The 245,813-nt window shown below is 35.7% G+C and overlaps 23 protein-coding genes across 32 annotated transcripts; 11 read left to right on the forward strand and 12 right to left on the reverse strand.

The window, feature by feature from the left end:
* Positions 1-4,915: 4,915 nt before the first annotated feature.
* Positions 4,916-12,583, forward strand: LOC135693586 (tetratricopeptide repeat protein 8). 2 transcript variants are annotated; one of them, XM_065212120.2, is made up of 15 exons: positions 4,916-5,122; positions 6,457-6,577; positions 6,944-7,004; positions 7,259-7,375; positions 7,691-7,733; positions 7,901-7,990; positions 8,415-8,459; positions 9,011-9,096; positions 9,619-9,757; positions 9,961-10,020; positions 10,236-10,375; positions 10,846-11,017; positions 11,263-11,394; positions 11,906-11,989; positions 12,304-12,583. In XM_065212120.2, exons 1-15 carry the CDS (start codon positions 5,015-5,017, stop codon positions 12,418-12,420), a joined length of 1,515 nt encoding a protein of 504 aa, XP_065068192.1. In that variant the 5' UTR covers positions 4,916-5,014; the 3' UTR covers positions 12,421-12,583. The 2 variants fall into 2 exon arrangements, with proteins under 2 accessions (XP_065068192.1, XP_065068198.1); XM_065212126.2 differs by having other exon boundaries at positions 11,263-11,385.
* On the reverse strand, positions 10,844-20,595 carry LOC135693612 (2-oxoisovalerate dehydrogenase subunit alpha, mitochondrial). Its single transcript, XM_065212146.2, has 10 exons — positions 20,422-20,595; positions 19,354-19,542; positions 17,554-17,640; positions 17,232-17,340; positions 16,821-16,982; positions 16,413-16,557; positions 16,030-16,091; positions 15,662-15,803; positions 14,602-14,700; positions 10,844-14,305 (listed from the first exon to the last, which is right to left on the reverse strand). Exons 1-10 carry the CDS (start codon positions 20,578-20,580, stop codon positions 14,062-14,064), a joined length of 1,398 nt encoding a protein of 465 aa, XP_065068218.2. The 5' UTR covers positions 20,581-20,595; the 3' UTR covers positions 10,844-14,061.
* Positions 20,595-29,072, forward strand: LOC135693633 (exosome complex component RRP46). Its single transcript, XM_089110975.1, has 7 exons — positions 20,595-20,724; positions 25,820-25,933; positions 26,448-26,567; positions 27,106-27,248; positions 27,765-27,854; positions 28,244-28,330; positions 28,495-29,072. The coding sequence occupies exons 1-7, from the start codon at positions 20,598-20,600 to the stop codon at positions 28,507-28,509; spliced, it is 696 nt and encodes a 231-aa protein (XP_088967101.1). The 5' UTR covers positions 20,595-20,597; the 3' UTR covers positions 28,510-29,072.
* Positions 29,073-29,226: 154 nt separating this feature from the next.
* On the forward strand, positions 29,227-38,602 carry LOC135693623 (speedy protein A). Its single transcript, XM_065212156.2, has 6 exons — positions 29,227-29,754; positions 30,436-30,494; positions 32,584-32,669; positions 34,575-34,746; positions 35,756-35,924; positions 37,707-38,602. The coding sequence occupies exons 1-6, from the start codon at positions 29,448-29,450 to the stop codon at positions 37,766-37,768; spliced, it is 855 nt and encodes a 284-aa protein (XP_065068228.2). The 5' UTR covers positions 29,227-29,447; the 3' UTR covers positions 37,769-38,602.
* A 2,573-nt stretch (positions 38,603-41,175) lies between these two features.
* On the reverse strand, positions 41,176-48,062 carry LOC148959277 (E3 ubiquitin-protein ligase TRIM31-like). Of its 2 annotated transcripts, none has more exons than XM_089110962.1 (2): positions 43,146-43,599; positions 41,176-42,310 (listed from the first exon to the last, which is right to left on the reverse strand). In XM_089110962.1, exons 1-2 carry the CDS (start codon positions 43,383-43,385, stop codon positions 41,822-41,824), a joined length of 729 nt encoding a protein of 242 aa, XP_088967088.1. In that variant the 5' UTR covers positions 43,386-43,599; the 3' UTR covers positions 41,176-41,821. The 2 variants fall into 2 exon arrangements, with proteins under 2 accessions (XP_088967088.1, XP_088967089.1); XM_089110963.1 differs by lacking the exon at positions 43,146-43,599 and adding an exon at positions 46,825-48,062 and having other exon boundaries at positions 41,178-42,310.
* A 3,126-nt stretch (positions 48,063-51,188) lies between these two features.
* On the reverse strand, positions 51,189-63,629 carry LOC135688342 (uncharacterized). The gene is made up of 6 exons (XM_065205166.2): positions 61,223-63,629; positions 58,973-59,269; positions 56,279-56,487; positions 55,587-55,840; positions 54,217-54,895; positions 51,189-53,259 (listed from the first exon to the last, which is right to left on the reverse strand). The coding sequence occupies exons 1-6, from the start codon at positions 61,274-61,276 to the stop codon at positions 52,704-52,706; spliced, it is 2,049 nt and encodes a 682-aa protein (XP_065061238.2). The 5' UTR covers positions 61,277-63,629; the 3' UTR covers positions 51,189-52,703.
* A 142-nt stretch (positions 63,630-63,771) lies between these two features.
* Positions 63,772-71,923, forward strand: LOC135688351 (activator of 90 kDa heat shock protein ATPase homolog 1). The gene is made up of 11 exons (XM_065205178.2): positions 63,772-63,991; positions 65,596-65,675; positions 65,921-65,972; positions 66,521-66,579; positions 66,887-66,972; positions 67,595-67,715; positions 68,003-68,085; positions 69,319-69,352; positions 69,757-69,860; positions 70,865-71,018; positions 71,518-71,923. The coding sequence occupies exons 1-11, from the start codon at positions 63,912-63,914 to the stop codon at positions 71,688-71,690; spliced, it is 1,026 nt and encodes a 341-aa protein (XP_065061250.1). The 5' UTR covers positions 63,772-63,911; the 3' UTR covers positions 71,691-71,923.
* Positions 71,924-72,075: 152 nt separating this feature from the next.
* LOC135688361 (polypeptide N-acetylgalactosaminyltransferase 16) lies at positions 72,076-80,856 on the forward strand. Of its 2 annotated transcripts, XM_065205199.2 has the most exons (6): positions 72,076-73,175; positions 73,535-73,614; positions 74,767-74,873; positions 76,394-76,559; positions 78,929-79,063; positions 79,540-80,856. In XM_065205199.2, the coding sequence occupies exons 1-6, from the start codon at positions 73,148-73,150 to the stop codon at positions 79,714-79,716; spliced, it is 693 nt and encodes a 230-aa protein (XP_065061271.1). In that variant the 5' UTR covers positions 72,076-73,147; the 3' UTR covers positions 79,717-80,856. The 2 variants fall into 2 exon arrangements, with proteins under 2 accessions (XP_065061271.1, XP_065061263.2); XM_065205191.2 differs by lacking the exon at positions 72,076-73,175 and having other exon boundaries at positions 73,341-73,614.
* On the reverse strand, positions 79,932-85,865 carry LOC135688374 (polypeptide N-acetylgalactosaminyltransferase 2). The gene is made up of 5 exons (XM_065205208.2): positions 85,614-85,865; positions 85,165-85,259; positions 83,826-83,922; positions 82,688-82,810; positions 79,932-81,201 (listed from the first exon to the last, which is right to left on the reverse strand). The coding sequence occupies exons 1-5, from the start codon at positions 85,773-85,775 to the stop codon at positions 81,046-81,048; spliced, it is 633 nt and encodes a 210-aa protein (XP_065061280.2). The 5' UTR covers positions 85,776-85,865; the 3' UTR covers positions 79,932-81,045.
* A 5,355-nt stretch (positions 85,866-91,220) lies between these two features.
* Positions 91,221-97,534, forward strand: LOC135690605 (uncharacterized). The gene is made up of 6 exons (XM_065208206.2): positions 91,221-91,696; positions 92,677-92,806; positions 93,517-93,577; positions 94,364-94,456; positions 94,983-95,048; positions 95,712-97,534. The coding sequence occupies exons 1-6, from the start codon at positions 91,246-91,248 to the stop codon at positions 95,970-95,972; spliced, it is 1,062 nt and encodes a 353-aa protein (XP_065064278.2). The 5' UTR covers positions 91,221-91,245; the 3' UTR covers positions 95,973-97,534.
* A 249-nt stretch (positions 97,535-97,783) lies between these two features.
* LOC135691744 (protein stum homolog) lies at positions 97,784-108,131 on the reverse strand. 4 transcript variants are annotated; one of them, XM_089110965.1, is made up of 3 exons: positions 104,075-108,131; positions 101,917-102,194; positions 97,784-100,955 (listed from the first exon to the last, which is right to left on the reverse strand). In XM_089110965.1, exons 2-3 carry the CDS (start codon positions 102,188-102,190, stop codon positions 100,687-100,689), a joined length of 543 nt encoding a protein of 180 aa, XP_088967091.1. In that variant the 5' UTR covers positions 102,191-102,194; positions 104,075-108,131; the 3' UTR covers positions 97,784-100,686. The 4 variants fall into 4 exon arrangements, with proteins under 4 accessions (XP_088967091.1, XP_088967090.1, XP_088967092.1 ...); XM_089110964.1 differs by having other exon boundaries at positions 101,917-102,197; XM_089110966.1 differs by having other exon boundaries at positions 101,917-102,197; positions 104,072-108,131.
* Positions 108,132-108,316: 185 nt separating this feature from the next.
* LOC135693599 (GPI ethanolamine phosphate transferase, stabilizing subunit) lies at positions 108,317-121,688 on the reverse strand. 2 transcript variants are annotated; one of them, XM_065212137.2, is made up of 5 exons: positions 112,049-112,590; positions 110,431-110,522; positions 110,093-110,209; positions 109,457-109,568; positions 108,317-108,500 (listed from the first exon to the last, which is right to left on the reverse strand). In XM_065212137.2, exons 1-5 carry the CDS (start codon positions 112,295-112,297, stop codon positions 108,372-108,374), a joined length of 699 nt encoding a protein of 232 aa, XP_065068209.2. In that variant the 5' UTR covers positions 112,298-112,590; the 3' UTR covers positions 108,317-108,371. The 2 variants fall into 2 exon arrangements, 1 of the variants encoding a protein (XP_065068209.2); XR_010517017.2 differs by lacking the exons at positions 108,317-108,500; positions 109,457-109,568; positions 110,093-110,209 and adding an exon at positions 121,573-121,688 and having other exon boundaries at positions 112,049-116,896.
* An 808-nt stretch (positions 121,689-122,496) lies between these two features.
* LOC148959278 (uncharacterized) lies at positions 122,497-123,757 on the reverse strand (the record flags this gene model as incomplete). The annotated part of the gene is made up of 1 exon (XM_089110862.1): positions 122,497-123,757. A coding segment is annotated over one exon (1,242 nt), but the record flags the coding sequence as incomplete, so codon positions are not given.
* Positions 123,758-125,445: 1,688 nt separating this feature from the next.
* LOC135690234 (stress-induced-phosphoprotein 1) lies at positions 125,446-135,968 on the reverse strand. 2 transcript variants are annotated; one of them, XM_089110961.1, is made up of 16 exons: positions 135,872-135,968; positions 135,180-135,389; positions 133,845-134,013; positions 133,197-133,326; positions 132,008-132,075; positions 131,371-131,489; positions 130,608-130,734; positions 130,227-130,329; positions 129,961-130,081; positions 129,205-129,301; positions 128,672-128,796; positions 128,331-128,367; positions 127,697-127,800; positions 127,075-127,170; positions 126,470-126,540; positions 125,446-125,702 (listed from the first exon to the last, which is right to left on the reverse strand). In XM_089110961.1, the coding sequence occupies exons 1-16, from the start codon at positions 135,884-135,886 to the stop codon at positions 125,630-125,632; spliced, it is 1,665 nt and encodes a 554-aa protein (XP_088967087.1). In that variant the 5' UTR covers positions 135,887-135,968; the 3' UTR covers positions 125,446-125,629. The 2 variants fall into 2 exon arrangements, with proteins under 2 accessions (XP_088967087.1, XP_065063810.1); XM_065207738.2 differs by having other exon boundaries at positions 131,371-131,498.
* A 2,712-nt stretch (positions 135,969-138,680) lies between these two features.
* On the forward strand, positions 138,681-141,265 carry LOC135691282 (uncharacterized). The gene is made up of 3 exons (XM_065209102.2): positions 138,681-139,336; positions 140,509-140,596; positions 141,042-141,265. Exons 1-3 carry the CDS (start codon positions 139,058-139,060, stop codon positions 141,182-141,184), a joined length of 510 nt encoding a protein of 169 aa, XP_065065174.1. The 5' UTR covers positions 138,681-139,057; the 3' UTR covers positions 141,185-141,265.
* Positions 141,266-142,250: 985 nt separating this feature from the next.
* On the reverse strand, positions 142,251-150,987 carry LOC135691146 (uncharacterized). The gene is made up of 3 exons (XM_065208923.2): positions 145,445-150,987; positions 144,763-144,877; positions 142,251-143,703 (listed from the first exon to the last, which is right to left on the reverse strand). Exons 1-3 carry the CDS (start codon positions 147,841-147,843, stop codon positions 143,200-143,202), a joined length of 3,018 nt encoding a protein of 1,005 aa, XP_065064995.2. The 5' UTR covers positions 147,844-150,987; the 3' UTR covers positions 142,251-143,199.
* Positions 150,988-151,120: 133 nt separating this feature from the next.
* Positions 151,121-156,040, reverse strand: LOC135691245 (uncharacterized). Its single transcript, XM_065209060.2, has 5 exons — positions 155,708-156,040; positions 153,468-153,656; positions 152,600-152,648; positions 151,646-151,727; positions 151,121-151,312 (listed from the first exon to the last, which is right to left on the reverse strand). Exons 1-5 carry the CDS (start codon positions 156,038-156,040, stop codon positions 151,234-151,236), a joined length of 732 nt encoding a protein of 243 aa, XP_065065132.2. The 3' UTR covers positions 151,121-151,233.
* Positions 156,041-157,844: 1,804 nt separating this feature from the next.
* LOC135691154 (phosphatidylinositol-3,5-bisphosphate 3-phosphatase MTMR2) lies at positions 157,845-183,549 on the reverse strand. The gene is made up of 27 exons (XM_065208935.2): positions 183,355-183,549; positions 179,776-179,949; positions 178,905-179,062; positions 178,446-178,639; positions 177,870-178,015; positions 177,261-177,335; positions 176,962-177,070; positions 176,413-176,463; positions 175,528-175,621; positions 175,023-175,106; positions 174,101-174,202; positions 173,659-173,723; positions 172,841-172,946; positions 172,476-172,632; positions 170,875-170,934; positions 170,504-170,626; positions 169,841-169,891; positions 168,783-168,836; positions 168,245-168,357; positions 168,073-168,142; positions 166,908-166,973; positions 165,994-166,097; positions 165,160-165,347; positions 164,470-164,559; positions 163,917-163,991; positions 163,050-163,129; positions 157,845-162,849 (listed from the first exon to the last, which is right to left on the reverse strand). The coding sequence occupies exons 1-27, from the start codon at positions 183,436-183,438 to the stop codon at positions 162,670-162,672; spliced, it is 2,853 nt and encodes a 950-aa protein (XP_065065007.2). The 5' UTR covers positions 183,439-183,549; the 3' UTR covers positions 157,845-162,669.
* LOC135691199 (sodium/hydrogen exchanger 6-like) lies at positions 159,198-162,168 on the forward strand. The gene has a single exon (XM_065208992.2). It carries the CDS (start codon positions 159,198-159,200, stop codon positions 160,917-160,919), a length of 1,722 nt encoding a protein of 573 aa, XP_065065064.1. The 3' UTR covers positions 160,920-162,168.
* Positions 183,550-196,318: 12,769 nt separating the features above from the next.
* On the forward strand, positions 196,319-196,816 carry LOC135687633 (transmembrane protein 229b). The gene has a single exon (XM_065204241.2). It carries the CDS (start codon positions 196,319-196,321, stop codon positions 196,814-196,816), a length of 498 nt encoding a protein of 165 aa, XP_065060313.1.
* A 3,416-nt stretch (positions 196,817-200,232) lies between these two features.
* LOC135691176 (uncharacterized) lies at positions 200,233-208,414 on the forward strand. Of its 2 annotated transcripts, none has more exons than XM_065208977.2 (3): positions 200,233-200,613; positions 201,414-201,495; positions 203,585-208,414. In XM_065208977.2, the coding sequence occupies exons 2-3, from the start codon at positions 201,414-201,416 to the stop codon at positions 205,705-205,707; spliced, it is 2,205 nt and encodes a 734-aa protein (XP_065065049.2). In that variant the 5' UTR covers positions 200,233-200,613; the 3' UTR covers positions 205,708-208,414. The 2 variants fall into 2 exon arrangements, with proteins under 2 accessions (XP_065065049.2, XP_065065041.2); XM_065208969.2 differs by having other exon boundaries at positions 200,233-200,576.
* LOC135691267 (UPF0669 protein v1g209471) lies at positions 207,781-211,261 on the reverse strand. The gene is made up of 2 exons (XM_065209083.2): positions 209,617-211,261; positions 207,781-208,478 (listed from the first exon to the last, which is right to left on the reverse strand). Exon 2 carries the CDS (start codon positions 208,475-208,477, stop codon positions 207,920-207,922), a length of 558 nt encoding a protein of 185 aa, XP_065065155.1. The 5' UTR covers position 208,478; positions 209,617-211,261; the 3' UTR covers positions 207,781-207,919.
* Positions 211,262-212,188: 927 nt separating this feature from the next.
* Positions 212,189-220,014, forward strand: LOC135691227 (zinc finger protein-like 1 homolog). The gene is made up of 8 exons (XM_065209037.2): positions 212,189-212,442; positions 213,552-213,663; positions 214,511-214,599; positions 214,941-215,048; positions 216,010-216,043; positions 216,719-216,940; positions 217,457-217,580; positions 218,168-220,014. Exons 1-8 carry the CDS (start codon positions 212,341-212,343, stop codon positions 218,367-218,369), a joined length of 993 nt encoding a protein of 330 aa, XP_065065109.1. The 5' UTR covers positions 212,189-212,340; the 3' UTR covers positions 218,370-220,014.
* The last annotated feature ends 25,799 nt before the right edge of the window (positions 220,015-245,813 follow it).

Consider the following 245,813-nt stretch of genomic DNA (forward strand, 5'->3'; position numbering starts at 1 on the left):
GTAAGAGTTTTTGCCTGCAAATTTTTATTTCGAAATGAATAAGCAAATGTCTTTACAGTTTGTTGAAGGTCTCTCAGATAACCTTGGATATATCTTGATGCTCCAAAGGCTACGACACCTCTCTCACCTCAGTCCCCCCGAAAGACCATTATTAATTTAATGACTTATTCATAATATCTTGAATACTGAAAGTTTCTGATAATACATTATCTAGGTTTTCCAGTAAGAAGAGGCTGGTTCTGTAAGACTGAGTCGTTACTGTAAGCATTCACAATTTGCTTGAAGATAAATGTGAAATATAGAATGTCAACTTTATCCCCAGCCTTAATTCGTGCGAAGGAAGATAATCACGATTTGTAAGATACTGGTGTTTGTAATTTCACGAATAAGTGCATTTACCTTTCTTGGTCGAATTCATTTCTTTTCTTTTAAATATTATTCAAAATTTCAAAGAGTGCGATATTTAAAAACAACTTCGTTTTAATTTTATCGCCCCCTATATTATACTTAAAGTTGTTGTTGCTTGGTAGGCTGAAATGCGTTTATTGGTCGAGAACTATTTTTGCAAAACTAAATGGCTTGTTTAAGGGTAGGAAGGTATGTTTAGCTAAAATTTTGAGTTTGCAGGTGAAGGAGATATTGAAGAATTTGTAGACTGGAAAGGAAAAACGTCGTCAGAGGTTGTTAAATCAGTGGAACTGTTTGGAACTTTATCACCTTACTGTAGTCAACTCAAAAATAACGTGAATCTTTAGAGCCCAGCTGTTTGTACTAAAGGTTTCAAGATGAACCAGGATTTTAATAAGAAACTGGAAAAATGGAAGATTTCATAATTGGGTTTGTTGTTTACTGAATACTGATCTCTCGGGGTGCCTGTATTGGATTGGCCGAAGGAATGAATGTATTCAATATGATTTGTGATCAATGTTCCATACCCACTTCATGAAAACTTAGACTTTAAACTTTCATTACAAGCATTTCGATTATCTGAAATCTTAGTCGCTGCTCAGTTCTACCGATAGACAACTAATGATAAACTTTCCTTTTTTGAAAACCAGTTTGTTCAGTTTTGACCTGTAATCCAGTTCTGGTTGCGAGAGACAGTAGGTCCTCCAAACTATCCACAAAAAAATTATATTTAATACGAATCACCTTGTACATGGACCAGTAAATTATACGGTAATCGTCTACGATTTTACATGCAGTTTAATTGACATAACAAATTAAAAAAATATAAAGTTGTTATAGTTGAGTGCCGAGATCAACCAATGTGTTCTTGCTCTTTTAAGAAAGTTTTTAAACGTACAATACTTTGAGGAGCATGGCCATCAAACTTCCGAAAAACAGGAAGCTCTTCATCTGAGAATGCGTTGAAAGTGAATTGGCTTTTCCAGTTGCCGTGTTGTTGGTGGAAGCAGCCACTGTCGACTTGGCTTGTTCTGGTTGAGGCACAGCCGTTGGTTCAGGCTCAGGCATAACACTTGCTTGTCCTTTCGCCTTGAAGCAACTTGGGACTGGCGTAAATGGAGAAGAATGGCCATCGGCATAGAATGAACAGCAAACTATAAATCCGATAAGCCAGATCAAAAAAATAACTTCTCGAGCCATTGTCTGCATGAGTTGCTGGTTCTAGTGTTTTGACTAATGTCTTCTGAATGCTAACCGTTAAGTATGGTATTGGTTGACGCAGGTGATTTGAAGACATCAAGAAAAGCTCTCGTTGTTGTTGCTTAAGGTACCCCATGCTGGTGTGACTTGCCAGGTGTGAAAAGAATTGAACTTGCCGTACGGCTGGAGTTTTCAGTTCAACAGAATCTCAAGAAATATCAACGCAAGATCTAAGCATGGAAAATTTGAATTTGATCACTTACGGCTGCAAGAAGTCGTCCCTGTCCACAATAGGATTAGGAAAACCAACATTTTCTTGATGTTACCTGCAAGTATCTTTAGTCTTAAAGATGCTCCTTGTTTCCATCATTTGTTAAAATTGACATTTTGAAGCAGTTGTTAGCGACATTTTGTATTAACTACAGTAGCATTTCCTTTAAGGTCATGTTGAAATAGTGCTGCATTTGGCTTTGTAGTCAGAGTGAAAGTTTGATTTCACCCTCTCCTCTTTCATCTCGATTAAGGGTTTTTTCCAAATAACTAACCAAGGTCCTACTACCAGCAGCTTTGTGGAAGTAAAGAAATTGTCAAAATTAAGGAAATATTATGTTGTTAATCAAGCAAACTTAAAATTTTTGACCGTTGGTTCTGAGTCTGATGCCAAGAATGCTAGTTCCTCGATCTTGATGCAAAAAGTGGACGGCGAAAACCTGTGCAAAGAATGACATTCTTGCGTGACATCTTGCTCTGTTTCCATCAAAATTTTTTAATAGTTACAGCAAAAAATTGCAATTCTAAATTAATTGAAAAATTAAGCGGATTATTAAACATTTTCACAACTCATTTTTTGGGAAAATAGGAACAGAAAAGACACTTACTCACTTAACATTGGACTCAAGTTTTACATTGGTGTCTCGTGTGAGGACAGACAAACATAAGAAAAGACAGGCTACACATAGTGACATGCGACCAGACAACCTCTAATTATTGTAAATGAATGAAGATTTTAGACAAATACTGCAGTAGTTGCCAAATACCACCATCGACACCATGTGTTGTGATGCGCAAGTAGCTTCATTACTTTGCAAACGTAGAAAACAAAATACTTTGAGATCGAGAAAAACATCCCCTCTCGTTTACATTTTTCGATTTTTCTTAAAACCCTGGCCCTTATTGCAAGCCACCCCCGTTTCACGAAAAACGTTCGACTATACATTTGAGTTTCAGATATCCTTGCGATCACTTCCAAAATGCGATTTAGCAAGTAGTCAGAACTTGAACGTTGACCCCCCCCCCCCCTTTAATTACAACCCGCAAGTCTTATCTATCCTAGGCTAACCATAACTGACTAGCAGGGGCGAAACTACTGGGGGGTATGGGGGGGTGCTGCACCCCCCCAATCTTCAAAAAAGCAGATTTTGTCGGGCAAATTTATGGCTGCCAGTGTATCTGTCGGGCAAATCTGGAAATTTTCTTTAGGTCGCACTTTTATTGCTACTTTTTGCCCTAGGTTGGTTTTTTAATTCATGGTCTTTTCCCCCATCTTTTTTTCAATCTCCTCCCAGTTGGGAAAACAAAACAGAAACGAGGCAAGGAACAGCAACATATATACATTTCTGTCTTTCGTCCGTCCACCGATCAGCGCTTTCGTCTGGAGCTCAACGCGCACATGTTTAGCTTCGCCTCGAGATGAAGTCTGAAGTATTGATCGACAGCAAAAGTATAGACGGAAAGTAAAGTGTGTTTGATGCGAGAAGGAAATGAACACTATGTATACCCCTCCCCCCTACTTTTTGCAAAACAAGTGAGCTTTTTTCAAAATCTTTTGTTGTGATTTCTAAATTTTCCATCATGCCTCGGAGCTCGGAGACAGTTAGAAGCATCATGAATCAAAGCATGAAGGATATAACATCTCGGAATACGTTGTTGAGAAAACCAATCAATATTTTCTTTTCCAAATGTATGAAACTTTCATTTATGAAATCATACATTTCACAACAATACATCCAAAAGAAGATATGCCCCAAAATTCTCTTAAGGTTTTACACTTACTGTTTGAAAGTATTGCACCCTTCGCTAGAAAATGGTCATACAGACGCCAAAGTTTTTTAACTAAAAAAATTTGAATAACCATAACAAGTAACAGAAAGTTTTAATCAGTTCAAGCGGGAAATAATATAAAATTTATCAAGAAATTTTAGTTAAGATATGAATTGCAAAAATCTTTCGAGTTTATTCTATTTCTGAACAATATCCATGATTACGAAAACATGAAAATTGAGCTTTGATGATAGGTATACTTGTAAAATACCTCCAATAAAAAACTTTTCTTTGCTTGAGGGATTTTGTTATGGTGAATTTAGATATACGTACTTTGTGCTTGGGTGTTTAAAAATATTGAAATTCTTCTGGAGCAACCGAAAATTGAAAATGAAACTCAGAGAATGCAACTGAAGCTCTTTTTTGTTGAAACATTGTAATCTGCGTAGCTGTTTCTAAATTCCGAAATCTCCAAGCTGTGTTTTGGTGTTCCACTCTGATAAAATTGAGACCCTACTTCAGTCTCTTTTTTGAATTGCTCTCTTAATAGCTAGGTGATTTAGAAAGTGAAGACTTTTTTCTTTTATAGAAAAGACAGGCCTTACAAATGCTTGCTTTTCGGAAACAAATGTTTATAGCCAACACCAGAAAAACTAGAGGCATATTTTTTGACTTAAAACAAACAGCCTGAGTCTAAAGACCCTCTCTCGGGCTTCCCGATGATTTCCACCCTTGAGGCGATGTGCTCTAAAAATGAAGTTCATGTAGGACACGCCCTTTCATCAAGCATGCCACGCCCTTTCGTCGGGCAACTAAGCTTCATACCCCCCTAATGAAAATAGTGAAGTTTCGCCCCTGCTGACTAGCAATGATCTAAACAGGATGCTCCAACACCTTTCTCGACCGTATTACGTCACTGGCATAAAATTTGCCAGCTTGCACTTTGTAAGCCTCTGCTCCAGACCCCTAACTTGAAAGTTAGGGCAAAAATTAATACAAATAAATGACGACTTGCACTTTGTACAATAGAAAGTTAGATATAATTTCTACGTTTCGAGCATAACTCTTCGTCAGGTAAAAATAATAGGAATATCATCTCTTCATAAAGATTGAAGCCCTCCCAGCCCCCATGTCTCCTACCCCTACCCCTGCTGAAAACTTTCTCCTTCTTGGATTTTCGTGCATTCAGCGATTTTAGACCTTTGAGGGAGACATTTCCCCCACAATGCACCTTGATCGTAGGCCGACATACAAATGCATAATCAATGGTCCCCTGTGTCCACTTGTTTTTGACAACCAAACATGGCTGCACTCCAGAACGCTGAAGCTTGAAGATTTCCTCAAATAAACGAGCACTGTTGCAAACATGGCGATGGATCCAATGTTTCTTGCAACAAGCTTTTTCAGAAGACGCAAATTTGACGAATGTGTTGAAGTTTGTACGAAATTACTGATAAAAAATCCTTATGATCAGGTATACAATCATATTTCGTGTGTGGAATTGTACATGTTCTACATTTTCTATAGTAAAGCCATATAACGAGGGAAAATGCAATGCTCCTGTATATTGATCTTTATATCACGAATATTAAAAGCTGTTAGAATACATGGCACAGCAGATTTGTATTTCATATACCACTGCACTCATAAACAATTAAACTTAACACAATTTTGTTTTATGCTAAGTTATCTTACATGCCATGTTTGTTACTAATACCATGAATATTGAATTTCATGAAAGTAATCCATAACAGTCATCTTTGTCAAGCTTAGCACCTAAAGTCATTCTGGCTTGACTTTCAAATTTTCATTCTAGCTAGACTTTCTAAATGGATCTGATGTTGGGTAAACTGTAACGTGAAGGTGCCTTCTTAGCAGTTCCTAGTGTTTCCCTTTTCTATGTAAGATGAATCTTACATTTCCAGTGATAAGCACCAAAGCTATATTTCTATATTAATGTAATAAGCACATACATTTATACCCTAGAATCTCTGCTTTAATGTAAGGCAAATGGAAAAACCAAATGTAATATTTTTACAGGGTGTATATCCTGAGTCTCACTTAAACATATTTAGAAAATTTACTATAACTTCATTTTGCAATTATATGCTAACAAACTAACAAACACTATACAAAATGTCAATTATTTGGCTCTGGAAAATTTATGATAGATAAAAAAGTTGGCAGCAATGGTTCAGCTATTGCCATGGCCCTGTTATCAGTTAACTGCTAACATGATGCATATTTCAGTCCAGGTAATATGAATTTCGTTGGCATGCTGGTAATGGCACATTTGAAAAGTTTAGGTGTGCGATGGCACGGGATCCTTAGAATGGAGACCTCACAGTTTTTATAAAGACCTGTTTGCTTTTTTGTCCTGTGAATATACTCAAAAGAGGAGTCATTTGATACCAAACTGGACTCATTCCAAAAGCTGCTCAAAATTGGGTCATTTGAAAACAGAGTCATTTCAAAACTTGCTTTTTTTTGGGAAGCGAAAAAAATAAATCATGAAGAGTTATTCTTTCTTAGTTTCAAAATTAGCTCCAACAAAGCATGCAAAAGCGGATGAAAACAGAGTAATGGGAACACCTTTGTTTTTTACCAAAACTGGAGTAAGGAGAACAGTTCAAGAAAATAGATAAAAAACGGGATAATCTGAAATGAATGCTGGGATGCAGTAAAGCATACCTGGGGAGTTTTTGGTGTGCATAGAGACATGTTGTGTGTTTGAATGCCTAATATTACAAGGACTGATATTTTCCTGGTTGATGAAGTTCTACTGTTTGTTTTTTAACCAATCCATAGGCAGCATGGTTTCTAAAGACTAGAGCTCTGACAGAACAGACTTATGTGGATGAAGTTGAAGTGGATGAAGAGGGTATTGCAGAGGTTTTGATGGATGACACTGCAATTGCACAAGTTGCAAGTAAGCAATGACTTTACCAGGCACTTTTTGCTGTTATATCAACCAGCACAATGGGGGCAGTACCTGTTGTTACTAGGCAACAAGCCTTAAATCTTAGAATGTAAGCACCTATCATAATCCTAAAAACTTGTGACAATCTTTGATTGCTTGGAAAAACAAAATTGTGCAGGGCTTTCAAACACTAGTTGGAGAATATATAGTTGTAAAATTACAAAACAATGCTATTATTTAACTTTAACCCATGCTATGTTTTAGTTTTTTTCTAAAGCAAAATTAACTTTGACAAATCAAAAGGAACATAAGCTTTAAAAAGATGTTTATTGAGATTTTGATTTAATTCTAATCTGCTGTAAATGCATTTTGCAGGACCTGGTACATCAATGAAGAAGCCAGGAACTAGTCAAGGAGGACCAAGTCAATCAGTGAGGTAATAGATAAAGGTTTCAATAAAACTTTTAACTTTGATATGTTTTTATGTCTTGCCCTTGCTAACCAAAAAGCTGAAGTAGTATACATGTCAAATCATAGAATCTACACATTGGCTTGAACTCGTAAGGTGGAGCATTTATTCTTGAATCACATCCAAGCCAATATTTCTTATGTTCCTTTAGCATATGCTGTTCTGATCTCTGATATCAGAACTTACAGCTAATGATTGATTTGTCTATTGCATTTTCCCAGACCTGTTTCATCAGCAGGCAGACCATTAAGTGGATTTGTCAGGCCTGGGACTCAATCCGGAAGACCAGGTACAATGGAGCAAGCAATTAGAACTCCTAGGACTGCAAGCACAGCAAGGTACATATATTTTTAAGTTCAGGGCTATATAAAATAGAGCTGTATAATTTGAATTTGTGTTCTTCAAGTAAAATATAGAGACAATTGTTGGAATAACTATGCTTAGACCTCGCATAGCCTAGTCCTACAAAAGCCCCTATGCCAGCTGAACACTCTTTGTTTCATACATCCCTGTGTCATGAATGAGGCTTTCAACACCAGTTGAACCATAACACATAATATGAGCTATGATAATCTATGATGACTACAGTTGAAAAAGGATCATGACTTTCATCTATGTTCCATGCTTGATTTTCAGTTTTTATAATATTTTAGACCTGTAACCAGTGCATCAGGAAGATTTGTCAGACTTGGCACTGTAAGTTAAACCTTTTCATCAGCATTATTATCGTGTTAAAGTTATATTCCTTTCATTGTTTCAATTATTTTAAAATCCCTTTAGAGATGACTTTAGTGCGACACATTTAGTAAGCACTTTGCATGATATCGAATTTATGTTTTTATTCTCAATCTTTTCCAATTTAGGCCTCCATGTTGTCTCAGCCTGATGGTCCATTCATAAACCTCTCAAAAATAAATTTTGGAAAATATGCACAAAGACCAAACTTGGCAAAGGTTATTACATTTCTGTATTATTTTTTGAATGAGCTTGTAAGGAAATACAGCAATAGTAAGCAGCTTTGATTAGTTTTTCATTTGCCATTTTGAAGATATCTTATCAACTGCTTTTTCAACGAAGTTACTGAATAAAAATTATACAAAAGACGTAAAATAACCAAGTTTTGTTGGTTTACTCTTATTTCCAGGATAGTTGCTACTTTGAGTTTTAGGCCTAATCCTGACAGCAGGAAAATATCAACTGCAAAAACAATAACCCTAAAACATTTATGTTTCTTGCCAAAACATAAAGCTCAATGGATTGATCTCCATCAAGGTGTTTTTGTTTTCAGAATGCAAATAGCATAATGGACATAACCTTTCAAATATACTTTACAACAATATACCCTTTCGATTGTTAATGATTTTATTTTGTTTGAAGGCCTTATTTGAGTACATCTTCCACCACGAAAATGACGTCAGAAATGTAAGTTTTCCTTGTCTGAGTTTTTTCTTCCTTTTTTTAACTACAATTAGACAGAGACAAAGGCGAAGCCAAAAAAACTGTCAAAGAGAGGGGTACAGAAACGATTCTTGCCGACAAAAAGGGCGTGCTGCTTTTATTCAGTTCTTTTTCAAAATTCATACTTTAGCTGCAATACTTTGAAAGTTCAACTACAGAAATGGCGATACATTACAATTGTTGAAAAAAGGCTCCAGGATGTGAAAAATTTATTCTTTTGTACGGCAAAAATCATTTATGTTTAGACCGACAATGCGTCCCCTTTTCCCCTCCGTTATCGACACCCCTAGACAGAGAAACTGTTCATAATGATGATATCAGGATCTTCATTGGTTACTTAAGATTTTTCATGTATTAAATGAAGTATCAAATTTTCTTGGATTGCTTCATTTTAAGCGTTATACCCTTAAAATATACGATTTGAGAATGCTTTTTGCTGGTATGGTTTACGGTTGTATGCCTCTTTTCTTGCCTCCCGTCGCCTCACAGTCCTTCGCTCTTGATTCTGATCACAGGCTCTACAGTTAGCTGCTCTTGCAACTGAAGCATCAGAGTTCAAGGACTGGTGGTGGAAAGTTCAGCTCGGAAAATGTTATTTTAGGTATAGTGACATTTTGGACTATTCTTATGTTAGGGTAACAGAGCCTAGTCGTTCCTTTGTTCAGTTTACAATCGGATAACTATAGGATAACGATTGGATGGAAATATTCACTTATTCGTTAAAGTTACTTAGTGTTATTGCACTAAGTGCTAGTTGAGTTGCGGAATTCAAAGTGCATTTGAAAACTTTGTAGAGGGACAAGAGCTTTAGAGAATCTGAAAATTCTAGAAATAAGAAGTTTTGCTCTTAATTGTAGTAGAAGAAATCAACCAGTGCTAACTGACTCATATTATCTGTTATCTACTTGCTGGTCATAAAAGTTTCCCAACATTGGATGGCTATATCTATCATCTTTAACCTTGTCGCTTCTTCCCCGTTACTTCTACAAAGAGTTTGAGTTCTGACCTCAATTGTCTAGCTGAGTTGGACGTAGAAGTACCAGCTGAAGGCTGGCTTGAACTTTTGTGTTTAGCGCATACACAGTGAATAGTGGACATGATTACCAATCTTTCTTGCTTATAGACTTGGTTTATACAGAGATGCGGAGAGGCAATTAAAATCAGCTTTGCGAGATCAAGAAACCGTGGACGCATTTTTGTATCTATGCAAAGTCTACGTAAGACTAGACCAGCCTCTCACTGGAATTGAAGTTCTCCTAAAGGTACAGACTTGCGTTTTTTCTCTTCAACATTCATGCAAATTATTTTAATGAGACCGTATAACATTAATGCACATAGTGAAATGTACTCGATTGGACAAATAATGGTGTGTGATTATAATCACTTCTTGTGTACTGATTTCAACGTGCCCTAATCTTTTATCACATGCAGTTGTTTTCAGCTAATATAATTTTTTTCCATTCAGGGCATTGATAGGTTTCCCGGCGAAACAATGATGCTAACGGGAATTGCTAGAATCTATGAGGTAGCAACTTTTTGAATTCACCCCTTTTATTCTTACCAAAAAAATGTATAACTTTGTCAACAATAGAATTAATCCATGCGATTACCAAGCTATTTCTTGTTATTATTAATTCAATTTGAACATTTTCTTTATTCCTTCCTTTTATGTTATCGTTTTTCCATTCCTTTTCCTTGCTTCTTGTTTATTACTTCAGTAAACTGTTTTTCCTCTTCCAGGCAATGGCTGACACAGAAAATTCTGTAAAATTTTACAAAGAGGTTTTGCAGCATGATAACACGCATGTTGAGGCTATCGCGTGCATTGGGACAAACCACTTTTACTCTGACCAGCCTGAGGTGGCATTGAAGTTTTTTAGGTAATTATTAGATGTTCCTTTTTAATTGTGTATATATCTAAGTATTAAAAGTTATTATTTTAAAAGAATTTAGGTTATTGTTATTAGAGACGCTCGTCTTCTGTCCACCCAGCAGAAAATGGGTATCCAGTGATATCACTGGGGAGCCTTAAGGTAGAAAGGAAAGAATTGACCACCATCCCTCACCATGCCATTGGCCTAGCTTTCCTTGCGACTTTCCCTGCGCATGGATTGTATTGAACTGAATGTTGGTAGGCACACGAGACTAGAAGCGACCTGAATCATAGCATGCATAAACTGCAAGAACTATGTTACAACGAAAAGGTTTATTGGAAGTCTATGATCGATAATTTTCCGGCTTTTGAAGATGCTTCATTTATAACTTTATCTATTGATAAAAAGGTTTTTTATGTGATAAGCAACACTGCTCTGTTTTTCTGTTCGTTTTTCAACGCTCTTTCTATAAACAGGCGACTTCTACAAATGGGTGTGTACAATTCAGAAATTTTCAACAACATTGGACTCTGCTGCTTCTTCTCACAACAATACGATATGGCCTTGAGCTGCTTCGAAAGGGCGCTTTCAATGGCAACCGATGAAAATATGGCGGACATCTGGTATAATATCAGTCACATTGCCATTGTATGTATCTTTGACGTCATTATTCAGTCTCCATTTCTTTTACTGATTTTCTGTGTACCTGAAAGGTGCAATTTTCTGCGTTAATCAAGCACCCATTAGTAAATGCTAAGAATGCTCGTAAATGATATGTTTGTAGTTTTAAGGGAAATGTGTACAAGAATTTTTGCTCGCTTAATGCTATTCAGACTATAGAACTATAGTGAAAGCTTAACTGGTTGATAATGAATCTACGCTTCGTTTTCTAGAATATAGGCGATATGAGCCTTGCATATCAGTGCCTAAGGCTTTCTTTGGCATCTGATAATAACCACGCTGAAGCATTTAATAATCTTGGTGTTCTCGAGATGCGAAAGAGGCGCCCTGATCAGGTAGAACAGGTATTTTTATATTTTTCTCCCAGGGTACCTTTTCCATGGGTATTTTGCACAAGTATTTTGAACGTATCAACTATTTTGAACGTATAACCTGTTGGGCAGTCGCCAATACAAACCAGGCACTCATCTTGTCAATCATTAACAGCTTTTTTGCTGTTAAAACCCATCAATGGTAAATCCCTAAATATACTCTATTTTATATAAGCTATTTTACGCAATTTTAAAATGAGCTTAATTGTAAGAGGTAATTCATTTTCTCTACACGAGCAGTGCCTAGACCCACACAAATAAACAAGAAGCATGAATGCAAAGAATAATTTTTATCTAAGTCTTTGTTTAGCGTATTCATGATATATCTGACACAAAGGAAGGGAAAGGGTGGAAGATGTACATTGCTTGAAAAACAATTTTCACAATTGTTAATTCTGCCTTGTTTGTTTTTTTATTAGCTTGTTTGTTTATTTACTGTTTTTTGTTTGTTAGCTAGCTAGTTTATACTGTCAATTGTTTTCAGGCAAAGTCGTTTTTCAAGTCAGCGATCCAGCTCTCAGATCAAATGTACGAGCCACAATACAATTTAGCACATTTGTCAGAAAAGGTAGGGTGCTTGCATCAGATTTGCACTGTCTGCTGGTATGAAAAGCCATTTATCTGCTCGCTACCATCCTTTTCTCATAGGATTTTTTTCCGACCCTAGTTGCTAGTTTAATGGAACTGCTCACAACTTTATTCAGATACCAATAAGTGGCTTGATTAAAGGGCATAACTGTTGAATAATAGAAGACACAAGAACGTTTAACAGTCATAAAACTTTAAATTTGTTTTCCTTATTTACCTCTGCTTGCAGCATTGCATTATATGACAGATCCAAATGTTATTTGTTTCTCAAATATTTTTTTGTGCGTCCAATAGATGGGGGATGTACAGACCAGTTTTAAATCGGTCGAGAAATCAGTGGAAATCTACCCGGAGCATTGTGAGGGCAAAGACTTGTTGAAACAGCTGAAAGAACACCTGGCAAGTGTCTAAGATTCTGAACCATGGATAGATAAGTATTCAATGTAAATAAATCTGTAAAAATATCAGTTAATTATTTGAAGAATCCTGCAGTAGTCACAGTTCCGTCCTAGTTTAAGAGAAAAGGTTGAATCCTTTATTGAAAATTGTTGTTTTATCATGCCAAATAACTGTGTGACAAATTCTCTAAAAAGGATATTCCTCAGCTCTGTTGGAATAAATTGGATGATTTTTACGGTAAAGAAGCATCAGCATCCAGATTCACCTTGACTTTACTCAGTAGCAGTTGCTGGGGTTGATGGGGCAAAGGACCCCAGATAGGAGTTCAAATGAAGGGAAATATCAAGTATTTGTTTAAGCAGGTTATTAAGATTCTTTCATTTTATTTGGTGCTGAAAAACATTTTGCATAATTCGTAAAACTTCTCTTTCAAATTGACCCCCACCCTGGAAGTAAAAATTTTCAAAATTTTCAAAACTTTAAAAGCCCTTTGGTTAGTTGCATAGGTTATAAAGCATTTTTCAGACCTGTGAAGAACACACAAGCATCACTGTAACTTGCATGCCAAACAATGTGCTTTGTATTCATGGAAGGTTCATGTAAACAACACCATCTTTGCAGTAAAGAGCATTTGTGGTATATTTTCTCCTATAAAGATATGCAGGTTAAGTATGAGGCTCATTGAGTGGACAAGGCACAACACAAATAATTAGGTAATTTAGAAGTCTATGACCACTAGATATGAATGCAAAAAACACAATTGAAATTCAAAGCACACCCAATTTCAATGACTCTCTATAAATACTTAAATACAGTTAATGACTTGAGGCAAATGAATAATAGTGGTAAATCTAATAATTTTTTCAATTTACTTCATAAAAACACCACAAAATACACACAGACGGAAAAAGCACAGTACTGGTAACCTAATTATGATTAGAGTTTTGTCTGTTGGGTCTAAATTTCCTAAAGAATTTCTGTTTACAGCACAATTAATGAATATATTATTCTTCACTGTATTTCTAGTTAATGGAGAAACAATTCTAGGGTTTTTTACTGTCTTTTGACTCCTTCAATAATGAAAGCCCCTTTTCTGGCTACAACTATTTTTTTAACACTTGAAAGGTTTTTATAAATAGTTTTGAGGATGTTTTAGGAGTTTTCGGCAATATAGATACCCAAATAATTTGAAATTCTGAAGCTTGAAAGAGAAGATGTTGCCACCAAAAACAAGCATTTACCAATTTGTGATCCCATCTAAAATTGAAGTTAGACAGTGATGGGTAACATATTTTATTTGTAGGCTAACTTTATGGTGTTTAGAATCCTAGTGACTCAACATGTTCAGGGACATTTGAGCCAACATGAAATCAGGCCAACTCCTTTGTGGCATTTTTTTAAGGTCTGTTTGCTACTTAAAAGCTAATGCTAACATGGGTCATAGGCAGCAGATTGTCTGTTCCTGAATTGAGAGAATAGTCCTTGGAGGTACAAAAGTGCTTTCAAACTTTGTATTTGGATGTGTGGCAAGCTTTTTTCTGCATATTGAAGCAGTTCACAGGTAGGTATAATTCCCAACCCTATTTCATCTTGGCCTAAAGGTCACTACACTAAAACCTTTAAGTCATTTTAAAGTTGTTAAGAAATCTTGAGTTATTTGACAAATTTATCAGTGGGATATTCAGATGGATATTTCTTAATGTGCTCAAAGCACTCCTCTTTTTGGCGTTTGATTCTTTCTGGCAGACTTTGATACACATCATTAAACATTTCATCAATTGGAGGCTTTTTTAGTTGTTCTGCTCTTTTAAATGCTTCTAGCACTTGGAATCTTGCACTCTTCTTCCACTGGGCATCTTCCTTGTCAGACCAATAGTCATTTGCTTGTAAGTAGTTCCTGTCAAAGGAATATTGTAAAAGTTATGTATCTGAAATCATCAGAAAATGTTTAAACAAAGCAAAATTGTTTTGCAAATATGTAAGGTTTTTGAAACTAAATCCATTATAAGTAAACCTTACATGAAGAGGTTAAGATATCATTCTTAGAAGCAAAGATCACTTATGAATGAGATAGTGTTATAAATACACTAAAAATGAATAGAAAATGTACTTAGTATTCAATATTGCAATTTTACTTTTCCACCAGTTTATTTTATATTTATCATCCATTTTTGCTAAAACAATTTCACTTGCCTCATTCTTGATATTGGAGAGTCTACATTCTGCCAGTATTCAACTTCAGTGTTGGACCTGTATGCTGAAGAATCATCACTTGTGCTATGATGCCCAACCCTTTGGAAAAAAATATTTTTAGTAATAGAAACCTATTTTTTTGCACTTCCCTTTCTATCACAGGAATCAACCAGTCTACGTCCTACAGGTCTTCTTCCACTGCAAAGTATATTAGTGACTTATTTGCAGCTTTATTTCTGAAGAAAGTATACATATATCTAAGAATCCAAAATTGGCTTTGTGGTCAAGTTAATAATAGAACAGACTATGTTTTGTGATGTTATTCTAAAAATTCTTGTGGCCACTTTTCCAGGATAATATTCATCAAAAGAAAGGTACATGTAGTTGTTATTAAGCAATTGAACCAGGCCCTGAAATGAGCCAGCAAGAGTGCCTCCACACACGCCTCAGAAAATTTATCGGCTTGATTGTTCAAGCACCTAGCTGATCATATTTAGCCAATGCCTTCTGCGTATCGCTGTAAAACAACAATAAATTTATGGGTTTCGCAAATCCTAAGTAATGTTCAGAACACATGCCCATCTGATTCACATTGGTTAGTCTGTCATGATTATGCACATTTAAGAAAATATGATCAAAAGACAAAACAATATAGGAGCTGAACCAATCACATAAAAGAGCAGGTAATACATAGCTGTCCTAGTCAGTTTTTTGACAAAGTTAAAAAGCAGCAGAGTGGGTTGTTTGTTTTGAACTGTTCAGTTTTATCTTAAACAATAATATTGTGATATTTGCCTCTCTTTATTGAGTTATATTATTACATTGTAAGCTATTCACAGAAGAAATGAAACTCAAATGAAAACTTTCCAGAGGCAAAGTGATGTTATCTCTTTAGCCTACCTTCTAAAAACTTTGTAACCCCCTCTGTCCAATTAGCAATTTTGCAAGCAAGAGATTAGCACAATAATAAATGACATTTCATATAATACATGATATTAACTAGGATGCATATGAGAAGGTTATAATGTAAATTCAGAAGAAAGTTTTAATTCTTTCATACCTATATGTCATAGCTTCAATGATGACTGGCCTATTTTCATTTACTGCAATTTCTCTTGCCCTTTTAGTTGCATTATAGACAGCAAAAAAGTCATTTCCATCAATTCTTACTGCAGGCATTCCATAACTTGGGCCACGGCAAGCTGAAAAAATTACAAATTGATAATACTAGAATATTCTATCAAACAAAAACTTTAATACTTATTCATAAATTAGAGTCATTATACACCAAAGTAAAATACACGAAAAGGTTTTTGATACAAGAAACTCAGAACAAGATGTCATCAAAAGCAAGGTTTGTCAAAGAAACATACAAGTGAAGGAATAATAAATATTATTAGCAGTAGATTATCTATTTTTTCAACTTACCAACACCATCACCTCGATATTGGTCCATGACAGGGGTTGAGATTGCATACCCATTATTACGGCTATAGGAACAATGAAAAGGAAAAATCAATCAATGACTGCCAAGTTTCTAGACAAACTGAGAAGAGATATAAATTAAAGAAAGAATTAATTGTAAAATTAAAGCCAAGTTATCTAGCAAATTAAAGTGGAATAAAATATAACTAAACACCCTCTGAATTTTTCTTGTAAATTTTTTTTATAAAAAACTTTTTGAAAATAAATCCAAAATTTTTGGAAAAACGGGACAAGATAACAGTTCTTGTTCTCTCGGCCTGCCCATTGGTGTGTGTAATTATAAAATATCTATAAGAAAATAAGCAAGGCTAGATTGATAAACATACCAAAAAAATATGACAGGACAAGCAAGTGTGGCAGCAAAGTTGAAGGCTGCATGTGCATCTCCTTCGCTAGCAGCACCCTCTCCAAAAAAGCAAACCACAACACGATTGTTTTGAGCTCTTTTGAAAGCATATGCTGCTCCAGAAGCTGTAAAGAAATTTTTTATTACAAACATACTACACAAAATCAAATAAACTTACATTCAATTGACAAAGTGTTGAACATATTGGACAGATTGAGAAATGGTTTCAAAGTATATAATTAGTAAATCCAATTGTTAAAAAACAACTTTGAATCATATATGGTCTTTCCAAAAAAGGGAACTTAATCCATCACATTAATTTGTTTGCTGATCTTCTTACAATATAATTTTTAATACAGATTAAAAACAAGCACCACCAAGATCTTACCTTGTGGCATCTGTGTTGCTAATGGAGAAGATATTGTAACAAAATTTAGTTTCTTTGAGCCATAATGTACAGGCATCTGTCTTCCTCTTCCTACATCTAGCTCATTTCCATAACACTGGTTCATAATATCATCTAATGTGAAGCCCCTCCACAGGAGAACACCTATAATTCAATGACTTGTAGTTAACTGGCAGCAAAAAAGTTGAAACTATTCAAATTTACCTAAATTACATTCAGAAACAGGAAGATAAACTTTCTTCTAAACAATATTTGCTCAAATTTCCCTTCAATAATTTGTTTATACTGCGTATAATATATTCTGAAATACATGGACTTAAAGGAAGGTAAATATTCTGAGATAGCTGTACCTTAAAAATGAATAACGAAATTATAAAAGGTTTTATTATCCACCTTGTTCTCTGTATTGACCAAATATAAGATCATCATCACTTATGGCAGAAGCGGATCCAAAGTGAGTGGCTTCTTCACCATAACAGGTCATGTAAAATGAGATTCTTCCCTGTAAATGCAGAATAAGCTGGTTTATAATATGAAATGAAATGTAAATTGGTAAAAAAGAAAAGGGCTTGAAACTTCATTTTATATTAAAGGTGAAATGCATCTGTACATTCAATTATTCATAAATCATAAATCTTTAACATACCAATATGAATTTGATGAAAAAGCATAAATGCTTGTTGGATAATAAGCAACAAACTAAATATTGTGTTACCTGTCTTTGTGATTCATACAAGATTTTATCCATAGTCTTTAGTAACACCATCTTGCGGTATACTTTCAGGAGGATTTCTTTACTGAGCTGTTGAGTGAATGTTTGTCAATATATGTTGTAGTAAGGGATTTTCATTTCTTGAGCCATCAAAACATATAGAATTCTACGCAACATATTGTACAGTAGCACAATGATGTTAAATTATAGTCAAATATTATCATCTTTCCATTCAAAATTATGACCAGTAACTCTTATAAGTTTATAGTCATCTGTATATTTGTTTTGTGTCAAAAAGATTAGACCTAAATTTAATGGAAGATGAAATGCAATAGCTGCATCAAAATGTATCATACAGATTTTGAAGATCTCCAGGGTTCCCATTGCTGCTAAATTGTTATGCTCTTCATCTTGAAAGCAAAACAAGCACGTAACAGGCTTTTGTGGTAAAAATATAGCAGGCGTGCTAAAGACCGCACCCCTGAAAACATCCAGGTGTGTGGTGGCGTGACATTTTTTCGCGGAACTTTTTGGTAATTCAGTAGATCTGCGGAGAATTTGCCACCATGAAAATGATGACAGCAATAGTTTCAGTGAAATTTACTTTGCAGAACTCTTACCATGACTACTTACATGTTATTTTTGAGGACTTGAACAATTTTCAAAACAATTATCAACAGAGCTTATTTAATATATCAGCAAAAAAACAGCACTGCAAGTACAGAAAAATGTTTGCCATGTCATAAGCAGTTTTCATCAGCTTCAATAATGAATCATTAATAGATTTATTGATGCTTTGGAGTTCATCTGGTTGTAATGGCCTTTTTGCTTGTAATTCCATGCCCTTGAGGGCTCTCTGTTATCAAGCATGACAGCTAATTTATGTACCTCACTGGGCAGGTGCATAAAAGGTAATGATGGCCCATTTTTCATTAAATCAAATGTTGCTAAAATCATAGCATAGCTATGCCTAAAATAGGGGGTAGCAAAATCCACAAATCATCTGCTACTTTCTATCGCATAATCTGCTATTTTCGCAACATTAGCAATCGAAAATGAAAATCTTGTTTTAAAGTTCCTCTTAAAATTCCGGGACAAAAATCTCTGTGTTTGTCTTTGTTCGCTAAAATGCCATCAAGCCTTGAAAAGGTGTAAACTTTTGCACAAATCTCTTCTCCACTTTTTGCATCATTGAAAGTACATGTTTGCCAATGAATGTTTTGTCGCTGACAATAATGATTCCACCGACACCGAGAAATAGTGATAAATATACACCCAGAATAAGACAACCAACATAACGGTGGAAATTTTTGGAAAAGTTCCTCATATCAAGGAAAATTATGATGAAGGGACTACAATTAGGTTTGTTATAACAAGAATTCATTATATACAGGATTTGTTATACCGAAGGAAGTTGTACAGAGTGAGGCAGAATTCAAGAGGCCAGACATTGTTTGTCATACCAGAAAATTAGTTATACTTGTAACCATGTCAGGTTTCATAATATCAGGATTCCACTGTAGATTTGTCCTATGGTTATCGCAAAAATTTTTTATTTAATCCGCAATCCCAATAAGGTGTTAAGGCTTTTTGAAGTGGCATGAAGTAACAGCATCAAGGAAGGATAAATATTATAACTCATCTCAAATACCCACAAAACCAATAATTATGAATTTTTCTCCCATAATAAAAGAAGGCGTGTGATGTTTTGCACTAATGGAAATCAGTAGGCCTGTGCCAGGGGGTGCGCGTGCTATCACACACCTTTCCGATGAAAACCTGATATAAAGAGATTATATCTACCTTTGGATCTTCATCTGGATTTATTAGTCTTCCGTCAGGACTTGATACTCTGTATACAGGAATTCCATCATAACGCTGAGGATCAACAAATTCCAAGTGCTGTGTGAACTTCAAATCAGCACCTGCTCCAGGATACCTTGCTAGATCTTCTAGTTCACCAAAATTCTTAGTGGAACTCTCTTTTGAATACTATAAGCAACATTTAAAAACAATTAAATTAACTATTTATAATTTGCTCTGATGAAGCCCGTATGCCGAGGCAATATATTAGCCATAACTGATTTATGTATGTTTGTTGTTGTTTATTCTCAGTGTGTTGTGGTGTTCCTTTTCTACTACATCTTAATCGATTTTTCGCAAAAATAATTCTATCAGAGTCTGTTGGGTAGCCTGCTATTATGGCCTTTTCTCATTCACACACATTTATAATTTCCCGAGTTCAATCATTGTTTTGACTGGGGTATTATAGCTGCTTGTCCAAACCGTAAAGTATTTTTTCTGTGCAGGAAACGCCATATCAATCAAAATCAAATTTGTGGACAAGGAACATTTCCTGAGAAATTTTGCACAAAATTTGTGGCAATTACATTGCCAATGTCTCTTGAAGAGATCTTGTATTTTTTTTCTTCTTGCAATATGAAGCTTAAATGGTGCCATATTCGCGGGGAACTTTGCCAGGTAAACAAGAATGGCCAACGTGAAGACTCTGGTTCGGATAATCCAATTAACCTCGTGTCATACACGTCGAGGAGTTTTTTGACGGCATCAACGAATCACAGGTCGCCTAGGGTCAGTGAACGCTTTACTTAAAAATATGACATCTAGAGCCAAAACATGGTACTTCTCCGGATTGTTCATGTCGCCACTAAAATTATGCGCGGACTCTACGACAGATTTTTAATAATTTGCGGACAGAATAAAGGATGAAAGTTATTGTGCAGACCAAACTTTACAGCCTGGCTGCTAGTCATTATTTACTTCTTTGGAGTCTATGTAATTTAATTATTCCATTTCAAGAATCCATCAGCAGGGCATTAACAATTTGAAATAAAATATGCATATAAATACCTTTCTATTGACTGCAAAAAATGACAGTGCTGTAACCTTTGTGACAGTTTCTTTTATGCCAAATACTGCATTTCTGCCAGCAAGCAATTTTACTAGGCTGGAAGCCATTTTGTGGTTGTCAGTGTCTCGTGTGATGTTGCTGTTGCTGTCCGACCTCATCCTCGTGTTTCGTCAATATGGCGGAGATGGAGATCGAATTTGGTGGAGGTGGCGAGAAACAAAGTATCATTGCTGTGGGCATTAAATGTGAATGTACCCAGTCGATTTTAACGCGAGCAGATGGTTCAGCATCATTTAAGCAAGGTAAGGTAAAAAGGGCTCTATTGTGTAGTTTTCTAGTGTGATAAAATAAAGTTTGAAAGTTTGAAAAAATGGAGAAAACTTTCAAATAGAGTTTGAAAAAATGTAGCAAATATGAAACACCGCAATACGCCGAGAATAAACAACAATAAATACACGTAAATCATAAAAGACTAAAATTTCGCCCCGGCATACGGGGCTTAATCAGAGCAAAAGTTAACGGTCTAAAAATTTACACATTTAAAGGAGGCGAGGGTGGTGTCGGATTGGCTGATGTGGAATGGTGTGAATGCAGCGCAGTGGTAGAGGAGGGAAGGGTGGCGAATGAGAGAGGGTGGGTGATGGTGGTGGAATGAAAACGTAATGGGGATGAAGTACTATAATATGAAATAATGATAATGTTGCTATAAGGTTAACGGTCAAAGGTTCTGTTCATGCCGTTCGGTGCGAGAGTGTTTGCCAGGCCAATGAGGTATTGCTCTTTGGCTTGTAGGACACTCTCTCGTTTATCGTTGAGTTTCAGTAATGGTGTTACAGTAAGGTCATTGATGGTATTTTCTGGGCTACAGAGGTGTTTTGCAACAACAAATTTGTCCACTTTGTGTTGATAATGTATGTGTTCGTTATATCTGTCTTTCAGTCATCTGCTTGTTTTTCCTATGTATTGGCAGTTCTTGTGTTCGTTAGTTAAACAGCGTTTGCACTGTAATGCGTAAAGAACGTTAGTTGCAGTCCAGTCTTTGTTTTATGCCGTAGTTTTTGTCAGTGTTAGTAAAGTTAAAAGTAGTACTGTCTGTGATGTGTTGGCATGTTATGCAGTTACGTCGCAAGTGGCATTTATAAGTGCATGTAGGATTACTGGGTGTGTCACGTTTTATTCTTGCATGAACCAATATTATTCTTTGCATTTTTTGGAGTTCTGTAATATATTGATGTTTTGTTTGAGGATGGTAGATAGCTGTGGCAAAGAGAGGTGATAGGTGACAACAAATGGTGCTCTCAATTTTTTTGCGGTACAGAATTTGAAAATGGCTTTGAAAAAAGCAAACATTTTATGACATACTAAAAGCTTTTTCATCTGACACTCCTCAGAGCATAAAACGTCAGAATAAGGTTCTGAAAGAACATGATGGAAAATATATACCCAGTTGTGAATCGAAATAGGCCAATCAGAAAAACGAAAGCATAAGACCAGTATGGTGTTCTGTGATGTTTACGTTGTTTTGTGGTTTTCAGACCTGTCTGGTTTTTTTAGAAGCCTTCCATATTTGTTTGCGTGTCTTTTTTGTTTTGTAACCTCGTTTGGTCAAGTATTGTAGTAGTTGTTTTGTTCGGAATTTGTAGGTTTCATCTTCCGAGCATATACATCATGGTCGTAAGGCAAGACTGTATAGGATTGACTGTTTTGTGTGTTTGGGGTTTGCGGAGGTGCTGAGGAGATACTGGTGTGTGTCTGTGGGTTTGACATAGAGATCTGTGGAAAGGGTGTTGTTTTTATTGATAGAAATTGTGATGTCAAGAAAATGTATGGATTGTTTGGATTGCTCTCTGGTGAATTTAATAGTGGGATGGGTACTGTTAAGTGTATTGATAAAGTCAGTGAGTTTGTCTTGTCCGTATGTCCAAATCATAAAAATATCGTTGATAAACGCCACCATACAAGAGGTTTGTAAGGGACTTTCTCCAGGGCATCAGATTCAAAGGTCCCTATGAAAAGGTTTGCATAGGGTGGTGCCATCCTTGTTCCCATTGCTGTAACTTGTTTCTGTAAAAAATGTTGTCCGTTAAACTCAAAATTGTTGTTTGTCAAAATAATGTTGATAAGGTCTCAAACAGTTTCTGTTGGGGGAGTTTTTAATGTGCGTTTATTGAGGTGTATCCTGGCAGCTTGGATACCTTCTGTGTAGGGAATGTTGGTATAAAGGGATGATACATCGAGGGTAACAAGGAGAGAGTCATTGGGGATAGCAGAAATGGAGCATAGTTTGAAAAACCCTGGAAAATATTTAATATGAATAAAATCCTTGGTGAGAAAACCCCTCACTTACAAGTAGACTCAAGCTCACAGTTCAGAAATAGAGGAAGTACAGTACAGTACACTAGAGCACATGTAAGATCATAATGGTCACAGCAATTTGGCACATGTGGTCTGGGCTATTTTTGGTTTTCACTGTATTTTGTGTGTGTTCAGGCCATGCTGGGAATGGCGTGCGATCGCACGCCCACGCCTTGGCACACGCCTTCCGTTGCTCAGAAGTGCAGTTTATCGCACGCCTTAAATAATCTGCAAATAACACTTTATTCTAAAGTGACCAATATGGCCCAATGTAATTTTTTTATCATAATTCAACTATGAACGAACGGTGATAATCACGCAATCGTTTCTATTTGATTTCTACTTGACGAAAAATTTGGCGAATATTCTAATTTGCTTAAAGTTATGGTAAACGTTTTTTGAATGAAAACATCCACTTCTCGATTTCTTCAGATTCTAGTAGCCGGACTTTCAAGGCACACGATGATACCATGTTTAAAACTAACAGAAGTTCTGAAAGTGGCGAAAAACCCCTGTAAACGAAGGTTTCCATAATTTCTTTATCAAAGTTTTGAGTTGAGGTCTGAAAATCGCTCGACCTTTTAGGCCGATAATCCTTGCTTTGCAGTTGTGGTCGCTTGTCGCATTTGCAATAACTGCAGTGGAATCACGATATAACGAACCCTGGATATAACGAACTTCCCGGTATACCGAACTAGATGCCTGGTCCCTTGGATTCTGCCTAACAAACTCCTTACAAATTCGCTCGGTATAACAAACCCCGGATATAACGAACTCTCGTTATCACGAACCATTTTTAGGTCCCTTCATCATAATTACCCTTGATATAACGAACTTTCATAAATTCTTCATCTGTTATTTTTGTTTATTTATTTTCGGTATTCATTTATCACTTTCTCTTGGGGAGAAATCATTTTTATAATCGGCAAAACATGCCGATGATACATTTCAAGTACTGGCTGATAGACTCAATGCACGAGATGAAAATTTGATTGCGTCAGAAATTACTGCGAATGAGTACATTGCAGTAATTTGAGTACATTGAGTACACTAACAAATAACTTCTTACATATAAGGCATTAGCAATAAGCGACGACAAAACTTTATTGAGAGACCCAGATGGAGAAGCAGAAAAAGACAAGTAAGAATGTGAAGTAATTGAAGACATCATTCAGGCACCAACTAGGAGCGAAGTGATACCAGCTTTGCCAATCTCTTGGTCCCAAGTTATAAAAGGAACACTAAGATTTTCATTTTCAATGACCAGCCAGTTGTATTATTTGAATTCAGATTGGTTTTTTGAGTTAAATGGTACATGTATGGCTGTACATGTGCACAGAGGTTGGAGATAGCCTAAACAAGCCCACCATAGGTTTTTTAGGCATGAACTGCGAAAGGACCCCCAAAAAACATTATCTCTCGGTTTAACAAACTCCCGATATACGAACTATTTTCTGGTTCCCTTCAGAGTTCGTTATATCGGGATTCCACTGTAGTTACAACCCCATGGCACATGTAAGGCTTTGTTTATTTAAACAGGCTTATTGATCTTTAAGCTTTAAATGATTTGACCCAGATTACACTGTGGTTTACGAGTGTATCTTGCAAGTGCGATCAGTAAAATCCCGTTTTCTCAGGACTGACAATTCCTCTATATACAGTTTACTTTATGTGCATTTTTCTAATCTGTATGCAAATACAAAACTCTTTAGAAACTTTTACTAATAAAATGTGGCCAAAAATGTTCCAAAATTAAGAGACTTTGAATTGTGAGGATTTAGCTACTGTAGCTTTTTTACAAAATATAAACGTGCAATTAACCATTTAATTCGTTCTAACATTAGTCAACAGATAAGTTTTCTTTATGGTGAAAACACAGTTAGAATTCTTAAAGGACAAGTGACACGCTTTTGGCGCCAAATTTTTTTCTTCTTTTAACTAAAAGTAAAATGCTGTATGAGAGTGTTGTTGAAATATTTTTCTATTCGGATTTCATTTTCCTACTTAAAAACCCTTTTCAAATTATGGCGGGAAATGAATCATGTGACACCGTGACGTAGATTGTGATAATTTGTTATTGCTGCTACTGGTATACAGTGCAATATTAACGTTTACTGCACGCTTCTAAACGAATTCAGTTCGTCTGGACCTGTCGCGTCGTGTTTCGTAAACTCTCTATTAATTACAGGAAAATTCCGAGTTATCACAATGTACGTCATAGGGTCACGTGATAAAAAGCAAAATCGCGTCCCCTACGCCCCCTGATTAGAATTTTTTGTTCTAAACCAGGAAAAACTTACTTTTAAATGATGATCTACAAGTTAATGAAAAGAAAAGATAGGGTGAAAAGTGTGTCACTTGTCCTTTAAATTTTGAGAACGAGATTGTCAGGAGAAGCAGACCAGAAGGGTTTATAAACTGCAGGATTACATAATAATTAACCTACCTTATTGTTAATGTTTTTCTCTTTAATATGTTGGGTTTAATAAAGCTTGTTTGATAAAATGTATTGATTGGACTAGCCTTGCTTATGTTTTCTTATGATAAAGTTATGTAGTCTAGTCCATATACAGCTGACTGTATTATTAAGTACTTTGGTGCAATAGCACACCATTGCACGCCTTGGCACCACAAGGAGTGCGATTCATTGCACCCCTGCCATTTTATTCCCAGCATGGCCTGGTGTTTGTTTAATTTTATCTAAGTCAATAAAAACTTTAAAAGCTGATTTACTAGATCATGCTAGTTTAATAAGAAATATGATTGGATTAATTGTGTAGTGCATGTTTGCTTGAACCTTAAGAAAATTAGATGAATTTTTAGTAATGTACTTTCATTAAAGAACCTCTCATTGAAAAGCACTACAATTTCCAAACTGGTCAAAACCCATTGAGTTTAACATATAATTTTTGTGAGGTTTGCTTCTAATTTTTAAGGAGCTTGGAAAACTTTAAAATGGAAACTAAGGGTATATAATAACTTTAATGCTTTAGGGGAAGAGATAATGATTTTATTGATCCAAGGTAATTTTTATGCTATTAGGTGCATCAGAAGCTCTTGCAGCTGTTTATGGTCCAGTAGAGGTGAAAATGAACAAAGAAATTATAGATAAAGCCACAGTAGAATGTAACTATAGAGTTAAATCTGGATTACCGGGTAAGTGACTCTTCATGGCTATTCATATAGTTCAGCTTCAATTAAGTTATAGTAGGAAAAGATTGCAAGCAGAATAATTTGCTTGGAAAATAGGTCATGGCATAACATTTGTCTGTCTATTGATAAGTGTCATTTGTCTCTGACCAGGTCCTTTCTGTTGGTATTTTACTTTTAAGATGGCAAAATGTAATAAAATTATTTGAACCATGTTTGTGCAGTTTCTCATGCTTTTGTATGAAGATGTGAAGGGTTGCTGTTCCTAGTTACTTCCTCTTTATATCAGTACATAAATAAGGCAATTAAGCAAAAGCTTTCATTGTTTTAAGTTAGTTTTTTGTTTAAAAGCCCTTGAAATCTTTCTACCCCACATTTTCCCCCAAAGGCATACTCAACTACACCCAGTGACACCAAGCCCTGTTATATTCTATCAAAGAGACCCAGTTTAGAAAGTCAGGCTCACATTTTAATCTCCATTTTCATTTTCTTATTCTGTATCACCTATAAATATTTTTAGGTAATGCTGAAAAGGTTGTGGAAAGACTAATAAGAAATAGCTGTGATTCAGTAATTCTAAGTTCCTATAGCCCAAGATCAGCAATTTCAATTATTGTTCAAGTTGTTAATGATGGAGGACTGGTATCTTTTTCTGTTATATAATATAACTTCATAGCTTGTGTTCTTTTCCTGCTTACTGCTTCTCTGCAATAGTAAATGCCATAATCATGCTTGTATTCCATTTAAAGTTGACCAAAAAAATTATGTGCTGTTATTTCTATTTTGCCTGCATTTTTCTTCAAATAATTAGAAAGAGCTTGTTAATTTACTATCAGGTCACCAGTAATCAGGTGTTGTTAAAGGTCAAATACAATACTGCAGTTCCTTTTATTATGGCCATTTTATTGTAGTGACAAATGGTTCACATAACAACTTTGAATGAAGTTTGTGTTTGTTATTCTTTATAAGACTAAATCTATTTGCTTACATTACAATATCAAGCAATTTTTCAATGTATCATTAGTAAACTTTGCTCCTTGACTTTTCATTGCTGTTATCATGCGCTCTCAATGCCGCCTTTATGGCTCTAGTTAATGCAGATATTCATTACATTACATTACAATATCAAGCAATTTTTTCAATGTATCATTAGTAAACTTTGCTCCTTGACTTTTCATTGCTGTTATCATGCGCTCTCAATGCCGCCTTTATGGCTCTAGTTAATGCAGATATTCCATTGAAGTGCATGGCAGCTGCTGTGACTTGCTTTATCTCAAAAAATGGAAAGATCTATTTCAATAATTCACAAGATGATGATCAGGTATGGGTACTTCTTCTAAGTCTCTGTTTTATTTTGTTGCTTTCTTCTAGTAGTTAATATTTTGTGTAGGTTTTATGGCAGTATCATGTTTGCAAAGGGATTAGCAACATGTGGTGTGAGAACACGCTAACTTCTGTTACGATTTTTGTTTCATACTTGACTTTTATTTAGAGTGAAGGAAGGCGTCAGGTCTTTGTGGTTCAGTGTGTAGGATGTCTGAAAGATATCACAAATAACCTATGTTTGAACATTAGCCAAAAATTTCAGATGGCAAAGTTGCAATTCTAGTAAAATCTAGAGATTTTAACAGAGAAGTTTGCAGCAATCCTACCCTCATTGGCGCTTTTATTTAACTTTTGGATCCTGAAGGTTATAAACTTATTTTTCAAGTTTACAGTGCTTTATTTATGCCTTTTACAGTTTGTCCTTGTAAAGATTTTCGTAAAGAGCTCTATTATTAGCCTCGTTTCAACAACACAGTCTAAAATCGATAACTCATTGAATTTCATTAAACAGGTACCAGTCGCTACATTTACGTTTGTTTTCGAAAGTATAAACTATGACATCATCAGCACACTATCAAAGGGTACATTTTCTACAGAGCAGGTAGCACTTAATTTATACACTATTAACTTTTCAAAACTTGTTTCTTTAAAGATTGTACCAAAAGTATTTTTTCGCAGTTTTCCAATATTCATTTTTGCAACATAAACATCATGTATCAAATAGGATACAGCACAAGTCTGCTGTCGGTTAATTTGCAACATCTATTTTTGCAATACCATCCAAGCATTTCTTGCTGGTTAATTTCATGAATTTTACTGTTATTTTTAATAAATCTTGATGATATTATTTGCTATGAAAAGTCCTGATAAACCGAGTCACATCTCACGTTTAGCAGTGTTTAGGAGACATTTGCGTAATTTCTTCCAACATTTTCTCTTGCTGGCCATACAGTGTTCTTAAAACTGACGCATATTTCCATCTTTCCCCAGTACTTTGGTTGTTTGGCTGCAAGTAAAGAAGCAGTAAAATCTATTTTCTCGTTCCAAAGGAAAGCACTCGAGCGGGGAATGTCATTAGTATGTTATTTTCTATATCTTTCAAAACACCTTCTCATTATTCAACGATGTTATTTAACTTGAAAATTAAATTTGCTGTTCCATAAGAACTCCTATTTCCGTTAAATGTAATTAAAGCATACTTTAACGCAGAAGTTAACCCAAATTTCTGTTTTTTGTCGTAGGAAAAGAAAACATAGCCGCCTCATCATTCTTCTTTGAACCAATTTCCAGACTACATTGAAAGACGCCGCTCTTCCATTGCACGACAAAAGTAAACAGTTTGCCAGATGCCGAAAAAGCTATAAACGATGCCGTGCGTTGTGTAATGACTCACTAGCCCAGAGTCAAATTTACCCATAAATTCCTTCACACTGTTGGTGAATTGCTAAGTGCTGAGATAAAGACAAGGTTTATTAACGTGTAAAGCAGTGTAACAGTGAAATTGTAGACACCGTGAAAAACAAACAAGTTCCGAATATGGAACTGAGAAGAAGATGCAACAAAAATTGGTGAAATTCTTAACTGCTCACTACAGTTAAAAATAATCGAGATGATGTTTTCAAGTTCATCGGTGCTGGCTTTATATGACTAAATTTTAAGCAAAAATTTGTTGAAATAATTCTACAGTGCTTTTGTATGTGAATGGAAGCAATTAAGAACTGTAGCAAATTATTGTAGTATTGTAGCAAAGCCGTAGGCCTAGGGCATTATTGGATTTTGCAAACACGAATTTTTGTTAAAAAAAATTTGTTCGGAATAAGTGCTCAGTTTCTTAATTTTCTTTTTGATAACCTTTGGGATTATTTTAATGTGAAATTGTATCCGTGAAGGTGTAGATAATTGATTTTGTATTAAGAAATATTCGACTTCAACGGTGCAGATCAACAACGAAAGTGGCCTTTCAAGGTCAGCCAAATCGACCGAATAAGCTATTCTCAGATCGAGGCCCGTGGCGGGAAACCACTGTACGCGTCATCTATATTTGTTTATAAAAGATTATTAGCGTGATGGATGTCAATGTTTCAATGCGATCTTTTAGGAAACAAAGTTTTCACTGGCTATTCGTTTATATTTTTCAAACTTAAGTATTTTGTACAGATGCATCTTGTTTGATAAATTTTGTTTCAAGAACTCTATGGGAAACTTTCTCATTTACTTGAAGAGGAGCGATTCAAATAGTTTTTCAAAATCAAAGATGAAAAACGCAGATGTTGATAAAAAGGAGCACATCTTAACGTTCGGAAAATATAGAAAGAGAGCCATCTGCCAAAAATTTAATCATCCTTCACCTAGAAGCCTAGGAAAAGGGATGATCAGGTCAAAAAAATTGCGTCCAAGTGAAGATCAAATTATTAGCGAAAACCTGAACATGGATGAAACAGAGCATTTTCCCAAAGCTTCAAAGAAAGAACGATATTTATTGTGTTACTTCAAGCTTTTTGGTACGTGCATAATCGATTGATATTTATGTACTGACACAGGGAAACCCAAGAATCTACCTAGCATGAAATAAGCATCATAGTTCGTTAGTTTCTGCTGGTCATTGTTTAAGTTTTCAAAATATATCTTTCTGATAGTGGATTGGATTTCCTATTTGTGTGTCGTGCTTGTATATTAACAAAAATTTCAGAAATGCATGTGGAGATTTCAAAGTACAACAACAACTGCTTAATTGCATGTAAGATCACAAAAAGTGCTCTAGTTATGAAACATGGCCTGTTTGTTTGCAAGCATTTCACAGATATACTTATTTGCAGACTGCTAATTTGAGATTGTTGAGAATACAGTTAGGGATTTTTATATTATTTCGAAATATTACGCTAGATGGGCTGAAAGGATGATTGATTTTATTTATTTTAATTTTTGTTATAAATGAGTATCGAAAAGCAATCGGATACTGCGTCTAAAGAATATGACAGTGAGAAATGAACAAAAATATAAGTAAACAATAAACAATTCTAAATTTGTCTAAGATTAAAGATTATATGAATTCTTTACTATAAAATTTATATGTGGAATAGCAACCTAATGACATGGCGATATGCCCCTTTCGAAATATCAGGAATACAAAGCTCTAATGCTTTGTTTTATTAATGCTATGTATTCCTGCCTGCTTTCTACAGACGATGAAATCATCCAAGACTTCATGTGGAACGACGGATGTGCTAAACTGCTAGATAAGGTAAATATCTATCACGCTTTTTTCTTAATACTTTCTTTCCAAGATACTAAAGCCAGGTTCCCATAAAATCTTAAGAGTCGGGAACGTGTCGCCGATCCCTTCTTCCTTCCTCCATAACGATCAAAGAAAAAGTGTTCCCATGGCAACAAAACAACAGCAAGCAAAAATGCGCCAAATCATTTTCCTTTGATTGGTTAATTACATCCAAGTGATTGTTTCGTAACAATAGTGGATCGGCGACGTCGGCGACCCATGTTCCCATTAAAATTTTCTTTAATCGTAAGAGTCGGGAAAGCTGAACTCACATCAACTCTCCCGACCCTTACGATTCACAGTCGGCGCAGACGTAACGATCGGAAGAAAGTGTCCCATAAAATCGGGAGGGCAGCTGTTAATTCGACCTAAGGGGGCAGCTGTTAATTGGTCTGCTATGGGTCTCATCTGCTGATTTAATGTCAACTGAATATCACATAAAATTTACATTTTGAGCTCAAGTACTCTTAATACTACATGTAATGAAATCTTTCGATTTACAGTAGCCTAGATGGATAGAATAATACACCAATTTGATCTAAGGCCTCGCTTTAGAAAATACTTGAAACTTTTTTCTAATAAACTTTGAATTTTAGTCTAGATGTAAGTTTTCTAGATGTTAGCACGCGCAATTTTTGAAAGGGATTTGACCGCGAGTAGCAATTTAGGTGAAAAGATTTATACAGTGACTTTGGTCTCATTTTTCAAAGCCGTCGTCTGCAATGATATATAAGCTGATCTATCTTTGGTCGTCTAGAGTGATTTTCAAAATGAGACTGTTGATTGAATTGATGTAATGCTTCAAGTGAATTTTTCCGAACGAGACATATGATTTGTTCTGTTTTGACTGCGAAGCGATTCTGTGACGCGTGTTGTCCAAGTCTCTCTAAGCGGGATGCTATCTAATTTACCTATAAAATCGGTTCTACACAGATTAAAGACATCCGCTAACTAAAATTTTTCAGCTAGCTGTGTCGTGTCTTCAATCGGCTTTATTGCTTCTTTTGTTCTTGGTAACCCGAAACTTTATTTTGAAACTTACTATTCAATACCATGTATATTTTTATGAGTAACTTAATACTTTATGGATTTTCTAATTACTTTACGCCAGCGACATCTAATCGGTGATCACTTTTTGATTCACAATAACTAAAAACAGGCCTTTTGCTGTCTCCGCAAATGTGAATTTGCCGTATGTCAGCAATCCGATAACCAAAGGCTTCATGTGTTGCTTAAAAGACGCGCTCGCAAATTTTCAGTCACCTTTCAAATTTTTCCAAATAATCTCTGTTTAATGAACGTTTAATGTTTTGCACATGATTTTCAAAAAGATAAAGATTTATAATGTTGGAATATATTAAAGCTAAAGCCTTTTGATTAGCGGATTCCTGGCATATCGCAAAATTTCATGGTTTTCTTCAAAACTGTTCCGTCACAACATTTCTGTGTTATTGGTTAGTGGCATTCTTCTCAAGATCACATTCATTCTTTTGTCGATATTTTCAATGGAGACTACTAGAGGGCTCGTTAGACTGTTTTGGCAGACAATATTCCATTGGCAGCACATTTTGAACCACTTTCCGTAAGCCTGGTCCTTCTGGAGCCTTGAAAATTCCAGTGGCAGATTTCCAAGTCAAGAGTCCACACTGGTGCAGTGCAATCCTGTACTCTGGTTTCGCACGATAACCGCCTTGCATTCATATCTTTGAAATTTTCATAATTTATGAAAATAATCCTTTAGAATGTTTAGTCCTCTTTCCAAACATCAGTTTCCAACATTGACTTCGCAAAGCATTGCAATTTCAAAAGACATTTTACAAGATTTGTCACCTCCATAAACCTTGAAAAACGCGAATTGATAATGCTCAAATTTAGATTAAAATGCAATTTATACCTGTTTTTCCTTGATCTATTCCAGTTGTATGACTAGAATTTGCTCTCAAATTGTTAATTATGGTTCCTTATCTTATGTATCAGCCTTTCAATACTTTGATTTCGCTTCCAAATCTTCATAAGGCTTTCTTTACTTCATAAGAATTCGAATCTTCTTTTGCAGTATCTCATTGCAATGGTCTATGTTTATCTAAGACGTGCGAAGTTGTCCACAAAACAGTACAATTGTATCAACTTCTTTGCTGCATTGTAAGTATGCATTATAAGTAAGTGTTAATGCGTATTTTTCTCTTCCCCTTTCCCAAACCAGAAGCCCATATAAAATAAACTAACTACTTGTATATAATAATTCAAAAGCAAAGTTTTGGCAGAAAGCTGTTCCTATTTGGCCACCTTGTTTGGTCACAGAACAAAATTCTGGTGATGTTGTATGAATTTTGAAGAAGATCACTTTGACTTAATGGTTTTGTGAAACTTGTACCGCGTAAAGATTGTTTCTATTTGTTTCGATCAAGCACCGAGTTGGGTAAAAAGAAAATAAAGTTTGAGCGACTTGAGCGATTTTTGTCTCTAACGCACCAAAGTCAGCAGAAATACTTGTTAGAACACTAAGAAGCTTATTCATGTTTTTAGATACCGTTACCCATTAGAATTTTGTGCTTAAATATCTAGATTTTTATGCACTAGTATATTAAACATGTTCCAATTTTTTAGTCACCTAATCGTGTATAACAGAATGTGCACAGTTGATTTTCAAAGATTTGTTCTATTTTTTGGAAGGAAACATTCCCACTCAGTGTGGAGCATCTGTTTACACTTCTTTGCCTCGCTCTTTTTGTTGTAAATTATTGATATCTTATTCCAGATCTACAGGCTCTTCGATCTTTTCGGTTACTTAATCAGTCATTTTGTGTGTTGAAAGTTTTTGAGCAAGCCGAACTATCAGTCTGCGGTGATTGGCCACATTTTGCTAATGTGCGAAAGTTCGCATGGTGGAGTCATGTTTGGCACGAACCTTGCATTTGAAGAAAAGAAAATTCAAAAAAAGAAGTATCTCAAAAAGAATTAAGTATTCCGATAAAACCAAGTGTCTGGAAAAAATTAAGTTTCCTTCATAGACTGGTATCTCTAGAAAGAAAAATTCCGTTTACAATAAGTATGAGTGATTCAAGAAACATAACTAGTTTACCATTTCATGAACATAATCAAGTGCATAAAAACTTGACCATTTTAAAACGAAAGTATAGCTATACTACAAAAGTCAAGTAGGTATTTAAGATTAAAAACATGAACAAGCTTCTTCAATTTCCAACAATTATTTCCACTGCTTTTTGCACGCTTAATTTGTCAATGGGAGCTATAATACTGAAGGAGAATTCATCATGTTTCACGCCTCGTTACATCTCTGTAGCTTCACAGGCACGTCAGGATTATAAGCAAAGTGTTTAGTGAAATGCTGGTTCTGTTTAAACACTGACCCAATTTTGCTTTTTAAGTTTGTTGAGTTTGGCTGGGTCAGTCAGTCATGCAGCTGAATGATTTTAAACTTCAAATCTCATACTGCTCCGACGGTGACAAGGCAGGTCTTTAGATACTATTAATTCACACTAGAAATAAAGCTTAAGTAAAACGTTGACTAAATAAATGTTTAACTTTAACTGGTATATTATATTCTATGTAGTAATTGGTCATCCAGGTAGGAGCACAAATTTGCACTGCGATCTGAAGAAATAGATAATTCCTGGATTCAGAAGAGAGTCTTATAATGATTCAACTTGAAAGGGTTCCATTCAAGAAAGTATAGATGTCGATTTCTGAGCACACTAAAAACTATTAAAAGACATTTGCCCTCCCTCTATCGAAAGTGATATACTAAACCTGGCCTTTAGCATTTTTGGAGCAGCCTCCTGGGTCTTCATTACATTTAAAAGGATAGAACCAATAAATAGATGATAGTACGACGAAAGATAATAGATAGGATTGAAAATACTTTTGTAAATTGTTTTCAGATCATGGTGCCAATCCATCGTCATTTGTCGATTGGTGGCACAAAATCCAGAAAACATTTGTACTTATAAAAATTACATATTTATCCTCCCATCTACAAGTAATTATCTTTAAACATAGCGTGTTTCTCTCATTCTTCGCTTGAAGGCTTCTAGCACATGATATGGAAGAGGATGACGAAGAGATCAAGCAAGAAATTTTCCCATGGGTTTTTGCCTCGAAGTGGAAAATCGGCCAGCTGTCGTTAGTCAAAAGAAAAGACAGTTTGCTGAAGAGGATGAATTTTCGGTCTCTTGTTAGCCACCAGACATGTTTAGAGGTAAAGATATATTTCTAAAACGAATGCAAAAACATTTTTAAAGCTTCTTCACAGGTTGACACAGGTTGAAAGTGGGGGGAGGGGGCAAGGGGAAGTCTAACACCCAAAACAAGAGATTTTGAAAAAACTCTATTGTTTTGATAAAGCTCTAAAGTGGGGGGGGGGGGGGGACATGGCTCTTTTGGCCTCCCTTTGTCGGACGGCCCTGTTATAAATGAAATTATTCCTGCTAAGGTAGAAATCACTTTCAATTTGTGGCGGAAAAGGGTGCAGTCTGTTTGACAGTCAATCAGATTGGCGAAGCTAACATAATGACTCAGGGCCAAATGTAGATATTTGCATTTGAATACCATTTTTATGTTTTAAATGTTGGTGGGTATTACCTATTATGGCAATCAATTTAAATAATATAGTGATTTTCCGGTTAACAGTTGACATGACGTTTTGACAGAGGGTGATAACGTCTAGAACTCAGCCAGTTTCGATTACCTGTTACTAGCAAGCATTGTTCCGTTCAACCAACTTCAAAATAGCTACTGTCATAAAAATTTGTTTTTAAATGTGAGCTTTGCCTAGTTTTTTAGTCGAAACACCTTAAATTTCTTCTGTTTAAACCATCTCGGCTGCTAGGGGTACTAAATTCCAAGCTTTCACTTCTTCTCTAGCATTTTGTAGTTCCCTCATACTATTTGGTAGATCCTGTCAACCAAGACATTTACAATACCACTCTCCTGCTACACGACACGACACGACACGACACGACACGACACGACACGACACGACACGACACGACATGACACGAAACGACACGACACGACACGACACGACACGACACGACACGACACGACACGACACGAAACGACAGTTGCCTACACGATAGACGAAACACTAGCCCCTGGAAGTTACATTAACAGTACTTCTCTTGTTTGTCTTATTTGAAACAGTATTTGCTTGAAAAAGATGCAATATCTTACAAGAACTGCCAAAGACGTTGTTTTTGGATTTGCAGGTCTTTGGTCTATGCCCGGAGCATCCATTATGGCAGCGTGAAAGGCAACCGCATCACGGAGGAGCTATCCGAATTTACCCACCAGATGACGAACTGCCATACAACCCAAGGGGCCCGGAAAGGTCACCAGTATTTTGTCATCAATGCTCACAACGTTCTTTTGCTGAAGGTTAGAAACAATACATTGTAAACACAGAAAAATCAATTAAAGCTTGCTTATTGCGCGGGAAGAAGGAGAAAATTTAATACACCAATTCAACTCAAAGCCTTGTTTTGGAAATTTTTTCTTTATACGACTTTTTTAAACTCAGATTTGGTTTTATCAGCATAATTTTAGGCGGATACAATGTTTCAGGGCCGTCGGTGTAATAGCATTATTAATCGCTGCTTACGTATTTATATTTACTATAACCTACGCATGCCCAGTATGCTGCTACGTAGATGTAGAAGCTTCATGATTTAGATTTAAAGAGAGTTGCGAGAGGCTACACGCTGATAGCAGTGAAAGGCTTAGTTAAAATAAATGATCTTCTCTTAGTTTGAAACTGCCTGTTTATAATTGCTCTATCACATCGGAACCTGAGGGCTGGAGGCCCTGTTTTAAAGTATTTTGCAAACGGAAATAATGTTTTCTTTCTTTCTAAAGCCTGATTTACACGAGACGAATTTTTTGCGCGAAGCGAATTTTTCGCCACGAATTTTTTAGCTGCAAATTTTTCTCTCGAATTCGAAGTTCAATTTACACTGGCAGAAATTTTTATGCGAATTCGCTGCAAGTATTACAAAAGAATATAGCGATTGTCCGAAGAGTGCTCTTATCAGAAAGTTTTAAATTTTAAATTTATCAAAAAAGCGAGCAAAACAGCAAAAAGCGATACTGGATTAGAAAAAATTATTCAGGACGTCTTCAGAAGGGGGAATTCTTTTTTTCGGTAAGAGAGATTTAAGTTTACATTTATAAGACCAGGATAACTTCTTCAAATACTTTCAAAGGTCGCCATCGAAGCTTGATGAAACTTTCAAGCCAGTTTTCGTCAATTTGAACTTCAAATGTTTGAATAATAATCTGATATGAATCCACTTACTTGGATTGTGTACAAGGAACAGGAAATGAATAATTACCAACCTTAATTTATTGACGTGTTTGAGAAAAAGAATACGGAAAGACGTAGGCCATCTGAAATCAAAACAGAAGTCAGATGTCTTCAATCAAATGCTGTTCTGATTTGTTTATTTTACAAGGCGAAAAAATTCGCAGCGAAAAAGTAGGAATGGTTTCTACTTTTTCGCAGCGAATTATTCGATTTTCTTATCTCTATTTTTGCGCATATTTTTCGCGCATTCGCGGCGAAAAACTCGCTTCGCACGAAAAAATTCGTCTCGTGTAAATCAGGCTTAAGCATCATGTTCATGCGGACAAAATTTGTCACAGTGATATCTGTTTTAGAGAAAATGAGCACAATCTTCAAAAAGCGGCAGAGTTCTTCCTTGACGCAAAAATGCTGTCATTTGGCTGCACGCAGTTTTATAATGATAGTTCCTGTTAGTTTTTCAGATATACACTTTCAGATATACACACTGTCCTTATAAGAACAATTTTGTAAGAACACGAGCTTTAAAATTGGCAAAGTTTAAGAACAAATTGAGGCTGAGTCACTGTTATTGTAAAACGTGATTTGGACCAGCTACCAATTTTGAAAAATAATTAGAACAATCAGCCTGATATTTAATTTACTGGTTTTTATAAACAAGAGTGTGTTGAGATGAAATTCATTAGCGTAGAACTTCTATGTCCAAACCTTGGCTAACAATTTGCATGCAAACAACAGCCTTGCCTTTGGGTCAACATTTTTGATAACAGAATATGATTCAACTCGTTTTCTTGAATATCAGTTATGTTATATGCACCGATTCCAGCCTAAAAATCTACCACTGGTCTTTTCAATTTCAGCATCAAAGAAACCAACTGAAAACAAAGCGTCAGGCAGGGTTTGCCTGTTACTAGAAGAATGAGTTGCACGGCAAAAGTCAGAGCTGCTACGTTCAAACTATGCACGTATCCAAAGATGTAGTGAAAGAGAAGGTCCTTTGAAAAGGGCATCAAAGAATCTGCCAAGAAGGAATTACGTATTGTTTTATCAACTGTGGTAAAGAGTGTAAGATGTTTCCAAAAACTATGCAAATTAGCTGCAGAAATTTTTGCTTTGCCATTTGCTCGAGATTTAAGAAATGAAGTCTAGATCTTCAGTTTAAAACTAGATTCCTATCATTTTCTTCAAATTATTGATAAATTTATTGAAGTACTTTGCCTGTTTAGCGTGTTATAGATATTTTCTAATGTTTAGTTAGCACAAAAAATTGCTTTAAGCAAGTGTCCAACAATTTGCAGCTGATTGTAGGCACGTTAGTTGTGTTACGAAAAGCTCGTTTGTGTCAAGTTTACCATTTAATTTTGTTTCAAAATTGTGTCACACATCATGTTACGGTTAATCTAAAAATACCCAATGCAAGTTTACTTGCCTTAAAATATTCCAGATGGCAATGATCCTAGGACTTCTGGTATAAAAGTGTCACATAGAAGCATTTAAATTTTAGTAAAATGACACATTTTTACCAGATGTATTTTAAGAATTGCGTTGCTTCTTATTTATATTAGTGTTTTTATCGAGTTGTTCATGGCTCATAAATTTTCTTTGGGTCAGCTCAGCTTAGAAATTATTGATATTTTTCTTCGTAGATAGAAATCTATAATGAAAAGAAGTTCTCTAGAATCAACAATTGTACACTTTTTCCTTGCAACGAAAGCTCTTCTTCGGCTTTTGCGAAACCTGTGGCAGTACTTGCAACAAAGCACCTTGGTTTGAGCATCGCCAACCACTAAAAATCAAATATAGCCCTGTATTACCTAAACAAAGTTTCTAAACGCTTCCACCTATCTAAAGGGAACAAATCTTAGAAGCTTAATAGCCCCAAAGAAACCCCTGAAATTTAGAGAAGGGGATTCCTGAAAACTAGGTAAACTGTCAACATAATTAATCCGCGGGTGGTTAGCATTTAATTATTGCCCGCAACTCGCGCGCGATAGCGCGCGAGTGAAGGGCTTATAGTCTGCCCCGCGTATAAGTAGCATATGGAAGCTTCAGTTCATGTTGTCAGCACTTTTTCAGCAGATTTTGTCACTTTTCTGCTGCCATGACAACTGTCAATCAATTTCATTGTCAATCAATCGGCTTTGTCGAGGAGGTCGTTAACCGCCACCTCTTTGTGCGGACAGGGTTGCCAGTTTGGATTTTTCTAATCCAAATTCCAGAAATTTGGATTTATGAAAATTTGTTTGGCTTTCAAAATATGATTTGGATTTGGCCCAAAATTTGGCTTATTTTGGATTTATATGAAAAATTCTCAAAATTTTTCCGAACATTTGAATTTTTAAAAAATATTTCGGTTAACATCTGTTTCAATTTAATTGGATGACACCTTTTAGTCCATTTCTCTGAGACTTTCAGGTTTCTTTTTTAAGGTAGAACATGATGTGTGAAGTGATATAACATGTTTATCCCTGGTGCGATGAAATTATGTAAATGTGAATACTTTTATCGTCGCTGTTAAACAAGCTTCTGATGGATCACAAAACGCTTTTTGCAAGTTATGTCACTAAGCAATTGCTCCAAAAGCATCTAATCTGTCGAACCACGAGAAATTAGAAAGACATGCAAAGAATATGAATTCTATTAATTATACCTTATTTTTGAGAGCAATTCTCGGATAATTTTAAATTAACATTAATTTGCAAAATCTTTAGATGCCTCGTTTTCATTTCTTCGATTCTATTGTTCTAAAACCTCGTTTTCATATTTGGCTTAATTTGGATTTTTGACACACAAGATTTGGCTTTGGCCAATTTTGAGACCTGGCAACCCTGTGTGCGGAAGGGAATTATCTTCGGAGCGTTGCTCTGCCAAGGCTCTGTTAAAGGCCTTCGGTTTTTTTGACACGAAAACGGTGCTGCATCACAGCTCGGTTCTCCGCAATGGATGGAAGTTTTGATTCGAAGTTTTGGGAATCAAAACCAGTCGAATGCCACACTTTTCTCCCAAAAACTCGAGACCGTACGAGCAAAAGTTATGATTGTCGTGATTATCGAAAAATAAATGTCAAACCCTCGAAAAACTTCATGATTTTCAAAAGGGCGTTGGACTTAAATCAAAGGCAAACTGAACACCAAAAATTCTTGATAAAAAGAATAAGTTAGCATCAACTAGAGCAGCTGTTTTTATAAAATTGCGAAAACCCAAGATGGTGTCTTCTTCGAATATCCTGACCTACATTTTCAAAACAATGATTATCAAGGAACTAATTGTTTGCGGGCAGTACTAGCAAGAGCTATTTCTAGTTTATTCTATTCTAGAATCTAAAGTTTCTTTTTTGGGGGTGCAAATTCTTTGTGATGAAATAGGCGTGTTTTTACTTCATCTGTTTTTCTGCATCGACACACCCCGATGATTTAGCAATCTGAATACACACAATTTATCTGCCGTTGATAAATGGGGTTCATCGATAGCATCGTCAGAAACAAGTTCAACTTTAAATTTTCTGATTATCACAGGGGAGAAATCGGCTGTGTTATCTGCTTCATAAGCAAATTAATACAGAAGTTTTCCTAAAATTTGGAGCCAGTAGTGATGAGTTTCTTTACTGCTCTGCTGGTCGGCCCATGTTTTGTCTTTCTTCACAATGTGTACTGCTTGCCTCGTTTTGACATTGTTACTTGGCGCTAATAATATTGCAAGGTGCTGATTTATGACGGAGTGCAGCAAGAAGTCGATGATTAGCACAATCACAGAACATTGAAAAGAAAGCATGACAAGCATAACAAAGGTATGGAGACATTGCAGTCTTTAACAATAATCTAATACCGTAACTGGACCCGTAATACCGTAAATATTACACCTCCGCCAACATTTTCGCATCGAATTTATACAAAATTGACATGTTCCCCAATCCAGGCACTGTGGAGAAGGGGCCCCCCATTTTTTGCCAAAGATGCAAAGCATTTACCATTGAATTAAAGCGCTACGTTGCTTTCTATTCACTTTTAGCCCCCCCCCCCCCTACTTTTTTAAACCCTCTGATTTTTTTCAATGCATGTCCTTTGTTCCGAACGATTCAGCCAGTGAGTGAGCCAATAGAACTGACATTGTAGATAAAGCTACCTCCTGGTCTTAAAGATTTAATTGTACTTCCTATTGGAACTTTTCTTGCTCTAGCGAAATAATTTTCAGTATTTGGATAGTCACAGAGATCTGGGTCAGTGAGTTGAATATAATTCCCACCCCATTATTATCTAAATAGAACCTAATGCCATTCATTCTTGTTTATAAAAAATAGCCATGTTTTCCATATATGTTCATAAGATCAAATACCTATACATTCAACATACTTATATACAATTTTTACAATTTACTAGAAATTAACACAAATTATGTGGGGGGAAACAAATGATCAGTAAGGTAAGTAGGGTAAATTAATACAATGGCAAAAATAGTAAACAATAAAATCAAAGGGAAATGTGATATTGTGGATGAGGTAGGGAATTCCTTTGCTTTGATATGAAAATGTGAAAGAATGAGAAGGAAAAGAACATAGAAAGACCTAATCAGAGTTACTACTTTGTTTTTCTCCATGATTTGAACATAGTCTCTTATGTTATCTGTCTTTCTTTATTTAAAGGGACTATAGCCGAGTTATTGCATCAGCATCAAAGAGATAGGGTAGATGGCATTAGTTTGCTTTAAGATGACAGACAGACTTTCTAATCTAAGAAATTCTTATTTTGTTACAATGTCTATTCTGCTGCTAAACTTCATTTTATGAAAAAATTTATCCCATTTTCTCAAATTTTCTGCACTTCTGACCTATGTATTTACTTGTCTTGTCATCTAAAATTGCAGACAAGATTTAACTATGATTAATTAAGGTACAGTTATGTCACTGCCTGCCTCCTGTCAGTAAGAATTAGTATTTTCAACAGCAAGAATGCTTTACACTGTGATACCCATGTCCTCATCAAACATAGCTGCTAGCATTGTCCACCAACTGACTACCGCCACCAGGAACCGTCTTTGAGAGAAAAACATCAAATTTCAAACCCTGACTTGGCTTGAAACTGACCAAAGCAGGTTTCCTTAACATCGAATTGACTTTTTGTTTTGATGATAATGATATGTGTATCAATGACTGTCTTTGGCTGCCTAGTGATTCACCAATTTTCCTTTCAGCTTGAAGTTTTCTATCATTACCTTGTGACTGAGTTACAATTGTTACTTCTTTCTGACATTGTAATCCATTGTGATGGTGCAAATGACATTTCATGCATGCATTATCACAGCAATTAAAGTCACCTTGAATAATCTGGTTACATGTAACATTATTTTTTAGCTGGTTCCTTGTGCAAAGACTTTCAGTCTGCATTTGCTTTAGATATCTGCTAACTATATCACCAATCCTGTTTACAAAGAAGGCTGTTGGTAATGATTTGACATCTCCATTTCTAACCTGTGGAAAAAAGCAAAAAGAATCAATCAAATAATTGATGCGTATATGTTTGAAAGGGATGCCCAAAGAAATTACAGTTGTCTGACTGCTTGATGATTTAAATATCTGATTTTCTGATTTTTTCCCAAACTCAAACACTATTTTTTCGCCTTCATAATTATCTATTTTAGGCTAAATATTGCTAATTAGAAAAATGCTCATTTCTTTGAAAGTTCAAATTGCAAATAACTGCATGAATATTTATGCCCTTTTATGATCAAAACTATATTAATTTGTGATCTTTGATCGGCTGTGCTAGCTTTTTTTAATAGTATTTCAAAAATGTTACAAATGAGAGGAGCGTGAAGAAAGAAAAACAGTCAACAATGTGATGTATTTGGAAAATTTCATGAAGCCTAGTGTAGCGTGTTTTGAATAATATGTCCAAGCCCTTTACATCGCTACTGTTGTCTATTCTGTGACGTGACCTTGTTGAAATGGTGAACATTACCACTGAATTGCCTAGACAGGTGTACATTTGCCAGACGTGAAAGCCTGCCATGCACGGCCGATTTATGGTTCCCAATCGCGACTGCAGCCGCGCAATATTAAAATGCATTAAATGTTTATATTAATTAGCAAATATTTTTTGCTGTAAATAATTGCCGCACAAATCGAAATGCAGTATAGCAACTCATCCGCGCAAATTGCAAACTTTCCAATCTGCCGCACATAAAATTAACATCAAATTCAATCACAGAAAAATAACTCAAATAGTATATGCTTCTTGCAATAAAAGTTAATTCATGAAATCAATATGGTGACTAAGTGAGACTGAATATGAATTTCCAGGCACCTTCGTTCTTATTCTGCACTGTGGACAAGTAATCACTTCATCCTTCTGTCGCACAAACGCCAAACAATCAAGACAGAAGGTGTGCATGCAAACCAAGGCTTTTGGCACATTTATTTTATGGAGACATATTCCACACATAATTTCTGCCTTAAGCTCTTCAATCATGTTTTGCTCGTAGATTTTTACCCTTTTATTTGTTTCTCTATACATAATTCCATCGTTCCTCGATTCCATCATCATCAATGTCTTGTTCCCACAAATGTAAAGACCGGTTTAAATGAGATTGAATTTGCTTCATCTTTCTGTTTCATATCTCCTATTTATTTCCTCTTTCGTCATCTTTCCTCTGAGATAGTGAAAGTAGAACGGCTATCAAAGAAGGCGTGCGAAGCCCCACGCATGTTTGATATCATCATCTACAATTTATTGGTTTCAGTTTTCTGCTTATGCAATTTCTAAACATTACGTGATAGCAGTTTATAAAAAAGTCCGTGGTAACATTAATTTGGTCTGAAAAAAATGCGGAAAAACGGAAAAATAGCGTAGTAAAGCATACACGTCAGAAAAAGGCTAAATGTAATGAGAAGATTGATATCCAGATGCTGATCGTAAGAAACAAAGAAAACTGGCTTCGTGAAGCTTTGATTAGATTTTGTTATGTAGATATCTGCTATCAGCCAGACTTGAAAGTTTGGGTATGCGCGAAGTTGTCCGCAATAGTTGTCCGCGCATTTTTTTTTCAAATTTAGACAGATTTTCGCGTGAATCCTGCACATAGCTTCACTGTTCCAGCACAAGCGTAAGTAGCAGAAAATAATTCCCCGAGCACACGCACAGAAAAGTACTTTTCCGTTTGGGCCATGAGCAGTTGTAAATTCCTCTGATCAAGATAAAAAAATAAGTTTCCAATCATTTTTCAATGCTAGAAACATTGTCTTTGTGTGCAGTTCTCGAAGCCCGTTTTTGAATTCTATTTATCCCATTGTTCAAATTCTGTAAAGCTGCACGTACCTCTTCGTGATTCACTAGGGCCGTAGAAACGGTGATAGACAAAAAGGAACAGCGATAGAAACGTGAAGTTTATTTCCAAAGACACGTGCAGAAGAACAGAACATTACATGGCGTCTCATTGCATGTCGACCATAGAGATGGGTGCGACGTTGCGTGGAGCATTCTTTTACTACTGAAAATCGGCATAGTAGAATCATTTCGTTTTGTTTACCAAAAATGTATTATTCGATAAAGAATTGTAGCATGTCTAGAATAGTGTTTACAAAACGTCACTGACGTTTTTCGTTTTTGTGTCACGTATACACGAAGCTCAAAATTGATAGCGTCAAAGCAGGAGCCTGTTAAACTCTAAAATCAAAGGATAGTAAAAATCTAGAGCCAAGAATAAATTAAGATTCGAATTTGAATTTTAAAGTTGCATATTCAAACGACAAATATTTTCAACTAAATTCTAAAATTGTTGTGCAATTATTACTCAAACATACTTTTGGGACTCAAGACAACTTCCTCCTTTGACGTCATTAATTTTGTTCGTCAAATGAGTATAACTCGAATAAATAAAGACGATTTTAATTTTTTGTTGAAGTTATTTATTAAAACGCTATTAAAGTCGTTCCATAAACGAAGTTTTGTTTCTTGAGAATCTACCTGATTGAGTTTGGTTTTTTTGAGATTATATACAACTATGAACTCACCTCTTTTCTTGTATGTTCAAAAAATTAGTTTCATTTTATAATATACTTTATTAATTTGCTTCCAAAATATGTTAGAATTGACATAACATTGCAAATCTATTAAGAAAGATATTCTTTAAAATAGGGAGCTTTAGACCCCCCAACCCCCCTAGAAATAATTTCTAAAATGTTCTTAAAACTAAACCAAAACTTGCCTTGCTCTTGGTTTTTAGCATGTTTAGCCTCCCGAAACGTTTTATCCCTCTAAATCTGTAATATGATTCGCGATCCTAGCCTACTGAAACATGCATAATTTAAGTGTCTACCTGTACCTGCATTTCAGGTGCATTTTGTTTAGACTTATAAGAACTAAGAATTGTTCCTTTAACACAGTGCTCCCAAGAATAATGTGCAACTGTAAATTTTCCTTAAAAAACTCTGATGTCTAATAAAGCTGTTCAAAAGTTTGCGTCATCTGAAATTATTGTGGTCAGGTTCTTGATGTGGGTGTAGGAATAATGTACCTGAAGTAAGTCAAAGGTATGGGTCTGTTCGAATCTCTAGCTAATTACTGAGAGATCAGTTCTATTAGTATGTCGCTGAGATATAGATTGCATATATGTAATGTTTTGTAGTATCATGGGGAAGGTCAGTTTTTATTTAACAGTGTTTATGATAGAATCTGTGTTTCAAGTAGAACTTCGTTCAATCACAAGTGGGCCAGTACAGGAGAGAGTATTGCAGGGCAACCATCTTTTAAGAAAGCAAAGGATCTTTATCATTTTTGGATGGACATGAACTCCCCTAAGAACCACTAGTGAGGACATTTAAGGCGCTTGCAAAATTGGCCAGAAGTTGGATAAAAAGCGTTGCAGCTAATTGTTAGAGAAAAGGTCGTTACATTGCATAAAAATTCTTAATCAGAAAGAAAGTAATTAATTACATTTGTAACTTAAGTGAGATCCCTAAGTAAAGCTTCAATCTATTTTCAACCGTTTGCACATGACCTAGTACCAGCATTCTCCTTGACCTAGATTTCTCCTTTTCAACGAATCTATCTACGTCATTAGATCTCAACCAAGGATGATCTAATTTTTCTTCGCCTTCAAACACTTTTTGAAATCATCAGAATTGTATAGGAAATTGTAACAGGTTTGAAACAAATTAGAGAGCAGCGTTTGAGAATAAATTTCACCTTGTTAAATTAGTGATAGGTGAATTCTACGAATCGCTAGCCGCGACAGTAGAGTGACCCACCAATGTAACTCGCTTTGCATGTAGTTTACTGAATTACATCCTTTCAATTCCCTGAGTTTAGCAAACAATTATGGCTCCTTAAACAAAGTGACATTTGAAAATTTTAAAGTAAGAGAACTTTTTTTAGAGTTATTCACAGCGAGAGGGCTTGCTATTCGGCTCGTTATATTCGTAGTCTGTTAAACCGAGCTTTCATTTAACGGAGACAATGTACATTTAACGGAGACGGTTGGATTTTGGTGACATCTTCAGAATATCATGGGCCCCATTAGAGCACGGGCCCAACACCTTTTGCCCCTTCTAACTCTCCTCGACTCTCCTGCCACTACCATCCACTAAGTTAATTCTTCCTTACCTCTTAGCATAATTTGTATGAAGAATTAATCAAAATTGATATAACCATCTGCTTATCAGAATAAGTATAATAACGAAAAAGAGTTTTAAATTTAGTCTGTGTAGTGTTATTTGCATAGCAACTTTTCTTTTTTGACATTCCATTTATTCCCTTAATAAAAAGATCTTACCAAGACAGCTGTCGTAACAAGACGATCAAATACAATTGTGTTTACAGTAAAGATATGTCTTGCGATTGTTGCAAAAAATTTTTAACAATTCTTAAACGGGTTCCAGCTAACAGACTGAATATATAATATAAAATCTCCCTTGCTACTTAACCCAAGTAATCTTTTTATTATAACGCAAGAATCGAGTATATTACGAAGAGTTCAATTTTTTACCAGAATCTGCTCCTTTGAAGCTCTTTCTTTCACCCTGCTCTTCATTGTTTGTTGATCTATGGAGCGATTCAGAGAATGGATGTAATAAGTATCTATTTCTGAGTTGTTTTCCTTGTAATATTCCGTATTCATCAAGTCTTTGCCAACGTATGTATCTTTCCAAGTGTTCAAGCAAATCGTCACGATCCACAGAATCTTGTTCGCAAATCGCACCTCTTCTTTCTAGCTTGGTTTTTTCTTGAATGTTTTTGTTGACATTTTCTAACTCTTTCTTGTCTTCAGTTTCAGCATATTTCTTCCCCTTCCGATTCCGAAAACATGAAACCAGTATACAAGACATTTTCATTTTTTCACATTGTACTATTCGTGATTGTAATTAAAAATCGTTTATCACAAACTTGTTATGTGCTTCTTGCCGGTAGTCGATTTATACACTCATGCGTTTCTGGTTAGATTTTGTAAAGTCAGAATGTATTTCCAGTGATGATGTTCATTCAATAGTTTGCTTGATTAAATTCAATTTAGTCGGATTCGTTAAGAATAATAATGATCTACGGTTAAAAACTCTCACAATCAAGTTCAATTCTATTTCAGCGGCATAATCCTTTATCGCAAACATCAACCTATTTTTCTAATCTCTCTGCAGTTTTCGTCGGTCATCGATTATTGAGATCCATATATTTTGCCAATGGAAGAATAAATTATCGACACTGAGCTGCCACCCAATGGAATCTGGTTTCGTTAGATAACTTTTTTTCAAATAAAACTGGCATTGGTAACAAGTTCCTGTCACTTTACCTTCTTGGTTATGCGCGTGCTTTGATTGTCTCTGCTGGCCTTAACAGTTTCTGCTCCCCTCGCAAGTGGTTGGTCCTGGATGCTAGTGAGGCGTATCTTTGCGAAGATTAAATGAAACTGATTCAGGCAGGTGCGTACGGTTATGAAAACTGGCTGTCGTCAAGTAGATCAAATTTGCCGTCTAACGCTTCTAATTGTGATTTTTATGCTATACCAGTTGCCTGTTGCGTGTTCCTCTATTTATCAGTCGCCGGGCTTTATAACCGGAAGGAATCGAGCGCTGAATTTTGCAAATGTAAAACAGCTGATGATCAAACGTTCCTCTTTGTCGGATTCGCTTCGCTGTGAATAAAGACAGTTCGGGTCAAGCTTAGGGAAAATAGATTTACCTCTCATATGTTTTTGACGTCAGTAAACTGTGTTACAGGGAAGTCAGATTGTCTGCTTTTCAATATTCACATGATTGAATTCACTCGCTAGAACTTTTACGGCACATTTATGATAGGACACAAAATTAATTCTTTGAAGCTTGTGTATGTTTGTATATGGCTGTATATTTTCTTTCTAAAAGCTAATGATTCTCACAAACTCGTCATTCGTTTAGGTAAGAGATGATTTTCTATACTTATTACTATATAAGATACTATTATCATCTTGTTATGGTAATACCGGAATGCATGGCCTAACTTCTAGCGGACTTGCTATTGAATAGCCTTGGCTCACTGATCAGTGGACCTGTCTACTTTAATACATCATCTGCAGCTACAACCTGTGTAGGATCTACGTCGTTATTACAGTATGATTGTCATTAAAGCATTATCATACAGCAGTCAAAGGATTGCATAACAAAAATGCACAACAAAGTTCTATAGAAAGAGAGAGCGAGCTCCGATTCGAAGAATATGGTAGCTCAAACTGTATTTGTTCAGCGCTGTTGTTTTCAACAATGCACGAAGATTGTCTTTTACCACAAAAACCTTGCCATAGTTTTGTTGAGATGAAGCCACGGAGAAAACTTCTTCTTCAGCTTCCAATCTTCTTAAATACAAGCCGTTAGGTAAAATCTACGAGCACTTCCAGATGCTATGAGCACTTCCAGTCTAAAAATACTCGTTTTTCCTCACATTTCTTACGCGGAAATAAGATTAACATAAACCTACAGAACAGCACTCTTGTACCGACAATCGCTTTAAATTCGTCGTTATGCTCAAACTGTTCGATTTTTTTGTTTCGTTATTCTCAAACGAATCTGTTTATCTGGATAATTGGCACAACAGCAGGCAAAATGAAAGATTTCGGGAATTTCAAGCAGAAAAAAAGTGATAACTTAAAAGATGTTCAGCTGCATCTTGAGCGACCGCTAGGGCAATTTTTTTAAATGCCATCTGTTTGTCCTCGCCATTCTGCTTTTTACTGTCCTCTCCTCAATTTTGTCTTCAAAACAACGAGGCAACTGTAATTAGGAAGTACTTTCTTGATGAAAAATTAATTGTTTGTTTGTTTCGATTTTTCTCTGCGTATACATGCTTTTAAAAGCCCTACTTATGAAGACTTCAAGCCAACTGGCATAGGAATTTTCAAAACACATGGAGATCTCGCGCTCAGTATGAGCAGATAACTTTTGCTAAGCCCATTACAGATTAAATAATGTCCAGCTAGAACCATCTGCTTACAAGTAATTACAGAACCATTCAAAACTCGATCTAAAACAGAACATTTCTCTCTTCAGCTTTATATATTGCAGGCGCATCTTGCCGTAGTTGTGGGTTTTAATTTTTGCTCAAGCGTAAACAAGATCAAAGTATCTAGAAGAACAGAGAATAGCATTTATAATTCCATCAGAGCTAACACTCGAAAGTGCTGATTTTTGGGGTTGATAAAGATTAGTTTTTGATGCTTTTTTTCATTTTCTGCAACTGTTGAAAACCGCAGATAACAACGAAAATGTGAATGACAGATGCTTGATTCGATTGGTGCAATTTTGAGTCACATGCAAAGCCTTTAATGGGCTATCCATAGCTTCCAATTATTTCATGACAAGGAAAAAAACCTTTTTGTTCTAATTTAGGGCTTTAATTAAGGTCTTAAGCCTCCTAAGTAAATTACCGCCCTGTGATATATAAGGCTTCGTTACAAGAGCCAGTGGTAATTATAAGATTAAACAGTTAAAAACATATGCGTATTAAAAATGACATATAAAACTATACAGATGATAACAGCGAGGCTTTGCCTTATTATTAGCCACAACCTTATTAGCTACAAGTAGTGGTTTACAAAAATATTTTCAAAATTATCTTCGTTGTGTCATAGTGTTGCCCTGCGGGATCCTTGAAGAGATTTCAAAGCAGCATCTACATAAGGTTGCCTCTGTTATAATCCACTTAAGCGGTTTTATTTTTTGAGGTCTCATAACAGTAAAACAATTTTGAAGATGGGATGTACCATCACTACCAATTCTATGAGAATATTATCATGTCACAAACCATTTCTAATATAAACATGCAAAATGTTCTAACTGTACTTATGAATCATTCAACAAGCAAAATATGTCTGCGCTCAGTCATCAAATGAAAACATTTAAATTCCTTATCGGTTTGTATAAGCCCCTCTGTATCTTAGTGATTAATTTCTTGATGTCAGACTTTTCAAAATTTCTACGTTATATGATGCCAAATCGACTGAAAAAATGCATATCTAAATGCTAAAGTCATTTTCAGAAGAGAAGCATGGCCAAATTTACATGTACACTTAACGATCTGATAATGGGAGCTCCGACATTTTGAATGACAAGAGGGTTTTTGATTAGGAGGCTGTGGCTGTGATAGTCGCTCGTTTCCAAATCGAAGGCAAAAAACGATTCATCCATGCATTCACCCATTCTTTAATGAATTCATTCATTCCTTAATTCATTTATTCATGCATCCATTGAAGCCAAATAGCGATTCATTCACTCATTCATTCATTCATTTATTCATATAAATTCATTTACTCAAATTCATTTTGTATGGTGACAAGCGACTTACCATTGACTCAAACAGGAAGCTACTTCAGGCAACACTCAAATTCATTCATGCTTCAGAACGTTTTTAAATATTCCAATGCTGCATACTTCTATACATTAGCATCTACTTTTTGTCTGTTTACTCTGTATTCGTAATGAGTCTACCTAGTTTTAATAATCTTTCTTTCTATCCTTGTTTAATGTTGTGTGTTTTTATGTCTCGGCCATGGGGTAGTCATTGTCTTTCGCTCCTCATGGTATCGTCCCCGTAGTGTAGTATAGTGATTAGGGTAGTTTAGTCAAAGTAAAATTGTATTGTTATTAATTTCTTTGAATGAAAAATTCATTCATTCATTCATTCGTTCATTCATTCGTTCGTTCATTCATTCGTTCGTTCATTCATTCATTCATTCATTCATTCATTCATTCATTCATTCATTCATTCATTCATTCATTCATTAATCTGAAATGCAGGTTTTGCAAGATAATATTTTACGGTTTGAGAAAATCTTCAGCAGTTCGAAGAATAAAGAGAACAAGTTTAAGTCGCAGCCTTGTGAAGATAACTTCATTGCCCTTTGCTTTTCATGTAAACTAATCAGGTTTATTTGAAACCAGCGATGTTTTTTTCATTTAGAATTTTCGTGATAATTTTCAGTGGCAAGCAATAGTCCAGTAATTCATCTATAATAATAGTTTAATTGCAGCAGACAGCTCCTTTTTGCTCGCAGCTTGTACTGCCATGTTTTTTACTCGTGGAAAATCAATACTTTAATTGTGCTTATTTGCAGTAATTTCGTGCAAACATCACTTGCTTGCAAAAAACAGGCCTTAAGCAGCTGCAACATTTGTAGCTTTTCCTCCATTAGGCAAATTTTCAACTTAATTAAGCAAACAAGTTCTTATGAAAGCTATTTGCTTTTCGAAGTATTAATTTGGTATTTCAAGCGTGAGGTAAAGTATCGCTATTCAAGTTATTACACGAAAAGGAAAGGCTTTTTGTCTAACACTTCTTCAAGTATAGAGTTTCGTACAATTTTAAAAATGTGAATTGTTTTTATGTGTTGGTGCGGATCGAAAATGCTGCGATAACGAATGGCGGGATTGACTGGCTACTTGAATTGACTAAGTGATGGACACAGACCATTTACAAGAAAACAAGTGAACAACAAACTTTTTGTCTACACAAACCTTCATTTTTGCAAAAATTAGATTCAATTGAAAAATCCTAACAAAATACAACCTTGTGGAACGGGGATAGGGGACTTGATTCCCTCTAGGATAATAACTTCAAGCCTCTTGTTGGCAGCAAATCTATCTTAAAAGCTCTTGCGCAACCGGCATGCTTTGCGACTATATTTTCAAAACAGGCCTAATATCGTACTTCATCAAAATACAAAGCATTCGTCATCGTCGTCGTCGTTCATTCAGCCGTTGCGGTTGCTTGTGACTGCCATGACCATTTCTCTCCAATCCACTCTGTTCTGGGCCATGGTTAGCGCTTCGTAGAGTTGCATGCCAGTGAGCGATTTGATGTTATCAGTCCACCGCGTCGGGGGTCTGCCCCTCCCTCTACTGCCCTCAACCATACCCAATATAGCAATCTTTTCTATGCTGTCATCTGGTTTTCGTGCGGCGTGTCCGAAGTATGTGAGTTGTGCTCTATGAATGAGATTGAGTAGACTGTTTGGACGGTATACTCTGTCAAGCACGCTTGCATTGGTTTGCCTTTCGGACCAGTGGATGCTCAGCATACGACGCCACGACCACATTTCAAACGCGTCAATTCTTTTTCGGGAGCGTGTCTTTAAAGTCCATGCCTCCGCACCATAGAGGAGATGGACAAAGCATTATCAATTTCTAAACACAGGTGCTGCTAAGCATACCGGTTGCGCAAGATCTTTCAACTTGGCACTTCTTAAATTTCAAATAACCTTTCTGGCTTGGCACTTCTTAAGTAATTATTTAAAATATTTTCTGACAAGCAACCTATGAGCATCAGTTGTTTACAAATGTATTCCTATCACTTACGCTAAAAATACTTTCAATGTTATTGTAGTAACTAAAAATTTGCATTGTTTCAACTATAATTTATTGTAGTGGGTGTCCGAGGCAAATTCACTGAAGAGTGGACTAAAAAAGCTGTTTCCACTGTCAAGAAATTCCGGTTTTGAGATGTTACTCCGCTGTAGGTCCACAAATTTCGGGCCTCTTCTCTACAAGCAGATGGCGCTCTTGATTCAAAAGGAGTTCCTGGTGGACCAACTATGATGTGATCAGACGCACTGCCCGAATGCACACAACTTGCATCTTTCTTTGCACCAAGAAAAGAGCCATTTCGACTTTGCAGTGGTGTGAGGCAAACTCGTTCATATGATACTGGTGTTGGAGGTAGATGCTGACTGTCAATTCCCTGGTTTGTCCCTTGTGGAGTATGTAAAAGCCGCTCTCGCCAAATGATTTCTGATTGATCCTTCTGAAACGCAGAAGTGGCTGGGAAACTTGTCTCATCAGCACTGGACCGGATGCTACGGGTTCTCTTTCCATACATTTCACAAGAAGAATGCTGACTTGTTGAATGTGTATTTCTCCTTGTGATTCGAGCAATTTCCTTAACATTGTGCACCCTGCTTTGTCTAGATGAAAGATCAAACGGAGGTAAGAGAGAAATATCAAATCCTACCCAGAATTTTCATTTCGTGGCCTGTTCTTCATTGGAAATATTGTACAACTAAACTTTTAATAAATTTTGCTAAATCACCTGATATGAACTATCTACCATGTAATAACTAATTCAACTGCGCAAAAATACTGTACCATACCATCATACATTGATATGTTGTAACACGTCAGGTTTTAGCTTCTAGTAGGGAGAAGGGGGCTAAATATCTTCTCTTCCCATGCTTATAAAATATTTTAGTTATCGACTTTCCGACGAAAATGCTAGCATGCTCCAATGGAAGAGGTGGGAGTCTTTAACTTCCAAGCCCTACTCTAGTGTCACCTTGGTATCACGCAAAATGACACGAAGCGACTCCCAACCATACCACAGAATGGAAATTACACTCTATTCAGTGACCATACCATATTTGAAGTAACACTCTAGTCAAAACTTACCCTATATAACCATATCTATTTAACACTACGTCACTCCACTTTACGTCACGCCACGCTACGACATGCCACATCACACTACGCTACACCGTATAAAATAGCAAGTCACGTCCTCCTGTACCATAGTATAAGTTGTTTCATATCAAAACCTATAAAATCAGCTTATTTCTCTATTGTACCATTTTATGACAATGTGATATCTGCTATATTCTCCCTTATTCAAGCTATTTCATCAAATTTAGCTATCAGTCAATGATGCCTTATGATGATGCCTTATGCTGAACCTACCTATTCCGAAAAGGACATCCAAACGATAAAACAACTTATGCTGAACCTATTGAGGAATCGTCCCTAATCAGCAAAATTCGACTCATGCATAGCCAACATCTAAATAAGAAAAAAGACATAGATTTTTCTACGACGACGTAGGAGGTTTTTCGAATTAAGCAGTCTTTATATCATATTCATTATAGAATTACCTCTTCTTTCTCCGCATGATACAAAAGCCGGCTAACACGAAGACAAAGAATCCGATTGCTGAGGCAAAATATAGACGATACTGAACCCATATTCTTCCTTTAACACCTAAATGAGGCTTTGTTGGTAATGTTGTATTGCAGGCTAGTGCAGATGATTCTGACTTGTATTTGCTTGTAAATTTACTCAATGGAGCTCTGTAAGTTTGTTTTGTGAATGTATGTGTTTGATTTAGATAGAATTTACTCGCTAAGTCTTCAGATGTTTTTTTGATTTTTGACACAACCGATGCAAGAGTTGTGAGTCCAGCTGACGTTTGAAGTTGAAGAGTTTTCGTTTCCCTTGTCTTAATTTTGTATGACTGGGATAATGTGATAGTTATGGCTACTGCCATTCGTGAAATAGTTCCAGGTTGTTTGGTAACACTGGCTGAATTCCACTTCTGCCACTGCGTTAGCAAAATAGATGTTTTACTGCTCGCTTTAAGAGCTTGTGTGCCACCAGTTGTCTGTTGTATTGCTTCCAAGCTTGCCATGCTGGATGATATCTGAGTATGGAACGAATGAATGGTCGACAAGACAGATGTTCCATTGCTCATATTCCTTTCAAGATTTGGCGTTGATGTTTCGAGTTGAATGATTTGGCTTGTCGAGTATGATAATGCTAATTGTGGTTTTTCTCCTAAAAATAATGATTTGTTTTTCTTATATTTTGAAGCAAAACCTGTGAATCTATGCTTCTATATTTCAACATTGAAGCACAGGTACAGTTGGACCATAGATGTTCGCTCGCGCGAGGCATCAGAGCTATAAAATCCGAATGTGATTTACGTGTTGGTATTTTGTTCTAATAGCAAAGTAAAGTTATAAAAGATTCCAAAATTGTAAATCTCGTTTTATGTTAATTCTAAACCCTCGTTTTTCCAAAACAATTGTTATTCATATTAAATTTTCTACCTGTCCCCCATATCAAGATTTGTGACCTCATGGGGGAAGCACAACAACTGAGAATTTGAGATACCTTAATGTTCATCTGATATAACTTCAAACGATGATGACTTTTCATTTATCCATTTGCCGATAGATCTTTTTCAAAGGCTCTTGGCCGGCCATACATGCATCGTTGGTCCATATTAGCATATTTGCAAAACATTTCACAAAGCTGTCTTTATCCAAAATTTCACAATGTACGTAAAGAACCTTGCATTTATAAAGAGGAATCATAAACTTTTGTTTAGGAAAACTAAATGACACAGGCACTTCAGTGGTCAATCTCCGCCTCACCTTTCCCTTGCTTGGGACATCAAAAAGAGATCAAACCATAAAACTACCATAAAACATAAAACTACCATAAAACAGTATGGAATTCTCACTTTGAGTACAACGCTTCGTCGGATCAAACCATCCAGCCAGACAGATTTTCGCTCCAGTCTTTGAATGGCATTTGAAATGTCCACTACTGTCATTCCTTGCAATGCACTGAGTTTGGCATTTTAGCCCATACCAGTCTTTAAAGCACTGCCTTGTACCTCTAGTGTAGTCACATTTGTAGTGCCCTGTTGCGTTGTTCGTGTCTGTGCAATATTCAGAACATGTTGGAACAAAATAATTTTTGTTACACTGTATGCTGCAAATGGAGAAAAAAAGAGATTCATTTTAAGTATCCTATTTTTTAGTATTATTAGCCTCGACACTTATAGCTACCTAATATGAAACGTGTAAGCAAATACACTCTATTCTTCATTAAAATTGAAATTAGGTTTACGCGGGAAATCTGCAGATTTGCTAGGGTCCACGGTTCACCAGACTTCAGCTTCAGAAGAGTATATTTTTAGAGCAGCATTTTTGCCCAAGAATGAAACCAACTGTTTTCAAACCTCTTCATTAGCTTGAGGAATTACTTTGTTGAAGCTCTTAAACGAAAGGTAGGGAACTGTTCATGGTTGAATCCTACTGATGCATACTCCTAAAAACTTTTTAAAGCTTCCGATCTAACTGAAAAAATTCTCTTTCAACTGCACGACTATTATTCATGATAATAAAGATCTAAAATTAGATTTTTCACCTCATCTGAAGTGTTACCATCGGAAAAACACCTGGTGCTCTCTGCTTTCCTAGCAGCAACAGTGTTTTGATGTCAGCGCTTCGTCCATATTCAGTTGCTTTCATGGATAGGTTTTGCTGCATCTTGGTGACAAGATCAAAGTTAGGTCGTCCTGAGCTTCCATTTTCCAAATCTCTGTCAAAAACATCAACCCTGATTGAAAGGTTTCCCTGTAATGATGAAGCAAGTTACAGAACTGTAAGGCATATTTTATAAATACACCAGTTGCTGTGTTACTTTTGGCTATCAACTGGAGTTGTCAACGTTTATGAAGCTGCTAATCATATCTGGGTCACATACACTTTTCTATAAGAATAAATTTTATAAGAATATTAAGGCTCGAAATCAGTGAATAACTAAACTCAAATTTTATTGAAAGTATGAATTTCTATCAATGAGTTTTTTGAGCATAAGTGATGGGCATGACTTGCACGCAAGAAGTTTGAGGTACATTCATTCTGCTTGCATTGTGCATGGTAGGTTTCATTTCCTGAAATTTTCTATGATTGATAAAGAGTTTACATGCTGTGCTGCTTAAGAATGATTTAAAGACCTGGCAAAATGACTAAACACTTCATTAAACATATCACCCAACTTTTGTTTAGTGAAGTTGAATGAAGTTTTGCGAAGGTTGCAAAACGTGGTTAAGCTTATCAGCAAACTTTACTGAACTTTTCTGAACTGCAAGATTTGTAGGACGCTGTGGGAGTGTAAGGGAGCTTGTCTAGAAATTTGCTTTTTGTCTGTTTTGTTGTATGTAAGCAAAAGGTAACGATGGAGTACACAAATCATCAAATGGTTGTTCCAAGTCTTCATGTACAAGAAATGGATAAGAATAAGAATTGGATGAAACGCGGGAAAAGAAGACTTTTTAGCACGTTGATAACAAAGTTGAGTGTTGCAAAAGACACAGTAGCGTGCAACGAGATGGTACAATTGTCTCACGAAGTCATTTTAAAGGTTTTGGGTCACTTGGAGACAGGGAAACATTTGGATTTTGACAGTTACGGCACCTGTGCTAGCACAAAAATCGTTTGATTGCTGGCACAACGACTAAACGTTTGCTTAGCAACACTAAGCAATGCTAAACATTTTGGATCAGTGGCGAATTTTGCTCAACAACACTCAACACGACTAAGCAACACTAAAAGAATGAACTTTTCATTAATCTTTTCACTAAACACGAGTTGATTGAAATGCTTAGTGAAATATTTAGTCGATCTACCAGGGCTTAAGAATAAGCGATTCATTTTTCTCCATCATAGGATTTCCTAGTTTCACAAAATTATATTTTAAGTGCTTGTTTGGCCCAAATTCACGTTAGGGCAAGCTTCAACTGCCTACTTCATGATTAAGGGCACGCTTCAACTGCCTATTTCATGATTAGAACAATCGCTTCAAATTAATATTACGTTGATGACCTATTACCTCACTGTTCCCTTCCTAGTCCTATGTTGTAAGAAGGAAATTTGAGTGATATTTGAATAAATTAAGCATAACTAGTTAAGCATAAGCATAACTAAAGACTGAAAAAGACTGAGGTCGAGTGTTGATAATGGGAGGAGGTCGAATGTCTGAGGAATTTTAGAGAATTGAGATCGAGAATTAAGAGCAACAGAGGGTTGTATTCGTTTTGTGTTCCTTTGTATTTGACATGTTTATGAATATTACTTTGTATATATTTTTCGCTTGCTGTTTTCAATTGATGAAGTTCTACATAGAAGTTGGTTGCTGTATGTTCGTTGGATTGTATCCTTGGAAAGACGAATCGGAGGAAATTGCGTTTAGTTCTTCACAATTTTTAAAGGATCCCTAACATGCTATTGTTTGGAACTATAAAAGCATGCAACAGCTTTTAATTCGTCGGATAATGACTTAGATTACTTGAGAGCAGCTCTCTGTATCCCCTTGAGTAAAATGGAAACTATCCGGCGACTATGAAAGCTTTCCGCTTATCCAGCGATCAGGCAGGCAACCACTAACCAACAGGCTTGCATTGCAGCGTCAGCATTTGACAGACAAGACAGCAAAATACCATTGTGAACCCGTCTTTCATCCCCATAGATTTGATCGAGGCTTTAAACCGAGACTTAGCGGCAGGATATTTCAATGGAAAATTGTTCCTTCTTTTTCCTTAGGTCTCTGGTTATTGGTTTTTGATCTCTTCTTCGTTCTGTGGGTTACTTACGGGGTAGGCATCCAAAGGCTGACGTATTGAGGCAAAAATGATGGAATAACTGCAGTACACAAATTTTTTTTAAAGAACAGTATGAATTTTGTCCAGCCTCAATACTCTTAAGCAATTTTCGTTGTGAGTTTGAATATATTCGTAAGATAATCTCAATTTTTTCTAATCTGATGTGGTTTCAGGGGAACAACGCCCGCTCTCGAGCAGAAACCATGCTTTTTGACTGTCGTGTGAATCTCTGTTATGAAAATGCCAAAAAGGAACTGGTGAAAAATGAGACACAAATATGCGAGCTGAGGCTAAGCAATATTTTGTAGTATTCTAGAAAATTGATGATTCTGAGCCTGAATATCCTTATAAACAATAGCAATTTTTGTAACATAAAACAATAGCTAATCTTGTAAAGTATAAATTGCTATTTTAAGCTTGTAAAAGAAAAAAGGCTATTTTGTGAACAGTTTACCTACCGTCCAATGTTTTATAGGAATTACCAATGGGTTGCTCGCTACTTGTGATGGAGAAATCCTTAAGCTGCTTTTGAAAACATAGTATTCCGTTTCTGCTACTGTGTCTGTCAATATCCTTTTGATTGAACAGTTCTGCTGTCCTTGTGGTGACAAGCATATCAAGAAGCTACACTGACATGGACTACACACACTTGAAGCGGCTACTTCTTTATCACAGCAAGTTCCATCATCTAGCTTTGACATTCGATTATCGAAATGAATGAGCTTCAAAGAGAGGGCCCCATCGCTACCAGTCAGCTTGAAAGACAATTATCATGAATTATATCATCTACTAGTTATATGATACACTAATGTTTGAGGTTGGGACTTTTTAACATGAGTGTATTTCTCTAAAGCTCACCAAATATTGTTTGTTTCAGATCTTGTCTCAAACATTCATGAACAGAAAAGCTAATGAGTGTTGGGGTAATCTACAAAATGGGAAAAAATTGTAGTCTTGAGGATGGTCACTTGAGGAACACTAGAATGATGTTGCTTTTAAGCTGAGGCAGGGAAGGCAATTTATCTGCAAATTTTTCCAGTCAAATTTTTATGAAATTTTTTTTATCCTGCCAAATTGTAAATCTTTGAAATGACGAAGATGAATAAAAGAAATGAAATAATTAAAAATCAGCAATGAACAATACATGCCCAGAACCCTTCATTTAAATGTTTACTTGCAAGGGGTGTTTTGATGATAGTGCAACCCGGGCCAACCCTTGCACTTCTACTCAAGCACTCTGTGTCCCACTCCCTATACCATACATTTCCTAAACATGTCCCTTTCATCAAACTCCATCTCCACAGCAACATTCCTGGGAAAGTGATGCCTGCCTTCCCCTGTATATGTTACTTGCAGCTGTTTCTTGCTATAACTATAGCATATTTATAAAAAAACGCTCATTACATGATATGTCTGGTTCAATATATTCATCTGAACTATCATCGAATGCTCGTGATTGTCACAACACCAAATATTTCGCGCTTGCAAGACAATTTCTCCTTTAAATTTTGTTTAACTTAACAACTTTGTTACGTTTGATAAACCCAGTACTGAACTTTTTTATAATTTTTTGAAGAGCCGACCGTCAATTATAAAGGTAACTATGTTTGTCTTGCTTTTGTATGGAGCAAACGTTAAAATTTAACATATATTTTTTGAAGTACAATTTTTACTAGACTGCATGTAAGTCATGTCAACAGAATTGACTTTGTGGAACGTGAAAGTCAGGATTTGAAAATTATAAGGGAAGAAATACAAGGTTGCAAAACATAGTGAGAAATCTATAATGTGAGTAAGGAGTCTATAATGGGCAGATTGTTTTGGAGGCATAAAGTTTTTGCGGGAAAAGTGCTGACCAACTAACCGATTGAAAATTGTTCTCTTTTATTCTTAGCTCAATCTCTTATTGTTTCTGATAACACATATTTCATTTCTAGCCTTATTGAATGGTGTTGCCTTGACCTGGCAAATTTAATATTTTTGTTACAAACGCTATGAGTTGCATCAAATTCTTTTAGAGCCGGGTCTGGGAATATTATCAGCTGTCACATGATGGCCTTTGTCATAAAGCCGTTGTGAAAACCTAACCAAAGTAATCTTTAGTTCATGTACAATTCTTATTCTTGAAACATGTAGCTGAAAAGATTCATATTTGAAAGTTATAATAGTTCGGGCTTTACAAATATTTGTGATATTTCTCTCATTTTAATGTAGATTTTATACAACTATATTGCTCTGTCACAGATAACATTTGTCAATCCTCAACAAAAGTTGTTTCTTGTCTAGCTGTTCACCCATAGCTTCCTAAGCCTCTGTAGCTTTCGTATTATCCAAAGACTTTTATGAATGCTTCATATTAGATATGTTATCACTTTGCGATGTAAACCAAAGTTTGTTGTAGAGGTTATGAAAAAAGAGAGAGAAAGAGAGTATTGGATTCCCATCTGCTTTGAAGGGGAACTAAAATCTACTAGTTTCAGGGAAATGGGCTAAAGGTAACTGACTTTAACATTGCCAACATATGGTTATAAGACTTTTGAGGTAGTGGAACTATAACTTTCTACCTTTAAATTTCCCTAGATGTTACATTTTAGAGAAAAGGAGGTTAAAATTTACTGCCTTAAACATATTCGAGGAAGGTGCAGGAGACTTACATTTACTTTCTGTAACATTTCTGTAAGTTAACTTCATTAATTAATTTATCTTACCTTAACCATGAAGCTAAGCATCAGTAAAGTTATTAACTCTTTGATCGCTATCATTTCTGACTTCTGTTTTTCATGCACTGTGTATGCTTGAAATTCCCAACTGAGTACCGTACTTAAAGAAGCTAAGAGAGAGATTAGTGGCACTTTCTGCGTTAATGGCTCAATGAAAACAAGACTATGCAAACATGCTGAAGAATATCGTGTTTCATCTAGGGTTTATGGCTTCTTCACAAGCGTATTCTCTAGTCACTTCTGCATCAAATTTCACACAGTGTTTTGTTTGGATCATGGAAGCTATAACTCTATACGAGGATGGGATTCGGTAAAGTATGCACTTCAAAAATCCACATGGTTATTGATACTTCTGCAATGGGAACCACGATCTATTTTGTTTATTCCAAAACCTTGGTCTGGGGAATTAGAGAATCTACAATATCACCTAGTGTGATTCAATTACCAATCTATCGAATACTTTGCTTGATCCCGGAAATTTTTGGTGGCTCTCAAAGAGCTTCTTGTTTTACGAACATCATTTTCCATTTAGAAGGCGTAGCAATTACATTTGCATAAAATCCCTTCACCAACTCAGTGGAGTTTTGGATAAGCTAAAAATTTTTTGGCTTCTTATACGCCTATTGAATTCTGATAAAAAAAGGGATGAAATATTTTGCTCACTCGAACTAGGTATAAGTGAGCAAAATTTTGGTGGCAAAAAACGGTGGTAAGATGAAAGTTCACAATTTTCTATCCCCTCCATATTTTTTCTCAACTGAACATGATCGCAACATGAACATAAAATGTATTAACCATGGCAAAAAGCTAACATTCACGTTTAACGTTTCCAAGGCATGATAACCAAATCTCAAAATGAACATTTTAAGTTTGTAGGCATCACGATAAGCTCTATACAGTCGTGAATAACCAACGCTTAAAGTTTCATCTAAATTTGGCCAGAACAAATCTCCATGATAAAGATCATTATTCGTTCTTGCATTTCAACTAGAAACGTAGCCAAAAATGCATACGTTTTGCGGTCCCTAATGCACACATCCAATTTCAAGCTGGCTGTAACCTTTGCCTATCCACTTTCAAATTATGTTATAAAGTTCAATTCAATGATCAGTGCGGAGGCTTAATTAAGAGCTCTAGGCTTCGGACACATTAATCAGTTACTTTATGCGAGTCTGATCGCCCATGACCTTCTAATCTCTTCTACGTAAAATGATTGGTTCTGCGACCATGACGAGGTGCTTTGAGCCTCTGTTTTTAATGGCCTTTCACCTACACCTACGCATCTTTAATTCGATATCGTTAAAAAACACTAAAGCCTCCGGCAAACGATGTGAGTTGATGCAACATTGTTGCAAATGTAGTGCTGCATCGTTTTGCTGCCCACATACCTGCCAAGTCTTATGTTTTTAGCGTAAGTCTTACGTAGTTTCGGTGATTTTCTAGTCTTCCGGCGTTAGCAGAAGATTTTACATTCTTTTCTCCAATTGCGGTGTGTTTTTAATACGTTTGATAATAAATGTTAAAAACTTTGATGGAAAAAAGTCAGGGAAACGTTGGACCGGTGCTTTAGAAAATTTATGAAAAGATTTTCGAAGGATTCATAAAAAATCCCTCAAAATACTGTACAAGATAATTTGATTAAACTTGAAACTTGATACTTGCACATTTGTTCTGGCTTAAAATATACTGTATTACCGAGAAGATCATTTTGGCTGGGATATCAAGCTTTAGGTTATTAAAAGTAATATCAGGTGAACAATTTTCAAAAACTGTCATTTAGGGATCAAAATAGTTGGCTTGCTAAATAACATCGACGGCTTGGGTGTAGATAATTCTTTTCACTTATTTCAAAATCACAATAAACGTTGAACGTTTTGGTTTAATTTTTTTATTGTCGTGTGCTTAGATAATGAGCAAATCAGAATTTAAAATAAAGAAGTCATTAACATCAAGTGTAGAGCAACACACCTTGTGACAGTATTGAAACTTTAAAAATTAAAGTGCACTGCTAACATAACTTTCTCAGTTATAATTTTTTCATGAAAAAGAAGCTTCAGGCAGTTTGCTTCAAAATTTAACGTTTTTCGTTCACGTTTGTCATTAAAGTGACACTTTGTGGTCATATTTCATGAATACTCAGAGAATCTTTTACAGAATTGTTTTGAAGCAACGCTTCAAAGTTTTGCTGAACTTTTCCCGTCAAAACATAAAACCAATCTTTAAATTTTCTTTTTGCCGAAAGTCGAAGGGATGGCGAATGCATTTTCCTGCCAAAACCTGTAGTTTCTAGCCACCTCACCTCATAATTCTGATTTTGAAATTGGTCGGCTTAAGCCTCCGACGAAGGGAAGCCGGGGGGGCTTACGATAGATTATACAAAACAATAGATTTTTTCAGAAAATCCTTTGCATTTGGTATTAAATTTCCCTTGCCCCCCCCCCCATTTTCCAGCATGTGTCGGAGACCATGACAAACAAATGAGGCTGAAACATTTAGATGATCAGTGACTCTGGTCGCCATTTTGTCAGCAACTCCTCTCATGGCTTCCATATTGTCATGGTAAATTACACAGGGACACAAAGTGGTATGATGTTTGCTGGAAATTTCCATGTGGATCGTAAATCCGCTGAAGAGGCCACTTCCCAACTAAGATAATTTCGCTAGAACAACTGTTAAAATGGCTAAATGGGGAGAAGGTGATCCGCGATGGATTGTCGAGGAGCGGCCAGACTCAACTAACGTAAATAACTGGCATTGGTATGCTTTGAATTTGATCATTCTTAGTGCTTCAGCAGTGACCAGCAGCCTGGCCTAATCCCTTTTAATGTCTCTCAAACGAATTAATTCGTTTATAAATTTACAGGATTGAGTTTTCGTACAGTTTCAACCATACACAGCTTTATTTTCACACACTTAAAACCCATCTCTTTAATACCTTCAATTTGAGCTCATTACCAATGCCATAGTAAAGAAGTAATCCGGACTTTTTATCATCATCATTCATTATATTTATCAAAGACCATTAAGTTTAGCAGGGCTGCAATCTAGGGCTTTTTACATTTGCCATTGTTCGTGTCATTTTCTGGTGAATTTATTTCCATATAATCTTTCCTTTTAAAAAGCTTTTTATGTTGGAAAGCTATTTACTGCTTGCTCTTGTTAATAGTTTATGTTTGTTGCAACCAGTTGTCCTTTTTCATCAATATTTTCATCAATTTTTCATCAATTGTAATATATATGTTACATTTTTCCCAAATATGTCTCTACTACTACTTGTATCAACATTTCAATAAACATTTGGGGACAAACATCTGGTGTTTCAGTGCATAAGTATAAGGTTTCCATCATTGCATGTGAATGCTCAATATCCAGTGGCAAGATCATTCCCTATCATCAATTGAATTCTAGCTGCTTGAAATTAAAGATTTTTTGCAAAAGAATTAGGGTGTTAGCCAAGGCAGGGTCGGCTGGGAGTACAAATATATTTGTATTCGCCTGCTTGTATCTGTCAGGGAAATTTTAAAAAAGAATGAAAGTAGACAACTTTATTTGAGACGAAATTCCCCATGATAGTGAACACATTCAATTATGTATCACAATTCGTTTATATCTGATTAATGAATGATAATTTGTCATGGCTATGTTCGTCTAATGAAATCAAGGTTAAAGGGGGAATTAAGGAATTCTATTTTTGACTCAGGCTTCAAGAACAACAAAGGATCGGACGAGAGTTACCCTCTGCCTATTTCAGGCTTCAAGAACAACAAAGGATCGGACGAGAGTTACCCTCTGCCAGTTTCCTTGTGATCAACATAATCTTGCTTTGATAGATACCCAATAACAGTTAAAATAACAGCTATGAAGCATGTCAGTTTTATGGCTGATATCTTTGTGCTCTAGCATAGTTTTGGACGCTATACACAAATGATATACACAAATTTAAACAATCTCAAAATTTGGAAGATTTCAATTGGAATAATAAAAAACTTGCATTTAATGAATAGGAAAGAAAATGTAGCTTGGTTCTTTGAATATAATTCTTTGAATATAAAAAAATTGTTGTGAAAAAGTGCAAAAGAATTTTTTTGTGCTTTTGAAGCATGAAGGTTTCATTTTTTGAAAATAAAAATGGTAGTAGATTAATAACTACCTGTGCCAAACCAGAACAAAGGTGTGTAGATTTTCAACAAGACAAGTGAAGAATCACATGGTTGGCAAAAAGTTGATGTCTGGAAAGGTGCAGTGTATGTGTACAAAAACACATCTCAGATTCAAGGCATGTGTAAAGCTTACTTTTGAAAGGAATATTTCTATTGATTGTTTGTGAGCCTTTCCAGATTCAAGGGAATTTTTCATTTCAGGTCTGAAAAAAATGCAACCAATTGGTCAAAAGAAAGGATCAGTGAACTACTTAAACGTATGAATGTTAAAAATGATACTGGTAAGTTTTACACCTAGATGAAATTGGATCAAAATCAAATACTTATTTTTTTTATCAAAGCAGCAAAAGATCAAGTAATGTAAACTAATGGCAACATGGTTTTTGGATTATCACTGCCTCGTATAAAAATACATGGTATGATGGTGATGTACCAAAAATGCCTGATTATTGTTTTGATTCTTTTGCTCCATGCCTTTTGAAGTTGGGGCCTTTGTTACCAGTATGCCAACTTTTCTTTATTTTAGGTGAATGGAAGGTAAAAGAAATTACAAAAATTGAGGGTGAAGCATCAGCAAAGTAATTATGTCTCTTGTTCATTTAATTGCTTAATCCTAACAAGAGTATTTAATGTCACCATGTGATCTAGTTGACTAACCTATTCATTTGAAGCCCCATAAAAGTGCTTCTGTCTGACCAAAAAAGAGAACTACCTCTTATCAGCCTAGGATGTTTTGAAGGAAAAGCTCAATATGATTTCTCTTGCGCGAGCAATCACTCTAAAAATAATAATAATGATAATGAACAATGCTAAAAGTGTCCATAATATTTATGAAAACCGTATGATCCTGTTGTAAAGTACCCTTTGTTTTAAGGTAATATTAAATGAAAACGAACAGTTACGATGACCTTTAATGCACTCCAATAAAGATTGATGAGACATTTATTCCTCACAATTTACCGTTTTGTTTTGGTTAACGTGAGTGCTGACGTAATCTCAAGTGATCGCTTGCGTCAAACAGAAAGACAGAAAGGGCTGGATTAGGCTAGTTCTTATTTTGGTTTGTCAGTATAATTTGAACGGATTTTTGCCTATCGAGTAATGTACTTATTGCATCTTTTTTCAGCAATCGGAAAGCAAAGCTTATCTTTTTCTATGAATTTGTTATCAAAATTGAATGGAAAGGTATGTTGTCTAAAAAGTCTGTAGTGGAATTATTTCACAGGACTGATACACTGAAATTTACTTTCATCAACAGATTGTATAAAAACCAAGAAATGATAATTTGTTCAGCTATAGTAAATGTTAGTATCAAGCACAATGGGTCAAGTAAAAGGTTTAACATTGAATTCCAACCTTGCCATGCCTCTACCCATACTCCGTTTATTGTCAGCCCTTTTGAATCACTTCTGAGTGTATTTGTGCACGATATGACAGCTAACAGAAATAATTTTGTCTTTTTTCAAATCATTTGATTTATGCTATGTTTTAGGTTCCCTAAAAGATGAATTCACAAACCATCAAGGATATTTTGAAGTTTCAAATTTAAGTGAAGAAAATGACCCAGATGATCTTGATGTAGGTATTATGTTTTATTGTTGACTAGTTCCTTTATCTGAATGCTTTATACTGTACTTTGTGTGGCTTTCAGCTTAAATTTTTTTATGAAAAAAGAATTGAAATATCCAACTCATTTTGTACTTGAAAATGTCTGGTGTTTCTGATGTGAGAATTTTCTTCAACTATATATATTTAATGTTATCTCCGAATTTGGATAGGTTCAATACTTTTTTGTTCCTTATGAATTCGTTCTAACTAAACTAAAGGGCTTACCTATCTCTTAACCATTTCATATTGCATTTAAGTTCATTTTTGCTTTATAAAAAACAATCGATGACTAGAACAATTAATATACAGCAGATTTTGTTTGTTATTCACGGAAGCGTTTCTAATATAATAATTTAATGTAAAATATATTATAAAAATAAAATGAATTTTTATACAGGATAAAAAAACTTCAACGATTGATTGCTGCTATCAATGTTTGTCCTATAGAACTAAAAGATACTTAAAAAGAAGTCTTAGCAACAGTGTTTTGTCTAGGCCTGAGATCGCTTGCTTAGTATTGTAAATAGAAGACAAATCGGGTCTGATAGCTGTCTTCTTCAGCCTTCTTTCTTTAATTTCATTCTCTTTTTAGATAATTGTCACGATTAAAGAAGGCGCAGATGGTTATAGCAAAATGAAAGAATTCGTTCGCAAAACTGGAATACCTTTAATGAGAGAAAAATTAGCTCAGTACATAAAGGAATTGAAAGAAGGTTTGTTTGTATATTAAAGATAAAAAATATCTATTTGTTGTCAATAGGAAGACAAATAATTAGACCATAACTATTCAGAACAATGTACAAATCATGAAAATTACTGTTTACTGGTCTGACATAAAATGCTAAGTGCGATTTAGGCTGAACAGAACGGTTCCAAGTTTGATGCTTTATGTGTAGACGCCCTTGATGTATAGAACGGGACGGTTCCAAGTTGCTACTCCGAGTTTCAAGCTTAATGCGGTCATCAAGCAATGGAATAATGGTGTATTTTCTACTTTCAGAGTATAGTAAAGGTCTTATTCTTCCTACAAAGAAAACTGGAGCTAGTCCCCAACCAGCACAAAAAACTGATAAAACTACAAAGGTAAAACATTTGTGTCATTTTGTGATATGTCTCTGACTGTCTTTTAACACAAGCTAGGTGAAAAATTAAGTATCCTGAAATTTCATTAAAGCACCTTTTCGTCGTCAAAGTATAACACAAAATGACTGGACATTTGCACTGATTATGCATTGAACATTAGGCATCCATTCAGCATGTGGACATCTTGAAAATTTAGGTGGTTGCAAGACGAGTAATTATTGTCCAGTACACATTTGCCCTGTGGCCTTCTTACTTGTGGTAAGACATTGCTTAAAAGTTCTAACTGCATGTTTTTCAAAGAAGTCTATGGCGAAAAAACCATTAAGCCTGGTAAGCTCATTGCAATCATCTATTTGTGCTCTCTGCTACTGATCTTTTCAGAAAACTGCTCCCTACTGATAAAGCGCCATTATCGTTCGTCGAATGAAAGATTGATGATGCTGATTACTTTCTTTCTGTTTACTAGTAAATCTTGCTCTGATTATTTGAATCTGGGAATTAAATCGCGCCATGTCCAGTGGAGTGGCAAAACGACTTAAAGTTTCTTAACAACACATATGAGCGAACGAAATTTGACTCTGTCCACGATCTTTTTTGGCTACGTTTAAAATCAACTGAACAACTCTCAAAACCGCTGAACACGTTTTAAGAAAACTGGGCAAAGCTGCATTAACGATAAAACATTTACACTGGGCATTTGTTCAGTGCATGTTCAGTGAAAGGTTCCAGACGTACGTTAATATGCCTTGTGTTTCATATTAGCACACTTTTGTAGCTGGACGAAAAAAAACCCGATAGCCCTTTTATTCCAGTGCATCTAGGCACGTCTTGTGTAGACGGGAAAGCTATCCGTACGAATATTTATCCTTTATCGTGTTAAGGAATTTTCAGAAAACAAATTTGTTTTTAATGCTGCACAAAGTAGGCTTTGTTAAAATATAGACATATTGCAAAAGCCCAAATTAAAAGACAACCAACTTTCATTGCTATACGCTTTCGCTAAGTCTGGATCTTCAAGAAGGTGTTGTCCTCGCACTTTGGTTGAAATTTTAAAGAAAAAGCTTGTTCTTTTTCAAACCTTTCCTCGTTACCTGTGGATGTGAACATATTGTTTAATTTTTTCTCTTTATTCTCTTAGTGGTGCTTTCTACAAGCATGCCTTCACAAATACTCCTAAACAGTTTGATCGATGTTTTCTCTCTTAAGCAGTGATGAATTTCACTCTCCTTGTAGGTTGACCTGTCTGAACCATTAAAAGCTATGAAAAGTAAGTTTTCTCTTAATTTTTCATTTGAAACAGTAGCATCTAAGTAGAATGAAAAACTTAAAATGTTTGTGAAGCTCTTAATTTTAGCATTGCTATTACTTGAAATTGCAGTTCTTTGCAGCAAAATATTGAGATTTGTTGTCAGCATCTTCTGTATAGAGTAAGAGAAACCCACACAGAATGTTCGTATGGCTCACCACGTCTTTCCACATGGTAGTGTCTTTAACTCGACGTATTCTCTTTATTAGAGCACGTACAAACATACGTAAATGCCAAAAGCTCTCGCTGGCCAGTATATCAGAAGCGATACGTTATAGGATACTAAGATATAGTCTTTATAGATATATATATACTGTTTATTTTGCAATTAAAACTTTTGTTATTGAGTGTGCAATTTCCGTTAGCAACTCCTAAAAAGGAAGATAATACTGTGAAAGTTCAACTGAAATTAAAAGAAGAATTCAAGACTACCTCCAGTGAACTTTTTCAAGTGCTGACTGATGAAAACGTAAGTTTTTGATATTTTCTGGTCATAATATTTTGCAAAACTGTTCATCTCTTTCTAAAGAACCGAATCGAACAAGACCAAAATACGATCCATAAAGGTTTCAATTTTCCATTTTCTTAAATTCAGCTTAATTCTTCATTTTCATAAGCTCTGCTAGAAAAAAATTCTGTTTATTCCGGATATTGCTGTAAAATAATGCTTTTACAAACTTACAGCACAACCCATGAGAAATCCTCTTTAAGATTAGAAACTATTTCTGTCGAGAAATGCCGCAACTTCCCTGGAATTTCCATTTCATAATTAAAAGTATATGTACAGTTGTTGACTAGTTTCGAATAGCAGCTATAGAAGCAAACACATTTTTACGTATCAGATCTGTCGGCAAAATATCTTTTGATCTGTGCGTGGCAACATGTTTATTTTAAAATTTGTACTTTGAATGCAAGTTATTTGCACGATTTGTGGTCTTTTGCTGCAATTTTAATGAATTGGGCATGGTTTGACAGTCCTATTTTTTCGCATCTCTGTTAATATTCAGCACAGATTTTTCTTAAGCTGAGCTTCATAACATGCAGGATTCTAATTTCTATTGCAAATAGCCCTACCCTGATAATAGGCGCATTTGGCATCTGACGTCATTAACAAGGTTGAACAGATTTATCTCATCTTTATCAATTAAGAGTTATTATATGATTTGGACCTGTCGCTTCTCAGTTGGTTTTTTAGTCTGCAACCAATTATACATATTCTGTCGAAAAATCTCGGTCAGCAGAAGTACGTGTTGCCTTTCTAAAAGCTTCTTGGTTAACTTTTGTAGCTTTGTATCAACGATAGTGATGTTCCCACCATATAGCTATGTGATAATGCTCTTTCTAACCAGCAAATTATGCTTTTTATTGGTATTTCTTTCAAGCATTTTTCTTTAATCTTGTTATTGCAGGCTACGTGCTAGTAAAACCTGCAACTTTGTATTGACGTGTAAATATAAATTTCATTTGTCGTAGCGTGTCAGTGCTTTTACTCGTGAGAAAGCTACGGTCGATGCAAAGCCGGGTGGAAAGTTTTCGATTTTAGGTGGAAATATTTCCGGAGAGTTTGTCGAGTTAATACCAGACAGAAAGATTGTACAAAAATGGAAATTCGGTAGCTGGCCAGAAGGTATTTCTAAAATGAGTGTTCATTCATTCTCGTTAAAAGAAAGCTACATAGAAGCAGTATAGTTTAAACGTTTGAAACTGCAAAATCAATACCACCAATTCGATAACTTTTCTGAACACGAGACGATAATTATCGTGTAATCGAATCACTTCAGTGAGACTTCATTTGATTGTGCTTGAGATTTTTGGTATTTTTCTTTAAAATTTAATCACCTATTGGAGGTTTTGGGAATCGAAATTTGTTTTTTGTTGCAAAGAGCTGTTCGAGTTGATTATTGTAGCAAATCTAATTGTGATCGACTATATGTAGTTCAATGATGTCTGCAAATCTGCGAGACAGATTCGTGTTTTGAATGTAGAAAAAAAGTTTAATTAAATGTTTTCTGAAATAAAACATAGTCCAACTAATGCATATTAATTAGAAAGAAGTTTGTGATCCACACCAAAGCTTAATTTGTCCAGGTGCATTGCCAAACGTGAATTAATATATTTTTTCTTAGGCTGTTTTTCAACGGTGACAATGGACTTAATTCAAAAAGAGGATTGCACTGTATTAGAACTCACACAGATTGGAATCCCTGATTACGACTTTGATAAGACGGAAACTGGCTGGAAACGATATTTTTGGGAGAGCATCAAGCAGACGTTTGGCTATGGAGCAAGGCTATTTTGAGTGACAGCCAAATGCAACAGTTGATTGGATATTTTGAAGTTTTGAGACAATCCTTACCCTCGCTGCTGCCGGATTTCTCTAAGAACATAATTGTGTCAGTCCTGAATATTTTAACTACACATAGACAATTTTTTAGGAAATAACAAAGAATGAGGGAGCAGAAACTTTGTCCTAATTTCAATTTGCAAAGAATGAAGAAAACTATGTTATACATATAAAACAGCATTTCTCATGTCATTTCTTCAAGCATCAGAATTTTTTATATAATTGCAATATACATTCTTGAGTCAAAAGACATGGCCATAAGCTCAGTTTGTCGAAATTTTGGTCCTTTGGTTTCATCAAGAAAAAGGAAAAGTTGAAGGAAAAGAACATAAATCTTTGATACAATGGCACCGTCCATTCAAAAATTATAGACTATAGACTTCTGAGCTAGCTACAGTAAACATCCTAACATAAAATGTTCAGTTCGCAAGTATAGATGAAGATATAGGCCCAGATATTGTTTTCCCCCAGAAAATAAAAGACAGTTTTTAAATTTATGCGCGAGGATATAGAAGAATGTAAGTCGAGGAATTCATCTTTGTGAAAAAGAAGTTGAGAGAAATTTCTTGCACGTTATTTGTTTTGCTCTAAGGCTTCGTTATCTTTTTAGACATTGCTCTTTGTGCTTAAATATAATGTATAGACTTGCTATACACTGACGAGTTTATGAGTTGCGTTTGCTTTTACGCGCTTAAAGGTTTCTGTGTGTGAAACACCAGGAGGTTTAAGAAGCTATCGGAAGATGACGTTTTAATTTTTACGCCTGTGTCTACATCAATAATTGTCACTAGAATATCCCCATTATGATGAAATGTTTTGGCGGTCTAGTAGGCTTTCTTTTTTCGTTATCTGTTGATAGATGTATAATAGCTTCCTTTAGGTGAAATGAAATTCGGTTTTAGCTTCTTTTTCCTCAAGCAGAGAGTTTCGAGGCTTTTCTTATAAATAATTTTTTTCCGGGTCTTTTTTTTCTCTGTCCTTTGAAGGGAAAAATATCTACAAAATGTTAGGAATCAACCGAAACTCGTAACATCATTGCCTCAGAACAGTGGGTGAAATTTGAATTTTTGTGGTTATGCCTAGCCGATGATCATCAAATGTTGGAAGAAAGTAAAAACTGGGATTTATGAAGTTAGTTTCGAGAAAAATGGAAGGGTTTAGTTACGATCATGTCACTTACAATGAAAATTTTGAGCGTTTTTACATTTGTTAACCTGGACTACATTCAACTTTTCTGTGTGTAGAATTACCCAGAGGGCCATTCCCACTAATTTTAACTTGGACCTTATATGGTTAACCGATACTTAACCGATAGTATATACGCAGAAACTATTCTAAAATATGCCGGAAACCAAGGGTTATCAAGAATTATATCGGAAAGAAAAAAGTCTCGTGGGTTTTCGTAAATACAGATGTGTCTAGACATCAAAACTTTAATGTGTAAGAATCAAGTGCTGCATATTGGATTAAACATTGTAGTTATGCTGATCGCAGAGCCGGTATTTTCTCTATATTGATGAAGAAATAAGGTACTTAGTTCGTTTGCAGGTACTTTAATCCTATTGCATACGCGACTCTGATTAATAAACAGGTAAAGATTGAAAGATTATACCCATCATAGAGTGTCCAAGGTAGAGCATAAAGTTTAACCTGTCATTTATTGATTATTGTTTCCTAACCACGCTTAATGGTCTTCAAACTAGGCTGAAATGGGATCTTGATTTAATCTCAGAATATGGCTAGTATCTCATGACTATATAAAATGAGGACTGTATTGTTTTTATACTTTTCTGTGATAGTCCTGCTCGTGTTATCAGTTGTTTTCGTCGTTTACAAAGGACAATATGCAACCCTCTTTCAAACATATACAAAAGAAAGGGTAAGTTCGAATACAATGCTTTGATGTAAATAATGTAACTTCAATACAATGATGTAACTTCACGTCAATTTATAAAGCTTTCATTATCTTTTAGAAGTGCCTTTAGATTCATTCAGCTGTGTAGTGTAGTCAAGTATAATAAGTAAAGAGACACTAGGCAGCTCCGAATAATTTCGAAATTTAGAAACTAGTCACTTAAGTTTCCTATCGAAGCATTTCCGATAGTTTAAGACATCTGCAAATACAATTTTCGCAAATTATTGAGCAGCATTGCCCCCAGTGTCTACGGGCCTCTCAACGTCACTAAAAGCCTGTTTTTAGCCAATATTATTTCTGTGCAAAACTGATCCTTGTGTATTAAAGCATTTGTAATAACGTCTTCTTCTTTCATTGGACATTAGAATGCCTTTATTTAGTCTAAAGAGTCCGGGCGTTTCAATTTTCATTCAAAAGAATGTTTAGAAAACTGACTTGCCCTAAAACGTGTAATATTGTTTAAGGCTTTATAGCTTCATCAGATAGAAGCAACATGGTTTGGGTACTTCTATCTGATCAAAGTCAAATATTGTACATAAAAATAATTCTAAGCATTAAATTTTACAAAACACCTTCTTAGATTTCCTTTACTCACTCGGTTTGATTCTGATATTTCCCTCTGCACAAATGCTACAGCAATGTTGCAATTTGCCTTGTGATACCTTTAACTTTCAATTTTCAAGGCGGCATCTAGGGCAACATCCCTTGGTTATCTAAAAATAGACTCGTGGTACTGATTTGGTAACTGTATCGGTCATGTGTTCACTTTTTTATTGGCTTATTTCGATCCACAACTGGGTATATGTTACCCATCATTTCTTTCGACCACGATTCCGACGGTTTATACTCTGAGGTGTGCCAGGCGAAGAGCTTTAGTATGTTGCAAAATGTTTGTGTGATTAAGGCAAATATCCTGTCAACTGGATATATTTGTTTAATGTCCTTTTCTGATTTAAAAAATTTGGTAAAATGTTCTCTTTGACTTTGGGTCAAAGTTGCTCTGAATGATTTTTCAATAATTAATTTGCCCAAACTTTTTGCCTTGACATTTTAGAAGGCAATGTTGTATTTTTTCCTGCAAGATGTTAAACTTTTTTCGACTTGACTGTTTTCTAGATACTATGGGAGAATGACCAGCATGTTATTGACATCAGGTCTTTTGACAAGAAGGAGACCAACAGTGAAATGTCCGACTGCAGATTTGCTTTCGATTTTCTAAAAGAGTGAGTAGTATTTGCAGAATTTTTTGTTTTGAAAGTACAGTGGCGGATCCAGAGCAAATTTGAAGGAGGGGCAGTTGGTACTGGGGGCGCTGAAAAATTTTCGAAATTGGTGACGAGAGTACGCTATATAAAAAAATTTCAGATACATTTTCGGAATAAACAAAACAACTTTCAGGTAATTCTTAGCGCAAATCAACCTATCGGTCTAAAAACCTTTTTTACCTGATTCTCACTCTTCAAAAGGGGCGCACAATTTCCAAAAAAGAGGCGCCAAACTTGCTTCAACTCGTTGAGGGAGGGGCAACTGTCCCTAGTTGCCCCTCTTAAATCCGCCACTGTGAATGTATTTTACCTATAGGTTGAACATAAGAACAGAGACCATGGGAATAGCATACAACGAAACAGTGCATTGCATTCAGCCTCTGAACTATTTAGCCTCTTCAGACATTTTTTGCCTCTCAACCCCTTAGCTGACCAAAAGTTAGTGATCAGTAAACTTAAACGTGTGAGTAAGCAAAGTTGATTTTGAACTGTCCGTCTCGGAAGTGGAAAAACGATACCCTAAGCACTGTAACAAGGATTTTACCACTCATAACTGGACAAAAGTGAATAATGCAGTCACAAGGTTTGCTCCCTAAAATTCTTATAATATTTTGATACTTAAAAGAGACTATAAAATGGAAATAAAAAGGATAAATGACAATACTGGAGAAATTTATTTCGGTTTTATTTTCAAAAATAAACATGAAAGAAATTACTTAAAGCTCAAACAGAACAAAAACTCCAAATAAGTATTCATATTGACTTGAGAAAATGATCGAACAAGATATTTCTTTAGGGTCGATTGGCAGTTCTCTAGTTTTGTTTATTATATGGTGAAGATACTCATTTTGATGTGGCGAAAAAGATAGGATATGGAGGCATCCTCAAAAATCCACCTAACATCTATTTTTAGAACATAGAAACACGGCCCCAGTCCCCTATTTCTTTAATCCACTGTAAATCGTGTAACTATCCGGCTATCTAAGTAAAAATTGGCGAATATATGCATCTCAACAAGCTAAAAACGATTAAATATAGAGGAAATCTTGAAAATGCATCTAAAGGTTATTTTCAGAACATGCGGGTCGGACCCAGACCCCTACTTCTTTGGATGGTTGTCGCTGTTGTATATATACGACTACCTAAGTAAAAATTGGCACATCTTTTTCGCCAGATCAAAATGAGTATCTTCACCAAGTTTCATGCTTTTATCAAAAAGTGAACAATTCCATCACTTTTGGGCAGTTTTCTGCTGCACTAATAGATAATTGCGAGTGCCAAACGATACATTTTGAATTTTTCATATCCCGATCTTAAGCCAAGAGGGGTAATCGCATTTACACAAGCTTAAGTAAGCCAGCTAAAACAAGCTGTTAATGTGAACGCAGCCTAAGCTCTCTAGCTACCTCATCCCTAAATCTTTAGCATGAAACACCTATGTATTTGTATTGCATTTGAATTTGATTTACCTTACACAGGCTAATAAAGCAAATCAAGCCAATCAATAGGGCGGCTGTCGATGTAGCATTTCGTAGGCCCTTCACGGGAGCAATACGACAAGGGGAAGTTTGTGCCGACTCCATGGATGGTGCCGAAAGTGACCTTGTTGGAATTGGCCAATGCCACGGCCAAGGAAGGAACCAGGTAAGTAAAAATTTCCATAAGATTTGATTCGCATTTTGAAAAAAATTGATGAAAGCTGCAAGTTAATGAAACTTCTTAAATCGACAAGCGAACAAGATGGGTAACTAATGATAGATACCTATTTCATTTTTGAAATTTTTGTTGATAAGTCCCATTTGAAATCGATGTAATGGAGCAAAAGAAGCCAAGAAAAGATAAAGATTTTCTGTGTACACACCGTTGTATTAAGAACTTTTCATTCCACATAGAAATTAAGCGCCCATGTTTGATCAAGACTCTTAGCTCTAAAAATTTTCAATGAATTTTCATGAAAAAATGCCTGTAACCACAAGGATTACATCATAAAAAGTACGCTGTTAAAACATTACCCCTCCCCAAACATTTTCTCATCGACTTTAGATGAGATACAAAATTGATCATGCCGAGACCTGGGGGGATATGTCCCCCTGGTCCTCCCCCGTGGCGCCACTACTGATGATGAGTGTTGTTTGGAGAGTGCAGTCAACCAGTGGCGTAACGGACTAAAGTTACCTTAGTTTAAAAACTAAGGATCCCCAGCCTTTAGGGGCTCGCAACAAAAAAATTGTTTTCTATGTAATTTTACTCTGAAACAGGCATTTTGGATGTGATTAACGAGTTCAAGGGGCCACAAGCCTGTGTGATTTATCAGACTAAATGAATTGAAGGTTGATTACCGTTTTATGCTTTGTCAATATCGTTCTGCAAATGCTTACAACTGGGGGCCCTGAACTGAAATATTCCTAGGGGCCCCGTCTGCTTCCGTTACGCCACTGAAGTCAACGTTCTTCTATTTCAAATTTCAATTCAAAACAAATTTTTTCGAATTTTCAAAAATTGTTTCGAATTGCTTTTTCAGTTATTTATGAAATGGGCAGGGACCGCGCACTAGTCCAAATGTGGGAGGGCTGAAAAGACGTGACGGGAAATTTTTTGAGGCCACGCCCTCTAAAACGCCGGAAACCCCCCTTAGAAAATACTTGCTTATTTCTACTGAAGTTTTATAAACAGTCTGGTTCAGAGAAGATATCAATATCTATGAAAATAGATAAAATTTGCTTGGGGGTAATAAAATAACTAGACAAACACCTAGAAAATGAACAAAAAGGGTTCCCAGTGAAGAGGAATTGCTACTTCTTAGGAGTATACTGTCCAATATTGCGCTAGAGCATAGTTAGAGTAAATTGTCCAAAATATTTTCTAACCTATCATTGCAAAAAAGTGGAGGGGCTATAGCCAACATACCATGATATGTTCATTCATTCTTTCTCATAAAAGAAGAAAACTTTCGTGAATTTATTGGCTTTCGTTTTGAACTAACAAGGTTATGGCAAGTTTAATTTAGTTCAAGCAATATCTAAATATTAAAGCAAATTGGGGATGCGTTTTCAGCATTGGTTGTCAGGAATTAAGTTTTCCAGCAACATAAGACCAAAGGGCCGAGAAAGGTGATACCTTAAATTTGTAGCCTCAAAAAATTTGTGGCCTGGTTTCTCTGCACATAAACAATGAAAGGTATAATGGACATTTTTTACTTGACTGAGTGGCAAATGAATTGGTCATTTGTGCCAGAGAATATCTCAATATTTGGGGGTTATTCTTCCAAGCCTATGCGCGCTCAGATGTTGTGACCTGACAATAGAAAGGTAAGCGCAGTCCTTAGCAGAAAGTCATTTCAGAAATTCAACTTTCCGAAAATTTCGGGACACCATGAATTCGGGACATCAGCTTGTCCAAGGCCTATGACGTACAAATACTCGACAAACACCCTACTCTCATACTAAGTTAAAAAAATGCATTGAAGAGACCTTGCGGCCCCAACCACCCACAAAAGTTCCTAAAGACAGTGTTCATTTATATATGTTGCAAGTTGCAACATTAGGATATATATTCTAAAAACTGTTATTTTCAAAAGCAGTGTTTATTCTAACCTGCAGCGTGAAGTGATAAACTGGAATAAAGAGAGATTATTTCTTCTTTTCTCTTGAGATGTTTCTTTTCGAAAACATCGACCACCTATCTGCACAGGTTGACCATTGATTCTTTCGTTTTTTGTCAAAACATTTTGAAAATCTTTCAAAAAAATTGGGTGAAAGATTCCATAATTTCCACGATGGATTACATCAAAATGTCGTACACTTCACTTTCCGTCAGTTCGAGTTGGCGTGGCCGTCAAAATTTTTTTAAGGCAACTCCCGAAACAGATACAGCTTCAGAGGGTAGAGAACTATTCCAAACAGAGGTGGAGAAAAGAGTGGATATGTTATGTATGGAGGAAATCGTTTTTAAATAACCTTAACAAATTCAATTTCTACTATGACAAACGCTTCATGCTGTGGCATTGCATTTAGGAATGGACATTTACGGAACTGAAACAAATACAAAGCGAAGGAACAGGGACATTATGCCTAGCCTGGATTAATTCTTTGAATGGCGGGGAGAAAAACATCATTCTTCAGAAATGCAATACTGTTAATATCAAACAGGTATCTTTAAAAAGTAATTTTATTGTTGCTTGGCAGTTCTTTAGAGCTTTATAGTTGGTAGTTTTTTTATAAAGAACCCCGAGTGAACTTAAGATGAAGAATTATCTTGGGTGAAATTCCAGAAATGATAATAAACAAAGAAAGTATTCCATCCAGTACAGTAGGTAGGATAGAGCTATGGGATAGTTATTTTGTTTAAAAGGAATAAGAGCAAAATCGATTGTTCTTTGGAATCAAAAGGTTCTTATTATTTTTCAAGGGACAAAAGCTGCTCTAAGAACAATATGGGTAACAGCCCCATTTTCATTGGATTATAAAGGAGACTATGTTAACCATAAGAGCTTTTAAAAGTGCCTTTCCAATCAATTTTGCTTTATAAATTCAAATTACATTTACTGTAGTAGCTTGATTGATATAAAGTATAATGTCAAGTAAATATGACCCTCTTCTTCTAACCGCTTTATTCCTTTTTATAGAAATGGCATTTTGACAAAGCAAGAAAACACTTGATGCCAACTGTAAATCCAAGAATGTGTGTAACAAGCAAAGATACAATTCTAGTGCTTTCAAAGTGCAATTCTAGTTTGAAAACCCAAATGTGGACTGTTGTGATGACCGAAGTTTTAAATATAGAGCTTCAGGTAGGACACTAGGAAAGTTTATCAGCAAAACACATTCTTCATAGCTTTTATTCCATGGGAGACAAGAGTTGGCAAATGCCCCCCCCCCCACCCAATGGTAAAATAAAATATCTCTAAAAAGGGGTGTTTTCTGGTGTTCAAAAGGGTGCGAGCCTCCAAGTTGTGTCCCTCTGAGATAAATAGAACTTCTGATAGAAGGGTGATACACAATAGAATTGATAACAATACATTGCTATTGATAACAATACATATGCAACATTGATAGCAAAGATAACAAACTGTAAAGCACTTTGATTTTAAAAAAAAGTACAACTGATTAATTTAAACAACTTTGGTCAAATAACTTAAGATAAAATTATTAATAACTAAGACGAGACCATACGGAAAATATTTTTTCCAAAAAAACTTTTTTATATGAAATCAAAAGTTTGTTAACTATATTTCTCACTAGGTTGTACAAACAGAAAGGTCGGCATGGTGTGAAAAGCAAATTCATTTCTATCCCCATTCCCGGCTCCATTCCCGGCTCCATTTCCTGCCCCATTGCCATTCTCTTTTCTTTCTCAAGCCAAAACTAGGGCCAAAGCTCATTGCAGCCCTTAGCAAATCTCCAGCCAATCTTGGCCATTTTTGTAACTGTTTTCAAGAAAACACATGATACAGGGATGGGTATATGCAAATTTTTAAAAAAAGAAACCTTACTAAAAAGTCCATAATCTTGCATTACAAATAAAGGAAAAGAGCAATTGAATAGAGCAAGGAAAAAAGTTACCATAGAAGTTTAAATACGGTAAAAGCTCTATTAAGCGCCTTCTCTCTATTAAGCCCCTTTCCCTATTAAGCCCCTCCTTATCAAGCAAAAACTTAAAATAAGCCCCCACTCTCTATTAAGACCTCCCTCTTTAACCTTTGTTGTCAAACAAGGTAAACATGCGCATTTAGTGGGTCTCTTGATGATCATGTGCATTAAATACGGCCCATGTAAAGACTTACTTGTGCAACTAAGCAGTCAGTCAAAATTTGTTTAGAAGATGTCCCAGGGTTATCCACTGATCCTGGTGATTTTGACGAAGATAAGGACCTTATAATTGATGAATTAGCCTTTCGAAGTTGCTAGTGAAGTTTTCTGAGAACATTTGAATGAAATTTTTATAACAAAAAATAGACAAGGGCATTGTTAAAACATTTTTACTTCAAGTTTTTAATAAGCCTCCTCTCCCCAGGGGCTTAATAGAGCTTTTACCATATATTAGTCTGTCTGTATTTGCATTCTTAATTTACTATTAAATACTTGACTGTGGCAAGTTGTCATGTATTTTTATGCCCCAAGACCTTCAAATTTCACACCCCAAGATCACGAACAATTTCTACTGTAAACTTTTGATTCACTGACTCTTTTTTATCACATGCAACAACAGTAAGTGCCTTTGGGTTACCAGCAGTGAGACAATTGTTTGTGTCTTGTGAAATTAGCATGTTATCTTTGTATGACCATTTCTAAAAAAGAAAGGCAACAGTTGTACACATATTTATAATAGTGATGATGAAAATAAAAGTGAAAATGATCAGTGATCATTCTTAATAACATTGTAATTAGATGGCATAAGATAATATTTTTGTGACTAGATGAAATTTATCATCAATATTTGCTATATTGCTATTATACATGAGGCCAAAGGATAGGTTGCTTGGCTATAAGGATCTCATAGACCATTTCTCATTGGCAATTAAGGTATTGAAGTTACTGGTGAATATTATAAAGAGACTATTGCTTTTTTAGATTTCATGGTAAATAAAGATGTTGGTAAAGTCCTTTAATAGTATAACTGATACTTAAAGAAATCAGAATACACCATAGAAACAGGTACAGGAAGCTTAATTGGAAACGCCAGCATTTTTGAGGAAATGAAATTTAAGCTTTTGGTTTGAAAAATTTTAAATGAAGTTTGAGATTTTTTAGACATTGAAAATTGACCAAGACTATACATAATTCACAAAAAATATAACCACTTGATGCAAAAAAAAAGATAATGGCATTCTGGAATTGAAACTAAGAGGTATGATATTTGGATTAGATATGGCAGTCAATGAATGGGATGAATATGAAATATTTGTCAATTATAACAACAATCATGTGGAAGTAATACTGCTTTGAGAAAACACCCTTTCACATAATGTGAGAAAGAAAACTTTGATTTGCAAATTTTGACAGCACATTGGAAAATGGTGTGCATTCTTCTTATTCAAGAATGCATACTAGGGCATTTATTTCAGTTTAAACAAGCTTCTCCAAACAACAGTATTCTCAATGTGTTGAAACAGTAAGCACCATATTCACTTATACCATGTGAAACTATTATATGCTGCCAAATTCTATCTTGGCAGCATGTGATAATTTCAGACCTGAAACTGGATGCTCTTTAACTTCCTTTATCAAGATTGCACATGAATTTCCAATTGACTTATCTGTTGGCTAACTTCTCATTTCTTCGCCTTGCAAATATTCATAGCGGCTGAATACTTTATGTGGTAATGGTCTCAGTACTAGGTAACGTGAAATCCTTCCTGCACTTTTAACAATCTATATTATGGTATTGTTTTGATTCATTGATTTACCCATTTGTTTGAGTCCCAATGTGACAACAGGTGTTTCAGCACACCAGGTGTTTCAGGTGTTTCAGCTTTTTCAGTTTTTTATTGTCATATATTGTTTGTTTGATTATTTAGTACTGGCTAATATTTCATCAGCAAGTTCAGTAGTTTTATCAGTAATATTTCAAGCTATGTTCAAATTTTACAAAAAGGGTACAGAGAGAATATAAAGGAGCCTGGGGTAAAAAGGGAAAATGCTGATCAACTTCCTTCTTTGCTCCTCACAGAACCTCTATTCTCACACACATCACACAATAAAAATATTGTTCTGCTGTAATAATAGTTGGATGAAGGTAACAGTACTATTGTCTATTGTCAAAATAAAGTTCACCTGTTCTTTTATTTTTGCATCACACCTTGCAAGCTTTGCATCTCTGTTTGTTTCTTTTTCTGAAGGTGTTTGTACACACAATTCATTGTTCTTGATCATATGATCTTTTGTTATAACCCAATACTGGTAAAAAACAAATAATCATATTAACACAGGCCTTTTCATAAGAAATAGCCCACGCGAGTGGCCCATCGCTGGCATGATTTTTCTTGCGCGAGCGATCTCTCTGATAGTGAAATGTTTTTTCCTGTTATAAGATACCCTTTTGTTTGAGGTAAAATCAAATGAATAAGAACTGTTATGATGATCTGTAATGCACTCCAAGAAAGATCCCCTTTATAATGTGCTTCGTTTATAAACTTTATGTACATCACGAAGGTCACAAAGACGTTATTGCTGGATGATTGCAAATACTAAGCACCTAAAATATTCCTAAACATTCGCTGTGAAATTGATTTTCAAACGAATTTTTTCGTTGAGATGTGGTTAAGTCAGCTTACTTATATTTCTTATATTTTGATATACCGGCTTTGTATTGACTATGTCACTTGCTTGGTTCACAAAAGATGACTAAAATTGTGTTAATTGATGATAAAATTTATTTCTCTCAATTTACCGTTTTGTAAGAGTGATCAAGCGCTTGCATGGTTTGGTTTGCATGAGTGCTGACGCAATGGTGAATGATCGCTTGTGTCAAACGAAAAAGGCCTGTCAACATCCAAAAAGATTATAATGGTGCATTTAAGAGTTATATCTTATTTAAAGTACATTGCAAGGTTGAAAGAATGGATTTGCAGTTTGGAAAAAAGTAAAATATAGACCAAGCATCTAACAAATCAGAGTGTGGTAATGTTGAAAAATTGCATGAATAACTTCAGGAAAATGTTGTGAGAAGTATGGCTGATAGTGTCATGTTCATGTGATCACTTTCAATATTTCCTAATGTGTGCAACACAACACTTTACACTTTACACTTTAAGTTACATTCAATGGAATGTTATACTGGAATGTTATATTGCATAAGGTACATAGTATTTAATGGTAAACACAACTGAAGCATCTAAAGTATGCTTTACTGAAGCAATGAAGCCATAAGTCATAGGCAACCTTTCATCTGTTGACGTCATATGCTTATTACCTGATTTCGTCCTTCACCATGGCATTCCCAAAGTCCCACCTTTTGATCTCTGTTTTCAAGTGTATCCAAGCACATTTTTTCACCATGTTTTATTTCACTGGAAATAGAATGATGATCAATGCAACAATATCAAACATGAATCTTTTAAAATAATGTACAAAAAGCAGAAAGGAAGTATCAAATGTCACAAAACAATTGCTCTTTGAGGCTGCCTTCCATTTTGGCAACTAAACCATTTTTATCCAAGACAAAATGTAATATCACAATCCCTTTTTTACTTGAGAGGTCATGTGTAATATAACATGAAAGAATGTAACATCTTCACCCTGAGCTGAGCACCCAGAAAGTCTGCTAAGGAGACCAACCAACATTTGTGGAAAACCCTGAAATGTGACATTGGAGCCATAAACTAACAACAAGCTGGCAGCAGTGATGGGTGATAGGGACATTTGGAGAAGCCATGTGAGGACTCAGGGACAAACACCTTTAGCAAGCAAGGTCATCTGTGCATTTTAAAGAATTCTGAGATCTGATCTACCAAGTTTAACATATTTCATAAAATACAGGATAAACAATAGGTTGTAATCAGTTAGAAAAATATATCTTAATCAAAAAGGGGTCATTCCATATCAAAGGGGGACACCAATGTAACCCACCCTCTCAGAATTGTCCAATTTTTTGTAGTGTTGTTCACACTAATGAGATAGGAGCTTCCTGCAAATTTCAGCTCAATACCTTCATTTGTTCAATACTATCTCTGATTTTTTGCTCTTGTCAAGCTAAGACACTATATATTCAATATACAAAAGTTGGGAATTGTCACATTTTGGCAACATTGTCAAAAAGTGACATGAATGGGGGTAGCGTAGTTGCTAAGGACAAAAGCAACCCTTGGATACAGACATTTCATTGCTTTTCTGTAGATGTTAGCAGGTTTCTGATGTCATTTTCAAACTCCTAAGTATTGATTTACCCAGAAGAGACATTTTCAGTGCAAAATTCCAAAAGAGACATTAAATTTTGCCAAAAAGACTTGCGGCAAAAATTCAAAATGGCGGATTTGAGAAGTTCGAGCGAATTTGGTGCAAATTTCAAGTGGCTCTCATTCTGGAACAAATGAAGGTAATGAGCTGAAATTTGCAGGAAGCTCCTATCTCATTAGTGTGAACAACACTACAAAAAATTGGGCAATTCTGAGAGGGTGGGTTACATTTCCAATATTTTTGTCCCCCTTTGATATGGAATGACCCAAAGGGGATAAAAAATCACGCCACTATAAAGACCAATAATCAATGCAGGAATGATATCTTATGTTGAGCATAAGTAGCATGATACATACCCCTGAATTTCCGGTTCATCTTTCGCTATTTCTTCGTCTTCGTTTGTTTTAATAGAAGAATTGTGGGGTTCTACCTTCTTCTTTGACGATTTTTCCTGTGATACACAGATGCTTTCTTTTAACAACAGGCATCATAGGAAGCATAAAAGAGAAAACAGTTGTCCTAGTGTAGCTTATGCCGGAGATATCCGTCGTGTAATAACGATTTCCCGATAGTTTTTCTATTTCTTATTGGTGTATATCCGACGTGAGCTTTACATGGATTCCACCCTGGCAGTTGTCATTGCAATACAAGCAGAAAGTTTGGCGCCATTTAATTTATTTAGTGAGCTGAAGCATTGAGATTTTGGCATACTTACATTATCGAAAGGAATTATCAGTTGAATGTATTACTCAATTTCAAGGAGAGGAGCACTGGTCCTTATAGGAAATCAATTGCTTCCGCCTACCTGATCAGCTTCTGATGCCGTTGTTGTGAGTACAGTCGGTCGCCCCGCCTCCGCGTAATCGCGGGACAAAGTGCTTAATGGTTTTCTACGTACATAATATATGGTGATTATTAATGCCCAAATTACTACAATTCCTATCAATGCAGCTTTTGGTCTAAACATTTCTAGCTTTATCGTTAACAAGTCATTTCAAAGCACAGAGGCCAGAGCACAGCACACAAACACAAACATCTTAAACGTCAACCTCGCTTTCGTTAGACGTGTTGCAACCCAAGGATCCTTGGTGGGACCCCACTAGGAGAATTCTAGTTTAAAATGACTTTTTGCCATTAATGTGTGCTTTTTCGGTGGGTTTTCAAATTTGTCGACAAATAAATGCTGTTTCGCTCACTTTATTGGCACTGCTTACATGCTTGGGGGGAGGGGGGCTCGGCAAGGGCGCCGGAGCCACGGGGGCAGCGGAGGCAGCTGCCCCCATTGCCCTAGTGGTGCGGGGACAGCACGGGGGCACCAATGTGCCTTTTTCAAGAATTTGATTTCCGAGCAATGTTAATTCATATCAATATTTTCAATGCTAATGAAATCTAGGTTTCAAGTGTCTCTTGATGCAAGAGGGAAGTCAATATTTCCCATGTTTATGAGAACTAACAGTCGATTTGCAAGGCAAGTTGACCAAAAAAAGTCTCGTTGATCACTTTTTTTCAACCTTCATGATCATGCTAAAGAGATTTTATTTTGCCACTAACGTTGGTACGCATATGCCAGATATACAGCTAAGATATTTATGATGTCTAAAGTCCAAACAAAGACGTAGAAACCAGGGGGAAACAGTGGGCACTTTTTTCCAAATGCATAATCAAAAAGTGTCATTGAATTGCTTAGGTGCTATGCGAAATGAACAAAGATAGTAGAGGGTGACTTTCTATAAAAAATTGCTTGCAATCTTGTGCACATTAAATTCGCACTCCTGTGACTATCGATCGCTAGGAAGGGGGGGAGCCTCTACCCCCTTTCTACTTAAGGCTCCCCTGTGCGGAGCCAATTTTTTTAGAATCGAGGTTAATACACTTCTTGTCTTTCCGAGGCTAATCTATGTACCCTACCGTAGGGCCACTGGCAAGCCCGTGTAGCGGGCTTCGTAGGGGAGCTAGTTATTCTAATATTACGCTAGATCAGGTCACGCTGGAACCAGCCCACAATGGAGTGGCTGGAACGGGTTTAGGAGGCTTGCCCCTAAATTTTTTACGGCCAAGCCCTTTGAAATACCGGAAAACACTCCTTCCAAAAAATGTTTGTTTCTTTCTGTCCTTATTCATAAACATAACGATTTAGAAAAGATTTCAATTAACATAAAAATGCAAAACCAAGTTAGATAAAATACAAATTTATCTAAAATACATCTTTGACCACACAAGATAAAGCACCATAAAAAAAACAAAAACGTGTTCCCAGCAGAACTGCTACTAATGCGTTCGTTGGCGTAAACTTTCAAAACATTTTCTAACCCATTGTTGCAAGGACTATAGTCCCAGTTATGCAACATTCCCAATTGAATGTTCCTCTCAGCTACCACCGAGAGGCTTATCAGCGTTCAGCTGCTGCAGCCTTGAGAGGAATCTTTCCAATGCTTCTCCAATTTAAACACCTTAGTTGAATTGCTTTATAACTATTTCTGACATCTACTGAAAGGTATCACATGACCCCCAAAATACGTCATAATCTCGGTTATTATGGTTTTTAGGCTCAGTGTCTTTTTTGAAGCAAGTCATAAAAGCAAACTGACATGAGATGATGTTTTGAAGTTAAAGCTGTATACAGAGTCCATGTTACTTCAAAACAGCTCACAAAAATATCATAAAGCGCAATTGATTTTTCTCCGCAGGTACTGAAGCTTCGAGCTCTGAAGTTTCTTAATTCTTCTCTATTGTCCATTGCTTATTTCTTATCGCAACTTTCATATAAAAAATGAGTGCAATACATAAAGGTGGGATTGGGCATTGACTTCGAATTGAAAAAATGTTCCCATTTCTTTCTTAGGCGTTTCGATAGGTATTTTATGCTGCACTATTAAAAACATGCATTATTAACAAATCCACACTTTCTACAATTACAGTTCCACAATTTTAATTTACAACTTCACAAAGTGAGTCAGATCCACGCTTATCTTAGGCCCTGCTGCTATCTCACTAGTTCAGGATTGAATCCTCTTGGAAATTTATAGGAAAGGCAATGACGTAGCGTTGTTTGAAAACGAGGAGAAAAATTCCATTGTTCAGAATGCTGTAGTGCAAACGATGATGATTCAGACGTCATGAAATGTGCTTGCCCCACGGAGATTAGCGTTTTCCTTTGTTCAGTGAGATAAATATCAAAACTTTTTTATATCATTCTCACCGCTGAAAATGCGGTGAGAATGCAGTGAGAAAAAATTCAGGCTTTCACACCAGTGAGATAACAGTCAGGGGCGCAGTGGCTGGGGGGGCAGGGGGGGCAGCCGCCCCCCCTGGCAAAAATTTTGTCGGATTGTCGGAAAATCCAACGTTTGTCGGAAATTTTGAAATATTAGACAAAATGTAAGGTTTTCATCGATCCTGTCCGAAAGGTCGCATATTTTTTTAAACCTGTCGTAAAATAGGGCATGCTCAACCCTTCTTACTTATTTTCATTAGAGTATTTTTCGGAATTATCGCATTGCTGAAATTTGTAAAGGAAATTAACGCTCTGGTCTCAGTTTTTTTTATAAACTCCCATTTCCGACAGTTAAAATTCAACTCAGTTCATTTCGAAATGAATTCGCTGGTGCTTTAGAAGACGCAAAAAGTTAATATTTTCGCCATGACTTAGCACAGGAAAGTTTTGTCGAGCGACGAATACGCAGAAAGAAAAAGATGCCAGGGGAAAATTGCATAGATGAATTAGAGGGAAATAGGGAATCCGTATATCATCGTGATCGTAGATACAGCTATCAGCTCAATGAATACAAGATTCACGTCTCATAAGGCAATTTTGACAGATTTTGCCTTGCTCAACCCTGAATGTTTTCAAAAAACAATTGAAAGGCAGTTGTGTGCAGTGTAATTCAAAAAGGTTGCGAAGAATAACGGCCTGGATGACGAAAAATTAAGAGATGAGTACAGCTCTTTCGTCAATAATTACCGTAAATTTTGGAAAGTTGCAACTCTCTCCCGGCTGCAGGAGAAAGAGAAAACTTTTCAGTTACATTCAGTTCTTCAGTTGATGATAAGTATAACCTGCAAAGTGCCTTTCCACAGCTAGTCCTTCTTTACAATGTTCTCATCACTTTGCCAATAGGTTCAACAAAGTATGAAAGAGCTTTTTCAAAGCTGAGGATTGTAAAAAAATCGGCTACGGTCAAAGATGGGACAAGACCGCCTTTCCTCTCTGATAACAATCAACGTCGAAAGTGATATTTTACAGTCGATAGACTATGGTGACATCATCGATTTGTATGCTGCCACACCTCTTTTGAGAAAGATGCTGCTTGAGTAACAGTTTATATAAATTTCAGTTAAAAGAAAACTATTCTTTTGGACGCGTTATATCTATTTAAGGTTTAGCATAAATAAATGCAAAGTAATTATGATGGGATTTATAATTTGCCAAAAAAACTTTTTGCTATAAACAGCTATAAATACTAACTTGACAGTTTATTGTCTAGAATAGCGAGAAGACTTGTAGGGTGTAAATTTATAACTAGTTGCAGTTTTGTTTATAGCGATTTATATTTGGTAAGTTTTGTTAGAATAAAGGCTATTGTTGAACATGAAGGTGTATAACGAACGATCCATTCGCTAACGATTTCCAGATCCATTCGTGATATTGTAGTATCAAGTGTTGCAGTATATGCAGCAAGGGTAATCTTCAAGGAATATATTGGGAAAAAATTTGTCGGAAAAATCATAGTTTTATCGGAAAATTTTCAGCTTTGCCCCCCCAAAAAGTTAACTCCCACTGCGCCCCTGATAACAGTTAAGTTCACTGAAAAGTCAGTGAGAATATCGTTATCTCACTGGTGTGAACCAGGCTTAACAAACAATGATACCCCAAGGTGCCCTTTCTGCGGTTCCTGCCCCTGCCGCATCATGAAGCTTCCGGCGCTTCTGGGGTTCGGAGACTGAGCCGAAAGGTAATTATCAATGGCTGTCTCATGCAGAAATTACTTTAAAACAGCGTAGATGGATTATCGAGAGTATGCTTTCAAAGCTAACACTGGCGACTTAAGGATCTTTGCCAAAACTTTTAAGAAAAAAGATACATAACTGGGGCCTTCATCCTAAACTTTATTTAGGTCTTTTGACCCTAGTAAAAGACAAGTATACACAGTTGAAGATTTGCTTAGGAAATGCTCGTTGAAACCACAAACTGCAAGAATTCAAAAAAATAACTTTTTAAATACACACATCTAAGGAAAGGTAAAATTGCTCTGCTATGGAGTGCTAGGCTGCTAAATTGCTCTTTTTTTATCCATGCTATCAATCTAAAAACTTTGTTTTGAAGACATAAAAGGTAGTTTATTCTCGTTAAGAGACTGTAGATCTTCATAAGCAGCATTATCGACTATGGAAAATGATATTGAGGAGAAAGGAAAGCTTGTGTCTTCAGCATACATTTGATGAACTGAGTGACAAAGTTCAATCGTTTATGTGTGGGTTATCAAAAGCGTAGAAATCCGCGCTATTTTAGTTGAAATTTTTATCCAAAATTCTGCATTCAAAAATTACTGGAAGATGCTGCTGGCCAGAAAACCAAGATTTTACAAGCTTCCTATATACCATGGCAACAAGTGAAGAAAACGTTTTTGAAAATTCCATATTCCGTGTATCATTTTAGAGAAATCCGCGTCCAGCAAAGCAAGAATGAAGCATTCGGATATTCCGTCAAGAAATTGTTAGATTTTTGTAATCCGCGACAATTTTGCCATTTTCCACAAAATCCTAATGACCTTTCATGTTGATTCAGATGAAAATGCAAGAATTTCAAGCAGGACCCTTACGGACCCTTCCTCAAACTTAGAACTAAACGCATTCAACTTGCAGCCCGGACAGCAATTTTTAGATAAGATTTAAAGCACCTAATTTCTGCACTTATAAGACCATAAACAAATTTTGCAACAGCATTTGATGATCAAAGGCTTTTTAGTTCAAGAAAAGCTACTAATGTCCACTGCCCTTTGTCCATTTTGAGGTACTAGTAACTGGTCATTTCACTAAATATGACGATGCTAACCAAGATATGAATATACTTACTTCTTTGCGTGCTATTTCAGAAAAAATTAAGCTAATTAATTACTGAGCAGTGATGGAAAAAACAAAATTTGAAATTTGTACTCTCAATGTCTTTTTCTACCACTGTAAAGACACCCCAAATATATACTATGGTTCATGAAGAACGAAATGCCATGACAAATTAACATTAAGATGGAATGTTTTGCATAAAGATAAATTGTTACACAAGTGAAACGCTTTCAAATGAAGCATTATGTGAGTACATTTAGAAACTTTCTTGAAGCCTTTGATTTTGATACCGTCATGGATGAATGCGCACACAGGCACTGCGATTGTAATGGCCGCCATACGGTCACGTGGTACTATTGACCCCCAGCGTCGTGTTAATGGAGGACAGAAAAATGGCCGAACAAGACACTGCAGCTGTGGCAAATGAGGTCGAAGTACTAGTTGAAGGAAATTCCGATAGCCAATCGGGCTTGTCACTTAGTATTGATACACAGCCAATGATAGCCTTGCAACCTTTTGCAGAAACAGAAGAACTCATTATACAGACTAACGATGACGAGTTAGACGATTCTCAAGAAGTACCAGCAGTCGGCGAGGAACATGAAATTGCTTCAATACCCTCTTCACCGAAGGAAAGAAAGAAAAAAGGAAAATCCGGTAAGGGTAAATCAAACCAGAGTGGTGGCAAAAAGGCTTTCAAGAGGTCTTTGCAAGGAGGAGATGACGACGGTGGTCGAAATGAAGTAGATAAACCCAGAAAATGGGAACGGAAGAAAGTTCAAATAAAAACGCTGGAAGGAGAATTTGCAGTTACGATGTGGGCATCAGGTTAGTTTTTTGCATTTAGAATTTCAAAAATATTATCTTGAAGCTAAATCAATACTATGCATCTCAAAATTTTGATTTCTGTTAACTTTTACTCAATATCAGTGATGATAATATGTAAAATGTAAACAAAGTAAACAAAGGGGCTATTGTGCAATATTGTTAGTGTAGGCCTCATAAGCTGAATCAGTTTGAAATGTGAAATCCCTAATAACCTCACTCAGATATTTTTCACATATCATTGCATGTACAAATAAAATTTTTAGTCATGCCAACACCAGCATTAAATATAATGATGCTTGATAAATATTCAAAATCTAATTTCCAAATCAAGCAATCTAATTTCCATTTTAAAATCAAGGATTTATTATTAACCACAATTTTGATTGTTTTATTTGAAAATATACAATACTATTTTATAATCTACTATCTTATTTACATTTGATTCTAGGCAAATGAGGTGCATTTATTTGAAGTTTTACTAAAGAAAATTGAAAGATCAATTGTGTGTTAACAATATATAAATGTTATTAAGAGTGATAGGCATATATTTGGAATAAGATGAAGGCTGAATACTAGTACTAATGATCTGGAATAAAGTAGAATGTAGCAGAAAATATTTTAAGTATCAAAGCTGAAAGTTTATTAATTTAAGAACAAGAAGTTGTTTCTTATGACATATGCAGGCTTTTTCGTAAGAAACAGTGGCCCAGTGATCGCATGATTTCTCTTGCACGAGTGATTGCTCTAAAAATAATAATAATAATAATGAACAATGCTAAAGGCCTCCAAGTTGTTTATAAAAACCGTATGATTGCGTGAACGATCAAACGCTCACATGGTTGGGTTTGTGCGAGTGCTGACACAATCTTTAGTGATCGCTTGTGTCAAATGAAAAGGCCTGCATGTGATATATCCTTATTCTTATATTCTAAGGTTTGCAAAGGTATAATGAACTGATTATGTTCAAAATTAATTTTTAGAGGACAAAAATGCAGATGAAGAACAAACAGAACCTGACTATTCAGAGTATATGACGGGAAAAAAATTACCACCAGGTGGACTTCCTGGGATAGATTTATCTGATCCAAAGCAGTTATCTGAATTTGCAAGGTACTTACTTGGATAAAATTTAATTTTTTTGAGAAAGAATGACATCTCTGTAGGCCAGGTCTCTGTAGCTAAAGCTTGCTGTGTGTTTTGATAATGTGCATTGCTGTATAGGCAGAGCTGTACATTCTTTGGTATATAGAACAAGGTGGTTTTGAGCTGCAACCCTAGTTTCACACTAATGTGATCACCACTCTGTAAGTAGTATTTTTAAAGATATATTACCTCTAATCATATCAGCAAGTATGAAGTGTCAATTTTTGTGCACTCCACAGAACAAGCAAAGTTTTGGCTGTTAACCAAGCAAGCAGAGAGGGCCAGAGAAAATCTGATATTTGGCATGAATTTTTATGTTATTGTTGACTTTAGTTAACTATGATTTTTTGCAGACAAGAGAGACCTTGTAAGAATGTTTGACAATTCTTACAAGATTAAGGTTGCGCACCACTTTGTTAACCTGAAGAAACCTTTGTGCACAACACATAATCATTAAATACAGGCACATTAGCAATGATAGCTTAATTATGACATATTCATTTTGCTGTGCAAAAGACAATTTATCTTGCAGACAGATGTGTGCTTGATCTGCTCTTGTGATAATGCATTTAATATTTTATTCATAGCTTATTTCACAGCTCATTTTCATAAAGGAATGTTAGTTTTTATTTGTTATTTATTCCACAATTTAGAAAGACTCCTTTTGTATTTTTTAGGATGAAGCCAAAACGACCCAGGGAGGATGACAGCATTAAGACAATAGCATGCCCTCACAAAGTGAGTCATTTTGTAAAAAAATGATTAAATGCATGATTATAGATTAAATATCTTTAAAACGTATAGAAGACCAAGTAGACTATAAGCAATGTGAAAATTTCTATAAAATTTCTAGAACTTGAAGCAACACTAATAATCCCTAATTATTATTGCTGTTTCATTTTGAAAAATTGCTCTTATCTTGTTAAAGTATTCCCAATTTTCATTGTGAATCAAAGCCATCAAGAGCTTGATGACACCATTACATGGCCTCCCAGTATAAAAATCTTATTTATTTGGTATTTAAATTAAGCAAAAAATTTAACCTGATTTACTTGTCAAGATATTGTTATACAGTCGCCTTCCCGAATAGTCACTTCATTTAAAGTCAAATTACCATTTACAGTCACATGAAATTTAGACCCAAATATGAAAACTATCCAATTTAACTCTGTTTACAGTAACAGTCCCCTTATTGTCGCAGATTTTCACACAACATTTGGTGTGACTACAACAGAAATCTACTGTACATAAATATTATCTATTTGCAATAATTTTTTCAAACCATGTGGCCTATAATTGGCTCTTTATAGCAATTGTTCAATTGATACTAAACTGCTCCCTTTGTTTCAAGAAAAAAATTAACTTCTTTACAGTATTTGATTATGTACAATATTTGAAAAATATAATTCAATGACAATTATCATTGTATATAAATACCTTGTGTCAAATGGCACGGTTAAATATTGCACACAAACTTTGAAGTTTTTCCACATGTTTTAATAAGTTGCCTTCTTTTCTCACAAGGGATGCACTAAGATGTTCAAAGACAATTCAGCAATGCGAAAACATCTTCATACACATGGTCCTCGAGTGCATGTTTGTGCTGAATGTGGCAAGGTTTGCAACAAATAGATTTTGCCAATTCTTTTATCCTCAAAATCTCCAGTTTTTTAATGAAAATCTGCTCTTTTTCTGTTTCAATTGATAGTGTTTGACATCGTATTTGTGGTTATCATATCTAAAAGTTGACAGTGAACTCAATCCTGGTAATATGAAATTTGTTAGTGTGCTAATCGCATGCATTGAATGAACTAGTAGGAATAAATTTGGAAAAAATTGCAAAATATTGAAATGTTAACATTGTAGAAATTCTGGACTAAACCAATTCAAAGAGTCAAGTGTGAAAGGAATCTGAGGAAAATATTGGCTGGGATTTTCAAGTTCTCCCTCATGTATATTTTTTTATTTGTGCCAAATTTTGTAAAAAAATTCAAATGACAACTCATGGAATTATGACAGGTCATTTCTCAAGTTGTAATTTCAGTCAAGTTAAGGTGATTATCACACTATCTTTGGAGTGCATCCACTGGTCAGCTTATGTGATTTTTGTCATGCATTGACTTCAAATGCCTCTAATTTCTAGGCATTTGTTGAAAGTTCTAAACTGAAAAGGCATCAGTTGGTTCATACTGGTGAAAAACCATTCCAGGTAAAGAATTCTGCATACCTAAAGTTTTCTTACAGAAGTTTTAATTATTTTTATGAGCTAAGAAAAAATATTATCACTCATGTTTGCATCCAAGTTTTTTTTAAAACAAACTCTTCTAATTCTCTTCTAAAAAGAGAATATTGGAAAGCATTGCTAATTTCAACCATCAGTTTTGCAATCCATTGGTTTGGTTAAGAGGGAACTTTGGAAACCCCCTCCTTATTTTGCCTCATTAACATGTTGAAAAGGCAATGTTGAGGCTTGTAGATTTCGAAGATTTAGACAAATTTATCAAAATTTAAATGCCAATTACCCAAACATTCTTTATTGAGATAGCCTCTTTGCTAAGGTGAAGGGCTAGTCCTGTGAAAAATTTAGAATGTGTTTCAAAAATTGAAGGGTTTGTCCCAAATCCTTTATCCCCACCCCTTTCCCCATCTTTATTGGCCCTGACTGTGGTGCTGTTGCAATGTACGTTCATTATTTTGATCTATTCTACATTTGATTACTTATCTTATGATAGCCTGTAATATCCAAAGCATAGTTTTTTGATTACATTTTGGTGTAATGCTTGAATTTTCATTGATAAAATCTCATCTTGATTTTTTGCTAGAATTGTTTGCCTCAAGTACTTTGTCTAGATAAATTCTTGTTTTTTTCCAGTGCACATTTGAAGGATGTGGCAAGCGTTTCTCGCTGGACTTCAATCTACGAACGCATGTTAGGATTCACACTGGAGATCGCCCATATGTATGCCCTTTCGACTCGTGCAATAAACGATTCGCTCAATCTACGAATCTCAAATCGCACATTCTAACACATGCAAAATCAAACGCAAAACAAGCCCAAAGGTCGCAGTCTGAAGAGGAAGACATGGCGCCGGAGATGGAATTAGAAATGGAGATAGGAACAGAATCACCTTGATATGCACTGAGACACCTTAATTCTGCAAGGTCAGTAAGCTGGTGAATATCAATTGTAGAGACTGTTCTAAGTGATGCAGTTATTAGCAAAGGCTGCAATTGAACACTTTTTGATCAGGGTGAATAACTTGAATATATACAACGAGGTGGATGGTTTCTTTATGTCAACGGTAAGAAATTTATTTACATCTGCTGCTCGACTCATGGTGCTCTTGTAGATGATATTGCAGGCTTGGAAAGACTGCGGAAACAGAATTGTGAATAGATTCGTCTTAGACTGTTTTCTCTTAAGTATTATGATTCGAAAATGCACATGTGCTTCTTCGTAGCCTTACTTAACAACAACGTCAAGGGGAAGTTCGTTACTTGTATGTATCCCTTGAACTGCAGCACAAGGTCAGCTCTACAAATATAATCTTAGCAATAGTGGTAAAATTCAATCGCCCGCAGTGTTGTGTTTGTAGGCCATGTTTTTTATTGACTTACATCTTGCTGCAGTAGCTATAAAAGTGTATATAAAAAAACTCCCAAAACTATCGACTGCTGGCAGAAAATACCGTCTACGCGACAAAAGAGTCTCAGTTACATTAAATCTGAGCAGAATGTCCACTTACGTGTGATTCTCCGGTAGCGAATTTCTGGTTACAAGGGGGTTAATTGGAATTAAATGGGGCTTCTACATGGTTAAATGCTCAAAACTGTACCATAGGGACATGTACAAAGATTAATCTAAAATTTTCAATAACATCTTTTAACCAAGGTAGTTTAGCTTCAGTCGCAATCTTAGACTTATCACGAAACCTAAGGCAAAAAGTGATATGTAATGAACTGTTCAATGTTGTGGAATATGCAGACCCAGTTTAATTTTGCATTTTTAGTTAGTTATGGTAACAGACTCGCTTTGCATTTGATTGGTCATGCATTTGAATCACCCCCCCCCCCCCCATAAGGAAGAATCCGTTAACTTCCAGTCACAGTTTATTCAACGTTAGAGGGACTTAGATTTGAACACCAGCACCCTGGTTATGTATTTGGTCGTTTAAGTAAAAGAAAGTACCATCTTACAAGCTTTTTTATTCCTACTTCTCGGTGATAACGGCTCTTTGTGATGCCTATGTCGCATATTGTCAACCAAAGAACATAATTGATTAATGCGATACTTCAAAATGTTGTGTGTTGTTATGGTGCTGGTCATATTTTGCGCTGAAGTAAAGGTATGTTCGTGGCAAAGTGTAGGTATCAACAGGGGTATTTTGTAGAACCTTTGTCGATCTGCTTTTTGCCAAAATCTGCAATTTTTCTGCTGTGAACTCGAAAATCGTCTTTTTTAATTTTCAGTAACGAATGTTTACTAGACTCTAGTCCGTTATAGTTTCAAATTATGAAGTTGTGTTTTCAGTAACTTGTCGTCTTTGAACATGCTATGTTTTTTGAAGAAGCACTGTTCAAATCTTGTGAAATCTTCTTCTGAAGATACATTATTTTAACGGGGTTATTATATTGAGTAGTCCTTAAGAATGACCCTTTTGGAACCCTTTTTGCTATTTTGAACTACACGTGAAATGCTGGTGTTCAATAATTGATATTTCTTGATTCCACACCAGACATGCGCTGTTTCTGTCAGAAAATACCTTGGATTGATTCTTCTGCCATTAGCTTCGACCACTTCCTTCCACTTTCATCAAAGAAGATTGAGTCCTACGACGCCTCAGCTTTTTCTTGCGCACTACCTTCCGCAATACTTTATGCAAAACGTCTCATTCCATTTAGGCTATTGATAGTTTATTTTAGTTTAGATTGCAGATAGAATGATGTACCTTGGTAAACCCCTTATGCAGGAGATTCGATCGGCCATGTAATTATGGGAGAGGGTGAGCTTAGAGACTATCTGCAGGAATAAAAAATACATCAGTTCTAGCTGGCTATTCAAAATATTTGCTGATTTAAAGCCAAAAATGAGCAACAAAGTTGAAATAAGAACAACAGAAGAAAAACGATGCTAACGATAAACAAACGAGTTTAAGAACTTTGACGCAATGGTTTCTCGGAAAAGAATATTCTGAAATTGCTCGTCAGCATTTATTTAACCAATCTCCGTTTTCTTTTGTCTTGGTATTTTTTAAATTTCCAAATATCTATACCATCAAAATTCAACCTTCCCAATTTATTTCTACCCCACCGGTTTATTAAAATTCAGAAACGAATTATTAAATTCGAGCCCTCACACCTCATCCATCCGTATTTTTTTATTCTATTATTTATCTGAATGAAGATAAATGAGGTTTAAGAAAACAACTTGATTGATGGTATCTCAGTAAAAAACGTTTACACTAAATCACACTGCAAGGTTCTTGAAGCAAAAACTTTCTTGAAGTAAATTTTTAAATAGGCCAGCGTTCATGATACCGGATCGCCACCATAGAAGAGCAAAGTAACATAAACTCTGAGGTGGCACTTTGGATAGAGGTAATACCAAAACCCTCCTCAAGGTTTTATTGCATTATTCGCTTCTGCCATCCGGGAATTCATGAACATAGATCAGCACATAATTTTTTGCAGCTTTCCTTGGTCCAACAAAATTTCTCTTCCTATTCTTCCTATTCTGCAGTTCCCTCTTAAAAGCCAGCCACGAATTGTTGCATCCCCTGTGTAGCCAAAACCTTTGACGAGCATTATCTTTCTTCGCAACATATGTGACCCCGCCCCTTTGTATTCTAGCGCCAATCCTGGGTTCATGTTCTTGCCTATTTCTGGCAGGGGCGTCGCCAAAGGGGGTACGGGGGCGCTGTACTCCCCGCTCCACATTTTGTCTGTCGACGCATAAAGGATTTTTGCCGGGCAAAAAAAGACATTTTTTTCTCAACCTTTAGTATATATAATTCTAACCTTTTTGTACAAATTTTAACGTACTAACATTTCTGTAGCAGTTGAACTTTCAAAGTATGCAGCAGCACATAAGAGTATTTATCTTTTGACCACGCCCTTAAAGAATGAGTTACGCCCTTTTTTGTTGGCAAAAGTCATTTCTGTACCCTTCCGAAAGTTTTTTTGGCTTCGCCCCTGATATTTGACTCTAGAATGATATTCGGTTCAGATGCAGAAGAAAGAGATTTCCATTCCGCTAATCAGAGCGCTGTATGGCGGAAGCGGATTGCCGTGAACCTTAACAAATATTTGGAAACCACACACGTGGACGAATTTATTTGCGGCCTCAAATTCCCAATCCCCAATCCAACATTTTTTTCGGATGTGGGTAATATGCGAATGTACAGTAGCATTGAGGAGGGGGCAGAAAATGTCCTGTCGGGATTAATCGATACATTTCGTTTAAGGTAAGCTTGAAAATTTCCTTTAGCGATATATGATGACCAGGGATAACTTAATGTGTAAGAAAATTCGAGTGCAAGTCTTTTCCATTTTTTGAAAGTTTTTCCAAGTATGGAGATTTTTCACCTTCTTTTCTGTCTTCGAACCTTTGTCCAATCGCAGCCAAAAACCGGTACGATATTGACCCCGATAGCAATGAAATCCACCTGCAAATGTAACTGGATGAAATACACCTGCATCAAATACTTTTATGAACACGATTTTGCAGCAGGCTTATCCTTTATAATAATATGTTATTATGTTGCGGTTTCGGCAGTTTTCATTTGCATTCCCCTGTCATAATGTATTATTGAGTTTCGTTTTGAATGATTCGACCAAAGTGGGCCTGACATTCCGATATCCTCCTGGTTGTTCGATCATCTTTGGTGCTTATGCTTTGTAAACAAGAGACATCTCACCGTTATCTTGCAGGTAAATATTGTTAAACATGCGCGTCCATCACACCTTCTTTTGGCTTTCGTCGTGAAGAGCACATTGCTTTCTTATATGCCTGGGTCAGTTGTCATCCCTACGTTTGCTTTTTCACATTCTTTCCAGATAGCTTTGTCGTTTCTTTCGGCCCACCGTGATGTTAAATTTTTTTGCAAGTGCGGTTGGTGCTAAAATGCAAAATCAAGAAAATTAGAATTCAGAATCAAGAAATTGTGTTTAGATGGAGTTGGTGTTTTATGTTTCATCTAAAATCTGCAGAGACTTCCCTTCAAAGTTACCCAGCCAGAGTGTTTAGCCGACAAAGTAGGGGGCTGAGAACCTAGCGAGGGGGATGGTGCTAAATTTGGTACATGACAACGGATTTAAAAATAATAGTTATGCTAATTCACTCATTCTATCGGGATAGACCCTGATTATATACGCTAATGGCTAATCGTGGAAACAGCTTCGATTCCTTTAGTTTTGTCTGATTGTTTGTATAGCATCAACTACGTGGGATGGGATTTTAAGGGGGGACTTTGCAACCCCTGGTATTATATACTGGCCCGTAATGAAAAAGGAAATATTTCGCGGCAAATAAGAAGGTCTGGGATCAAATTCAAGAGCTAAAAGAAGCACACCTCTCAACTGATAATATGACAAGAAGGTGATAGATTAATAAAAGTGGACGTCTTTGGTGTCAGGTGAAGGTTTATTAAACAATGATAAATAAATGAACTTTTTATTAGCTTTATTGTTTCAATGAAAAATGTAATCTGTCATCTAACAATATCTCACAACGTACAGTGGATGTTTTTTATACACTTGACTTTAATTGGTGGCAAAGTCCTCAGGCCTCATAGTTGCATCAATTGGCTAAGAAAGAGACAGACATCATTTTTCACTAATAAATAGTTTTAGCAAGTATCAATAGCATGGTTATATAGATAACTTCCTTTTGAATTGCCAATACATTTGGATACGACAAAGCAAAGCAACTTACGAGCTATTTGTATCATCGTTATTCCCCACCAAATACCCCAGAAATAACCAATGAAGAAGTAGAGTACAGTTATCAGTTGAAATATTGACGCCATTATGTTCCAAGTAAACACTTCGACCCATCTTGCGGCCATATGTTGATCACAAGGCCACAATATTGAGACGAACGCTCCTGTTGCTGTACCTGCAAGGAGAATGGAAAATAGGGCCTAATTTTACAGCCTAAATCTAAAAATTCAGATATTTTTCTCTCAAATATACTTCTGGAATTTGATTGTCTGAACAATAAATTACACTACCTAAAGTAATTACTTGTCGTTAGAATCATAAATATTCATACTGATGGTTGGACTGTTTGCTTTTCTAAGTATAATTATTAACATTGAACTCAAGCACTTAAAAATTTGTTTCGACATTATGTTTTGATTAAAGTACATTTACAGTGCCAATTAAAGCAAATCCTAAAAAACCAGCAATTATTTGACATAAAAGCTTGACAGTTAGAGAAAATTAATTTCAAAGATTAGTCTTTATATTGACATTATACTGTCGATCAATGGCCTCGTTTAGAAGATTCAAACAATGGATTCAAATCAGCTGGTATGCGAGCTATTACATCGTCCGTGCTCTAACTTTCTTAATTAATACAGCACTATACTTAGGTAAATGGCCAAAGCTAAGAACAGGAAAAGAAGTTATTAAATTCTTTCAGCTGCAAAGGGTTTTCGTGCTCAGATGAAGTGAACTTTGCCCTCCAGAACGCTAATCTTCCATTTCTATTTTTATGCCCCTCCCTTCTTGATGCGTAAGTTATGATCTACCACAAAATTTAGTCATATCTTATCGTAGTCTGAAGGATTTTACGGTGTTCAGGTTCTTTACTAGAAGCGAAAATTTGTAATATCTTATTTGCTATGATTTGCACTCTTTCGTACAAGCGTCAAAAATTTTTTCTTGTGTTCGGTACAAATGATCCCTCGGTTTGTCTTTAACTTTTCTGTTAACCTGAGCGGTATCGAATGGTGATAGATGCTTATCATAAGGAAAATCTTGAATCAGAAGAGGTTCCAGAACGGAACATTGATGGAATAAGTGTTACACAAATATTAGTCTTCGATAACAAACAGTTCCACCCATCTACTTACCAAGGCCTGGAAACAAACAGTTGAGAATTAGGCATATAATGGCAGCTCTTCTAGGGACAACAGGGACTGATTCTTGCAGCCTGAGGTATCCTGCCTTTTGAAAAACTGATTTCTCTTCCTCGACAAATCCTGTTGTTCCTTGAAACCTGAAATTTTCTTCTCGTTCAAAGATGGTCAAACCTTTTGAGCCTGGCTCTTCATGTTCTTCTGAAGACATTACCTCATTCGGAAAACTTTCTTCAAACACTGCAATTTTGTTTTTCTTGGCTTCCATTGTCCTGCTGAATACAAGTTACCTTATTTCAAGGAAAGCTTCTATCGTTTTAGCAGCAAGAATTTGTATTATTTAAACCTTTACGACAGACTGTTCTATAAAATTGCTCTTCCTCTTTTCATTTTGAAAAATTTCACTTTTGTTAAAATATGATTTTTTTAGAACTACATCAAAAATGATATATTGCACCCTTTGAAATGTTCTAAGCTCTAGTATGAATATCAACGATGAATGTCATCAACCTTGGTTTGGAGATGACTGGGACACCCTCCATTCCAGCACCCTCCTATTTACTGTTCATTCTAGCAAAATTTGTGGGGGATTTGCACAATCTGGTAGAATTGTAGCTTAATGAAGCAAAATAGCACAGCTAAAATTAGATGATACAATAACTGATGATATGTACACTAGCAAAACAAAGGATGCGCCCAAACAATTATCAGAAATTTGGTTTCAGTGGAAAGCCCAAATCTGCAACATATTAAAGGACATGTGTCGTGAACATGACTGGCTACTGCAATACAATTATCACTTTTGTTTAGTACAAAGCATGGAGTCGAGGATGAATTTTTACGGCAAAAATTAATTAAGAAGAAATGAAAAGTCACGAAACAATGGAATTCCACTCCAAACGCTTTTGTTTTATTAGCCAAATGCTAATGCGACATATGCCCTTTAAAGCAAAGTCAATGACACAGATTTTTTCATACAGGGCATGCTCTGTCATCCCAAATCAAATGGTGTGGTCAGAAAAACGTTTCTAGGAGAAAGCCCTTATACCTCCTCCAGCTAAGCTCGCCTTTGCTCCCTTCTTACCACCTTGGCTACATTATTTAATATGGAGTAAAAATTGCTATTTGATTTTGCTTTATAATTGGTGAACTGTTGGCGTGTACATATCCAGGTTCAGGTTTCCTTACTCCCGATTGGTCTTGCCAGTCCCTTTGATTTTAACGTCATGCAGCTTGACATTTTTAGAATGATCGTAGGTGTAAACGTATTCTGGCACCCAAAGACACAAATAAAGTAGAGACCTTGGACGTCGGGTCTATTTCTTATCTAAGGGCAAATGTAGGGAGGGACAAAAACTTCCGAGGAAAGGGCACTTTTACAAAAGTGACAGGCATATGTCCCTGGTGCTCCTCTGACGTCACAGATAATGAATGCTGGGGACAGTACAGAAGTAATTGTAAATGGGAAAACAAATTTGCAGAATCGAGGTTCCTGCTGGACACAAAAATGTTTCAGAGGGAAAGCAAAGTTATCTGGTGAGTGCTTTAAAGTTTTATTAAGATTAATTTCCATGGTTTTCATGGTTCATAGTTACCTTTATTTCTACTTGTGTGATTTAAGTAGATGATGCTGATTTTTAAAAAAATGATGTAATAGAAAGGCTTACGAAAGCTTTTGCTGTGAACTATGATTCTCAATCCGAACCTCAACATCCACTGAGACGAATTTAAAAGATTTTGATCTTTATTCTGAAACCCCCAGAATGTTAGTTTTGAGCTTGAGAAAAGATATTGATAGAAAGAAACAATCAAAATCTAAGTCTTCGATTATAAAGCTTTATCAATCGTATGGTATCAAAAACATTAAAAATTGCCTTGGGTCGACTCTCGTCATCAATCGTCATACGAAAGCCAGTTTGGATACATGTTTATAGATGAAGTCAGTCTGTCATGTTGCTGTTGTGCTTACGCTTAGATAAGACACACAAGACACATCAGGATTTGTATTAAGGCTGAAATTCTGCTTCCATGGTCCACTTACAATTTTTTTTCGACTGCTGTAGAAAAACGTTTTTATGGAGATAAACCCTGTCGTAACTAAATGCCTGGAAATAAGCACAAACCCATGTTAAATATCTAAAAAACATACCACCTTTTTTGCTGTTTTTTTTCTCAAAGAATGTTTTTGAAGATTTTGCCGCGTCAGCTATCCAAGGAAGTTCTCTTTCCTTGCACTGTCTGTTGTTATTGCGTTCGGCTTTAGCAACTACGACGTTCTTTACTGAGTACAATCATAATTGTTTCGAGGGAAATCTGTTGCTCGAGAGCGCAAGCTGGTAAATTATTTTTTATTGTGAATTTGAAACCCTTTTGTTGATCTTTCTTCTTCGCTGTACCGACAGATTTTAGGCTTCTATAGCATTACCAACAGATGCTCATCACTATGATATCAGGAACAGCAAGTAAACCGTTGTGATAATTGAAATATGTGATTCTGCCAGGGGGTGGGATTGGTGTTCTCTAAAGTTATTGTGATATAAAAGAGTATTGATTAGAGTACTGCCTTCAGCCCTCAAAGTATATTCACATATTACACAGAAATAGCAAAGAGAGTGTGCCTGTATTGAACAAAATTCAGCTTTATTGTGGAGACACCAAAAAGAAATTCAAAAATTTATAATTGTTTTGTTTCCGCCTTTTACAATCAAATCTACGTTGTCAAAATCACGTACCGACTTTATAAGCATATTGATTTCTATTTTAGACGACAGTGATTGTAACAGGTAAATTTTATAATAAATCATATTACAAGTATGATTACTTGCTTCTAACTCTCAATTTATCTTGATGAATCTTTTGTTAGAATGATTGATAAGATAGGGTCAATACATCTGCTGCGACAAATGCTTCTATTTGTGAAATACGTATGCAATTCACAGTCAAAATTGTTCAGGTCATAACTTTCTTAAAATATCTAGCAGGTGCCACACTGTTTTTAATTGGTTGTAAAACACCGAAATTGACGATTCCTATTGCAAGATGATAAAGTAATATTTAAATAAATCTTTGCTAGTGACACCACGAAACTTGCGAAATGAATAGCAAACCGTATTTTTTCTCCAAATGCTGAATACCAAAAAAATGCAGCATTACTATTCTGCTGTTTGTATTAATGCCAAAAAGAAACGAATTTAATGCTTTTCAAAATCCACAAACTGTCCTAAACAAAAAACTATGAATTAATGTGATTATGGCTTGAATCTCAGGACAGCCAACTATTTCCAAGTTCATCGTAGTGACGAAAAGGAGATGCTTGACGTTTTCATAAATTAGTTATTGGGCTGCCTGCCTATGAAAGTGCTTCAAGACAAGATCGGAATTCAACTTATGTTTTACTATGATAGTTACAATAATAAAAAGTGTTCACCGTCTTCAAAATAAAAAAATTCACTTTGAAATATCTATAAACTACAAGGTTTAAGGCATCATGTATTTCAGACATTGCATTTTGTCAACGTAATTCTTAGAAGCAAAGTAACTTTTAGCTCTTTCAGATCAAGCTGTCTTTAGTCGTTTTTTGATTTTGTAATCAAAAGTTGAAAAATTTGCCAAGCCTTTATCAATGCCTTTGGGAAAATTGAACACATCTAAAAATTAGCAATGTTCTTCAAAAATTGCTGTACAAACTGAGTTACTCCATAACATAGTGACCTTGAATCTATTACATTTTAGAGAAACATTCGCTGTAAACAGTTGAAGATTTAATGCTATGAAACATTGCAGTTTTTTAGAAATGTTATCTAAAAAATATGATTTCTTCAAAAGCCTTGAACAATTCAAGATACTACATTGATTGCTAATCAATTCTGACAAAAGCTCTTAAAATTTGTATTTATCCAAACCATGAAAACTAGCTACAAATATGAACAATTTGCCAGCCTAAAAGTGCTTTTTACGTTTTTAACCAAAAGTAAAATCTTGTTATGTTCTGTGAAATTGCGCATCCTTCAACGCATAACGCAAAAACTAGCTTTTTATAGCCATATTATCATAAATCTGATTTTTAGAGAAAAATTGTAGCCGACTTCCGTTTACAGGTTTTTGAAGACTAAAACAATGATCCTACAAAAACATTACATGCCTAGAAACTCGTGATTACATTTGCTGCATTATCTGCAGTTAAGTTGATTTCTAACTCAGTCTAGTCTAATTGCCTTCAATTTCCTTCATTTTGTAACACAACTTTTTCCTTCAGAAAATGACAATTTCAGGAACCCCTGGACTTACATTTTAGAGAAAATTTCACACACAGGAATATTCTTTGTTAAGAGTGCTGCCTGCACATTCTTCAAAACTTGGTCAAATTGTTTCCTGCATATTCATCAAAACATTTTTTGATCCAATTGTTTTTTTTTTCATTTGAAATTTTAGAAAAAAGTTTGCCTTCAGAATTGACGGTTTTGATAAGCCTATAGCCTTGCTTTTTTACGAAAAATGCAAATATACAAGTTAGACCATTTTGAAACAATTAGCTGCTTCCTTCGATAAACTAAGTTGGTTTTTACCTCTTCCTGGTCAAATTGCATTTTGTCGGCATTATTTTGAAGCAAAAAGTTTCTCTTCCAAATTTGAAGATATTGGTAAGCCTATGGCCTTACTTTTTTATGAAAAATTCAAATATCAAAGTTAGACCTTTTTGAAATAATTAACTGCTTCCTTCGATAAACTAAGTTGATTTTTACCTCTTCCTGGTCAAATTGCATTTTATCGGCATTATTTTGAAGCAAAAAGTTTCTCTTCCAAATTTGAAGATATTGGTAAGCCTATGGCCTTACTTTTTTATGAAAAATTCAAATATCAAAGTTAGACCTTTTTGAAATAATTAACTGCTTCCTTCGATAAACTAAGTTGATTTTTACCTCTTCCTGGTCAAATTGCATTTTATCGGCATTATTTTGAAGCAAAAATTTTCTCTTTCAAAATTGACGATGTTGGTAAGCCTATAGCCTTGCTTTTTGATGAAAAATTCAAATATCAAAGTTATACCTTTTTGAAATAATTGGCTGCTTCCTTCGATAAACTAAGTTGATTTTACCTCTTCCTGGTCAAATTGCATTTTATCGGCATTAGTTTGAAGCAAAAATTTTCTCTTCCAAAATTGACAATTTTGGTAAGCCTATAGCCTTGCTTTTTTATGAAAAATTCAAATATCAAAGTTAGGATCTTTTTGAAATAATTGGCTGCTTCCTTCGATAAACTAAGTTGATTTTTACCTCTTCCTGGTCAAATTGCATTTTATCGGCATTATTTTGAAGCAAAAATTTTCCCTTTCAAAATTGACGATGTTGGTAAGCCTATAGCCTTGCTTTTTTATGAAAAATTCAAATATCAAAGTTAGGATCTTTTTGAAATAATTGGCTGCTTCCTTCGATAAACTAAGTTGATTTTTACCTATTCTTGGTCAAATTGCATTTTATCGGCATTAGTTTGAAGCAAAAATTTTCTCTTCCAAAATTGACGATTTTGGTAAGCCTATAGCCTTGCTTTTTTATGAAAAATTCAAATATTAAAGATAGGATCTTTTTGAAATAATTGGCTGCTTCTTTCGATAAACTAAGTTGGTTTTTACCTCTTCCTGATCAAATTGCCTTTTATCAGCATTATTTTGAAGCAAAAATTTCTTGAAAATGTTTTTGTTATATTGAATAACTCTATCTTTCTACAAATTTGGTTGGTTTCTAGCCCTTTCTGATCCAACTCCCAGTAATTTGTTTTATTTTGGCTCCAAACTTTGCCTTTATAAATTGGCGATTTTTGGTTAGTTTGTAGCCTTGCTTTTTAATGAAAAATTTATAAACCTAAAATGATGTTTTCATAGTTGGCAAATTTTTGCATTATCTGACAATTTTTGCAAACTTATATTGAATCGAGTGTGGATCATTTTATTGAAAGAAAAGCACATTTAAACCTAGATTAAGAGTTGCAGAAAGAAATATAAGTAGCTTAGAAAGGGAAGCGATTTCTAATGAAAATTTTTAAGCATGGAAGGGCAAAGAAACATACAGTGCCAATATTTGGTAAACGAAATTTTGATGGGCAATTACAAAAAGCTGAAAGTTCCAAACAGATGAAAGATATAAAAAGGTGAGTCTGAAACACTGAGAGATTTCAGGAATTCTTAAAATTAAATGGAAAATATAGAACGTTAAATGAAGGTAACTACAAGATGTCAAGCATTTCTCTATTTCTTTTAATATCAATCTGGCTGATTCCCCAGATGAAAGTTATTATAAGAAACATTTCTAAACAAAATGTAGGTATATTTTGACAGATATAAGAAGACAGAGTTAAATGTAAAAACAGTTCTTTGAAAACTGTTAAGGCTCTATTTAAAAATGGTGATAAATAATACTTTAAGTTTTACTGTAATATATCAACTGATACATCAATTAGTAGTATTTTACTTTTGTATTTTCATATTTCACTTTGATGAACTCTAACACTGGCAATGCAGCAAATATCAATAAGCCAATAGTGTAACCAAAAGTAGCACCAATACAACAGGGAACTGGCCAGGCCTAAAAAGCAAAACAACTTGATGATAACATGGCTGGTGTAGTCAGCCAGGAAATAAGATGTCTCAATTCAAGGAAATAAAGACGGCACATCAGAAATACAACCAGCTCAAGAAAGAAAATGCTGGTCAAAACATTTCAATTTATCAATAAACGTAAAAAACCAAAGAACTACTTCAACATTATGGAGTAGACTTAGACAACAATAGTATTGTTTTATAGCCCAAGTTGAGACTTCTATCAACACTTAAAATTAACTCAAGTCATCTTTCCATAGAAATGATAGGTTCATTGAAACCTTAACAAAATAAAAACAGTCTTAATGCATGATAAAAAAATTTTATCAACAAGGCAAGCATATAAATGCTGCAAATTGAAAAATTCCAGTAAATCTTACAGAAACTGCAATATGTTGCCAATAGCTTGTCTTTCAAGTAAAAAAATCCTGGTTTCTCTTACCATCAATTTCCAGTTTCTGTCTATATTCTGTCTACATTTGTATTAGATGACTTAAAGTACATGAAGTTGGTTTCTGTATTGGTTTACAAATTAAAAGTCAAATTCATGTAATTAGGCAAAATATCCACAATTTATTGAATACATATTGACATACGCTAATATGTTAATCAAAGGTACATATTTGAAGTTTGATCAATATAGTACACCTTAAAACAATTGGCAACAAGTTTCCCAGGACATAGAGGAAACTAAAAATGTTTTGCAACCCCAGTGACCTGTTACTTAGGTCATAAAAAGTTTTCGGTAAAAACTACTTAATGGGGCTATCAACAGGAATTCTTTTAAGCTTCTAGCTGAAGTTGGTCCAGAGCCTTATGCATAGACTAAAAACAAAAAATGCACAGGAACAAAAAAAGAGCTCTGGAACAAGAAAACAAAAAAGGTATCTTGAAAAGCTCCTGAGGACTTAAAATTCCACAAAGAAAACATCAAAGACACACCTGCCATGGTCTGTCCCAGTCTAATGGAATTGCAGCTGACCCAGCAAGAGCTCCAACAATTGTTAGAAAGGAAATCAGCCTAATGTTGTCAACCATTTGACCAGACTTGTACCTGAAATTTGTAAAAATATCTTTGAACAATGTTGAAGAATTCTGGAATTATCAATAGGAGAAAATATCAGTACCAGATTTAAGGTGATGGAAAAAAGTAAATGCAGCAAACAAAACTGGAGGATACAGAAAACCATTCATCATAAATCTTTAGCTTGAATCAATAGACAATACTATTAATCACAATCATCATCAAGTCAGTATAATAACAATTGTATTTAAAAATTGCTTCACTGCATTTTATTTTATTAATAAATAATTATTTGTAATAGCACCAAATTTGAGCAGAACTGAAGCGTTTTTTCCTACAAATTTAAAGTCCAGTCACTAGCAATTTTTTTTACTTTGCTATTTAGTTATTACTCTCTTTTCTATTTCAGTTATAAAAACATTTGCCACTTTTGTTTCCAATGAACTGTAGATTGAGGCTAGATATTCTTATTTTATTAATGACAAGGTTGCTCTTAAAAGATTTCTTGAGAAGATTTCTGTCATGGTAAAAAGTAGATGCTGGAGAAAACCTACAATTTGAAATCCAGAATTTGCAATATATTCCACCATTTTCCATCTGATACCAAAGACAATGGCAATATTGTCATAGCAGACATGAGACATGAAAATAAATGTGTTTCTTCTAAATTCCTGAAAAATTATAAATTGTTTGAGTAAATAGTAAACAATTAAAAAGCAAATAACAATCTCCAGTAACTGTAGCAAATCATTGACATTCAGCCATTCAACTGCAAACTGCACAAAGTTCCTTTTGGAAACTGGTGGTATTGATGCTACAGTACACTGTCACTTATAACTAGAAATCAACATGTATATATTTTGTCATAATTGTAAATTAGGGTTAGACTTACTCTATAAAAGGGGCTCCATAAATAACTGTGATAAAATGATACAAGAAATTTCCACAAAATGTTGCAAATACTGACTTCAGCAAACAATATACCTAGAGAAAAGAAGTGGATCAACATTTACAAAGGATGTCAGAATTACAAACAAGATCCTGTGTTAATTGAAAGATATTAGCAAGGCAAATTACACAATCTGATACATTAAAGCTGAAAAAGGGTAAATAGTTCTGACTTTATAGGTAATAAGGTACTACCAACTCTTAGATAGCTTACTTTTGTTTTTTCTAATTTCCCTAATCTCTTCTGTACTTAAGTGTTGATACTATAACATTGACTGTAATAAAGCTTAAATCATCACATGAATTGAATTTAAAGTTGAATAACTATCTCATTCATGTCACATCAATCTATCCTCTATATTAGCTTTTCTCACTGGATATTTTGAAACAAATCACAACTTGATTATGTGGTATGCTACCTGCCCAGCAGCATTGCCAATCCACTTAAAGCTAGATGCAAGTCCATTTAAAGAACAAGGACTGGCAAAATACTTTGGGAAAAAATAGCAAATCTAACTACAAATACATAAAATGTGTTGACAGATTTGTCAATCAACACCAGCCAACAGTCAGTCAAGAAGTAACCAATGCAGTCAAGCTCAAATATAAGTTAATTCTAAGTTTTAACCCACATTGACAAATTTCTAACACCAAGGTGGTGTAAAAAAATATTTGAGAAGTATCATTGGATATTGTTTTCATTGTAAAAACACTATGCATCATATTGCATACCAATAAAAAACCATATGTCAGAAAAGCCACATATCAATCCTGTTTGATTGAATCACAAAGATTCTGTTTTGCTTCCTTTACAAAGCCTAATGCCATTAATCTGATGTAGGCAGAATCTATCAAAATTTGCAAAGAATAAACCTGTATAAGTGGTGCAAAAAGTATCTGATCAGGACCAGCTACAATTTGGTGACAGGCCAAAACAAGTTTCTTTTGTTAACTGGGGACTACAGCTAGATACATATTCAAACTATATGAGCTGAGTAATACTGATTAACATCTTTTAGGTCAATTCAGTATGGAGCAGTTATGGCACCTCTTGTTATCCATACACATTATTAAACTTGATGTACACAAACAGGGATTTTAATTTTGCAAGGCTGCCAATACAAAATGAAATGTGCATAAGATGCACAAGTCATGCAGCCACCATCTCACTGTAGACACAATTTGGCAAGGTTGTGTAAAGTTGTTCAAAATAGGCTCTTACACCATTGCTATAAATCAAAATTAGCATGTGGGCTAATAAAAGTTTTAGGGGACACTCTTACAGTGGATGAGGGGGCCAGGGGTGTTAATTTGTGCTTAAATATTTTTCTTGTTTGCATACAGCGGAAGAATTAGATTTTCGAAAATCCGTTTGATATCAGCTCTGCTAAAAAGGAAATTTTTTGTTCAAATGTCTAAACATCAAACATCAACAAAAAGTTGATTCTAGAGATCTTCTTTGGAGGGGGCACTCATTCGATGAGTGTACTCGTTGGCAGCAGACAGATACAGCAACAAGAAGGGTATGGCCTGATTATATATGCAACATCTGAGATGACTACCTTGCTTTTTAAATCTGTGCATATTAAGTCATCTCCATCGATGACTGCCGCTTTGGTAACAAACCATCCAAGCAGGATTGTTGAGTACATATTCAACAGAAATGTTTTCACAGAATCGAGAATACATTGCCGGTTCTCCAAACAAAATCCAGAGGCTATTAGAGACTGCACCAGCACAATTGATCCACAGCAGATCAGCTGAGTCAAACATGATATACCTAACAGTTTCCTGTTAGCAGTCCTTTTCATCTTAAACAGGTTCAAATGATATGCCTGAGCCTGCCTAGGCCTTTCGCATATTCTTCAAGAAGATCAGATGCGGATAACAGATATCAAATTATGATGACGCTAACGCTTTTAACTGTGTTTCTAGTGGTAAAGGTTGTAAAAAACTGCCCATCATGCTCTTCTTAACATCCAATTTCAACATGTTTTCTTGTCCATATCAAATATTAACTGTTTTGTCAGGCTGAAAAAGAAATGCACGCCGAGTTTCCCGAAGTTTCGTTCCATTATGATGCCGCCTCGATACCAAAAGTGAGAGTGATAGGAGGCTACGAGATTTGGCGCCAATTTCTGGTTACCAAAGTTTACAAACTATGGCCCAAAGGAATCCAAAATAATTCTTCCGAACTCTTTTGGATCTGAGGCCTTGGGCGCTTCTATATCACCAGATGGGATCCAGTCATCAGATGGATGGTTTAAACGGGGTCTAAACCAGGATAAAGAGCCACAAGAACAGCAGTTATCTCAGTTGTTCGACAATATATTATCAAGATTTCTTTCCAAGCCAATTTCAATGAAATGCTGGATTAACAAACATTTTACAATGTGTTGCAAATGTAAATAGCTAAAAGCTTGGCTGTTTAACATTGACGGAAATTATCGGGGCATGGGGGGGGGGGGGGGGGCTCCGAAAATTCGGGCTCTTGTCAGATGACACAACATTAACGAGCCGAAAGCCCATCCAATATGTTATCATGTCGGAAAATCGTAGGCAAGAGCCCCCCGAGCCCCCCCCAAATCGAACGCCAGAATTTCCGCCACTGCTGTTTCAGGAGAATCCATAGAAAAAGTCTAAACTCTCCTTGAGAATTTATGAATGACTTTCATTTCATATGAATGACTTGAATGACTTTTAAAATTCCGAGTGATTTGGGGTCTTACCCTCTTTAAGAAAGCCAATACTTCTTTGTTTGGGCAAATTCTTCACTTGGCAATGTGAACTAGCCCTTTATTTTGCTATCGACTTTCTATGAACGAGCAATTTCTATCTATCAGTCTTTTAGAGTTGGTCAAGAGTTTTATTAATTTGATATACTATATACACCAGAGAATCTTTAACACCAGAGGAAGTTTAAAGAATGTGACCATGGTTTTGATCCTGGGTGTGGCTTTTAGAAGCCTTCTACAGGACAGCCCTCTTTCCTAGCTTTGAAGGACGGCAGTTGGCTTGTACTGCACTTGATTGTTAACTGTTAACGGCGCTTTTTGCTAGCAACAAAAAATACTTTTATGTGATGCTTTTGCCTAACTTTGCGAAGCCTATTTTCAACGTATACCAAATCCAAAAGTCCACACAACCATCTAAATACCAGTGGTGGAAATTCAGGCTTTCATTTGGGGGGGGGGGCAGGCCTATGATTTTCCGACAAGGTGTCATCTTCGATTATTTCTATTTTAAACAACACTGCAAATTTTGATGAAAATAAGTGATTTTTCGGCGGGACCCTTTAAGCCCCGGCCAAACGACTCAATTTGTCACTCCATTTTTTACTCGACAAGAAATCGAGTAAAATATCGAGTCGTTGAGTGAGCACGTGCGCAGTTATCATCTCTTATGCTTAGCTATTTTTAAAAGAAAAGCGGCCAAAAGGGGGCAGGAAAGCATACTACCCTGGGACCTCTAGGTCCAGGGTACCTTTTAAAGTGATGAATTCTATTTTAAGAGTTGGATTAATCAAACGAAACAAACGTATGCATACAAATAGTAAATTGCTTAAACGAAATGAAATATTTAAGGACGGCTACTGCATGAAACGAACGACTAGGGTCTTATGACGCTAGAGTTCGTTATGAGAAATGTGAAAGGACATTTGCATGTACAATAAGCACGGCAGCCGCTTTGCGTTTCTTTGTTTTAATTTTGTTGGAATGAGTGAAAAGTCGAGTGAAAATCGAGCCAAAAATCGAATCGTTTTGCCATCCATGCTCGACTTCGCTCGATTTTGAGATCACGGCATAATTAAATAGCAAGAAGAACAATCCATTTATGAATTTTGATATCAAGATCGATATCTCATCTAAGACAATTGATTATACAAGCGATCGACCGATTATACTTTTGACAAGTCGTTCATGATAACAACATGATTGTAGTTGTAATGTTAATTTTCTGCATTTTATCTCATTTTCTTCAGTGGGAAAAACGTTTGTGGGAATAACTTTTATTTGGAAGAATTCAAGGGAAATTTCTGCTAATCTTTATGGAATTGAAACTACATATACAATTCACAAGCAGTTTTGATTTTTGTCACAAATTGCTTGCTTGATTATTTAGTACTGGCCAATATTTTATCAGCTATGTTTTAATTTACGAAGAAGGCTTGAGTATTCCGAGGAGATCGTTGAGCGTCGAGCCCCCTCAAACCCCCATATTATCCGCTACTGCTAAATACCGTCAACCTATTGCTATAAGATTACAAGATTCCTTGATATCAGTTATCACACAACAAGTCAGATTCGATATTTAAAAGAATTAACCGATTCAATACTTTTTCGATAAATAGAAACTTTGGAGCGGTGCAGGGTAATGCACTGTCAGGCAAAAATAGGTGGTAATGGTTAGCGGAATGCAAACATTGAAGGCAAGGTATGAACGTTTAGCAACCTTGCAACAAGGTGTTTTTTACAAACCTTAGAGCTATTAGCTAGATCAAAGAGAATCAACGAATATTGAAGTGACGATCTTTACATCTAAAATAAAGACTTAATAACGTTCTTTTGATTTTATTGCAAAACGATCATGCAATTATGACTAAGAACAGCTCAATTTTCATGCAAATTGAGTCGCAGTTTTCCAAAACGGTCATGGCTTTTATCGGTAAATTCTCTTTAAATTTTGAATTTTGACTTCCTTTTCTAAGTAAGTACTACACGTGATTGTGATATTCATCCATTCTGTGGCAGATTGAGAACTTGACCAATAACAAGGCGTTCCCACCATGGAGTCACTGGAATGAAACTTGATTCTGTGTATCTACTACAGAGGAAAGATCAGACAAATAGCTGCACCGAGGCGTTTATCACTATGTATAACAAAGATATCTTTATCGCTTGGCAGAAGAAGTTGTGAAAATTCTTGCACAACACCATACAGATAACAAATGTTCTCCATCAAATCTAAGAAAGAGTCTGGACAAGTGGCACACTCTTTATCTCAATACCCCCTTCACTCGTGTTACTCAAAGTATCTTCTTCGTCCTCTGTTTGACTGGGAACGGGTGAAACTTTCGCTTTCGAAAGCTTGTGCAATGGCCACATGCCTTGTTTGATGTCCTGATTGGGAATCATCATTGATAGCCTTTTCTTGTTTTGTTTATCTTGCTTCTCCAATTTTTGATTTTCCTTCTCCAGATTGTAAAAATACATAAAACTGGATACAACTATAGGTATTGGTAGTGCTAGGACAATGATGCCACAAACCGCACATAAACTTGCGATGATTTTACCAGGGACGTTAGTTGGTACACTGTCACCATAGCCTACATTTGTAAGGGTGATTATTGCGAACCAGAAGGCGTGGGGAATACTTTCAAAATTCGGATCGGCGTAATATACAGCGCTTGAAGACAAAACCACGGCAATGAGAACAAAAAACAACAGTAGCATAAGTTCACGGAAACTAGACTTTAAAGTAAGTCCAAGAATCTTGAATATGCGCAGATGGCGTGAAAGTTTAAAAACTCTAAGCACACGTGCCAGGCGAATGACGCGAAGAAACTCAAGCCGTGGAGCTTGTTTACTGCCTTGCACCAAACTACTAAAAATTGTCATGTAGAATGGTAGAATGGATACCAAATCAATTAAATTCATAAATGACTTTAGAAATGTGAACTTATTCGGTGCCGTTGCGAATCGCAGCAATAATTCAAGGGTGAACCAGGCCACGCAAACTGCTTCTAAACCGTCAAACGTGTTCGCATACTCAGAAGATTTGAACATTGGCATTGTTTCCATGCAAAAAATTATGACCGATATGCAAATCATGGCAACGGAGAAAAATGCGACAGCCATTGCCGGTTTCGATTTTGGAGCCTCTATAAAGTTCCAGATTTTTCCACATATAGTCCGCCCACTACTTTGTTGGACGTTGTCATCTTCAGGGTACCGAACTGTGACCATGAATCTATTGATGATGTCTTCTCCCATTTGGAAAAACTTCAGCTCTTCGATAAACAGCTTTAGTCCAAGGTTTGCAGGCTTTATCAACTTTCCGTATGACTGATAGAAGAACAGAATACTTTCAAACGCGTCCCTGTTACGATCGAAAAAGTAAACATCGTCCGCTTGATCGTAGTATGTCACTCGCAATTCACTGGATCCGAGAAGGGTATCTGGAAAACGGTTCAGTGTTTTCGAGAATGTTTCGAACATCGTGCCACTTACGTTGAATCGAATCCTCTCTTTCAGAGCTAGGGGCTCTACGTCACTTTTCTCGTTAAACGAGAGGTTGCGAATATCGGCCCAAAAGTTTTCACTTGTTTGGGTGTCTCTTCTTCCCAGCTGATTTCTACTCATGGATCCAGAATCCACCTCGAATGTCCTTGAGAGCAACATGATGCAATACTGAAAAAAAACAAGATTCATAGATGACTTTTAATAGATTTTGATCTAAAGGCAAAGTGCAATCGGGTTAACATTTGATAAAACCGCCGCAGTTCCTAATTCTCGCTTTCTTTTGCTGAAATAGTGATGTAGTCAAGGATTTTGACCTTCTACTTTCCAGTAAACAAGTTAATGGAGTTATGTCTTTTAACTGCAAGAAGCTTTCTAAAACAGGCGACAATGCATTTTAAATATGCATTAAATCAGCAGACAGCTAACACCCATGATTTAGCGTCGAGAATTCCAAAAAAAATCCAACATTTTTTCTTTCGAAATGCTACGAAAGTTAATCTTTGGAGGGTAAAGAGAGACGCAAAGTTATGAAAACACCTGGAACTGACTCAAAGTTCTGTCGCCACTGTCAATAACAGTGCATCCCAAAGGGCAGGCATTGTTTCTTTTCATAAAAACATGCACCCACAAAAACCAGTAGAAATCCAGAGCTTTCAACGAGGCTGCTATTAGAAGTCAATTTGTAACCAAAATCAATGATATGAATAGCTTCATATGTAGGCCGAATCCGGGATGAGAAGATAATTTTTAAGGAGCTTTGAGTTGTTCTTTAAAAACCAGACCGACGCTCAAAGGTAGAAGCAAGTAATTGAAATCGAACTAAGTCAACTTGCGTTTTTGCATAGAAAAAGTTTGTTTTTCATAAATTAAATTGACCGGAAAAAATTGTTTTCAGAGTAAAAGCATCTCTAGACTGACTGAATGTACCCGAAAATGCATATACAATCTCAGACTGCAAATGATGTGCTTAGAATATCAAAAGTGACAAAAAAGTGACAGTAAAATCGGAATACACACTATATATATATCAAACGATAGCTCATATTATAAATGTCATTTTCATATCATTTTATTTTGAATGTCTTTCGACCAGTAATATCCTACCTTTTGGGTTATTATTCAATTTATTACCTGTACTTAAAGTAGCTTTGTAGCCTATTATGCTATCTGAGTGATTTAAAGTTTTGGAGAGATGACATACTGGTCTAATATTGATTATGTAATTTTGATTTTCAACATAATTCATAGTTACACATAAACAGTGGCGTAGCGAGGGGGAGGCGAGAGGGTGCTGACGTCCCTCCATTGCCAAAGGTCTCTTTGAAAAGGGGCGTTTTCTGGCATTCAAAATGGTAAGGACTCCCAGTTTCCCCTGGCTCAACTCGCCTTTGCCCCTAATCTTACCACCCTGGCTAGACTACTGCACATAAATGATAAATGTTAATAAAAATTATGGGACGTTATTTACATTTCTGTGTCTACACAGAGGACTGTTTGATAGACAATACTTATCAATTCTATTATACTCTGATCATAGCCATAAACCCACTGCAATCAGCAGAAATGTATAATCAACAGCAATTTAAGCTTACTTTTTTAGAAGCAAATTAAATACCAGAGACAGCATTATAGTGATAGAATTCATCATGAGTCTGGGGGCAGCAATGTTATTAGTTATTATTCTGTCTTGAAAATTTATTCAATATTGTGCTATTGTAATTGTAGTAGCATTTGTAGTTACAGTCTTTAGTACCCAGTGCCCCGGAATTGTGTGGCCTAACTACCAACCGATGTACCATTAGCAGATAAGGCCCTTGAAGCAAACGAGCAATGAATGCTTTACCTGTTTTAATTGAAAGTGTTCGATAGTAATTTTTGATTGACTGTCTCTAGCATTACAAATTCCATAAATATTTAAAGAATCTTGTTGGTTCAGCACTACTGTACTTCTAAAACGCTACATGTCTATTGTTCTATCTTATAATTTACTTTTGTTGTTGCTTCTATTGTTTTTCAGCTCCAGTCCCTCTCCAAAATACCGAAGACTTAGTCCAGCGCGGCAGACTTGAGAACTGTTGCACAACAGAGAATGGCTATTACGCATTCGGCCAATTTTAAAAGGAATTAAACTACGACATGGATGGTTTTGTATTAAATTCAATATTCAGTGATTGTTAATTCCTAATCAGGGGTTGACCTGGGCCACACATGGCTTCAATGGTTGGCCATGAACAAGACTAATCTAGGCACTTCTATAAATGTGTTATAAAAGAGTCACTTTACAAAAAACGAGAAAGAAATTAAAACTAGCTGTCTACGAGCGAACTACAAAACTGCAATTAGAAAATGATATTTATTAGGATTCTAATTTCTAAGAAAGCTTTTGCAGTTACTAAGAATTCTATCTACTTTCTTATTAAAGAGGAATTTCCAGGGTGAAATTTCGGGGTCTAGAACTTTTTCGATAAATTTTTGCACTGGAGGGTGCCGGTCAGTTTGATTACGATTCTCGTTCTTGCAACAATGTCCCCGTTACAAAGAATGCTGTTTAGGCAGTTGCTTTTCCAAAAATTTCATCAAAAATTTCACCAAAAATACATCAAAAGTACATCAAAAATACCAAAAAGGCGTTTTCCACGTTTTCCAAGAGTCTTAAAAGCGTGACCGAGAAAATTGTTTGTCTACCCCAGTTTTTGTGGCTGGCGACGCCTCTGATAGAAAAAACTACAATAATTTACTACTCTCCTCTCTACAAACGTATCTAAGAATAACAAAAGACACCCAGTATTCTTTTACCCTTTTGTTGACATTTTTATGTCTTAGCTTGCTTTCCGCTTATTTGGACAGTAGACGTTATTATATTACAATAAGTTGTGCTCATGACTGTAAAATGATGTATAGCAAATCGTTCATACGTATTTTAGCATTTAGCAGATGCACCGAAGCAATAAGAATATGTCTTGCGTATTAAGAGGCGCAATGGAAGATGCACTGGTATGGGCATTGGCTAAGATGATATCAGGATACCATCTGCTTGGCTCAAGAGGCACTAAAGTTGGCTTGTAGCTCGCTTAGGTAATTCAAGATTTGTATAGGACAGGCAGTGTTTGTATAAGGTCGCGCTGGCTCTTGCGGTACGCTTTAGACATGGAGTGGTTGAATAAGGCTGCGCTGCGCCTCGTCAATTATTTAGGTTCTCGGAGAATCGAGGATGGTGTTAGAAGTAAAGTCACATTAAGCTTGGAAAAAACTGCATTTATTATAAAGGAAAGATGACGATTAGCCGCTGGCAAAAACGTTGTACTTCCTTATAATTTCTTTTATGAGCAGAACCCGAACATCCATTTTACAGCACCACTGTTAACAACCTGAAACCAAATCACAGCAACAATGTATTCGTTCGAATCTTGCCAAGCTACCCCCTACCAGAAGCAAGACATTTATCGGGGGTGAAATGTATATCGCACTCTTAGGGGAACAGCCCTAGCTACACCCCTACTTCTACGGTATGATGGATTTCTTATTGTCTTGTTACGGAGCATGTATTGTAATTCTTACTTGCATGTTGCCCCAGCACCAAGGCAAGCCCAAATTACACACTCGCCACGAGTTGTGCTAAGGGAGTGGTCTAGAGTGGCCATGTCAGCTACTCTCCCCACTAAGACATTCTTTTAAAAATTGATAAATAAAATTTTATCTGTATAAAGTCCTTGCCCCCTTTACGAAGCTAAAGGTATGATTTCTACCCAACACTCTCTGAGGACTGTCTATTTCTGAAAATTTAAAACTACCATCTTAAGCTGTGTGAAAGTGCGAGATAAGACCTTTCACGAACTTATCTTTATAAATGTACAATCATGCTCTGATGTGAATGCTGTATTTCTAGGTACGTCTTATCATGGTGAAGAGGAGACAATCCAGCGCGGTGTAAACTGGGTACATGTCTTTTGCTGAGAGCTGCAAACACTTTCGCTAATAACAATACTAATGAGCTAAGATAAAAACGGGTACCCGATGACCAGCAATAGGAAATTGCTAAGCAGCAATCAACATGCGAGCGATAACTTGAGTGGAGAACGAACAATTTGCAGTAAACATCCTCAGCTGGTGAAGAGCAGTTCTTTGGCATGAAGCAGGATTCTCTGACACAAGAATCGAGATACCGGGACCCTGCCCCCCCCCCCCAAAAAAACTTAAGTAACATAAGTAAAATACTTTCATTTTGTGAAATATGTCTGTTGTTAGACTCATTTATCAGGGCTGCCCCCTTCCCCCAAACAAAAAGTTGATTTTCTTTCTCTTCTTTGACACATTGCTGGTGCTAATAATCCACCACTAGACGAAATGTCTACTGTTAATCGCATGCTGTAATTACAGGGGTTGGAAGAGCAAGCGCAGAATGTTGGCGCGTTGCTTGATAAATACACTTTTAGTTCAAACATGTTCTCAAAGCTTGTTGGTTTAAAAAGTTTGATATAACCGGCCACAACAAAGAAAAATTATAATTATTTGCGACAATTAAAATCTACATAACTGAAAATGCTGTTGACAAGATCAGGTTTGCCGGGCTACTCATGGTAAAGATTCATATAGCGCTACAAGTTAAAAAACTTTGCACAACTGAACCTGAGCAAAATCTGTTATGTTCTGGCTCTCTTGAAAGTCGAGAAATAAAGAAATCCTCGTTTTTGCTGGTTCAATGAGTAAAACTACCAAACTGTATGAAGATATTGCTACAAGTTGCTTGCGTCATGTATATAAAAAAGATGCGTCAATTTAACACGTCGCACAGACGATTAACTTTTCGCATAGTTATAAGGAATTTCTAAAAAATCGATTCATACCTTCGGCAGTCACTTTGCGATAAAAACTTCCAGCTTCTATTTAAACATGATTGCAAATACTTGCCAATACGGGCCGAGCTGTAGGAGTAGCTATGGTGTTTAGCGGGTGCCGTCTTTCACCTTAGAACAATCGGCACTTCAATTCGTATGAAGCAATAATTCGCTACAAGTAGGGAGTCGCCACTTGGTTGTACAATAGTGATTCAGGAAATATGAATGAGGATTTACAGGTTGTTTGAAGCAGTCAAGTAGTCAGCTTTGAAGATGATTCGTAAACAAATAGGAACAGAAAGGCGACAGCATGGGTACAGAATACGAGTTACAAGAGAATGGGATTGAAGAACAGATTCAACAGCACATCACAAGACATCAAAAGGACTTTACAGTTATGAATAATAGAATATTGTATAGAATAAATGCATTCATAAAATATATTCGTGGCCGAAATATAATCTTAACGTCTCGAAGGGTCTGCTTATATTACAGTGCTTTGGCTTACTCTTAAGTTTAAGAATTAAAAGCAAGAAAATGAAGCTTTACCTAATTGCTATTGCAAATGAGTAGCTATTTAAAGTCCAAGTTGCACTACGAGCTTCTGCTTGCTTGTAAGCAAATCCTTTGGATTTCTGGTCCACAACACAGAATAGAAAACACAGAATAGAATGAAAAATGTTTTATTCTGTGTTCACAATGCAGTGTGCTTTGGCAATCTGTAAAGTGCACCAGATTATATCAGGTCATGATCAGGTGCTGGTTATCCAACGGTCTCCCAAAAATCCAAGAAGCTAGGAATTTTACATTAGTGATTGCTAATAGTTTGAAATTTGATGTCTGCAGAAGCTCGCTAAGAAACTTAGCTACTTCGTATTGCGCAAAACAGGAGGTGAGTACAAGCAATGAGCAATTGTTGCAAAAAACAGCAGAGCATTGATAAGGTGCTTCTTTACTTTTCGCTATCACTGTTCAGATTATGTGAAGTGCCCGTAGGTAGAAACTGGAGAATGGCTGGGCAAGCAATATAAAAACTGCCAAAATCCAAGTTGATGAGCCTGCTATGTAAAACAAGTAAAGCAAGTAAAGCAAGTAAAGCAAGTAAAACAAGTGAAACAAGTAAAGCAAGTAAAGCAAGTATAGTAAGTAAAGCAAGTAAAACAAGTAAAGCAAGAAGAGCAAGAAAAGCAAGTAAAACAAGTATAGTAAGTAAAGCAAGTATAGCAAGTATAGCAAGCAAAACAAGTAAAGCAAGTAAACAGGTACAGCAAGTAAAACAAGTATAGTAAGTAAAGCAAGTAAAACAGGTATAGCAAGTAAAACAAGTATAGTAAGTAAAGCAAGTAAAACAAGTAAAGCAAGAAGAGCAAGAAAAGCAAGTAAAACAAGTATAGTAAGTAAAGCAAGTAAACAGGTACAGCAAGTAAAACAAGTATAGTAAGTAAAGCAAGTAAAACAGGTATAGCAAGTAAAACAAGTATAGTAAGTAAAGCAAGTAAAACAAGTAAAGCAAGAAGAGCAAGAAAAGCAAGTAAAACAAGTATAGTAAGTAAAGCAAGTAAAACAAGTAAAGCAAGAAGAGCAAGAAAAGCAAGTAAAACAAGTATAGTAAGTAAAGCAAGTATAGCAAGTAAAGCAAGAAGAGCAAGAAAAGCAAGTAAAACAAGTATAGTAAGTAAAGCAAGTAAACAGGTACAGCAAGTAAAACAAGTATAGTAAGTAAAGCAAGTAAAACAGGTATAGCAAGTAAAACAAGTATAGCAAGTAAAGCAAGTAAAACAAGTAAAGCAAGAAGAGCAAGAAAAGCAAGTAAAACAAGTATAGTAAGTAAAGCAAGTATAGCAAGTATAGCAAGCAAAACAAGTAAAGCAAGTAAACAGGTACAGCAAGTAAAACAAGTATAGTAAGTAAAGCAAGTAAAACAGGTATAGCAAGTAAAACAAGTAAAACAAATAAAACAAATAAAACAAGTATAGCAAGCAAAGCAAGTAAAACAAGTATAGCAAGCAAAGCAAGTAAAACAAGTATAGTAAGTAAAGCAAGTATAGCAAGTAAAGCAAGTAAAACAAGTAAAGCAAGTTAAACAAGTATAGTAAGTAAAGCAAGTAAAACAAATAAAACATGTATAGCAAGCAAAACCAGTAAAACAGGTAAGGCAAGCAAAACAAGTAAAGCATTTAAAACAGGTATAGCAAGTTTAGTAAGCATAGCAAGTAAAGCAAGTAAAACAAATAAAACAAGTAAAGCAAGCAAAACAAGTAAAACAGGTATAGCAAGTATAGTGAGCATAGCAAGTAAAGCAAGCAAAACAAGTAAAGCAAGCAAAACAAATAAACAAGTAGAGCAGGTATAGCAAGTAAAACAAGTATAGCAAGTAAAACAAATAAAACAAATAAAACAAGTAAAGCAAGCAAAACAAGTAAAGCAAGCAAAACAAGTAAAGCAAGCAAAACAAATAAAGCAAGCAAAACAAGTAAACAAGTAAAACAAGTACAGCAAGTAAAACAAATAAAGCAAGCAAAACAAGTAAAACAAGTATAGCAAGCAAAGCAAGAAAAGCAAGTAAAACAAGTATAGCAAGTAAAACAAGTATAGCAAGCAAAGCAAGAAAAGCAAGTATAGCAAGCAAAGCAAGTAAAACAAGTATAGCAAGCAAAGCAAGCAAAACAAACAAAACAAGTAAAACAAGTATAGCAAGTAAAACAAATAAAGTAAGTAATGCAATCGTGCGTGTAATAAACCGTCACTTAACACATGTAAATGGGTTTTAACAATACCATACTTTACGTTGATGCTTTATGCATTTGAAATCATTGACAAAACACAAATCAGTTGACATCTAAGTCCTTAACAAATACTGAAAGAAAAGTTTCACCCAAGTTGTAAAAGAACGAAAATTCACCTCCACTTGTTGCTCATGTCACCTCCCCTGAATCTATCACTGACTCAAAGTTAAACAGTAAATCCCAGACAAAAGAACCTAATTCAGTCTGACTCTTCTAAAAGGCCAATAAAAGAGCTGCAGAGTTAAGGTTCTTACATCAAGTTCCTGCCAGATGGATAGTGCAACTGGGGTCAAGTGCAATAAATAGTTCAGGGGATAATGCATTGTAAAATCATATGACTGTCAGGCTTGAAAAGGTCCTCGAACTTAAGGTATGCGATGAAAGAAACACAGCCTGTGGGTTCTCAGATTCTGAAGTTGTTTGTGGGGATGTGCTATAACGCATATTGAAACAACATAGTTCTTAACCAATAAACAGGTTTTCCAGCTCATATATCGAAATAAAATCAAAGAACGGTGGAAGCTGATCGCACTTACATTGTAAATATGGGCAAGACACTTATTGGTGTAGCCACTTTTGAAATAAACATGACGTCATAACACTAGTCGTTTAGACGTAGAGCAACCTTACTTTAATTTTCATTTCATTATGTATAATCTTCGTGTTTGTGGTTGTTTCATATTTGAAAAAGGAAAAAGATAGAATGTTTTGACCAAAACGACTGTCGCATTATTTGTAAAACAAGGTAATAGACAAATTTTCTAAATATAATTCGAGAGCCTTTGACCCTTATAAAATTACTTCCAAAGATTTTGATTTTGATAAATGTCTGGAATTTCTTTACCATGGGACTGCTTTGGTTCAAAGGAAAAACGTCCTTTCATTTTTATTTCATTAATGATGGGGTCCACAATTAAATCGAGATTCAAGGATAGTTAAATAAGTTACAGTCTAATTTACAGATCAAGTTGGTGAACTATTTGACTGCCTGGGTATTCGAAAACACAAGTCGTAAAAAGTGTATATATAGTACCTTTTGTATCATTCATGCCTATATATGAAAAAATTAGAGAATTCAAGATAAACTGAGAATAACTCCATTTTCTCTGTTTCAAATGTTTGGAAAATTTACAAAGTTGACCTTTAATGAGATTTAGCCTTAAAAAGTGAATAAATCCATTAAAATATCGATGGTGAACTTTCGAAAGCGAATAAGAGGAAGAAGCGACTTCAATGTGGTCCACAATCGTGGTCTGATAATGAACAATGCTCGGCTAGCATCACTTCATTGATAATATGCCTGCGTCCATTAACTTCTTGATCTTCATAGCAATCTCTGGGTTACGCAAATGCCTGCAAAATCATTTGAACATACGTCAGGAAAGACGAACAGCTTTTGCAAAGGAAACGTTTAGGAAACATGAAGTGTAGACAAGAGGAGTGATAATTATCTAATAACAAAGATACTGTATGAATAAACATTGCGAACACAATATGATTCAATAGCCTTTGGTCATAAAGAGGAAACAATCAAAATTAAACAACAAATCTGCGAAGAAAAGATTAGTAATCTAGTCTTGCTGATCGGATATCTAGCCTGGTACCTTTAGCCTCGCTGTTGCTTAAATAGTTAAAATAGAGCAAGAGCTGCAAAACTGATATATAACTAAATAGTAGTTTGATGTCGATTTGTTAGCGGACTCGGCCAGGTGAGGCAACTTAATTCAAAGAGCAGTTAAGTTAGGAAGCTAGTCTAACTTCGTTTCATACAAGAAATATGCGTCACATTCAGTTTCTGATACCATCATGTGTAACCGATGAAATAACTATACATGGGCGCTATCACTAGCTACTTGGTATACATTCGTCTTCAGTTTCATCTTCTTCATTCCCCTTTCCATTAAATCTAATTTTCAATTGAAATTATCAACAGTCATCCCAATTCGCATTCTTGTTTCAACCAAGTTCGGACTTGGCTTGTTCCTGATTTAGTTGTAAGTTGGACAATATAACTTAACCAGACCTTTTGCCCTTTCTGTGGCAGAGTTTAACAGCACTGGCTTTACTAAATCCTCCTTCGATTAACAAAAGACAGCTTCGTGAGCAAATGAGAAACTTACTCTGTGGCAGCCCTTGGATCTTCCTGCATTTGTTCTAAAATCATTCGCATTGCTGGGTCCATCATGATACTCTATCAAAGTAAAGAGCTGAATCAGATGCTAGAAACAACGATGTGATAGACTGAGTTATTTGAGGGTACCCAATGTGTTTTTCGGGGAAGCGGGAATAGTTTTGTTCACATGCTGTTGACAAGAATATTCTGTTCTTGCAAAAACATTTAATAGCATCTATTTGATTTATACAATTTCCATCACATCATTTGAGGCCTATATCTCATTACTCAAGCGAAGGAGTTAGCAGATTAATTGTAACATTCTACAAGCACTTGATTTTAACTGGTTGCTTGTTGAAGGGGTAACCGTTATCAACGGACACCTACACAAAATGTATTGTTCCAAAATTCTTTCCCTGTAGTCGAGGCCATGTACAAGCACCTTTAGCCAATGAACACTTCCTTAGAACGGACACCTCTTCAAAATAGACAACCTGATCTGACAGTCGACACCCTTATGGAGGTTTCATTGTAATACATCAACTTCAAAAGGTTATACACAGAATCTATAGTGGCCAAGTATGAGTAAATAAGCAAATAACGAATACAAACCTGGACTTCAGGATCTTGCATGGCTTCTCTTTTTCTTTGCTCTGGGTCAGCACTATACCTAGCGTACATAGATTTATTCAAGCCTTCCTTCGCTTCCTGCATAAAGGAAGAATAAGGCATTACAAGCATGGATAGTTTGAAAGTAGCAATAGTAACAATGGCTAATAATAATGGGCATTTTTAGATTTGAATACCTATAGTCATACACAAATCAATAAGAGTATCTCACAAAACTTCCAAGGGGCACGAACATTAGTAAAACTTTCTTTAACAAGACGCTACTTTAGATCATGCGTAGTTAAATCGAGGGAGTGTGTGGTAGAGAGTTGAATAGCATGCTGTGCCTGTGTATGCAGGTCTTTCAATAGTTTAAAATGACTGTAGCTTGGTTTTAAACCTGGTCAGTTCTTCTTGGGAAAATCTCTTCTATTCCCTGTTCGAGCTTGTAAAGAATTTCGCCGCCAACGATCTGGCAATTTTTCATTCATCAAAAATACATTTGTTACAAGATTTGAAGGCACAGACTTGCTATGAAATCTTTTACGTGGTTTCTATTTGCTATGAAACCCTCTTTTTAACTCTATTGTTACCTAAAACAATACAGGATGAAAAATCGACTCACTTGACAGTTGGGATCCAGTTCAAGGGCCTTTTTATAAGCATCTTGCGCTTTTCTGTTCTCTTTTACTGCCAAAAGTGCTCCTGCTTTTCGTAAATGTCCTTTCACTGAAACAAAATTCGTTTGGCGCTCAAGCAATGATGGAAAATGATGGTATTTCTTTTCAAAGAAAGTTTGGATGATGTTCATTGTAGTTTAGGCCGCATTTTTCAGGCGTAATTTTTTCCTATTTGATGTATATATCTCTACACAATGTCCTGTGAGTTAAGGTTTTTGTATGCTAACAAAAGATTATATAATCCTTTAACGGATTGAGCATCCGCATATTTCAATCGATTAGTGAGCTTAGGCCTTGAATTTCTCTTTCCAGAAACAGTGCAACCTTGCTGGTGCTTGCAAAAATAAGGATTGAGAAAACAATATTTTCCCGACTTTTAACCGACCCATTAAACACCCCGTTATAAAAATGAGCGGTCATAAGGCCGGTAATGAACCACAAAAAAGCGGAACAGGTGCTCATAATACCAAAACACTTTTTTTGCTCATTCTTTTCATTTCCCTGGCTGTCTTTTGTCAAAAGACCAACCAATAAATAAATCTGATAATCAAAAGATAATGAAGTTAGCTAAAAACTTACCAAAGTCGGGGTTTATCTTTAAGCAGTCATCACAATCCTAAAATCAGATGGAAGGAAATCAAGGAAAGGAAGCTGACGTTTAGTCGAGATGGGCAAAATGGGACAGCGATTGATCTTAAATTTGGGATTGCATTCTGCAATTGACTGAGAGGCAAAGTAGGCAACCATACATGATAATTGTTCAACGAACAAACTCCAGTATCACGGAAAAGAATTAAACATTTCATATTGGTCCATTCAGATCTTTTCGCTAAGTAAGGTTACCATTACTTTGCAGGAATCATCTTTGTTTATCCCTAAGAATTTAGAGAAAGATTACTACGTGATACTTTGAAAATTACCTTGATTGCTAGTCGGAATTCTGCAAGTTTCGTGTAGCAAGCTGCCCTGTTACTGTAAACTCTTGCATCGTCAGGGTTTCGTCTCAGTGCTTCAGTGTAATGCTTTATTGCCTCTGGATATTTCCCTGCGGAATTCAGTTGGCACACATTAATGAAAACTGCTTTGCTTTGCAAAGCCCAGTAAGAATGAAAACAAAAATGTTACGGTATAGACTTTACATATGCAAAAGTATAATTGCGAGATTTGCATGCGTTGTCCCTTTTGACCGAAAAGCAGACACAGACTTAAAATGTGAACTTTAGACCAAGGTTTCGAAAACAATAATACAATTCTAAAAATCAACGTTACGAGAAAATTCTTAAATTTTGTCAAATTTTCATTTTATATACCTCTAAATCTAATTCATGATTCTTCTAAAATGACTTCATATACTGCAATTCTGGATATTCCTTCAAGTTTCATAAAATTCCAAAACCCTTTAAGAAATCTCTTCTGATTAATTCAGTAAATAGGGGCTATATAAAAAACGCACCTTGGGAGAAAAGCTCGTTGCCCTTTACTCTTTCTTCCTCAGCCTTATCTTTGTCAATATATTCAAGTCTTTCTTTGTCTTTCATCAATTTTTTGAGCTAAAAACGAATTGCACTTTTCGTAAGTTGCGATCAAAATGACTCTTGCAGAATTTTTGAGATCTGCCAGGAAGGCTATTCTTTAAATTTCTATTGAGGGTTGGTTAGCGAACACAAAATTAAACCTTAGCACTTGGAAACAATTAAAAGACTCTGCCACAGTTTGAAGCTTTTAGACTCACACCCAGATAATGTGCTACACACTGTAAAGAGGCTCCTCTATTCAAGACAATAAAACTCCTACATGAGTGATCTCATTAGTGCTAGCAAAACCATTAAAAAATTGCATTGTTGTGTCGCATATAATTATCAACGATGTCATTTTACGAAAGAATGATAACAACAATAATAACACAAAACGTTTTGTTAATGAATAACCTATCAGAACGACATACTGTTATCAATAGGATATTAGTTAAAACAAATAAAAGAATGGTAAAAGAAACAAAAATTAATCACTAAAAAAAGAAAGAATCACTAAAAGAGAATGGGATTACCAAAAAGTGGTTCGAATTGTTTTTGTGGGTGTTACAGAACAAACTCTACTGATTTTATCTCTGTAATTCTGACCTCACAGGGTACATTCTAGATAAAACTGTAATTTGAAAGCTAGAAATTGGCAAAAAGTTTATGATCAAAATAAAACGTTTCCCTTTAACCTCATCTGCTCGCTTGATGACGTCAGGTGACCGGAACTCAGCCAAGGATAAGTCATAGTACCGCATTGCTTTATCGAAGACTTCCATCTTTGCATATGCATTGCCTATTCTCGACAAAGCCCTGGTGAAAACAAATGAGGAGTACAATTTTAAAAAACGAGCTCTTTGGTAATAAATGATGAATCATTTATTATATTCTTCTAGTGGTACGATCTTATAGTTTAATCTCATAGTACTTTAAAATAAATAATAAAATGATAACTAACTTAGCGATTGCTTTATATTCAGCTTTGTTCTTTCTCCCAACCTCAACAGCTTCTTCGCATTGCTTGATGCAATCTTCATACTTCTTTTGTTCAAAATAAACGGCTAGAACAGAAAACAAACAGTAAACTACAAAGCCTCGCGTTTCCCTTAAAAATATAAAACGCTACAGATCATTACATTAAAACATATAATTATCTACCAAGCCATCATATTTTTGCGACTATATTACTATTAGCAATAAAAAATAGTTTGCTGCTAAATTCCTGGTACCATAAAAATGGGAAGCAAGATACCCATTTCTTATTACAACTCAATATTATCGCTGTTCTGCAAAAACGTAATAGAAACACAAAAGACGGACAGCAGTGAAAACGCGTTACCTGCTCTGTTAGTGTAATAGGCAATGTTTTCTGGATCTAGTTCGATAGCTTTCCCGTAATGCTTTAGAGCAGTGTCAAAATCCTTCTTTTTATAAGCAGCATTGCCACTTTCCTTTTCATTTTCAGCCTGAAAACAGAACATCGTTGAACAGCCAAAATTACAAAATAAGTGACAGAAAAAAGCAAACAAGAATTTTAATTGAAAATAAGTAGCCTTAAGTTCGTAGCCGCTATTACTAACGGTGGCGTTCTCTGACCTTCTAGTCTGGGGAAGGGGTGGGCTGTATTGTCACAAAAATGGGGTAGAGGGTAAACATAAGTAACATCTACCGACAAAGACATAGATATGTTCTTATTTTACCTATGATAAAGCGGATTTACCGGCCAGCCAACAACTTTTCCAACTAACTGAGGATTTCACTGACTAACTCGATGGGTCTCATACTCCAAAACCCCCTGATTATGTCATACACCTTCATAATTACAAAAGAAAAGTGTTCTCCGGAGCAATAAAAATGTAAGAAGGAAATTCTCTAGATTTTAAGAGGTAATTACACGAGTGTTATTTACAATGGTTGCAAACACATCCACTTCATTATCTACCTGATGAATCTTTTGCCTTAAACGATTATTACTGAAAAGTGACATAGGTTTAAATGAAAGATAGATTACCGATTAGCAAAATACATATATACGGATAGCTGGTTTTACTACGTCTCCTAAAAAGGGCGAATGCCTAGGTCAGATATGAATGAAATTTCACCTCTTTCTGGCTTTCAGTTCTAGTATCAACTTCAGTTGCCTCTTCTGTTTTCGTTTTGCTTTCTGCTTTCTCTTCCTTTGGTTTTGGGTTTGGTAAATCGTCTTGGCTTTGAGATGCACCTTGCCCACCTTGATAGAAAAAGCAAAGCTTTACTATCAACTACACTGACTTGTCATATGATAAATAGCTTACAAATATCTTTAAAATATCCGTGAAGGGACGAGGAAATTCCATATTTATGTACAACAGATGCCGAGGTTACATTATGGGGTTTTACAAAGAATTCACCTCATTCGAAGTTATTACGAACATGATTCTTTTGAAAGAAAACAACATAATTTGATTAACATTAAAAATAAGACAGTGTTATGAAACAATTCCTTTTTAAAACCAGGAAATTCAAATGAATCTTAAGAGACAGAAACAATGAGCCAACGAGGCAGACATAGTTTAATCTGAAGCAGCTACTAAAAAATTGCGAGTTCTTAAAATCAATAAAGACGAGGGCCCTTCTCCACAATGGAGAACGTTATTCGATTTACGTGAAGCGACTTGAAAGTGTGACAGCTTTGTGATAAAAAGAAACTAATATTTCAACTGTCAGTTGAACTGAAAAATATAAATATACACTTCCTACCAGCAGTCTGAATATTGATACCAAGAATAACACCAAGAGCTTGCATGACACGAGGGTCGTTGATATACCTTAACGAGAAAGAAAAACCCAATACCAGTCAATAAGCATAAACACAGATACAGGTTCTTTTAAAAGGTCACACGAGAATATCTCTGACGAACATCCTTGGTGCAAAATGCTACTGGAAAATGTGAATTTTCTCTAAAAAAAGGATGACAGCAAAAAACTGCAAAACTCTCTAAAAAAGTGTGACAGCAAATAACTGCAAAACTTCTTCTACAACGAACTCTTACTTACTGCCACTTATTTGAAGTTTCAAGCTTATGAAGGAAATGTTTTGTTTTCATTGATTTTCCATTGGAAGTCCTTGTAAATGATCATCACTTATTTGAATAAAAACTGAAATAGCTTTTTACTTATTTGAAAGGATTACACAAGCTATTCAAAACAGAGGGATCCAATCAATAGTGGTAGCCAATGTGGTACAGCAATTTAAACATTGTATGGGTTTTATCATTTATCAACAGACAACAGACATTTTAACCATTTTAAGTTGTTTTTAAACTCAGTTTGCAAGATAATCGGATCCCCATCTCCCCATCTTTATATGTTCTTGGCTTTCTGTGGTGGTTATTTCACAGGTCTTCAGCTTCTATTTTCTGCTGATGCACCCTTGGTAAACTGACCAAAACCTTACTTTTCTTGTTAAGAACAAAAACATTATAGATGCCCTCAATGTTCTCCGACTCCATGCAATTTTTCAAATCTAATTTAGCCTTTGGTTCACAAATCTTCCAATAGGCAAAAAGCCCCATACAAAATTGAAATACTGTCTCCATACTTCTCCATGAATTCTTGAATCTAATCTTTTAGGCAATATTTATACCTTATATTTAATCTTTCTACAGAACTTCCACTGCTCCAAATTACAATTTCTAAGCATGTTTTCCTTCTAGATCATTATTTTAATTAAACCTCGAGTAAGAGGGAGTCAATTGTATATTGGATTATGGAAATGTAAGAAGACTGGGTCATTACTTGAAATTGCAAAGAACAAAAATCAATCTCAATGAAATCTTGAAAGAAAATTTTGCTTTGATGATTTATTTGATATCAATACTAGACATTACACCTGAAGATGGTTTAACAGAATAAACACAAACATGCAGATAAAATGTATTGTACTCACATTCCCAGCATATCAGGGTTGCTCTTGATATTATTTAGTATCTCAAGAAATTCAGGATCTTTCATAAATTCCTTTGTTGAGGGATCAGCTAGAAGCTTTGCTTGCACATCTGCACTATCAAATGGGCTGGCTAAAATCGTAAATTTGCATACATGAATACACAAGAATACTTTAAAGCCCGTGTTTATCAATGTGATTATCAGCAACTACGAAACTGAGCTGATTACTATTGTGAGTTCTTTAAAATTTAAAAGTCAGTGAAATAGCATCATTTTTATAGATTTCCTATGTGCACACAGAAAGCAATAAATTTGCATACTGATGAGGTGAAAGTACTATGAGTGAATTTATAGAGAAAACTTAAAGGCTAACATAAGATAAATTTGACTTGCAACGAAATTCAAGAAAATATTAATAAAGTATTTGTAGTGTCTGAAAATTCAACTCTCTTGGTTGTAATACACATGGGTCTAAAGATTGTGTTACAATATGTATAATTAATGATGAAAATAACACCCAGAGCATTTGCTAGAACATTTGGTCTGACCAGTTTTATACTATTGCTTAGACAGTTTGATAATTTAGGATTATATGATCATCCTAACTAGTACATGCTGCTAATATGTGTCTTTCTAGAAGGATTACTACCTCGCTTTTGTCTATTGGAAGATGATGTGGTGATACGACTTTTGACATCCTCCAAGCCACTTTTTAGTTGCTCGTTGTCTGCATCATACTTCAAACCATCCTCGTAGGCTTGCTTGGCCTCAGCATATCTACCCAAATAAGTGAGAGCAGCTCCAAGCCTTGAGTATCCCTGAATTCAAATTATTAGTTATTCAAATAATAAGCCATCAAATTTTGTGCAAATTCAAAGAAATTTAACAATGTATTTGCCTCATGAAAGTGATTTCAATTTACAATCTTATCTTAATAGCTTGAACCCCCCGATAACTCAAACTTAATTAATTCAAATTTTGAATTATTGGCACTTGATTAGCACCCTCAGCTGTTTATTTATAAAAGCACCTGTTAACTTCAACCCCTTATAACTATGCTCTGATATGCTCTGGGAAAGAGAAATTCTACTATTTGAATTTCATAAATAATGCTTTCTTTCACATAAAGTTTTGTTGATAACACAAAACATAATGTGTAGTTTGTAGGTAACCAAGGCAGATGGTTAACGTGCGAACTGACATTGAGGCGAGCGTGGAGGCGCATTACTCAATGTACCTAACTAAGCATAATAATAGCAATAATTACCAAAGAATATAATCCTAAAATGTTTCACTCAAGATTAATTTTTTTGGCAGTTAACATTTGCAGTGAAATTAACTGTAGAATGACTTCAAAGAAATTAAAATTTGGCTTTTGAAAATTGTGCACTTTTCATTTTTTGCAATAACTAACAATTTTCTAATATCATTTTTGACATAGTATACTAATCAATAATATCTTCTGGTTTGCAAAGAACATCTAAATCTTTATCTTGCTTTTGGATATATACATGTATCCTTTGGTATGGGCCTCAACAGTGACAGTAGTTGTCAAAATCATATTTATGTAATTGATCTTGTTGAACAATCAATGATAATGAAGAACTTGCTATAACTTGACATTATAAACTTCCAATAACTTGAAGTTATATTCACTTTTCCCTAAAAGCTTTATCATGTGTCTGCTGACACAAAAATTTATCAAATTTTTTCAGTAAGTTCACTTTGATGCTGAAATTATCAGTTTGATATTGAGTTTTTCAAAGCTTTTGACAGGAAGCCTCTCATCTCTTTCATACTTAGCAATCAAATACAAACTCCCTTCTAATCATAAATCCACACCAAGACCCAAGATAAGTGAAATTGTGTGCATTATCAGATTCTTAAGCAAATGCAATGGAAGGACAATCAGCATGCCTCCTCCGCATTACAGCCTTGCCACAGAAGCCCTAAATATATCATTAAAAGACTACACAGAACCTACCTTCCCCCACTGAGGGTTTAGTTCAACAGTCCTCTTAGCATCTACCAATGCTTCTGAGTATTTCTCTTGCTTTGCAAATGCTGCAGATCTGTTGCTAAACAAAACATGGTTTTTGGGGCACAGCTCTATGGCTTCTGAGTAGCATTCAATTGCTTTGCCAAAATCCCCTTCTTGAAGAAATTTATTTCCTTTAGATTTCAACTGGTTAGCCTGAAAGACAAGTAACAATGACCAAATAGTACAAAAACTTTCCCAATAACTGTAAGATTTCAATGCACATATTGGAACAAATAAAGATATGAATTATGTAAAAATTCGCGAATTCATTCCAATTTGATATTTCACAAACAAAGGGGCTCCAGCAATAAGTAAAATGCAAGACGGACTAAAGGTTTTAAAAAGATTATACAAACTGGAAATACTTTTTTCCAGATTTTAGTAGATGCAATTGGCACAAAAAACTAATAATGACAACTGTTACTCAAAGATTTTCTATCAATTTGTACAATACATTTCAGCCATGGAACAGTACATCTGCGACACAGATGAGCATGCTGTCTGAGAAGTTTACATCTCCATGACGGTGAAAGAATAAAACTTCAGACTGCTTAGCATGAAAGATAATAAATTTGCTTCGATTTTGCAATGTATCCTGTTAAGTTAAGCAGTGTAATCAAAAGCGATCAACATACCTCTTCCTCTGCCATCTCGACAACCACTTTCTCCCTGGAAATTTAAAAGAAAGTTCTAGTAATCATGCTTTCCCTTAGCCTCGATTTCAAAGATCTTGTTGTTGTTGTTGCTGTTTATCTCCTGTCTTCTGGTTGCTGCTTTGTTGTTCTGGAAACTGTACCTTTCTTTATTTTTGTGTTTTGTCTTCTCAAATTGTTAGCAGCTAAAAAGTGTGGGATTGGAGTTTGCAGAAGGATGCACATCCTAAATAATTTTCGGATATGTTTTATAAAATTGTGGACATTTTCGTGAATGTGATTTTTAGACCTTAAAATTATTTGGTAGAGCTCGATGGTCAATCCATGAACTTCTTCTGGAACCTTCAGAGTCCAAAAAAATTATCAACCTTCCTCCAGCCAAAAAATCTTACTATTAAACATTCCTTATGGGTTTAAAATGGGCGTGTTTAGAAAACGGGGTATACAACTAGTCTTGATCTCTCTCCTTGCAGTTGCAACTCTGTTCTTTCAAAACTTTACTAAAATTTTTGATCTTGTTTTCAATCATAGATATTTTTAGAAACTGTTGTAATGTAATATGCTCATATCGATTAATAAAAAAATCGTATAATTCAAAGAAATTAATTATAAAAAGTTAATGCCTAAAATTCGCAGTGCAAAGTAGCTTTCTAAACATAATCTTAAAAACAGGAGGTTTTTGAATTTTATTTTGATCTTTGTCATTTTTTCATGGCGGTATTTTGAAAATCAAGAGACTTTCAAATTTCTCAAGCTTCTAAATTTTTGGCCACATTCCTTAGTTTCTCTTTGTTTTTATAACCTTCCTCCGGCAAGTGGCCACGGTGATCCTTTCCTGACTCGGGGAACTTACATAAAAATGAAAAATCCCTGCCCTACGCGCTTCTTTATAAGAACACTTGGCCTGTTGTTTCTTTTTTCGCATAATCTCAGTCTCACCCTTTTTTTATTTTCTTTTTAATTCTTTATTGGAAATTCCTGTACGTAGGTACCGGACATAGCACGTGCTGGACAAAGTAATTAAGATACTTTGATTAAAGCTTTATGATGTTCTGTTGCTATTCTTTCATTTTTCACTGTTCGCTGGTATTTATATCTTGAGCTTTGTTGAATTTCAGCCTGTCTTGATTTTGATGTTTTTCTAATTTTTGGGCAAATTTCAGCCTGATGTTTCTTCTGAGGGTTGCTTTATAAAAAAGGCGTGTAATTGGAAATATCTTCTCAAGGCATTTAAAACTGTTTGGGTTACCTTAACCATAATGTTACTGCGTTTTTGATTTACCTATTTCGATCCACAAGTTAACATTTTCTAGCTTCACTCTTTCGATCCATATTCATAATGTCATTTTATATTGTACGGCACGCAAGGTAGTATATTTAAGATAGTCAAGCTTTGACAAAGATCTAACACTTATCGAAAGCTTTGATCAGGTCAGACATGCATAAGGGTCTTATACAGACTCCCGTCACGAAAGTATCCGAACAGTTTCGAATTTAGTTGCGAATCTGTTGTTAGAAAAAAGAGTTTACAAATTTAAAAGGCAGTTTTCATGCAAACTTCTTTATTAAATTTTCCAATTTTTTTCTTGAAATTTCTTTGGCCGTTGCACTATTTTTTCGTCAAAACATCTATGGTATTGATAGGTACGCAAGCTTTGTGATGGATATTTGTCAATGGGGTAGCGACCAGAACAAAATTATTGACTGATGAACAGTGTTTAGGAAAAATGTTTTATCACAATGATGAGAAATGTTATCATTGAATTGCTTTACCATGGAATGCACAAAGACTGCTGCTTTCAACATAATACTGGATGACAAGAAAGAGATAAAACAACTTGTCTTCACTTCTTGCAGGTTGTGACATTCAAAGAGGGGAGGAATTTGGGTATAACCAGGTACCGCTTTTTGCTTGAACCGTCGATAAATGTGAAACAATTTTCGTCCTCTCACTCCAGAAAATGCTAGTTGTGATTCAGGGGCGGATCCAGAGCAAACTTGAAGGAGGGGCAGTTAATAATGGGGACGCTGGAAATGTTTCAATAATTGGTCACGAGAGTACGCTGTATACAATAATTTCAGATCCATTTTCGGAATAAACAACATAACTTTGAGGTAATTCTTGAAGAAAATTAACCTATTGGTCTCAGAAACTTTTTCACCTGATTCTTATTCTTCAAAAGGGGCGCACAGTTTCCGAAAAAGAGACGCCAGATTTGCTTCAACTCGTCGAGGGAGGGGCAACTGAGCCTAGTTGCCCTCTCTTAAATCCGCCACTGTTGTGATTCAATTTAACTAGTGGTTATATAAAAAGAGTATATGACATCTCTTTTTATAAGGTATGCAACTGCCAAATTTGTATAAAATAAAAACATTCTTTTCCATGTATAATATTCTTTTTCTTCCTTTTTGTTATTTCCATAGTATTTTATTTGTATTTAAATTTTTTTGCCAATAGTTTTTCTGAATTAGTTTTATTTTTCAAAACTATTTAAAAAGTAACACTAAAGAGTTTCACAAAATTGATAATAACACTTGTAGTGATTCAATTTAGGCCATTTTACATAATCCATTATTGCTTTTTCTACATACCTACGCAATTCTACATTCCTCTTTCTTCATGCTAATTACATTTAATTTTATCCTAATCAATCACACCATTGTTACCCATCAAGCACATCATCTCCTTTGTGTAACGCTTAATCAAATTTGCTAGTTTTTTATATCAATACGCACTTTTGTAATTTATAATCAGTCAGTAGAAATCACGTTACACACACAGTTTGCATCTCTCTGTCTCCGTGTCCTCTGCACGTTAAATAAGATCACACTGGTTGAAAACAGCACGTTTGTCGTTTAATGGAAAATTTAGACGATCATCGATCGATGTTCCGATGAACACTAAACACTCGAAAAGGTGTATAAAAAGATTACTGTATGTAACCAGTAACCAAAGAAGCCCTGGCTCTCTGGCTCCGTCAGTACGAATCTCGTTTCAATTCTGGTCTCGATCCTGTCCATTTTAGGAAATAAAAGTATTGCAAGATCATGGTCAACTGCTTATGGAACATTTATTATTCGATTTGATCATATTCTATTGAAGATTCAGTTATAATGTAAGAAAGGGTAACAGTTCACTCTATCGAAGAAGCTGGTTTGCGCTTTAAAATGTCACCAGCACCATCAGATATCCCTGTGCGAAAAGATGATGGTGAAGAAGAAACTCAAATCAACAACATAGGCAGTAGTACCATCACAAACATCGAAGAAACTCAGTCTGAAGAAAGTAGTGACGATGAAAGTGACCAGGATGATCCATACAATGGCTATGTGGCTCTAGAACAGCAACTCACTGAAGAGGAACAGCAAACCACTTTTGGCGAAAATGATGAGAATGCTAATGACCATGAGGCCCAAAGGAGAAATGCAGCCAACGACACACCACCAGTGGGTTTCAGGTTCTTTTTTATATCGGCATGCTAAGTTATAAAACATAATAAAGCCAATATGTTCATATTCCCCAAGTACGTTAACAATGGCTTTTAATTTTCTTGAGATTAAGCTTGGACTAAAACTGACCAAGCTAGCTTACATGATGTTATCGCAGCTACCAAGGATTTCTTGCGCTTGCACTTCACTGTAAGCGTTGACGATAAAAGTTTCCAGCAAACAAAATATTTTAGGCCGCACCTATTTTACTGTCAGAAAAGGTCAGTTTACAAACAAGGAACGCCAATTTTGCCAGTAAGGAAAGCTTGTGAACAGCTTCCTTTACCTCTAAAGGCAGTTTCAAAGTCATAGGATTACACCACAAACAATACATTGCCAAAATATTATCCCTCCCCTAATATTATCTCATTGAATTTAGACAAAATACAAAATTGATCCTGCTGAGACGCATCCTTCCCGTGGTGCCACTACTGATCCCCCCTAAAAGTGCATGAATAAATAAACTGCAGAAACACCTTATATTATACTATAGTTGTGTATATATGAGGGTTACCTTCCTTATGTAGAAGCAGCACCCAAGACCAGACCCATAGTCACACCCTACATTCTTGCATTTATTGTAAAGATTCTCTGTTGTGTTTATGAGATCATTCAAACAATTAAATGACTTTAAAAAGCTAAAAAAATTGCTATTTTATTGAAAATCAACAGCATAATACTGTAATTGGGGGTTAATTCACATTTTCAAAAAGAAAATGGGCCAACAAACATACACTGGCTTGTTAAGTGGGGGGCTGATATCCAAAATCTCTCTTAATCTTAACAAGGGTGCAGAGTCCCCCAAGCTCCCCTCCATAGCAATACTGATCTTGGTTTTTCTGATGTATTTTTTCCAATCTCTAGATTATGCATTGAGGGATCACATCCCCCAGAACAAAGGACTATTGATAGTCTAGAAATTAGCTACATTTTTCAAAATCTGCTTTCATTTTAATTTAAATGTGCTTTATATTTTAATAACCCACCCTTATTGAGCTTCTAGTTGGCAGGTTTTAGGATAATAGTTTTGTTGTCCTTACTTGATTTTCATGGTTGTTTCAACAACATTCCAAAAAGATTTGATTCAATGCAAATAGTTATCTTGACTCTTGTTTTTTATGAATTTTCAGAGTGGTATTCCATCTGGTACATCAGTAGATTCATCAGTGCCACAGGCAACCATGTCATTCGCAGTTCAAAATTTTCAGATGACAGATTGTGAGTGTATTTTCTTATTTCTTGTAAACATTCCTTCATCCTTTTTTCCATTTTTAACTACTCACTGATTAAACTTTTGTGCAGGACATAAGATGCTCCATATTAGATATTAGTCAGCACTTAACTTTCATATCATTATAGATTGAAAGTGTATAATTTGTTTGTTCGAATGTACTTATTTGGATTCTTTCCCAAATGAACTGTAGGTACACCATTAGATCAGCACTGTATTGCCAAAAATGTTACAGTGTTGAGATGATGAACTTTGGAATTAATTTCTATTTAATTCAAAATGAAAACCAGTTATTGTGGATTTATTACAAGCAGAAAAATGAAAAAAATGTACAAGAAATTATTTTCACACTAAGACCAACATCTTGATAACTATTCTTTGTGAAATTTACTATCGAGTTCTAGAACTTTGATGCATCATTCTGAATTCTAGCCCAAGCAGAAGCTATCAAAGAGGCTATGGCTGGTTTCAACCTACCAGTTAACAATATTCCTGACTGGGCCAATGTTGTTTCTGAGGATAACTGGAAGACAAAATTAATGGAAAGAATAGCAAAAACCAGAAATGATCCTTGAAGACTTGTTATGTTTTCAGATCTTGATTTTTCATTTTGTACATATAATACCTGATTGTTATTATATATAATATTTGTTGTATGGTGTTGGTTTTGAATCTCAAATGTGATACTTACCTAAGGGTGTATTGAGAGAAAATACAAATGTGAATGCAAAAAAATAATACCCAACTTTCCAAAGTAAGTTTCTTTGGCCAGAACTTTTAATAGTTGAAACCACTTGATGATGTTTTGGATAACGATAATGAATTTATTGGAAACCAACTCTTTATAGAAACCAACTTTTTGATATATTTCAGAATATTTAGAATTATTATTAGGATGATTACTTATGAGATGCAAAACGTCTTATATTGTTTTTTTATTATTTTATCACATGGCTGGGATGTTGTCTTCTAGAAGGTGCTATTTATTAATCACTCACTCAAACACACTGCATGGTTAGGTGAATTTTTTTCTTTTGTTCCATAGGTCAGATTTTCGAATTTGGTTATTGATTCACCTGTATAATTGATATCCATCTTATACAATCTTGATTATTAATCTACTCAACTTGAGCCCTGCAACATTACAGTAAAGCAGTATGGAACAACAAATACAAACCTCTCATTTAACAACATAAAGCCTTACTAGTTTCTCCTTTGTGCATCTGTGTGCTTCCTTTTCTGCATAGTTGTTAAAAACAACATGTAGGTTGCAATAAAAAATATACCACTTGGACCTCATAAACCTTCAATCATTCAGCTCCTACCAACATTGAGCTTTTACTTGTAACTTGATAGATTATGTTAAAACTTTTGTATATTGGTAAACTTGAGAAATTGTTCAAAGGAAACTGAATTTTCATGACAAGAAATAATATTGGTGAAACCCTTGATGGGGAGAATAACTATGCTTACATGCATAGAGTTTTCTACAACCTGGCAAATAAATGTTTGTGATAAATTATAGAAGAACATGTTAAACAATCCTCATAATCAAGGAAAAATGAAGTAACATACAGCACTCCAAGCAAACAAAAGTGGGTGACTAAAGGTTAATTGAACCTTTAAAAATCACTAAACAAGAACATTGTTTATAAAAAAATACAAAAACAGATTAGAATACTAATGTAGACAAGACAAATCTCATTAATATCTAACAAAGTTAATGCATCGAACAAACTATAAATCTGAATTGTATGCAAATCAATTGGTTAAAAACATCACATGGAATTTCACAATTCCAATTATTTACAGCAGAAAAGTATTATTCAACATATTATCTAAAATTGATAAACTTTCGATACCATGAATTCATTTTGCATCTTTTAAATGCAACACTGTTTCAATGATGTTAAACAGCTAGGAGAAGAAAGTATGAAATAATATTTAAAAAGTTCGGTATCATTAGTTTATAAAGAAGATTTGTTCAAAAGAACAAAGGGGATTTAATTTTTTGGTGCAGTAGTCATTCAAGTAACCTGTTAAGTGAGTTGTTTCCAAGCAATCATATGAAAATGGCTGAAAATTTCCAATGGTATGTCTTTCAGACAACACCGCAATAAGACAAGACTCTCAAGCAAACTATTTTTCTGAAATTTGTGCCCTGACAACAATTATTTAAAGAGGTGTTGCTAACAAACAAAGAGAAAAGGTAAAACTTCTAAGAAAGGGACAATGAGGAGAAGGCAAAGATTCACAATCAAATCTTGTAAAACTCCAACAGAATGACAGTTGGTCTTTGTCTGTACGTTTATATACATATTTTCTATTGTAAATATTTTTGGCAACACAATATTATTTCATTCAATATAAATTTGCATTATGTAATAAAAAACCGAAGTGGTTTCAAGAACTTTGTAAGCATATAAAACATCCTGAACTGACTTTTTGGTTTGGCCAGCATGCACTATGTAAAAATAAAACATTGCAGGAATGAACAAACTCTAAAAGCATGTTCTTGTAACAAGCATAATTGTGTCTAAGCGTAAAATTATGATCTTTAAACCACTTGCAAATGACAGGAAACTTCTAATCATGAACAAGTGGAGTCTGCCATTTCCTTCCAAAATTCTGCTAGATCTTCAAGACACTTGGATGCAAGTTCTTGTTCCTTGTCTATTGCCTCTTGCAACTCATTATCCAGAACTGTTTCAATACATCCATGCTCAGCAGTTGCAGGGAATTTTAATCTTGCTAGTCTTGTTTTCACATATTTGTTATGACGTACATCTAAAGGCATTGTTGGACTTGTTTTATTTGACGATGGAACACGACCTCTCTTTTTCGGGCTAGGCCTTTCAAAGGATAGTTTCTCATTGTTTCTCATTTCTTTTAGTGTTGATGCAATATCATCTGAAAACTTGCAAGATCTAAAAATATTGTTTACTTGCTTTAGCTGCTCCTCTAAACTTGTATCAGGTAGTTCTCCCATCAACAGTGCTTCATTTTTGTGGTGAAGACCCATCAGCTTTGGTGCCAGAACAGGCAAATGGGGTTTGGTGATACAAAGTCCATTCTTCTTTGCGAGTTCTTGGGACTAAAAATGAGAAACAGCAGAGGGATAATAACAAACTGAAAAGTCCAGTTACCCATTACGAAAATGTATCTAGGAGGAGTTTTTTTAATAAACAATTTATTTCAACATCTTATCATATTGTCTTTGTTGTGATGTCCTTCCTGTAGAGCAGAGAAATAAATTAGGTTTTGAGGAAGGGAGACACTATACTAGGCTTTTCTTTATTACAAGGGTGATTAGCTGCACATTCATAGAATCTGACATAGGAGCTAATATCTACTCCACGTTTTGTGTGTCTCATCAGCTAGTGACATAACATTAAAGCAGTGCCGTCGGAACGAAATTCATATTGGGGGAGCTGCCCATTGTTTTCCTTCTCATTCAGTACACTGTTATAAAGGAAACATACTACAGTTTGACAAATATTGGGGGGGGGGCTCAGTCCCCCCAGCCTCCCCGGTGCCGACGGGCCTGGAAAGTAAACATTCAAGGAAAAGTATTTTCATCAAGTAGAGGCCTAATCAACTCAAAGGTCAAGTTGGCTTAGATACTCAACTTGGACTTAAATTGGGATTATTTCTTCACCATTTATATAGTTTGCAACCTCAGGTAGGATGTTTACATAATGAGGCTAATTATACATGCAGAAGCTAAATTATCAGGAAATTATGCTTGGATCCATACCATAATTTGTTCTTGAAGCCCTTCAAGGCTTTCTCTAACTGCTCTTATAGTTTGTAGAGCAACCACCTTTTCAATTCTAAGAGCACAGATCATCTGTCACTCTTGCAGAATTAATTTATAGACTCAGCTTTGAATAGAAGCAACAAGTCAACTTTGGCCTCAAATTTGTATCCAATGCAAAAAATTTCAAAAAGTCTTTTTGGAATGTCAACACAAATCTATAAATATTTTTTCCATAATTCAGTAAGAAGAAACCACAAATCTGCAAACTGTAATGCAAAGTTTACCCCATAACATGATAGCTTCAGATCTTTGTGGTTTTGGAAATTTAGATTCAATCAGTCGTTTTGAAGAATATTCAAAATATGAAGGACTAAAGAAAACTAAAGAAAATACCTGGTCATAAACAATGTCAACAAGAGAAAGGAGTGCAGCAGCAAGTCCTGTTGCAGCTGAATTGATGTTGGCTATGATTGGCTTTGGATAGTGCTTAAGAGTTTGAAAAAGATACCTAGAGAAAAATAAGTTGCTTGCATAAATAAGACATATATAGCAAAAAGGTTAGCATAGACAAAAATTTAAAAACAAGTTCAAAGTTAGTCTTGAGCATTGGAATTTAATGCCTACAAGTTTAGAGTTTTGAAGGAAAAATCATCAAGTGTGATAATAAATAAAAACAGCCAAATATATTCTCAAAAAAAAATATTCTTTACAATAATATTCATAAGACTTCAATCCATTACATACAGCCACTCTAAGATCTTTTAACATGATTTCCAACAAACATGGTTTGCATCAAGCTTGGCCAGAAGACTTTTACAAGGGTAGCAGTAAACAGCTCTCCTAGTAATTTTCAGGTGAGCTATTTGTAGATAAATATGAAAAAGAGTATAAGAAAAATTGATTTCAAGGCGAGCTATTAGCTTTTTAGAGTAATTAGCTATTTAGCCTTGCTCGCAGTAGGCTTCAATTAGCTTAATGAAAATATGATCTTAAAAAGGCAAAAGATACAAATCAAAGCACATTCCAAGCCTGGAAGTACCTTAAAACCAGCATAGAAACAATAAGCAATCAATACCTTAAATTAGCCATCTTCTCATCATATCTTGTCTTTTCAGATTCTGCAGGGAACTTTATCAGTTTTTCCATGTCCATTGTTGATGAAAAATAATCTTCTAAGCCAGAGATAACAACCAATTTACATTTTTCATCTCCAATTCTCTCCTCTAATTGTTGAATCAAATTATCACAAGTTTCTGACCTTATCCTTTTTGACCTTTTATCTTTGTGCTTCAAAATTATTTCAACATGATCAGATTCTAATACTTCCAGCTCTCCGTTTCGGGAAACAAAGACAGTTGCGGCATCAGGAACATACTCTTTCAAAGTCTTTATGTCTATTGGGTTTGCCTTCTCATCTGGTCTAAATTGAAGCTCATCACTGCTATCACAAGAAAAATGTTCATCACCATAATCATGAACATGATCATAATCAGAGTCTACATGTCTCAATAAACAATTCTTTGATACATCATGGTTCAACTTTTCTTCATCACATACAATAGATAATTTATACTTCATTTTTTCTTTTAATTCCTCATCAAGCAAACTCTCATCAATAACAGGGGATTCATCAAGTTGCTCATCCAAGTTTACCTTGTCTGCCGAGGAATGATGAGGACTCATGTGTTGAAACAAACTTATATTCTTCATATCAACCTCTTCAAATAAAGTTGCTCCATCACTTATAAAATTTCCTTTATTGTTATCACAAATTCTATTGTCTACAAAGTCTGAGGGTTGAGGCTTCCTTGGTTTCCATGAACTGGTAAATGTTCCAAACCAAGAAGATGGTAGTCTGTGTAATATTGACAAGTCTTGATTCGGACATGAAAAGTATTCTGAGACACTAGACAAAGGGGCATCCATTTCTGATAACCCAATCCAATTACTAGTTTCATCCATAAACTGCACAAGAACCTGTGGGCTGCTTGAATCACTATGCCGAACACCTAACACATATTCAACATTTACATACTTATTTTCATTTGAATTCTCATCTTCTTTTTCACAACTAACAAAGTCATCTGATTTTGAAAGAGCTCCTGATTTTTTATTAGAGACATTGCATCTCCGTTTTCCTCTTGCAGAGCTTGATTTGGATACCTTTCTATTGTCCCCTTGCACCAAATCATTCTTTTCCATCTTTTTTCTTTTCACTGGTTTCATTTCTGTTACATAATCATAATCATTATTCCGTTTTAAACTCCTGTTAGTTCTTTTGGGCCTTTTTTCTAAAAGGTTTTCTTGAACACCATTTTTTTTGTCTTTTACTAATTCATCACAATGACAACTTCTTTCTAACTGTTCTTCCGATAGCATTGTGCTGCAATTGCAAGTTTCTGCCCCTATGCTCTTTTGTAACACCCCTGCCTCCGTATTATTAACAGTGGAAACTTGGCTTGAATAAATAAACTTCTTCTCAAAATTTTCCACTAAGGCATCTATGTGTACTAACTGACTTGCTGCAAAACTTAGAGAGTGATTATCCATGTGTAAAGTATGTAGCTTTTCAAAACTACATTGTCCATTTTTTGGTAAAGTACTAAAGCTAGCATTTTTCGTTTTCAGTTCTTCTATTTTCTCACAATCAATGTCAGATTTAGAGTGAATGGTATCAGGGGTTAAATTTAAAACGCTAGGCCTACTTTCAAAAGTTCTTTCGTCCTGGCGGGAGATGCTCTTTTCATAACCACAATGGCTTGCTGCAGAGGGCTTGGTCCGCTTTTTGTTATTCAATAAATGTCCATTCCAATCACCGTTTTTCTTGACACGCACAGGCGAAATTTCTTTATAATTTTTGCTTGAAACCTTTTCTGAATCTACGTTAAGTTCTTCAATTAAATTATCGATGTCTTTGTGCTCAAGTGTTTCCTTTACGGATAACGCATTCAAGTTCGTTCGATTGTCCGTTTTAACGCCATCTTCGATTTTACCCTCGCCATTTAACTGTTCTACACATTCTTTTGGCTTCTTGCGAGAACGATGCTGCTCTTGGTGTTTTTCATTGGTACCATTTCGGCAAAAATCGCTAGAGACTTTATGTAAAATACTGTCGTCTTCACAAGGTTTGCATTCATCTACTTTCGCCGCATTCAGCTTTCCTAGCTTGTCTTTCCACGGCAACAACTTAACCTGCAAGCCTTCCTCCATGTTGCTTTGTCTCGCCACATCCATACCACGAACTTTAATTTCGCTGGTCGACTTAGTCCGAGTCGAGCGCTCATGCAATCTTGTTCCAAACAGTCGACCAGTCCTGATCAAAGTCTTGTCAAAATACAAAATAACTTGACTCTGCTTCGAAACACTACGAGAACTTTTTCTGAGGCAATAGGCCTGTTCAGCTTGCTTCTCCTCTTTTATTGTTCTATTATAGACTTTACAACCAGAGCGAAAGGTGCTGTTCAATCGAGTCATTCCAAATTTCCAAAGACAGCGGACAATTCAAAGCCTGCAAGTTTCATCGATGCAGAAAGCGTCTTTACACCTCAAGGGAATAAAATTGAGTCCTTAAACATCAAATCCCTCTGTCTCTCCTAACTATTTACGTCCCCTGATTAGTGCTGTGAAGCTGCCTTCAAACTCCGTCCTACAGTTTCGCGGCCATTTTGAAAATGCTACGCTGAAGGCGGTTAGATATTGTTGTTGTCTTCAATACGCGTGAAGCGTGTGCACGAGACTCAAACAAAAGACAGCGATTAGGAACAAAAAGAACACGCGGAACAAAAACAAAGCAACGAGTCAACACCAGCAGCGTGCGCCTTCTGTTCATTCAAATAAAATTCATGTAACTGCGTGGCAGTAGCAAAGGATTGGAGCCAAATCGAAGTTTTTAACTTTACACCTTCTTAGGTTTAAAATGAAAAAAGGAAATCTTGTGCATAAAAATACATTAAACCGAATAAACTGGAAAATCAAATTAAGCAGCATATTACGTTAATCACGGATAAAAATTTTCTGACGCTCTTGGCTTCTTTGTTCCGAAGAACAAGTTTGATTAAAAACCTCCTTCACAGCAACTGTGGCATTCATGAAGACTGATCTATGAAAGCATATTAATATTGAAAAAAGTTGTTGATACACGTTTCGTTAAGAAGAAGAGACTGCTAATTTTTGCTGTAAACCGGGGACTCTAAACTCGTTGAGCTCAAATCTCAAGGCCAATGTTTTGTTGGTAGACAAGGAAACAGAAGTTTTTCATTTGCATTTCATTCCCTTTTGCATTCAAAACAAGCTTTCTTGGAAATTTCACGAGAGAGAGGCTACTGATAGACATCTAGAACATGAATCCGTTCGACAATGATTGAAATTACTGACTCCTAATACACATCAGCGAACATGGGAGGAATTCTGCTGAAATGGACCTATATTATCTGTTGAAACGACGAATCAATAATACGCTGTTTGCTAACGAAATGAACTAAACCTGCCGAAGATCAGTGCTGGTACAATACGTTTATAAAACAGCACGTTTCGTGCCTCCAAAAGTACCTGTGTTGTTAATCAATACACGCTTAGTTTTTCTAAACGAATCTACTGTCATTTCAAGACCTGTTTCAATCGCACTGACCTGCTGATACTTTTGAATTCGGCTAGCTGTTTCAAAAGAACTTAGGCCAAACGTTAGTTGGAAAATTCAGATTCATTACTGTATTGGTAGGACAGCAGTGACAAGAACCTGGAATGTTTTTCAGCAAAGACTCCCATGAATACAATTCATATCCGCACAAATTTAAATTTAACTTCATATTTGGTCATTATCAAGCGTTTTTTGCTACGAGGTTCTCAGGCAAACGACAAGTTTCACTACACACATCAAAGAAAATACTAGGCACAGATATTCTCTGTGTGATTGGAAAACCTCCCCATTATACACAGCCTTTGGATTTGGATAAAGGAACGAAATAGTGACATAATCTGTACAAGAAATGTCAAGGTTCCTTGTTGCATCGTTGCTTATTCTCTCAATGCAGTAGCTGATCCGTTTCCGACTTACTTTCACATCTTTTTAAGCAAATTGATGAGATAAAATGAATATTTTCATGTTGTTCGTTATGTGAGTACTATTCTGAAATAAAATGAAGGCACCTTAACTCCACTGCAGGAAAGCGAGTCTAGAAAGTTTTTCATGTCTTGCTGCGAATAAGCTAGAACTTTGAAAACCTTCCTGAGAGAAACAAAAAAAACAAAATTGGCGCGATAGCTGAAACTTCTCTACATTCTCCTTAACCACCCCCCCCCCTCAAATTCCACAGACTCTGGTACCCAGAGTAGGTTAATGTTCGATTCATAAAGGATACGTCTTCGCACCTAAATGGTAAAAGACCCTCCAAGGTTGGGTTCCAAAAACGACTAAACTTGGTTTTATTTGTTCATTAAAGCATCACTAAAGAAGGATTGAATTCTTCTGTAATTAAAACTGTAATTCCTTAGTGCCACAAGTCAGAATCTCGTTTGCAAGGTTTCGAAGCGGTGTGTATGGGATAGAACAATTTTCATTATACCACGCATGCCTAAGTGATCTTCTCATACCAGACTGGGTACAGTTGTGTAATGTCAACAGTACCCCTATCCTATAGGAAAATGGCAGTGCCACGATAGCGTGGTGGTAACAAGATATCACGTAGTACCAAGTAACTGACTGGGTGACAGGGTGTCTATAAAGATGCTGTGGGTAAAACTGCAAAAATATTCGTATAGAAACAATATCAAGATACGGCGAGTTTCCTATTTTTTACTCATCTTGACCAATACACATTTCAAATTTAGCATATCAGACCTCTCTCTAAAGGGGAACAGTACGGGATGAAGCTGAAATATCTACTGGTCTAGAAAGAAATGAAATTTTTAGAGGCATTCAAAATATAAATTTGCGAGAAGCTACCCTAAGCATCAGACTGTCGGAAAAATTCTGAGCTGTCTTTCCATCACACGAGCACACTCAATTTCTATCATATAAACAAACAATGGTTTGCCGTACTTGGATAAGAATCACCCTTTCAATAATAGGTCACGCCCAAACTGAAAATGCTCTATTTTTCAATTTAACGGCTTTTCTAACATTTTCAAATATGCGTAAAGGCAAGCTAAGAAAATTTCTCCATAATCGAAATAACTCCTATCAAAAAAGGTTTGTGCCACTGGTTAAATCTCGATCAAAGGGCAAAAAGTGACTGGAAAATTCAAAATGTCGGGACGCTTATATTGGAATAGTAACAAATCAAAATAGGATACTACGCAAAAAAGGATTTATGTTTCAAGTTTGAAGATAACAGTTAAAATTTGTCAAGTTATTATTCTACCGAATCAGTTGAAAAAGAGATTTATCCAACGTGTACCATTTTATAAATGTTGTCAGTCCTCGTGGAAACTAGGGTGAGGTAATTTTTAGCTGACACAGAAAGTTTCTGGAAATTGTGTAATTTTACTTCCTGTACAAAGATCAGTTAATCATATTTCTCTTTTAATATAAAATAGGCTGGATACAATAACCGGACCAGCAACAATAAGGGATCGAATCCCTTTTTGCTGCAGATGTCGCCCAACTATTCTGCATGCTTTTCGCGTATATTGAGAAATTTTGCCGGGCAGATTCTAAAAAAATGGGCCTGCATCGAACATCTCTTTGCCCCCCCCCCCCCTGTAGAAATGAACCGCTGTGATGCCCCTGAATGATCTTGATAGAAACCACAAATTCAACTTTAAGATTCAATTTTAAAATACACTAGATACTTCATACAAACTATTTCTATCACATACTTAAATACAGTGAAATTAGCAATGTGTAATGAGATAATCAAAACGTTGCTATCTACCCTGCGTTATTCTCTTCAACGAAGCACGTAAAGCGGTCAGAAGCATGCCAAAATTTCTTTTATACCACTGCCTAGGGAAAAAGTTGAAAATTATGAAGATTTTAAACTTAAAGTTTACAGTGCTTATGAAAAATTTAGTAGGTGAGGGAATTGTTGGAAAAATCTCTACAAATTGCTTTATAAAAACGCTGCTTTCTGAGGTTTATCTTCGCAAATGTTTATTTGAAATTTGCTACCGTTTTGTGGATCTGCGACGTGTGAAACATTATGACTTAACGGTGTTCTCAAAAGCGTAAGCAGCAGATATGTTTTTGAGATTATGTATCTTTATTTGGAAGGAATCAAGGTATAGGAAAGATCGGCTTATTGTAATTTCTGAAGGTAGTTTACAAATGTTGATATACCTATTATAATCCATATGCATTTTGTAATGTCTGTCGAGGAAATCCTTGTAAAACTTTGACATCTCGTCTGACATATCCTTCTCTACAATAAAGACATAAACATTGACACATAAATTGAAACACGCCAATGCTGTACTGTAAATATGCTAAAGATATTCAATCTAACAAATTTTTCATAAATCAAAATAAGAAATTAGTCGATTTTTGAACCAAATGAATCATTCGAGAGTCACGTAATGAAGAGATAGACCTACAACCGTAAAATGAAGCGCAAAAGAAACGGGAAGTTAAATTAGAGTGTGAATCTCTAATTGCTTATTAGAATAGGTTTGAACCTGGGTTTCCATCGTCAATTTTAAATCAATATAATTTGTTTTAGTTTTATTCATTTGCTTCATTTTATGAAAATCTCATTCAAAACTGTTATAAAATCTATCATGAGAGCAAGGTTTTTAGGGTAAATATGATTATTTGACTCTTTCAAAAACTTTCAGGCCATTTCATGAAGAAATTCGAGGGAGGGCCACAGATTGAATAACAATAAGAAACTTCGACATTTGGGAAAAATTTAAACTGCAACTTCTTTCCATTCCAAATCTCCCGAGGAAGGAAATGAGCAACTGCTACTGTTAAACATTCACTATGAATAAGTGCCAAGGGAAAAAGTCGAAATATTGAATCCTTGCCGTATACCCTTTTTTGAATCCTTACAGTCCCTCGCTCTATGTCCGACAGAATTCCCATCTTGCATGAAAAATGAAATAAATCTGACAGTGTGAACAGGGCCTAAATTTAGGATTTTTAGACGACATATTTGAGCTGAAGAATCGTGGCGACCAATTAGGACCCTACTTTACTGCCTCTTTCATTGCAATGATTGGCATGCACAAAGAAGTTTGTGATGGCATAGTGAGGTAATCGCAACGTAAGAGAAAAAACTTGAAATTAACTTACCTGATAAACTGTCTGAGTCTGCCATCCTTTTTGAGAAGTCTTTCTTTTCCTAATATCAAAATGTAAAAAAATTTCATTCTTTTTATTGCATGAAAAATATATTGGCATAAATGCAAGAAATATTATATATATCCCCAAATTTTGTGAAAACAAGGTCCATGTGACTTTTATAAAAATTAATGAAAATGTATTGGGTAGGGGTAGGCCTGGTATAAGGCACTGAAATGCAGTAAAAAAGGCGCTACACAAACCACGCCCAACACCATCCAACACTACTTCAGTGGCACCACCACTGACTACGTTCTGATTTAATTTTACATATTTTCAGCTTCACGTGTATTTTGGGCTCTTTGCAGCCTCGGATAAATTGTTTTTTAGCCTTGATAAATATGAATTAAGCCTGATTTTGTAATCAATCAATTTTTCTGGAGATTTCTGGCTCTATTTGTTGTTTAATTGTAGCCTTATCAATTATATATATGTGAAAACAAAGCAGTGAGAATAGGGCCTAAGTGGGTAGGTCTGACCACAATCTATTCATCACCAAGTTTCCTAAATTGGTAACTATTCTCAGCTTGTAGGTATTTGTGATTAAAATGCATTTTGCCACTAAAATGAATGTCAGTGCTGAATAAATTATGCTGCAAAAAGTGGAAGGTCAAACCAATATTGTTTCATTTGCAACTTGATTTGTCAGTTGAGGGTACCAGCATCTATCCAAAAGTACTTTTTACTGCTTCTACATGTTGTATTTCTTGCAAGCAAAACAACTTATTGCAAGTGGAGTCATTACCCAGCTAAAAATCTGGGGGTATGGTAGGGTGATAGCCTGCATAAACTTAAAAGGTTCAGTAATGATGCCTCTCACCTGGAAGAATTTCTTGTTGTGGCTTTTCCAGAACTCGTCATTCCATTCAAAAGTGTCATCTCTTTCTTGAATAAGTTTCTTGTCATGTGAATGTAGCTTTCTAGGCACAGCAAATGTGATTCTTCTCAAATTTGAATCAGAATTGGGGGGCTCAACAAGGTGATGTGTGTAGATTCTCTCATCAATTTCCTGCAACATAGATAATAGAATATAAAAAAATTACAAAGCAAAACTTTATGTTTATATCAATGACCCATAAATTTGTTCATATTGGCTTGAGCATACTTTACTTTGGACCAAGAAATTATGCAAACACCACCCCAGAACACACCCACATTCTTACAGCGATGCTATTCAAAGGCATCAATATATCTCTCAGTCAAGATTTCTTTACAGCCCTCAAAAGATTCAGCTGTGCAATAGTCAGATCTTTAATATTTACATTAATATCTGCAGCTACATATATACTAAGCTTTTTTTCTTATTCCATCAATTTTTCTAGCAGATGTTGGCTTAGATGTGGTTATTATGGTCATTCAGACTTTACCACCAATAATTTTTAAGGATAGGCTCTTGCCCACTTAAGCTTACCAGCAGGATTTCAGACTATTTTCAAGAAAGATCAGACAAAAACATAAACATTCCTAATTTCTTTCAAATAGCATATTACACTATGACAAGATTACGAAAGTCTATAATTCACTTGATTTAGCATACAAATTCACAAATGCTTGAAGGGTTTCTCATTAGGAAATTACGTTTTCTTAATGGAGATTACGCCTGCCATCAAAAGCTTCTACTATCATCCCATGATTACTACAAATTAAAGGTATTTTACCCACCTTATAATACTAGTTCAAACAAATGGAAAATTGGATAAAGTAGAGCTGGATGAAGAAAATGAACAAACAAAGGTGTTGACGTTGACTGTAATGAAAGTATGACAGAGGACAATGTGATAATTGTTGAGGATGATGTTAACTGAACTTCATGATTGTTAACTGAACTTTGTTCACAAGATGTGATATTGTTTCACTTAGTAGCCATCCCTCACAACATGTTTCCTATATATGCTAATTGTGCAAGAAATTTGGACAATGAAAATTTCTTCCAACAAAAGTTTAGGAAAGGTAAACATTTCAGATGCTCTTGCTGTCTGCAAAATATTAACTTCCAAAATTTTTGGAGTTTAATATATTCAGTCAGTTGCAGGGGGGGCTGGCACACATAGAACTGATATTAGCTTTATACAAATACAACTTTGACAACCCCCTTAAATGTTGCAATACCACCCACAACTTTTTTGATGTGTAGTTGAAATATCTATTGAATGTTTTTAAAGCAACACTTACTGCAACATTAATTTTCATTATTAAGCTAAGAAATCAGAAGAAATCTTCTACCGAAATGAAATTTAGCATCAAATTTTGGTTGATTATATACTAAAGCAATTATACCTCCATTATTATATGTGTGTTAAAGAATATTATGAGAGTATTACTGGCTAAGATTTTTGCTTTTAATAAGAATATCAAGGCTGCAATGAAACAAAGTAAATCCCACCCAACTCCAACACCCAAAGCTAAGCAGAGAGGCAGTGTGGGTGAATGACTCTGCCTTGGGTGTTGGCTTGAACGCATGACCTGATAGCTCAGCAGTAGAGCACTTGATGTACAAAGTCAGGGGTCGTGAGTTCGAACCTCGCTTGGGTCAGTTATTTTCCCGCACCCTCTACTAGTTATCTTTAAAAATTCTTAGTCTTGGCAGAGGAAATTCAGCAAGCAAAAGGAAAAGGATTTTTTTATTATACATGTGAATAGCATGACCTAGACCTATGTTGTTGAATTTCCCAAAACAATCACACTTCACGCTCACACTGAAAACAATAACACCCATAAACACCAACGCACAATAATACCTTTAGAGGCGCACCCAAGCTCTCATCGAAAAGTGCAGTAAACTGGTTTGTTGGATTGCAAACAAAAATAGAAAGCTTGATTTGAAAAAAGTGTAAATTTGGGCCATCAGGTGTGCAAGAGCGAACTCATATATTTTAGAAAAAATTCTTGGGAGTGCAGCTGCCAATATAGAATCCATATTGATACAGAATACAGGCTTTACGTCATCAACTGACGTCAGTATGTCATGACATGTTATGACATTAGTATGTCATGACATGTTAGTATGTCATGACATGTTATGACATACTAATAAAGATTTAGTAAAAATTACGGTCTTACTGTATCTTCTTTCAGTGGTTCGCCGTTTGCTTCATTACTTCTTGAACCTTTGAATCTCCTCTGCACTGAAATTGCTCCAGCTCCACAAAAACAAAACCGTACCCTGTCCTGCACGTCATCACTTATGAATTTACTTCCAAAACCACCTTTATAACGTGCACGGATGGTACTTTGTGATCGATATAAACTTGACTGTGATACAGAAGATAATCCTTTTTTTAGAAAATATAACAAAGGTGTTGCATATCGCCGGGCGTTACGAGCTATTGACTTTGATACTGGCGAGTGCATCTTTCTTCTGGAATGTAATGGCGGCCGCCAGAGAAGCCTCATTTTGATGGATCTCTTTGAGGCTCGTTGCGAGGCAACAGTCACTAATAATTATTCGAGAAATATGGCGGAAGCAGCCTTAGAAAGAACATCAGTGACAGCTCAAGAAAACCGATCCGGTAGAACTACAGAAGAGGGAATTGGAAAAGAAAGTCACGGCGTTGATACAAAAATCAATGATCCATATATCGAGTCAATTGATTATTTGGAAAAGAATAACATACTAGATTTATTTCAGGTAACTCTACTTTTCGCATAGAAATTTGTAATTAGGAAACCAATGAATGCAACACGTACAATAATTGCAAAAAAGTACTTGGAACACCCAGAAAATTTTCGTGTTTACTTATATTTTTCAAAATTCTTTTCCCGAATACCCCTATTTCCGCACCCCCAAACAATTTTGATAATTCAGATAAATTCATAGAAATCGCAGAAACAACGTACTTGCTACCGAACCAACATTGTTTAAAGGGGGGGGGGGGGGGGGAATGGCTGAATTTGCCTTTTAAAACTGATGTTAGTCTAGAGTGGCGGAAATTGCGGGGGGTGTTTGGGGGTGGTCAAGCCTCCTCAGGTTTTGCTAAATTGTCGGTTTTGTCGCTAAATTATTTCATTTCTCGGCAAATTTGCTCGGTTTTGTGGGCCCGGGCATTGTACCAATACTAAAGCGCATTTTTATAAATGTACCGTTTTTATTAAATTGAGCCCTAAAATGATCCACATAAACCAATGTAAAAAAGCTGCTTGAAACTGATTATTTTTAAGATGAGAAAAAAATGATTTTTTGACAATAAGGTAGCTTTTACGTGTTCAACTGACATAGATAAATGTAAAGACAAGCTCCTTTTGACTGAAAATTAATAAGATTGAATAACAACTTTGTACATTTTAAGGAAATTCTTCTTATTATTTGATGTACAAAATGCTGAATTACATTGATTATCCTTTTGACTGACTAGGTGTAGTATTTCTTGTTATCTAATGTTACTTTTGTTGTAGTGTCACTTCCGTTGAAAACCTTCAAAGCAGTTTAGTTTTCAAATCAGTGAAAAAATATAGAAAAGTTAGTAAGTACAGATCCTGAGCTTAGTATCTTTAAAAACATTAAGTGTTTTAGTAAAAGAAAATGAACTTATTTTTCATTCAGAAACTGACCGCAAAAATCATTTACAACAAGCCAGATAAGCCATTAGAGTTCATTTTAAAGGACCTAGAAAGCAAGAAACAGTAAAACTTGGATTGAAGATGAAAAATATATTTAAAGAAGAAACATGTCACAATTGGAGGGAAAGATTTAGCAAGGAAGAAACTCAAACCAAACAAAGCACTGAAAAGTGAATAACATGTTTAATATTTATATTAACTGTATTCAACTGGAGGAGCAAAACCTAACCAGGGGGTGCAGGTGCCATAGAGGAGGGTAGCATGAGCATGTGTCCACCCAGTTTTCAGAAATGTAAAAACTTCACAATTTAAACCTAACTTATGCTATTTTACATATTGGAAGAAGAGCAAACAATCTAGAAATGTCTTACAAACTAAGAACACTGAAAATATATTTTCCTGTATCAAACAGGATTCTTTCCTGATAATGGACCTTATAACATTACAAACATGTATTGCATCATTTACATAAATGTATTTGCAGACTTTTGTGAGGAAATACAAACTTTTTGCCCACACTGAAATCTTGGCCATTCTGTATACCTGCCTCAAACTCTTGCAAATAAGATGTATTTCTGTCTTTAACTGTGTATATGATACCTTTACCTTTAGTGGTGGGATTCATGCATTATTTTAAAAAATTTTATTTCTTACCATTTACATTTATCCTGCATCAAACTGAATACTGGTTGTGAATCTGTCAGTTTCCTTTGTTTTCTATTTTTATCAGATTAAAGGTATAAACCTACAATTTTAGTAAGTAAAACATTTGAATTAAGACTTGACTTTAATTTAAGTATGGACTTTAATCCATGCAAGAGCCTTTTTGTAGTCAGAAGAGTTAAGTAAAGGGTTGTAACTTATTTTCCTTGTAATACCTGGCTATTCTTTGACTTATGCCAGGGGTATATGGGTAGAAGAAGCAAAGGCTGATTCTACAGGGATTTAAAATAATTTGAACTGTTCTTATAGAATGCATTTTTGTCATAAATTCAATGTATAGTTCGCCAAAACAATTGGTTTTATCTGTGCCTCTTAACATTTACTCACAACTTTGAGCATATTCCTAGCAAATATTTCTGGCGCGAATATCATGTTCCAGCCTGGAACTGTCTGTATGATGTCGGTATTGCTCCTCTGTTTAAATATGCACGTATTTGGTCGCTTTATTGACCTTTGAGAGAATAGTTACAAATTTGATTCTCAACAAAAAGTTATATCCTAGAAATAGCAAAAAAATGATTGCGCCTACTTTTAACTATTGAAATCAATATTATATTGAAAGGATTCTAGCGGGCGCCAATTTCTTTATAGCGCTCGCAGCTTCTAGCACTCATATGTCTGACTATTTAAAAATTATTCGATAAGAAATCAACATAATTTTCTGATCTCATGTTCGAATATTTACTAATCATTTATGATAGGTCGATGAATCCACCAACTTTAAGTGCTACATTTTTAAGGACAAGGGAAAAAATGAATTTTATGGTTCACGTTAAAAATATTGTTTTTTCTCGTCCCACTGTGAAAAATTTGTTATAGTTGCAAGCTTTTCAAGAGGTAAAATGTACTTTTCAATCATGGGTCATGGTATGAGAACAAGTCAATCCAGAGCCATAAAAAACCCTTTACCTCCCTACATTTAGAGCAAGCGCTACTTTCGGCGTTAGAAGCAGCGTTTAAAGTTCTGTTTGCGATAAATTTAGTGCTTGATCCTTGATTACATTCACTGAAGTATTATTCTATAGGTTCGATGCTGAGTTTCTGTTTATGTCGCGCACTTTTATCCCCACAAACCACTGATTCGATCCTTGTCGGTTTTATTTAAAAAACGCCACGAAAATATGAAAATATTGTTTGGAAGCAGTGATTCCTTGGTTGAGCGAATGTGCATGTCACAACCTGCTGAAAGGCGCAATGAGCAAATGATTAATGGCAGAGTGACATCGCACTCGCACCACCCGCAAACATCGACCACGAAACACGAGAAAAAATGGCGGCGAAAATTTATATCTCGATCTTTTTTACTTTTCTCGGCCTAACCATGGCTTTCGATTTAATGGATGATGTTAATCTGGAAGGTCAGAAGGAAGATGAGATTTCTAGCAGCCATCGGACTGACAGTTTAAGCATGCTTATTCTAATATCATTATTAATAGCGACTGTATTGATGATCTGGTTGTTTAAGATTCGGCGATTTAGCTGTTTCCACGAAACCGGAGTTGCGATGATTTTTGGGATTATAGTCGGTGCTATTATTCGATACTCTGAAGATAAAGATAGCGTCGAAAAGGCCGTCTCTATACATAACTGTGACAACCTGACTTCGGCGCCGCGTAATGTTTGGATGAAAGTCAACGGGACCCAATACTCTTATATACTTTCGGGTATCGTTCAACATGCGAGAAAAGGAGCTGAGGGAAACGAGCTTGAAGATAAATCTTCCTTCAATCCTGAGATATTCTTCTACGTTCTTCTTCCGCCAATTATATTCTTCGAAGGTTATCTACTGCAGCGTCGTTACTTTTTCAGGAATCTCGGAGCCATATGCACGTACGCTTTTTTTGGCACGACCATCTCCTGCCTTGTCGTTGGAGGAATGATTTTCGGATTCAACAAGCTGACAGGAGTTGTCGAAACATTTGATTTTCCCGAATGTCTGCTTTTCGGTGCAATGATTTCAGCAACAGACCCGGTAACAGTGTTGGCTATTTTTCATGATTTGCATGTGGACGTGGATTTGTATGCTTTAGTTTTTGGCGAAAGCGTACTGAATGATGCCGTGGCTATCGTTCTTTATCGTGCAATTGAGACGTATCTCGCCTACAACCCGTCAGAAGTTCGTAAATTTGATGTGTTTTCGTTCTTCACAGCTTTAGGCGAATTCGTTGCTATCTTCGCCGGATCCTTGCTCATAGGCTGTGCATTTGCCTGCATCACCGCTCTTCTAACAAAGCTCACAAAGATTGGCATGTTCCCTATTTTGGAAACAGCCCTCTTTTTTCTGATGTCATATACAACGTTTCTGGCAGCTGAAGTGGCAAGCTGGTCAGGTATCGTTGCGGTGCTGTTCTGCGGAATAACACAGCGACACTATACCCATAAAAATCTTTCCCCAGAGTCATCAATAAGAACGCTACAAACATTTGAACTTTTAAACTTCCTAGCAGAAAATTTCATATTTTCTTACATAGGGCTATCCGTTTTCCTTTTCAACTACCATCAGTGGAACTTTGGTTTTATTGGTACTGCCTTTATAGCAATTCATATTGGCCGTTTTCTGAACATTTACCCGTTATCTTTGCTGCTGAATTGTGGCAGGACGCGAAAAATCGCCTGCAGTCATCAACATACAATGATGTTTGCTGGTCTTCGTGGTGCCATCGCATTTTCGCTTGCCATTCGTAACACCGTATCGATGCCACGGCAAATGATGCTCACAGCCACATTGTCTATTGTCGTAATATCGGTGATTTTCTTCGGTGGGCTGACTCTGCCAATGACGAAATGCCTTGGAATAGAGACTGGAATTGATGAAACCGAGGAAGAGTTCAAGGCAAAAAGACTAAGTTTGATTGACATCAATGACCCAAGTAACACAGATGAAGACAGGGCGGAGAAGAAGAAGTTCGAAAAGTCTTGGCTAGTGAGGACATTTTCTGCCTTTGATACCAAATACCTGAAACCAATTTTCACTGATATACACAATGAGTAGACAATTTGTCTTCCGCTAGCAAAGCCACGTAACAGAAGCATATTTTGAACTTGGCATCTTTTTCAAAAAAGCTTCGGTTAACTGAAGTGAATGAGATGAAATATGACAGTGACAACGGTCAACCTGACGCCGAAGCCTTGAGTTTTCTTATTGGATCGGTTGGGAAAACCAAACACCTTATGGAGTCGGTTGTACCAGACTAAAAATAAATTTGATGAGCGGAAAAAACATCGAAGACTAGATGCATGACACAACGCTAAATGCAAGGAACTCAGTCAATCTTGGTAAAACACGTCCCCTGAACGGGGAACCACTCGCCCTTTTAATGACCAAGATTTATCTTTAAAACCAATTCCTAGACGTTGTTCTTTAAAAATGTCCGCTTTCAATTCTAATAAAGCACATATGGCTCCCAGAGCGGTAATACAAATTGTATAAAATTCTTAATCTGTACTTGTATTGACTCTGAAAAGTTGTGTTTTTGCAACGACGATTCATGTGCACACAGTCATTGTTTGCAGTTTGTCTGCAGAAAAAGTAGAATAGGCAAAATACGCATTCTTGTCTGCAGTGTCTGCCTTGCGTACGGAACGAAAAATGCATCTCCTTTGCGTCTTCGACAGAATGCTTAAAACAAAGAATACAAACAGAGACAAGTATATTGATGGAGATAATGAAATTTATTCAACACAAGCCACTTCTTTTCAACTCAAGTTTTGGCTTGGCTCATGACATTAGTTCTATATTAGCAAGGCGTTCTATAAATGAAGGAGTCGCCTCTGTGATGTCATAAGTGACAATTGAAATGGGGTTACGTCACACAGGAAAAGCGGGACAACCAAAAAAGATAAAAGTCATTTTCAGGTGACTAATCTATATTGCTGTTAAAATACAAATTAATAATCTAGGTAAAAATTCGTATATTTCTTTATATTACATAGAGAATTTCTTTGAAATAAAAGTATCCCGAAATTCTCATTTCGTTGATAATGAAATTATAAAAATATGTTTACATGCATTAATATTTACATTTGAAATATAAAGAACCAGTTTAGCAAGTTTCAATTGTAAACTGGCTTTCAAAAAAATATTTCTGTAATTCGAAAATTTCTTATGGAATATTCCCAGATATATTAAACTGCCAGTGTCCATATATTAAAGGCCATTTCATAACTATATGCTTTTGCGATGTGCTGTTCCTGAAATTGTCTTCTTTTATTATGATCAAAATACTTGGTTGTGAGATAAATCTCTGATATATGTACCAGCCTCAAAATAACTAAAACTACCTCGCACAGAGGACACTCTCAGCTTTTATTAGACCGGTCTAAATCCCTCTCTAATTAACTAAAGCAGTTCCAAATGAACCCGATTATTCTGCTATCAGTTAGGATTTCTGATATTTAAAACCTGTTGATCTACCTAAATGCAAGCCCTTAAATCTAGTTGGCCCATTCAACAAGATACCGAATATCTATCCTATCTTACCCAAAGATCCACAAACAACTGCTTACTCGTACAAAGTTCTGTGGAAACACCCCTTTAACAAACCTTTAAGCGTTTCCCGAATAGCATTTCTATCAATACCAAAAGGTGACAATATACGACCCAATGCAATAAAAACATTTTCCCCATTAGCTCTAGTGCAAACAACGTGAAGTCATTGATTTATTTAAATTTATTTTAAATCTAAATGTCCCTGCTGATTTTCAGCGTAGGATGTCTTCCAAGTTTGAAAAATTCAGTTACGTCACAAAAGAGACTGGAAACAAGCAAGCCATACGTTCATGGCATGACTGTTAGGCGCCTCAACTGGATATCGTCTTTCTGTAGTGTCTATATAGAACAAGTTTTGATGTTTTTCTTGATTGGTGTTGGGATAAACTTGAGTAATAAGCATACACTTGAATACTCCCTTTGGCTGATCAGACTAAAATGCCAGAAGATCATCGATTAAGATTCAAAACATGAAGATCGTCAGAGACAAAGAAGATTTCCATAAAATAGAAAAGGGAACAAATAACTTGTTATTCACAAGTCGTTTTATTAAGAAGTAACTTCGCAAACAGGCAGAAGTGGTCTTTTGCTTGCTATCCAAAAAAATAAATAGGATTAAAACTGTATACTCACTACGTGATCTTCAAAATAAGCTACACAGCCTTTTCTTACATCCAAAACAAACCATCTCTGGTGCCACGATTTTCTTATCACTGTAAAATAGACATTGCACAAATAAAATATAAGGAACTTTGCAATTTTTTCATTTTGACCATATCGAGTCAACTTAATACCAAGAGGATCAAGCTTGGAAACACATGTACCCAATGCTTTATGCATCATACTTGAAAGCGAACTAAGCAACATAGCAATATATTTTCAACATCATCAAGAGTTTTTGTTATATAATACTATTTCAACCAGGCCAATTTTATTTTGAACGCCCAGAGAGCCAATTTCACAATACGTCTACGAAAGAAGGCGTGGCTAAAAACAACAATATGAACAAAAAGGCCAAAAAAGAAAATTGATAAGATAAATGAAATAAAAGTGTCCATCTCATAGGTGAAAGAGAGACGAAGAAGGGTAAAGAACTAGAAGGCGCAGAAGATAAGTTTTTTACTCGACCGTTTAACACAACAGATGCGAGGATTGCTCCGTGGTTAGGGTCGCAGACTACAGCTTCAAAGGTCCGCGGTTCGAGACTCTGACATGACCAAACTTTTACATAGAGTGAGAAGAGTCGTTAAATTTCTGTAATTCTAGGCATGTAATTCTGTAATTTCTGTAATTCTAGGAATTTCGAGGTTTGGTCGCATCAAGAGGAAGGACTGTGGCACTGCTCGATAAGCATAAGCTTCTCAGTGTCCGAAAATTACATTCTGCTGCAAAGTTGAAACAAATATAGAGTTACAAATACAACAACTGACTTTTTACCAAACTATAATTCAGATTTCTTTAAATGAAAGAACGAGAAAATTCTTTGTCAAACAGACTTACATCCTTGCTTACGAAGGTATCCACTACAAGTGTGTTCTGTGACTTTGACTTCTATAACTTTGACGTAATCAATGCCTTTAAGGTAATAAAAAATATCTCAAAGCATCTGCTATAAAAAATTGGCTCTTTTTTTAACAAACATTCTGATATGATTTTTAAACAAAATTTGATATACCAATAATTTCAGCAAACAAAAATATCATTTCCGCTTGCAATTGGCAATTTCAGGAAAAGGGTTACAAATAAAAAATATTTCATAAAAAACTCTGAATCGAACTTCAAGTAAAATAAACCAAGGTATTATCATGCACTTTCAATGGGATACGTGAAGAAAAATACAAATTACTACGAATGAGGAGTCTTTGTAAAAAGGATACGACCCCAATAGATCAGACAAAATACAAGAAGCCCTGATGTAATCTTCGTTTTTCGAGGTCGATTTTTTCTGTTTTTGATATCTACTTGGTACTGTTGCACCTCTTAGAATACGTCCTTTTTCGCATCAGACCATGTTCAGTCAATTGTCACAACTACCATGATCAAAATCACCTACCTTTGTTTTCTAAAGCTGTCCTGAAATTCGTTGGATTCCTCCCAATCAACCCTTGTCTAGGAAACGTTCGCACTTTCATTTTGTCTTCTTCTAAAATTAAAATACAGGTTTAGGCTGCCACAGAGCTGCTAAGAAAATGATAATAAATGTAAAATGATTCATCGAGACACTCAAGATCTGGAAAGCATGACAATACTTAAAAAAATCACTGACTATGAAAAAAGCTAAGTCCCTACGATTAACTAAAGCTGTTTGCATTAAGTAGCATCTGTTTCCAAAAAATCAGTTTGAAGAAAGTTGATGCTTTAAATTCTAAAGGTGACAGACAAAAAGCCTTTTCTCTGAGTGATTAAGTCTCAATAAATTTGCTCAGCACTTTTCAGAACAAAACATTGCACCTTCTTAGTGCAGTGTAAGAAAGACAATTGACCAAATAAGCCCAATAAATCGCTGATTGAAAGAACCAATCAAACATGCTTTTCTTTCTTTCACGTTACTTTTGATCCAAATCTGGATATAAATGTTCTGCTTATTTGGACACTACCCAACTTTTATACTCTGAGGTGTGTCGGAAGAAAAGTATTTTAGTATGAAATGTTTTCGCTTTTCCATGCTATTTCCAAAGACAGTTGAATCTCACATCGTAGAGACAAATATAATTTTAACAAGGATCGATAGCAACATACAAACCTTGGAAATCATTTCCATCGTAAAAAGTACTTTTCCCAATCTTATCTTTGCTTCCCAATGAATTGAGGTTCTCATACGATTTTGCTTTCTTTGCGAAAAAAGAGGATAAAATGTTTCTCGGTTTTGTTTCTTCAGTATTCTCCAGATGATACGAATAATTAGTTGCACATGATTCAGTTCTTTTATGTCTGGGAAGGAAATAAAATGACACTTTAAATATGCGTTATGGAAAAGATTGATATAGGATATGAATATAAACCTTGTATTATATAAGTGTACACCATTAAAATCATCCTTGTTGAAGGCAACCCTCTTATACTAAGATAAAAAAGTGAAGGCGAATCTATATGAATCTTTTCACGAAACACACTATAGCATATAGATTAATTGGTGTACCATAACTAGAATAATACTTACTAAAATGATGGATGCCCTTCAAAGGAATCATCTTTCTAATATCAGCTCATCAACCGTGACCTGCAATAACCCCCTGTCTCTTCTTGAGCAGCTTTAACTAGCCTTATTTACTTTTAAAGCGTCAATCACTGCCAACGAAGCTAAATGAAAACATTGGGGCAAGCCCATGTTTGCACTTGTTGCATTTGTGACCCGAAAGTTTATCAGGATCACAACAGGTCTCTTTTCCCTGAAAAATCTTCTGTGATTCTTTGCATATTTTTTGCCATGGTAAAACTTGAAATAATATAAGATAGTAAAATTGACGTGAAGTGTCCCTGCCTTAAAAACAAACTCCGGCAAAATCTAACTTCTCCCTAATAAATTGATAAAGTGAAGAGATGTTACTAAGAAAACTAAAAATGCAATGGTACTCACAATATGCTTCCAATGGACCGTGTGTGAAATGCATACTGATCCGCAGTTGCTTCATCAAGCTTTGAATATTCCGACAACAGTAAGTGGTGCTCTGCGAGCCGCTCCTAAAGCAAATATGCAAAAAACTGTATGCCTGGTAACAGATACCTTGAACACCTACGGACGGACACCAACGGACGGCTAACGGACACCAACGGACGTCTAATAGACACTTGAAGGACGCCAATTCTATTTATCTTCTGTTATCAAACCAACCGATTACTAAAAAATCAGCCTAAGGGAAACACTTCTTAAACATACAAAATCACAAGAAATCCCATTCAAATTATTTTCCTGAAAAACACTTCAGTTATAACAAAGAAAGTAACAAATACCAAAGAAAATACATAAAATGGCCTAATGGGATCGTTTCGGTGAATTGGAAGGTCTAAGGAGCTCCATAACATTCCCAGGGATTCCATTCTAAGCTTTAAGAGCATTGTTGGAAAATCCTTTTTAGCAATTGAGATGGTACAGCCTAAGATTTGTGTTCCAAGATGTCTCAAAAGAGATCTGGACACAGCCTCCGTATGACTTTGTCCACCGTAACGGACTAGTCAAATGACTGTTAGGCACTGGTATTGGTATTATTACTTGGCTATTTTAATGGCTGTTTTATGCAGACAGCAGAAACTTTCTTAAACTAACGGAAACAGTAAGAGGAACTTTGTCAAATTAACGGAAACAGCAGATGACCAGCGTTTTGAAAGTCAGATCATTGTAGTCCACAGTTTAAGAATAAATAAGAAATTTGACTACCTGTCATTAAATTTTGAAATTACCAAAAACACGAACTACAAAAAGACGAAAGACAAACTGTTCAGCGCAATTCTCATAAAACGTAAATATTTAAACAATTTCCCAGCGAGGCTTACCTTGAATTCTTTTTGTCGCTTTTCCATTTGCATATAAGCAACATTTTCAGCAAGAGCAAGGCTTTCCTGCAAAGAAAGGTCATAAGAAATAAACACTGCTTAAACGTTTTTAATACAGCCCGGTGATACTAATAGTTCACATATATGAAAGCATAAGACCTTTCCAACTGTCACCATTAGGAAACTTACGAGGGGTCTTAATTGTAGTTTCTCTTTTAATTAAAGGAAATTGATGAATATATATCCACAGAATCTTAAATGGTAATCAGCCGCTTAGATTAATATTGACTTAAAGGGCCTCTCCAGCCAAAATTTGCAATTGCATTTTATTGGCTAATCTAAAGGAGTTTAACCTGCTGATCACGAATTCGTTATTCGTTTTTCGATATTTTTTACAGTTTGTGAGATATAAGCTCTTGCATTTCGATAATTGAATTGAATTAACCGACAAAAATTTTTCGGTTTGGTGACACTGTGACGCAATTTTGACGTCACAGTGGATTTCGTTAGTCTCGCCTCAAACCGAATCGAATGTCGGCGATTCGCAAATTGAACACTGCAAGTGATAGTACTCCCAGTTCTGTTCCACCGGCTTTTAGTTTGAGCATTTCAGATATCAATTCTGAAGCCTTTAGTTGTTCATCTTTTTTGGAGAACAACTGAAGTGTCAATTTCGATTAATAATACGCGAGGAACGAGCTGGAACAGGAAGCCGTAGCTTTGTGGGCCTACACAGGTGATCAAAACAAGGTCGTGACACAGCATGGACACATTCCGACCCGCAAACTTAGAATGATTGTAAACATTTAATAATTTTCGATCCTAAAAAGCTCCTGCTCTAGATTTAGATGCAGTTATCAACGCGTGACCATGACTCCTTCGCGATTCGGTGGAAGATATACGAAATTCATGACGAACGAGAGCCGCACACTGTGACGTCAGAATGTCACAAAACTGATTCGGCTTTTGTCGTTTTCTTCTCGGAAAGGTGCAACTTTAAAGCCTTATAACTTCTAAACTAATCGAAACTTTGCAAAAACAACAACTTTGCCATAATACACGCACCAGATACTAACTTTTTAGTCAATAAAAAAAATTTTTTTTGGCTGGAGAGGCCCTTTAAGGGAAAATGCTGTAGAGCAAAACAAGTAGGCGGAAGCAATACCTCAGTTCTGTAGCGAGTATACCAACTCCAAAGTTCTAACCATGGAGCTGCAGCAACCGGATAAATGGGCCTAAAAACAAAAAATGGCTTTCAATATCACAAGAAGGGACCTCAATCAAGCACAAAGTAAACAATAAAGCTAGATACTACGCTATGTTACCAAAGCACTTACCCAGAATTTTCTTCTTCTTCGTAGATAGGGTTAACGAAGTCATCCCTTGCCATGATGACAACATTCAGCCATGTCCAAAATGATACCGGCTCGATCTGCGACAACTTACTTTTCTGAAAAATAATCAGATAACAATATACTGGTCTGAAAACATCAAGACAGGGAACTGAAAGGCCCTGTTCCTTGAACTAGCGAGATGATTCGAACTCCACGTGCCGTGTAGTTCTGCGTGCTTCACAGAACTATCGGCACGTGGATATCGGAATTATTAGTATTAGGATTATCTGATAATGTGAATACAAAGATAATTTCGCGTAACTCACTTCTTTCTGGCTCAAAAGTCACTTCTTTCGAATGAATGTTTGAGAATATAATCATTACTATACAAGAATAAAAGCGGCAAAGGAAAGCATTTCTTATAAAAAAGTACTTATCTAAAAATTGTTAACACTATTTCGCATAAAATGCCTGTAATACCTGATTAAGATGAATATTGAACAACTTCAAAGGGAAAAAAGGAAATGAAAATTTAGCTTGCCTCGAAGTCGAGAAAAGTGCCAAATCGTCCAGAGTAAGAGTGTGTTGCCAGTGTCTGAAGCAAAAAGTAATTTTTTCTTCATCAGAAACTTTTATCTTATTTCGACACTATAACTTTAAGAAAATGATTATATAATATAAATAGTTATAAGGCACTAAGGAGCCAATAACAATCAAATTAATCCAAGAGTTCTTTTGAGTAGAATCTCAATGAAGCTTCTGACAAGAATAAATAGAAAAAGGAAGGCAATGCTGACCTCAAAATATGTACAGAAGGAAAGGAGCGAAAATGATCTTAGAAAACGGAATATATAATTAATGTTGTGGCTTAACCCGTCCTGGCGAAAACTATTTTCAAAGAAGAAAAAGGGGCAAGTCTAGCCGGAAATAAATGTACTGATTATTATCATGACTGAAATTAGATGAGACTTTACATAGATAAAAAAGATAATAAGCCCCTGTACTCGGATAGGCCTCTGTACTCGACGGAGTCCCCCTTCTCGAATGCGGACCCACTCAAACAAGCAATTTCAAACATTTTAATAACCCCCCCCCCCCAAATGCAGCTTTATAGAAACGAGACACAGTATAGAAAAAAACGTATGACCTAAGCCCGTGACAAATCACATATTTAACGAGAAATAACTAACACAAACTTTATACTGGTTTTAAACAGGGTTATAAGTAAACTGGCAAAAGGAGTGAAGTTGAAAAAATGTAAAAGCCTCGAAAAAGTGCTATTGGTATACTATCTTTTGTGCTGTGCAATGTAAGAGAATATAACTGGACTATGCTCGAAACGTCGTTAACAAACTCGCAACTTTTTTAGTACAGTTTTACTATAACCCCTAGTGCTATTGGTATGGTTTCGTTCAGATAAAATTAGCAACACCCTCGCTTTCTATGGCTCTTTTCATATTGGCTCGTTGAAGCCTCCCCGCAGGACAAATTTAAAGATTTAGGGTATTCTAAAGGAAGAGGTCTGTTAACGTTTTCTCTAAGGTTAGCACACAAAGCTAGATATCCGTACTTGAAAATGAAAACATAAAGAGCTTATACCTGGAGAAGGTTCTCATTGAACTGGAAAACTACTGGAAACTGATGGCAAAGCTGAAACAAAAATGGCAAAGTCTTGCACTTAAAATATCTCTAAACAGGCAACATTAACAGGCAGTAAAAAACGTATCTCAGTATATCAGAGCATTCGTACATTCGACTTTTTGAATAACTTGCACTTTAGGGTAAGCTTGGATTCCTTGCTCAAATTTGTCTTTTACTCGGATGATGCAAGACGCCAGTTGTCTGTTATTCAAAGGCAACGCGGTTTGCCTTTTTCAGAGGAAATTTCAAAACATTTTTTGAAAGGTGCAGTTTCTGTCAAGTCCTATTTTCCTCCGAACAATTTCCTCAAGCTTTGGAAACTTTCCACAAAAAACAAAGAAAATAAGGCGGCGTTTGACCTATGATCTCCGGGCACAGAAGGAATCTTAGGACCAACCCACCACGGATAATAAAAAGTTCGAATAATTAAGACTGGAGTCAGAAGGATTTGTTAGGAGATTCTCAAGAGACATGAAAATTTTATTCAAACCAGTAAAAGTTCGAACCACAAGAGTTCGAATTCGACAAAGGTGGATGAAGTTCTATTTGTGACGTTACGTGACGACTGTCACCAGGTCGAATGGCGGAGAGAAACGTAACACATTTTGATTTCTTACGTACTTGCCAGACACAGTCAAGGAATTGCAAAAATATTGGGCTGAGGTTGTCATCAACAAATCCCGTTGACAGGTTTCTTGCCATGAAAGGATGCTTCACTGATAACCATTCTTTCTGAATTAGTACCTGGATGAAAAAATAAAATAGTTTTTGCTTACTATCCGGCCAACAGTACTCAATATCTCTATTAAAACAATAATTAGTTTTTCAAAATATATCACACGGTATGGTACGTGTACGTGGTAGCAATGATGAAATAGCAAACATCATGACTGTGAGTATTTTCAAACGAAAACGATTCCGATTAACTTGAGCCAGCAAGCGCTGTTCGATGTGAGCCTAAAGTTGACAAAAACACACGAGACACAACATACCTGAAAACCATCTAGTGTGCGATAAAAAGGATCGAGCAGTAATTGGACGAGGCTGACAATCTGTAATGGTAAAAGGGAATCTAACTGCATTTAAAAGCAAGATGTTACAAACTTAGGCAGAGTTCCGTTGCTAATGAACTAACGAAAACTAACAGTACCAAACATGGCAGTTGGAATTCAAAATTGATTAACTACTTATATAAAGACAAAACGCCGAAAACATTCAAGTGTAGAGAAGTTGCCATTGATTAACAAAGCAACCCTTCTGAATTTGCGACATGCCTACCAAAATAAAACCTTAACGACGATAATAACATTACAACGAGGAACATAACAAATAAGATGACGTGAAAAAAGAGATAAGAAAGAGGAGGACCACAAAGAAGATAGAGATAACAAAAGCAAAATAGAGATAACAAAGGAGGTGGCGAACATGATGACGAGGAGGCAGCATCGCTGCAAAAACGATGACGGTGAAGAAGATGACAGAGAAACTGACTACAAAGACGATGATAAATTACATGGAAACCATGGAAAACAACGAAGATCTCAATAAAGAAAAAAAGCCGCATTAGATAACAGGACAAGAAAGAACAAAACGAAGAATATGCAAAACATAGTAGAAAACAAGTAAAACAGTACAGAAAAATGAGATTGGAGAAGATAAAAGAGAAAAAGACATCCATCACCATAAATAACATAACAAAGGCAAAGAGGAAAAACACTACGAAGAATAACACGACAACAGCAAAAATGACAACTAGAAAGCGATTAGACATAATGTCTTGCCCTTTATAAAAATATTTACATGACATACTCTAATAAAGCTTGGTTTCCACTATGAGTTAACGTGAGTTAATTTGAGATAATTTTGTGATCTGACATGGTTTAAAAATGATCTCATAGTGGAAACGGTCATTAAAAATTATCTCATGAAAATTAACTCGTGTTAACTCACGTTATCTCATGAGCTTGGAAACAAAATTTTTTGATTTCAAGCTCATGAGTTAACTTGAGATAACATCTTATCAAAAGAAGCCGATGCGTGGGAGGGGAATGTGCTATAATTTGCACTGAGGTTCTTACGCAACGCACTTGCACTGAGTATTACTTTAGATGTTGAAAACAGTTTTCTTTACTAAAAAAAATTAATTGTGAAATAAGAGAAACATTTTCTCATTTCTAAGATCCTGTTGCAAGTGGTCGTATTCACCAAACGCGTATCTTTTTTTGGTAGACTCTCCGTACCGAAAACCTTGGCGCAGATCGCGAACGGCACTTCTAGCAAAAAATATTTTCCTTCTAAGTATTCTCAAAAGCAGAAGTAAAATAAGTTGTTCTTGTAAGACGCCCGCCATAGCTGCAAGACTCAAATAAAAGGTGATTTCTGAAATTTCCATACTTAATTCTATCTCAAGTGGAAACCGAATCGGTGCATGGGTTAATTTTGAGATAGCTCGCGTTATCTCACGCTATTTCACACTATCTCAAGTTAACTTGAATTTAGACCATGAGTTAATTTTCAATTTAGCTCAGAATTATCTCACGTTAACCCATAGTGGAAACCAAGCTTAAGAAACATCACAAATCACGATTAGTACCTGAGATGTCCTGTCGACTCCATCGTCATAGGCAACGACAACAGCAGAGCCTTCATTTTCAATCTCAGAAGCGATTGCGGTAGAAATCTCGAGTAACCTTCGGATATTCTCCAACCAACCAGACTCTTCTAACTGAGACAGATATTTGCTTTCATCCCTAAAAAAGATATAATTTATAGAGAGCACTAAAACAAGAGGATACAATTCCTGATTGAGCTAAAAGAGAGAAAAATTGATTTTCCAAGCAACACAAATGTATGTCTTTCTAGTCACACATAATTGAAGCCTATGCAAAAAAAATCATAGAGAAATGTCCGAAAACTTTGGTATAAATGTATCTTCTTCTAAACGATGAAAATACATACGTTTTGTTGGAAAGGGCGTGCATCAAACGAATACCGTTTTGTTGGACGGTTTGTACATCTGGCAAGTTATCATCGAAAACGAATGAACAATGTGGATAGTAATAAGCTAGGAAAAAAATAACGCAAGGATTATTTCTTTTGGCCATAGATAGTATGATCAATTTGGATGAGCTTCCGAAAACGAAAAAAATTTTAAAAAATAAAATTGGTAGGACGAGCGTTCGAATGTGATTTGCGAACGTTGGGATGAAAGCTGTGAACATAAGTTCGCTCCCAAAATCCAAACGAATAGGAAATGCGCTCAAATGAATCTTGAAAATTCACAAAAAAGATAACGGTGCAAAGACTTACACATATTTTATATAGATATTTTGTGAGGTGTAAATACAAGATACACAAATATATTCCTTTATCATTAAAATTACTTGAAAACCGACATACTTCACCTATCAAACACAGATTTTGATAGAAGTTATGACTTCACTTTGTTTGCTATGAATACTTAAGTGACAAATTTTCACAGCTTTGCTTTCAATAACTTTTTCGGTTATAAAGTGGAATCGTGATATAACAAACTCTGAAGGGAACCAGAAAATAGTTCGTTATATCCGGGATTCGTTATATCGGGATTCGACTGTAGTTTTTTTTCCATGTCATGTTTTATTGCTTAAACATGATTATGATAATTTATACAGCTTTCCAAGAGCTATATGAATACTTATAGACAGACCTGTATAGGAATAGAAAAAATCACTAAGAAATCTACTGTTGAAAGCTCATACAAAGAAAAGAAATGCTTCGAGTGCAATTAAATTTACCTTCCCCTTCAGCCATTGATAAACTACTTTGGTTGTTATTTGCCGATGGTCCAATAACTCTGCCCCTGCATAAAGAGGAAGGGTTGAGGCACCACAGGCATAATTGGAAGAACATAATGAAATAATGAACAAAACTATTTGGCAAATAATGGGAAATGATTGAAAAATGGCATGGATCGGAGAGATAGAATTCAGTTGTCGTAAGAGTAGTTTTTGCCATAAGGTTGTTTTGTCCTTGAATGATACCAAACATCCTTTAATCGTTTACTCTACTTTGCCACAGTGCAAAAATACTTTTAACAATTAGGCTTAGCATGTTTAATGGGAGAGAACATTTGCAAGGCCTGAGACCAGGTAACATCGGCTTTCCGATTCGACAGTCAACTGGATCGATATGCCATTCTTTGATGTTCACCCCAGAGAGAAAACCAAGACAACTCACCGTTCAGTGAACACCCAGACATTTGTATCTCGATTTTTAGCAAAATGTGCCAATGCACCAATATACTTTTCATCTGCTTGGCAACGTTGATCTGACAGACCCCTGTAAGTAAAGAATTCAAATCTCTTCATCTGGACTCAAATCCTATGCAAGGAATCAGTGCGTGCAAAGATACACAATATAAGATTGGATGAATGATTTTGTGTAGTACCATGTGCAAATAATCAATCCTTTGCGCTTCGGGTACACAGCAAAGCAGATATTACAACTGGGATCAAAGATGTCTCTCCGTTTCTTCCCTCAAAATAATGAAACAAAAATTCGTTGAGATAACACGTTTCGGGTTCATGCCACTTTGGATTATCAGCAGCTGTTGACCGAATACCGTAAGTCCCCGGGACTTAATTCGCAAAAAGTATTTTGGAATGGGGACCAGCAGCCAAAAATATTACCAAGGTAAATTTTCTTTTTCTGTTGAGGCTGGTCAATGTGCTTAAAAATACAGATACACCCATTGTTGTTGAGGCAATATCTCAGCCCATGGGGCATTTTTCGAGGGTGGGGGCTGATACCACAAAAATTACTTTAGGGTGGGGGTGTTTATTCGAAGGAAGGGGCTTATTCGAAGGAGGGGGCTTATTCGAAGGAGGGGGCTTGTTCGAGGACATACTGTATGTTTTTGACTATATAACATGTACATGATATAATGTTTTTTTCAGGGGCCTGGAGATATTACATTGTCTGAATTGCATGGTTGGATATGATATAAGGGCATATTTAGTAGGGCCCTTGCAGTATTATTATTGGGCAGGGAAACAATACTCTAATACTTACGTGGTTAAGTTTGCTAATAGAGTGCCTAGAGTTTCCGATGAGAAAAAATGAAGGCTGGTACTTTGTAGAATCGTAATCGGCAACTAACCTCGCTGTTCTAGGGATAGCACTTCGAAGCAAAAAACCACTAGACCTGGGACAGCGCCATGTTACAATCGGAAAACAGTTGTTGCTGCTCAAAAGAATGAATACGCAGATGAGTGTCACTTCTAATTAGCAAGGGTAAATTAAGTCTGCGAATCACAACAGCATGGAGACTGGTACCTAAAATCTTTATGCGTTTAAGTAAAGAGTCTTTGTTGGAGAATAATCTAGGCAATGATGATTTTATATGAGTTTCTTGATAATTGCTGTTAACTGAGAAAGCCGGGATGAATAGAAATAAGGAAATGTTAAAATGTAAAAATAAAGCTAATAAAATTCCATTTAATTGTCTAAATAAAAGGATCTATATAGAATCATTGACTGTGCAGAAACAACCTTTATCACACAGATTCTACCTCTATACGTTTTCATATGCTGATTTGAAAAAATATATATAAGTAATAAAACTTTACGCAGGCCAATTTACATGATGACAAGAAGATAATTACCAATGGTAATCAGCTATTTCTCTCAATGCATCTCTTTCTCTGACACACAAAGGAACAACCACTCTTCTGGGATATCGAGGGCAAAAACTTTGGTCTTGAAAGAAAATGCTATGGAATTTACGTTACATCAATAATATATTATATTTCAACTTTTGTTAATTAAAATTATATGTTGTTAATCTATGCATCTAAAAAACAATACTTTTATTGCATAAAGTTCGTGCGGTAGTTTCTAGCTATAGGTGTTGCTATTGTTGAAAAGATTTTGCTATTTCTGAGAAATCCAACCAGTTTATGTGAGTCATATTCAATAACAGTGAAGGTTAAAGTGCAATGTTAAGAACAGTTTCGTGAAGAGACGCAGGGAAACTACGGTTCGTCGACATAAGCACCACATAACGTGAGATTTTTACGTTTATTTCTCACGATAGCTTCAGTTTGGATATGAGGAAAACGCACAAATGGTTTTTGGCTTGTCTTTTCAAGAGACTGATTCGTAGCAAAAATAAACAACACGAATAACTCCAAAACTAGCCTTAAAGCAGGAAGTCAATATTTTCCTTCAAACATTGTTGGACCAATGATTATGTTGACAAGAGGCAACTGATCTGTCAAGTGCCCTCACTGCTCATAATTAAAATATAAGTGTTGCCTAATTCAAAACAACTTTTGCAAACCATGCTACACTCTTGCTGTCATGTACGTATCGCTTTCAAAGTTTCAATACATTGGTGGGTTCAGTGGCCAAGAGGAACAGAACCTCTCAAAAGCATTGAGAAGTAAACTACATCGCAGACTTGATTGGATAGAAGCCGCTTTTAATTAAGCCTCTTCATAATTATGTCTGTGTTATATGGTAATGACAAAATAGATTTATGATCTTACCAACTGTTACTACATTGTTCCCAGTGTCTAACTTGAGTCTCTGTACTTCATCTACGAGATATATGGAACATCTCACTACTATCAACAACCTTTTGCAAAATAGACTTGCAGGGAAGTTTTGTCCTAGATAATACTATCCCATTGTAATATGTGACAGCAACTTTTAGACAAACTATGGCAGTTTTAACAATATTTTGCTTCCTGTGATATCGTTTTAGAAGTATGGTACAGCTATTTTTGAAAGGGGTGTAATTAATAGCATGGCATTCTTTTCTTATAGGACAGTATATCAAAATTTATATTGGCAAGAACAGGAATTGATAGGAAAAATTGTGAAAAAGAAAGCAATGGAATAACAATGACGAAAGCATTCAATTCGAAGACAGGGGAAACGATGAAAATGTCTTTAATCGTAGTTGCAAATCAAATTTACATCACATGAGAAAAGCAATAACTGAGCACCAAAACGCAAGAGAGTTTTAAACGTTTAACAAAAACCAAAGTAGCCAACAACGGAAATGCGATAATTACCCTCAAATTAAAACTCACCGTCAAATTTGTAAAAATTTTGAGGAGACTTGTTAGTCAAAATCGAGCGGCAAGATGATGGCAGTTTAAGATTTGCCGAATACGAATATGCGAATGCTGCAGCTCTGCCCTGAAATGAGATCATTCAAAATGACGATAATCACTTATTGAGTACAAAGGACAAAGAGTGGGAGACTTTAAAGTATGAAGATGGTGACATGCAAAAGCACGTTATCGTACGTGAGTTAGTTAAAAGTCACAGTTAAAAATCACAAAATGTTAACAGAGTAAATCAAATGGGTGAATGTAACAGAAATCACCTGTGGACAGCAATGCTTCTCTAAAACTTGTAACAATTCTTCAGCGTCATAATTATCAGATCCACCGATGCAAAGCTACGATAAGGCAAAAGCTCTCAACAAATACATAGACAGTGGCAAAAGCTTTTCAAAAAACATGAAAAAATTCGAAAATGCATCGCATATACGACTCAGTATAAATTATGAATGAAAAGTGATTGTATCTTTAGGATTCATCACATATCACATTCATCTTAAAGAAGATCAAATTCTATCTGAGAAGATAGCAAAAGCAGAACTACAAACAATAAAACTTTCAAACCGATATTATTAAGAAGTACGTCTGTTGATTCTTGCGTGGTAAAGTGCTCAATACGTTTGCACGTAGAGCATGATTTGTTTTGAAAGTTGGAGAAAATCAAACTACAGGCTTGCTCTTCAGCAGAACATCTTCTAAAAAGCGATCTTATCACGAAACAGGCTTTCAGAGATGAAAACTGTAGTTTGATTTTATTCAACTCTCAAAATAATTATATAATTATATACATACATTCATCAACATGCTGTCGTGCTTAAGAATTTGTTCCTATTTTCTAGTTTTGGTCTAAGGTAGCCTCTGAATAGGCTCACCTTGACGGATGTTAAGTTGTTGCACGTGACTTCTATGCCATCTCGCAGCATCCTCAGCTTCTCCTTTTCCAGGTATTGTTTGGGGAACTTCTTGACGTCATGGATACTAACAATGGGTAACGATATCAAAACATTTTCAAGGCTGTCTGAAAGGAAAAAAATTCAAAGGTAATTAAAACAATGTTTATACTAGATTGTCAAGAATACTGGCACGAAGTCTGGTAACACAAAGTGCTGAGATAAGGAAAAAACACTGCATTACCAATAGTTATAAGATTCAAACTATCAACTGGGCTGAACCATATCAAAATACGGTATCTGTCAAAGGTAGCCTTCTAATTCAGTGAAGGTGCTTTGATGAAGGTTCAAGGTTATGCTACCCCCTCTCAAGATGGCATAAAAGATTTTAATGTCTCTATTTGAAAGCAATTGGTTTGCTGGCTACATTATTGCCTCGTCAACAACAAAAACATTTTTAAATGCTAAGATAGAAAATCGCTATATTGTTAGTAATGACAATACAAGAATGACACGCTTGTTTTAAATTATAGCTTTAAGTCATAAAGACTTCCAAACCTGCTACAGCACCACCGTTTGTGTCTGAGTCATTTATACCGAATTCCTGAATGGCCAAATGGGTGCCAATCCTCATTCCAAGAAGACTGACGGCTGCCTGGGACTCGATGTCATCGCCAATGTCATCATTCTCCAAAGCATATTGATTGAACAGGAAATTCCCCCTTTTTTTCTTTATGGAGGCTTGAATTAATCTAAAGAAAAAGAGCACCAGAATCATACATATGAAAACTGGTGCTTGAACCTGAAGGCTGAATTAGAAAAGGTTGTTAAAAATTGTCTTCCCTATCAGCATGGCAAAAGGCAGCTCGCATATTCCTGTGCAAAGTATAAACAGTGAGGCACAAAAAATATTGATAATAACAAATTATGGTTAATTTTGTTGTCTATAGAAGTTTTGAGGTTTTCAAAGGAAACAAAACATGAATTAATGTGAAAGGATAATGGCCAATTACTAACTTTCCCCCTTTTCTGACAGATTGTCCAATCTTTGAATGAATTTTCTTGATATGCTGATTCACTTTAGGTAATTCATAGCGTTTCTTCTGATATTTATATCCTCGCCTTGCAATCTCCTCTTGGTCAACCTTACTTCCAGAGACTTCAATACTAGAATCCTTAAAAGTGATGCAATTAATTTTAATTAAAGCAACTAGATATAAAAAAATAGATTAAAGAAAAGAACAAATTTTATTTTATTACATGAAAATATATTAAATTATTACACAGTTATAAAGCCAAGGGGTTTTGAATACAACAGCCTCCCTACTTATGTCAAAACATGGTCCACCTAACTTTTCTGAAATTGGTAAAATGAGTTGAGTATGGGTAGAGGGTATTTTTCTATCTATTTATGAAAAATAGTGGAAGGGTGCAACGCCGAAATAATGCAAAGGCAGGAATTTTGGTCAAAAGGTTGTGGTTTAATCAAATGTCCAGAGTAACAGTAGCTAGCATCACTATTGATATATTTCTACATTAGGTCATATTATTGTTTATAATGCATTTTTTTGTTTGAGCATCATGCTTAAACTATTTGGTGTACTTATTTAATTTTATACTATATCATTCCTACCAAGTCTGAAAGCTTAAAACAAAGAAAACATATCTATATTTCGAAGACAACAGCTAAAATAAAATACTACTCAATCATATCACCAAACTATCTCAGATGACTTAAATATGCATAGTGGGAAATTCAGTCCTAAAAAATGTTCTAGCAAGAGATTTGATATAGCTGGCAACTGTAACAAATGCTCAAAAAAATTACCATCAAAACAAAGAGGAAATTTCCTAAAGAAGAATGCTTATAAAATCAAATTATAAATACCTGGAAAAATGTTCCTTTGAATACAAGACGGTAACAGCTGAGATACAACACTCCAGTTGCAAGATTAGTCAGAGTGCCAACACAAGTTACATTCTCCTGTTGCAGAATTAATGTCTCACCTGGCAGTAAAACTAGGGGTGCAAACTGTCTTCTTGGGTGTTTTAGGCCTCTAGCCTGTAAATAGCAAAAATCAACAAGTGCTTTATATAACACCATAAAAATCAAAACATTGATATTAATGTCTCAAAGACTAATGATATAAAATAACACTTTCAAATTGATGTTTGTGTTCCTTGGACTGGTCAGCATATGAATTCCATATTTTTTACCAGTTTCTCCTGTTCGTTTTCAGAACTTGAATTGATTTGAACTAAAACTAATTTTTGAGGATTTTTTACCATTTTAGTTTAAAAGAATTCAGCAATTTCAAAGATTGACACTAGGCAAGTGGAAGATTGTCTAAATATTTTAGTAGAGATGTCTGGATTGAAGGGGTTGCAGAATTTTCAAATATATAAAAAGGCAGAACCACAGTTTCTAAAAGTAAATAAGAGAATTTAGAAAATAAGAGAACTTTTGAAAAGAGGAAGACTTCCATTGTTATGAAATGAGACATGATTTAATTTTGCAAGATAGTGACAGTAAGCAGGAACAGATACTGGTTGGCCTTAGTGCTTGAGTACCAGCAGTGAAACAAATATAAGATCTAAAAAATCCCTTTAGGAAAGCATCGTCTAATACATATCTGAACAATTTTCTGGCTGTAAAGAAATTCAAAATGACTTTGAAAAAAAGCAAACATTTCACAACATACATAAAGCTTTTTCACCTGACACTCCCCACCCAGTTGCGGATCAAAATGTGCTGTGCTTTTCTGATTGGCCTATTTCCATCCACAACTGGTTATATATTTTCCATTGCGTTCCTTTGGACCCTTATTCTGACCTTTTATACTCTGAGGAGTGTTAGACAAGAAAGCTTTAAGTATGTTGTGAAATGCTTGCTTTTCTCAAAGACATACTCATACATATATTGAACCTTTGGAATTATATAATATCATTACACCATTCCCGACTTCAGATCTAAACAGCTTTTTGGTACACATCTGACAAGAAACAGCTGCAATCCTTGTCATTTTATTGGACTGTTTCAGAATCAGTAATTATTGAATATGGAAATAGTGGAAATAGACATAAGAAGAAGAACAAAGAAAACTTTTGCTAGCATTGTTCTTTGAAGGGAGGTTGTTTGGATACCTAGGCATTTAGCTCTTAAATGCTGGATCTATCAATACATTGGCAGATGGTTTAGCAATGCCACATTGGGACACATCCCCCAAGAATTTAAGAGAACTAACTGTTGAGAAAATGCTAGGGTAGGGGTAATATTTTGGCAAAGTATGCTTTGTGCTGTCATTATAAAATGTAGATAATTAAAAAATTAGTCTTTAGCATTGCCTTTTGTAAAAATGGGTGTTCCCTGTTTATATGGTGTGCTTTCTGACAGTAAAGAGGGCATGACCAAACATTGTGATATCCCTCCCCCCCCCCCTCCCTCGGCACCTTAGAGGCAGGTGTTGTCACTGGCTCTAGCAATGTATGTGAACATTAGTGTTATCAGTTATTTTTGTCATTTGTTTATTACCTCATATGATCAGTCTTGAAGTACCTCGTAGTCATTCAAAAGAATGCACCAATTCCTTATTCGCTTTTGGTGACTTCCTATATATCATAATACATGTTGATTATTGCAGGCTTTTTTGTTTGATAGATGCGATTACTCGCTATCCTGCACTCGCACAAATTGTGAGGAATAAATGTCTCAAAAATTAACATGTTTCTAGTCATCTTTTGCAACCTAAGCATGTATAACATAGACGATACAAAAAAGAATATAAGTGAGCCAGGCTTTCATGGGAAAAATATAGCAGGCGTGCTAACCACTGCCTGAAAACATGCAGGCGTGTGAAATTTTTTCATAAAAATTTATGGTTATCATAATAGATCTACGCAGAAATTGCCAAACATGAAAATGATGACACCAATATTTTTGATGAAATATACTTCACTGAATTCTTAGCATCACTACTTACGTTTTAGGGACAGATTTTGAAAAAATTTAACCTATAAACCAAGAGTATAGATGGCATTTACATGATTCTATCATATCTAAACAATATAAAAAAAGTTAAACCCAAAAATTATCTCAACTATGTATTAAACTACAGGGCATTGAAGTTTAGGAATAATTCATGTTTGAAGTGTGATGTATTTTTTTGATTATATCCAACTTTAAATTTTGAGGTGAATTTGAGCTAGAATTTCTTCAAAGCACATATTTTAAAATATTTTAGAGTAGTTGTTATGGTGGCTTGGCTGTTATTTCCTATAATATACTCTATTTAGGAATGAACACATTTTATGCCTTGGAGCAACAAAATTCCTTCTTTTACTTTATCAACAGTTCTGGCTGTAAATATCTTTTTCTCTCTTATGGATATATGTAAAATAAAATTGCGAGTAAAAGTATCTGCACTACATCTGTCCCTGCCAAGGTGTAGTGCACCCAGTAGCACAACCTCTTTTTACTGTATGGAAACACCCAATTACCAAGATGATCTTCAACTTGTCCAATGGAGTACTGAGGTGATGACATCACAAAAATATATTTTTACAATTTTTCAACTTTGGAAATATAGCCCAAAAGAGCATTGCAATACCTCTAAATGTGTAAATCAGTTGAATGTGTTGAGATATGGCCACATAAGCACAGGCCCAGTCCCCATAGAGCCTCCATAATTTTGTCTTGGTTCATAACTTTATGGATCAGGCAAGAATAATTGTAATCCATTACCAAACTTTAAATCTTTCATTGACCATATCGCGCCAAATTTTAAACATATCTAACCAATTTTGCATATTGAGGAGTTTTTTGTGCAGGTTCTTTCAGGTTTTCTGGCCAAAAATAAAGAACTTTAAAAATTTTTTTGATGACGTCACACTTCGGTACTCTATAGGAGACAACTGGCACTAGCTCACACCAGGAAGAACGGCGCTAATGCAGTTTCGCACCTCTTGGACACTGATCCTTACCCAAACCCTATCCTTATGTATGGAACCACATGCTGAGAGGTGCGAAACTGCAATAGCCCCGGAAGAACATACCCCTCCCCCCAACAAAGCTCATACTGAATTTAGAAGAAGTACAAAATTAATCCTGCTGAGAATTTAGGGACGTGCTCACCCACAACCCTTTTTTCCCATGATGCCACAATTGGGGCTGGGGGGGGGGGGGCTGCGCTCCTCTTAAAAAAAAGCATGGATGTAGAGTTTTAGCAACATTTTAGGTGAGAGACCTCCTTGTTCTTTCGACAGCACTTCACCTCTGTGTCAATGCCAGCTTTTGGTACCTTGAAATCACATGCTTCAATTCAAATAATAGTACTAAAAATCTGGGGACAGATAAACATTATGAAATGCCGTCCCAAAACAAGCATATTATAGGCCCCAATTTACACATGACGAAATTGATGATCTATTTCTACCCTTTATTACAGGGAAACTTGTAATAGAATCTTACCCGTTCAGCTTGTTCGGGAGCTTCCTCAAATAGTCTAAGTAGTTTTATTGGTGACACAGCTTCTGACTTCGAGCGTTGATCCATTATTGAGTGGAACTGACCGCCATTCCGAAAGTGAAGGTTTGATTTTGGTTAGCACAGGGAACTGAAAGGGTGTGTTTATATTTCGTCCCTGTCAGCAGGACAGTCATACCCTGGGTTCCAGAGCGTCAAGTGGGGCGTTGCGGGACAGGACAGACATACCACTACCCTGGGTACCAGACTCGCTATATAAAATAATATTTCATATATAGTGAGTCTGGTACCCAGGGTAACATACCAGAAAATGTTTGACAAAATCACGTAATATTATGTCACGAAATCTTATTGAAATTTATTAAAGAACTAAACAATTATTGCCGAGCACACAAGCTCATTAAAATTATTTCAAATTGCATTTTTTACTATTTTAAATGTTTCTCGACTGCTTCTTTAATTAAGCTGCTTATCGTTTTATTGTATTTCGGTTCTTGCCCTTGTCCGATAAATAGATGGTTGGTTTAAGACCACCAGAAAAAACTGACAAAATTGTTTTCACCCAGATTCAAATTTTTGAAATAAGAGGATATCAAATTCTTACTTTCGAGAACTTGAAGATTTTACGGTAAATGTGTGTGCAATAGTTTCTACATTAAGATAGAACATCAGATGAAAACTATTACCTCAGACAGAGGTTTTATCGTTAACGTTAAATGAACTGCAATAAAAACCATTCACTACTGAAAAAACATTCTAAGCTAAAAAGATATAAACTATCTATTCGTTAAATCGTGTTACCTCCAGTTGTTTTATTTATTGTTGCCCAAACATTTTATTTTTGCTATTGTCATAGATAAACTTTTGTTAAGCTCAAATTTCGTTGTCATTAGAAATAAAGGGCATACCATGCATGTTGTTGGATTACATTATGGACCTGAACTGAACATTTTAGGTATATTTAGTTGCTTGTGGGTAGATGCATCGAGTTGGGGGACTCATTTTATTTTTTGCATATTTCTTAATTTTTCATAGCAACCATCCCTGATGGCCCAGGGGTTCACTTGAACTTTTTATATACAGGGTGTCTATCCAATAATTTTGGGTAAGAATTTTTCTTGTGATCCGATAATTTTGGTTACCTGATTTAATAATATACAGGCACAGCGGAGCGTTGAGAAAAGTAGGGGGTCTAAAAAAGTGAGGGGGGGCTAAAACCGTATAAAAAACCTTTACTGTTAGTTTATTACTAAATACTTGGCATTTCTTGCAAAAAGTGCCCCCCAGCCCCCCTCCTGCTCCGCGGTGCCTGATATACCTTTTTGATAATTATAGGTTCAGCTAACACATAACAATATCAAAACATGAATAAAAGAACAGATGTGTTTAAACTGATTATTATAGAAAACAGTATTAGTTTCTTGACTAGTGGTCTTTTATGCGCTCAGCAACAGATTTTGTATTTTGATATTTTTTGGTCTTATCAACACTTTTATGTTGATATTTTGGTTCTGTTAAATTTGTTTTGATACTATTAGGTGAATTTTCATATCTGAGGATGGACCTCCACGTATATAAAAAGTTTGAGTGATTCCCCTGGGCCTGATTGTACGACAAGTTACCTTCCATTAGACTTCGAGTAGATGAAAAATAACCTGACTCTGTTTCAAAGTTAGATATAATGATATTCAACGGCAGTTTTGTTGTTAAAAGCGAGTATCGACACATAAGTACTTGAATATGAATTTAAAAATAAGTATAACTTTCTTAGATTCTCGTTACACCCTTTGCATAAGAATTCTATAAATTTTGTCCAGCCTTAAAATTCTTAAGAAATTTTCGCTTTGGCCTTAAAAATCTTTTAACAGTATACCTACAAGAAAAAACCGCTTTTTGACAAAATGAGAATTATCATTCATGTGATTCTTTGCTCTAAGCGTCGTAAAACTGGCAACTGCTGAAAAATGAGACACAAATATGCGAGCTGAGGCTGAGCAATGTTCTTAAAATATTCGTAAAAATATGGAAATTCTGAGCCTGAATATTTTTAAAGCAATTTTCTTATAAAAAATATTGTGCTCTCCACCCCTTGCCAATAAGGCCCTAAGTTTGGAAGAGCCCTCTACCCTAACATGTCAAATAAACTTGAGAGGGGGCTAGAAGGGTCAAAAGATCCGAGGCCCGTGCTCCGATTCGGCTCGTAATAATCTTACACCATGTTACTATCAGCTTTTTACAAGATCTATAGTATATACGATGCAGAAAACTTGTTCTTTTATAAAGAATCAATGCCTATAAGTTTATCATAGAGAAAAAAGATGTTCACGTGTCATTGACGCATAAAAATAATGTTTTTGCACAGTTGTGTCTGAAACCCTTAGAAAACGTTTGTAACATTTATACCTAAATAGGGCGTTTCCCTAGTTCTTTGAAAAGCTGAAGGGCGTGGTCACATAACGTTTTCTATGGGTGGCCCAGTTTTGTAAAACACACTTGAGTTCGAGGTGGCTTTCGACGGCCCTGAAAATAAGTAGCGTATATCATCATGTTTATGTTCACATGTTGAAGAAGATGTAGGACCAGTGAGGAAAATCTTTGGATAGACAAGGCACCCATGTAATAGCAAAATTTCTCTAAAAAGGGTCAAAAAAGTGTAAAAGAATTAGTTGAATAATCATGTTGGTACATGGGTAATTTTCGGTACCTGCCAGTCTTTAACTCCGGTGTACTATGCGTTTCTGCATGGGCATGCGTTTCTGCATGGGCCGAGACGCATATGCGTTTCAAGTGTTACAGTGTAATGGCGGACATGCAGGGCCTAGCTGTGAATGGCGTGAAGCGCATATGCGTTAGACAGGACACAAATGTGTTTCAACGGATGTGCGTTTCCTAACAACTTTCAATAAAGGTTTGTGAAATGATCCATCGCCACAAAACCATCGCCACAAAACCTTAATAACAAAATTAGACTTGTTAGTTAGAAAACAGCAACTAGCTAACATAAAGCGAAGAATATGTGATAATATCATGCGTTACACGGATAAAATTATGCAGATTTACACAAAGAGCTTCCCCCAAAAGGATTCCCATAATTCAAAGCCGACGATATAAAATTAGTTGCTGATATACGACTATTCTTTTGGCTAAAGAACCAGATAAACTTGTTACACAGGTCAAGGAATCAAATTCTGGGCAATTTTTGAATAAATCACAGATGGTATAGAATTCCTACCATTCTGATAAAAAAGTAAACCAGTAGTAGTTGATTTACATCCTCCACAGCTCTATTTTCAGTAATATTTTAAGGTTTGCAAATAAATAAGGCTGAAAATGCTTACCAATCACTTACAAAAATATAAAATTTACTATTGAAAACATTTACTATTAAAATTAGTGAAATACTTGTTACAATAAACAAACCAAAATTTGAATAAAATATCTTACACTATCTGCTTTTGCAAGCTTTACATTTATGGGCTTTTATAAATTTATATTTTGAATATCTAAAGAGAGTCTGAGTTTTTCGACTCTGGTCATAGTGTTTCTCGTACTTTTTTCTAAAAAAATGATCGTTTGATATTGATTCCAAGGCAAGTTGACAAATGTAGTTCATCAAGAGACGTTAGATTGTAAGGAACTTTTTCCACCAAAGCTAGCTTTATGAAGCTAAAACATATATGTGATCTTGTTTTGTAGACGTCTACCAAAAGCAAATACAGGCTCAATTTATGAACGCTTAAAGAGCTATCAGTTTCGAATAATTGTTCAAAGCTAGAAGCATCATAAATATATGCTATTATAAGCCCCTCTCTTAAATTCAGTTTATCTTATAGTTCAAATTTCTTTCTCGAAACACCCAAGCCAATCTGAGACATCAACGGTTTTAGTTTCTCAGGCTCCATGAAAATTGAAATACGAGTTAAAGCATGACTAGATGTTTTACAGAACAGTTGGACATGTTTTTAAAGCTCGATTTCTTATTCAGATTGATGCCTTATTCTTCTTATCACTGAAGGTGTCTCGAACAAAGGTTGTGGGGTTTGGGTTGTCACAGCCCCCCAATAGTAGTTTTATAGTAATTTTCAGGGGAAAATCAGTTCAATGGAAGAAATATTGTATGTAGTTCAGAGCCCTACGTCTTCAGAGATCAATAAAGAATCAGGCAATGATTGTTACTTCGTTGGTTAATATGATATTCAGGGACATATTTATCAGGACGGGGCTGTAGGAGGTGCGCCACCCCCCAATATTTGTGTGTCCTTTGGTAAGTTTTGTTTTGATTCGGTTAAAACTATTTTTGGTAGTCAATAGCGAGAAAATAATGGAACAATTTTACTTTTTTATCTTCCTAACTTCTTATCCTTGAAGAGAGAAGTTTTATTTCTAAAATGGGCCTTTCCATCATTTTCCAGTTACATGAAATGTGTGGCACCAAAATCCAATCAAACACCCCCCAATCATTGCCGCTGAAATCCCTCCCTGATGATATTCCCGCGAAGGTTTCAATATTTCTTGTTGGTACCAAATCGAAAAAACCAGGCCATCTTCAAGTAATTTCGAAATTTCTTTATTGCTGGAATTTCTTTTCACTCAGAAAATTTTTTAGGCAACAACCCCCCCCCCCCTTCTCTAACAAGGCCTGCCTCGCCACGACTCTGTTAATCACTCTTCTATTTTGGCCTCTCCCAGTGGCAGCTTTTTGAATCAATTTGGAGGCACTATTTTTCCAAGTACCATTAATACTCGATTTGGCCCTGGGAGGAGGGCGGTTCTTGTAATTGTAGATGTTTCTGTAATGGGCTAAAGCAAATTTGCTTTTTTGAAAATTTTATAGCGCTGCCTGAAAAAAATTGAAATTTTAAAAGCTATGTATTGAAAAGTTACTGTTTGCCTAGACTTTAAAACAAAACAAAAATATCATCAAAACAATTTTTTTTTGAATACATAATTTATCACTGGCTAAAATCATGTACATTTTTCAGCGGTAAGCCTCAAGTAGGGCTTAACAATATGGGAGCTGATTTGTCGGGGGCTTATACAGGAGGGACCCATTGGTGGCTTTTTCTATTCTCTGCTGCATCGCACTTACCTCTTGCAGAGAGAAATTGTGACATTTCCAAATGAATAAAGCATTCTCGCACATGGAAATATCAAACATAAAGCTTCAGCAAGACACTTGCAAGGGAAAATATTATAATAACTTTCTTACGCAATAAAACAAAGCGCGTAAAAACCAATATGGGTTTTTAATCATTCATCATCTGAACGATAAAAATTGCTTCTAGTAAGTTAGTTTAATTTTAAGACACCAACTTCTCTTAAGGAAAGATCTTTTTTTTAAGAGTTTGATTTTAATGCGGGCTCCAGTTTTGGATATATGATCGTGAATGGAGAAAGGGCTAGGTATTTTAACACCCTGGCCATGTTTGTTGATTCCCAAGTGCTCTCTACATCGAATCATGAGATTTCGAGATGTTTTACCATAATAAGTGGCGCTGCAGCCACTAAACGTAAACTTGTAAATAACGTTAGAGCACAAAAGTGGAGGGTGACGATCTTTAAAGATAAATAAATTAGGTTTAGGCGTCTGAATACGAATTGATAAGTTAATCCGTGTCTTTCTTGACAAAAAGTTTAAACCTACTACCAAAACTTCTAACCTTGACAGTAATAAATAGCTTCTCTTGTTCGTTTTACCATTTTTAGGAAACTATAGCCTCGGCATTAAGAAAAACATTACTAAGCTCATTAAAAAATGCTACCCTGATGTTCAGCTGAAATTCTCTGGAACACTTAATGAATTTTAATAGTAAATTCAATAGAAAACCCTCATGAAAAGCACTCTTCAGTTATTCAAGTTTTCCTCTTTCAGAATCTTATTATTATCAATAACCTAAAAGGGAACAGAAAATTTTACCAATTCAAGCACAATTTAAACCAGCAGAAACATCACTAATCTTTGAGTCTAAACCGTTAAGAAACACCAAGACATACAACATTTAGTGTTTGAAAGGGCATGGTTTTTATAATTTTTCCAAGGTCAAGTCTCGTGGGCCCCTCATTTTATTAACCCAACGACATTATCCCCATCAAGTCTTGCAAGTGTCCTTAGAAAGAACAGGAAGAGATGCTTCGAAGACTTTAAAATGTTTAATTGCAAAAAGCTCTTTCCGTATAAGGTATTTGCATTGTTTAACCCTCTCATATATCTCTATTCAAAACGTATTAAAAGCCTGCATTGATAGGCTGCTTTGCCTCTAAAAGATTTTCTAAATTTGTGCGATTATTTATATTTTTCCTTTTGAAAAACTGGCATATCTTTTGTCAGCAATAATGTAAGGCATAAACTTCAATACATCAAAACTTTTTCGATAGTGCCATCCCTGGCAAAAACAAATTCTCCAAACATTTTTAATACTGCCAAAAGGTTTAGGGTTACAGAAATATGGGATGCAGCAGTTGATGCAAAATGGTCGAACAGGGATTTCCATAAAAATACCAATATTGCTTTTCGGTGAAAATTACTTAATTTCAATTTTTATGCGAGCTGATGATTGCGAAAACATATATTTAAAATAGTGGGAAAACTAAAAATTTCAAATACTAATTGCAACTTGTGTCGTAACTTAAATCGAATCAGGCTAATTAATCCAACCTCTGTTATCAATATTTTTTCACGATGATTGTCCATGGTGTTTTGCAATCAGACATCCGTCCCTCTCGTTATATGCCCCATGCAGAAACGCATAACACTGAAATTCCATATGCGTTTCTGCATGGGCCTAAGGCAAACTACAAAAAATGATAAAAATTAAGAAATGATACTTGCATGGAAATGTTGGACCTAGATCAAATTCTCACAATCGTTTCTTGTTAGTTAACATGCTTTTGCGGTGAAATTAGATGTCGTTTTGATTTTAGATGCCCCATGCAGAAACGCATAATACTGAAATTCTCTATGCGTTTCTGCATGGGCCTAAGGCAAGCTACAAAAAATGATAAAAAATTCAAAAATGCTACTTGCATGGAAAAGTTTGACCTATATCAGATTGTTGCAATCATTTCTTGTTAGTAAACAGTCATTTGCGATGAAATTCGATGGTGTTTTGATTTTAGATGCCCCATGCAGAAACGCATAACACTGAAATTCTCTATGCATTTCTGCATGGGCCTAAGGCAAACTACAAAAAATGATAAAAAATTCAAAAATGCTACTTGCATGGAAAAGTTTGACCTATATCGGGTTGTTGCAATCATTTCTTGCTAGTAAACAGTCATTTGCGATTAAATTCGATGGTGTTTTAATTTTAGATGCCCCATGCAGAAACGCATAACACTGAAATTCTCTATGCGTTTCTGCATGGGCCTAAGGCAAACTACAAAAAATGATAAAAATTAAGAAATGATACTTGCATGGAAATGTTGGACCTAGATCAAATTCTCACAATCGTTTCTTGTTAGTTAACATGCTTTTGCGGTGAAATTAGATGTCGTTTTGATTTTAGATGCCCCATGCAGAAACGCATAATACTGAAATTCTCTATGCGTTTCTGCATGGGCCTAAGGCAAGCTACAAAAAATGATAAAAAATTCAAAAATGCTACTTGCATGGAAAAGTTTGACCTATATCAGATTGTTGCAATCATTTCTTGTTAGTAAACAGTCATTTGCGATGAAATTCGATGGTGTTTTGATTTTAGATGCCCCATGCAGAAACGCATAACACTGAAATTCTCTATGCATTTCTGCATGGGCCTAAGGCAAACTACAAAAAATGATAAAAAATTCAAAAATGCTACTTGCATGGAAAAGTTTGACCTATATCGGGTTGTTGCAATCATTTCTTGCTAGTAAACAGTCATTTGCGATTAAATTCGATGGTGTTTTAATTTTAGATGCCCCATGCAGAAACGCATAACACTGAAATTCTCTATGCGTTTCTGCATGGGCCTAAGGCAAACTACAAAAAATGATAAAAATTAAGAAATGATACTTGCATGGAAATGTTGGACCTAGATCAAATTCTCACAATCGTTTCTTGTTAGTTAACATGCTTTTGCGGTGAAATTAGATGTCGTTTTGATTTTAGATGCCCCATGCAGAAACGCATAATACTGAAATTCTCTATGCGTTTCTGCATGGGCCTAAGGCAAGCTACAAAAAATGATAAAAAATTCAAAAATGCTACTTGCATGGAAAAGTTTGACCTATATCAGATTGTTGCAATCATTTCTTGTTAGTAAACAGTCATTTGCGATGAAATTCGATGGTGTTTTGATTTTAGATGCCCCATGCAGAAACGCATAACACTGAAATTCTCTATGCATTTCTGCATGGGCCTAAGGCAAACTACAAAAAATGATAAAAAATTCAAAAATGCTACTTGCATGGAAAAGTTTGACCTATATCGGGTTGTTGCAATCATTTCTTGTTAGTAAACAGTCATTTGCGATTAAATTCGATGGTGTTTTAATTTTAGATGCCCCATGCAGAAACGCATAACACTGAAATTCTCTATGCGTTTCTGCATGGGCCTAAGGCAAACTACAAAAAATGATAAAAAATTCAAAAATGCTACTTGCATGGAAATGTTTGACCTATATCAGATTGTTGCAATCATTTCTTGCTAGTAAACATTAATTTGCGATGAAATTCGATGGTGTTTTGATTTTAGATGCCCCATGCAGAAACGCATAACACTGAAATTCTCTATGCGTTTCTGCATGGGCCTAAGGCAAACTACAAAAAATGATAAAAAATTCAAAAATGCTACTTGCATGGAAAAGTTTGACCTATATCAGGTTGTTGCAATCATTTCTTGTTAGTAAACAGTCATTTGCGATGAAATTCGATGGTGTTTTGATTTTAGATGCCCCATGCAGAAACGCATAACACTGAAATTCTCTATGCGTTTCTGCATGGGCCTAAGGCAAACTACAAAAAATGATAAAAAATTCAAAAATGCTACTTGCATGGAAAAGTTTGACCTATATCAGGTTGTTGCAATCATTTCTTGCTAGTAAACATTAATTTGCGATGAAATTCGATGGTGTTTTGATTTTAGATGCCCCATGCAGAAACGCATAACACTGAAATTCTCTATGCGTTTCTGCATGGGCCTAAGGCAAACTACAAAAAATGATAAAAAATTCAAAAATGCTACTTGCATGGAAAAGTTTGACCTATATCGGGTTGTTGCAATCATTTCTTGTTAGTAAACAGTCATTTGCGATGAAATTCGATGGTGTTTTAATTTTAGATGCCCCATGCAGAAACGCATAACACTGAAATTCTCTATGCGTTTCTGCATGGGCCTAAGGCAAACTACAAAAAATGATAAAAAATTCAAAAATGCTACTTGCATGGAAAAGTTTGACCTATATCATATTCTCACAATCATTTCTTGTTAGTTAACATGCTTTTGCGACGAAATTCAGTGTCGTTTTGATTTTAGATGCCCCATGCAGAAACGCATAACACTGAAATTCTCTATGCGTTTCTGCATGGGCCCAAGGCAAACTACAAAAAATGATAAAAAATTCAAAAATGCTACTTGCATGGAAAAGTTTGACCTATATCGGGTTGTTGCAATCATTTCTTGTTAGTAAACAGTCATTTGCGATGAAATTCGATGGTGTTTTAATTTTAGATGCCCCATGCAGAAACGCATAACACTGAAATTCTCTATGCGTTTCTGCATGGGCCTAAGGCAAACTACAAAAAATGATAAAAAATTCAAAAATGCTACTTGCATGGAAAAGTTTGACCTATATCAGATTGTTGCAATCATTTCTTGTTAGTAAACAGTCATTTGCGATGAAATTCGATGGTGTTTTGATTTTAGATGCCCCATGCAGAAACGCATAACACTGAAATTCTCTATGCATTTCTGCATGGGCTAAGCGGATGGTAGTTGTTCATCTTATCAATAGCATGATTGTAATTTCGTTTTCTGAGTTTATCATGTCAAGAGGTTTATTTATTTGAGTATTTGATATTTTGTTAATTTCTAGAACTTTGATTTCGTTTTGTATTGTTTATATTGGATGTGCGCGTTGTGTGCCTCACAGCTAGGCCCTCCATGTCCGCCATTACACTTTAACATTTGAAACGCATATGTGTCTCAGCCCATGCACAAACGCATGCCCATGCAGAAACGCATATGACACCGGCACAAAGCAAGCGCTGAAAAAGTTGGTGGGCAAAGCCGAGCAATGGTCGGCTTGTCAACAAAGCGAAGTTAAGGGGGTTCGTAACATTCGAGTGCAGAAGGGGTTTAAACTAGCTGACTAACAGACTGTTTTGCCAACTGGGCAACGAATAATTATGTGCAAAAACCCACGACTAATGACTAAATATTTGTTTACTTCACTTACAACTAATAGGAATTACTTTGATGAGGGGGGGGGGGGGGGTGCGAGGCTCGCGAATTTTAACTGGGAAAATAAAGTTTGATAATTTTGAAAGAATCAAGATCACAACTTGATACTTTTCTGAAAATTTTCTAAAGCATGATATGCTTTATCAGATAGACAATAGACTGATCCATTCCGGACCTTGATGGTGTTGGCTTCTGGGAAAGGGAACTTTCATATATCAATTAAAATCAAAGACGGGTTGGGGAAGGGGGGGGGGTTAACATAAACATTCACGGTCATTTTTATTGCTCACTAGCTCATAGTTTAGGGGAGGAGGTTTTTAAGGACCGTCTAAATTTGACCATCAAGTATGTAATATTCCCAATGTTGTCTTTTTTTAATAGTAGTTTCCATTTGGCCATCAGACAAAAGTGAAATCTGTTCTACGTATGACAGTGGATAACTATTCCTAAACACCCTGTAACAAGCTATTTTATATTGCACTTTAATCAAGAACGCATAAGCATCTTGCTTTTGATATACAAAACGTTAAAACCTTTATCGCATGCCTAATGACTTGCAGCATCCCCCTTTCTACACCTTAAAGCTTGTTCTTTGGAAGCAAATACTAATACTTGACCAAAGAATTCTTGTGATGAAAACCTTTTGATGCTGACTGGCCTATTTTGATCCACAACTGGGTATATATATTTTCTAGCGTAAAGTTTTCGATCTGTGTTCGGCGTTTTATACTCTGAAGAGTGTCAGACGAGAAGCTTCAGTATGACTCAAAATGTTTGAATTTTTCAAAGGTATTTGTAATCTAACTTCACTATCACTGAAGATTAGAAACAAAAGTAACTAAAGAGAAGTTTTGTTTTCTATTATCCATTTCACCGTCACCAAATAAATCCAAAAACTAACTGTGAAAAGCAGAGTAGCCACAAATAATAGGTGCGATGAAGCCTCATCTCATCCATTCGAGCATTCAAGGTTTTACGGACTCCCAAAATTTTTTAAAATCTTCAAACTGCAGTACACCAGAACTCGTAGCTCGAAATGAAGAGGCTGAGGCTTTTATAGATTGAAGTTTTCTTTGGGGAGCACCTACCTTGCTCAACGTAAGGACGCTCCCTTACGCAATAGCAAAAAGTCTCTTTGACAAGGGACACTTTTTTGGCGTTCAAAAGTGTGAGGAACCCCAATTTTACATTGCTCTTCTCGCCTTTGCCCCCCAACCTTACCATTACCATACCACCCTGACTACGCTATTGCTTAATGTACTTGAAAAAGTGAAAAAGATAAAAGTTGTCAAAACGAGTTTTTTACGGTGGCCCACAGGTGCCACGGCAAAACTTACTTTCTCACGGCAAAACTTTCTTTTTCACGGCAAAACTTTCTTTTTCGCGGCAAAACTTTCTTTCTCACGGCAAAACTTACTTTCTCACGGCAAAACTTACTTTCTCACGGCAAAACTTTCTTTCTCACGGCAAAACTTTCTTTACGTGTTGTTGTGTACGTGATACTTAGATCTAATCAATGCTTTAGACGTTTTAAACTTCGCAGAATTTGCGAATACCTACATCTTCTCTTGATAATTCTTGCAGAAAGACAGCCCAGAAATGTTCTAAAATTTATCTAGGTTGGGCTAGGCTAGGCCTATATGCCTATCTCAACGAAACAGTACCGCATGCAAGGTCTTTGATTCCTTTGTTTTGAAAGCAGTGAAAAAGATCAATTCGTTGAAAATTGGCGTGCACATAAAATTCGTGCAAAAAAATCACGTACGTGCACTTGGCACGCTCGATTGTGGCTTGTAAAAAACCTATAAATTGGGTATTGTGTTTAATATCATATCATATCGTATTACTCACAGGGTGGGTTGATGGCTAGGTACTTAATGAAATAATAAGCATGGGCATAATATAAGGGGAGAAAAAAATCGAAGTGGTTGCCCAACAAACAACATCCATTGTTTATGAAAATTTTGCCTGACTGAATCATGGTAGATTTCTGCCTGATTATCGCTTTTTTGGAAACTTTTCAGTGTTGAGGAACTACAGTTGCCGCTACAGCCCCCTTATCTCCCCAGACCCTTGTCTACTACGCCTATGTTAGAAAAGCAAAAGGAACAAAGCAATACGACGACGAGAATCCAATGTCACGAGATAAAATTTTCAAAATAAATTTAATTTAAGTAATAAATTAAATTCAAAGAAAGTTTTGCCGTGAGAAGTAAAGTTTTGCCGTGAGAAATAAAGTTTTGCCGTGAGAAATAAAGTTTTGCCGTGAAAAAAGAAAGTTTTGCCGTGAGAAAGTAAGTTTTGCCGTGAGAAAGTAAGTTTTGCCGTAAGAAAGTAAGTTTTGCCGTGAGAGAGAAAGTTTTGCCGTGGCACCTGTGGGCCACCGTAGTTTTTGATACAGCGAAGTTCTGATAATTTTCTAAGCATGGAACACGCATGCGTATGCAAAATGAACATACAACGATCAACGATTGATGTCCGAAAAAATAGCAGCTTCTTGAATTGTAAATTTTAAATTTATGTTAGAAGTATTATATATTGCTGCTTACAATGCGCCTTCTCGATAAAATGCGCTTAAAGGTAACACTTATGAGGCCTAAAACGATAGAGAATCAAGGCCTACCTGTTATGTCCAAACTTATATTTTATGGCCTAGTTGGATTTTTCACAGAAGTTGTGTTCACAGCTGTTTGGTTCATGGTTGATCCAAAATATGAGAGTGCTTGGACACTACACGGATATACGTCACTCTGGTCATTTCCAATGTATGGTATCTCAATCTACATGATGGAGAATATGTTTCTCCACTTGCGTGACTGGCCCTTGGCACTTCGAATTCTTGTTTACGTATGTTGGACGTACGCATGGGAGTTCTCAACCGGAGTTATACTTCGGCAGTTCAACGCTTGCCCATGGAATTATTCTGACTACACAAAGTATAACGTAGCTGGTTTAATAACTCTTGATTATGCACCTTTATGGTCACTGGCTACGGCCGTCTGTGAAAAAATCGTTATTCAGAGTGCACTTAGTCTTCAGTACATTGATAAAACTAAATTGGAGTAAGAAAGAAAGCAAATTTTACAAATAAAAGATTGTTTATCTGTGAAAAAAAGTATGGCAACAGGGATCATAGCAGACATACAAACGGGGGGGGGGGGGGAGTGTTGCTAGAAAATTAGTTAAAAACCAAGACAAAGATGCTTCAGTGTTTGTTTTTAAACCCTTACCCCAATCTGCCCCCTGCTTTTGCAGTCCCTGGTTGACAGTATGTGTTTGTGAAATAGTCTTATTTGTCTTGTATTATTGAAAACATATTGATGGTATAAGAACCTAATGTGCTTATTCTCTTTTTCATTTAATGGGACTCTGCATTAAAAATACAAATCATTGAAAAAGTACAGTGAAACTGAATTCAGTTGTAACAAATGTATTTTTATTATACATAACTATATACATACTGTGGTGTGTGATGATCACATTGAGCAAAGGTATAACTCAAGATTTGCAACTTAGAGTCATCCTGTTGAATAATCTAAGCATGTAATGCTACCCATACATAAGACCAACATAAATATGATAACATCCTATAAAATTTAAACTAGACTTTTCCCTAAATGGAAGCTTTGAGAACATTAAGAATTGATGCCTGATTTGACCCAACTTGGAAGCCATTCCAAAGTTTGGCTCTTCTTGAAGAAAAAGCATTTGTGCCAAGCAGCAAAGTTGTTTGTTTTTATGATCAGTTTACTAAATTACTGTAGAACCAGCTCATGTAAGGATTTGTTGTCTTTTATCAATCTACAGCAATAATATAGGTTCCTATCTAAACTTTATTGCAGCATTTTCATATAAGTAACACAGTAGGACAATCAAAACATTCATTGTAATTCCTATGTAACATGAGTTTTACCAATCCTATGATATTTAGATTCACCACCCAAGAAAATGCATAATTAGTGAAAGTATAACTGGATTTTTGAAAATATACTTAGAGAAAATGTGAGCAAGTTGCACAACAAAGGCATGACTAAAAGCCTGCAACCAGAGACAAATGTTAAAAGTGGGGCTGTGAATCAACTCTGTCATAAAGCTTCAAGGTAGCACATGCTTAGATATAAACCATATGTAGCAAAAAGCTTTCACTCTTAGTTAACTGTCATTGATATGACTTTTTGTCATGTTATGGGGATTGGGAAGTCAGAAGTATCTCACAAATCTCCTCTGGAACAATAAACTCTTGGCAAATCTGTCCTTAGCCCATAATTTAGTTTTAAGGGTACCACCCACATTGCCCCACCCATCTTGTTGACAGATTTTTATCTTACATCCCTCCCCCAATGAAATGCTCATCTTTTTTAAATCTTTCTCAAAAACCTTCATGCAGTGTTACAAACTAAGACAAAATCATCAAACAAAATTTAGCTTATCGGGAGTTAGAAGTGAGTCAACTTCTGAGCCCCTGTGTGCCTGCATGATAGATGATAGATGATGCGTTTTGAGCTAGTCATGGGGAATTGAGATAGTCATGCCCCTACTGCCTCTGAGATAGACCACGTGATAGAAGAAGGGGACTACCCAGCGCGCTCCTTTCAACCAGCGATCATTATGTTGAGTCACCGCTAGGCTTCCCGTTCCTTCTCTGAAACAAGAAAGAGCGATTTCCCGGAAACCAGGAAATAATTCGGCAAAAAGATTATACATATAATGCAACGCCAGCAACGAAGACTATCAGTTTAAAACCGTAAGTCAGAAGTGTCTCACAAATCTCCTCTGGAACAATAAACTCTTGGCAAATCTGTCCTTAGCCCATAATTTAGTTTTAAGGGTACCACCCACATTGCCCCACCCATCTTTTTGACAGATTTTTATCTTACATCCCTCTCCAGGGGCGAAGTGGGAGTTAACTTTTTGGGTGGGCAAAGCTGAAAATATTCCGATAAAACTATGATTTTTCCGACAAATTTTTTCTTAATACATTCCTTGAAGATTACCCTTGCTGCATATACTGCAACACTTGATACTACAATATCACGAATGGATCTCGAAATCGTTAACGAATGGATCGTTCGTTATACACCTTCAAGTTCAACAATAGCCTTTATTCTAACAAAACTTATCAAATATAAATCGCTATGAACAAAACTGCAACTAGTTATAAATTTACACCCTACAAGTCTTCTCGCTATACTAGACAATAAACTGTCAAGTCAGTGTTTATAGCTGTTTATAGCAAAAAGTTTTTTTGGCAAGTTTTAAATCGCATCATAATTACTTTGCATCTATTTATGCTAAACCTTAAATAGATATAACGCGTCCAAAATAATAGTTTTCTTTTAACTGAATTTATATAAACTGTTACTCAAGCAGCATCTTTCTCAAAAGAGGTGTGGCAGCATACAAATCGATGATGTCACCATAGTCTATCGACTGGAAAATATCACTTTCGACGTTGATTGTTATCAGAGAGGAAAGGTGGTCTTGTCCCATCGTTGACCGTAGCCGATTTTTTTACAATCCTCAGCTTTGAAAAAGCTCTTTCATAGTTTGTTGAACCTATTGGCAAAGTGAAGAGAACCTTGTAAAGAAGGACCAGCTGTGGAAAGGCACTTTGCAGGTTATACTTATCATCAACTGAAGAACTGAATGGAACTGAAAAGTTTTCTCTTTCTTCTGCAGCCGGGAGAGGGTTGCTCTTTTCTCTAACTTTCCAAAATTTACGGTAATTATTGGCGAAAGAGCTGTACTCATCTCTTAATTTTTCGTCATCCAGGCCGTAATTCTTCGCAACCTTTTTGAATTACACTGCACACAATTGCCTTTCAATTGTTTTTTGAAAACATTCAGGGTTGAGCAAGGCAAAATCTGTCAAAATTGCCTTATGAGACGTAAATATTGTATTCATTGAGCTGATAGCTGATATCACGATGATATACGGATTCCCTATTTCCCTCTAATTCATCTATGCAATTTTCCCCTGGCATCTTTTTCTTTCTGCGTATTCGTCGCTCGACAAAATTTTCCTCTTCTAAGTCATGGCGAAAATAATAACTTTTTGCGTCTTCTACAACACCAGCGAATTCATTTCGAAATGAACTGAGTTGAATTTTAACTGTCGGAAATGGTAGTTTATAAAATAACTGAGACCAGAGCGTTAATTTCCTTTACAAATTTCAGCAATGCGATAATTCCGATAAATACTCTAATGAAAATAAGTAAGAAGGGTTGAGCATGCCCTATTTTACGACAGGTTTAAAAAAATATGCGACCTTCTGGACAGGATCGATGAAAACCTTACATTTTGTCTAATATTTCAAATTTTCCGACAAACGTTGGATTTTCCGACAATCCGACAAATTTTTTGCCAGGGGGGGCGGCTGCCCCCCTGCCCCCCCAGCCACTGCGCCCCTGTCCCTCCCCCAATGAAATGCTCATCTTTTTCAAATCTTTCTCAAAAACCTTCATGCAGTGTTACAAACTAAGACAAAATCATCAAACAAAATTTAGCTTATCGGGAGTTAGAAGTGAGTCAACTTCTGAGCCCCTGTGTGCCTGCATGATAGATGATAGATGATGCGTTTTGAGCTAGTCATGGGGAATTGAGATAGTCATGCCCCTACTGCCTCTGAGATAGACCACGTGATAGAAGAAGGGGACTACCCAGCGCGCTCCTTTCAACCAGCGATCATTATGTTGAGTCACCGCTAGGCTTCCCGTTCCTTCTCTGAAACAAGAAAGAGCGATTTCCCGGAAACCAGGAAATAATTCGGCAAAAAGATTATACATATAATGCAACGCCAGCAACGAAGACTATCAGTTTAAAACCGTAAGTAAGCCTCCAAGAACCTCGGGACAACTACTGCGTGAGCTAATACTTACCTTTTTAAAAAAATTTATTATGCTGTTTTGTTAACTGCTATTCCAATTACCACAGTAAACGGTTAACATTTTTGTTTCTTTTTGAAAACTAACCCGTTTGATTTTTAGGCTCGAAGTTCAGACTTCAAAGCAATCACGTTCAACTCTTTTTTATAAGAATACTATAATTTTTTTCAGCCTTGAATTTGTTCTTAGAGTATTCTTATTTTTCCAAACCTGATACGGTTTCAGGGAAACATTGCCTGGTCTTGAATAAAAACCACGCTTTTGGAAAAACTAGATTTGCTAGTTCTGCGATTCCTATTTATGAACATCGCAAAACTGGCAACAACTAGAAAATGAGACAAATATGCGAGCTGAGGCTGAGCAATATTCTTATAAAAATCTTGAAAATTGGACGATTCTGGGCCAACATTTAGTTATAAGCAGTATTTTTTACAAAACTAATGTATTTCACTCGATTTCCAAAAATGATTTACTCTTCGTTTAGTTCTCTTATGAACCTTATTCGTTATGAAAGTATAATTACACAACCTCATGGTGCCTTTTCCCTATCATTATGTTTGTATACGATTTTGTAGTTCAACCTACAATTGGAGAGAAGAAATATAAATCTTTGATTGCTAGATTTAGTTTTCTTCGCTGGTATGATTTTTGTTCATCAAGGAATAAGAATTCTGTCAATACATCAGTACAGAGAAATATGTTAAAGCACGTTTTGAAAACTGATCTCAAGGAAATTATTTGACTTGTGGTGTGAATTGATCTCCTTTTGTCTCTTTAGATGAAAAAAGTTCTTAGGCACTGGCAGGTGCTGTTTTCTGCACTGATAGCAATTCTGTCTGGAACTATGGCTGCTAAAAAAGGTATGTTTCTTATTAATGTTTTAATCACAGGGAATAGCTAAAATAAGGCTTTTACTATCTAGGAAGATGCTATAATAGCTACAAGCTTCAAGGATTAACCAGCATGTAGACAGGATTTTTCCTCAGGGTCATCTCCTCAGAAAAACATAGGCAAATTTTGCAGAGAGTGTTCAACCTCTTTATAATTCTATAAATAACTTAGTTAGTCCAAAGAATTTAGACTCCTGACTGATTCCATCAAGAGGGACTGACTAAAATTATAGCTGAAAATAGAGTCAAGATTACTATAAACCATTCTCTTATGGAGAGATAAATTTGAAATGTATTTTGCTTTCATGTAGCCAATGATGATTTGAGTGTCTTCTCCCTACTCATATTGCATCATGTCTAAAACAGTTGACTGACTGGTATGTGCTTTTCTGTAATTTCCAACTCCACTCATATTGCATCTTGTGACCATCAACTACCTAGAACTAACAAAGCTACATTTTTGGAACATTTGATTGACTAGTGTGTGCTTTCCTCTCATTTCCAACAGCAGCTCACAGAATGGGGGATGCCCTCTGCAAGTCTTGCTAATTGTTTCACCGCTCTTTACCTCTTGTTACCACTAGATCTTGAAGTTCCTTACTTTTTTGACCTCTTTTGATCAAGATAAAGTGCTAAAAGGTCCTTATTTCGAGGCTTGCACATTTGGTACCATAAAATTGCACAAAACACATTTCAATTCTGTGTATGTGTTGCTAGATCTTCAACTGTAGCTAGAAAACAAGGTGAAAACAAAGAAAAGACTAGCATTATTATTTATATATGAAAAAGTTTCAATTCAATCAAGAAGGTCAATACCTATTTCATTTATATCTTCTTGTTTAATGTAATATTAACTTTCATATTTGTATATTTTGTATGCTTTTTTCAAAATTTGTTGGGATTTCATTTCATTTTTCTTCTGTTGCTTCGTAAAGTGCACCATGTTACATGAATAGTGATACCAGCTTTAATTTTGAAGCACTTATTGCATATTTCACAATTTCAAAAGCTAACTTTATCATCCTCAACAAACGAGTGACTTGCAACTTTATGTAAATCATTTCGATGATGTACCTTTTTGAAAAACCAAAATTGAACAATGTTGAATTTCCAACTCCTCAACAACAGTACACAGGAAATGACTGACACTTGTGCAATTTGGAAGCTGGTGAAATTTGCTTATGAAGTGTTTCATTGAACAATCTTGCTGTGAAAATGTATTGGAAGCATTCCCTCAAAGCCCTTTGCTTTTACTGAAGTGACTGAGGGGCAATAGACAGCAAAGCCAGAAATCACAGCTCCAAAAGCCAGAAATCACAACTCCATAAGCCAGAAATCACAGCTCACACAATGAGACACACATGAACTCATAACACACAATTTATTTGGATGTTTAACTTCAAATGAATGTAACTGGCTTCCTAATTCTAGATTGTCTGCCGTCAAAAAAATATTCAAAATTGAAAAATTTCCTTAGGAATTTGGTCTTTACTACTAATAGCTCTTTAATTTTAATCCTTTTAAGAAACATGAATTGTAATCCTAACTACATCATAAGATTTTTTTAACCAATCAAATTTTTCAATTACTGATCCGTGAGAAAAAGGCAGGAATTTTCTGTCTCTGTAATTCTATAAGACTTCATCTTTCTTGTCCTACCCATCTTTGATTGTTCATACATAATTAGTGACAGATAAGTGTAATTATTTTGTTGCAATTTATGCTTTTGCAACGCAATAGAAAAGTAAATAGAACAATCAATGTACATATCCAAGGGTTTTGTTGATTTATTCCTGGCAATACTAATGGCTTTTCCCTCTTGTAGCTATTTTCAAGTTCCAATTTTGGTGGCTTCTATAGCAATTAAATTGACTGCTGTAAAGACGGTTTCAAACCAATATGCAGTGCCTTTCTTTGCCTATCAATGTATCAAAACACTACACTGAGAACAAGCTGAATTCAAAGAGATCAAAGAGTGTTGTAGATGTTTGGAATTGTGTTTATCTTCAACCATAATTCAATATCATGTGATTGATATATTCCCATCTTTATTCAACAGATCAAAACCAGTCCAATATGTTACTGGAAGATATCAAGTCACAGCTCTCTGTTGACAAAGTCATGAAACTGGGCAGTCATTTTGAAAATATGGTCAGAGGTGAGCATGGTGTGTCTTATGTTCAAACAGAAGATGATGTCTACTACCCAAAACTGGTGGAGTTGTTTATTTCAAAAGTAGTTGGCTCAGCTAGCACTAGCCACTTCAAAGTCACTGGCAGTGCATCTCAGATGCTTAAATGTGTTTCAGAAAGCAACCAGGGAGATGCAGACATTTTGTTACTGTCTTCTTTCCCAAAGATGACAAAAGAGTTCCAACAAGATGCCTTGTTGCCATGTGAAGAGCCTGGTTTTTACCGAATCAAGCAACTTAAAATGAGGATGTATCCTTTTGTGAATAGGGAAGGTGCTAAGTACCTGAATGCAAATAGCCTTAGAAGTTTTGAATCAATTTGGTTTCATAAAACTCTTCAACTACCTCTTTCTGTTGTGGAATCATTTGACCATGAGTTTAAAAGGGCAGCTAGAGATAAGGTAGCAAGTGTTTTGTCATGGAAATCTTCAACAGATTTTAAGCTTGATCCTTTGAAAGCTGACCTTATCGACAAGGATATTCAATACTTTTATGTGCTAAGCAACAGCTACAAGAAACATATAATACCTATTTTGGATGAGAGGTCAAAGAGGCATGCAGAAAAAGTTATTGATGTCTTTATGCATATTGCAAAGACATCCTCTAATTTTGGCACATTAAGAGCAAAAAATGGCTATGAAACTCTTTTGCAGCTTGGCCCTGAATTTGACAATGGTTTAATCCCTGCTGCTTTAGGATATTACCGCGAGAATGAAAGATTACCTAAAATATTTAATGATGCAAAAGAAGAAAACATTTTCATAGAAATATCTAAATATTTTCAGATGATTGTATCAGAAGATGTGATAAGTGAAGATGATCACCTGTTTTCCATGCATCAAGAAATGAAAGGGTCTTTTGACCTGGTTCCAGCTATATCATGTGAAGGATTTCCGTCAATTGCTAACAATTGGGGCCTCCGTGTTAAAGAACAATCTTGGCCACCACAAGAAGTTACTTCCAAAATTCTTAAAGCAGGATTTCATCTGGTTCCAAAGCCCTCAAAAAGTGAGAATAGTGACCCATCAACAATGTTTCGCTTATCTTTCAATATGGCTGAAACATTGCTTGCAGAGACCTTGACCGTGTTTCAAAGAGAGTGCTACAGAGTTTTCAAAATGTATTTCTACGAGAAACTTAGGCGTGAGCCAAAAATTATAACAACCTACCACCTAAAGACAGTCTTTTATTGGCTTTTAGAAGAAACAGATGCAAACTTGTGGAAACCTGAAAATAGGGCACATTGCTGCTTGTTGCTGCTGCAGTCTCTAAAGGCTTCATTGTCGAAGATGGAACTGAAACATTATTTCATACCTGAAAACAACTTGTTTAAGCATTTGAAGAAGCAAGATGTACAAGAGATGTTGGATGAGCTTGAAAAAATTATAGCAGACCCAATAGCAGCAAGTGGCCAAACAATTGAAGATATTAAAGAGTTCTATGCTAAGAAGCAAGGCATTGAGCAGGAAGATGAAAATGCAAACAAGCTTGACCAGTTTTCCACAAAATCTGCATTGCTCTTCAAGAAAGCACTTAATGAGGTCACACATCAAAAAGTGCAAGATTCATTACAATGGACGGATGAATTCATGAAACATATTTCAAGATTCTTCAGTGAAAAATCAAAGGAAAATATCATAAGGTTCCTTTTTGACTTAACGTATGCCAGAAACTGTATGGCAAAGTACCACAAGAATTATTTAAGGTATGCGCCATTGCCATCACCTATTGCCATGTTTGTACAGGTGTTTCTTCCTGTACTGGATGAAATAACAAAGAAAGTATTACTTCCTCAGGTGCCAAAAGAAATTGATTTTAAAAAGAAGTTTGTCAAAATTGAGAATGCTCTTCAGATAGCTAGCTTCCTGAGCTATGAGGACCTTTTGAACTTTGCTATGCTAAGGAGCACCACAACTATGGGCCTGGATAATACTGTTGACATGATATCAAATGCAATGAAACATTTGACAGGACTTCATATTGAACTTTAATACAAATCTACAAATTGATACTTATATTATGTTTACACTATAAATTTCAGTAGTTTAACTTGTTTGTGAATGCTGCCTCTAGTTTAAGCAAAGGGGTAGTCCTGCAATAGCATTGCCATTTTGGTCAGGTAAAATGTAAAATATTGTATCAAATTTGGTTTCCAGATGATGATTAACTTTGAACTATTAAAGACTTTTATAAAGTTTATTAACTTCTGCTTAATTCCTGAATTTCCCAGCGTCTTAGCATGGGTTGGTCCTATTATATACCACCTTCACAAAAGTTATATCACAGACAATTGGCAAATTTAAATATTTTTTGATATAAATAAAATGACTCATATTTGATAGATGAAACAAGCGACTGGCTTTATCAGCAACTATCCTTGCTGTCAATAACTTCTTCTATCTGGCAGGAAAGAACCTCACATTGCCCTTAATTTTATTGTAGTGAACAGTAAGATTTAGAAAAATGCTTCTTTTGCAAACCAACAGTCTATCTAGAATTAACATAAAATCCATGAATTTTCTGTGGCCAGGTCAAAAACGTGGAAAACGCAGAACACGCGGAACACACAGAAAAGTGAAATTTTGCTTTAAGCTTCTGGAATGGAAATACATAAACAAAGCAACAGAGCTCTCTCAAGAATTGAGATATAAGACCTTATTTTTACGGGAACTGCCGCTTTTTTCGCATTTTCGATTTTGAGCGAGGGTGAAAATGCGGAAAACGCAGAAACCTTGAATAACCAATTATATTTACTAATTGATGACAAGAGAGGTATATAATGAGTTTAACACAGAGTTGGTGGCTGCAAGAGCGACTAACGCCATTCAAACCTGTTTTATGAATACAACACAGTTTGTCCAAAACATCTCTCTAACATTGGCACAAATCTTCCACCATTTTCACCGGCTAGACCAGTAAGGTAATGATGAAATGTCCCCGATTTGTTTTCTTATCAAGCACAGACAAGATTTCGTAGGAAAACCCTTTGGGAAATCCGCTAGGACTGATTTCCGCCTTTTCTGTGGTTTCGATTTTGAACGAAGGTGAAAATTGAAAACGCGGAAACCTTTAATAGCCAATTATATTTGCTAATTTGATGACAAGAGAGGTATATTATGAGTTATTAAGCCTTTGATAAAGTTTAACACAGATTTTGTGGCTGCAAGAGCAACTAACACCATTCAAACCTGTTTTATGAATACAACAAAGTTTGTCTTAAAGATCTCTTACGTTGGCACAAATCTTCCACCATTTTCTTTATCTTTATCATGTTAAAGTTGGCCTGCAGGTTGGAGGTTGAGAATGGCTGTGCTATAGCAAGCAAAAAAATCGTATAAACAAAGAACTGGTTTTTAATTACTCTTCTCGCTCAAGACTGATTGTTTGTTTGCACAGATATGAGAGAAACCAATAACAATAAAATTTGATGTCACTTAAAGTCTTTTCATTACCTAAACATTACCTAATATTATAACTTTACAGTGAAAGGTCTTTTTAAAAACTCTTTCTATGATTTGCAAAAGTCAAGAAAAGCTTTTCAGATTTACCAGGTATTCATAAAGTATGTATTACAGCTTAACCCATCCCACCCAGTGTATGCATTTAATTATTGAAGCACTTTAAAAAAGATAAAACATATAGATGTGGTAGAATATCTCCATCTCTCATCAACAGCCATACAAATCGAGGATCTGTAAAAATTTCTCAAGTGCATGTTGTAAAAAATTATGATTTGGTTTCGACGGTTCTAAGTTGCCATATAAAAACCTAAATATGGACTGTATAAAACTCTATATGGTACTGAGACCATATGAATTAAAATCATCCTCTAAACCACGAAAATGAATTGGAGCAAAAACCTTGTGAAGATATAATGCCCAAGCCTTTCATCAGATATTAACTGTAGAACAATAATGATTGGTAACATTAACTGCTAATTTGGGGGAAAATTTCAGAGATTCTATTCAAAACAAAACAGCTCATTTAGCAATTTCTAACTGTTTTTTAGATCTATCAGATGTATTATAATTTCATATGATCAATGAAACCACAAATGTATTGCATGCTTTTGGAGTTATCTAATGTGTATATGCCTTCTTTATTAAATGTATGATATTAAGTTTGTTTCACCATTTGCAAAGCTTGTCTTTAACAAATTTTTCTACCAAATTTACATTTATACTGTCTTTCTGATAAAAACTGCTAGAAAATTATCTCAAGAATTATTTTGAGGATTCCAACCAAAACTGTCCAAAGTACTGATTTGAAAGACTGTGTTTCTTCATCATCATCATCATTAAAAGTGCTGGTGAAATCAGTTTCAGAAGCTTCAACATGGCTTGACTCATATGACCCTTCAAAGTTCATAATTGCTGATAATTTGTATTTTGTTATTCCAGCATAAACATGACCAAAGACAGCTATATAAACTGGCCTTTTGTACAACTTTGGAACTGTCACTATATCAAGACCACAAGTGGTTGACTGCAAATCATATTCCAGATACGATGGTCTTTCTACATCTTTTGAAACATAGATGTCTGCATCACCAACTAAGCTTTCAAGAATAAGTGTAATTGTTCCTTTTTCATGCAATACAAAGTATGTATAATTTCCTGGACCAATTTTCCCAGTATGAGTTGAGATTATGTCTTCCCCAGATGTCAAATTCATCTTCATGCACATGGTGACAAGAAGGCATGACATGAAGTATAGTGGCAGTCGCATATTTGCTCTCATGTATACTTGATATATCACCATTCTAAGGTAAAAAGCCAAACCAAATTTTTAGTCTGCTTACATGATCAGCCAAGCAATTACATTAATACATATTGACAAGAAACCTCTTGATTTTTTTAAATGCTGATAACATGGTTATAACCAACAAAAAATCATTAGAAATCATGAACACCAGAAATTGTGGCCCATGGTGTATCCCATGTAAACCTCACTCCAAAGGTAAGCTGAGTAAAGGTGTGGTGTACACAGGGGTGGATCCAGAACAAACTTGAGGAGGGGCAGTTGGTAGTGGGGGCACTGAAAAATTTTCAAAAATTGAAGACAAGAGAACGCTGTATACAACAATTTCAGATCCATTTTCGGAATTAACAAGATAACTTTGAAGTAATCCTTGAAACAAATTAACCTATTGGTCTCAGAAACTTTTTCACCTTATTTCATTCTTCAAAAGGGGCGCACAATTTCCAAAAAAGGGTGCCATACTTGCTTCAACTCGTCGAGGGAGGGGCAACTGCCCCTAGTTGCCCCCTCTTAAAGCCGCCACTGGGTGTACACCAAGGTTCACATGCAATCACTACACTGACCCCACCACCCCAAAGTTCTAAGGCAATTTATTAATACATTGGCAGTGATGCAGCTCCACAGTAGTAGGGTCTATATACAATACATAAACAGTCAAAGAAAAAGCTTTGTGCTAAAAAACTGCACCATTTTACCAAAATAACTGTTTACTCTAAACGCCAACAGATGCTTATCTCACGCCAACGCCCCGCCAAATAACGTAACTCCACCCCGAAGACCTTCCGGATTTGCTACATGGAATACACCCGACCCGCACCCCGGATTGTGACCAATCATGTTTACCCTCTCTCTGTCTACACCAGTATTCTGTATTTCAAAGATCTAAACTGTGATAGACAAAGGCGAATTTTTTTCAAAAATATTGACTAAACAAAAATCCGTAGAAACGAACAAAAATCTGCTTTTACAGATTAAATTTACCTTGTTGGCAAAAAAAAGGTCATCTGCTGTAGCAGGCCTAAAAATCAGACCTACTGTATTTAGCCTATATAATCATTATTTTTCTATGCATTTCACATGCATACGAGTTAAATTTACTTTGTAAAATTCCACACCCTTTAACAACACCTTTAACGTACCTGGGCAACCCTCCATGTCACACTACACAGTATTCCACTGACTTAAATTCACAATGGCTTGCCTATTTCTTTGCTTGGCTTGCCTCTCTCGTTTCCCAACTTGCTGCAAGAAGAGGCCAACTAAAAACGAGACTCGACATTTACACGATCGAAACGATTGAATGGCGAAAGGGTGTGGTGCATACCAAATCATCGCTTATGTTCAATGAGTGTATCTTTCACATTTTTCTCAAAAGTCGTTATACGAAGACATCAAATAGACGTGAATATGCCTTCGAAGAAAAGAAAGAGTTTGAATGAATGGATAGGCCTAAAGTGGTACCAATATAAAGTTAATTCAGGCCTATACATGTTGGAGCCTTGGGAACGAAACTTTTTCAATATGATGCTGTTGTGTATCTTAATTATGTCCTTGTATACTGCATATATCTTCATGCCGTCCTACGTAGATTCTTCCATGAAGATATTTGCGAAATGAAAGATGAAGAGACACAACTTTGAGGAGATGTGGTGAATAAAGCCAAGCAACCAATAATGAGGAGAATGCCAAAGCAGAAACGACAAATCAAAACAGACAGTTTCTTTAATCAATTAAAAAAGATTTTTAAACCTGGGTGTTCAATTTAGTATACAGTATGTGTGACTGGGTATGATCTATTCATAATCCTTAACTTCCTAATAAGTAAATTTTTGCTTAACAAAAGGTTAGACTGTGGAAACTATCTTTCTTGCATGAACAGGTGCATTTTGAAAATTTGCCACCGCTCGCCTGAAGTCACACACATTTATAAATTTGTAGTGGTAAAATTGTCAAATGTTATCAGACAGGGACTTTGCATGGCCATGTGCAAAAGCACGCAGATGGAATATGTCTACAGATATTAGACAACTTGAATGTCAAACTAAACCAAACCCACTCATCCATGTAGAAACATTCGTGTAAAATCATGAAATCCTGAAGTCATTTCTAATATATTTTGTACATGTTAAGTTTTGTCTGGTAAAAATAGTTGCTTTCTTAAAGAATTTTGCTTATTTGTCTCCTTATTAGAACTAATTCTTTAAGTGAACTGATAGATAGTTTTTGATGATATAACGTGGTCAAGTAAGCTCCTCATTGTGCTTATGCTACCATTGTTAATTCTGGACCATGGAAATGAGGCCCAGGAAATTGGAAAGGAATATATAGAATCCTTGGTTATTTATATTACGTTTTGTATTTACATTTAGCATGAATTAAATTATGTACTAGATGTCACACAACAAGCCTGTAATTTGATTCTCTCCTTGTGAATATCTCAAGGTTTGTCGTGCAACATTGCATTACATGGTATCAGTTTACTGACCTGTGGCAGACATTACATATCATTTAATGTTCAGCATTGAAAATATATTTAAGTTATCTAGGTTACCTTGCAAGCTTTCTTTGAGCTCATTGTTGTTCTTCACACATAATGCATAATATTTATATTTAAAGCCATAATAGAGAAAAATTTAAGTCAGTTACTGGATATGTGACTTATTTTGCAAAAATACAAACAGTATCAAGGATGATATTTTACTTCTACTTTGTATTTACTGAAATCTATGAAGATTTGTTTATTTAAGAACATGTTATTCTGGTAGTTCTACTATATTCTAGATTTATATTCAAGCATTTTCACATAACTATAAGGACCAAATAATAAGCAAATAAAACTATAAGGAAAATTGGTTGACTGGTGCATGCTATTCTTTTAGCCAGATTTCTTCCAGTTTGGCCAAAAAGACTCATCATTGACACTCCAGTCCTTTGAAAATTCATTATCAGATGTCTCTAAGAGCACAAATCTAATAAATTTTGCAACATCTAAAGAAGAAAGGATTTTTCCATCTTGTTGTACTTTTTTAAAGTACTCCACATGTGGAAGGCCTTTTGTTGTGGCATGTTTTATATGCTCACATAAGCCCTCTGTATCTACAACTCCTGGATGAATATTTGCAATTTTGACATTTGTATCCTGGAGTTCCACTTGGAGCTGCTTATACAAGCGATAGAAGGCCATCTTGGTTACTCCATAGGTTGTCGTTCCAAGCTGAGGCCTGAATGCTACTCCAGTCCCTAGATGAATAATTCGTCCGTTAGCATTATTCAGTCTTTCGAAAAGACCCTTCGTAAGTGATAAAGGGGCTGTGACATTAACTTTCATTGCATACTCAAAATCTTCTTCTACAATTTCAAGAAGCTTTGCTGGTACTCCTACTGCAGCATTTTGTACCAGGTATTTTATATCATCATCTTTGGGTATGGCATCAAGTATCTGATGGCAACATTCATCTGAAGCTATATCAACTGGTAAAACTTTGATATTATGTGGTCGAGAAGATGAATTCCTGGTGCACTCTAATTGTTCGTATCTGCGTCCAATAGCAAGTACATTAACATCAAGCGATGACAATTCTTTTGTTAATGCTGATCCAATACCTGTGCCAGCTCCTGTAATAACTGCCCAGGCTTTCATTGTGGGTAGGAGTTGAGAGTTGGAACCCTTCTTCGTTTAATCACAGCTGTTGCATAACAAATTGTTAAATGTGTGTTTATAATGTTGAAAATGATTTCCATGTGAAATTGAGAACGAGGCCAGGAGACTACTTGCTGTACGAAGGAGACGTGGCAGCCAAGAACAGTTATCGTTGTTGGGGTTAAAATAGAAGTATCAAAAGTTCCAGATTATTTTAAACACGATGGGTCTCTGCAAGTGCCCAAAGAGAAAGGTTACAAACCAGTTTTGTTTCGAGCATAGAGTGAATGTCTGTGAATTCTGCCTTACTTCTGGCCACCCTACGGTAGGTTCTTTTGATTTTAGGCCCAAAATAATGATAATGTCATGACACCTACTACGATAGAATAAATGTCATCGACAAGTCACTCTTTGGCAGTTAAAGTAGTTCCTTGAAGTTTTTTACATTTGTTGGTAAAATAGGCCAGTCACTTGTAACAAAAAAATGCCACCTGAAATCAAAGTTAGTTTGTATTTTCAAGATATTGGCTGGAGTAAATCTGGCAGAGTCTCTGTCAGTATGTATGATTTATTTAGTTTGTGAGATATTCTGGCAGCTCTGTGTATTCCCAACAATATATCAACTATTAAATTTAGCTTGTTGTTTCAAAGAGTGGCAGTGTAGTAAAAAATCAAACTGGAATGTGGTCATTCCCCAGTTACAAATAAACAATGATGCTTTGGTTCTGTGGACCACGACCCCCGAACTTTTCATGAAAATATATTGTTGATAGTGAAACATTTTTTACTTTATGGCTCTCCCACTTTAAACCTCAAGCCAACATTATTAGGAATGAGCCAGTTGTTGGGGAGGGGCACCATCGTTGAAAAAATAAGTACACAGGCAATTGTTTGTTTATGCCTATCATAACAAAAACCACCCAACAAGCAAAAAGTTAATTGCAAAGAATGCAATGACGGGAGAAGTCGCTGTTACAAAAATAACCCAATTAGGGGAGCGATTCTCCCTACATGTTCTGTTTAGGAGAGCAATTCATAGCTCGTCTCAGGTTGCAAGGGGAGCGTGGAGGTGAGCCTGAGCTATCACTCACCTCAAACCGCCAGGCCTATATTTGATTTTCCAAATTGTAATAGCTTTAAGACTTTGTAGATCTTTGCAACTTTATATGAAGTAGAATTTATACCTGTGACCAATAGTGTGCTGGACAAACACACCAGAGATCTGTTATGATAACAATATAAATCACAGAGCTTGAAGCCGGTTATTCTGACATTTTCCCTAATCAAAGAAAGTTTCTTGATAGTAACTGTTGTTTCTTATGATAGCTTAAATTTTACAACTTGATTTAGAAATATTCACAGGGGACTCTGAGACTATTTAATATTGATTATGTAGTGAAATAAATGTTGATGTACTACATTTTTTATGAACAGTGCATTGTGAAGTCCTACCTACACTGGTTGCAAGACAGTGACTATAACCCTATTTGCACCCTTTGTGGTGAAATGCTTTCTACAGGGGAATGTATAAGACTTACATGTTATGGTAAGTCATGTAAAAATCTATGGCTTTTTTGGCAATTCAATTTTTTTAATCATTTTTTATAATTAATCATCCAAAAATAGACATTGCTATTTACACACATCAAAAAATGTTAGATTATCATAATAATTATCATGATTAAAAACTATATTATCTTCTTGAGAAATCAATGAATGAAACACAAACAGTGGTTTCTATGAGTTTGTGTAATTTCATAAATTCGATCAAATATAGTCATAAATTCAACCAATTGGCAAAATTTAAGAGGAATTGTTTCCCAAAATAAAAAAAGTTTATTGAATTTTTAGTAATTTACAAAAATGTGTTGGAAATGCATTTGAACAAAAGTTTTATATAGCATTTCTTGTGCATTCTTGGTAAAATGTTGTCATACCTTTTCTTCTATTTTTCTGTGTGAACATTATAAAAAAGAAAAGATGAGGTGAAGCAGTACAAGGATTGGGCCACAAAGATTCAAATTATGAGACTATAATTGCTGAATCTTTTTTAATCGATCCAACTTGTAAGGATAGAATTAAACCAACAACAGAAGTTCATATCTTGCCTACTTATGATGTCTGCCATATTTAAAGCAGCAACTGAAAGAGCATTGATTTCCTATACATATGCCAATTTTCAAGCCATTTGAATGCATTAACTCATTTATAATTGTGTTCAAAATGTGTTGCTGGAATTCTTAATGTTAGTGTTCTATGTTGACACACGCACTGGACATCAAATGACTGACACATTTTTAATTGCACTCTTTTCATATTTCTAACACATTCATTGATATTGTTATTACAAGTATTGGCAGAACGATAAGTAGAGTCACTTCTTTCAATTCCAGATGTTTTTCACTGGGATTGCATTAACAGGCAAGCCTTGAAAGCTTCTGAGGATTCAAAGTCACCTGAAATTACTTGCTCAGTTTGTAAGGTACCCAGCAGCTCACTATTACCTTTATCAACACAATATTCTGTTTAAATTTATTCATCTACATCTTCAAAACAAAAAGATTTCGATTAGATCTCTAGCATTTCAAGAATTTAACCTTTATGTAACAAAGGAAAAAAATTAATACAGGAGTTAGTAGTGGCCACTAAAGTATGTGATATATATATAAAGCCTAATTATACCAGTTTTCATATGGTATGTCTGTGCTTTTGATCAGCACTTTTGCAAAATTTACTAGGCAATCTACATACATAAGAAAGTAGGATAATTATTTGTGTTTTATTCTGTCAATCAGTGTTTACTGGAATTTTGTTGCATTTCAGGCTAATCTAATTCCATCTGAGAAACTTGTTTCGCCAGTTGCTGATGCTGTCAGAAAAAAGCTGGCAACAGTTGCTTGGGGCAGAAAAAAGCTAGGCTTACCAACGATGGTAAGTGAAAGCTTTGTAATATCTCTCATTGCGTTCAATGATATAGAGTATTCAATGTCAAGACTAACCCGATAATTCTCTTTTTGGTTTTTAGAAATTTTTTCTCACCGGTCTGGGAATGTAATTTCCCCACCATTGCCTTTTTTTACTTTTGCACCATCATTCCAACTCAAAGCCCATTATTGTTTCAGAAAATTTTAAGAATGTCTCTAAAGCTTTATTGTGCTTCAGAGTTATAGCAAACTAAAACTGCTCCAACCTAAATCTCTTTTTTTGAAGTGCCATAACAAGTTTAATATTGAAGCAAAAATTTGATAATTGATGCATGAAAGCATTAAAAGTGCATTAACAACTCATTTATAGGTTTTTCCTTGTAAGGTTTTCAAAATAAGTCATTTTGTTATCATTGTCACTTCTAGCCAAAGTTATATTACTGTCCAATTTAGGTTGCAACTAAAAAGCATTCAATTCTACACGACACTTCTTTCAATAAATTGGGACCTCCAGGGGACATAGAAGATCATCCCACTCAGACAATGCCCCAGTTAAGCTAATCTCCTGTTAAGTAGTGGGCAAATAAAGAAAAACATGAAAGCATGTCTCATTTTGCGATAGATTTACAAATTATTTGATGGATGGATAGAATGAGACACCCAATGTTCAATTGCTAGAAACCTTAATGGAACTAATTTTTGCCAATGTATTTTTTGCATTTGAATATGACTTTTTTTATGGATAAGCTAAAGTTAAATACTTCACGTTAATTCAGTGATGCAAGACATTCATCGAAGTGATATGAAAATCAATTCCGAATTTCACACATAAACAAACTTTTAAGCTCAGATGAAACTGAAAATTGGTACCAGATAGTGAAAATCCTGGATCTCACTTAAGCGAAGTTGTTCTACGAAATTTGATAAGAAAGTTTAACTATATAGCTGTTCTTCATTTTGTTTTCAAGGCTCCAGCCAAGCCTACTCCAAAGTTTACACAAGGTATGAATATCCTTTCATTTTGGACCATTGTTTCTGTCTGATCAACTGCTGTTAAATCCTTTTGTTGAGGACCCAAAGTTTTTTCTGGCTCCAAAGATCCAGATTTTAGTTTTAATTTAAAGAGATTTCAAAACCCCCTAATGAATTGACGGCCTTGCTTGCATAATAATTTTAAAATTTTTTCACTTTGTGTTTTTGTTCACTCTGGATTCTGTGCAAATTTTGTTGTTTCCTCTGCAGCGCCTTTTGCCTAATGCTCATGGAAACACATTTTTCACTTATTTTCTCTAGTTCTGATAAGTGCATCCTAATATCCTATGTGCCAGTATGAAAAATTAAGGGCAAGAGGCAGTGGTGGTGCCAGCTATTAAAGAGTGGGAGGGTAATGGGCGTGGCCAGTGAGATCACGCCCCCTCTGCCTTGTTTCAATACTCTGTAACAGGTTAACTTTCCTTAGGAAATTTGATCTACCCATACCCAGTGCGTTTTAATCTGTAATTAACCCCCCTCCCCCTATACCACCCCTTGGCTTCACCACTGCCGAGAGGCTTATCCAATAAATAGTTATAGAGGTGCTTACCGATTTTGTTAAATTTCCTGGACATTGATGTGGCTAAGTGTTAAAAAAGCTTTAAGTGTTATGTAATCTGTTTGCTATGTTCTTTTATAACTCAGATTTAGCCAAGGAAGAAGTGCCAAGTCCTTCAAATTTATCCAGAAAAGAAGAAGTGACTGTAAACCATAGTTCAAAAGAGCATGTAGATGGCTCTTCTTCTGCGGTTGTTGCAAATTTATCCAGTATTGACGATTCAATGGAGCAATCCCATGTGCATGAAATGCCACAAGCATCCGCGATATCGCAAAATACCTATGTGCGCGAAATGTTTCAAAATGAAGGTATGTCCTTGTTATCTCAGACCCAAAGGAATTTTAGACCAAGGTCATGAGTTCTGATGTGGTTCAATTAATTTTTTGCAAATCCAGATTCACATTTCCCTCGTATAGTTAAATTGTTATTTTAAGAATTGACAGTAAGTCACATTTACAACAACATTTTGAAGGATATTTGATAAAGGATATTTGGAAGGAACAGTCTCTGGGAAAATCATGGATTTCATGAAAGTAAACGATCGTGCAGACGACGGAGTGTTTATCAATTGTAATATTATTGACATATCAAGTTAAAGTTTCAACAAAGTTTTTTTTATTAATGTATGATAGTCTGTACCATGTCCTAGTTCTGTTCGTATGGTCTAATAATCAAGCTTTTCTTGCAAACGTTACTCTGGGTGTGAAGTGAAATGTCCTATAAATCACACCGAAAATCTTCAAATTCAAAGCTATGCGACAGCTCCAATGATTTCAAAGGATTCTTCATTAGCGTTCTTGACGTATAAGCGACTTCTTTCTTAGCATCAGCTGCATCGAGAAGAGTCCCGGAGGCGAAGAAAGAAGAAAAGATTGAACTGTCATTTGATCACGACGATGATAAATACCGGCGCAAAGGAATCCGACATTGGCTTTCGAGACTTTTTCGGTAAGTTTTTGTTTGTTTATAAATTTACAAATCCCTCTTTACGTAGCTGCGTTCGAACCCTGTTGGTGTTGTTTTTCTATAGTCGCAAACATTATAGTTGGTCAAAACTAAACGATTGAGTTACTAATTTTCGAAATTATGTTATTATGTTGGTTAGTGTTTTGTCAGTGTTGTTTTCGGCAAAATTGTTGATAGCAAAGTTTTGGACAAAGAATTCTATTGCTCGGGGATATCGTAACCAGATTACAACAGGGGCACGTGCCCCCTCCCCTAAATATGGGAATGATGCTTCTTTCTTAAAAAGGAACTTCGTTACCACTGTTGAACAAATGCCCCTTCTTCTGGGACAAAGTACCCCCTCCTACCTCTGCCTCTTCAGATTTGAAATGCGCCCGACCATCATTGATCAATTTTGACCTTTTAAAATGTACGAGCTGAACTTTGTATAATTTGTCTTCCAATCATTGTACATTTCTAAAAGTTACTGTTTAGATTGTTTGGTAGCATTAGGAAGGATATGTTTTTGTTTTTAATGCATAATGTGCATTGGTATATTTTTTAGAATTTTTTGTCTTCATTTTGTTTAGGTTGCGGAGTAATGTTCGATACGCAGCAGATGACCCTAACATCACGTTCAAAAGAGTTTCAGTGATCATGCTGCTTGTAGTTCTCGGCTTCATGACTGTTATCCTTTTACTGACACGAGCTGGACGTACTTTTGCTGATCATGATAAGCATCTTGATCCAAAGTTCAATCCCAATATTCGAATATCTGATGGTAGGACTTGAAGAATAATTTTGGGTGAATAATTCCGCCACTCAGGTTGCCTAGAAACGAAATTGATAGCCGCCCAGAGAGTCATTTGAGCGACTGCACTCCAACGATATTACAGAAAGCTTGAATGAAAATTCTTACCCAGTGCTGGAGAGCAGGTTACCCAGTTCTGGAGAGCAGATATTCGCTGTTAAGGCAGCGGTTTAGATCTCAGCGGTGAGTTGCCGGTCAGTCATCAATTGTATGAAACCTATTAATTTTATATAATCTGTCAGATAAATTTCGCTTAAACGATCGCGCTTGAATCTTAGTTTACGCGTTGGAGTTCGCTGAAAGTATCAGAATCTTGGTACAAGGAAAACCATACAAATTCGAAGCATGCTTACGGTATCGAAGCTGTAACGGTGGGATGTGAGCAGCAGAGTAATGTCAGAAATGAGTGAACGTCTGCAAGTATTTTGTAAGGGAGCAGTGTTAGAGTAAGCGATAGGAAGGTATTGTGCACAGTCTAGCTCTATAGGGAAGGGTCACGATTCGTTTGTGCTCGGCTCATACATACTTCTAGCCTCGCATGCATTTAGATATTAGGCATTTCAGAGCGTTTATTACGGAGTCAAATACATTTGAATTTATGGACATCAGTATATATGTAGCTCGGTGTTGTTATGCAAACTGAATGGAATTGGAAACCGTTTTTAGAGTACATTGATTTATCCCCCTTTATTCTCTTTAGTTGCTTACTTTCATCTAACTGGTATTCGCAAGTACTGCAAATTATGTCACAACAATGTTTATGTTTTATTTATTATGTCAATCAAACTGCAGCCCTTTCTTGAATAAGTGTAATTGAACCATGATTATATGTTATTTCATCATTCATATCATTAGAAGCCAAAGACAATCTTGTGGTTTTACACGCTTTCTGGTCTTGCCTATGCTCGAAAGCTATGTATCGTTTCAGGAGTTTTTAGAATTTTCAAAGTTATATTTATGACGAAATTTATGATTTTCTTTTCAATAACCTTTTGAACGCGTGGCTTTCTCATTATTGAGGCATAAAAATCATTATATGTTGTGACACTGGAATGATAATTTTTTTATATTGAATCCGATTTGGAATAAATGGAATATCTGACTAAAGCGCATTTATGTATTACTTAACATACAAGCTACAATGAGATCAATGACTGTTTGTAATAGAAAAAACAATTCATGAAGTCTTGATACCCCTAAAACAGCACGCGTAATACCTCGCATTAGAAAGACGCTCCTTCGAGATACGTGGATAAAGATTTCTCAGTAGCCTGTCGTAATTAACAAATAAGGCGATTCTTGAACATTGAATCTTTCGAAAACCCTTTCATTTATCTGTATAACCTTAGCTTTAAATATAAAGGATATTTTGATATGTCGTTATTTGTTCAACGAACCCTGTCTACATTCCTTAGTTTAATAAATCGATGGGTTCCATAAGAAAAAGCTCTATGCCCTATTGTTGAAGTTGTACACTGCAAGCGAAGCAGTTTGGTACACAAAGTCTGTGTTGTCAGTTCTTGGATAGTTAGAAAATTTTTAGTAATTTATCTTTCTTGGTATTTGAATTTGTTTAAAGAAATTATTAAATGAAGTTAGTTAAATTATGGCAAAAGCAAAACATAACCTACTTCTTATTCTTGTAGCCTCTTGATTTCTCAGTGTTCCACCATAACTGTCACGGCACAATAAAATCTCCTACGGAGAATGGTCATATGGGTAACTTCACAGTAAAAAGAAATGGAAATTGAAAGGAAATGAAATTTGCACAGAGACTCGACTAAACAAAATCAATTTGAAAAAATTCAAACCTATATCTATCTAAAAGGCGATGTGCCAGTCTGAGACAAAAGTTGGGTCGTAAGAACAGTTTGTTATATGAAATATGAGGTGCATAATTTTATGCCATGTTTTATGTTTTAATAACAACAATAAAGTTGAGATACTTACAAAAAGTAAACTAGAATTTTGCAAAATTTAGCCTGTCATTTGCGGGAATTCCATAAATTTGCCAACACAAATACTCAAACATTTTACTCAGAATTCGAATGCGCTGACCTTTAAAGATGCTAGAAAAGATAGGATAAATTAAAAGGTTTCGGGCGAAATAGTGTATATCCATTACAACTGATAATCTACAGTATTCAAACCAGGGGTGTTCAAACTCCCGTTGTGACAACGTCCCTTTTTTGCTGGCCAGCATATGGTCATATATGGTCATATATATTTAGAGCTTGTATATGGGTATACAAGCTCTAAATTTATGAATATGGTCCACACATGAAGCGTTAAAGGCAATCGATTCGACTTATCATAACATGATCATATGCATACCCTGAACAAGAGCTTGCAAGGCAAAGGCAAGGCAAGGCAAAAAACAGTTTGTGTCACATTTGTATGGGCACGTGTAAACCTTTCGTATTGGCACGTGTAAATCTAATGTGTAAGCAAAGCCAGTTTGAGATGCAACTGGAAAATCTACTAGATCAACGCTGCCTTATATCAAGACTGTTTTTCCAAATGTTGACCTCTCTAATAAGAAGGAGAAATAGATGTCTGTCATTGCATTTCTTGTGACAGGGTTTAACTAGCTTTTTCAAGATTTTGCTGTCATTGAGAAAGCAGTTAACCTGTTCTGGTGCAGAAGAAGTGGAAGAAATGCAGTGCGACGATCGCCTGAAGAGTAAAAAAAAATCAGCTTCTCTTCCTCTCTAACTTCTATCAGAGTTTTGATAATAGCAGCTTTCTTCTCATGATTCACTAGCCAAAAACAATGATAAACCTTTTCTCTCATAAATCTGAAAAAACGGACTAAAAACCAGAACGATGGGTAGCAATATCTGTGAAGTACTTTGTGTGCCAACCACTAAATTGTCTCCTGACCTGTTCGACATCCTTCCGTCCAAAGCACAGCATCGCTACTTTTACTGAGGACACATTTATTCAAATTATAGAAATAAATTTACTTCAAGCTATAGAATCAATGTATTTTAAGTTAAAAAATAAACCCCGTATTCTCGTGTCAATATGCTGCCTTTAGTGTGTGGCCGTCGTTAATTTTTTTACATTTTGCCCTCACAAAGAACAGCTTGGACAGCCCTAATTTAAACTCTTTTTATTTTTTGAGCATGAGTTTCCGAACATAAAAGTATGGCAAAATTTCAATAAAATTGTATGCTAGAAGCCTATTAAAAAATGTTGATTGCATTTGCAATGATAATATTTCATTTTTCTGACACCCCCACCCATCCCCAATAAATAAACCTAAAACCTGTAAGTATTGGCATCTAAAAACATCAATTAGTACTGTCTATTGTAACAGACTGCTTATTGTAACATTTTATTTGGATATATAAAAAAAAAGAAATTAGTACAGATGCACTTATATTTTGATATACGTGCCGCTGAAAATGCTTTAAAAGGTTAAATTTTGCAAACAAATTTTTATCTGGCTATGTTAACAAATGAATAGCATACAGCTATTTTTATAATATTCTCTGCATAGTCGTAACACTTCACAGCTTCTTGGTGCAAGAAGTTTCTTTGTCAGTTTCTTTAAAATGAATACCTGATTTTACCTAATATACGACCTGCAGTTGCTAGGATGACCTTCATTTAGCATTCTTTGAGGCTACGTTCACACTGCTCCGTATTCATTTTGTTCCGTTTACGTTGATGAAAACGCTGTCCGCTCACACTTATCCGTCTTCAAATGAATACGATTTAAATACGGTAAATGTTCAAACTGCTCCAAAAAAAACGTTGTTGGTGGCCTCATTTTTGGAAAGAGGCGTTCACGAATCCTCAACAAATTGGCGTCATTATGAATGAAATTAAATAAAAGCAAATCGTGAATAAAAGCAAAGCAAAACTTTGTTGTAACAGTTACCAGTCCATTGTGAATTCTCAATTTCAAAATTTTTGAGATTTGGTGTGCTAGCTAGAAAGCACGTATTTTTTTGCCGTTGTAAGCCTATTGAAATCTCTCCGTTTTTGGTGTTCACAGTGAAAACGGAGCGTATTCAATACGCACTGTATTCGAAAGTATCCGTTTTCATTATCGTTTTCAAACGACTTCGTTTTCACAGCAGAGTAGTGTGAACGCAAGGCAAAAGCGGATTAGTTTGATTCCGTTTTCATTTGAAAACGGAGTAGTGTGAACATTTGTCGTTGCAAATGCTCCAAGTTCCTTATTATAACATAAAAAAGTTTCCAAGAAATGTTTCTGTTTCACCTGCAAAGTTTTACCAATAATATTGGTAAAATAGGAAATGACTTCACTACATCTGCAACAGAAATTACAGTTTGAAAAGTCAAATTAAATATTTAACATTCGAAGGTTTTTGCTTAGATAAGATACTGTGCAAAATTTGAAAGGAAATTTGAAAGGAAAAAAAACCATTTTCGCAAATTATCAGTGTGATGTGTAAATGCTTGTCAATTTTTTCTTGTTCGAGATATTAGTTTCATATAATAGAAGATCAGAGCTCTTTTTAAACAACAAGTTGTCTGAAGCACCTGCAAACAGGAAGGAGCGAGGAAACTGAGGAAATTAGGAGAGAACATTCAACAAACTGTTTTTTCTTTGTAAGTCCAATATTTTCCTTGCTTGCTTCATTGTAGAAAAAATCTTAAAAAGTGGAATGAATGGTATCCTGGGTGCCAGAGTCCATAATATCAAAGAATGAAGAACGGGGGAAAGGAAATGGAAAGGAAAATGGAAGATGAAGGGCATTTCTCCTTTTCTCTTCCATTCTCCTTTGCAATTTCTGTCCCCTGTTCTTCATTCTCTGACTCTCTGAGGCCCTGGCACTCAGAGTAAATGGATGGTGAAATTACTAATGATGAAAAAAGGCCCTTTCTCATCTGGCATCGGAAAACGCAATATCAAATACATGGTTGCAATGACTGATGACTTGAAAATCCCTTTCACTGTTAAAACTTTATAGAGGGGGCTGTAGGGACCCGGAGATCGGAGGTATCTTTGTATGCGGAGTAGGGGTTTGCATCGTTTTGTTCTGGATTTGGGGATCTAGTAGATTGAGGATGTCTGATTTTGACAATTATCTGGAGCGGACTCTGAATTTTTAGCGAAAACCAGCGGATTCTTGATCCAAAAGTTGGCTGTTGATTTATTACATACAGTGAAAGAGAGCAACCGAATGCGTTTTGAACGTGGAGAAAGTAGCGAAATTGTTGATTATGAGGAAAATATAGCGGATCTACGATTTTTCTACCCCCTTCCCTCTATAAGACTTAATATCAAGTTCTTAAACTGCAATTACCTGTTTGTTTAATCTATATTCCTTCGATAACTATTCACTAATCATTCATAGTCAAAATTTACACAACAATTATGAGCTACCTATTTTACCAAGTTCACCCCGGCTTTATCTGACTCTATATAGCGGAGCCCTCTAGGCATTTTACAAAAGTTTGGCATTCTGCAAAATTGTCACTTGTAAGGGTTTATGCAACCATATGATGCAGCGAACGACTTTGGCAAGATGATATATATATATCTGTAGAGAAACCTAAAAGACAATATGAACATCAACTCCTTATTTGCCTGTCATATCTCTAAATTCTCTCCTTACTCCCCATCATTTGGTCATCCTCCAACATTTCCTTCCTATCTCCTTTCTAGCTCTCTCTGTACGTACCCCCTTCACCACATATCCCTCTATTCATCCTACAGAGCACTTAAATTGAGATCATACTGCAGATCAAACATTGATTGTACAATAGAATACAGCATTGACATAAATTTCATGTGAGAATACGTCACTTCTCTTTGATGGTCAGTGGCTTAACGAAGGCAGCCAGGGATTGGATTTTTCAGTTCAGGCCCCTCAAATCATAAGCATTAGTAAAACAACAGAGACAAAGCATCAACATACTTTCAATTTATTTAGACTGAAATACCATACACGTTTTGAGCCTCTTAAACTCGTTCATCATATCCAGAATGCCAGCTTCAAAGTAAAATAGATTATTTCTAGGCCCCGTTAATGGGGCCCTTAGTTTTTTAACTAACGGTAACTGTAGTCCGTTACGCCAGTTTTGGTGATGCAGTTATGCAGTGTATTCACGGACGGTTGACATGATGTTCTTCCTCAGATGCAGCTGAGAAAGAGTTTCACCTCCCGCTTAACCAACATCGACGCGTTTGCTGCAACACAAGAGCTGCTTTGTGAACCTCTTTAGTTCTGCACTAAACGCAATCAAGATCACAGCATTTATGGAACAGTTCATAACGATTCCGACGTAGGACAAATGCCTGACATGAATAATAACAGGAAATAATTTTAGGAGCAAAGCTCTTTCATTTGAGATGACCAGTAAATTGTTTATGATTGCTATGCAGATATTTGGAAGAAAGAAAAACAGCATAGAGCCGAAGACAATGATCATTCCTTTAGCAAACTCCCTATCGGATTTTCTTCTGGCCCTTCTTTGTCCCCTCTTCGTGCCACATTTGCTTGAGTCAATGGTTTCCTGAAAGCTATTTTCGTCATTTGTTCTCCCATGCATTGTTCTTGAGGAGCTTGCATTAATTGAACTCCTTTGATTTTTTGTGCGCTTTCTTATTGTTAGAAACGTCGCAATATGAATAAAGAATATGGATATTATCATCAGCATGTAAAAAATATCAAATGTCACTATGTAAGTGACGTAGCCTCGCAGATTTGCCAGGATAAATTCCCTTCTGTACAATGGTATAACCTTACTAATTATTACAGTATGCGAAGCAACAAGAGAGTTGCCAAGAATTAGGCCAAAAGCACGATATTTGGTCATGACTTCTCTGTAACGCAGCAAATATCTCATATGAATAAATCGGTCGACTGCAATTATTAGGATCATACCAGTAGAAGTGTTAGTAAAAAATGCATTTAAGATGCCAAGGATAACCAAAGCATCATAAAACTGTGCTTGCAAGGAGCGTGAAGCTGTAATGTAGATCACTGCAATTGGCAAGCCAAACAAACACAAAAGTATATCTGAACAGCTGAGACATGCAACAAATTGAAAAGAAGTTATACTGAGCTTTTTCTGTCGCCAAACAGCATAGATTAGGAACGAGTTTATCAAGATACTCAGTAGATACAAGGCAGATAATAATTCAAACTGATAAAAAATCTTCATCATTGGCAAAGTCTTTTTGATATCACCTTGTTGATTTCTTTGTCTGGAGCACAGCTGTCTAGAAAAGATAACAGCTTTCTATATAACAAATAAATATGTTCCTTCAAACAAGATCATATATAATATGGAAGTAGAATCTGCAATGTCAAGTTTAAAAGAACCTCTCACAAACGTCACGTCTCCATCTAAGAAGAGACAACTTTTCAAACTTAAAGTCAAGCATATGTGAATAGAACCATAAGATTGCTGGTATGTACAATTTGTTTGAAAATTTCAATATAATTAAAAGCAAGGACCTTGCAGCTCACAGATTTCGTTGACTCAAAGTATTCATGTATTTCTTCCCTGTATTGCCCTAAAACCTGTTTACTGATCAGACTATATAGAACCAAATTATATCAGAAGATCCTCACCTTTCAAACGTCAATGAAGTAAAACCGACTTGTACCTAAAGCGGGATGTATCTTCTTCAGAGTTGCGTTCTACTCGCTGATTAACTGCTCGTCTTCACAGAGACCCGCAAATTGCATTTATATATATATATATTGCAATGTTGTTTGATCCTTGAGCAAATTTAACCGGATAAAAAAACCCGTCTTTTATTTTCCTGTTACTCCAATGTTAGTTTAAGTATACAATGTTAACTGACTTTCTATTTTTAAGGAAAATTTTCTTTTCTCTTTTTGATGTCTCTGGTCAAAAATCATGTTAGCATCTTCTTGTTATTCCTGTGTTGGCTGAAATTCATCACCTGTTGTTTGGCAAATACTTTTTCCGTCCTCAATTATTTTGCATTTACGTGGACATATTCAAGAGCCTGTTTAAAGTGGTGTAGAAACGAGGGAGGGGGGGTGCTCGGGATACGTTCCCCACCCACTTTGTTCAAGCTATAATTTTGTGTCCTCTTTATTCTGAAATGCATTTCTTTTAATATGAAGAATATCCCCTTTTTATCCCAAAAGTGCCCGTAGTTCTGAATTACCCAAGGTTTGAGTAATGGGGTTAATCTAGAACAAGGGCTGACAATTTCTTTTGTAAAAGCTTGTTCCTACAAAGCTGGTAGAGATCACTCTTTCATCAGGATTGAGGTTTTCTCATGTGAACACGGTGAGGATAGCCCATAGAGTTACAGCCAGGGTTGACATCTGCTTTGTTTTAGCAGAGTTCTAGTAAATATGATTCTGCGTGACGGTTGCGATTGTCACGTGCTGTTGAGCCAGAAACGAAAGTCAACCCGTCCCCAACAGTTCCCCATGTCCTTTGCATGTAAAGGGAAGCTTAAATTACCCCTGTGGCTGAGGACAAGCATAGCAGCAGTGAAGCGAACATACCACTTTGGTAAAAAAGGCTTGTCAAATCAATGCATGAATATATCTGAGAAAAACATAACCAAAATTTGTATCATGCATTAGTAAGATATATGGAAACCAAACTGATAGCAGGGCCAACGCCACCGATTCTAAAATGGGGGGGGGGCAAAAAAGTGGGGTTACCTATTAACTACGTAAAAGGGGGATAAAATAAATATCTATAGTTAGCAAAAAGGTAGGGGGTCATGCCCCCTCTCTGTGGCGCAGGCCCTGGATAAACCCTGATAATCTTATCCACGACAGCTACAGGCAGGCTACGATGTTGCAAGCAAAAGGTTTTCCTTTGCTTTAAAACTTCAATGGAATTCTCAATTAGACTAGGGCTTTTGCACCATTCCTGAATTTCTAATTAAAAAAGAAGTTGAAAATATATTAACACAATTTCCTATGCAGTTTGAATAATTCTAGTTTACACTTAGCAGCACTTTTAGATTTTCTTTACGCAGCTGTTTGAAATTAAATCACGTGTAAGCTCGTTTCTTTTTTCGGGAATTTTGAAGAGCTGACATGGAACATTATTTGCACAGCTTATAGCGTTTTCTGCAAAGATACTTTAATCAAGGTATTTACACTTAAAGGAAAATTTAATTTTGCAAAAGCCTGGAATACAATATGATCTTTGTGCTCAGTTTTGGTATAGATTGTCTATCGTAACAGTCTTAAATGATACATTAAGACATCCTAATTCTTTAAACATCTTGAAACCAGACTTGTAATCTTATGACACCACGAACAGGCGATCAAAGTTCTAGATAAAAAATAGCATGATTTAGATACTCAACAGAAGTCTTGAATTACAGAAAATGCGCGAGAAAAGTTTTGCAGAAAGAACAAAATAGCATTCGTCTTGTTTGATAATTTTGGATGCCTATTTATCAATTTATGCAGTTTTATATTTTTATCAGCTATGCTCGATGTGTTAATATACACTTTCAAAATTTTGCATCCTGCATAGAGAGAAGAAATGAAAAAGTATTAAAAAGAGCAAACAATTTTCAGCTTAATTTTCCTACAAAATCATAATATAATCATAATTTTCAAACATAAGTAAAAACCTGACTAACATTTTGTTTGACTTTGCCTCAACGTCAGTCTTCGTAAACAATATAGACTTATTTTGTCAATTCAAATGGAAATAGATATGCTTAAAGGTAACCCAAAAACCTTTAATGGAGAACTTGCATCATCATTCTTTTTTTGTGTAAAGCAGGTTAAAATCTATTGGATCTAAACACAAAATTGCTTAAAGAATCATTGCTAGTAATGGGCCTTTGCGAGCGTGGCGACGGTCCAAACAATGGCAGTAAACTTCTACGGATTAACCAAAATTCATTTCAGACAGTCTAAAAATGCATTATGGGATGCTTGCGTAGAGCAATGGCCCATTGTTAGCAATGAGTCTTTAAAATATAAACGTTCTTCTGCTCAAGATAATGGTTTGAGGCCATGTGCATATATTTCTTGTCGCTTTCATCAATAAAAACGAGAAACTCATGCATCAATTCATGAGGGTTAGCTGAGTCTGCTATTTTTGTGATACTTTTAAGTTCAAAGTCGCAGGTTTACATTTATTATTGATTTAATGGCTTAATTGTTTTTATGATGAAAACAAATTTATCTAGTATTTACCATTTTTTCCAATTTCATTCAATTCCTCATAAAGTTACGTATTAGGTGTTGTGATTATTGATGAAAATGTCCAGCAAGAAGGCATATTTATAGTCATTTTGCAAAGTTCTTAATTTTCAAGAAAAAAGTTGAAAAATAGAAGTAGAAAGATAGAAGCAGAAATCTATTGGCAAAAACGAATGATGAAAAATTGAATTATAATTGTTTGGAATTACACAAACTTGCTAAACTTAGCCCTTGTATCCATTTAATCGTTCAAGAATAAGCATCGACATTTGAAGAAAATGTGGGAAGCAAAGAAACTTGAAGAATAAATTGATCAACAGTTGAAACTTTGCTTACTTGAAGGTTTTGTGAAAGTTTTCCTCTTTGACGAGATGTATCTGTAATTCTCATTGTGAGTGAGATGCAGGACAATTATTTTTACCTGTTTCTCTTATAAATATGGCGATAGGCCTTATTTCCTCGATGAAACATGGGTTGCAAATATATTAACAAACGATTAGGCACTAATCGTATTTGCTTCTTTTCCTTTTATGATATGCACAAATTTTGCATGACTTTTGCCAATTATGATTAACTCTAATAGTCGTGGCCCTAAAAATTCTGGTGTGGATGCAGTGATTTGAAGCATCCAGTGCTTATTTCGTATTGAATATCCTCTAGTCATTTTGGTTTCTGTCTGGCGAGTGGGAATTTCACTTCAATGATTTCTCTGGCACATGTGCGATATCTAGAACATATTGAACATAGATCTTTTATAAGCGGATTATTTTCATCTATCTTCGAACACTGATAAGTCTAAGAGCACAAAAGTGAATGCACTTTCCACAAACCAGATCATGTTTTGACTTAAGAAAACATGTTCTTTAAGATTAATAAAACAATCAGCAGAATATCTTTAAACCCATTTCAATCTTGTTTTTTGCTTTACTCTCTTCAATAACGGTTTTAAAAAGCTAAGATTCAGAATTTATTCAGTAAATGGCTTTGAAAAAAGCAAGCATTTTACGACATACTAAAAGATTTTTTGTCTGACACTCCTCAGAGCTTAAAACGTCAGAATAAGGTTCCGAATGAACACGATGATCGATGACCTACAAGATCGAGTTGTCAGAGTTTTTGCAGTTTACTTCTTGTGGTATTTTCAGAGCAAAAGGGTCGTTTATAACATCATAGGCACAGGTGAGGGCCATCTTCGGGGTTCATCGTACCCACCAGCACTCAATGGAACAACAAAATCGTAGACATTAATAGCAGTTGCGGATATTTGAAGATTAAAAACGAAACAATAACGTTTAGTTATCAGAAACATAACAGGTTTAACTCTATAACTATAGTATATTATTGTTTGAATTGAATCATTAACTTTGCATTTTCATTCTTGTCAAACTGATTAAATGACACCGTAAAATGTTAATAATCAAGATGATCATTACGTTCTATATATAAAGGTTCAACAAATATAGTGCAACATTTGATCAAACCTCGACGCTAGGTACGTAATTGTTTTCTCAACTTGGGTCTTTATATAATTTGATTTAGGTTGATAACCGATTTAAAAGTATTAGTTAGGAAGCAAGGACTAAAAGATGTGTTCGGATGAACCAGCCTGTTTATCAACTCGTGAAAATATTTTTGATGTATGTCCGCAAGTCTCTTGTGCATAGAATTAGAATTAGGGCATTGAGAGATGAGTTCAAAATCATTACAAGATACGACCATCGACGTGCAAGAATGATTGACTTAGGCCTGGCGTAAGGAAGGCCCTGGTGCAGCATGGTGGCTCTTTCATAAAGTGACAGGCTCAGATTTGGCATCAAGCATAACAAAAGTGAAAGTATAATGATTGTCATTGCTTTAGCAAACTCTTGATCCGGGCTTTGCCGTCTGCGTCTTCTGATGCCAGCTGTTGAACTTTGAGAAGGCCGATTCTGGTATGTCGGGATCTGATGCGGCGATACAGAACTTTCAACTCGGTGTCTTAGTGACAAGTAGGTCGAAAGGTACAAAATACACACCATTAGTATCAGCAGTATATACACGAGACTAAGAACAACTCTGTATATATGATAAGACTTTAGATTCCGCAGAAGAAACGATTTCGCATACTTTGGAAGTATTGCTGTCGACACTGTCATGTGTGCAGTGAAAAGAGCATTCAAAACAACAAGCATTTTTGCACGCTTCGGCGTCATGTATACGCTATACACCAACGTGTATTTCATGTGTATATACCGATCAATTGCAATGATCAACACAAATGCTATTGAAAAGTTAACGCAAAAGTTCTCACAGATGTAAATTGTAAAAATTGCAAAGCTCGATTGGTTATCCTTACTTGAGGTCTCATTGTATTCCCAAAAAATGTCAGACAAACCAAATATTCCAACAAAAATGTCAGATAGGCTAAGGCCTACAACCAGACGATAGGACAATGACTTCAGCTTGCCTCTTTTGTGAAGAGCATGAATAAGGAGAGCGTTTAAAAGTATGCACAGAGCATATGCAAAGCATTTTGAGTGCAGATTGTACAGACGGCCGTAATCAGAGTCATTGGCCATTCTTTCGTCTTTTCCGTGATCTGTAAGTCTTCTTCGAACAACTGTCAACTAGCAAGCCACAGAGTCTGATTCGTATCAGATATCAGTCTATTCAAATATTCTTGCCAAGCTGTTCTCCTTAAGTACCTGGCAACTTCTCCAAAACACTTCTGAAAACCAAACCAACCAGTCGTCTTTTCTGTTTCTGCTTGCAATTAAAATGTAGGGCACCCTTAAAGAGCAGGTTTTGTATTAACTAGATTTCATTACCTTTTCTATGTTGATTATCCTTTGCATTTTGAAGATATTTTGCAAAAAACTTACTAAATGTTTAAAACAACATTTATTACCATCAGGCATTTTTTTCTATTTCTGGACGGATATTTCATTGGCGAGAAGGTTGTTTTACATAAAACGATTCGACTCGTTTTACAAATGCACCATGCGCACCAGTGATCTCTGCTATCCCTGAACAGTAAAATAGTCAAAGAAGAATAAGGAATTTTTTCATTTTTATCTAACGAAGCTGGCTTAGTTAGAAAATTCGATTTTTCTGTTAGGTTTCCCATTTCCAGTTTCCTGACAAACGCAAAACAAATCAAAATGTGGCGAGCTTTTTGTTACGGCCTTTTCCTCAAACGTGATTTTGTTGGACAGGGTGGCCAAAACATTACCACCAAAATTGTTGGGATGTGTCCGATGAAGTTTTACTCTGGTTTGGTTGGGGTTTTAAATATTCACATAAGACCCTCAGTGCTTTTAGAAGAGTAAAAACTTCTATACATCGTTACCTTACAATTTTTCAAGGTGATCAAGGTGATCAGCAAGTCATTTACATAGATTATGAAGAGTAGAGGGCCAAAACAGGAGCCTTGCATAACGCAAAATAACCATAGTGAATTGATGCCTATGACTGAGAAAAGGTTGGTTGCTTATCTTCCCTAAAAGACTTGGTAAGTTTAACCTTGGTAAGTATTCTGCTGTTGATCTGTTGACAATTTGCTCTTTCAACACTTGGAATTCAATTTCCGTCCATCCCGCCAACTTTACGCAGCTGCGTTGCAACCAAGCTGAATTTACCTTCCTTCTACTACTTACTTTGTCTTTTAAAAATTTCAAGCATCGGAGATTTTAAGAAGCTATGCGAACCCAAGCCAAGCTAAGTCAGGAATCAACACTGTCACATAGGGTAAATACTATGAAACTTCAGAACTTCAACATCTTTTTGTTTGTCAGTTTTTGTAAAGCGCATGTTGATGATTTCCAATCTGGCAAGCCCGCTGAAAGCACAGTTTCAGAACCTGGCATCAGTGGCGTAGCGGAGGCATCTAGGGCCCTGTGGAAAAAGCTGAGGCGGGACCCCTATCTACGTAACGCAAGAAAGTCCCACCCAACCCCGCATAACATGCGAAACACAATAGCAAGATATAAAAATGATAGTTTCTTGTAACTTCGGAAAGCTGAGTTTGAGAAGCTTAAGTTGAAGAGGTACTCGAAAACTAGGTAAACTTGAGCGAAATTTTAGAAACACGGCTATAAGAATAATTTGGGGTTCCCTTTTTGGTCAGGGGGCACTTAGTTATCGAACTAAGATGCCCTAAACTGCGTTACGCCTCTGCTTGACATCATAAATCAATAAGGATGTCATTTCAGCTGAAAAGAGTGTTTTGCAACCCAGAAGCGATCAAGGGACATATTGTTTAGAAAACAATTCCAAAATAGAGCTTACCAAAATCGTTGTTAGCATGTTGCGTCCGAAAGAGGGTAGTCAATTAGCAGAAAGCAGGTGCCTCGAAAGCCAAGGATTGCGGTGAACAAGAGGCTATATCTATCACCTTGGAAACTGGGTATGGATAAGAAATGTCAAATGCCTCGCTCCTCTTCTATTACGTCCATAATGAATTATGTTCAGACCTTACTGGCAGCAGGTGCTGCAAGCGAATGAATTGAAATTTAATCTTTTCAGCTTCCAGTTGGCAACACGAACGCATATTCATATTCAAGATTCATATTCCAATTCAGTACATCGGCAATTTATCAATTCTTATGGAAATTTGCGCCATCTATCTTTATCTCAGCTTAATGGGGTGCCTCTTTTCAAGTCCTGGTCATAACAATTAGTTTGGGTTCGTTGAGCTGTCCTTACACTGTGACTCTACACAGATGTCTCGCTTAGTAGTGTACTTGTTTTGCCTCTAGCCAATCTTTTCTTTGGAAGATATAAACATGTCTTGCTTGGTGGACTAAAGAGCATTGTTACTTCAGAACACAGATTTGTTCTTCAGAAGTTTGAAAGAGAACTGCAACCTTTATTCCAGCATCAGGACGATAAGCAGAGAATTGAAATGGATTAAAATCTTGCTGTTGGAAAATAGAGAATGGTCACAATGATGGTTCTTGAGGAAGCAATCCTTTTTATTTTGTGGCTTATGGATATATTTTGCAATGCATTTTTGCTCTATGCAATTTTGAAGCTTAAGAAGTTGAACACAATATCATTTCGGTTCGTCTTTTGCCTCAGCATTTCTGATACCCTATTTGGGATATTCGGTTTAATTCATGAAGCAGTGATTGCAACCAAGAAAACCCCATCCGAAATTGTTGAAGTTTTTTCACAAGCAAACTACTTTTTTCTTGATTTCTCATCCGGTATGATCCTTGTTATTGCAATAGATCGATTCATTCACATGAAGTACTTGAACAGATATCCAACATTGATGACCAACTACCAAGCGACTGGTCTTGTCATTGCTAATGTTGTGTTCGCCACACATATTCTTGTTATATTTTTCATCTTGCCTGACCATTACACCGAATTCGTAGACAACAACCTCCATGCATACCGAGTGTATTGTGCGGTTCTGGGGTTTCTCTATGTGTTTGTAATGTTTCTCATTTTTGTTATGTATTTCTGGACATATTTCACTTTAAGAAAGCAAGTGTACAATATGGTGAGCTTCTCAACAGCCACAGACAAGAAAGAGAAGAAGAAAGGTTCTCGATCGCACAGAAATCCAAGTGCTGAATTTGCAAAAGGGATGATGCTGATTCTGCTCTGCCTTCTTTTGTTGGTTGTTCCAAATGTGATCTTGATCCCTTGTGCGCGGCTAATTGCAATACACGGTGACACGAGAACAAAACAGAAAGCCCTTCTAATAATGACTAAGGTTGAAGGCTACACATATATGACTATCATTTTGAACAGTTCATTAAATGCTATCATTTTGATAGCTTTCAGTTCTGATCTGAAAGCATTTACGAAAAGGTTTTTCCGGTGCTTCAAGAAGAGTGATGTTTCGCCTGAAACTGGCAACGTCAGTACAAGGGGGACCTCTGTGAAGCACAATACAAGAAGTCTTGCAACACCTTAAAAACACAGTCCAGTCTATTATAGAAAAGGCGACAATCAAATAGCTTAATGACTGGTCGACCTCTGAACAATTTATACACTTTGATGGATCAGTTATGACCTATAAGATGATGAAGATGATTTGCTATGAAGGCCTTTGAAATTGATGTAAAACAAAATATGCATTCAAAAAATAAAACAAAAAGTCATGCGAACATCCAAATTCAGATATTTAACCTTGAGTAATCCAAGAAAAGCTTTAAATATTAGGGTTTTTTAGCTCGGCCTAAGGGATCATGCTACACTACAGGAATTCAAAGTCGCCTCAAAATTCATTTACGGAACTGAATTGAACTGGGACATGACTCTTTGGAAGATCAGTATTAGGCCTACCGCAATGCTAACAATTGCTTGTAGACATCTTTATTAATCGCTGTTTACTTTAACTTTCCTTTGTATATAACGAATGTAAAATAGCGTTATTGAAAGCTAACAATGTTTGCGCATTTCTGTACGACCAGCAGTAACAATTTAGAGAGTTGCATCGTACAGATTTTTAGTAAAACGAGAATTGCGCATTGTTGTTGATTCTAAGATGCCTTTCATTCACTAACAAATCCATCCATCGATTAATGTGTCATTTCCAACCAATGTTATGTGTTATTTTACGTGCAGAGAACACGGAGCCAGAGAGGAGACGATGTGCCTATTGCGTGTCTTGATTCTAACTGCACTAAACTAAATTACAATACAGGGCGTATACACATAAAACAAGGAGACGCTACGAAAGTTTTGATTACGTTACTGTGGATACGTAGACAATGGAAGGTGTTAATGACTATGATACAATGGAGGACATGATTACGGTTTAACAATGGTCACTACAGATTAAGAAAAATGAAAAATATCAAAATGAAATTACAAAACTGTAAAGAGCTTTTCTTACACATATTGTCTCACGATTATTACTCGTAATGGTATAGAGCAGGTACGCTTCAAACAACTATGTAAAATAAACAGTTAACGACAATTATGAAGGGTCACTTGCAAGAAAAACCAAGGTACAGATTGATCAGAGTTTCTCCCTAACGACAGGCATAACAATTAAAATGTAGATATTCTCACGATAAATCTAAAGGCATATAACTTTTCATGAACATGTTTTATTTAAAGTGATTTGTTAGTTGTATGTGGGGAATACGAATCTCAGTTCCACACCTATCAAATCCCATTCATCTTCAATTTGTGAAAAAACGCAGCAGCTCATTCAGATTGAAAAAATACAGCTTGATCTACAAGAAAGCTGCTGGATGAACCAGAATGCTTGAATCATTCTAGCTTTTGATTATTCAAATATGACGTATATGATATAAAAATTCAAGAAGGCGTGTTTCAATCAACAATGAATAAATAAGAGAAAATGAGATACCAGTCTAGTAACAGCAAGTAATCTTGATACTTCTTTTATACATAAAATTATTTGCATAGGCATATTAATTGTTGTGTTTCTAGCATTTAAAATTCTGCTAGCATACGATATTTTTCAGATGGTCTAATTGGGTACCAGAGAACGTATTAGTTTCCCCGTGAGAAGTTTGTCTGAAAGTTTGTAAAAGCAGCATAATGGCCTCATCCTCTATAACTAAAAGTGCCAGAAATAATATGTACTTTATATCTGAATCACCTTAAGTCAAAATTTATCTGAATCGGCTTTTAACTAACTTCAATATCGGGTTAAGACGTCCATCACTGTTAAGCGAAGGCGCTGCTCACGAGTTAATTTGACTACATTTGCGTAAATAAAAGAAAGAAAACCATTGAAACATCCCGTCTATACAAGCAGACGCAATACGATTTGTTTTTTTCCGCGTCAAGCTACTTCGTCCTCCTCGAGATGAGCACCTATCTGATCTCTTGCTATTACATCTCAGATTTTAATAGCAAAGCAGCGGGATTTGCATTCCAAACAATAGCCTATTGCGCAGCAAACAGAGGGAGTTATGATGCCATGTACTATTGTTTTCCTTCATTTGATTTGAAAAAGGCCAAAGTAATAGCATGGCCGTTCTGTGGCTGAAAAATGAGGCTCCTCTCATGCCGTGGTATAGAGTACCGAAGTGTGACGTCATCAAAAATATATTTTTTAGAATTTCTTGAATTTGGCCACATTATCTGAAAGAACGGCATAAAATACCTCTGAATTTGCAAAATCGGTTTGATATTTTTAAAATTGGGCGAGATATTGCCAATGAAAGATTTCAAGTTTGCTAACGGATTGCTGTTATTCTGGCCCGGTTCATAAAGTTATGAACCAAGACGAAATTACAGAGGTTTGATGGGGCAAGAGCCTTTGCCCAAGTGGCCATATCTCAGCCAATTCGTAATACCTTCAACTGATTTTGTAGATTTAGAGGTATTTCATGATGCTCTTTCAGGTTCTGGGATCAAAATCCAGAAATTCTAAAAATAGATTTTTATGACGTCATCACTTCGGTATCATAATGGCTTTTGATGAAAGGTCTGCCTCGGCTACTTTAGTTTGATTGAATGAGGCAATTACAACTAGAACCGCGGTTGAAAATGTTTGTGTTTCGTTTTATTTTACTTACATTTCACACGAAGTGGCCTTGAAAGAAATTGCTATTACAGTAATAGCAATTATAGCACTGTCCGCCGCCCCTGTATCATATCACATCACATCACATCACATCACATCACATCACATCACATCACATCACATCACATCACATCATATCATATCATATCATATCATATCATATCATAGCATATCATATCATATCATATCATATCATATCATATCATATCATATCATATCATATCATATCATATCATATCATATCATATCATTCCATATCATAATCATATTATGCTATATTAATTACACTATTTCATATTATATAAGCATACCATTTTGAAGGTTGCTTTCTTTCAAATTGTTGGTGTAAATTAGCTTTTATGATAAAACTAAAGAGTACTAGATCTTTGTACCAGTCTAAAATAAACACATTATTATCTTTTTTTAAAATTACATTTACCATGGTGTTTAATATACTTAAGATAGTATCATTCTTGTTGAATATTCTCTTGTTTAACGGGGCCTTAACAGCAAACAATCATAAATTGAAACGCTGGCTCTGCCGGTTTAAGGAAAGCTCATTGTACAGGATACACTACCCGTCCTTTAAAGATAATATCCTGATGTAAAGACAGAAGTTATTGAAATATTCCCCATGGTAACCATATGCCAATTCACAAGGAAACATTTTCCAGCTCTAAAACAACTTGTCAAAATATTTGCAAAATGTTTCAGCTATTTCTTTAAACTCGCTATATCCTGGTATTTGCTTTGCATAAGAAATGTAAACACTCACAACCTCTCAGGGATATTGTACATTAATCATGGATATTGCAGATGGTTAGAAAAATTCTATGATAAAAGACATGAGGTGTCCATTAGATCTTAACAATGCAACGTGTAAAGCAACAAAGATTCGTGCCTGCTAAACTGGTAAGATGATTTTGAAGTTTATTTCTCAAGAAAATCATTTACGGGTTAAAATACTCGCTGGCTGGTAAATGAAGAGGGTGTTGGTAATCCAGTACGTAAGGCATTGTCGTTACTATCGAGTTCTAGTGTTGTAAATTTCCTGTTACTAAAAATTATCAGTTCGGTTAAAATCATTCAATTCATAGGCAAAAGCTTCTTTCTCATTAGCATGCTCATCCCTCATCCCTAGACTTGTGCCATACCCTAGACTGCTCATCCCTAGACTTGTGCCATAAGTTTCACATGAGCTACTTGATTGTTCGTGGATGTATGCTGAGGGTTATATGAACAAGTTGCTTGTCCAAAATCATGTGTGTGCAGGGGCATAGAAAGCTTGTCAGAGGGGAGAGGATGAGGTCAAAAAGAGTCTACCAGACAGGCCCTTTGTAAAATGCCACGCCAGTGCACGATGTTTGAGAAATAGTCAAAATAGGACAATTCTTCTGTAAACTAATGTCGGGTTTAAAAGTTAAATTTTTTCATTTCAAGAAAAGAAACTTGGCAAAATGGGAAGGATCGAAGACTGAATTTCTCAGAAATATTTTTTTAAGAATTTGTATTGGTAATTGCTACTACCTAACTTTTAGAATTGAGATTTTAGGAAACTAAAAGGTGTGCTTATCGAGTTGGTCCTTCCTTTCGATGTGACCACACCTCATGATTCCTACGCCTGGAATCACAGAGAGCTGGTGACTCTCCAAATTCAGTGGCTCCAACCAACACCCTTCAGTCAGCAGTCCGTGATCCTAACGACTGAGCCATTCTCACAACTGAAATCTAGAGATGGATTTGTGTTGTCTGAAATTACATTTCTAGGGGCCTATGATTACCTAACCTAAGAAACAACGTCCCACCTTTCATGTGTCCTTGGGATGAAGGAAACTTTGCTCTGCCAAATTGAATAGAGTCCAAGGGCCTAGAAACGTTGAATGGACCGAGGTTTGCATAAAAGGAGGATACTGTTTTGTTTTGTAAAAAAGTTATTCATTGTGCCTTTTTGAGAACGCGCCGACGTGAGGTAATAAGCTTTGCCCTCCAAAATTTTACTAAGGGCCTTTACATGACAAAGTTTTCAAATTCCCTGCAAACTGCATCATTTTGCTTGTTGCAGTCTGTCACGCAGAAAATGACATCTTTTTGAAACAGGAGCACTTCAAAACTAAAGAAAGGGGACTTTTTCTGATCAATGACACGTCCCCCCCAGTTCTAAGGAGAATCGATTTTGTAGCTCGTCTAAATTCGATTAGAAAATGTTGGGGGAGGGGTAATATTTTGACACCGTACTTTTTGTGATGTAATCCTATGATTTTCAAACTGCCAATTTTCAAACAAAAGTTCCCTTCGGATAAAATTGGCGTTCCCTTCGGATAAAAGTGGCGTTTTCTGTTAGTAAAAGGGCATTTTCTGGTTGTTAAAAGGGCGTGGCTTGAATTTTTTTGGTTTGTCCCCCCAGAGCTTAGTGGCTGGCGCCGCCTTTGAGACTCGCCATATTCATCCGTAATGTCTTGAAAGTGGGTTGTTTTCCTTCTTTAATTGAAAATATCTGCATATTTTAAATGCATTAATGAACTTCCACCCTTATTTGAAAGATGAAAAAGCAAAATAGTTCTAAGAGAGTTTTGATAGAGATTTGATAGCAGGGTACCCAGGGTACTTATGTAAGTACAGGACCGAAAATCTAAGGGATGCTCCAAGGGAGAGGGTTCTCGTGCCCCTTCAAAATTATAAAATCCTTGTTTCCAATTAACAGTTCCTTTTGTTCATATTGTTTTTGAATAATAACAACCCTTCCTACTAAACTATTAAGCTGATGCCCCTTTTTCTGTGTTTTTATTTTCATGTGACTCAACGATTTCGAATATTCATTAGGACAGCAATTCATTGTTTTTTCCTTTCTTTAAGGTTAGAATTTTCTTCTTACGTGATCTGGAAAGCATTACTACACGGAAACGGAGATTTGAATCGATGAATTGTGGAACATCGTATAACGCAGAAGATTGGTAACGAATTGTAGCGTTGTTTGAGGCATTAGAACGATTGACAGAGAATTGGAAAGTTGGTTAAAGCTTTCGCAGTTGGCAAATAGAGAATCGTCACAATGATGGAGCTTGAGCGTGCAGTCCTCTTTACCCTTTATCTAATGGATATATTTTGCAATGCATTTTTGCTCTTTGCGATTTGGAAGCTCAAGAAGTTGAACACAATATCATTCCGGTTTGTCTTTTGCCTCAGCACTTCTGATACCCTGTTTGGGATATTCGGTGTAATTCGTGAAGCAATAAAAGCAGCCACGAAAACCCCACCCATGAACATTCTTTTTGCCCTTACATCCGCAGACCTCTTTTTCCTCAATTTTTCATCCATTATGATCCTTATTATTGCAATAGATCGATTCATTCACATGAAGTACTTGAACAGATATTCGATATTGATGACCAACTACAAAGCGATCGGTCTTGTCTTTGCTAATGTTGTGTTTACCACACATATGCTTGTCACTGTTCTCATCTTACCTCGCTTTCAGTTAGAGTTCCTGATCAGGCACCTCCATGCATACCGAGTGTATAGAGTAGTTCTGGGCATTCTGTACGTGCTTCTAATGGTCCTCGTTTTCGTAGTATACTTTTTGACATATTGCACTTTAAAAAAACAAGTCTCTAACATGGTTACCTTCCAAGTGATCAAAGATGAGGAGAATAAAAATATTCAAAAGGCAAGCAACAAGAGAATGAGATCGCACAGAAATCCAAGTGCTGAGTTTGCAAAGGGAATGATGATTATTCTACTTTGCCTTTTTTTGTTAAATGTTCCAAATGTGAGTTTGACCCCTTGTAAATGGCTAATTGCAATATACGGCGATAAACCACTGAAAAATATTGCATATCCAATCATTGGCAAAGCTCAATACTACACGTATATGACCTCCATCTTAAACAGCTCTGTCAATGCTATCACTTTGATTGTCTTCAGTTCTGAGCTGAAAGCATTTACGAAGAGGTTTTTTCAGTGCTTTAAGAAGACGTATGCTTCAACTGAAACTGGCACCATGGATACGAAAGGGGAAGGATCACGGCCATTCGAAAGGCCTTTAGGAAACCAGCCCCCACAGTCGTCAAATGATGAGACAGTTCTTTGAACTTTGGTATTCAACTAAAAACAATTTTATCCTAGTTAGAAATCATATCATCAACAAACTGATTACACTAAACACCCTTCGCCACATTTTAAACATTTCAATTAGCTCAGTCCTCCAAATGGATCAGCTACTTTTTTGCCTATTAAATCTTTATAATTTACAGTTAACTGTACTTTAAGATAAAAAGGTAACCAAAATATATGCTACTCAAACCAAATGCCTCATAGTTGATTTTTTTTTTGACGATAGTGAATGTTTGATTTTGGCGTTAATTGATCTCACGTCAATGTTATATTGTACGTGTACACTGAATTATTATATGTTGCTAATTGAAATTTCTAGCTATTTGTGTAGCATTGGCAGGTCTTTGATGATGTCAGGTCTTGGGGTACTATAAAAATGCTCAAGCTGAAATACAGTGCTATCAAGTATCAACAAATATATTATCAATCAGTGCAAAGTCTTTGTAAGACAGGATAAATTAGTGACATTAGTGAGCAGCAATGTCAAATTTTGGGTTGCCATTTCTTTTGTTATCAATCCTCTTATAATTGCATCGTTAACGAAGTAGTGCAGATGAATTTTAGGGTCTGGGCGATGTAGAAATTTGCTTCATATAGTTTTCTTATTATTCAACTACTAAATAGAGAGTATCAGTAAGAGTTTTGCAGTTCACGATTAGCGAATAGATAAGGGTGTTTCTTTCCATTAAACGAAGCTTGTCAATTTGAAGAGCCTGTTTATGAAATTTTTGCTAATACACATTCTTGAAGTATCTCAAAAGTATTACCTTATAGGATTAAATAGATGTAGAATACCGGTACAAAATTGATCGAAAGCAACAGGTCTAGATGCTCATGCTTTCCTTCAAGGCATGCATCATCCCTTGCTGGTGCTGTTCTCGTCTTAAACTAAGGTTTAGAATCAAGCATTCACAGTAGCAATCAACAATACGGTAACAGCAACACTAGCTTCTGGGAACATTCTTATTCAAGGCAAACTCACCAGTGTTCTATTATTTGTTTTTACTTTAATTAAACTCTTAATCAGTTGAGTATCAGGACGTTTATTGAACCAACTGTACAACGTTTAGTCAATAAACTACATTAGTACAAACATTGATTTGCACAGAAACACGAAAGCAAATATGAAATTGCTTTGTATTAGAATCTTGATTTAATTATCTTTTTATTAACTTTAGTGCTTTACGCTTAAGAGACTCTATAATTTGAGTTAAGAGAAAGAGCTAGCAGAAACAGGACGTTATATTTTCAAAGTGATTTGCTAAGATATAAGCAAGGAGTCAGCTAGAAACACTCCAAACCCGTGTTCTTAATAAGTCGTTCCAGACAGTATATGTCAAGTCTGTCCTTTACATTATTTTGTGCACGATGGATATGTACAAACGTAGGAGACATAGGGGCTAGGCAGCTGCAGCACAACATGTTGAATACAGACTAACAATTCATTTAGACCAGTTTCAAAACTAAAAGCTGCTGAATTAGAATATTATTAAAGTGCTAAATATACATTAGTGTCTAGAATTTTTCGTTTTAACCGTTTATTTATCCATAAAATGTTTTTTGTTCATTATTTGCCCCTAAATTCTCCTTAAATTGTCACTAAGTTTTCTTATCACTTCGGAAATTTGAATTTAAAGTGACGGTTGAAAGTCTTTGTTATCTTACCCCTAAATTTGTTTCGAAAATCCAATACCAGACAAATATGGTTTTGTTAACCATGGCGAATTATGGTAAATTATGGTGTGTGAATATAGTGAATTAATTTAAGATAGTTAATCACTTTATGTTTTAACTAAGCAAGATTTTATGTTTATGTTTTAACTACTTTCTTTCATGAATACAATGAATAATTCAAAATTTCACCTTTTGTGTCTTTCCTTCATTTTATACTGCGAAATTTGACATTTCGTTTCGAAATCATCGAAAATGATAGGTCTACAGTTTGACTTTAAAAATTGCAAACAGGCTGTATTTGATAATATGAAAGTGAGAAAGCAATATAAATATCCAGTTTATATGTTGTTTTCCTTTTCTATAAATTTCAAATCAACTTCCCTCTAAATCTGATGTTATCAAGAAATGACAAATACGTCACAACAACGTCACAGAGATTTCCAAGAAATATTGAGTTATAGAATGTAAGATATCAGTAAAACGAAATGACACTGGCGTGTGAATTGTGACATTGAAAATGCACTCACTTCTAACTAAAAGGGACACTTACGTCTTCTACAAAGGCACTTGCAAAAACCACGGAGTCACGGTATCCCCTATTGACTCTTCAGCCCCTTTGTCTATGCCCCTGATTTGTTCTCCTTACAATGATGGCTACTACTCAGATTTTTCTGCAAAGAGCTTCTGTGCTGAAAGTCTGTTTAGGGGGTTCAAGTGCATGTACTTAAAGACTTCAAGACGTCATACGCAGATTGTTAGCAAAAATAAAAACATGATGATATCGATTTTTGCATAATATCAGTACGTGATTACAGTATTTCAAAGTCATTGATAAAAATCACCGTCAAGTTCGCATGTTCCTAAAAACGGTTTGGCACTGAAAATTGTACGAGAGCTAAGTACTCTTAGTTTTCGACTTTTGGGTGGCAAAAGATGATAATGGCGAAGCAAAATTGCTTCTTTTGCACGACAGGAAAGATGTTCTGATTGTCACAGGAAGAAAATAGTCCTAGTTTTTTTTCTCAACACAAAAATGTGAAAACCTTCAAAAATTCTGAACCAGTACGGCTTCTCCTCCCCGTACACGCCACTCTGCAGTTTCTTGCATGGACCGAAAACAACGCGTGGACCAAAAACAACGAGAGAGGAAGAAAGACACGTTTTTTGCTTTTTGTTTGTTTTTAGCTACCAATCGGCGACCGCCAACCTCTCACCTAGACAGAAAGAGTCCAAGAGAGAACTCTTTCTGTCTACACAAGTGAGAGTCCTTTGCTTTTAGGTAAACAGATTCCTAAATGAAAATACAGTGTTGCCTGCCTAATGATTTTGTGTTTGTCGTCACTATACGTTTTGGCACGCATATTGGCGTGGCACGAAAGTACTTCAGTATGGTTCCCGCTATCTCGTGCTGTCTTCAAATTTTGTGGTAACAAAAACTTATTTATTATTCTGTGGCGGAAATTCAGGCTTTAATTTTCAAAAAAGCCACGAAACTAACCAGATTTCAATATGCTTTTATCAGACTGCTAACTTAGCTTGTCAGCAAGAAAAGCTAATAGTTGAGATTGTGTTTAGAGATCGTGGGAAAAGGGACTTAATGAAACAACTACTGTTGTCTGCAAGAATTGAACTCAAATTTCTTTATATTAAGTTGAATTTTGTATTGTTTAGCATGTATTGTTTAGCTATCTAGTGTAGCCGCAGATTGATTTCACAGATGCTGCCCCTGGTTTTTCTGAAAAGTGGCAAAAAGCCATGCTTAACGCTTGTAAAGGTAGTTGTGTCAATATTGTCTAAAATTTTCGCGAGTAAATTTGATTTAAGACAGATGGGTTTGGTCTTCTTAAGTGGGCTGTTTTAGCTTTTGTCTAAATTAGATGCTTCTCGTCAGATCCTCTCAAATTTCACACCAAAGATGTTTATTCTGATCTTTGTATCTAGGCAAACGGCTGGCCCTGTGTATTTGTGAAGTGGGTTGGTGTGAAGTGGGAAGATTTTTTGTAGTTTGATGCCCAAAAACAACAAAAATTTCTAAAGAACAATTTTGCATAACATTTTCAGAAGGATGGGTTGATTTGGTGATAAAATCTGCTCTGAATTGTTGACATAAGAACCATTTTCACAAATACTATGCTTTTTACTCTAATTTTGGTTATTTTGTCATTTTCTCCCTTTTTTATAATTTTTGGCAGATTGCATCGGTATTCTTGTACATACTTGTTGCTTGTACAAATGCCTTATTCTACTATGAGCCTCAGTATTGTTAAAGATTTATCATTCTGTGCCTAGGATTATCCTCAAATCATTGTAAGTGATACAAAGTGACGATTTGAGAAAGAAAATTGAAAGTTTTCCCACTGTGTTTCTTTATCGTGAAAAAAATTATAGGAACGAAAAAAAGAGCTCAATACAAGCTTGGCGCGTGTGCCTCAAATATTTTGGTGCAAAACTCAACCTTGTCTTGCTTGATTAAAATACATATAAAAAAGTAAAACCAACCTTTCTTTAGAGTTCGATCCTGACAATTGTTCTTTATGTTATCTTAAACTTCACCAATTTTGTGTTCCAATATTCTTATGAATTTCATTCTTTTGTTAAGAAAAATTTAACGGCATTAGCAATTTGCATTAGCAATTAGCAATTTGCAACGTGGTTATTTTGTCGAACTTCAATTATTGCCCTTTGATCTGGCTATTCTGCAACAAAGGTGCATACAAAGAAATTGACCGGACACACAAACGTGCTCTTCGGATCCTCTAGAAAGATAACGAGTGTTCCTTCGACACATTACTCATTCGAAGTGGCAGTTTTTGTATACATGTTAGAAACTTACAGAAATTGATGACAGAAATCTACAAGTCCATGAATCATCTTAACCCATTGATTATATGGGAATTTCATAAAAAGAAGCATGTAACTTATAACCTAAGGATACAAAATCTCTGCAAACTGCCACTAATAAAGACACAGGGGTATGGGCAAGA

The sequence above is a fragment of the Rhopilema esculentum genome, chromosome 10, assembly GCF_057945365.1.
Source record: "Rhopilema esculentum isolate cy_ngs chromosome 10, ASM5794536v1, whole genome shotgun sequence".
NCBI classification, from domain to species: Eukaryota; Metazoa; Cnidaria; class Scyphozoa; order Rhizostomeae; family Rhizostomatidae; genus Rhopilema; species Rhopilema esculentum.

Excerpts from the sequence above, each read along its gene's own strand:
- LOC135693586 (XM_065212120.2), top strand. The coding sequence starts at position 5,015 with ATGGCGATGGATCCAATGTTTCTTGCAACAAGCTTTTTCAGAAGACGC. Across the intron at positions 7,005-7,258 it reads GGACCAAGTCAATCAGTGAG|ACCTGTTTCATCAGCAGGCA; the intron begins GTAATAGATAAA and ends GCATTTTCCCAG. Across the intron at positions 10,021-10,235 it reads GAATTGCTAGAATCTATGAG|GCAATGGCTGACACAGAAAA; the intron begins GTAGCAACTTTT and ends TTCCTCTTCCAG.
- LOC135693612 (XM_065212146.2), bottom strand. The coding sequence starts at position 20,580 with ATGAGGTCGGACAGCAACAGCAACATCACACGAGACACTGACAACCAC. Across the intron at positions 17,341-17,553 it reads TGTATGAATCACAAAGACAG|GGAAGAATCTCATTTTACAT; the intron begins GTAACACAATAT and ends CTGCATTTACAG. Across the intron at positions 16,558-16,820 it reads AGCAACACAGATGCCACAAG|CTTCTGGAGCAGCATATGCT; the intron begins GTAAGATCTTGG and ends ATTTCTTTACAG.
- LOC135693633 (XM_089110975.1), top strand. The coding sequence starts at position 20,598 with ATGGCGGAGATGGAGATCGAATTTGGTGGAGGTGGCGAGAAACAAAGT. Across the intron at positions 26,568-27,105 it reads AGTTGTTAATGATGGAGGAC|TGCTGTTATCATGCGCTCTC; the intron begins TGGTATCTTTTT and ends TTGACTTTTCAT. Across the intron at positions 27,855-28,243 it reads GTACATTTTCTACAGAGCAG|TACTTTGGTTGTTTGGCTGC; the intron begins GTAGCACTTAAT and ends ATCTTTCCCCAG.
- LOC135693623 (XM_065212156.2), top strand. The coding sequence starts at position 29,448 with ATGGGAAACTTTCTCATTTACTTGAAGAGGAGCGATTCAAATAGTTTT. Across the intron at positions 29,755-30,435 it reads GTGTTACTTCAAGCTTTTTG|ACGATGAAATCATCCAAGAC; the intron begins GTACGTGCATAA and ends TGCTTTCTACAG. Across the intron at positions 35,925-37,706 it reads ACAACGTTCTTTTGCTGAAG|CATCAAAGAAACCAACTGAA; the intron begins GTTAGAAACAAT and ends TTTCAATTTCAG.
- LOC148959277 (XM_089110962.1), bottom strand. The coding sequence starts at position 43,385 with ATGATGATGGAATCGAGGAACGATGGAATTATGTATAGAGAAACAAAT. Across the intron at positions 42,311-43,145 it reads AGTGCAGAATAAGAACGAAG|GTTAGAAATGGAGATGTCAA; the intron begins GTGCCTGGAAAT and ends TTTTTTCCACAG.
- LOC135688342 (XM_065205166.2), bottom strand. The coding sequence starts at position 61,276 with ATGATAGCGATCAAAGAGTTAATAACTTTACTGATGCTTAGCTTCATG. Across the intron at positions 56,488-58,972 it reads TTCCTATAAAACATTGGACG|GGAAACCTTTCAATCAGGGT; the intron begins GTAGGTAAACTG and ends TCATCATTACAG. Across the intron at positions 54,896-55,586 it reads GACGAAGCGTTGTACTCAAA|GAGAAAAACCACAATTAGCA; the intron begins GTGAGAATTCCA and ends CATTATTTTTAG.
- LOC135688351 (XM_065205178.2), top strand. The coding sequence starts at position 63,912 with ATGGCTAAATGGGGAGAAGGTGATCCGCGATGGATTGTCGAGGAGCGG. Across the intron at positions 65,676-65,920 it reads GAATGTTAAAAATGATACTG|GTGAATGGAAGGTAAAAGAA; the intron begins GTAAGTTTTACA and ends TCTTTATTTTAG. Across the intron at positions 68,086-69,318 it reads AAACTGATAAAACTACAAAG|GTTGACCTGTCTGAACCATT; the intron begins GTAAAACATTTG and ends CTCTCCTTGTAG.
- LOC135688361 (XM_065205191.2), top strand. The coding sequence starts at position 73,498 with ATGAGGACTGTATTGTTTTTATACTTTTCTGTGATAGTCCTGCTCGTG. Across the intron at positions 73,615-74,766 it reads AAACATATACAAAAGAAAGG|ATACTATGGGAGAATGACCA; the intron begins GTAAGTTCGAAT and ends ACTGTTTTCTAG. Across the intron at positions 79,064-79,539 it reads ATACTGTTAATATCAAACAG|AAATGGCATTTTGACAAAGC; the intron begins GTATCTTTAAAA and ends TCCTTTTTATAG.
- LOC135688374 (XM_065205208.2), bottom strand. The coding sequence starts at position 85,775 with ATGTTTAGACCAAAAGCTGCATTGATAGGAATTGTAGTAATTTGGGCA. Across the intron at positions 83,923-85,164 it reads GATGAACCGGAAATTCAGGG|TGAAATAAAACATGGTGAAA; the intron begins GTATGTATCATG and ends TTCTATTTCCAG. Across the intron at positions 82,811-83,825 it reads ATGGTGAAGGACGAAATCAG|TATTGGGTTATAACAAAAGA; the intron begins GTAATAAGCATA and ends GTTTTTTACCAG.
- LOC135690605 (XM_065208206.2), top strand. The coding sequence starts at position 91,246 with ATGGAGGACAGAAAAATGGCCGAACAAGACACTGCAGCTGTGGCAAAT. Across the intron at positions 93,578-94,363 it reads CAATAGCATGCCCTCACAAA|GGATGCACTAAGATGTTCAA; the intron begins GTGAGTCATTTT and ends TTTTCTCACAAG. Across the intron at positions 94,457-94,982 it reads TTTGTGCTGAATGTGGCAAG|GCATTTGTTGAAAGTTCTAA; the intron begins GTTTGCAACAAA and ends TCTAATTTCTAG.
- LOC135691744 (XM_089110965.1), bottom strand. The coding sequence starts at position 102,190 with ATGGAAGCCAAGAAAAACAAAATTGCAGTGTTTGAAGAAAGTTTTCCG. Across the intron at positions 100,956-101,916 it reads CTGTTTGTTTCCAGGCCTTG|GTACAGCAACAGGAGCGTTC; the intron begins GTAAGTAGATGG and ends TTCTCCTTGCAG.
- LOC135693599 (XM_065212137.2), bottom strand. The coding sequence starts at position 112,297 with ATGAAAAGGACTGCTAACAGGAAACTGTTAGGTATATCATGTTTGACT. Across the intron at positions 110,523-112,048 it reads GCACAGATTTAAAAAGCAAG|GTATATTGTTTGCTGAAGTC; the intron begins GTAGTCATCTCA and ends TCTTTTCTCTAG. Across the intron at positions 110,210-110,430 it reads TATGGAGCCCCTTTTATAGA|GAATTTAGAAGAAACACATT; the intron begins GTAAGTCTAACC and ends ATAATTTTTCAG.
- LOC135690234 (XM_065207738.2), bottom strand. Across the intron at positions 129,302-129,960 it reads TCATCAAGCGAGCAGATGAG|CTCAAAAAATTGATGAAAGA; the intron begins GTTAAAGGGAAA and ends ATTCGTTTTTAG. Across the intron at positions 127,171-127,696 it reads AACTGGATCCCAACTGTCAA|GAAGCGAAGGAAGGCTTGAA; the intron begins GTGAGTCGATTT and ends TCCTTTATGCAG.
- LOC135691282 (XM_065209102.2), top strand. The coding sequence starts at position 139,058 with ATGTCACCAGCACCATCAGATATCCCTGTGCGAAAAGATGATGGTGAA. Across the intron at positions 139,337-140,508 it reads CAGCCAACGACACACCACCA|AGTGGTATTCCATCTGGTAC; the intron begins GTGGGTTTCAGG and ends ATGAATTTTCAG. Across the intron at positions 140,597-141,041 it reads AAATTTTCAGATGACAGATT|CCCAAGCAGAAGCTATCAAA; the intron begins GTGAGTGTATTT and ends TCTGAATTCTAG.
- LOC135691146 (XM_065208923.2), bottom strand. The coding sequence starts at position 147,843 with ATGACTCGATTGAACAGCACCTTTCGCTCTGGTTGTAAAGTCTATAAT. Across the intron at positions 144,878-145,444 it reads GAGAAGATGGCTAATTTAAG|GTATCTTTTTCAAACTCTTA; the intron begins GTATTGATTGCT and ends ATTTTTCTCTAG. Across the intron at positions 143,704-144,762 it reads TTGACATTGTTTATGACCAG|TCCCAAGAACTCGCAAAGAA; the intron begins GTATTTTCTTTA and ends TCTCATTTTTAG.
- LOC135691245 (XM_065209060.2), bottom strand. The coding sequence starts at position 156,040 with ATGAGGCTTCTCTGGCGGCCGCCATTACATTCCAGAAGAAAGATGCAC. Across the intron at positions 152,649-153,467 it reads ACAACAAGAAATTCTTCCAG|GAAAAGAAAGACTTCTCAAA; the intron begins GTGAGAGGCATC and ends TTTTGATATTAG. Across the intron at positions 151,728-152,599 it reads AGACTCAGACAGTTTATCAG|AGAAGGATATGTCAGACGAG; the intron begins GTAAGTTAATTT and ends TCTTTATTGTAG.
- LOC135691199 (XM_065208992.2), top strand. The coding sequence starts at position 159,198 with ATGGCGGCGAAAATTTATATCTCGATCTTTTTTACTTTTCTCGGCCTA.
- LOC135691154 (XM_065208935.2), bottom strand. The coding sequence starts at position 183,438 with ATGGATCAACGCTCGAAGTCAGAAGCTGTGTCACCAATAAAACTACTT. Across the intron at positions 174,203-175,022 it reads GCTATCCCTAGAACAGCGAG|GGGTCTGTCAGATCAACGTT; the intron begins GTTAGTTGCCGA and ends CTTTACTTACAG. Across the intron at positions 170,627-170,874 it reads GCACACTAGATGGTTTTCAG|GTACTAATTCAGAAAGAATG; the intron begins GTATGTTGTGTC and ends TTTTTCATCCAG.
- LOC135687633 (XM_065204241.2), top strand. The coding sequence starts at position 196,319 with ATGCGCTTAAAGGTAACACTTATGAGGCCTAAAACGATAGAGAATCAA.
- LOC135691176 (XM_065208977.2), top strand. The coding sequence starts at position 201,414 with ATGAAAAAAGTTCTTAGGCACTGGCAGGTGCTGTTTTCTGCACTGATA. Across the intron at positions 201,496-203,584 it reads AACTATGGCTGCTAAAAAAG|ATCAAAACCAGTCCAATATG; the intron begins GTATGTTTCTTA and ends TTTATTCAACAG.
- LOC135691267 (XM_065209083.2), bottom strand. The coding sequence starts at position 208,477 with ATGGTGATATATCAAGTATACATGAGAGCAAATATGCGACTGCCACTA.
- LOC135691227 (XM_065209037.2), top strand. The coding sequence starts at position 212,341 with ATGGGTCTCTGCAAGTGCCCAAAGAGAAAGGTTACAAACCAGTTTTGT. Across the intron at positions 213,664-214,510 it reads TATAAGACTTACATGTTATG|ATGTTTTTCACTGGGATTGC; the intron begins GTAAGTCATGTA and ends TTTCAATTCCAG. Across the intron at positions 215,049-216,009 it reads AGCTAGGCTTACCAACGATG|GCTCCAGCCAAGCCTACTCC; the intron begins GTAAGTGAAAGC and ends TTTGTTTTCAAG.